Below are 288,358 nucleotides of genomic sequence, written 5' to 3'. Positions count from 1 at the left end.
CCAACTCGCACATTGGTAAATTGTAATAACCCACTAAAGTTCAACACATCACTAATAAAGCACATGCCACTATAGTGTAGAAAAAATTGTGACACTGCGCTTTTAAATTTCCCCGACAAGTAACTGTGAAAATAGATTCATGCAAAACTTTGTTTTGGTTGGTGCGATTTTTCCTTGGGACATCAGGAAGTGAGAGAGATAGCTAATAGCTTCGTTATTTCCCAATGCTTCATTACTGGCTGCTGGCTCAGTGATATCTGATTCAGCGTGTCACAGCAAGTATACATTTCCATGCACTACAGTTGTTGATAAATATGCAGAAATTTACGTGCTATTAATTTTATGGCACCATTATTCTGGAAAGGATCGCGATGGTGAACTAACGTACTGGCTTCTCACCCAGAGGGCCCGGTTTCGAATTCCGGTAGCGGCAGATAGTCTTCAGTGGTACCTCGATCCCTACTTAAGGTGCTTCGTGGAGGGCACTTTGAGTGAGTACGCGGTCCGTCGGATCGGACGTTAAGCTGCTGACCCCTTGCCGCTTTTCGTTAAGAGAAGGCTAATGTCGACGCCGGGTTTCTCTCCATCCTTCATCCTTTCCTGTCCATCTCTGACGTCGCAAATGACCTCAGTTGTCGGTCGCCTCCTCTAAAACTACTCCTACTATTATATGGGAGCAGAGTTAATAAAATGCCCAACACAATAAATATTAAAGAAACAAAATCCATTTATATTGTTCTCAGGTTGGTCAATGTAAAAATATACATTATATTCCTCATAAATGCGTGTTCAATAGATTGGAATTTAAGGCTGGCTAGGAATATTTTGTATCTACTAGTTAATGTACGCCCAAACATTAAATATTATTTAGGAAATGAATTAATGTAGAAACAATTCCATACAGTTAATTGTTGGGGGTCAAAATAGGGCTCCTGCTTATTCATTTCGCTCGACTGCTTTGTGAAAGAAAACCAACATAATTATTTCGGCAATCGGCCAATTATGATGTTCGCAAAATGTGCGAAAATATTCGGCGATTCTAATAACCTTCTGTTGTAACTTGTCAGAGAAAATTTACGAAGTTAAAAAATATTTGTAATTTATGCACATAACTATTCGAAAATACATGTAAAATAAAAATCTAAATCTAAAATCAATCTAAAATAGATCTAATATTATAAACCTGAAATAAAGATGTTTTAAGTAGGTGCTCATGTTTCATTACAATTTTTTTAAAGTACAGAACACCTTTGCAAATGCCATAAAACTAATAAAATGGCAAAAGAGGAGCTTTATCAATGGTTTTTCAAATATTAAAACGCTATCTGAGGATATAAATAAACTATTATAAACAAAATAAAGGTGTGATTAAATAAATTAATTTAAAGATAATTGTGCAAATTTTCCGTGCCAGCAATTTCAATAAAATTATCAGGTCTTCCGAAACAAAAAAAAAGAAATTTTCATAAAATATTTAAAACAAAGTATATTCGCTCAGGTCATCTCGTATCAAACAATGCATATAATTTAACATTTCCGTTCTTGTTTTTTATTATGACTAATATAAATTGTCTTAATTTTTTACTGTTAATTTCATTATATTATATTTCCTTAAAATATCACCTACTTAATTCAATAAAACTTATTCCTTTTAACTGATATTTTGTTATTTATTTTAATCTGAATTATTGATAAAGGACTTTTAAGGGAAAGAATCAATCAGTTACCAGTCGTCTCCATGAACTTGTTGCGCGGTTGAGGAAATATGTACTGAAAGTCTATAACATGCACAGGGTCATTCATTGCAAACATCTAGTTGCACAAAACCCTCAGAGATCGTATTCACAAGTCGATAAACTCTGTTGTGACCACATTTAATACAATCAAAACTCTTAATTATCGACTATACCGAGAGCTGCGTTGAAATTGATGAAGATTTTCACCTTTTGCTACTTCTTACTGAAGTAAGATGGCTATGTAATGGCCACTGCACGAGCATAAAGCACTTTTATGACCTTTTTGACCCTGTGGTGGAGTACTGGGAAGAGATTGATGCCTTGCTCAGGGATAAACTCAAAGAAATCAGGCATGACTTAACGCACTTATCAGAACGATATGCTAAGTTCAGTTAATTTCATTGACAGTTGTAGGAAAATGATATTAACTTCATTATGAGTAAATCTGTGGTGCCAAAATTTATTTCCAAATTAAAACTATGCAAGAAAAATAAAGGCCCCCACGAACTACACAAAGGTGGGATAGAGACTGATGCTCTAAGAGTCTTTTGTGAGCGACCGTTTGGACCCGCTGGATAAAAATACGATGTTTTACCGGTCTAAGGACTATCGTGTGACGGAAATTCTAGAAATGGGAATAAATCGTTGTTTAAGCTCCGAGGATGGAATTTATTGAGTCACAAAATTATATTGAACGGAACCGAGGCTTGAGAAACCTTTATATCGAGAGATTTTGTTGCAGATCAGAATTTCTGATCGCTCTGACCAATAATAATGAAGCTAAATAATACATTCCCAACTTCATACTCAGAAGAACCTGGTTTTATGGTAGTAATTCAACTGATTACCAAACAAAGAAATTGACTCCAAGTTTCTAGACGTGGCGACTTAATTTCCGGTTAAGCAACTTTAAAAGAGACTGTTAACCTGGGGAACTGGTATCATGCCATGAAATTCTTTCGTCGCATTAAGAATTTTTTCAATTATGAACTCGTGACTAAATGTTATTATAAAATGTTTCTCAAATGACTACTTTATGGCAAGAAAAATTTAATCACTCTTCCAGTCCGTTCAATTCGTTACCTTGACAAAAATAAACCTTGACTGGGATTTTAAATAAATATCCATGTAAATTTAAAATGAACGTACCTACGGTCGTAAAACAATGGGAAACGAAATAGCCGAGGCCGTAAACTTGATCAGCACTGGACGGGTTTGTTTGGAGCAAACCCAGTGCCAATCAAGTTTACGGTCTCGGCTATTTCGTTCTCTTTTATATTCGTGACTTGGCCATAAGAGTCCCGCATTCTGACTACAACTTCTAAAGGCTATGGCTTCGGGTGTTGGAAATGCGTGAGTTGAAGGAACCGAGGGGGCAGTGCCTCGAAAAAGTTTGGGAATCATTGAATTAAATTCTGGGCTTCTTGCTAAAGACTAATCCTAATTAAGGTGAAGTCCGCGAGGGTCTCTCTACGCAGTCTCCCGTAATTGCTGCCTAGAAAGAGTAAAACGTTCCACAAGGATTGAGGCGATAATCTTTTGTGACGCCGGAATTTTTCTGCAACTCGAAACTTTCATCTAGTTTCGTAACTATCCTTAATTTCTACGCCGATGAAATGCGCTACGGCGCGGCAATAAAATCCAATGTAAGAACATACGAGAGCAGAGCTGAGCCAAGCGACGTGGTGATCTATTTTTCGTTAGGGTGTGGTAGAATGGCATGATAAGAGTTTTGGCAAAATTGCATGAAAACCATCGAAACCGAAATAAATTAGTTTATGTAAAGTTCTTCGTAAAATAAAGCTAAGATCCTAGTTATCATAATTCAGATGGATTTAGTCCTCAGTAATTAATCCATATTACACTTTGGGGAATGATCACCCACATGAGAGCCGAAAATTCTCAATACTACACGAGTTTAAAAATGACACAAGGGGAATTATTATGGCCCCACACTATTTTGGTGGGTTAGACCAGAAAGATAAGAGAAGGGAGATTCACTTCAGTACCGATAGATGCAAATATTCAGGAATCATAATAGTACAAGTAAGAAATCAAAGTCAGTGTAGAAATTGAAAAGACATTCTATTTACCAGCGAGGACAAGATTAAACGCTGCGTAGACGACAGTTATATTCGTAGGGGGCATGTGCACGTGAATGTAAGTTTATAGTACGTATATTTGCATGTGTGTAAGTTAAATTTGGTTTTGCATGAATATATGCGTCTCTGTGAGTGCGAATTGGCATGCATTTTTAAATTTTGCACATGCTTTTATTCTGTTTCACGGGTAGTGACCTGTCATAGCCCCCTCACGATGGCCTCAGGTCGCCGGCCCCGAGTTGTCTACGAATCTCAACACGAGACAATCGACAAAAATTCTCAATATGACACTTCTTCACTATGTCTTAATTTAGTTTCCATTGGTTTCAGTTGGTTCAATTGGGGAACCAGTTTCAGGAACCAGCTAACGTGTAATCGCTGATTTTTATCGTGTGACGGTCTCTGCTTATAGCATAAGCCCAGATAGTTTGCTCCCTTGAGTCGAGCGACTGCAGCCGGCTTATCGTGTACCCTAGACGTGGCGCGGACCATCCTTCCTTTGCCAGTCCAATACAAGGTCGATGGATAAAGATTTAATTTGAATCGAAATAAATGTAATCCTTTGACCACCTGGTGCAGCGATGGTGGTGACCAATAAGGGAAATGTAACTGACGTCGATCCGCTGGTTCAATATCCAAGAACGGGATCTGGGCTAAAGAGTTTTTGAAATCAGCAAGTAGCGGTAGGAGTAGTATATCGATCAGAAAACATATTTAAGATTAAGAGTATTTAAGTTACCCTTACAGAAAACTCGATGAAATGCATACATTTACACAACATGATTGCGTTTGAATAAAGATGAAAACGGTTGGCCATCGCTTGATTTTCCGTGACAAAAAGATAGTTTTAATGCAGTTTAAAACTCCTCAAACGTGCACGAAGATGTCTAGTTTCCGAGAATGCAGCACTGCCGGTACGAGGCAAGAAACAGAAGCCACCGTTATCCAAAGCTCTGTGTAGGCTATATTTGATTGAATAGTTGCTGGCAGCAGTGGCGCAAATAAACCTTATTCCAAATCCCACTAGAAAAAGACACAACGTGTATAAGGAAGTTCCTCGGTAAGAATATGACTCCATCAAGCATGAATTAAATCTCAGCACTCTTAAAATAGTGCAAAAAGGGTATTTATGCGTATCATGCCCCGGAGGCGAAGGGTGGAGTCACAAAAAGGATAACATAGGAAAAAGGGATGTGACAATACGTGCTATGTTATAGGGAAAGTGCTTCAAATGTTCCCAAAAAATCGGACGTACACAACTTAAATGTTCATTACTTTCGTGCCCTGAAGCTCAAATGGTCGGGTCTTTTATTTGAAACATTTTTGAAAATTTGTCAGATTGAGCCAAATGTGATGAATCCTCCCGTTATTGCCTCTCCTTCCTTTTGAAGTATTAACTTCCTCCCTTTCTTTTCTGTCCGCCGCCCCTCGCCTGTCCAATCCCTCGCCTGGCCCGCCCCTCGCCTTCCCCCCGTTCTATCTGAAGCGTCCTCCTCTCATCCCACCGCCTATATCGCTACCCAACTGCTTCTTTCGCCACTCCTTATCTTCTAACAATTACTTCCTCTACATCCACCCCCTCCCTGTTTTTTCTCCTCCCTCCTTCTCCAACTTTTTGCAACATATTAGGTAAAAAGGCTTTATGAAAGGTGATGACCTTCAGCCATGAAATGGCTGAATAATGTCTTATAATAACGCAGACAATATTCAGTTTCATTTTACGGACGATATAGAAAATTGTTAGGACAAAAAGGTAGGAAGAAGCGTAGTAAATATATACTCGTAGTAACCAGCCGATACAATATTATTGGTAGAAGTAAAAGCTGTACCAACGAACTTGGTCATTGCAGGCCTACCAGTGCATGCCACCAAGCAATAAAAGGGACGAAGAAGTAGATAGGGAATACGAGTAGTTAGAAGACTTCAAAACCCGTGTATTACGGGGGAAGCACTTGAGATTGACTAGGGGAATAGCAAGCGACGGGAGACGAAGTAGGTCATGGTTGGGGACGAGGTTTTAGGAAAAAGAATTGGCCAGGGGAGAAAGGAAACAAATTCTGCAGGAGATGGGCGTCAACCATAACGCACCCTTGGTTTAAACATCAAAACAGACAAAGATAGGAATGGAAAATTCCCGGTGATTGAGGAAGATATCGGTTGGACTCTTTTATACGTATTAGGCACAGATTTAGGTGCAGCGTGATTAATTCGAGCAGCTTCCAGGTAGAGGTTGCGGACTCAGACCATAATATAGGAACAATGAACTGCAGCGAACGATTCAAATGGATAAAATTGGGAAGGTCGTTTGGAAGGAGTGATTTCCAAACATTAACAGGAACGACAAGAAGGGAGTACCGGCAGAGTTTAGAGAAAATCATGAGCGAGGAAAGGGAGTCGGATAATACGGAGAGGAAATAGGAACACGTTAAAAAAGGGATATCGAAAGCCGCAAACGACACTATTAGAAGAATAAACGGGAGAAGAACAAGGAAACCTGGGATTTCTGACGGCGTGGTTAGGAAGATAGACGAGAAAAGAATATAAAAGAATGTGAACCCATAAATAGGTAGAAAGAAGCATAAAGGGTTATAGTAAACTGAGGCGGGAAACAAATAGAGCGATAGAAGCGTGGTGGAAGACGTAGTGCGAGGATGTGGAAAGTTCACCAAAGAAGGGTGAAATTGGTGCACTATACGTACATACATGAAGGTGGGAGCACCTTCGGGAAGTAGAAATTCGTGCAAAAAATAAAAGAGAATCCAGGAAAATTAACAATGGAACCAATTCAAATAGAAGATTCAAGAGAGATGGAAGGAATTCATAGAGGTTCTATAGGGTAAAGACATTATGCCAGCGAGCTTGTTCATAAAGGAACTGTACGGACAAGCTAAGCATTTTGATTTAGTTTAATAGCGCTATTGTATGGTCATTATTATTTGTATATGTATTAATTCTTATCAATATATTATCTCCTCATAGTTGATTGTCGTTTCCTTTGTACTTCTTCATGGTCTCAATAATTTCTTATCGATTTACATCACGTGCCTGTCACACTGAATCCGCAATGAGCTGAGTAATGATTGTAACCCTTTGGCTGACCAGCTAAGTGACGTTTAGTCATGATACAATGTCTTTGAATAGTTCCCCACCTACTTTCGCTCCTGCCTCCGGACAATTTCATTCCATACGTACATATATTGAAAAGAAGAGGCAATGATAATATCCTTGGGCTCTTCCTCTGCCTAGCACTGCTCACCTCGACTCTTCGTTCGCCATCCGCATCAGTGCCGTCTGAATTAATAACAGGTCCGGGATAATGCATCCAACCCTCCGATCTACTCCAATATTCTGCATGATATTGATTAATTTTTCTCGGCTAACTCCCTCAAACGACTACTCAAAATCTACAAAGCATTCAATTACGTACTGTTAGTTCTCTTTACGCACCTAAATCTACACAATACCCCGCAAGAGCGGGGGATATTAGGTCACCAGCTATGCATGCTCAATCCCAATCATGTCACCTCTACTCAAGTATTAGTTTGATCATGCTTTCGAAAAATGTTAATCACACTAAAGAAAGTAGTTACATGCAACAATATTCAATACAAGGATACGTATATTCAAATCATGCTGTAGAACTGTTAGAAAGATGGGTCTATTAAATTAAAGGAATAACATGCAGAAAGATACATGCAAGGTTTCGACATATATATATATATATATATATATATATATATATATATATATATATTTATATATATATATATATAATGGGCTGACACAATGTAACACAAATAGAATAGAATAGCAACATTCAAAAGGACACTCACACGGTAAATTGCTCGAGCTTTCGGCCCTCTCAGAGGCCTTCTTCAAGTGAGACTCACTTGAAGAAGGCCTCTGAGAGGGCCATATATATATATATTTATATATTACCGATTCTAATAATGGTCTTCACGCTTGCGGTCCAATCTATTTAATCTCTAATCGTACCAGGAAAAAACGACATTTTAAATCTATCCGTTCTACTCTCTAACGTCCTGATTTTTCGTTGATGATCTCATCTACCATAGTAAGTGCGGGCCTATAATATGTACTTAGCGTTCTCAGATATGTAATCTACCTCAAATTTACGTAGTGAATTTAACCTGAATTTCCTATGGTCAATCTTTGGATCCCATCCTAATTCTTCCAATAGTGTCGTGACACTGCTACCTGATTCATTGGAACTTTTCACCAGCCTTGCTGCTCTTCGTTGCACTCGATCTAATTCCCAAATTAAGCCTATTTATTGAGGATCCCATGCACCTGCAGCTTAATCAAGGTGGAGCCTTACTAACGTGAAATAACAAAGCTCCTAGACCCTTTCATTACAATTGCTTTTAATTAACTTTCAATGAATCCTAACTTTTTATTAGCTATTCTGCAAATTTCACCAATATGTTTTATCTAGGACATATTTGTAGTTATCGTTAAACTCAATTATTTTACCGATTCCACGTGTGTAATCCCTGTATAGGGTAAGTTTTTTCAGGTGAAGTACCTTTCCTCCAAAACGTTATCGAAACCCATTTATTAAAATTTTATTCTAGCTACCATGTATCGTAGCACTTTTGTATTCTATGTAGGTCGTCAGCTAATGATACTCTATCTTCATGACTGGATATTTCTCTATGTACCACGGCATCCTCATCAAATTGACGAAGTTAACTTGCAACCAGAGACTCGATGTCATTACATATAAAAGGAACAATAGCGGACCGACAACAATTCCATGTGGCACACCAGATGTGACGCTTATTGTGACCGATGATCCCTATTACGACCCTTTTCTTGCTGGTTGACAAAAAGTGATTAATCCAGTCTAATAAATATTTATCAATCCCGTAGCTTCCCAACTTTTGCAGCAATTTCGCATGAGGGTACGTATAAGTATCGTACGAATGAGAAAGTGTCGTACCTTTCTACTGGTGATATAATTATTTAAATGGCAACACGTGTACCTACCCTTTTCTAAACCCAAATTTATCTTCTTCAAGTACTCTTGCCCTCCTCTTCATCTCTTACCCATAATTCTAAGCAATGACTATGCTTCTGGTGAAATCTAACTTATAGTCTATGGTTTTCACTTACGTGCTGCTACTGATCTAACAAAATATTCCCGTCAAATAATTTGCTCATCAATGAATGAGCCCATAAAAACTCTTCTTCCATCGTTTTCATAAATTTTGGAGTAGTTTTGCAGGGATTTTATCTATCTTCAGTGTCTTCTTAGATCTAATTTCCTTAAATGCTTCTTCTATCGCCATTAGCAGTGCAACATTAGCTACTCTCATCGACATCATATTCACTTTCCATGCCTATTGTTTTCCTCGCATAGTTCATTATTATATTTCTACCGCTAAGCTAGAACCTCTTCTTCTTTCATCAAAATTTTATGCTTTGCATGTCTATTAGTGTAAACGGAATTTACTTCCCTATATTCCGGCAGTTTCTTCACACTCTCTGTTTCTCATCTCACAGGTAGTTGTTTCACTCTTCTCAAACGACATCAAATTATTCGAAAAGTTTATAAATTTATCCTAAAATTGAAAAATGTTGAAAGGTATGGCTGATGTAAAGCTAAGAAAGTTAAAACGACAATTCTTAATATAGTTACAAAATGTCCTCTTTTAAAAAGGAAATTTTAAAAGAGTTAAATATTTAACGAAGCAGATTACACTTGTCTTTAAGTCACAATGTGTTATTTCAAGAAGACTCTATTAAATGTTATTTGTATTTGTTCAAAGGCAGTAATTGTTATCAAGATCGTTGTAATGCATCGTCAACGTGACTATGAAAAATATGATTTCACATTTAATTCCGAGGATCTGTGCATTGTACATTGCCCTTGTCTCTTTCGGATGTACGCAACACGTGTCTCTGGTTTATATTGTTTGTGATTCCGGAATTTCTGGAAGAAGTTGGAGTGAATTGGGATATGGGATACATTTATGCACGATCAGATATTTTAAAAATGATCTTAATACGGTTTAAACACATATTTCAATAATCGTGTTTATTAACTGGTTAATAGACAAAATTATTAATGCAATAAAACTGTTCATGCACATAAATCTAATTTACCATGAAAGATTTGAAAGGAATACGCAAGTACTTATTATAGTAGCGAAGAATGGCGGTGATTCTACATATTTATTCAAGTGAAAATTATTGAACCTCGCATTTCTGTGCTTTTATTTCCAGGGAATACCATATTCATTTTACTGGTCGCAAGTAGCCCCCTCGCCTCTTAAACTACTGATTACACTCACCGAAATCCTTGGTTCCATATTGCTGAGCAAACCGTCATTTCAAAATTGAATGGGAGTAAAATCTGGTGATTAGCATGGAGGTAACATTTTCATATTAAATTCCTATTTGGGCCTAAATATTGAGAGGTTTGAATGGTCTTGCGGAAGTGAATCACAATATCGACTAGGTGTCAGTCGTGATTTCACAACGAAAATATCGGGCACATAGATGCGTTCAGGAAGGAAACTCTGAGAAGAATTGATTGGGCTTCTTTCGAAGCTGAAAAATCTCTCCTGGGTTCCTTCACTCACAAATCTCTGCCCTCAAATGCGAGCCTTGGGGGCTGAAATCCATTCCATTCCTTCGTTCGCCACTCCCTCCCCCGCAAGACGAGGAAAGCGTCTCTCCACTGGGCGTGAATATAGGTGTGGCTATGGTTATGGAGGGATGAAGTCAGGAGGGTGCACTAATTGCTGTTAGTGGATATAATCTCTTTAGAATTCATTCGTGATTATCTGATTTATATCTTTTCCTTAATAAATAAATAAATATATATATATATATTTATTTATTATCCACTTCCTCCTAGACGTTTCTCCGCCGAACGCGCGCCATTCACGGCCGTGGGCGAGCAGCCATGGTGAAGGACAACCATCGGCGGGGGAAGCTTTTCCAGCCGGAGTCGACATTGAAAAATGGAATCAAATCGGCAAGTTAGATTCATAATAGATCACGACAGGCTCGCACTGACATAAGGACGAATGAAAAGGTTGGGAGCACAGAAATATGTTCTCTATCTCCGTTGGGAAGGAGTTGAAAACTCCTAAGCTAATTGTGTGTCCTAACTGATGCGGGCCAGGTAGATAACCACGCCTGGCGGGGAAGTAGTTTCTTTCTTTTCGTATGACAAACAAGATTTCAATGGCTATGGGATGAAAGGCGTCAAAAACTAACATTATTGACTGAGTTGACGGTAGGAACAAACTGAATATGCCGAGTAAAAATAAGTTCATTCAACATATGATTCATAATAGTCAGGAACTTTGATGAAGTGCCGAAGTATTTCTTCCCTCGCGGTCCAATTTGAACACGCCACACTTAAGCCGTTAAACTAAGAGCGAATAATTGAGGGAAGGGGGCTTTTCATAACTCCGTTCCAAACAACTTCCAGACACAGCAATGGGCATTACTCACGGCTCTTAGTTTTCACAATTGTCATGGGATATGGGAATTGTCATAGCTGCAATCACTTTGATACCTCACCAAAGATAACGTCTCACCACTGTTACCACGAAATGATACCAAAAAATGCCACTTGCATGTATTTACGAGTTTAACAAATTTATGAGTTGTTAAAAAATTGAGTAGTTTCAGGCGTGATGTGGTGAAATTCGAACATAATAAAGAAAATATGGTAGCAATTTTCCATTGGATAAGTTTAAAAGTACTACCGAGTTTCGATGTACAATGACTCTACACAAAGTAACCTCCGTTATGCTATAAAAAATACACTGGAATAGATACAAAATAGTTATTATTTTCATCTCAAAACTACATACCTCAACTATTTTTACGCATATTCACCAAAAAGATTTAAACATTCGCCGTATCTCTGAACCAGTTTTCAAATTCCCTCAGCATAAAATTCGAGATATCAGCCAACCTATGATGATGGCATCTTGAATTTCCTCATCGGAACGAGCACAAAACATGTGCAGTAGCCAAACTTTTCAGTCGCGTTTACATGCAACAGAGTTGTAGAAATCAGTGGAAAACTTTCTGAGGATTCCGATATGGTAAAGCGCCGGTTTACACGAACTTTTTCATCAATTTTCAGGTGCAGTTCATTGTTCACCACAGACGGGGGCGGCCACTTCTGCCATCATCATCATCATGGCCAATTGTCCGTTCACTCTTAAACGAACGACAACACTAGCATACTCAACTCTTGTCACTCATCACCTTTGGTCCGCACAGAGTACAAATTTCCCGGCGAACGTCAGCAGCTTTGAAGTTTTTTGTCATTGAAAACCTTATCACTGAACGGACTTCACACTTGGCGGGAATTTCAATTGTACTGTTCATTTTGACTCTTTTGACTGTAAACAAACGAAAAGCGGCGAGACCTTCCAGCCACTGCAATTCGAGGCGTACTGACCCACTGCGTGCGTCAATACAGCGACCATTCGACTCCCTCCACCAGCCTCACGCTACACGAAAACGGAGATTACTTTCTTTACCGCCCTCGAGTCCAAGATGATGTAATACATTGGAACCCGGTCGTGCTTTTAAACTTATCTGGTGGGAAATTGGTACACTCTTTTCTTTATTATAAGTTGTTCTTCGGTTCAGAATATTTCTTGGTTACCGTGTTCATTTTATCCCGTATCTCGATGGCATTGCCTTGCCTGTAGTATGTGTAGTGTGGAGTTTTGGTGGATATCGATATTAGATAATGAGAAGGTTTCCATTTCTCTCAAAACTAAGTGAGTTAGGCTACTCTTGGAGAGCCATACATAATTAATATTAAATGATATCAATGCCTATTCAATGGTAAAACCTATATCTCTCCAAAAGTACGCTGTGAAGATTAATGCAAGGAATATCCCTATCATATCATCTTCATCGTCTAACATGGCGTTATCACACATTTCACATTTCTCATCTTCTTACTCGTAAAATATTGTAGCTTCCACTCTACGAGACCTTCTTCGATAATTTGTAGATTTAAACTTTGTTAATTGACATGGGAGACTTACATTTGTAAATTAAATTGATGAGGCTTCAAAGAGAGTATTCAATCAAACTTGATTTAGACAATTCATTTGAAGTGAACAGACTTACAATGTCTAAATAAGTAAATTTGGTATTGCGTGCTCAATCGCTTCGCAAAAAAATTTAGAAAAACTGCAAAAAGCCTAGATGAAATAATCGGCATGCCATGAAAAACAAGTCTTGGGTCAAATAGTGGGTGTCGTCTAAACTCCTATTTGCCAAAAAAATTAGCTTTAAACGAAGTAATAGAGATGCATACGATAGGTCACTTAATATGAATCAGATTGCATTGGACGGAAGATTTTGATTCGATAATAACAATGAAACGGTCACTGTTAAATATTCAAGCAAACTCAATCTCAAGGAAACATAATTAATGGTAGAGTTTAATTTCCGAAGTCTAAAAAGTAAAGTCACTGAATAGCATATCCTTATTCAAAACACAGGCGCAGGTATAATTATTGGGAAGGAAAGCCGCTAATCCACTGATATCGCCGACAGTGAAATTGTTCCAAAATCCTTTTCCGTTCACAGAAATGACAGAGTTAAGGGGGAAGTTTCTCAATCGCATTTTAAAACTCTTGCGATTAGCAGGTCTGAATTAATTTCAAATAATGACTTGGAAAGTGTTTGGTATTCAATTAAAAGTCCTGAAATCGGAAGAATCAATGTGAGCAATTTACAGGCCTCCGGATGACAAAGAATATCTAATACTAGAACTAGACTGGCTGATGAAAATTTTCTCATCGCAAACCAACGATCGTGACTTTATAATCGGTGGAGATTTCAATGTGCCATCTATTGTTTGGAGCGCATGCAGTTTTAAAACAGGGGACCCAGACAAATATACCTGCGAGTCAACATTGCATTCATTTACGTTGAACTCCACACATTAACTTGTCACTTCTCAAAGTAGGAGTGATAATATTCTTGATATGTGGACCAACAAGGAATTCTAAAATTGCTTAACGAGATTAAACCCAACAAATCCCCGGGTCCCGAAAATATACCAGCTAGGGTGATAAAACATTTAGCTCCAACCATTGCCCCGTACCTTGAGTTTATATTTAAAAAATCCCTTACAGAGTGCGAAGTACCTAAGATTTGGAAAACCGCGCAAATAACGCCTATTTTTAAAGGTGGTGACAGGGAGGATCCCAGTAATTACAGACCTATATCTCTCACTTCTATCTGTTGCAAAATCTTAGAGCACATAATTGTCAGTTCAATAATGAGACACCTTGACAATATTAACTTTTTAAGTGACAATCAACACGGATTCAGGAAAACCCGCTCCTGCGAGACCCAATTAGGATTATTTACACATAATTTACTTTTATCGGGTGAGAGAGGTAGGCAAGTGGATGCCATCTTCTTAGATTTTCAAAAGGCATTTGATAAGGTCCCACATGGTAAACTCATTCATAAATTAAAGGTCGCGGGTATAAACAAGGGCGCCATAAGTTGGGTTCAAGATTTTCTTTCAGAGCGGGAACAGAGGGTAGTCCTTGATGGCGCTAGTTCCGACAGCGTTCGAGTCACGTCGGGGGTACCTCAGGGAAGTGTGATCGGGCCGTTGCTTTTCTTGATTTTTGTTAACGATTTGAACCGCGAAGTGAAAAGTAAAATTAGGATGTTCGCGGATGACACGGTGATCTATCGGGAGATATCTTGGGATGAGGATCGTTTTATTCTAGAGCAGGATTTAGATTGCATTACTAAATGGTGTTCTAACTGGGGATTGACTCTAAATTATAATAAATGTTCAGTGGTAAATTTCTTTAAAAGATCAACGGGATTTGCTTACAAATTAGCTGGAGGTGACCTAGTAGTAGTTGATACGGTAAAATACCTAGGTGTCACATTCACAAAAGACTTAACTTGGGGGACTCACATACGTAAAGTCTGCGGTCAAGCATATAAAAAATTGGGATTCATTAGACGCATTGTCGGCAAAAGTGACTCGAAGGTCAAGGAACGTTGTTACCACGCTCTTGTAAGGCCTCATTTAGAATACGCATGCAGCGTGTGGGATCCGAGTGAAAAAGGTCTCATTCGGGAAATTGAGAAGGTTCAACGCCGGGCAGCCCGTTTTGTAAAAAATTCCTACGATAAAACGCAATGCGTCACCGAAATGCTCATGGATTTGGGGTGGGAATCATTGGCTGAGAGACGATTCAATGCAAGATTGAAATTATTAAATAAATTTAGATCCGCATGTTTCAGCACCGAGGTCTCGCAAATTATTCGTACTCCTACATACATTAGTCGCTTGGATCATGAATATAAAATTCGGGAAATATATGCCAGAACTAGCCGACTCAAGGACTCCTTCTTCCCACGGACAATACGGGATAGCAACTGCAGGGTTATAGATAGCAAAAATTCCACTTGCCACCCTCAGCGTCTAAAAAATAATTAGTTGTATTTAAATGCATGCTCTTCTACTAACCTTATGTGTTTTGCTATAATAACCCATTCTTTCCGAATGACCTCATTCATGTTCTGTTCATCTGTTTTTAAGTTTCCCTTTCAATCCCTCGTCCCTCTCCGCGGGGGCAAATTCCTGCTACCTGCAACGTTGGGTCGCATTCCCTGCCTTTTAGAGACTCTTTGGGGGTAGAGTGTTTCGTGGTGCATTTTCATGTGGTGTTTCAATTTCTTGCTTGTTGTGTCCTGGCTTCCGTGTTGTAGGATGGCTTTCGTGCTGCATCATGGGGTGCAGTTTTTTAGTTGTTTTGCGGTATATGTGTTTGCATGAGTATTGGATGAAGGGATTTTTGCATGAGTGTGTGCGCTGCTGTGGGTGTAATTTTCCGTGTTGTTTTTTCCGTGCGTTTCGTGGCACGCATAGCCAGAAGAAAGAGATGAGCCACATTGGCCAAATACACATTCAAACACGAAATCCCGCCAAACGGCGAATAAATACTCATATATACAGAAACAGATATAAGGAAAAGGGATAGGAACACATATAAAGGACGAACACAACAGAGGTGGGGAAGGCGGAATCGAACGGATCACAAGAGTAAAAATATTTCCTCAACCGGGACTCGAACACCGGATCTTTCCACTTGCCGGGCGGATGCTCTTAACCAAGTGGAAAGTGGAAAGATCCGGTGTTCGAGTCCCGGTTGAGGAAATATTTTTACTCTTGTGATCCGTTCGATTCCGCCTTCCCCACCTCTGTTGTATTCGTCCTTTATATGTGTTCCTATCCCTTTTCCTTATATCTGTTTCTGTATATATGAGTATTTATTCGCCGTTTGGCGGGATTTCGTGTTTGAATGTGTATTTGGCCAATGTGGCTCATCTCTTTCTTCTGGCTATGCGTGCCACGAAACGCACTGTTCCTTTCCTGTATGATGTTGTATGAATTCTAACCCACTGTCCTTTCCTTTCCTTGTGTATTGTCTATTTCTCCTTTGGTGGGTGAAACAGCCCCCTGACGCCATCTCTTGGCTGAAAGAATCGGGGCGCTTGGCGACATATTAGACCCACGGATCTCAGGGTAAATTGACTATCCTCGATAGCTCAAGTGGTTAAGAGCATCCGCCCGGCAAGTGGAAAGATCCGGTGTTCGAGTCCCGGTTGAGGAAATATTTTTACTCTTGTGATCCGTTCGATTCCGCCTTCCCCACCTCTGTTGTGTTCGTCCTTTATATGTGTTCCTATCCCTTTTCCTTATATCTGTTTCTGTATATATGAGTATTTATATGCCGTTTGGCGGGATTTCGTGTTTGAATGTATATATATATATATATATATATATATATATATATAACAAATTATATATAATGCGTGTAATATATATATTATAACAAGCACGGCCAATTTGAGGATTCATTTGAAGAATATTAGGGTAGTGTGACGAAATGTTTCAAGAGAAATGCTATCTTTCGATGGATATGCCACGTTTAGAATACATGTATGCTACTAGGATACGGGGTCCGCATGAAGTTGATATGATGGCCTAATTAGAGTATGTGCAGCATAGAGGAGTTGAATTTGAAAACTTGGTTGTGATGAGCTGAGTGGCGCATTTAAAATATTAGGGCAGCTAGATTGGGAATCACTCGCGGAGCAAAGGTTACGTTAGAGATTAAATTTTTGCATCAACTGCTCTTTGTCTCTTTGGCTATGGTTTTTAAGATGCACGAGATTTGAAAAAACCCAAAATTCGCGATTCTTTTGGAACCTCGTATTATTAGCGCCAACGTAACACGGTAGGCGAGATCATGTAAGTGAAGTTGCATGAAGAGCAGATAAACTTTAGACGAAAAACAATAAGGTTTCAGAATAAAGTTATCCAACCCCGTTAGAAAGGAAAAGCATTTTGTGTCCATGTAGTCTGGCGTGTAATCACATCCTAACGGTGACCTGCAAGGTACGTATGTATGTATGTATGTACGTATGTACGTGCGTACGTATGTATGTATCACACCCTGGCGGTGACGCAAGGTATGTACTGTAGAATGAAAAAAAGAACAACGAATATATTTATGTCAAAGAGAGATTCTATGGAATTAGATTGAATGCAGATATTAAATTGAAACATAAATGTGTCATGCATTGAAGATAATGGAAAGGCATTTAAAGGATAGGGTACGTGTAAAGCATTTGCTTCAACTATGTGTTGAGTGAAATGCCGATTCTGTATGTAGCAAGGTTGCAAGCATTGCTGAGTGAATTGGAAACAGTGGCTATGGGATGTGATTCAATAAAAAAAATTATGCGATTAACCAGAAAGAAAAAGGCTAAGCGTAACATTTAAATAGAAGGGCAAAAACTAGAGCAGGTAGAACAGTTTACGTATCTCGGAAGTGATTTGCACCAACATGATCAAGTAGTAGGGACTTACGGAGAAGAATATCGCTAAGTAAAGAGGCTTTCACAAGGAAGATGGAGTCGATGACAGGGACGTTGAGCAAGGATGCCAAGAAAAGACTTGTTAAAACTTTGATATGGAGCGTAGTTTTGTACGGCGCGGAAATGTGGTCAGTGAAGCAGGAGAATAGACGTATATTGGAGGCTTTTGAAATGTGGGTGTGTAGAATACTGGAAAAGGGGAAATGGACCGAGAAGAAAACAAATGATGAAGTACTTGGTATGGTGGGCGAAGAGAGGGGTTTGTTGGGAGAATTCCTATGGAGGCAGGAAAAGTGGCTGAGGAGGGTATTGACAAACAGCGGGATGTTGAAGACTGTGATTGAGGGGAGAATGTTAGGCAAACAAGGAAAGGGAAGGAACAGGATAGGGATGTTGGACGGGATGAAGGGAGGAAGAAGGCACTCAGAGATGAAGAGGGACGTGATGTAGAGTAGGTAGCTGGATTGTATATTTTTAGAAGTAAAAAAATATTCATTTGGTAGTTGTGCCCATCCAGAACCTAACTTAACTGTAGGATTACTTAATAATAATATATTATTACAGGGTACGCTCCAAATGTAATGCAATTAAATATCCTGCGCCGCAACTATTGGTGAAGTGGGGTTGAAAAACTTGGAGTAGGTGAAAAAGAATATAAGCTTTACCGCGAAACTTATTTCAGTTCTCTGCAAGCTGTGGGAGCGGCTGGACGTCAGTCCATATAAACCTCTGCGCACCGACCGTGTCACGAAAGACCAACCGAGCGGATATTTCAAGTGAACTTTTGCAACATATTGATATAAACCTGATTATTTGGAAAATGCCATCACTATTGATGAAACCTGGGTTTTTTAATGCGACCCAGAAACAAAACGCCAAAGCTCTAAGTGGCCAACCGACCAGTTCCCCAAGCCCAAAAAGGCAAGAAGTTGCAAATCAAAAGTGAAAAAATGCTCATTGTCTTCTTCGACAGTAAAGGAGTGGTCCATAAGGAGTTTGTTTCTCATGGACAGACAGTTAACGCTGCCTACTACGAGGATTTGATAGGCAGACTCCGAAAAATGGTCATCATGACGGGAAAATACATCTCTGCTACCTGGCAACTCCTTAACGAAATCGCGCCTTGCCACAACGCGCTACAAGTCCGCGAGTTCCTGGCCAAACACCAGTTGCCGACGCTGCCCCAGCCTCCCTTTAATCCTGACGTCGCCCCAGCAGACTTCTTTTTGTGCCTTCGGATTAAGGCAGCCCTGAAAGGAACCAATTTTTCGTTGATGGAAGAGATCCAGTCATCGTGACGAAAAGCTTGCGAGAGGTCCCCGAAGACGCCTTCCAGGGTGTGTATCGGTCATGATAGAGTCGCTATAAAAAATGACTAGAGGCCCACGGACAGTACTTAGAAGAATTTTCAGTATTTGTGCAAATCCGTACAATAAATTACTTAAAAAAATAAAAGAATTACTTCTGCAACGCACACTGTATATATAATATTATATAATTGTAATTATATTATATATGATAATATAATTACTATTAGAAAAATTTTGGGCAAACCAATTACCTTTTGACCAGGAAAAATAATCGGTGGTTTCATGCCGTCGATAATAAAATAATCTGCTATTTTATATTTATCATTGAAGTTTTCCATGCAAAATATTTAGCGCACTCGCAGAAATTTCTCTGGGTTTATTATGTGATTGATGGTCGTGACTAGACATCATCGTATCAATAATTTGGTAATCACAGCGCACGTTCTCAGACGGGAGGCCTATTTAAGACGGGCGGAAATAAGCATCAACTACTTGTACTTCTGCCCTGAAACGATGACTGCAACGCTAGCGAAACAGTCCTCCTAGGAAACGGAGTCACGTGGGAGAAATCCCAGAATATTTACATCTTCAGTTGATTCAGGATTCTGTCCTGTGGTGAAAGTGAAAGGAGCACAGAAAGTTTTGCAGTCAATTTTTTCACCATCACGTGGAACTCTGCCGGTGAAACCCGGACTCGTTGGAAAATTCACGAAGAAATACACGTAATCCGGCATTTGGACAGCACAAAATCTTATATACGTGAAACTCTTTCTTGCAAATGAGGTTGTTGCAGAACATACTTCTCTGGATGTAAAAGTTCCATAGTTTTCCGAGGAAACAGGATTATCTCTTCCCAATCCATCACGTTTCACCCTATCCATCACACATACCATCTTCTAATTTTGAATAGTTCATTGTTGGCACGTTGAATCACTCCATCATTTGGGTGTCCTTATTTCTAAAATCTGAATATGTAATATGTTTCTTACTAGGGAGACGAGTTTATCCATGTGCTTCTTTTCCTGAGTGTATTCCTCGTCAAACGTCGACTCCAGCCTGACATAATTTCTTACGTCGTCTTCCAGAAGGTGTACGGAAGGAAGCACCTCGAACACGCTGCTATCTTCTTCGTTCACTCGGTGGACATTGAGGTTACATTTTCCACCGAGCTCAGTTCTGCATCCATCTGGAAGTGATATTTAACCGTCCCCAGCGCTTAATTGTTCTGTGACGAAATAATACTTTAAGTCTATTTTGATAGTTTTTGATCCCTCCCTAAGGGCTACAATCTTTACGTGGTTGTGGGCTTGTGCATTCTGATGACCGCTAGAGCTTTGCTGACAGGAGCAATTATATTTGCTTCTGACTGGGTCACCCATGTAGATAGGTTGACTGATAGGAGTCAGACGAAGAGTACTCTATGCAACGTCTGTTTGTCAGTTAGGCGACTGCAAAGGCGTCTGAATCCATTTTCAAACTAACTAACCTAAATTTTCATTCTCAAACTTCCCAAATTTAACGTGACACCATCACCTGCAAAGGTAATGGTGTCACGATAAAATCACTATTGAGGAAGGCAGCGGGAAAGCACCTCAATTTTTCACTCCAAGAATTTTCGAATGGAATCCATAGTAAAAATGAGTCATAGTAACTGTGGGACTCGGTCCAGTCGTCATTGTGCCCCACAGCGGGAGAGGCAAGGCCATCATCTCACGAAATACTTGCAAAGCAAAAGCTTCGACGGCAGCAGCAAAAAAGATGCAATAAATGACCGAATTATTTAGAATAGGAACTTGGAATGATAGGAAAATGACGAGGACAGAAAAATAAAATATAGAGGGAGAGATGGAGAGACAAATGACATGTTTTAGGTCCGTGCGAGGTGAGATGGAAGGATAGAGGGGATTACTGGAGTGAGAGAACATGTAAGGTGTAGCAATAATATTAAAGAAAAATGTAGGAAGAGCCGGAGTAAACGACTGATATGATTATTCGAATTTAAATCAGAACCAAAGAACTTGGTCATTGTTAATTAATACAAGCTACCAAATAATCATAAGAAGTAAGAAACCCATGGAATACACAATCAGCTAGAGGAAATAATCGTGGATGTTCGTGGAGTGAAACATTTGATAGTTATGAAGGATTGAAAAATGACAGCAGGTAAAAGAAGAGATATTGGTGAATTAGGAACTATGGTTTAGGAAAAAGTAATGGCTGCGGGGAGCAAGTAATACTGTTCTGCCGGAGACAGGGAGTAATCATCACCAACATGCGTTGTGGTTTGGAACAGAGTGATCAATCCGCAGAGTTTCTCGGCAGCGGATGCGGACGCTGATCACAATTTAGCAATTATGAATTGTAACATTATATTCAAAAAGATAAAACAGGGATTTTAAAAATATAACGCAAAAGTATGAACTGGGTTGATCATCAGGAGGATGTAGACAAAATCATAACCGAGGAAAAATAGAGATGGGTACTGTAGTGGAAAAAGATATATCTGTCAAAAAATGAAATCGTAAGCCGCAAAAGATAATATAGGAGTGGTGAACAGGGAAAGAACAAGGAATCTATGGATTAGGGGTGATAGGATCAAAAAGGTGGAAAAGAGAAGGAAATGGAAGAATATATAAGTACGGAGTTAGGTAGAATGTTGTATGAAGAGTTCAAAAATATACTGAGACGCGAAGCAAATAGGGCGAGAGAAGCGTGGTGGAATACGCATTGCGAGGACAAGGAACTGTTACAGAGGAAGAGTGAATTAGGTACGTTATGCATGAAGGTGTGAAATCACTTTTAGGAAGTAAAAAAGGAAAAATGTTGAAAAAATTCAAAGAAAAATCAGGAAAAATATCAGTTGAACCAGAAAGATCCAAGAGAGTTGGAAGTAATATATAGAAGAATTGTACCGTAAAGGCATTAGACCAGCAAGTATATGCTTGCAGAAAGAGAGCATGGCGTAGATAAAGATGGCTAAGGTCCAGGTCTACTCGTTGCCGAGATAGGAAGAGCATTAAGGGAAATGAAATCAAACAAGGCCATGCGGGTAGACGGTATTCCTGCGGAACGACTGAAGGGTTTAGGAAAATGGGGGAGGAAGGGTTTTATTAACGAGAGGATGGGGGAAGGGAAACTTCGCGGAATGATGTTTGGGTTAAGGAAGGGGAGAGGCACGGGTCATGACAATCGAGTAATGAGGTCACCAATAGAGAGGGACAAAGAATGCAATCTGGATGTATTTGTCTGTTTTATAGATTTCGAATATGCGTTTGTTAATGTTAATTGGAAAAAACTAATGAATATATTTCAGAAAATAGGAGTTGATTGGAGAGATAGGAGCCTTATCCGCAACATGTACAGGTCTCACACTGGTGAAGTTCGAGTGGGAGGTGGAGGGTCTGGATGGGTATTGTTAAGAAGAGGAGTAAGGCAGGGGTGTCCATTATCACCTGCGCTGTTCAACGCATATGTGGAAGAAATGATTAAAGGGGCATGGGAAGAACTGGAGGTGTGAATGAAAGTCGGTGGGGAATTTTCACAAAATCAGTTAGGTTTACAAGTGATCAAGCTTTAGTTTGTAAGTCAGCCAAGGGGTCGCAAACTCTGCTGAATGCATTGGATGATTGGTGCGATTGATGTTGGATGAAGATAAAGTTAAATAAAACAAAGGTTATGAGGTTTACTAGGAAGAGATAAGCTAAGCCAACCGTAAAAATAGGAGGGCAAAAACTAGAGTGAGTGGAAGAGTTAATCAATCTCGGAAGTGCCTCTAACCAAAATGGTCCAGGTAGTAGAAGGAGACTTGCGTTTAGCAAAGAAGTTTTCACTACGAGGAGGGATTTGGTGATGGGGACATTGAGGAGGAGGTAGGGAATAGGCTCGTTGAAATTTTGATTTGGAGTGTGGTTTTCTGCAGCGGGGAAACGCGGTCTTTAAAGTAGGATGGTAGGCATAGATTGGAGGCTTTTGAAATGTGGGTGTTGAGAAGGTGAGGTGGATTGAAAGCAAAACAAACGAGGAAGTCCTAGATATGGTGGGATGGAGGCGGGATTGATGGGAGGGGTCAAAATGAGGCGGGGAAAATGGATGATTAGCATATTGATCGGCAGTGGGATGTTGAGGATTGTAATAGGGGGGAGAAAGTTGGACAAACGAGGAGGGCCAGGAATAGGATATGCGTGTCGGTCGGTATGAAGGGAGGAAAGATCCATGCGGAATTGAAGAAGAGCTTACTATAGTGCTTGATTTCAGGTTGTGCTCTTTTTTAGGAGAGGCAAGGAAATGTATTTTTGTACAATTATTTAGTCTGTGTCCATGTAAAACCTACCCTAACCAGTAGAATATTAATAATGATAATATTATCTTTAGATATTTCTTGGTAGCCATTCGAGACGTGCATGAACTCATTCGCTTGGATCAATAAAAAATAAGTGTCATCAGGCAATCCGTGATGGCCTCTTTCAGGAGCGGTTTTGAGATAATTGTTTTCGTTGGAATAATATCCCCATGCGTGCAATGGCTAGGATGCAGGGAAAGGATTTGGTGTGGAAACTGATCCAACCTTGGCATTTTCGGCGTGTTGAACAGGTATGGAGAAGTCGGATGGGGGTGAATAGGGTAGGTGTCACCTTGGCGGTCCATACAAGGTTTCTCTTATCCCAATATCGGCATTTACCTTCTACTACGATGGCTCAAAGATATCTTCTTGCTGAATATAGTATTGGCTAGTTATTGGTAATGGGCAAAATAGATAAGGTGTAAAAGATAAAGGTGTACTTAACTAACTCGTGTTAAGTATTCTGCATTGTCGGGTTTCACCGCGTCGTTGTTTGATTCTGACAACAGTTTCGCCGAAGTTGCATTCGGCGTCTTCAGGTCGAAGATGAGGGACTCGGAATTTTGCCACCCTTATAAAGGTGGTCCCGTCTAGTGGCTGCTCGCTGATTGGTCCGTTCCCGGAGAACTCTCTTTCACGCGTTGTGGAGATAGTGGCCTTCATCTCTGTTAATGTTCTCCGGGCTTTTTGCGATCTCAATTGCTTCCCTAATTAACCGCGGGTAGTATCTCCTCTCCTTGGCTATTATGTTTGCTTTTTGGAATAAGATCTCGTGACCGGGTTCACTCCATTGGTGTTCTGAAATGGCCGACAGGTGAAACTGCTTCTTTGTTGTTGCTCGGAGGTGTTCCTTCATCCGAACTTTCATTTAGAGCACTTTAAATCCCTGTGCAAGCCTTGTCTTCCAGTATCTTCTTCATCTCTTCCTGCCTTCTTCGAAGTTCTCTTCTTCCAACAGCCTTCTCTTCCACTATCACGCTCATTCCTACACCATTGGTTATTCTTTCTGCCCATTTCATTTTGTTCGTTCTTCCCCTCTCGTCCACATCTAAAAGGCCTCCTAGCCAGGGCCTCAATGATCACTTTTCCCAGCCGAACGATGCTGAGCTCTATACTCAGGTCATCACTAGTCTCTTATTCACACCTTTAGTCGAATATCCGTAAGCAACTACCGCTTCTTTCCTTAACACTATTCCTCTTTCTACATCCCCACCTACAACCAAAACATTTCCCAAATAGTTTGAGCGTTCCACCTGTTATAAGTTGTCCCCCAAATTAAAATCTAAGCAGTTCTACTTCTAGGTTACCTGATTGCCTTCTTTTTCTAATGATTAATTTTCATCTCTCACCTACCACGCAGATTCTACAATAAATCAAGTGGTGATTGTAGTACTTTGGCTGACTAGCTAAGTAACGCTTGATAATCCGTATATCTAACTTATTTTAAGGGCTCTCCAGTTACGGCTCTCGTATATTTACTCCAGCCTTTCTCGTGCCTCATTTTGTGGTTTCCTGTTTGCCTTCCTCAATAGTGCTTTTAGTTTGACACCATCACTCATTGGGGTCAGACGAAGTTGACATTTCGGTTACAAAAACAGATAAATACTTTGGCGGAACACCGGTTCCAAGTCCAGGGTCCCAAATCTGTAACTTTTCTCTCCGAAGGAAAAGAGAAAACGTTTTATTTCGTAGAATTTTCCAGGTGCACGTCTGTTACTGAGGGAGAGAGAACTGTTTCTGCCGACCTGAATGGATAGGAGTCTGGACTCAAAGAATTTTATGAAAGAAGAAAAGTTCTTGTGCGAAGTGTTTTGCGTGCCATTGATATCTATAGTTACTACCTTTTAGCATATGACGTCATCTGATTCCATATTGTGAAGACGATGATATCGATTATGAAAGACTTCGTATGTTATACATTTGATTATGACATATTTTGAGGATGTTGCTGCAACAATCTGCCAAAATATTTTTTTAATAGGAAAATGAATTCTTAAAAAGATACCATTGTTAGATTAGTATCAACATAGTTATTTTCAGAAATAGTATTCTCAAATTTAAACATTCAAGTCAAATGGCAAATTCGGCTATATTTATGACAGGCCTTAGATAAAGCTGTAAAGTTCTCTTCAGCAGGATGAGAAAGGTAGAGGAAATAAAGCTGCATGACATACTTAGCTCATAAATGAAGTCCAATGGGTGGATAGCAGACATAAGATATCTATTTTCATTGTATTGAGGTGACTTATTTCGTCCATTCTAATGCAAACACACACTAGCTTAACCAGTTAGTTTACCTGGTACACCTAAGTAACATTTTTACGGATAAAAAAAATTCATAAACCAGCTTTTGTAAATTTATCAATTTTTACTTCACTCGTAGACTAAACGAAGTATTTTCCTTAGAGTAGTTTTTATAAACATATGGGTACTGTTTTTAATAAGTGAATACCTTATTATCGGGATAATATATATACACTGTGCAAAACTGTATCTATAGTAAGCAATTAATACCAGCTCAATATTCACCACAAAAACGATTATTTACAAACAAATGGAATGATAATTTTACAAAAATATGTGTATTGTTATACTAAACGTACATGGGTATTTACAAATAAACTTTTAAAGTAATGGCGATAGACAATGATACATGTAAATCAATCTCTGGTATGATACTATATTTTAATTGTCTTTTCTTGATTTTAAAGAAACTGAAAAAAATTAACAACCAAAATGCGTATAACCTGGAACAATGAAACACCATTATTTATTTTACTACAACATATTTAAAAAGTAATTTGAATTTTCTGAGATATGTTTTGAATATACTCAAAGTTATATGAAAGAAATTACCTTTGCGTATTCCTATAAAGCGTTTGCCTTTGTCTCAACTACAATATAGGAAGGAATGTTGTTGATACCTATAAAATCATATAGGCAAAATCCTTCAGAATGGTCATCAGCTGCTTCGTCGCATTCTCCTCAATCGACTTTTGGGAAGATTGGGATTTTGTTTCAGGGCCACAGCCGTATGACGCAAGTCTTATCTCAAGTTATGAACATTTTTTAGAAAACCTAGGTCATCATTGGCGGCTTGGAGCAAGTCCCCTGGCACTGCAGCACGAAATTCTAGACTCTGACGTGATAAAAGAGCATTCAAAGAGGCAGCTGATGATAATCTCGCGAAGCCCAATAACGTCTTGTATTCACGATATCCTTAAATCGGTAAAAAAGAATACACATGTGGAGGCGGTATTTTTAAATCTCAGAAGAGCAATTGATAGTGGTCGATGCTTTGTGCTGCATGTAAGTAGGCATAACTTCTGTCGTCCCACAGGGAAGAGTAATAGGGCCGCAACTATTCTTAATATACATAAACGTTTTATGCCCATCAGTTTGCGTCAACCTTAGATTATTTGTGGGACACAGGGTGGCTTACATGCCAATAAAGAATTCAGCAGATTATTGGCTAATATCAAGAGATTTAGAAAAAATAATGGAGTTGTACAAAGGAATGGGGATTAGAACTTAATAAATATGCAGTTTTGAACTTTTGGAGAAAAAGAAGTGATGAGTAGGATATGAATTACGCTATGACGGTTTCAGTTTTCGTCAAAAATAGTCCGCGTTTGGGTTCGTCAAAAGTGGTGACGATAAGAAGAGAAGCGTGACGGGCCTTTGAAGGGAATTAGACTGGGACTGTTAATTATTGGACCAGAGAAATTAATCTGATCCAACATTATATGGACTGCCTATGCGACAATGATGAGACAAGAGAGACTCCAGACATATGTAGATATTCGTTCTTTCCTCGGACAATCACGAAACTATATGAACAAATGAAAGTACAGGTTTTCCAAGCAGGAGGCAAGTTAAACGTTGCATAAACATCTCGTGCTTTCGTTGTTACATTTACTTGCGTCTACTTGTTTCAAATGATCAAGTGAAAATAAATTTTGTGCAAATCTATCTATATTATATATATATATATATATAATATCATATACATACAAGTTGTGAAAGTCTTATGGATGTAAATAATGTTGTATGTGAAGCTAGCACTAGCGAACAAAAACAGAAACAAAAAAAGAAAAGAAACCCACACTCCTTCTCTTCCTTGAGAAAGGTGGCTTGTCTACCGAATATTCGAAAACCCTTAAGTTTCATTTATTTCTGTGTGTTTCTGTGTTTTTACTTTTGCTCGCTAGTGCTGACTTCATATACATTTTATAGAAAATTATATATACATATATATATATATATATATATATATATATATATATATATATATATATATATATATATATATATATATATATATATATATATATATATATATATATATATATATATGTGTGTATATCTATATATGGGTAGTAGTAGTCTAGGGGGTAGAGCGTTGGACTACTGACCAGGAGGTCCCGGGTTCGATGCCCGGGCAAGTCTCTGGGCACCAGTAGCTCCACCCAAGCTATGTGATTTTTCGGGTACCAGATATTCCTTGGAAACCATAACCGGCACAGGGAAAGGAACTCGCCTCAATACCCTGATGTGTGATTTTCACACGACGTTGGGCTTAGTACTGGGTAAACTCTAGCATCACCAACCAAACTGACCTTCGGTTTGGCTACTGTGTTTATGCTTTATATCATCATCATCATAATCATCAGTATTTCAATCCTTGAATTGATTTACTGCAGCCCTCCATTCTACTCCATTTAATATCAATGCCCTCAATCCTTAATACTCTCTGTTTTACGTCCTTAATTTGTCCTGCGAACATATCTCTTGGTCCTCCTCGTGGAATCTTCCCTCCTGTTTATCCTTCTATTATATTATTAATGTTTTATCTATAAACTATGATATATATATATATATATATATATATATATATATATATATATATATATATATATATATATATATATATATATATATATATATATATATACAGGGTTCGTCCGGAAAATAAGTGTACTGAGCTCAGGAAAAAAAAATTATTACACTTTTACATATCTTAAGCTAATATTCCTCAAAATAGGACCCTTGTGAGTCGATACACTTGTTCCAGCGGCGTTCCCATTCCTGGAACGCTCCCGCGAAGGCATTATCGGGAACCTCTCGAAGACTCGTCGTCGACCTCTTCTCTGCCCTCCACGAACATCTTGTGCCGCCGAAAGATCATGTTTCTGGACATGGCTGACTTCCCGTAAGCCTGGTTAATCATACCGACAGATTCGGTAGACGATTTCCCAAGCTTTACCGCAAATTTGATGGAATAACGCTGCTCCAAAAACTTCGGCATCGCGTTCCGTGACGTGGGTCGAAGCGTGGAGGTTCGCGTTAACAGAGCTCCTCACTACACCACAGCTCAGAGCCGACTGCCTTTTTCAGCGTCGCTTGCCAACATACCTCCCTCCAATCGCAACCCGTCAGAGCGGTGCTGGGCGCGCCTGGAGCGGCGCGCCCAGCCCAGGAGTCAGTATACTTATTTTCCGGACGAACCCTGTATACATATATATAATATAGTATATTAAAAAATTGCCCAAATCTTTTTATTAAAAAAATACTTCACTGACATACTGGTCAGGGTCCGCTTGAAGCAATCTCCTCCCCAACTTATCCGCTTATCCCAACGGTGTTTCCAAACTTTGAAACGGTCCTGGAGCGCTTCCTCCGGAGTGTTCATAAGCTACTCCGTCGAATTTCTCTAGAATGGTTTCCATTTGGGCCGGGTGTTTAGTTTGGGGAACAGGTAAAGTCACATTGGGCCAGATGTGGTGAGTATAGAGGGTGGGGAAGTACAGTGGTCTCGTTTTTGGCTAAAAAATTACGAGTTCTGAGACGAATGAGTCGGCTCGTTGTCGTGGTGAAAAAGCTGCTCACCACTACTCCAAAGTTCGGGCAGTTTTCACCTGATTCTCTCTTTCAGGCGTTTTGTAACCCCAAGTTATCAGTCCGTGTTGACATTCTGGCCTTAAGGTAGGTATTCGCGATGCGCAACCCTTTTTGCATCGAAAAAAGCAGTCAACATCACCTTGACATTCGAGCGAACTTGTCGAGCATTTTTGGGGCGGAGGGATGTTTCACCAATACACTGTGAAGATTGTGCTTCTGTCTTGATGCCATATTCAAAAACCCATGACTCATCACCTGTTATAATCCTGGACAAGAAGAAAGTTTCACCCTCTTCAGTTTGATCAAATAGTTCCTGACAGACTTGAGCTATCTGGTCTGCTGCCATCAGGCGAGGTACGAATTAGGCGGCGACTCGATGCATCCTCAATTTTTCAGTCAGGGTTTCGTAGCATGGGCCCATCGAAATGCCTCACTCTTCAGCAAGTTCCCTGTTAGTCGACCGTCGATTTGTACGAACGAAGTCGTTCGCTTTCTCGATGTGGGGGTGGTCATCATTTGACATTTATGACATTCCAGAACGCTCGTCGACAACTCAACCAACAAAACAAGATATCAACAAAATAGTTTAAGGCGGAAATTTCGGAAGTTTCGGCGGGCACAACGCCTCGAAGTGGACCAAAAAATAACCAACTGTAGTATCGACATGCAAAAGTTGGGGAACTTTTTGAACAGCCTACGTATTAGCATGTTTTTATTTGTTATGGGTACATACGCATAACAAAACTCGTATGGTGGATTTCTACGTATAGCTACTCTCTACGTGTTTTATGGGTGATGTCCAAGCACCCACAGTCATAAACCCTTGTGGCGGCTTGCGAGGTGGAAGTAGTGCTTATTCAGGGTGTAGCAGAATGAACTCCCTAGTTTAAAAAAATCACTGAAGAGCGTGCAGGTATATTAGCACAGTAGGAGTAGTGACGTTAGTTGGGGGAAACAACGGTATTTTCAGTAATTACCATGCAGTGTTCCGGTAAGTATCAACGCTTTTTCGTAGAAATGTCCTTTAAAAACAATGATAGTTTGGTGGTGACGCAGAGGGTTTTTCGCGGGCGGTTTGGTTTGACTCGTCATGGCAGGGTTCCTGATGCTGAAACCATTAGGAAATCGATTACTTTTCTGCTGCTCTTGGAGTATCGCCCAGAACGGTACGGCGAATTTAACACTCTGACCTTCACTTAAAACCCTACAAGATAATGGTTGTTCAAGAGTTGAGTTCAGAAGACTGGGTGCTACTTACAGATGCTTTCAAGGTAATCTTAACTTCTATGCAATCCGACACTCTTCTGCGGTCTAGCGATGAAGTGCATTGTCACCTTTCTGACTCAGTAAATAAGAACGTTTTCGTTACTGGGTGACTGACAACCCTTGTAAACTTCACCCGAGATCTCTTCATAGCCACACAGTGACAGCTCGGTGCACTGTGTCCTCCATAGGCACTAATGGGCCTTACTTTTTTGTGTCTTACTGTGAACTCTGAACGCTATTGTGATATGCTGGAGAGCATTTTACTCCCCAAAACAGAAGAGCTTGACGAGGAACATGGCAAAGAAGCCTTTGGTTTCAAGAGGATGGTACCGCTGATTGCCAACAGGCTTCTATCGCCAGTCATTTACGCCAAATCCTGTTAGAACCATTTCATAGCCAATAAAGGCGATAACTTGCATAGTACTGTGTGCTAAAAATTATAATTTAAAATATTTTAACCTCCGGTGAATGAAAATCCTAATAAAATGAAGCAATTTTTCAACCCTCCTGAAATTATATTTAAAGATCTATTGGTCCTTATTAATTATTCTCATCAAATAATTTTGTTACTGCGAGAACATTAATGGTTTCATTTTTCTTGAAACATATGAATCATATATTTTCTTTATTAATAAATATTCCTCTGTGAAGGAAAGAAAAGGCTAAGCTAAGTATTAACATAGGAGGGGAAAAACTAGAACAGGTAGAAAAGTTTACGTATCTCGGAAGTGTTGTGGGCCAACACGGTCAAAGTAGTAGGGACGTATGGAAAAGAATATCGCCAGGCAAAGAGGCTTTCATAAGGAGGAAGTTGATGACAGGGACGTCGAGTAAGAATGTTAACAAAAGACTCGTAAAAACTTTGATATGGAGCGTAGCTATGTACGGCGCGGAAACGTGGTCACTGAAGCAGGAGGATAGACGTAGATTGGAGGCTTTTGAAATGTGGGTGTGGAGAAGGACGGAGAGGATGAAATGGACCAAAAGGAACACAAATGAGGAAGTACTAGGTACGGTGGGTGATGAGAGGGGTTTATTGGGAGAAATCCTAAGGAGGAAGGAAAAATGGATGAAGGGCGTGTTGATCGGCAGTGGGATGTTGAAGACTGTGATAGAGGGGGGAATGTTGGGCAAACGAGGGAAGGGTAGGAACAGGATAGGGATGTTGGACGGGATGAAGGAAGGACAAAGAGTTGAAGAGGAACCTGATATAGAGTAGGATGCTGGATTGTGTTTTGTGAGGAGTCACACAATATTCATTTAGTAGTTGTGTCCAGCCAAAAACTTACCGTAACCGGTAGATTAGCTTATAAATAAAAAACTCCTCTGTGGCCCTTCCCTTTCTTTAGGCCTTACCTCATATAATATAACTTAGAATACGCCATTTAGTGTTTCTCATTTGAGTTTTGTTTTATTCTACTCCAAATATGCAAGGAAACATACTGATGTGCGGAAGATGGTAATGGGGGGGAATTCGCCGAATGAAAGCGATGTAGATGGAGAGTGTGCAAGTATAGCCGGTTTGGATGGCATTAGCAGAGGTGAAACGTAGGGTTATCTAAATAATGGGTTATTTTCATATTTGTTATGGATTATAAGGATATTTTGTGCTGTGAGAATTAGAATTTAGGGATTAATTTAGTAGGCACGAGTAATCGCGAAGTCCATCAAAACCCTTACCAAGCAGGTAAACCACCTCTGAGATCTAAAATACTTTCCATCCAGTGAAAGCGCACAGTTTGGGTAACAATAAATAATTTTTATTTCATTTTAATCGAATAATTCACCTATCACTGAAAAAATAAAGTTTGACCTCCGCTTTTATATTTTCAGTTGAAATATTTAACGAGTTGCTTAGCCGACACCAACTTGACGGTAATCTACTCGGGTTGTTTGAACTTTAGTGGAAATATGTAACTGCATGCGCTCTGGCGCCATCTTCAAGACACATCGACTTGGTAGCATTTTACAGCTTAGGTCTTTTTGATTAAATTCACTCTCTGCACAATCCACTGCAATAGCAATTACTTTCTCATCTGCACGGATTCGTTTCGTGCATTTAAATCCGGCATTTTGGGAAACTTCCCTTTAACCAGGAGTCCAGAAAATTCAGTAAATCTCTTGGACTTAGAAGGTCAGACTGTTAGGAATATCAATCCTCTGGGTACCAAGGAACGCTGTGGATTGCAGGAAATGAGATTGCTGATGCAGCGGGAAGATAAGGACTAAAAAAGTCGTATTGGCTGTCGAAATCCACACTGAGAAAAGGACTAAAATTAAGCTAAAGAGTATATCGATTGCTGAGTGGAGCGCAACATGGCATGACGACACAACAAGTAGCTTCGAGGCCGTAAAACTGAATTCTCGCCTTTGGACGTCTTCCATCAGGAGTTACTCGCGAGAGGCGGTCGTCACCACGCGAGTTTGGGCAGGAACACTGCGGCCTAACCCATGCCTATCTATTCACAGAAGAGAAAGTCAAACCGCGGTGTGATGTCTGCGCCATTCCCCTCTGACCGTTGACCGACCTTCGGGCAATATGTAAAAAAATATGAGGTAACTAATAAGCACGAGAAACTAAATATTAGGGGAGACCCTAATATGATATAATAGGGGAGACCCTAATATGTCTTTGGTGATAACCCTGAAGCCATATCCAACCAGTTTTATTTTATAGATAGCAAACCAATTCCGGCTCATATAATACTTTTCCCCCAGGAGCAGTTGTAAAGTATTAGCGCACAAGAAACATTATCAAAGGAAATAGTATATCCCTCACGTTCTGAATTTCTATATTTTTTTATATAAATGAAATAATACGCGAATTACCACAGCCGTCAAGGCATTTCAGAATTAAATTCCTACTGATACCACTTGAATAAAATATCCATGTTATTTGCATACATATCTTAAACTACATACATACTTAAAATTACGACCCAAGTGCAATTGGCAATGCTTTAATCACTTTACTTTTTCACCTAAGTTTTGCTTTTTTACCAGAAAGTACAAGCTATTATTTTGATCGTCGGCTTTTGGTACTTCCATTATCACTCCGAACTTTAATCAGAAGAATTAATCCAATAGAATGACTTGGTACACATCCCAAATAGATTAAGACTTAGCAGCGTTTCGGGCGATTGGAACGGATGGATAAATAGCCGATCGACTGTCGATACCAAATCGCAATAGACTAGGTTAGCTGGCCGCCAAATCGGTTCGATCGACTCGACTGATTGAACTCCTGAAAGACTGGAACAAGGTCGTCGGTGGGGGGTGATGTAACTCAAAGGGAGGCCCTGGGTGTTGGGCTTGCGGAATAAACATTGGGAGGGAAGAAAATTGCGAATAAGTCGATGGTAACCGTTGAAGAATGTACCTAGAGATAAATCTGATGATGGTACCAGACTATTTGGAAGATGTGCAGAGAGTACCTAAACGAAATTAGAAGGCGAATGAGAATGGAATCATAAATTTCGATATAAACGTTGATGTTAGACCATACGTAAGTAAATATCTTTCATAGAAAAATAACTCCTGAGTTAAAAATGATCCTCTTTCGAATATTTTCTTTACCTAAAGTTTTATTAACTGAATTTTCAATATTAGAACTTTCGTTTCGCTTATTTGTGGATATTCATTGTCAACCGTGCGCGGAAAAAAGTCTTTCGGCAGAATTCCAGCATACGCAAACGCAGTATCAACTTGAAGGAGGCTTAGGTAGCTTATGATAGAATTCACCCAATAATGAGCCAAATGGCGTGTGAAATGTACACAAAAGGGGCCAGATCCTTTCCCTGCACCGTCCATGGTTTCCCAGGAAGAAATGGTACCTGAAAAATCACACATAATGGGTTAAGCTGGAGGGTACCTTTAGGTGTGCCCGGGAATCGAATCTGGCCCCTCGGGACAGTTGTTCAATGTTCTTCCCCTGGATTACCACGTGTCTATTACAAACCCTATAGGAACAGTCCGTGTCGCCTGGATAATGATGCGTAACGTATGACGAAATGAATGCAATTCAAAAGTGGTGCGAGAAATGGGAGCTAGAAATAGATTTGAATATATCGGATTCGATAAATTTTCGGAGGAAAGGTACTTCACCAGAAAACACTTATACTATACAGGGAACCAGCGTTACACACGTGGAATCGGTAAAATACTTGGGTGTAATGATTACTACAGATATATCCTGGGGAAAACATTCGTGGAATCTGCGGAATTGCACATAAAAAGTTAGGATTCATTGAAAGTTAATTAAAAGCAATTGTAATGAAAGGGTCTAGGAGCTTTGTTATTTCACGTTAGTAAGGCTCCACCTTGATTAAGCTGCAGGTGCATGGGATCCTCATTAAATAGGCTTAATTTGGGAATTAGGTCGAGTGCAAAGAAGAGCAGCAAGGCTGGTGAAAAGTTCCTATGAATAATGAGCAGTGTCACGAGACTATTGGGAGAAATAGCATGGGATCCAAAGGTTGACCGTAGGCTTAATTTTAGGTTAAATTTGAGGCAGGTTACTTATCTGAGGACCCTAAGGACATATTATTGGCCCGCACATACTATGGTAGATGACATCACCAACGTAAAATCAAGAAGTTAGATAGTAGAACGGAAAGATTTAAAATGTCGTTTTTTCCTCGAACCATTATTAATTAATTAATTAACATAACTTATTTATTTATCGACTTAATTGGGCGAGGTTGAGACCAATAGTCCCTTCTTCCTCCTAACCATACATTACAGACATAGAGGTCATAGATTATAGGTCATTAGAGGTCATAATAGACATAACAGCAATGGTGTAGGGGATAATTAGAAATAGTAGTGTATACGTATATATTTACTGGTATACTATAGTGCGTATATTGATAATTTCCTGACTTCTCTTTAAATGTTTTCACGAATTTTCACTTCCTACTTCCTAAGGGTGATTTGACCTTCATGGAATCCACCTGATTCGTTTCCTTTCTCCCCGCGGCCAATTCTTTTTCCTAAAACCTGGTCCCCAACCATGACTTACTTCGTCTCCCGTCGCCTTCTATCCTCCTAATCAATCCCAGGTTCTTCCCCCAAAAACTCGGGTAATCACATCATCTAACTACTCGTATACCCTATCTACTTCTTCGCCCATGCTTGCTTGCTGGCATGTTCTTGTATGCCTGGGCAATGACCAAGTTCGTTGGTAAAGCCTTTACTTCCACTAATTCGTATTCTCTCGGTCGGTTACTATATATTTACTACGCTGCTTCCTACCTTTGTATCCTACCAATTTCCTATATCGTCCATAAATAGAAACTGAATATTATTTGTACTAATTATATAACATGTTTCGGCAATTCCATGGTTTAAGGTCACTACCTTTCGTAATATACCTTGAGCGACGAGCAATTAAAATTGTAATGGGCCTCGAGCTGGCCACCAACCCACTGTATGAGAATATAATATGGCTGAGAGGAACACTGACCGAGACGAAGGAAGGGATGAACATAAACATATTCACGTATTGGGATTAAAACTGAATTAGCAAAAGAATTATTTATCGTAAGAAATATATGTTATACACACAGTAAATCCTTATTCCAATTGAATACAGGAACAAACCATCTTTTTTAAATCCAAACTTAAGGCTGTAATTATGTTGCGACCAACATATAGTATATTCAAAAGAAGGCAATTTGCTATGAATAGGTGGATTAAGCTATCGCTTCCCGGCGCCTTTATTTTAATTAATTACCTAAATCTTTTGGAAGGAACCTATTGCCTGTAGCGAACCAACAACCTTACCGTAATTTTACTATTGCTTATCAAAGAAACAAGTTCTTTTCCACTTTTAGGGAATGGATCGCGATCTGCACGGAGAAAAAAATCAGGATGGACGGGACGAGAGAGAAGCGAGCACCTCTTCGCAAGCCCTGATTGCTAGTGGGATTACGGCTCGCGGTGACCGCTGTGGGAGAGTGCGAGTGCAATTTTCTTCCGTGATTTTTTGTGCAAACTCCCTCTTTCTCTTTAATCACGTTCCTGAGATACCCCCGCAAAAATCACATCTCAGCGCAATCATCCCATTTAGTACAATTACAGGTAAGATGAATAAGGATGGAATTACATAAAACCTTCAATTAAAAAGCAAGCAAAGAAGTAAATCATGGTGTGAAATGAGTGCTTATGCGTAAGCGGGCGTCGCCTGACTCAGAATTCGCCTTGCCTCACGAAGAGGTGAGGCTCAGCCAACGGTCGGTCCTTACCGATATGGACCCGTGAAATAGACAATGAGATATGAAGAAAAGATAACCGATTAAATTCGAGAAATAACACGGCATTTTTCTCTTTTATGAAAACTCACATGTAAAGCATCGGGGAATAAAATGCGAAACCGGTGAGGTATGGGCATCGGGATGGGTTGCATGTTGAAGGGATGGATACATTTTAGGCACGACGGAAATTATGTACGGAGGTATTAATCCCAATGAGTAGCGCTCTGGTATAAAGGGTTAAGAGACGGCCAACGGTATCATTGAAGAAAGTGGAGGACGTGAAAATAACTATAGCGGACCATTGCATAAAATCCCATACCGTCAGGAGAAAGTAGCCACGAAAATGATTTCGTTGTTGAAACAACAATCATGACTTGTTTTGCTAAAAAAAAACTCATGATTGCTTATAGATATAAATCGAGATTATAATTTTATATTACACTTGATCATTATTGTTCACCATCATAATTTAAATTTCTTTGCATCGAAAAACATGAAAGACTATGATCAAATCGTGATACTCTATAATAATTTACCTCTGTCCTGGAAGTCTTATACTAACAACGTGAAGAATAAAGGTAGAACTCATGCCTTTCAATAATTAGTTAAATAAGACGACGCATTTAGAAATAAGATTGTTTAACGAATGAACACCTTTACGGAGAAGGGGTACGTGAGAGTCTTTATTCCGGCGAAGAAGCGAGTTCTGAGCATTTCCAACGTGCTCAGCAGGTTCCTGTGAGCTTCCCTCACGTGTAAGGCGGGGGAAGGGGTTGTTAACTCCTCTGTCGCCACAAGAGCGGCACCGCACGGGGAATAGCAACGCTCTAGTTTCGGTCGTGGCGCCCAAAGACGTCACCCGGATTTAAACTCGTGACCTCCGATCAAGTGACCGCCAAATGCTCTCCTCGCCACTACGCCACCTGATCGCATTTGAGACGGGGACTTTAAAAAAATGTGTCCACGGGGTAGAGTTGAAGACATTGAAAGTGTGACCGAAATATAATTCTCGTGTGCAGTGGCGGTGACGCGGGTTATATTAAGCATTTGAAGTGGCATGCTGAGGAATATTTGGGAGAGGGGATCGGGAATTCAGTCTCGCGCAAGTGTGAACTCTGGTAATCGGCATGGGCAATTCAGAGCGCGGTGAGAGCTTGGGCGGCCTTGCAACGCAGGGAGAGATGTATCCGGGGTCATTCCAAAGGAAATGGAATTCGCGAAACATGTAGAGGTCAAGTGTGATTAAAACCTAAACCAGGGACACATTTCATTAGGTAAGCCAAACATATAGGAATCTTACGATTCGGTAAACCAATGATGAATCATATTCAAGGCATTGCGTTCACAATATTGAAAAATTATTCAAATGGATACGTGCATAAATTATCCGTTTTTTAGAAAGTATTAGATGAGGATAATTTTTAACGCATATCTTTATACAAAAAAAGGGAAAATATTTTTTTTTAATCTCTCAAGTTTACTTTTGACTTCTATGGCAGGATTAAAAAAGGATTTAGTCGATGATTAGGCAGATTAGACCGCTCCAAAAGGTAAACTCAGAATTACTGCCGAATATTTCAGTTATAAGCATTAAGTTTCTCTTCCACGTTCACACCAGGTGCTAGCCAGCAGAAGAGATAGTTGATGAAGTGGGTAACCTTTCTCCTACTCTCTCTCTAACTAAATATATATATATATATATATATATATATATATATATATATATATATATAACAATAAACACAGTAATCAACCCGAAGGTCGGTCGGGTAAGTGACGGTAGGGTTCACCCAGTACTAAGCCCTATGCGGTGAGAGACATTCACACATCAAGGTAGGGGGGGCAGTTCCTTTCCCTGTGCAGGTTATGGTATCCGAGAAAGACCTGGTACCCGAAAATTCACATACCTTGGGTGGAGCTGCAGGTGCCCAGAGTGCCTTGCCCAGGAATGGAACCCGGGACCCTCCGCTCAGTAGTCCAACGCTCTACTCCCTGGACAGGCGCCAACCATATATGTATACACAGGGTTCGTCCGGAAAATAAGTGTACTGAGCTCAGGAAAAATATTTTTTACACTTTTACATATCTTAAGCTAATATTCCTCAAAATAGAACCCTTGTGAGTCGATACACTTGTTCCAGCGGCGTTCCCATTCCTGGAACGCTCCCGCGAAGGCATCATCGGGAACCTCTCGAAGACTCGTTGTCGACCTCTTCTCTGCTCTCCACGAACATCTTGTGCCACCGAAAGATCATGTTTCTGGACATGGCTGACTCCCCGTAAGCCTGGTTAATCATACCGACAGATTCGGTAGACGATTTCCCAAGCTTTACCGCAAATTTGATGGAATAACGCTGCTCCAAAAACTTCGGCATCGCGTTCCGTGACGTGGGTCGAAGCGTGGAGGTTCGCGTTAACAGAGCTCCTCACTACACCACAGCTCAGAGCCGACTGCCTTTTTCAGCGTCGCTTGCCAACATACCCCCCTCCAATCGCAGCCCGTCAGAGCGGTGCTGGGCGCGCCTGGAGCGGCGCGCCCAGCCCAGGAGTCAGTACACTTATTTTCCGGACGAACCCTGTATATATATAGTATATACGAACGAACCCTGTATATGTATATATATATATATATGTATATGTATATATATGCATATATATGTATACATATATATGCATATATGTATACATATATATATATATATACATATATATATATATATATATATATATATATATATATATATATATATATATATATATATGAGTGTGTCGCGGTAGTCCAAGGGGTAGAGCGTTGGACTACTGACCGTAGGGTCAGTAGTATCTCGTTTTCATATATATATATATATGTATATATATATATACATATTTATATATATATATATATATATATATATATATATATATATATATATATATATATATATATATATATATATATATGGAGGCATATACATCTCGTTTTCATATATATATATATATATATATGAAAACGAGATAGCAGTTGTTACAAATATTTACATTAAAGCTGAATTGAGTACTTGAGAATGGGAATCTGAATTCAAATGAAACGCATATAGCACCACGGACAACTGCAGCCAGCTATGCAAGTAAGCCTAAATTATTCTTTTTTTAAAATTCCACTGGTAGCCAAGGAAACTGCAAGTTCGAGGACTTAAGATTGAACCGAGGCTTTCATTTCTCAAAGGAATAAGAATGCTCATTGGTATGAAGTATGCCGAACGGATTTCCTCCGCATATTTTCACGCTCCCTAATGGATGCTGCTTTCTTGAAGGTTAGTGAATTGTATTTTTAAAAAAATTCAAAAACTAGCCAAGACATCGGCATGAGTGACTTTACCTTTTGGTTTTTTTTACCGCAACATTACTCATTAATGTTAGCAGTAAGTAACTACTCAACGTTATTACGTTCCTTTGATTTCAAATTTGAAAAAAGAATTAGTTAATAAAACATTTGCAACCGACAAGACAAAAATTTAATGGTAACCATGTAATTTAACCATGAGAGCCATTTAAACCTTTAACCATCTAATGGTAATTTAATTTAACCACGAGAGATAATCCATAAAATTATGCATTAATAATTTCTATCTTCACCTCGCACTCGACCCTCACCATCATAAGTCGTTATTCGACAAGTTTTTGATACAATTTAAATCTAATTCGGGTTTTCGAACTCTCTTCAAGAAAATGAGAGTTTAAAGTCATTCTCTAAAGCGCTCGCCAAGGAATTCGCAAACCAACGCAATCATCCCTTTTAAGTGTTCGGTTCAACTTTCTGCGTCAAAGAAAATTCTCTTTGCATTCCTCTCTAATATTACTGAAGTTTGATGGATTGAAAGCATGCATACATTTCTCGATGACATATTTCAAAAGTCGCATCGGAAACTTAAATTTTTCCATCACGGTCCCAAATGGTGGCCAATGTCCATCTCCGTCCTCTTCTCAGCGGAAATCGAGTATGTTGGAGTGCATGATCAGCTGATCGTGATCGTAGTTACAAAATAACCCGCAAGCGTGTCGCTGCGCGGTGCAGCAGACCCGAAGCGATCCGGATGCGGAGCGGGGCGCGAGGGCGAAGAGGGCGACATGATGGGCGAAGGGGGCCACGCGAGGGGCAAAGGGGGCGACGCGGGAGGAGCGGCCAGGCGGCGGCCGCCGCATACAAGAGACCCCGTTGGGCGAATCGCCTTGGCGAGGGCCGAGCCTCTTCCGGTTGCCCTTCCTCAACGGCTCCGCTAATATCCGATCATCGGGAATCGAGAGCAGGGCGGGCGAGTGGGAGAGTGAGAACTGGTTTGCGAATGCGCGTGGATGTCGAGTGGGGAAGAGGTGTGAGGGGCGATGGCCGTGGGGCGGGGTGGGGCGGGTCCCTTCGCTCCCAAGGACCCCTCGGACCCCCCCCCTCGCCCGCCCGCCCGCCCGCCGCCGCTCCCCCGCCCGCACGCTCACTTTCTACGGCCCGCTCCCATTCGCCATCCCTCGCTAAGGTCATCCCCCAGACGCCCTCCTCCACCGCCCTCGCCGCTCTGCCCCACATATCCACCGCCCGACCGACGTCTCGGTCGCCCACACCGCCGCGGCCGCACCGTGTGAGAGTCAAAGAGTGGACTCCTCTCGGGCGACTCCGAGCGCCATGTCTCTGCTCAACGCCACGCTCCCCCAGCCCCCGCCCCACCACCAGCACTTCGCGCCACTGCCGACGCGGCCGCAACCGTCCTCGTATCTGCCCCCGCCGCCGCCTCCGCGGCCACCTCCAGCCCGGAGACCCCCGACACGGACGTCCGCGGCCGCCGCTCCCACCCACTACCCGAGGCCTCCGCCCCGGGGCTCCTCGGAGCCACCGTCCCACCAGACGCACACGTTCCACGCCGTGCTGGACTACGACTACGAGGATGGCGAGTCTGAGGGCGGCGGTGGCGGAGGGGTTCTGGGCCCGGGAGTGCAGCCGGAGGTGCTGCTCGACGGGCGGGCTGCCCATCAGAGGGGCCCAATCGTCGTGAAGAATGGAACGGTGCCCGTGGTGCCGCTCTACTCCTACCCCGCGCTCGACAACGGGACCGTGGTGCAGATTCCGGTGAGTACTAACTCTGTTCGACGGATATGGGGGGAAGGAGGCCCGGGCGGCGGTCCTCACGACGCCTCGCGGCAGTCGAAGGTCGGCCTATCGAAAGTGAACGCGTCGGATCGGACTCGCCCGATCGACCAACTATAGCTCGGCAGCCGCCTCTCTCTCGCTCGCTCCGGGCCGTTCCACGACTCGCAGGGGTGCGGGGCCCCCCTCTGCCACTAAGGGCTAAGCTCTCTCTTCCACGTGGCCGTAACTTTCTTTGGCCGACGGGGTGAAGTGATCGCGCACGAAGGCTCTCGGTTTCCCGACACGAGTTCCCTCTTGTCGCTGCGAGAGCCACGGAAACGGAGAAAGCATTTCGGAGACTTCAACGCCCTCGCGAGTAATTGCGCCAAGCTGGATGCGCTAGTGAGGGCACCAAACAGGCACGTGGTGTCAACTCTCGTTGTTGAAACAAACGGATGTCGCATGGCACCATGTTTTTTTATATCAATTAAACTTCTCGTATTCCGAGAACCACAGCGGCTTAAAGTTCGCAAGTGTGTGCAATTCTGTGCAAAAACGGGATCTTCCTCCAGTGGGTTAGGGTGCTCGCAAAAGTCAATTGGAACCAAAGCACGCAGTCATATATATCCCCCCCATCCTGGTGGTCGCTCATCAACGCCTCCTCATTATGTAATTTCGGTCGTCGTTCTGCGGATTCTCTAACTTCTAATTAGCAAGTCACACGATAGCGGCGCTACGATCCAGCGCAGCCCGTAAAGACACAAAATGTATCTCCGTGGAATGGGGAGTGGATGGAAGGGCGTGGTGCCGGATGACTGGAAGAGAGAGTGGGCCGGGGGAGGGGACGATACGGGAGGGTGGGGAGGACTCGAGGGGCCCCGGGGCGAGCGCACGACCAGGGGGGGAGGGAAGGGGGGAAGGTTACAAGTATGGGGGTGGAGTGGGGATTTTCTCGGCGAGACGGGGTTCCGTGGGGAGGGCGCGGAGGCGTAGGAAAAGCATTGGGAGCTGGGCGCTGGTGGTGGTGTGGGAGGAGGAGTGTTTAGACGGAAGAGGATGTGGAGTGGATGGCCGGAGGGGTGAGAGGGTGAGGTGGGCGGGTGTCCCAAAAAGTGTGCGCCTAGAGGGTGGGGCGAGAAGGGGTGGCGGGTGAATGGAGGCGGTTTGGCGGTTGGTCGGCGGAGGGGTGCCAGGGGCGTCCGCAGGTGCCGAGGAGAGGGGGTTGGAGTGGCGCAGAGCGCGCATGAGCGAGAAAACCTTTGAACCGTGTCACTGAACGTGGGCAAGGACGCCATTCGCTGATCGGGTGGAGGAAAAAAAACGGATTCCCTGCGCCGAAAGTGTATTGTCACAATTGCATCCTTGAATTGCCTGCAAGCGTATCAAGGTGGAATATTATTAACCCCATTTGTTTGGTTTCTTTGACGGAAAATGATGTGAGCGGTTCCTCGGGTTGACGCCATCTTTTCGCGGGTGGTATTCGCGAGGAGCAAGTCGATTTTTTTCCTCATTTCGCTCGATCGAAAAGCTGAAACAAGGTCGTGATCCATTCGCTCTTCGACGAATCTTGAGGCCTCGGAGCAGAATGATTAAAAATTTGAGCAGTCTTGGTATTATATCTCCTTGTGGCAACTTGAAAAATATGTAAAAGAACCTCAGCTATTGCGGAAATTCTCTCATGATTGAAGTACTGCCTAATATCTGCTACTCTTTAAGGCATTGCGATTACTTTCATGATAGGATGACATTATTTTATTAGAATTTTAACTCTATTCATGTGATCTGTTGTCTCCGGCGTAATTTTATGGAATTTATACAGGGTGTGTGGAATTACTAAGTTACTTATTTCATTTCAACGATTCATTTGAGTTCTGAAGAGCGAAATAGGCAAGTATGATTCGATCAAACCGATATGAAGGCGGGTAAACTATCTTCTCGAGCTTATCGATTGCTTTCTTCAAACGGAGACATTAAAAAACCATATTTAATAATAGTTGAACATTTTACGAAATTAAGGCATGGGTAATAGTTTATAGTGACAAACGAGAGGTCGTTGAGATGCCGTCGTATTGGTCACGCACACGATTTTCCTGGCCTTTTCTAAATTCAGATTGGAATTCAGTGGTGGGATTGCCGTCCGTGTTCTCGAGCATTTATTTTAAAGCTCATTCATTCCGGCGTTGACAATTGGTAAGTTTGTGCACACGAGTAAGTCATTTGTCAAAACTTACGTTGCGGATGTGGAACAATCCAATTCCGAGGTGTTTTTAGCCTCGTGGCAAGTTTAGCGCGCACAAGAGGGCAATTTTTGCGAATTGAAGAATTGGGAAAGAAATATACGGATGAAAATGACAGGATCAGCAGGTAATTGCTAAGAAAAGTGATACCATATGTGAAGGAAACGATTATTGCTTGTCGCCATTTTACTTTTCACCATGTCAAAATGTTGAGCGGGCATAGCCTTTTTTCTATCAATTTCTCCGCCAACATTTGATTACAGCATCTTTCTGCGTTGCGTTTTCTGCAAATTCAACGGGCGTTGCATTTACACGTTAGAAAAGACAAAGGCAGCCTGCTTAAAACAGACGATGAAAAATATTTGTTCACCAGCCTGAGTCTGCCGGGTAACAAAGAGAGCGCTCAAGTTGTACTATGGACTGTCAAGTAACCTGGCAGAGAAATTTCATGCATTAACCACCGTCTACGGTTTGGGCGTTGGTCTTGCTTTCAATAATGTGTTCTCGTATAGCGCGGAGCAAACTGAGCGGAATGACCTTAGTTTCTTAAATACGAGAGCAGTATGACAGTTACGCTAGGAGAACGTAGAACGCAATATTTCAATCTCAAGTTGGAAAATATGAGTGAGGCAGAAAACATAACGCCATGGAGTGAATTTATGAGATGTAATTGGAAGTCTTACACTTGAATGAACTCAAATTTTGCAAAGGTACTAAAGGCGTAATATTCGTTGCAGAATCCAAGTAAACCATTTCCATTCCCTCTTCGATATGGAATTTCAAACACCTTTCTCCCTCTGCTCTCTTTCTTCCGATAGTTTGCAGACAGCGGGCGTCCTTCACACCTGGAGTCGCTAGCATTCAGAATAGAAATTCTACAGAAGTTGCGCTCAAACGCTGATATATGTGTTTTAAAAGCGAGAAATTTAAGTTAAAGGCGTCATATACAGCAATGCTATCAGTGTGTGGGGGACAAAATTCCCTCAAAACAAAATGAAAACATTCCATAAATTTATTATGGATAAAGTTGAAGAGAAATTAAAAAGTATATTCAGTAGATTTAGATAGTGCTACTTTTGATTAAGACTATCGCCAGCCACGTGCATTGAAGATTTTAGGTCAAATGGCATTCAAAGGTGAGAGGACTACCAAAAAGGTGACCAGACAATGTGAGAGGTCACAATGATAAAAGCAAATATCTAGGCACCACTTTTCAAAAAGAAATTCTACAAGAGGCTAAGTTAGTCCAGGAAACTAATTTTCTTAAGTTTTACCAAGAAAGTAGAAAATCAATGATCAATTATGAAAACGTTCGCATCTTTTGCATTTTTGGCAATCAATGTAATATTTCTCCGGATGACAATAATAGTCTTTTGATGCTATAATGAGACAAGTAGTCCGATCTACAGCTTCACTCCTAAGCGTAAACGATATTGCGATTGAATCGGTATTAAGGAATGTGCAGGGACTCAAGAAGGAGTTACTTTGTGGAAAAGGGGAACAACATACACAGAGACTATGAAGAACTTAACGTGTTTAAGCAACAAGACGCCCGACGGCGTTGGCGTGAAAATGAAATTATTTTAGCCTATCATTTGAATGATAAGTAACATTTAATTTGCGCATGATAAGCAGCAAGCAGGTTAATGAAGTTTCTTATGATTATTAATTAACTTCTTAAGGACATTAGCACATATTTCAATGCTCTCATAAAACAAAGCAATACGAGAAATATTTTTAAAATAATAAGATATTTTTCAGTTCCACTGTTGTATCTGCGAGGTTCAAGCAAAGCCTTGCTCTTCAAAACCTGTACATTTAGTAGAAGTCAATGGTACATTCGAAAGCGCAGAATCAAAAACCCTTTTGATAGTAGAAACTACATTGGCACTATCAAAAGATTTCTTAAGGGGGGGGGGAAATTTTTCGGGTGGAAGATGAATCATAATAAGTTTTTAAAGATACATTCCAAACATATAAATTTCTCTTAAGATCAGAAATGGTCGCGGATTGGCGAGACATTTGTTGGAATGGCAACTGTGTTAAAGGGAACGTTTCCTCTGGGTGCCCGACCGCTGAGTTCCCGTAGACAGCAGGGGAAGGGTAGGGATTTTCCATCCCCCATCTTGACACTGCGTGCTTCCACGCACCGTAGGCGAGAGTTAGACGGCGGGGGAAGGGGACAGAAGGGGAGAGCGGGCAGGAGAGGGGTGGTTGAAGAGAGGAGAGAAAGAGAGAGAGAGAGAGTAGGTGTGAGGGGGTGGTGGCCCCTCCTGGGGTTGCTGACTATTGCTTTCGTTCGATCAGCGATGTCAGCGAAAGCTGAGTCACCTGGCGGCGAGACTAATTAACTACGGACGAAAATTATTCTTGTTTACTTTCCCCCAGCGAGTGCTTGGGACCAACGGGATTCGGGTTTCGCATACTTGCAATTATAATTACTCACTCATTATGTTTAACACTTCAATTGCGTCGTGTTTTATCGTTTCCTTACATGTTTTTTTCTCCAGCGAATATCTGTTTCTAGTGACAGTATTTTCTCCTACGCAGTATTTTATCCGATAACGTCAGTGAGTTTTCCTCTACGTTAATTGATTGAGAATATCAACTGAAATCTTTGATTTTCGAAGGTGGTCCTTTGGCTGGTGGCCCTTTTAAAATCGATAAAAATTGTTTAAGATTTATTGAATCTATTCTTAATCATCTCTGGGAGGACAAAAACGAGAGCAGGTGGAACGGTTCACTTACCTCGGAATTGTTTTGAACCAAAATGGTATAGTGGGAGAGACGTGAGGTGAAGAATTGCTTCAGGCAAAGAAGCTTTCTGGAGAAAGGAATTAATAACGAAGACGTTGAGTGAGGATCTAAAGAAAAGGTTCGTTAAAACTTTGATTTGGAGCGTGGATTAGTGCGGCGCAGAAACGTGGACCTTGAAGCAGAATAACAGGCGGAGATTTGGGTTTTTGATATGTGGCTGTGGAAAAGCATCGAGGAGGTTAAGTGGACGGAATGGAAACCAAACAAAGTGCGAGAATGGTGGGGAGGAGAGGCGATAGTTGGGAGAAATCATAAGGAGGCAGGAAAAATTGATGAAGGGCGTATTGATTGATGATGGCATGTTGAAGACTGTGACAGAGGGGAGAACAGTAGGCAAGCGAGTATCGTAAAGGGAAGGACTAGGATAGGAATGTTGGATGGAATGAAGTAAGTAAAGAAGAATGAAAAGTAAATGTACCCTAACTGGTAGAATAGCAATAATAATAATAATGAATAATCTATTCTTAGTCTTACCCGTCTATACGATTATATCTCAAGGTTTTATGCAAGAGAAAAGTATGAGAGGTTCTCGGGAGCAACAAAACAACTTTAATAAATGATCATAACGAGTCCCTCGGAAAGTAAAAAAAAGCAGATATAAACTGCTGATTTCCGTTGCCGACTTTTTATTTCGCTCGCCCTCCTACCTGCCAGCTTCCCTCATCAACGTGGAGCGATGGAATAATCGCAGACGGACAAACGAATGGGTCGCTGTCAATACATTCCGCGAAAACGCTCACTTTTTTCTGCACCGTCAAGCTCTTTGCACCTGAGAGCCATTAAAAGGGATTTTTTTTAATACGTAAGTATGCGTATGGTTTTCTTTAACCGAGTTGAATTTTGATGAACTTGTGATCAAATGCTATGTGCTGAGTAAATTTTAATCAGTGGCAACGGTATGAAATTTACTTTTAAAATTTTTATAAATAATTTTCGGATTAATATCAATTACAAAAACACGTGAAATATTAGTTTCAGAGGCGAACGCGAAATCGCATTGGGCTTCAAAATGTTAGTCCAGCCAGAGAGAATGTAGCACGGGCCACAGACAAAAGGAATGTTCTAGGCAATACCAGTGCACAGAGAAGAAATCCATTATTATTTTTCGCATTCACGCTGTTTTATGGATTCATTTCCAGAATTATTGCTCTTTGAACATAACGCTGATTCATATTATTCTTTCATTTGGCTTCGTAAGTTATTTTTGCTATCATCAGACTTAAATAACTCCATAATATTACCTTCTTTTCAATTTTTGAAATGTCATTATGGCACACTTGTTAATCGAGCTATTTTGCATTTCAACACTCGAATTCTTTCGGAATCGATCAATCAAGGTCGGATAATGTCTGTAGTGCGCTCTTGTGCTGGCAAATGCGCACGAAACAGCACATAATGAGTTAATATATCAGCGGTAAATATTGAGAAAGTCGAACAAAGTGGCAAACTTTGACAGAAGTGAAACACGGTCACGACGTCGACGTCTTTCAAGTCCGGGAATTGGATTTACGATGGCAGACCGACGGAATGGGTCCACTGCGTCGTTCTCTTGAGTTCCAAAATAATTGACGGAGCGAGCCCACGGCACGACAGTCACCCGAATGCGTTACGGACAGAAAATGTTTCGATTGGCCTTGGTGCGGCGGCATTGCCCGCGCGGGGGGCTTCTCGTCATCCAGTGATTCAGACACGTGACTCAAAGAGGGTGGGGGAGGGACGGGGGATTTGGGCGTGGGGCATTAGAATGGAGAGGGGGTAGCGGACGCGGGTATTGTGGCGCGGGTATTGTGGCGCCGGCGGCGGAGGGGTGGGATGATCGGAACGAGGGACAGGGGGGGGGATTGTGGGAAGGTGATGGGAAAGCTGCCGTCCCCGTGACATAACTGCGTGACAGGGGTACGTGGTGAAAGCCCGTGCCGATATTTTGAGTGCCTGCGTGCTTTCGGAATGGGGTTTGGGTTTTTTTGGCACGCGCTAATTTTGATGTGTTGTGAGACGAGGAGCTGTGGGAGACTTCGCTTATAAGAGAAGTAAACAACATAGATATGCCTTTCGTTTCCTTGGTGAGATTTTCCCCACTACTTACATTCACTGTCACTTCAATGTGGGGTGAAATGGAGACGCTGAACGCGCGATACGACGATTGCACGAATCGATTCGGCCAATCAGCCCCTTCCTTTGCTCTCTCGGTCATTCCTGAAGTCGGATTTGCCTTTCTCCTCTGTGTCGGTTGGAATCGAGGGCATGCAGTATATCTTTCGCTTACTCATTCGTCAATTCGAAAATTCGCCAGTTAATTTCGCTATATCAGAAAGGGCGGGTTTCATTGCACTTTAAATGCAGCGGGAACCGACTTTTACTGAGCGTAGGAAAAAGCCTGAGTATTTCGTGTTATATGAATTCATGTGAAGGAATATCACCATCGCTTGATATAACTTGTGAAATAATCTGAATTGATGAAACCAGATTAAACGCATCTTCCATATTCTTAAGATTCCAGTATTTTTAGTGATTTTAAAGATCCATTTTCTAATTCCTTTGGCGTTTAGGTCCTCGGTGGAGTAAGAATTTCTTGGAATGTTTTGATTACTAGGTTTTTAAATTTCGTTTTCACGAAATTAAACACTTCAATGGAGCCAAAGTCTCTAAAAAGGCCTGGCCTGTAATCTGACTAGGCTTCAGAACGTCTGGACACTTTTTTTTAATAATTACTGCCTTACGGTTTCGTACAAGTGGTATTATCTTTCTCCTCTTAGATGGTTGCTAAGTTCCCAAATGAAGAATACATAAAATATTATCATAATTGGTAACTATAATAGGTGCAAATAAAAGCCAAAAATATCATATTTCTAGGGTATAACTATATGTTGAAAATGTATCGTGCACTCCACCTTTTTATGCCAGTGCATCTCTCGTAAGTGTAATGGAGACATAATGTGCTGTTTCGGAAAGAATAAACGTGTATTAAACATGCGAACGTAAACGTTCAGCTAATTTCTCGGGAAAGTCAAAGCATATTATTCCGGCCTCTGAGCGAGGAATACGTCAAGATGGAAAGAGATCACTCCACAAAAAGGTTTCATGTCACTTCCTTCTATCCATCTTCATGCAAACGACGCCGTCTTAGCTTCACGCGTAGCAGGTAAAAGAATCCCATGCTCTAGTGGAATGGAAAAATTAAATCCGTTGACCAGGACGGAAATTCTTCCCGCCTCCGCTAATAGCCATGGCCTCAATGAATTAATAATGCCACTCGAGAACTCTTTCTGATCGATGAACTGAAACACTACGCCCAATTCTGTCAGGTCTTCGCTTAATACGGAAACAAATTCAGAAATTGCGCTTCATGTAAATATGGCGAGGTATTTACCGGTTCACGAAACGTGCATATGACCCAATTCGAAACAATCGCTTCCTCACCCATTCGTTTGGCAGTCTGTGTGCTGTAAACGGTCAAAAGGACAACATTTACATTGATTATGATAGGACTAAAAATATTTTCAGAAGAATAAATAAACTACTGATGGAAAAAAGTGATGAAAAAAGAAATGCTTGCATGCCTTGGATACGAGTACCAATGCACTTCCGTCTATTATTCTGGCCGGGTTGTTCGGATGAGTGACAAGCACATTGGTTGCCCCTAGGGTCGTGCCATTCAGTCCACACCTTGGTGCTGCGCCAAATGACGGTTCGGCGCTACGAAGCCCGATGACGACTCGGAAATAGTTTATCCACGCGACCACATGCCCAGAAAGTGAAACGGAGAAAATAAACCAATTACTGCTCCTGCTGATCTTTAGAGTACTCGCAAACTTAAGGCTTCAGTATTGGAAGTCTCAAAATACCAATTAAACTGGAATTTAGGCAAAATTATAACATCCGCTTGACCGGCCTTGCATTCTCATTATGGCTGGCACTCTGGTGAATTTTACTTCCGAAGTGGGAAGTGAAGAGGGAATTACGCTTCGAGCCCAATTTCGGAGATCGGCAGAGAAAAATAGAAGCTGGAGACTGCGAAGAAAAAAATTACCCTTCGTAGTTATGGAAAAAGAAACGCGGGCCGATCCCGAGGGCATCAAACGGTCGAACAAGAGACGCGAAACGGAAAAAATGGTCACTCATGTGGCGGTTATGGGTGGGGGAATGGGGTGGGGGAGAATGCCGTCGGCTCTGTCGGCACTGTGGCAGCCAGCTCTCAGTTGGCGTCATTGACGCGCGCACAGCGGCGGAATTCGGCAGTGGGTTTCGAAATCTGGTGAAAATCTGGCCATGCCGGAGGAAAACATATCATTTCTCTTTTATTCTTCCCATTGTTCCTTCCTTTCCAGGGCCGTCATAAACAATTTATGCGGACTGATTGGCGCTAATAGCGGTTCGTAACAATATATTATGGATTTTAGTTCATTCTCAAAGTGAAATTATCATGTCACAAAGGTTTCTATTGACCCTCCACGAGACTTACGTGTTTCAACTGATGAAAGCGAAAGCAATAACAGTTCTAATAACTTCCCCGAGAATATCATGCGAGTAGCATTCCGTAGAAACACACAAGCGTTGTTATAACAGCAGTAAATTCATTCGATTATTGTATTTTTATAGAAGGTAAGTCGTAAACCATAATACTCGGAACAAAAGATGTTTCGTGGAAATACTCATAGTCGCAATTCATCGCCCTCAATGGAAGTCCTTAGATTACGAGATAAGGTTACCAAAGTCAAAGTACGATCTGGGATAGTCGTTCGTTTCCTTTCGTCGTTCAGATTCCATACATCATTCGCATATACCGGGATTCGAACCCGGATTTACGTCGATTTTAGATCGAATTAATTCCTGGTGATGCCAAGCCGCCAGGAGACTTCCGTGGATTAAACACTTCCTCACATTTGCGTGCCCATCAGTGGGCGAGCCCTTTAAAATTGTTGACTCGGAGTTGCGCTCTTCGAGAGATCTCGAGGCGGACTGATCTCTCTCCCCGCGGGCGTCCGCGGCTGGTCAACATGTCGGAGCAGCCGAACGGCGGCACTCGTCCACCACACGCAGGCACGACGCCGCCGCACGAGCAAGAAGGCTCCCCGGCGCCGTAGGTTTGTAATGGAGAGGCGACTACACGTGTAACTTTACGAGAATAGCAAGTGTAAATTTGGATTGCAGAGAATAAAATAGTGATGGCGATTAAGGAAATACAACGTAGAAGCTTTAACGGAGGAGCAGCATGAAAAATTGAATAAATTAAATTTAAAATAATTTTGATATCACATGCGGAAAAATTGGTATTTTGGTTCATCAATAAGGGGATATAGAGGAGGACTAAGGATTACTGATTATTTAAGGGATGATCAGTTATGGTTCAGGAAGGGGAGAGGTACGCGTAATGTCAGAACAGCAATGACATCACTGGTAAAAGGATCATGGAATATAATCAGGATTTATTTGTTTCTTTCTTAGATTTTAAGAAGATGTTTGGTGAGTAAATTGGATAGAATTTATAAATGCTTTGCGTAAAATAGAAGTAGACTAGGGGGAGAGGTGACTTATCAGCAGACTTTACATGTCTCAGACGGATGGGGAGTCGGGATGGGCAGTATTTGGAAGAGGGTCAAGAAGACCCCAAATAGAAATGCTACTATTACTACCCTGCACAGAAAGGTCTCCAACACTATAAAAGTTACTTAATGGACCTTATCTTTATCTTTCATACGTTATTCTGAGTCGCTTTTTAGTGGTAGTGTTGCTGCTCTTCCGGATCCTTATTAATTATAATTAACCCCGGATTAGGGGTTAGCTGGTAGAAGAGACTCTATAGTCTCCATCTCTCCCAAAAATAATGACGACTATCTATCTATCCTACATATATGTATTATGTGCAGCCTAACGAGCATTACACCCTGCATTAATATGGCGGCTGAAGTTCGTCAGCTCTACTCCTCGACGATATTTTACGCTTGATGCGAATTTAACTCTTTCATAACAATTTTTTATCAATGAAAACATGGAAGAAATTTCCTGAAACAGCCGACAAACGAAATATTTTTACTAAAATACTGCTATTATCACTTTGCAGAACTCTTTCATGTAATTGAGTATTTAGTCCATATTTTTTTAATTTGATCAAGTTTATTTATGCAATTCAGTTTTGATGTGTTTTTGAATGGTTATCATACGACAACAGAGCAGAGTATACTTGTAAGTGATTCGTTAACCCTTTGTGATTTTTATGATGCGTTGCTAATTAGTTGATTTGGTCCTAATATTTAAATTTTTTTGTGTTCCGAGGGCGTCAGATTATAAGTGAAAATTAATGATTGAAATCCACATTTATAACTAACCACGAATTACTAACCCGAGAATTCTCCTCCATTTTTATTTGTCTACGCAACTTTTAAGTACGCGTAATCTCTTTAGTTTCTATTATTTGTCAAACGTATACTAGAGACAGTGATACAATTAAGAACTTGCTTCCGTAATAACTTTTAAATAAATCGTAAATGGCATTTAACGTGATTAAGTACTAGCAATGTGTCTTCCTTTATATATTCCAATTTCACTTTATCAAGCTCGCGCCTGACATTTTTGGACGCGATAGCCATTGGCCGAGTACATTTTTTATGGGATGTACAAAATGCCTCAAATAATGCACTCATCAGTAAATTTGCATGTTACTACTTCAAATATTTATCAGTATTATATGGTGCAAAATTTCGGTTGATTTGCAGGTTATTGCACTATATCATTTATGATTACATGTTTTTTTTTAAATTGAGCCAGTCCTTTGGAGTATTGTCATTAATGAAATACAGTATAAAGATATACACTGCTGAGATTAGCATACCGATTCCAGAGACAAACAAACATGAAGAATTATGCACCGACTGATAAACGTGGCTGTGTACCGTAGAGGTTGCATCACGGATTCCAGAAACTAACATGCAGAAATACGTTTTATCAACTAGAGAAATGGCATCGTAGTGCTAAGCTATCAACAGAAACTGTGTCTGCCATTTCTAATGAGTCGAAATGGATACCAATTGATGGTTGAAGTATTGGCTTAAGGCACCTGCCAACGACACCCATTTATATTGCTAACGATTTTGGTTCAGGGGTAACTTAAGACCATAACTGAAATCAAACGTGATGAGAGTATCTGAGGTTCCCACACCTATTGGTTTGACATAATTTGACAATTTAATTATTATTACTTTCTGCCGTGGACATTACTCAGGGCACTCATAAAATTCCCTAAAGCACCCTTTTGATAAGAATGCCATTCTTTCGGAAAATATAGTACTGAACTCCCGAAGAAATTCCGAGAAAAAACTACTAGAAAGTACGATACCTTCAGAAATACCTTTACTTGTGAATTTTCAAATTACCTCTAAGCATTCAAATGTTGTAAGGAAATAAGTATTAGATATTATTTCCACTCCACGAAAATTCGGCAATTGCAAACATACTTCTCTCCTCACTTCCCAAATTGTTATTGTGCACGGGTTTTTAATTCGTTTCGTTAAATGCTAGTGTCCATAGTTAATGTGACTAAACAGCCAGTAATGATGTTTAACATAGTATCTAACATATCCTAATGTTACTTGTCTTCTAATACTGCCGCTAGAAACAACAATGCCGAATTGCCGTGATTCCGGCAGATGCTCTCTTGAGCTGCCGCGGCCGTGGTCCGTCTGGCCGGGCCACGGCCATCCGCTGGGTGTGTGCGAGGGTGCCGCGGACGAACGCTTCCCCCATCCTTCCACGGAGGGAGGTTTTTTCAAGTCCCGTTCATCTTGTCTCTGCGTCGAGCCGCTGTGGGGAGGGTGCCCTGGGTAGCGATTCCCGGGCCGTGAGCAATCACCATCGTGGAGCGTACAGGCTCTTAACTCACGGTGACTTCCGTAACTCGGGATTTGCGTTATCCTGGAGTGACCCCGAAGACTCGGGGCCGGATGACAGTTCTTTCCGTGGTGTGAGCAGGGCGATTTCACCCTCGACGCCGGTGGAATAAACGAAGTCGCCCACGACGTACACGCGTAGAACAATAACGACAGCGGTAGAGAGATATATACTTTAAGCAGCATGTACAAGGACTTTTTTCCCACGCCCTAACGATCAGAACAATCAGGAGCTGTGTTGCCAATCTATACTTTGCACACTTCTCCTTCCATTTTATTTGGCATTTGTCTTGACACTCCCTGCTACGACCCCCGTGTTGGCTTGGAGATCATTATGTGGATGTAGGTGTTGCAATCACCAGGATTCATCTATCTCAGTCTACATTTTTTACTGTCAGCAAGTTCTTTGGACTCACGCAGGCGTGTATTTGACCGAAATTCGGTGAAAAGATTACATAAATTGGCATATATTGTTGAAAAATATACGAGGACATATGAATTTTTTGGTAAACGTTTTTAAAATATCACAAAACGTTTATCATTGAGGAACTGCTTCAGCTTCCATCGACGAAAACACACTCATTTACGGATGATTATTAATGTGAGGCATTCCAAAGAAGGAAACAGTTGAAATCTAGCAAAATGAGAATCCTAGTTTGCATATACGTGTAAGACCGGGGTAATGTAGTGCACTAGTCACTGCATATTTTGAAACTGAGTACTCATATAACGCAAAATACATTGAAGCCATATTATTTAGCAACAAAAGTGTCCCTTTACATTACTAAAAGCATATTGAGGGAACCCTCGTAAAAAGAGTTCACTGGGTGGCCGCTCACTTAAATTAAACCGTGGTCAAGCAGGTCGCCTGGCACACTATGGATTTCATGCGGTGGGGCAAGGGGAAGGAAATTACATGCAGAGTACAGAAATTCACAAGGAGGAGGGAATTGATGAAGGGGATATTGAGAAAGGATGCTAAGAAAGGGCTATCATTTGAAATGGAGCGTGGTGCTGTGCGTGGCGGAAACATGGTCGTTGACTCAGGACGATGGGGGAGGAGAGAGGATTGTTGGGAGAAATCATAAGGAGGGAAGAAAAATGGATGAAAAGCTTATTTATCGCCAGCACGAAGACTGTTATAGAGGGGAGAATGTTAGGGAAGCGAGGAAGGGGATAGAATAGGACAGAGTTATCGGAAGGTTTGAAGCGAGGAAGGAATTATGCGGAGTTGAGGAGGGGCTTATTGTAGAATAGGTTTTTGGGTTTTGTTTTGCGAGGAGAGGCGCAGCAAAGGTCGATGAGCCTTTTGGTAGCTTGTATCCATCCAAAACCTACCATAACCGGTGGATTACTGATAATAATAGAATTCACCTTTTGCAATAGCGCGTACGGGTATGGCTCATTGCATGAATAGGCGGAAACTCTCGACAAAATAACATTTAGGTTTACCAGAGTCAAACCCGGATCAACATACTTTCGATATAATTGGCTAGCCGGTAACACCACCAAGGTACCATGAGACCTTTCATGAACGAGTAGACTCACAGCAATCACATCAAATGTTTCTAGTTTTAAAATAGCTGGCACTCATAATCAAGTTGATAGGAAGAAGCCCCAATCCAAAAGAGAAGCCAACACGGGGTTAGTTAGTTTATGGGTGGGAACGAGTAATGGCACATTGCAATCTCCTCAACGGTTATTGGATACAGATCCGAGTAGTGATGCGAGGCAAAATATATAGAATATTATTTATGAAGGAAAATCATGTCTGGGAAGTTTCTTGGAGTAAATGGTATGGTCATGGCAGCCTTATTCACGCGGTATTTTCTTTCCTTTATGAGAAATATTCTTACCCCGCATGATCTCGAAAATTCTGGGAAATTATTCTCCACCCTCCACATCCACCCCCAGTCACCCTCCGCGGATGTTTACGTCATCTCCGGCCCAGCGTTGAATGCGTGCCCCGGGCGGCCGTGCTCGTGATGCTCCCCCAGTGCTCCTCCCGCAACGACTCACATGGAAAGAGATACGCACTGCAGATATTTCCACCACTTATTTCTCACAGACTGTCAATTTCCACCCAATTCAATTTTCTTAGCATCTCTTTCCTCAAAGTTTATTGCTCAGTGGTTGTTTCTAATAATTTTTCCGTTTCAGTTAGTTCTGACCCCAAAATAAGACACTTGTAATCCTGATCTTTGTCAGTCGTGTATGTGATGGGCATACTCCTTTGACCGATAACGGCTCCGTTCTGCCTTTCGCTATCGTTTTACTTCGTCTAAGTAAATAAGGGACCCAGCGAAATAGGGGAGCTGGATGTAATTTGCGAGAATGAGAGTGACATAAAATGATCGAATGACATGTATTAAGGATGGACATCATAAGTCAATTCCACTTAATAAATAATCACTTGGTGTCTTAAACTCCATTATTCGGATTCCAAAGAAACTGTGGGAAATACCGCAACAGTAACTTTTACCGGAGTCATCCGCTGATATGTATTTCAATGCAACAATTTCAGAATGAAAAAATCATTCGCTTCGAATCATTCTATGAAATTGAGGGATCCGGCTTTGAATCCTGGCCAAGGCGAATGATTTTTAAACTCTGAAACTGTTCCATTATTCGGGTCAGAAAAATGAGGACAAGTGAGATTTGGTAATGCTATCATAAGACATGGAAATATGTAGTTCCAATCGATAAGTGAAGTTATTCCCTTTGTCACTTACTTTCAAATGGCTTCCTGCATCCAGAAGAGAACCTTTTTGAAACCGACTGAATAAAATCCTCTTAATAATATAAGCTAAAATTGGAGTTTAAACGATGGCTGTAAATTAATTTTGTAACTTTTAGTATACATTTTAAAATACGGTTATAATACCTGTTTTACTTCCGGTATTCATTACCCATGCCACCTTCTTCACTCGTTTCGTGGGCCTGTCAGTTCTGTTGTTGAAGTACTAGTGTATGAGCGAAAATGCATGAAGCAAACACAAAACAGGCAAAATTCAGACAATAGTGTAGTCATTACGCTCAAAAATGAAAAACTACTGAGCGCTCCTGGTAACCGGTTTGACCCACCAGAGACTACCTGCCTGCCACCTCGATTCTTGGTGCTTTTGGTTTTAGTGAAGTGCAGTGTAGTGTCAACGTATACGTTGCTTCGTTTATATAGTTTTCGTTTTGTGTGTGGTTTGTTAACCTGTGTGTGGTAGTAGTAATTTATTTAGTGGATTGTGGTGGTTTTTGTCCTTCGACTCTGATTGGTGACCGGTGAGTGCTTTCCTTTTTCTTTCTTTTGGTCCTCTGAAAACCAGACCTTACTCAAGCATCGTTTTTTCCACTTAGGCTTCATATTCAATTCCAAATCGTAACTTATTGTTTGAGCTAAAGTTAGCTAACCCCTTCTAGAAATTTTAGCATAGTGTATACAGGTTAGCTTTTGTTGGGAACTTGGTAATTAAATTAGGATGGCTTCATCCAGGTCCCCTGTTGCTATGCTCGAAGGCACTGGCGAATGCGCGGCTTTAAGGGCCCGTATCGTCATGCTGGAGAGAATGGTGCGGGAGCTTCGATCGGAGATCGCCGGCCGGAGGGCTCCCCTCGGGAGAGATGGTGCTCAGGGTGGGAATTCGAAAACCCGCCACGCCCATAGGGGTGCACGGATTCGTCCGAATGCAACACGTGGCTGGGCGATTAGAGACCTACCCCGTGTCCCATCTCTCAACGAGGGAGTGTCTCACGTCCGTAGGTCGGACGATTGGAGGGTCGTCTCTCGGGGCAAGGGGAAGGTAACGCTGCGGCGAGGATTGGACTCTGCGGAGGCAGATACCATCCCCGTCTCCAACAGGTACCAGGTGCTGTCGGATGACAGCACCACCGTACCTGCAGCCCCTATCCCTACTCCGAGGGCACTGCCTAGGGTAAGGCATCAGCGGTCGGGGAGGGAGGGAACCGTTATATTAGGTAGTTCAAATGTCCGGCGTATAATGAACCCGCTGCGCCGCAGAGTCCAACAGGAGGGAGGTGTTGGATTCTTGTCGTCCTGGTGTATACCGGGCGGCGGGGTACCCCAGGCGACGCTGGCGGTGAAGGCGGCCGTCAGTAATACGGGCTGCTCCAAGCTACGCATTGTGGCTCATGTCGGGACAAACGACGCCTCGGAACGTGGATCTGAAGAGATCCTGCGCTCCTTTAAGGAGATGCACTCGGAGGTGAAACGAGTCGAGGCAGAGTTGAAGGTCCCAATTAAATTAAGTATATGTAGTATTGTGCCGCGTTCAGACCGCGGAAGGCTCGTTTGGAGCCGCATTGAGGGTTTAAATGAGAGATTGCTGGGATTTTGCCGGGGAATCGGAGCGGACTTCGTTGATCTGAGGCCCGTCCTCTCATCGTGTCGGGTACCCCTTAATCGCTCCGGGGTCCATTATACTGCCGAGGCATCGCAGTTGGTAGCGCGTAGGTTACACGAACACGTGTCGAGGGTTTAGCATAGCTGGTAGGCAAGAGCGTAGGTCATATATTGGGAAAAATAAAGTAGAATCCAGCGCTTTTTGTCAATTCAGTTCAGGTAATGCCTCTCAAATCCCCAAAAATATTGAACAAACAAGCACTTGCGTTAAAACAACATATAACCCACGTAAATTTAATAAAATTGGTGCCTCTACATACATAACAGATAGCAATGCAAGTGAATGTAATTCTTTTGTCTCTGTTCACCACGAATCGTCTCAAAACAGTTTTGTTAGCGTACATAAAACCGAAAAACAAGAAGTTATTAGCCATATTAAAATTATAACATTAAATTGCCGTAGCATTAGAAACAAAATATCGGATATTGAACATATTTTTGTCAGTACAAACGCAGACATAGTAGTTGGAACAGAAAGTTGGCTCACGGGAGATATAGCAAACAATGAGGTTTTTCCAAACGGCTTCACAATTTACAGAAGGGACAGACCAAATAGGTTGGGTGGGGGAGTATTCATTGTAGTAAAGTCACATCTTAGTAGCCAACGATATGAATGCGACGTAGATGACATAGAAAGCGTTTGGTGCAACATTAAGGACTACAACGGCAGAAGCCTATACGTGTGTTCATTTTATAGACCCCCAGATTCTAACACAGATGTCCTACACAAGCTCGACGAACAAATATCCACTATCAGCAGCAGACAAAGCAACAGTATTACTATAATCGCTGGTGACACAAATCTACCGTCAATTGACTGGGAAAACTACTGCGTGGGAAAATCTGCCAAAAACAGAGATTCATGCCAAGAACTCCTTCATATATTCACAAAACACTCCTTAGAACAAATAGTTAAATCACCAACACGGGGCCAAAGCATACTAGACATCTTTGCGACTTCTATGCCCGAAATCATTACTAACATTGAAATAATAGACGGAATCAGTGACCATAAGGCTATTCTTGTGGAGTTAAAAACTAAGTTCGTCAAAATAAACAAAGAAAAGCGTAAAATATACCTATACAACAAGGCAAATTTTAACGGACTAAGAGAATATTTAAAGATAAAATTACCGGAATACAAGACAAAAACACTGACAACAAATACAGAGAACACTTGGAATTATTTCTTAAATATTTTACGCGAAGGAATAAAGACGTACATCCCGTCCAAACTCAAATGCGACAGTAAGGAACCTAGATGGTACAACGGGGAAGTCAGATCGGCATTAAGAAGGCAAAGAAAGCTACAGTCAAATTTCAAAAAGAGTTTAAAAAGTGACGATATAAGTTTTGTGAATACAACCAAACAGCTACTAAAAGAATGTCGTAGTAAGACGAAAAGTATTATGCGCACAGCACTACACTCTTTTAAATCTAAAATGCTAAGCGAATATCTTGAGGAAAATCCAAAGTCATTCTGGTCCTATGTTAGGGAAATACAGGGTAAACGTCCCACTGTTCACTCTTTGAAGACGGAAAATGGAGAAATCATTACAGATAGCGTGAAAAAGGCAAATATTTTAAACCGTTTTTTCCAGAGCGTCTACAACAAAAACACAAACGCACCAAACGATCCTCCACACCCACCCGGGGAACACATGAGCGATCTAACACTGACCAAGCAGGGAATAGTACATCTGCTCCGTAGTATCAAAGCACACAAGGCACCTGGTCCGGAAGAAATACCTGCTAGAATATTAAAGGAATTAGCTGACGACATTGCCCCATTTTTACATATTGTTTTTCTAAAATCGATAGAAGAAGGCTCAGTGCCTCGCGACTGGAAGCTAGCCCATATAACTCCCATCTATAAAGGCGGCGATAGGGATAAACCAACCAATTACCGACCCATTTCTTTAACATCGATCTCTTGTAAAATATTGGAACACGTTATTGTCACTAACATTATGAAATTTCTTGATAGTAGGAAAATACTAATCCACAACCAGCACGGATTTAGGAAAAGCAGATCTTGCGAAACACAACTTGGTCTCTTCATTCACGATATACTTAGATCGGGAGAAAACAACACACAAGTCGATGCAGTATTCCTGGATTTCAAAAAAGCCTTCGACAAAGTCCCACACAATAAATTGTTACACAAACTTAAATACTATGGGATCAATGAGAAAATAATTAATTGGATTAGGGACTTCTTGTCAAACCGCAAACAAATAGTAGTCATAGATGGGTTGTGCTCAACGGAGAGAGAAGTTACTTCGGGCGTCCCCCAGGGAAGTGTAATAGGGCCTCTTCTGTTCTTAATATACATAAATGACTTAAGCACACACGTTAGTAGCAATCTAAGGTTATTTGCTGACGACACGGTGATATACAGGGAAATAAGGAGCCAACTAGATCGCGAGCTACTCTCTAGAGACTTAGACAATATCTCGGGATGGTGCAATAAATGGGGATTAACACTTAATATAGATAAATGTGCAGTTTTGAAATTTTGGAATAAAGGAAGCGAGGAACAGGATATAAACTACAAAATAGAGGGTTCAGTATTGACTACGGCAAATCAAGTTAAATATTTGGGGGTTGTTCTAACACCACGCCTTTCATGGGGAGCACATATCAGGACAATATGCGGATCAGCTTTAAAGAAACTTGGCTTCATAAAACGGGTGGTGGGGAAATGTAATGAAAAAGTTAAAGAGAGGTGTTATTTTGCTCTAGTTAGACCTCATTTGGAATATGCCGCAAGTATTTGGGATCCGTGGGAGAAAATTTGGCAAAAAGAATTAGATAAAGTCCAGAGAAAATCCGCTAGATTTGTTAAAAATTGTTATGATAAAAACACAAGTGTGACAGGTCTCTTAGGGAATTTAGGCTGGGAACCACTTGAAGTGCGGAGAGAACAAGCGAGGCTTAGACTTTTAGAAAGGTTCAGAACAAACGAGTTTAAATATGACACTGAAGAAATTATAATGGCCCCACACTACTTAGGTAGATCAGACCACAAAGATAAACTAAGGGAGATAGATTCCAAGACAGATAGGTACAAATACTCATTCTTTCCCCGAACAATCAGTAATCATAATAGCAAGAAACCGAAGTCACTTTAGAAATATTAAAAACTTTGAATTTACAAGTCGGCACAAAATTAAACACTATAGAGATGTTAGGTATACTTTCAGGTGCATGTGTATGTTAGTTGGTAGTTTGAGTGTTTGCATGTGTGTGGGGTGTAAGTGTTCATGCATGAATGTATGCCATGTTTTTTTTTTTATATATGATTTTGTCGTTATTGCATGCGATTTTTTTTTATTATTTTTCTTTTCTAAATTATGGGTGGTGTCCTAGCACCCCCCGCCACACGCCCTTGCGGCGGCTTGCGGGGTATTGAGTAGATGTAGATGTAGAAAAATGATGATATCAAAACTCTCAAGAATGACTTTTGGAGAAGAGCATGTTTTTTTAAAGCCTGCAGAATTCTAAGTATGTTTGTTGAAATTATTGGGTGATGTAAACTAACTATTTCTACATCTTCCTGCATATCTTTTTCTGCGAGTTTTGAATACGCAACGGTTTACGTGACCCCGGATACACCAGAATCATAGGTTATAATATTATTCGCATGTATTTTTTATCCCAATGGCGCCAAAACCCGCATATTTTCCAATTCCATGTGTCGTCACGAATTCATGCGACCCATTGGATGTCGGCTGTTCCGTCTGAGGTACAAATGTGGATCCGGGCAGTGGGATGAGGGAAGTAAGCCAGAAATCCCGCCGTGAAATCATCGAAGCCGGAAGTGTTTGTCCTTGTAAATCTTTTGAGATTCCAAGAAAAGCATTACGGAGAAGTGAAGCATTACTAGAGCCATGTAAGAGATGGAAATCGGGGATGAGAAGATAGGAGATAGATGAGGCTGTCCTGTGGGCCATCAAATCATGAGCTGAGTTACGTAACAGCGGGAGGACAAAAGGAAAGAATTTTTTTCAGTGAAAAAAAACTCTTGCTGAAAACGGTTTCAAGAACACGACATTACATTTCAATGCGACTGTGGCCGTGGCCAAATGGAATTGGGCGGTGTGATGGCCAAAACATACGAAGGCAGGGAAGGAGACGAGAGAGAATCTGAATGAAACCGATGAATATTAAAGAGAGAGCGTGAGGGTCACGACAAAAGAGCCTATTGGTGAATTGTGGTTCAATATTCTTCGCGAAAACGATTTCAAAACATCTGACAAACATCTGGCACCTAAGGTACCGAAGTTCAACTAGAAATAACATTCATATAAGGTTTGAAAGGAAAGAGAGTGCTGGGAAACTTCACCCCTCCATCATATATTATTTGCAGTAAATGGGCTGTAAACATTACATTATGTGCTATAAAATGATCACTCGGGCGATTTCAAAATTGAAGCAGCTTTTAGCACCAAAAACCTTGCTTTTGGGACTCCAAGGGCATGAAAGGAGGGCAAATTAAATATAGTACCACGGCTTTCTCCGCAATTTATTTTAGCGATGTCATTCTATAGCTTGAGTATAAATTCAGTGACCATTAATCTACATTAATCTCGTCGCACTTTAGATTGCGCGCCATTCATGTTGTCCACGATTTAATGAATACACGTTTGAATGTCTATTCACTCGCAAATTTGTCAAGAACGCATACATAAAATACCGGGAATTCGCGTGCGCCTTATTTTTTACGACGCGGATGTCGTTTGTGTCATCAAATGGGATGTCGTTCGGGTCGCTCAACACCCTAGCAACTTTTGGGAGAATCATTTGACAAATACGCCCGCCGCCCTAATGATTCTCCGCTATCCCATCTCCCTCCTCCCCCGCCCGTCGATCGTAAATAAAAAAGCGGAACCAGCGTTCTGGGTTGCCGTCCTGGCGGCACGGGCAATTGTCCAGCAACCCCGCGGTGGATGACGCGCCGCACGCCGGCCCCTTTGGTGACTCATCGCCACCGCCGCCAACAAGCAATCACCCCGCTCCCTTTCGGTCGGTGGTCACCGGACGAGGGAGCCAGCAGATCCGGGGGAAGATGGTGCTCCCTCGGGGTCGTGGTCCGCCCGCCGCATCCACCCAGGTGCCATGCTCCAGTGGCGGCCTCCTCTCGGAGTTGACATTGAAGCTCAAGGAAGGGGAGGGGGAGTCATAGGATTGCGCGCAAATGGATCGCTCATACGTTCCCTCTCTCCCTCCCTCCATCTCGCAATGGATTGGAAGGCTTTTCGGTCTTCGCCCTATCACCAACACTTACTCATTTTTGGAAACCTTTCCTGAGGGCTCACTTTCCAGTGATTCTCACGCGGAGTAGGTCTACTCCAGCAGTAAATGAATGACTACATTTAAAATCCAGGTGATTGACGGAATATTAAAAACCCACGAAGGAAAATCTGCATGCAAGATAATTTAAATATGGATGAAAGAAACGGGGGATCGAGAAGGTGCGGTGGCTATCGTAATGGCTTCTCACCCGGGCTCTATTCAACACCGCAGGGTTCAAATCCCGGCGGTGTTGAATATTTTTCAGAGGTGTCTCGATCCCTACCTGAGGTGCTTCGTGGAGGGCACTTTGAGTGAGTACACCGTCCGTCGGATGGGACGTTAAGCTGTGGACCCCTTGGTGCCTTTCGTAAAGAGTGGGCTAATGCAGACGCCGGGTTTCTCTCCACCCTTCATCCTTACTTATCCATCCCTAATGGCGCAAATGACCTCAGCTGTCGGTCGCCTCCCCTAAATACTACTATGAAAGAATCCCAAGTTGGGATTGGGAATGGCTGTTTTTTTCTTCTCGCCTGGAGTTATTTGGCGGATACCCGTTTCGCAGTGCCAATTTGGGCTGGGGAAACTAGATGGATTGGGCCCCCGATGGTTGTCACATTGCTTGTGTGCTTAATTTGTCCTTGGACGCTGTCATATTGTGGATGGTTTAATGCATTTTAATCTGGGAGTCGAAATAGCCGGAAATATACACCCTGTGACTCAGATACGTATTTTCTCCCACTTTATTGCTGCTGCTCCCATTTATCCGCGTGCAATATGGTTAGGGAACGAAATAATTTTTTTCTTCGTTCGGTCGGGGAGATTGGCAGAACGTGTCCAAGGACACTGCCAAGTGGCCATTACAGAGGGCAGCACATTGTCGCAGGCGAGGCTATTATTCAATTGTAGAGGCAACATTGGTGAAAAAGAGCGAATGAGAGATATTGGCTCAAATATTTGATGCATAATTCAAGGTTCTTTTCTGCGATTATAGCAGTTTATCTTTTTTTAGCATTCTGCCCTCTTATAATTTCTCTAGTGGGTCGCGGTAGTCCAGGGGGTGGAGCATTGGACTCCTGACCGGAGGGCCCGGGTTCGATTACCGGGCAAGGCTCCATCCAATCTATGTGATTTTTCGGGTACCAGATCTTTCTGGAAAACCATAATTTGCCCAGGGAAAGGAACTGGCCCCCCTACCCTGATGTGTGAATTTCACCCGCTGTCGGACTTAGTACCGGGTGAACTCTACCATCACCTACCAAACCGACCTTCGGGCTGATTACTGCGTTTATGGTTTTTTTAATAATTTCTTTAACTAAGCTAATTAAAACCGTGTTCATGGAGTTCTTTCTTATTCAGTACATGTGTTGAAAATTAAATAAATAATGAATAATATTCCGATACCGTAAATGTATTTTTAGGAATATTTTATCACTAAATGGAATACCATGTCTACCATGTGAATAAAGAAAAGATGTTCACAATTTTCCACAAGATAAGTTTAATAGCATGACTGGTCTTCGATGTATTACATCATCTTTATGTGACAAAATGAATTCAAGTGCCGCCTTATGTACATTTTTGCATGAAAATGCTCAATTTATCAATTGAATACATTATTTTTCTCGCACTGCTACACTATCTACTCCCTTGGGAATGCAAATGGAATGTACAAAAGTCCTGTATGCAAGGGAGGATATGTATTTAGGAACTTATGTTCCAGCCGGTTCCATGGTAGTAGTAGGCCTGTTAGGGGAGTCGACCGACTGAAATGGTCATTTACCCGGCGACGGTATTGACCTAATCTTAGCAATAGGACGCCTAGGGACCCAATTTCCCATTCGATAGACGGTAAACTCGACTCATAAAAGTGCTCTCCACATAGTACACGCACCTCTAGTAGGGATCGGGAAGCCACTGAAAAAATCTGCCATCTCCGTGATTCGAATCCCAGCCCGCGGAGCGGGAAGCCAGTGCACCAGCTACTCCACCATCCCGATCACGATACTGTCGGCATGGAACGATATAGTCGACCAATGTACGGTATAGATGACATCTGCTATGCAGATCACTGGATGGTATCCTGACTCTTTGGATAGCAGCAGTCATATTCCATATTCTGTATACACCCTTGAGAATTAGAACCAATAAGTCAATAACCACACAGATGACTTTTTTCCTGAGATTTTACATTTGGGGAAGAAAGGTTTAAGATTAGATACCTTGGAGCGTTTGGGAATTTCCAAAAACACTCACTATAAGGGTATACTGGTTAATGACCTGATGGGTGAGCTTTTTTCCCGCTCCCCCCTCCCCGACCTCCCTCCGTTCCAAAAGCCCCTCTCCCCCCTGACGCCATACCCAACCGCCCTCTCTCTTCCCCTCCCCCCATACGCACTCCAGTTTCCCTTCTCTTTCCCTTCCTCTCAATCTGCGTACAAGCACCTCCCCTCTCCTATTCTCTGTCTAGTATATAAAGCCGTGTGTCCTCTGTACTTCACCTGATGATAACTTTGTGTGTCGAAACCTAGGTCGTGCATTATAAAGTATGTGTGGAAGAACGAAGTACTTTCTTTTCCGACCTTTGCTAAGGATTTCGGAATGATATTTAGACATAATATCATTAACTGCAACCTCTCCAGTATATCTGTGGCGATATTGTTTATCCCCATGGCCTTGATTTCAATTCCCTTATTGCCAATACTATCTACAAATCAAGTACATGCATGTCTAGAGCTATGCTATCCTCATCTACTTCATATTGTCTTTGTTTATCGAAATTTGCTGACCTAATATCTTTGTCACATCGATTCTCTTTATGTAAAAATCCCACCTCAGACTGTGTTTTTAATGTGTGAGGCTTTGTGTCCTTTGGTACGACTTTTTCACGAACCTAGTGGCCTGTCTCTGTACCCTATACAACTCTGTGGCTACTGTTTAGTTAATGGATCCCATACGCTCGCCGTATACTTAATTCGAAGCCTTATTATATATAAATAGTATGTTTCCTTCACTGTTTCGTCACTACACCTTCCGACTAACGAATGCCAGTTTTTTAGCCCCCCTCCACAAATCGTGCGTGTATGTTTTCCCCAAGAAATGTCCGATGCAATGGTGACCCCCATGTATTTTACTTCATCCACGACCCTCATCCGAACACTTCCCAGTGTGCAAGTTGGCAAAGTTTAGTTGTGTTTTCAATCGTTTAATAAATGAATGACTGTACATATTTCGTATTTAATTCCAGTCCCAATTCGTTAAACCAATTTTAAATGTTGTTTCAGTCAGTTTTTAGTGATTCACGATCTGCGTCATTCGCATTTTCCCTGTAGATTACAGTGTCGTCGGCAAAGAGTCTTATGCTACTTTTTGTTTTACTGCTGATATCACTAATAAGAAATAGTAGTGGTCCTATGACGCTACCCTGTGGGACTCCGGATGTTACTTCCACATACTTAGATCTTGGGCCGTCTATCCTTACCCTTTGTTTGCGGTCAGTAAGGAACTCCCGAATCCAGTTTATTACTTTGTCGATTATTCCATACCATTGCAACTTGTGAATCAATTCAGCGCGTGGAACTTTATCAAAGGCCTTTTAGAAATCCAAAAGTATCACATCTACTTCTTTGTTTTCTTCCCTCGATTGTAGAACGTCGTGTGTAAAAAGTCCAAATTGTCTTTCACGTGATTTCTCCTTTCTGAATCCGTGTTGCCTGTTAGATAATAGGTTGTGAGTGTCGAGGAATGTCATGACATTACTAACAAAAATACGACCCACAAATTTACAGGAGAGGAAGGCTAACGATATTGGTCGGTAATTACCGGGGTCTTGTATATTACCGCTTTTAAAAATAGGTGTGAGATTAGCTATTTTCCAGTCCAGAGGAACGATACTTTCTGAAATCGATTTGTTAAATATGTATTTAAAAAAAGGCGAAATTTCCGTGGCGAACTCTTTCAGTACCCTCTCGAGAATATCCTCTCGTCCGGGTGATTTCTTACTTTTTATGTGTTGGAGCTGTTCCGTGATTCCATTTTGCGTAATTCTGGTAGTAGCAGTTTCATGGGAGATGACCGACGGCTCATCATTAGGAATGGACAGGAAAGGATGAATGATCGGGAGACACCCGGCATTGGCATTAGCCTACTTTTAACGAAAGGCGCCAAGGGGTCTGCAGCTTAACGTCCCATCCAACGGGCGTACTTACTCAAAGTGCCCTCCACTAAGCACCTCAAGCAGGGTTCGGGATAACTTCGAAAAATATCTGCTGCCCCCGGGAGTCGAACCCGTTACGTAATTCTAATGCCATCTATCTTTGCGATAGGTGTGACCTGGCCTTCACGCTTTTGAGAGAAATTATGAGGTTGTCTCGCGCAGTAGCGGGGTAAAGTTAACGCTGCGGTGAGGGATGGGAGATGCGAAGGTAAAACTCATCCCCGTCTCCAACAGGTATCAAGTGCTATCGGAGGATAGCCCAACTGCAGCCCCAACCTCCGACCCTGTAAGAAAACCACCACAGAAGGAACCGTCAGGTTGGGAAAGGGGGGATTTTAGTGATAGGCAGTGGTAACGTCACACGTGTAATGGTCCCATTGCGGGAGAGGGCAGACCATGAGGGTGTGAGCCAGCGCCTGACGGAATGGTGCATTCCTAGTGGGGGCGTTCCCCAGGTGACGAAGGCGGTTTGAGCGGCGGCTGCAGGCAATAAGTGTTCCATGCTGAAGGTCGTGGCTCATGTTGGCGTCAACGATGCCGCAGGCCGTGGATCTGAAGAGATTCTGGATTCCTTCAGGGAGTTACACTTGGAAGTGAAGCGGGTGGGTGGTGTGGAGGGGGTGTATGTGAGGTCCTCGATCAATCCTTGTCTCGAGGAATGAGCGTGGACCTCTGGTTTGAAGCCGAGCGGAAGGCATCAATCAGAGGTTGCGGGCTTACTGCAGCGATATCAGGGCGTGCTTCGTACGTAAATCTACGAAGACTCATCTGGGTATTTAATTTTTAAATGTCCATTTCGTGGTGGGCATTTAATTTTACGTACACTGAGCCCAAATTTCTATTTTTGCTGTCGGAAGATTAACACCAACATTTCATTACTTTTTTCAGTATAAAACAAATATTTTGAGTTTCGTTTGAAATGATGACAATTTGTGGTTAAAATTTTTGCATTATTGTTAAGCCTTGATAATATAACAAAGTTAAAAAGTTAACTAATTCGTGCTCAAAGGCAAACTGAGGAAAACTTGGGTTGCTAAAGATATCCAAATCAGTTACCCTACTCACAGAGGGTAACCATTCGGGTCACCATCTGCGAAGGAATTCAAGGGTAGGGAAACAATAATTCCTTTCGCAGGAAACGCACTGCTAGGTAGGGAAAAGCGTGCAAAAAAATGACCGTTCTTGCGGCTCGTGCCGTCAAAGGTAACATAAAATTTTCTTTGCCTGGGCAAGAGGCAGCATTTGTATGAAAGTAAAAGATTTCTGAATAACACTGTCTTCACTGAAACACAAATGCAAGAAAATAATGCATGAGGCAAGTTGTTTATGCAACAGATTTAGATCCGGAACTGAAATATACTGAGTGTTAAGAAAACTCTTTCAAATAGGAAAGCCTTCGATACAATGAATGCAGGAGAGGTAAAATAAAAAATAATTTTGCATCAAAGTCGGACAAAGTAAAGATATAAAAATATGACATGGGTCAATGAGAATGCCTCCCGCAAGGCGGCGACATAGCCTCGCTACGAGACGCATAGCTACACACAAAAATGTCTGAAGTTCCATCTACCGTGCCGAGTGTGAACTCATAGGAGACTTCTAAGAGTGGCAGCGGATAAGTGACGGAATATCACGGCATACCCATTGCAAATGAACGTAAAATCGGTGTCACGTATACATACAGCATACCCACCCAGGGATAATCTCCTCATGACGCATACACACGGCAAACCCTGATGACTGTTAATTAGCCAGGTGACAATAATTTCAAGGAAATTTAGCCGAGTAAACATAAATCTCCAAGATCAAGTGTCGGGACCGGGAGAAATTGTCATCGAAATATGACCCCTAACTAGTGAATGCACTCGGCCGAACGTCGATGTATCCTGGCTCGAAATCCCAGTCATGGTATGCGTTTTTACGCTTTGAATTTCATGCATTTCGGTCGGTGTGCAGGAGCGGATTATTACGCGGCAGTTCTTTGAATGGTGATCATTCATTCAGCTTTTTATACTTTGCTTGAATTTTAATGCCAATTAACACATTTTATTATGGAATGATATAGCATTTTTTTGTTTCTGAATAATTTAGTTTTATGGTACCATTAAAAATGGATATAGCCCTTGAATAAATGTGTGATGATTATTGTGGTAGAATTAATATATTAAAGATATTCCAAGGGTTGTATTTGAACTTTATCCTCAGTATCACAGTTTCTACCCGTAAAATATACTCCTAGGGCTTTAATTTAGATCATTAATTGCTGAGAATAGAGGGCAATTGCTGCCAATATCGGCGAAACCCCAAAAACACTTTGAATATTCCTGAGTTCGGTAGCACAAATTCCTAAAATTATCTTTTTCACCATGCGATCGGGGGCGACTTCACCACGCACTGCGTGAAAAGGATTGTGGATCAAGTTCAAAATTTTAAGAACCGCACAAGCTTAAGCGATGTATTTACAAACATATCCGTTGACGTAAAATTTTTGCGTTCAACAGAATCACTTGAAGAATTATTTTCATTTGATGGTATTACTTCCCATGCGGATTTCAGATATTTGCACTTGATTGCTTCCTTTTTCATAGAAAAATACACAGTAGGATCCCTTCCTTAATTCTTTTCATTCCTTAAGTGTGTGAGGGGTGGGACATACTCTTAGTTGGATACCCACAGTAGTAGTAGTTTTGAGGGGAGGCGACCGACAGCTAAGGTCATTTGCGCCATAGGGGAAGGACAGGAAAGGATGAAGGGTGGAGAGAAACCCGGCGTCGGCATTAGCCTACTCTTTACGAAAGGCGCCAAGGGGTCCGCGGCTTAACGTCCCATCCGACGGACGGCGTACTCACTCAAAGTGCCCTCCACAAAGCACCTCATGTAGGGATCGAGATACCTCTGAAAAATATTCAACACCGCCGGGATTGGATACCCACAAATAGCAAAAACGTACAGGTGAAGAGTCAAGAAACATTGTCTTTGCGGCAGTTTTTAATCATTGTCAGAAATTGTGAAACAATATTACATTAAATTGAAAAGCAGAGATGAGAAAAAACTGCTAAAACAGTGAACGGCTTAAGTCAACAGCAACATCAATAGTTTAAGTTCTCTTTGCAGTCTCTAGGCCTCTCTCCCTTTGTTCTGAAAGAGTTGAATTTTGCTACAACATTAAAAAATCACAGTTCCAACTCGAGAATAATAAAATTCAGAAAATAATAATTTCCAACATCAACTAGAGTATAAAGAGCATTTTGTCGTCACTCTGCGTCACCAACACACCCGGTGGAAAGAGATTTTGGTTTAACAAGATCACGCGGATGCAAATGACACTGGATGACCCAAATGACGGAAGATGACGCGGGCACAAATTCAAAATTATTAGGTCATAAGCTAAGACTAAATAAGATAAGGCTAAATAATAAAGGTTCAGACTGATTAAATGGGTTTCAACTTGACTTAATCAGAATCAGACGAATAAAAAGAGCAACGCGACAAGATAATCAAATAATATGAAATTTACACGCATTCCTTCCAATATGGCGAGTTTAAAGTATCGTAAAAATTTACTCTGAGATAACAATTCGCAGAATAGAATAAGCATGAAAGTGTTGTGATAAATTTTGAAATCGGCAATAGCATATTTTTTGAGATAATGTATCATACTTGGTTGTAAATTTATAACTTCTCGTATCCATACTTATGCGGCTATAAAAGATGGTCCGGGTACGACTACCAGCTGCCCTGGCCTCATTCCGCAAATGGCGTTTCCCGTCCCAATATTTTCTTCAGCGGATGCTCCACCCTGGATCCGTGCCCTGCACCAATCCTCTATCCCTTTCATTTATTTATTTAGCATTAGTCCGAAAAGAAGACATTTTGGCCTTTACATAGGACTATTACCAATGATTACAGTAGACACAATTACTAGCGCCCAAGCCCTAGGTTGAGCCCACCTAGGCGGGAAAACACCCGCGACCTTTGGGTTGGCAGACTGGGACGTTACCCCGCCGCCTCCGGGGCTGGCGTTAACTACGTTATAAGTGGGGGGGTCTCGGGGTTTGGGAGTGGAATACTTCAAATATCACGGAAAACTTTGGAGTAAAATTAGAAGTCTGGCAAAGCTCCCTACTTTGCTACATATTGTCCCCGGTTTTGGATGCAGTGATGTGCTGCAGAGGATATGGGCGGGGATGCCGATGTGATATCGTCCATTTGGGTCCAGTCCGGGTGTTTTTGTGGTACGTGTACTTATCGCCCATGCGTGTCAACATTGGAAGCCTGCAACTGGGAGAAGGTTATTAGCTGCGAATCCGAATTTTCCTCTAAACAAACTAATGTCCCTCATTACTCTGCGCAAACAGGATGTTTCACGAAAAATATCGGAGATGTTTAGTGATCAGTATTTATCGGGGAAATTAAGGCGGTGAATTTAGGTTTTCTCTCCATAGTGTGGCCCCGGGCGTCCCATCAGTGGGAAACCTTCTCGCACATGAAAACTCACTCCCTGACTTGTTTTAAACAAACTTTCTTCGAAAGTAACCAACCGGGACGCATTCGTTATAAGTTTTGCACATCCTTGCAAAATAGCATGCATACAAATGGAAACATACTCGTTTTCTTTTTTATGTGGAATTTCCTACATGAAAAATAGTATGTGCATCTTTTTGGGCATATCGAAATTCACTGTGACTATTCGTGCATGAAAAAAGGAACGAATGGATCGGTAAATTAAACGAAATTTACATCAGCTGACCTGCAAAAATGTTCCAATGCCAATGCGTATGTGAACACAGCATACATTAACAAACCCTGATGGCACTAGTTTGATCGAAGATCGCGTACGCATCATCAGTTCGAAGTTAACAATACAAATACTTTTTCCAAAAAGACAACAGTATCACGAATGTTCTGGGAGTTTGAGTTGAAAACGGAAGCTCATGGCCTGCTTCAGAATGAGCCTGTCCTTCTTCGATAGTCTGTTTTATTTCCGCCCGCGTGGCTCATTGCTTGCGGAGGGTGTCCATGTGCTCTCGACGAGTTTCCTCGCGGACACTAGGCCAGAGCATTAACGGGGCTTCAGTTCGCGTGCCTACCTGTGGCGCCAGCTAGCGGTGTGACGGTTAGCTTCAGGGACGGAAAGTGTGAGTGAAAGCAAGCTTACTTCGTTTGGTCACGTACATGCAATCCATCGCTTAGTAGTTGAATCAGGGAATTTTTCTTGGCAAAGTGGTGGGAAGGCACTCCCGCGTGCGTCTGTGAGGTGCGCACAGCAAGAATAGGGACGAGATTACAACACGAAGAATTATCAAAGAATTATGCGTGAACATTCGTCCTCCCAGAAGATAAAAATGAAGCCGATGCGAAGCGCATGACCCTCTTCAGTGGCAAAGGTACTCGACGCGACAATTTTATTTTACACAAAACGGTCACTATTTTTCAAGGACACTTGTAGCGACATTACACTTACAGAGGGTGGTTTCAGTCGATAATAATGGCAAAGGAATCTCTCTCTATCTGTGGAACGAGCGACCGGTCCTCGTTGCCTACACTTTTCCCGACTCCAGCGCCAGTTTTATAGCTCATTGGAACTCACGAATGTTGGGTCGGGCACTCGTTGGCAGAGTTCAATAACATCGAGCAGTTAAAAACACGCAAGCAAGTAGCATGGCGGTTATTTAAAAATAGGAAGTTTGATTTCACTATCTACTCCATCGAAAATTTTGAATCGGATCCACCCCGTTCCGAAGCACGAGTAGTTCGGAGTTCCAAGGCATCGGCAAATTACCACGCTTTCTATTTGGGAATAGGAGGAATATTCGAAAAGGAAGGCCCGTTATATTATATTTAAATATAGACGAGTCAGAATAAAGTCGACAAAACACTCAGAACACAAAAATCACGTATAGGGCCATCTATTAATCTTTTCGAAGCCAATGAGGTTATTATTGTGATTCAGTTCGACTATTGGGGAATGCAGATAACAATGTCCGCGAAATTTGTTGCTTCCGACAGTTGCGAAATGCCTGCTATGATTCGATGTTTGTGTGCAAAAGGATCATCAACTATGCAAATTTATCGGAGGTAGTGCCTAGTTTATGGACCGACAGTAATGAGTGAAGGAAATGCTATTTCGAGACTTCAAAAATAGCTGAGCAAATGTACATGATGATGATAGGAGTGGCAGTCTAAGTGTTCACAACGACGAAAGTGGCCCAAGAACTGCGTTCTGATCGACGATTGATGACTAGAGCACTGGTTGATAAATTTCTTCTTGTTCGACGATTTTCTCTCCTTCTGATTGAAGCAGTGGCTTGGCGGGCAACGATTTAAAGACGAAGGGGATTTCAGGACTGCCGTTGTCAACTGGTTCAATTGCCAGGTGCGAGCTTCTATATTGACGGATCGAAGAATCTCGTGCAGCGTTACGAAATGTGCTTAGAAGTGAACGGCGATTACGTAGAAAAGTGAAGTAGGCTTGCAGGAAACAAAAACGTAATTAAAAACTCTCAAACGAAAATATTTTTATGTTAACAAACGGACTTTACTTTGAGATCATGTTTCGTATTTTCGAATTGGAAAAGTCCTCATGAATATATTTTTCCTAGGAATCAGCATTTCTAAGTGAATTCATTTTCACTTCGAACACTTCTTTTAGCATTGGATGAATTTGCATAAAATATTTCAGAGCGGATAAAAATATGCTCACAAAATTTAAACTACAAGAGAAGCATTAAGTTTCGTAATGAAAGTGAAGGTATGCAAAACTCGTAAGGGTACGCACATATTGAAGTGTGCGAACGTATTGGAATAAGGCTCTCTATATGTACAATTAATTATGAACACATAATATTAATTACATCCCTACAAAGTTTTACAAAATATTCATCTTTTACGCATAATTTTCAACAAATACGTTCCTGATGTCACCAATCATTAACGAAATACGAGCAAAGTAGGATTTGAATGATAACAAATAATGGCAATTTATTCCAAGAGGGGCTCATTCTGAGCGATGACTAAAGAAAAATTTGGTGTATGAGGAATAAAACGCCGCAAATGTTGGGAAGAGTACATGCTAATGACAAATGTAATGGCATGAATGGATTTTGGAATAATTTGTTTGAACGATGAATATTTTGCTGCTGATACTCTGTAGGGATATCCCTATAAAGTGGATTAGGTACCAATTAAGTTTTACAAGAAAAATAACTATAGTTCGAACAAATTATCCCACTAATCAATGCATGCCGTTACATTTGTCATTAATCTGTAGTTTTGCCACGTTTTTTCTTCATACACCAATTTTTTCTTTCGTTATCCCTCAGGATGAGCTTCATGAGTCACGTTTGACATAGATGCCACAACTTTGCAGAGTTAAATCCTACTTTGCTCGTATTTCGTCTTAATTTTCTGAAAGGTAAACTCTTGCGATGTGTTCATTTTGCCAAATTACTGAACAATTTATTAATCGAATCCATCAAAAGCTTAATATTAGGCTATCTCCAAACAAACGCAATAATAGTTTTAATATAAATTACAAATTCAGGTCTAATGTGGCGGAAATGTTCCGTAAAACTGTTCCATAAGAATTGAAAATGATGTAGCACATCGAAAATAGTCGACAAAAAATCTTTATTGAGTGGAAATTTGCAAGAGTTTTTCGATTCTATTATAATGATTATATTTTTTCTCATTAACCTACCGACCTATCATTCAGTATATATTTTAATGATGCCGTTGAACATGAGTCACTTCAGAAATGTATTTGGAACTTCCTCAATGCAGCCCCCGGTATTCTCAGGAAAAGATACCTTTTTCAGCATTCTTCTTATTCGTAGCAGGGACCCCAGGCGCAACCTTATTAATGTTAATTATCAATGTTTACTTAATCTCCTAACTGGCTCAATGTCATATTATGAATCAATAGTCGATCATTCTATGCACCCTGCAGAGAAGTCCATTGCTACTTGGGCATCATTGATGCGATGGCATCGGAACAATGACAAATGAAAATCTAATGACATTCTCAATGATCTTCGTAAAATTACAGCGCAAAAATTTACGTACAAACTTCGTGGTGAGAGAGAGAGAGAGCGCATTCGTATCAAATATCGGTTAAAGCTTTGAAATTTCTCAACAGCCTTTTGATCCTGACTACCCTAGCCACAAGTCACCTCTGTCCCAAATCAAAATAGCTGCTGTTAACAGGAAAACAGTCGCCAACATCTGAACTCTTGCCACATAACAATAGCACTGGCATCCTACTCAAAGACCGTCACCATTGTTTTAGCCAAACTGTGGTTAGTAAAAGTAACGAGGCTAACGTAGTACATTAGCAATTGATGTAGAAAAACGAGTAATTGGCGACACAGGGAATGAAGACCACGCGTGTGGGATTAAAATCCTTGTTTTCACTCTCGAGAATCAAAATTGGGGCAATAAGAGACTCTAGGGAAGTACAATGAGTATCTCCCTGTGGAAAGAATTTCAATAGTTTTCAGTTATTTATTAGTTTGAGAAAACTCAACAGTATTCAATTGGCATGAAAGTAAAACCTCACGGCATGCAGTATTATGATGCCTCCAAGTAGTAGTAGTAGTAGTATTTAGGGGAGGCGACCGACAGCTGAGGTCATTTGCGCCATAGGGGATGGACAGGAAAGGATGAAGGGTGGAAACCCAGCGTTGGTATTAGCCTACTCTTTACGAAAGGCGCCAATGGGTCTTAACATCCCATACGCAATGTTACGGTTAAGTTAGGTTTTGGATGGACACAATTATTAAATAAATATCTTGTTTCTCCTAACAAAACACAACCCAATATCCTACAATGCAACAAGCCCCTCTTCATCTCCGTATATTTCCTTCCTCCCTTTATTTCATCCAACATTCGCCCCCCGCCCTCGTTTCCCTAACCTAACTTTCTCCTTCTTCACAGTGTTCAAAATCTCACAGCCGATCAATATGCTTTTCATCCATCTTTGCTGCCCCCTTATGGTTTCTCCCAGCATACCCCTCTCCTTCCCCATCATATCTAGCACTTCCTCGTTTGTTTTCCTTTCGATCCACTTGACCGTCTCCAGCTTTCTCCATACCCACATGTCAAGTCTCCAATCCACGCCTATCTTCCTGCTTCAATGACCATGTTTCCGCGCCGTACACAACTACGCTCCATATCAAATTAATTTTTAAAACCCAGTAAAAATAAAAAAGCACTAGATATAATTTTCAGAGATAAAATCCTTTTTTAATTATCCCAATTGTTTTTTTTTATTTACCCATCAATTTAGAGAGTCCATTCTGTATAACTGTATAACCCTGTATAACTATTCTCTGTATCAAAGTTTTAACGAGCCTTTTCTTAACATCCTTACTGAACATCCCTGTCATCAATTCCCTCCTCCTCATGAAAACTTCTTTGTCTAACGTAATTCCTATCCTTTCGTCCCTACTACTTGGACCACTGTTGTCCAAAACACTTCCGAGACACCTTAACTCTTCCCCTACTTAAATTTTATACCCTCCTATTTTAATTTTCTGCTAAGTCTTTCTCTTTTTTGGAAAACGCGTTACCTTTGTTTTATTAATATAAATTCTCATTCCATATCTATCGCATTGAATTTCCAATACACTCAGCAATGCTTGCAACCCCTTGGCTAACTGACAAACTAAAGCTTGGTCATCAGCAAACCTAACTGATTTTACGAATTCCCCGCCCACTTTCATTCCTACCTCTAGTTATTCCCGTGCCTCTTTAATCATTTCCTAATTTGAACAGCACCGGTGATAATGGAAAACCCTGCCTTACACTTCTTCTTAACACTGCCCATCTCGACTCAGTTCCCCACTCGCACCTGAGCAGTCTGAGACAAGTGCAGGTTGCGGATTAGCCTCCCATCTCTACAATCTATTCCTATTATCTGCAAAATACTCACGAGTTTTTACCAATTCAATCTATCAAACGCCTTTTCATAATCTAGAAAACAGGCAAATACGTCCTGACTGCATTTTATATTCCTCTGGATTAGTGATTTCATCACTGAATGGCATCGCGTGTGCCTCTCCTTTCCTAAACCCAAACTGATCATCCCCTAAGTAATGATTTGCCCTGATCTCCATCATTTTGTTGATGATCCTGAGAACGACTTTAGCATCGTACGAAATCAAACTTATTTCCTGTGGTCCTCACATGATGTATCCTTTGCCTTTTTCAGAATAGGAGCTAAGTGTAATCTCGCACAGTTTTCCGGCCAAATTCCTTCCTCATAGATGCTACAAATCAGTCCATAAAGATTCTTCCCCCACATTTTCCCAAAGCTTTTAGCAATTCTGCAGGAATGTTGTCTTCCCCCACGGCCTTATTTGATTACAACTTCCTTAATGCCCTTTCTATCTCATCGTCCAGCATTACTGGACCTAAGCTATCTTCTTCTACGCCATGTTTTTTTCTATGCCTAACCTTGTTGATCTAAATTCTTCACCATACAGTTCTTCTATATATTCCTTTCATCTCTCTTGCATCTTTTCTGTTTCAAATATTATCTTACCCAACTTATCTCTAACTATCATCACAGATCTTCCCTTTTTACTTCCGGATAGCGTTTTGACCTTCTTATATAGCGCACCGATTTCACCCTTCCTATGTGAACTTTCCATATCCTAGCTCTGGGTCTTCCACTATGCTTCTTTTCCTGTATTTGTTACCCGTCTCAATTTATTATTTAACTCTTTTAATTCCTTCTCCCTTACTATGGATTTACATTCTTACATTCCCTTCTCATATCTATCTTTCCAATCATCCTCTCCGTGATCCATAATTTCCTTTTCATTTTCCTAATAACAATTCCTAGAATTTCTTTTGCGGCTTCCGATATCCTTTTCTTGATATATTTCCATTTTTCCTGGACAGTACTTAGCTTCTTTCCCTAACTCATGGTTTTGTCTACAGCCTCCTGATAATCCTTCCTTGCTAATTCAGTTAATGCTGCTACAATCCATTTCCTAGCCGGTCTCTCTAGCCTGTACTTTTTGTATTAGGCGCTACATTTCATGACAACAAAATTGTGATCAGAGTCCGCATCCGCTCCCAGAAAACTGTGCGGATTGATCACAATGTTTCTAAATCTTTTCCTCATCATAATACGAAGTCTAACTGATACCTTTTTGAGTCTTATGGCATTTTCCAGGGACACATACGCCTCTTGTGTTGTCTAAAGCAAATGTGGGTGATGAATAACCCCTGTCTCGTGCAGAATTCAATTGCTTTCTCTCCGCGGTCATTTCTGGTACCTAAACCGTAATCCCCCACCTCATCACCAACTCCTCTTTCGCCTACCGTCGCATTCCGACCTCCAATCTTTTGCCTATTTAAAGAAATGGGAAAATAACATTTACCGTTGACACTGTTAACCACTTGTTTACGCTATGAAAGATAAGACTGGTGCCACTGTAAATTAGAGAGGGAGAGCTAAGTCCACTGAATCTCTTTAGGAGTACACCCTGGTCATCATTGTCAAAGGCTTAGCTGCAATCAAATTCAATGAATATGCTGGTTTTCCCATTATCAACTACATGTTACCAAACATTTCGAATAATTATAGTCAATGTAATATGTATACATTCTTTCCAAAATCTTGAGTGGATTTCAACGAACATATTGTTTGGATTGAGACACTCCATTATTATGGATGCTCATGCATGCATTACTTGAGCACCATGCATGCATGGTGCTCAAGTAGCGCATGTCGCTAGCCGTCAGAGCCCGTTTGACTTAAGATATGAATACTTCTGTTGCAGTTGAGTGCCTTTCAAACCGAAAAACGATACTGGCAGGTCGTTGGTAGACCTCCCTTTCTGTCTCGAATTGACTCGGTGTGAATAGTCTGTGTCATCAACCAATATCTTTTAACCTATTGATATTGCTGCTTAGCCTACAAATGCTTTGCCCTCTCACTGTCATTGTGCGGGATCACCTGGATTTTATTTGAATTTCAAAGATTTGCTTGTTAAAAACGAGGGACTGCAGTTATGTGTTTTCTATTCATGAATTTTCAGACTAAATCGTCAAATCTCTCAGTAATGTTGTTCAAAGGCGTTGCCATCATACTAATTACATACTATAGGCATTTAAGTATGCTCTTTGAGAAGGTCCTCCCAGGACGTGATGGTCTTCTTAATTTCTCCGCGAGTATGCATTGCAACGCAACAATTTCAGAGTGTGAAAATCATTCGCTTTCCCCGGGATTCGAACTAGGATCCCTCGATGTCCGCCCGAGTGCTTTAGCCAGTTAAGCTATCGAGGCGTCTTCATGCACCCCGAAATTTTGGGGGATTTAAAGTAACAAGATGCTGTGACGAAATACCGTGCATACAATGTCACAGGTATTCGTAGTCGTGCGCGATGCGCCACAGTGCACGAGTATTTCGGAGTGTAATGGACGTCTCGATAGCTTAACTGGCTAAATCACTCGGCTTGACATCGAGGGATCCGGGTTCGAATCCGGGTCAAGACGAATGATTTTTAAACTCTGTAATTGTTGCATTGTAAAGGAAAGTCCTAAAGCCATGCAAGGGAGTTCCTCATCAAATGTTGAGAAACACAGAATCCAACAGATCTGTGGCTACCATAGGAAGGAGATTCAATTTTGTTGGAAGGTTCAAGACTAGACAATGTTTTAAGGACAGAGGGCCAATGGAGGAGATATTTGGGATAGGCAGTGGAGAAGAGTGACGTCTGGCCCAACGTTCATTGAACATTAAAATTAATTATGTGGATCGTGAAAAAGTAGTCAAAGATAGAATTGTTTATGCAAAAAAAGGAAAGGAGATAAGAGGACAATTTACAACTACTATAATGTTGAGTTAAGATATGGAAAATATGCAAGAATAATCATTGTTCTGATGGTCAAAGGGAACAATGGTTATTGCATTTTAATATTAAAATAAGTCAAGTTTAGATTCTCTGGCCATGCAGAACACGAAGTTAGTGACAGGCAAAAGGAGAAATTTCTGCACGCCATTCAATTGAATGTGTTGTACTTGGAGAATAATATGGATTGCACATGCTCAATCTCAAGGAAACATTTTATGTGCAATTTGGAAGATTACCAGGAACCTTTCGAACCTATGACCTACCTAGTTACACTATGATAAGTATAATACTTATAGGAGCACTGGTTGAGGGGAATTGAAATACGTGTAGTAAGTCCTTGAAAGGAAAATGGTAATCTTCTCTTTACTATTATCCTAAAAATCTCATTTAATGTCGTGTCGTAAAGTGATTAAAATGATACACGTGATTACAGAACTCAGTAAACAAAGAAATACATGGCTAAAAATTTTAAGAAAGTTCTAATTCCATGGATATCATCAATATTCCACATTTCAAGAATTTCTGAGCATTTTTCGATATTTCAGTAAAGAATACAATTCACATGAGGTTATCAAAACAATTAAAAACAAATTAATTTTTATCTTTAAGTAAATTTTCACATTAATTCTGTTTTATTGATTATATGGAGATTTACGACCTAATTTCTATCGAGATAATTACCTTTTTCCTCTACATAGGCGCATACTAAGTACGTAAATTATAGGAATATTTATTCATCTTTTATTCCTTCGAAAATTCATTATTCCTTTTACAATATACAATAGTACTTTCTTTCGCTCTTCGCCACTCTTTTTTACGCGAGGTACTTCTAGCGGTCAGAACGATTGCTAGCAGAAAATATGAAAACGCATTGGAATGCAGTGAAATTGGCTACAAATAGTTCAGTGTCGAACAATTCTTTTATTCTATTTGGCGCTAATATTTCACTTTGTCCGTTGACTTGCCTGGATGCCATGTCTCTCATTTCACGGTTAGTGGACCTTGAGATATGGTACGTGAGTCCTAAATTCTCGAAAGCTGTTGGCGGCAGATGAAAACGCCTCGGCGTCCAAAGCATGGCGATCACGGGCTTTCATACGGCCTAACATAAACGTAACTGGTTTCCATGCATTCAAATTGTTCCTATATTAGGAATGAATACCAAAATTCACAGTGGCGTCAATAATTATGTAATTCATCCGGGTGACTCAGTCATCTTGGTTCACGAATGCAAAATTAAGTGATTTGCTACGGCGATAGCATCAAGTAAATTCCTGGATTCGTTGGATTGTTCGGTACCCTTGAACTGTTGTTTTTAGGGTGCCTCGCATTCATTCATCTGTGGATATGGGTATTCAAATCATTTATGTGGCATTTTAGGAATGTTTAGGACATTTCGTCTCGGTTCCATCGTAGTGACGCCCCATCTAGTCAAGTTTTCAAGGTTTAATTGAATTCTGTGCATTCAAAATTGGTCTCTTATGCCTCTGGCTTTATGGCTTTTCATTGTGCACCCTTGGAATACATTTTTTAAATTTACAAAGTCGTCAAGATTTCCTTAATTAAATAGAAGTGCCTTACATTGTCCTCTCGCAATTTTGTATTTTCTTCCAAATATAATTCAAACTTCTGATGAATATTATTGAATGTTTTTTGCATAACGATCTCTTTACAAACGAATTTGGTCCCTTGCAGATTTTTTATAGTGATGAAGATAGATGGAGCGTTGTGGACGAAAGAAGATGCTCATATACAAAGAGGGGGTCTTGAATAGCCGAAGTACTGTATTAGTAAAGATCATGGAAGTAAGCTCGCATGAGTGCCTTCACCGATGGTGATGCGGAATAATGGAAATAAATGTGGTGAAACATACAGTTAAACTCTTTAACTTTTGTCATATATTTGTAAAAAACGTCTAAAAATATCATCGCCTATTGACATCTGTTGGTTTCAGTTTTTTAAGACATTCAAACCATAATATGGGACTCTTTACAGCAGACATAGAAGTATAGTATAGTATCGAACCAAGTTCGTCGGTTCTGCTTTTATCTCTTCTAGTAGTATTCTATCCGTTACCTGCTCTATGTTGACTACGCTTCTTCCTACCTCTTCATTTAATACTATGGCAACCCCTCGTTGGCTCTCGTCCCCACCGCTGTATATTATTCTATACTTATCACTCCAGTAATCCCCGCTATCTTTCCATCTCACCTCGCATAGACCTAAAATATCTATATTTCCCCTTTCCATCTCTCGCTTAACATTCTCCAATTTCCCTGTCATCATCATTGTCCTAACATTCCATTTTCCTATTCTAACTAATTTGGTCTTCTTCTCCTGCGTCTTCTGTCCTGCTGCTAATGGTTTTCCCTTGCAAGGGTTTCGTGGGATGACGACCGCGGAAGCCTTGCCTCCCCCGCTGCCGGGCACGACACACGGCCGTTTGGCCGAGCCCCGTAGTTGCCAGGACTCATAATATCTGTATAGTCCATCATATTTTTCTTGGGAATGATAATTGAGGTGGTTTCCCGTTGCCTTCCTCAATAGTGTTTTTAACGTGACACCATCACTTACTGGCCGCCCCACTGGGGTCAGACGCCATTGCAGCCGCCTCACTGAGGAACAGACGCTGCGTGGACTACCTTTTGTCTGGCTCCTAACCTTCGACCTATCTGGCATGGGTGACCCTACCAGGAGCAATAATTATTACTCCCGCCAGTACAGCTCTAGGGGTCATCGGAACGCACAAGCCCTTCCGCCACGTCAAGGTTGTAGTCCGGGGAGGGGATATATATATATATATATATATATATATATATATATATATATATATATATATATATATATAAACCATAAACACAGTAATCAACCCGAAGGTCGGTTTAGTAGGTGATGGTAGAGATCACCCAGTACTAAGCCCTATACGGCGTGTGAAAATTCACACATCAGGGTAGGGGGGCCAGTTCCTTTCCCTGTGCCGGTTATGGTTTCCCAGGAAGACCTGGTACCCGAAAAATCACTTTAGCTTGGGTGGAGCTGCAGGTGCCCAGAGTGCCTTGCCCGGGAATCGAACCCGGGACCCTCCGGTCAGCAGTCCAACGCTCTACCCACTGGACTACCGCGACCCGAATATATATATATATATATATATATATATATATATATATATATATATATATATACATAATATCTTCAGGCACTTCTGATTATATAGGCATATATAATCAGGCCCCTCAGTAAGTCCATCTTCAATCCTGCAAAATTCCTATCTCCCGTCAACATACCTACGGCATACTCCCTCCTGTTTTCATTATGTTCCGCCCTCTATCACTGTCTTCAACATCCTACTGCCAACAAATATACTCTGCATCCATCTTTCCTTTCCCCTTATGATTTTTCCCAACAATGCCCTCTCCTTGCCCACCATACCTGACACCTTTTCATTTGTTTTCCTTTCTGCCGTTTCTGTCTCACCGTCAAATGTCTAGAACATATCTCTATACTCATCTACGACACAGTCTCCATGGTTATACTTGCTAGCCGAATGTATTCACCACATACGTGGAAACTCTACACATCCCTTCCATGTATCTTCATTTTCCCTGGTTCAATCAATCATTTTCCTGACATTTTGAATTTGTTTACACGTATATTGCCTTCTTACTTCCTGGCAGTAGTTTCACGTTTCTGTACAGCGCACCTGTTTCTCCCTTCATTCGTAAACTTTTCGTATCCACGCAGTGTCTTCCAAACATTTAAGTATACTACTTAGCCATCATCCTAAGCAATGAACCTCCATTGCACCTCGTGCATTGCAATTTGACGAAGAGTTGTAGGAACTCCCTGCCAAGGTAGGGGCTCGTTACGTCTCGAGAGAGTGCTCGAGATGCACAACCGGTTTTCCATGCAGGGAGACAGTGTTAACAGCAATGAATACATTCCATAGTCCGAAGTACATTCTAGTTGAGCTGAAACTATGGCGATCTATTTTAATGTAAACTTAAACAGCGATTATTCCTCAATTAGCGATATGTTAAATCGCACAAAAAATGAATAAACAAATCTTATGTATTTATTTGTGGAATCATTAATCGGTAGCGTCTTCTAAATATTCAGAGGAGACTTTAGTTCTGTAGTAACCATAAAATTTGAATGCATCAAGCAGCTCTATTTTAACTGACGGGATGGCAGGGTTGCAAATTAAGTGATATGATTCTATCAAGACTATTAACTATTTAACTCAAGTTAAAGTCAGCTGAGGTAACTCAAGTTAATTTTAAAATCATGTATATATATTTATATATACACTTTTTGAAAGTCTCACGGACGTGAATAATATTGTACCTGTATAACACTTATCACTAGTGGACACAGACAAAAACACACAGAAACACACAAAAAAGAGACTCACTATTTTTCGAATTTTCGGTGGTCGTGACCACCTTTATCAAGGAAGAGAGGGACAGAACTGAATAAAAAATTTTTATTTAAGCAGTTCTGTCCCTCTCTCCCTTGATAAGAGAGAGGCAGATAAGAGAGGGACAGAACTGCTTAAATAAAATTTGTTTATTCAGTTCTGTCCCTCTCTTCCTTGATAAAGGTGGTCACGACCACCGAAAATTCGAAAAATAGTGAGTCTCTTTTTTGTGTGTTTCCGTGTGTTTGTGTATGTGTCCACTAGTGCAAAGTTTATACTTTATATATATATATATATATATATATATATATATATATACACACACATATATATATATATATATATATATGTATATACACACACACACATATATATATATATACATATATATATATAACGATTGTACGGAAAAACTCACAAGAGCGGTAGGTTAGTAACGAAAATGTTGATCCGAAATGCGGTTGTTATTGAGTGGTGCGTTAACTTAAAATCGCGCTATTATCTGGTGTAAAATATGACCTCTTCCAATTTATGAATGATTTAAATTCATGAAATGAGTTGAATTTTAATTTTGTTTTTCCAAAATGAATGTGTCATATTCAATTTTATTCATAATATGCATTGGGATGAACTTGAATGTGTATTGCGCTTTAAAAAGGAAAAATCAATATACTAACCTTATATTCGGCTGATAGCTGAACCCTACCGAAAAATATCATGACTGTAGGGCGATTAGGACGAAAAGAGTTGAAGCAGTTAAAGAAAAGACAGAAACACGGTGTCCACGTTAGTGTCTCGAGTAAGGTAGCTAAAATAATAAATGACTAACGTTCGACCGATAAAACGCCGACGCTACAATATTCAAAGTTGAAATAGCTATGATCTCAAACACCAAAAACCAAAATGAGGCATTGGAAAAGACTGCCAATCCATCCCCGTTGGAAATTGGAGCAAGAAGTCTACATTGGAAGATTGCATACTTAACTTCCTTCGCATTGAAAAGACCACTCAGCTACAAAAAATTATCATGTATATTGGACTATAATGATATATTTTCATGATTGCCCTCGGGATTACTTATTTCGTGCTAAGAGTCCTTGGATCCTCTGTCAATTGTAAGAAAAACTCCAGAATGCCAATTGTTGGAATAGCGAACTTCGACAGTATTTGTACGAGGGTTGGCTGAAAACTAATGCACACATGCTTGTAGACCACAAAAAAACGACCTTAAGAAGCACTCCTGGTGGCATGTGGAAGTAACATTCCCCCTCAATATGCATGCGCAGGTTTGAGGTCGTTTAATTCATCCAGTGTATTTCTAGAAGCGGAAGTATGGAGACGTGCTCTAGTGCTATGTCAACGCGAGTTAAACAGGGTGCTGTAATCGAATTTTCAACTGCACAAAAAGTGACTCCTATTGAGATCCATCGTCGTTGAAAGGCCGTTTATGGTGACGATGCTGCTGATAGGTCTACTATAAAGCGATGGGTAGTAAAATTTCGTGGTTGCGAGCCTGTAAAAGCTACAATTGTTGATGAAACTTCTTTTGACTGTGTTTTGGGATGCTCACCGAGTTTATGTGACCAATTTTCTGGAACAAGGGGCAACGTTAAATTCTTCTCAGTACAAGCAGACTGTAAATCACCTCCGCCGTCGAATTTGTCGTGTTAAAGGCAGCCTGGCACTAATCGTCTTGCAACATGACAACGCTCGTCCACGCACCTCCCGCGCAACTGGAGAGGCCCTACGAAACCTAGAATTCGAACCGATTCCACGCCCTCCTTATTCCCCCGATCTTGCGATTTTTATTTTTCCTCAACTTAAGAGACACCTCAAGGGTAATCATTACACCTCGGACGATGAGGTGAAGGCAGCTATCAAGTCCTGGATTCGAGAAAAGTCGGAAGAGTTTTTCAGTGACGGAATGAAAAAACTTGGTACACTTTGGGAGAAATGTGTTAGCCTTAACGGTGAATATGCTGAGAAATACTATGTATACTAGTAAACTAGTATACATAGTATGTATATTACTATACTAGTAAATGTATGATTTTGAAACTTAAGAATTGTATCTTGCTATTTCTTTTTGTTTGTAGTCTACAAGCATGCGTACATTAGTTTTCAGCGAACCCTCGTATTTTGCATTATTCAGTGGTTCCTGCAAATTAAAAAACAGTATTTTGAGTTAAGGAATCCAACAACACCAACCATTGTCCTAAGCGGGGCATCAAACTACCACCTGACGGATACCTGGCCATTATACTTTCCCTCTTGCAGGGAAAATCTCCTCACTTTTCCTACGCATCTGTTTTGGTGACAACAGTAAGCAATTGCTCACCCGGTGACTCTCCGTGAAACGAACCATGATAACCAGAGGTACCCAAGAGCACATTCTAGCAGTGGCTTTAAGGATAGGGACGTGAAGCACGTCCTCACGAGGTACACTGCGATGAAGTACTATGGCTTGATCCACTTTCTGAATCGGAGGCTGTGAAAGGACTCCTGTTATATCGGTGAAACCGTTAGGTTCATTCAATCAAGCACCGCGGTGAAGTCACGTGTTAACCTAACCTATCTATTATTTTCATAAAATTACAATTTTCTTAAAATGACGGCGCGAATGAGTGTGGGTACTCAACTGCAAATTGAAAGTAATAAGATAAACAAAGGAGCAGAAAGCGTAATCAGAGTTCACAATTATCACCACTAAAAATATATTTCTCCGTAATAACCAATTAATGTAGTTTCAGTTTCCCTGGAAAATGCGATACCTCACATACGTTTTACAGTTAACATGTTGATTCGGTGGAAACGTTTTGTACCGAAAGCACACTCCCTTAAATCTGTTTGTTCGGTTGTGCTCTAGCCATTGGCAGAGAAAGGCATTGATTCGACCCATGGGAGAAAAAAGGTCGTCGTCTGGGCCATTATACTTTAGCTGGGTTTGGACGCCATGTTGGCTGGCGCAAGGTCATTCCCGCCAAGAGAGCCTCCGGTGACTAGGAGAGCACCAAGGGGACCACGGGGATAGGCAAGCTGAAGACCGTTGGGAGTGGGTATGAAAAAAAATACATTACTTCGACATCCGCGCGGACGGCAATCCCCTCAAGGACCTACGAGTGAGCCGACAGTCCCCCCTGTGAAACAGACAAATATTCGCAAAAGGTCAAAATCCACACTTTACACCTCCGACCGTTCCAGAACCATAAACACGGATAGCTGCGGCCATCTCACTCGCCTCCAGCACAATCAGTCTCCGGTCACCACAATTGCCAGGGAAAGTCGTGCGGAAAGTCGCACGGCGCGGACAACGCTCTTTTGCCTACCCCACTCCACTTATCACGTTCTCCGCTCCCTCAGCCGAACACCACCTGCGCCTCACGCCTACTGCGCCTCACGCCTCCACGGCCTCATACCTGCAAGGCGTAACGCCTCCCAAACCTCACGCCTTCAGAGCTTCTCATCGCTTCCGCCTGGCGCTTACACCGTCTCGAGATTAACTATACAGCCTTTCTAGATTTCGCCTCTCTCAACACCAACTTGTCGCCCCATCGTCCCCTGGCCCAATGCGCCTCTTGCCACTCCCGCATGTTTCTACTATCGCCTACACCTCTGGCCGACTCCATCATTACTCCCATCCGCCTCTCGCCCCTAAGCCTCTCGTCAAGTCCAAATAGCCTCGACCATCTTTCTCCTACTCTATCTCTCTCCTCCTCCACCTCTCCCTCCCTTTACCACTCTCCGCCTCTAGTTTTCTCATCCACTCTTCTCTTCTCTGCAAACGTCCCTTGTTCCCAATCCCACTGAACATCTATATCTCTCCTCATCGAACTCTCTCTCCCTTTCTCCCTTTTCCCTATTTCTCTCACTCCCACCCAAGCTCAATCCACGTTACTCATTCCCGTATATTCCTCTTTCCTCCTCATCCTCTCTCCTACTCTTCCTCTCTGCTCCTTACCACCTCTCATTTCCTCCTCACCTCTCTCACCCGCCCAACGCCCAAACTTCCCCTCACATTCACTCACACTCCGCCTCTCGCCCCCTCTGCCCATCTTCCTCTGCTCTTTTCTGCCCCTGCACCTCATTCCCCCAAAGCCCCTAATACATTCAACTCATCACATAGCCGCCCCCCCCGACTCATTCTCCCTCCTCCACGCGGCCCCGCCTCCGACATTGCCCTCCGCCTCTCAATCCCTCAAACTCCCCTTGGACATGTCTTCACTCCGCCTTGCTTCCCCTCTAACACACTCCCCCTACCGCTCCCGCTCTCCTTCCATCTCCGGCTCTATCGCCTCCTCTGCCGCATTACCCGTCACCTCACTCCCCCTCCGCTTCTCCAACCCTCCGCCTCACTCTTACACCCTCTAATTCTCCTTCCACCTCGATCCTCTTCCACCTCATTCCTCCTCCGCCTCTGCCTCCCCTTCCCTCCGCTTCTCCCTCTCACTTCTCCCACCCCCCGCACCATTCCTCCTTAGACTCTATTCCCTTCCACCTCAATCTATCGTCGCCTCCTTCCCTCTCCGCCCCAATCCCCCTAAGGTTCATCCCCTTTCAAATTAATCCCCCTCCTCCTCAATCCCCTTTCAACTCAATCCCCTCCCACCTAAATCCCCCTCCGCCTCATTCCCCCTACACCTCTTTCCCTTTCCACCTCAATTCCTTGTCGACTCATTCCCCCTCCGCCTCTTTCCTCTTCTACCTCAATCCCCCTCCGCCTCATTCCCCCTCCGCCTCTTTCCCCTTCCACCACAATCCCTCGTCAACTCATTCTCCCTCCGCCTCTTTCCCCTTCCACCCCAATCCCCCTCCGCCACTTCGCCCTTCCACCTCATTCCCCCTCCGCCTCTTTCCCCTTCCACCTCAATTCCTTGTCGACTCATTCCCCCTCCGCCTCTTTCCCCTTCCAACCCGATCCCCCTTCACCTCATTCCCCCTCCGCCTCTTTCCCCTTCCACCTCAATTCCTCGTCGACTCATTCCCCCTCCGCCTCTTTCCTCTACTACATCAATCCCCCTCCGCCTCATTCCCCCTCCGCCTGTTTCCCCTTCCACCTCAGTTCCCCTCCGCCTCATTCCCCCTCCTCTTCTTTCCCCTTCCACCTCAATCCCCCTTCGGCTCAATCCCCTTCCACCTCAATCCTCTTCCTCCTCATTCCCCTTCCACCTCATTCCCCCTCCACCTCTTTCCCCCTCCACCTCTTTCCCCTTCCACCTCAATCCCCCTCCGCTTCATTCCTACTCCGCCTCAATCACCCTCCACCTCATTCCCCCTCCGCCTGTTTCCCCTTCCACCTCAGTTCCCCTCCGCCTCATTCCCCCTCCTCTTCTTTCCCCTTCCACCTCAATCCCCCTTCGGCTCAATCCCCTTCCACCTCAATCCTCTTCCTCCTCATTCCCCTTCCACCTCATTCCCCATCCACCTCTTTCCCCCTCCACCTCTTTCCCCTTCCACCTCAATCCCCCTCCGCTTCATTCCTACTCCGCCTCAATCACCCTCCGCCTCATTCCCCCTCCGCCTTTTTCCCCTTCCACCTCAATCCCTCGTCGACTCATTCCCTCTTCGCCCCTTTCCCCTTCTACCTCTATCCCCCTTCGGCACAATCCCCTCCCACCTCATTCCCCCTCCGCCTTATTCCCCCTCCGTCTCTTTCCCCTTACACCTCAATTCTCCTCCGCCTCATTCCCGCTCCGTCTCTACCTCCCTGATGTCCTCCTTTCCCTCTCCCTTTCTCCCTCCCTCCCCGCCGCCTCACTCCCTCTAAGATCCCCCGTCCCCTCAATCCCCCTCCAACTCAATCCCCCTCCAACTCAATCGCTCGTCACCTCATTCCCCCTCCGTCTCTCCCGCACCTTGCATCCCCCCCACTCTCCTCGTCACCATCCCTCACCCCTCATCGTCCACTCTCTCCTTTATCCTATCTTCTTTCCCCGTCTCCTCGCCTCCACCCGCGCCTGTCGCCTTTGCCCTCGGTCCCCCTTCTACCTCCCGGATCTCAAGTTCACACCTTTGCGGGTTTTCAATATTCAAAATGTACTCAAGTTAACGGTATGAGTTATTTTTTAAGGGTTCTGGCCCAGGAACGGGAATACTAGTAAAAAAAAGGTTTCAGTGGCGCAATTTTATTGAAATAGAACTTCATATCTCGCGCAAGCGGTGAGTCAAATGTCGAGAGGAGAGTGCGTTGAGCTGCCTGTAATGACGAGTGAATATAACGGGATCAGCAACGGGCAATACCGCCACATCTTGCAAGTTATCATCACCGTCATAAATTGATGCCGGTTGTAACTAAGAGTCGTAGATTTTATGAGTTGTCATCTAAGTTTACACCACTGATAGAATTCAGTCTCTGTCACTGGTTCACAGTAAATTCATATCAATTTCATCAAAGTCAATAATGTTGGCTAGGATTTAGATGCCATATACTGACTTCCCGATTCTTTAGTCATGCATCTTCCGACATGGGATTACATTCCAACAATCCATCTCTTCAAGATTACTGATGACTCCGAAAAAATATTCTCATACGTAAACACATTGCCCATCGGCTAATCGGAAGTTTACGGGTTTAGTGAAACTACGGAAACATGGAACAAAACTTTGGCTGCAATTAGCCTCCGGAATTGCCGTCATGGGTTGAGGTGGAGTGTGGAGTCCCATATCTTTCACCCCATGAGCACAGCTGTGAGTTTAAGGTGTCCCAGGAGTTCCCAATCCACTTTCCTGGCGTGTCACACGGGGAAGTGCTGGATGTGACCCTCATCCTCTTTAATTTTCGTTTACTGTTTTGCAACAAAATGAAAACTTGCATGTTTCTCTTGGAAGAAAATTTAAAATTACTTCTAACACAATAGCAAAAAATGAACTGAAATTGAATTTTTCAAGCAAAATCAGCATTTTCTTTCCGTCGATATTAGTTACACCTCTCGAATTAGTTTTTCTGGCTCTGGTATGAGTGATATGGCCTAGTATGCTCATTAAAATTTTGAGGAAATATCTTATTGATTAGAAATGTCTCAGTAAAGTGAAAGGATTCATTTCGTTCCTAGAAGAGAACGCATAATGCGTATGATTTATGCGTATGCCTGATTAGTTAGAAGAATTAAATTGTAATCTGGAAATGGAAGTGATAACTTGTCAATAGTTCTTAAAAATGAAATTATACCGACGAAAGGCCTTGAAAACCTCGAAGGACTTCAGGAAAAATTTTGTAATACCGAACGGATAGAAAACGCCACGCAAACGGACACCGCAGCTACAATTGTCAACATTTCTATTCGTCACCGTGAGAATTAAACCAGAAGACATTTGCGACATCATTAACTTACGACGGAAGTGTTGGTATAACTTTAATTGCCCTATGGAGAGTAATCTCTCGAATCATTACATGACTCTCGTTACCAAAAAACATCACAAACAGTAAAACGTCTCCTCTAACTCGTAGAAATCCTCTCTCACTCAAAACAGTCATCATATACTATACGTATTCATCTTGAATATATATCTGTAGTATTTAATGATGCACTGGTAACAATTTCAGAAAAGTTAATTCCTCAATCATCATATTTTACGTGCAATAACGGTATAGGTAGAGTGGAGAGCAACAGAAAGCCTCGAAATGTATGTGATGCTGAACCACTTGTGCACGTCGTCAGCATCAGTTACTCGATCCGACGGTTGGCTGACTGCAGCCTTCCAGTCTTCCTCTTGTCTGCTCTGATGAGATATTTTCCTCTCTTTCTCTTTTCATTTTCTTTCTAATTAATGCGTGGCGTTTCAGCGGGTCCATTCTACCTAGTTCTGTTTTCTGTACAGTATTCTGGGCGACTTTTCCTCCTCCTCCTCTCCTGTAAACTTCTTCGTTGTCCCCTCGCCTGCTTATCTCAGTTTTGCATGGGCCTCATGCTAAATAATTATAGCCATGCTATGCTAATTTTTTTATTGATCCTCAAATTAGAATATGAACGGGAACGTGAAGTTACACCAATTTCATTAAATGCTTTCGGTGGAGACGAGATATTTTATGTTTTCTTGAAAATAAATTTAAAATCAAATATTTTGAAAAACATTAATCACAATTCAAAGGAAAAAAATTGAAAAATGGAGTCCTTTACGCTATATTCTAAATTAATCATGCCTACCTTAATTCAACGTACTTCATGTTTCATAATACCACAGACGGCTTAAAACTATCTGGAAATTTAATGGGATGAATGAGTACTTCATAAAATTCCTTACCCCATATCTCGTAAGATATAGTATTATGAATCAATACATAAATGAGTTTTATTTTCTGCTACTTAAAATTTTCAGATCGTCCTGTAATGATAACACAAATATATATGCATTTTCATAGGTCTAATTGTCATATTAGGCAAAACGGACGTTAAAAATACCTTAATTCCGAAGGAAAAAGTAGTTTAAATATGCTCTAAGGAGTATCGTAAAGACGGAGACCAGGAAAAACTCCACAAACAGCATAATTATATGAAAAAACCTCGGCGCTAGGTCACCCTTTCCTGGATGGACTACGTTTTGCAACACACTTATCTCACCATCGTAATTGCATTCTTATTGGAGATATTGCAATGTAAATATGACAAATAGAATGTTGTGTAATGAAACAATTGAATTAGTGAAGGAACGGCTGGTTGTTTTAAGAAAGCAAAAATAAAGAAGATAGATCCTCGAAAAATTAATCTAGTTCCACACAACTCTAAATTAGAAAGAGATGCTATCAGATGCCCCCTTAAGTCCCACAAATGGACTACGGCAAAGGCGAACTTTTTTTAAAAATTTCCCTTGCTTTCCAATGCCAGGTCCCTCCATGTTATGATTCAATGTAAACTTATGTATTGACGAAAGTCTGAGACCTTGAAAGCAATTGCTAGCAGTCGTTGTACAAAAAGTCAGTCCCAAAAAATATGTAGCATAAACAGGAAAAACCATTTCATGCAGATCAGAGTATAAATTTCTCCAATTCTTCAAAATACGTGTGAAACCATTGTGCATAAATGCACCGCTGCCAGTCGCGGTACCCTTCTTGGAAGGCACCGACACGACACCGAGGGAACCGCGTTCATGCACTTCGCCACGGCCTCTTCGACGCTATCCAGCGTCCCAATGGCTGCTTTCAAGTTTCGTTTTAATCTCGGGAGCAAACATTAGTGCGACGGGGACACATCGGGGCTGCAGGACGGCAGGGGCAGCGTTGTCAATTTGTGATTGGCCAGGTACCCGGTCGCACTGTGTCATTGACGGACATCCAGGGCGTTCCTAGTGGTCAATATCCTCTCTGCCCTCCCGAAACATCTTGTTCCAGTGAAAACCGATTCCTTGGTACATGGATTCATCTTCTTAAGCATTCTTTACCATAGTCCTGGTCTCAGAACCTGATTTTCCGAGCCTTACAAAATATTTTATCGCGTATCTTTGCTCTATGGAACGTGGTATTGTAAATTGGTGACGCGGCCCTCGAAAAGGTGTCCAGTTTATCAGTGATCGGTATTGTAGCGGCCCTCAGACATCTGTCGCATGACGCCTGCTTTTCCAAGACCTTAAACCACCATTCAAGCATCAAACCACTTCTCCATCGGTCCGTGTCGACGGCGGGCAAAAAACGTTCTACTTATCTTTTGGGACAGACCCTGTAGGCTCTGGTTCTACTGATTCACACCGTAACACTCGCAGAAGTGAAAACATGAAATCACAATCTTGCAAAAAAATCTCGTGCTAGAGTGTTCATTTCCGCAGCGGGTGCAGTGTGCACAAATGGGTTCACCCTGAACTGACTACTACTAAGTGGGTCGATAGAGCGGCCGAGGAGGCGAGGGAAAATGAGGCTTACTGCCGAGCCCTCTTTACCCTTCCACCGTCTTACTCTACAGGGTGCGTTCCAAAAGTAATGCTTTTATTTTTTAAGAGTAATTTATTGAACAAATTTGCGCAAACACTTAAAGTTCTTCAAAGTACTGTCCTTGGCCCTCTACATAATTTTACTAGCGACTCTGCCATGACCGGTGCGCGCCCTGGAAGGTGTCTTCGGAGACCTCTTGCAAGGTCTTCGTCACGGCTGATTGGATCTCTTCTAGGGACGAAAAACAGGTTCCTTTCAGGGTTACTTTAAACCGAGGGGACAAAAGGAAGTCTGCTTGGGCGACGTCAGAACTATTGGGGGGGGGGCAGCGTTGGCTTCTGGTATTTGGCCAGGAACTAGCGGAACTGTAGCGCGTTGTGGCAAGGCGCGTTGTCGGGATGGAGTTGCCAGGTTGCGGAGATGTCTCCTCTCATCCTGATCACCCTTTTTCGGAGTCTCCAGCAAATCCACGTAGTAGGCAGCGTTCACTGTCTGTCCTCGAGAAACAAACTCCTTATGGACTACTCCTTTCCTGTCGAAAAACACAATGAACGTGACCAGTGATGACGTTGTCCAAATAATCAGGTTCATTTCCATTACGTTGCAAAAGTTCACTTGAAATTTCCGCTCGGTTGGTCTATCATATCACGTTCGGCACGCAGAGGTTTAAATTAGCTAACGTCCTGCCGCTTCCACAGCTTGGAGAGCACTGAGACCAGTTTTGCAGTAAAACTTAGTGTCTTCTCCTCAACTCCATGTAGTTTGATTGTACTTTAATAAATAGGAGCGGCGCGGAAAATTTAAATACATTACTTTTGGAACGCACTCGGTATATTCTCTCTTTAGAGATATCGGAGCATCTCACTCATAATCCTCTCATGTCGACATTATATTATCTGAAAAAGGCCGAGACGGCCCTTTCGGCTATTTTTCGGCTTCGATTTCGGCTTTTTTTCGGCTGGAATAAGGAAAGGGTCATGGAAGGAATGGCGAGCGGAGGAGAGAGAAAGAGAGAGGAAAAGGGTAAAGGGAGAAAGAAAGGCAGGGATTGGAATGAAGAGTCAGAGGAAGAGTGAGGGAGAGGGAGGGAGAGGGCTAGGATGGAGGAGAGGGAGTGGTGGATGCGGAGAGAAATGAATTTACGAGTGCGAGAGAGGATGAGAAAGAGGAAATGGTGAGATGCGGGAGGGTTGGGAGGGGAAGGGGGCCAGAGGATGTGAAAGGAGAAAGACATACGCGCGTAAATAGGCATTGGGAAGAGAGGGGTGTAGGAAAGAGAGGGAGAGGTGGAAACAGATGGAATGGGATAGAGGTAACTTATTAATTCTGCTCCGGCACCGCCTATTTAGCAGCTATACTAGTACAATGACCCAGCTCTCTTTTGCAAGAAAAGTGGCCGTGGATCAGATATTTTAACACTTTTATCTATATTATCCCAATGCATACGTTAGGGATCCACGGAATAAAATATATTACAAGAAGACATAACAAATATTCAGCATTAAATGAAATATCATGAAGTTTATTTTTAACGTCATGTAAAGACTCAAGCGTATAAGATTACGGGGTAAGGAATTCCGTGGTTCAGAGGCTAAAATACGAAAGGGCGTTTTAATAGATTGCTCCGGAGTATTGAGTAACTTAAAGACGGCGGGTGGGTGTGGGTAAGTGCACTTGTAACAGCTGACATAGCCTTAAACTTTTGAAAGAAGCGATTCGGAATACCTTCACGAAATACAGTAAAAAATAAAAGCATACTATCTGGTTTTCCTCCCTATTATTTTGTCTAATCGATATTTCTTCTGTATATTTTCTTTTGCTACGCCGTGTTATTAAGCCTAAGCAAGTGTGGAGAAGAATGCACATCCCCTCCTAGGAAAACCAAACCTTACACAGGCATAGAGTAATCGTTAAAAATGTAGGCCTTGTTTTCAAGCGGTATCGTTAGAAGAAAATGCGACAATAATCAAGCGAAGGAAATATCAGTGAGGAGATCAATATATTATCCGGTAGGGGAGAGTGGTGACTATTTTTTACGTTTCAATTGATGGAGGGATGCATTGATTTAACGGGGATCGGGATGGTGCGGTGGCTAACGTACAGGCTCCCCATCTAGAGAGGGCCCCGGTCCGGATTCCGGAGGAGGCAGATATTCTTCAGTGGTATCCCGATCCCTATTTGAGATGCTTTTTGGAGAGCACTTTGAATGAGTACCATGTCCGTCGGATGGGACGTGGACTCCTTGGCGCCTTTCGACGAGAGTAGGCTAATGCCGACGCCGGGTGTTTCTCCACCCTTCTTTTTTCATCCATCCCTTGTGGCGCAAATAATCTTTGCTGTCGGTCGTCTTCCATAAAACTACTACTAAAACTATTACATTGACTTTAATGCAGATATTATTGACATTAAGGTTCTACGGAAAACAGTTATGGTTTACCTTAATTGTAAGCTGAGTCGCAAAAAGATGTGCAGATATCATCCAAATTAACTTGAGGAAGATATTCTTTCTTTCTTTTGATAAGAATTACAATACAAAAATTTCAGAGTGTAAAAATCATTCGCCTTGACTGGGATTCGAACCCAGATCCCTAGATATCCGGCCGAGTGCTTTAGCCACTTAAGCTACCGAGGCGTTCTCTTAAATTCTGAAATTTTTGGGCTTTTTAAGGAACAAAATGTTGTGACGAAATACCGTGCATACAATGTCACAGGCATTCGTAGTCGTGCGCGACGCGCCGCAGTCCACGAGGTTAAAGCCAACTTTAAACACTTATGGTGTTTATACTTTGACAAATTCCGAAGAAACTGCGGGAGATGCCGCAACAGTAACTTTTAACGGAGTCATCCGCTAATGCGCATTTCTATGCAACAATTTCAGTGTTTTCACCCAATTTAATTTGAAGAAGATAATTTTTATTCATTTTAATAAGAAGGCTGTTGTTCCCGATGAGTATGGTATTTGTACCTGAAGAACTAACAAAAAGTGCGTTACCCTCAGTCAATTTGTAAACCTCCCTAACGTCCTAGTTCAATGCTGCGATGCCATCAGATTGTCTATCGGCAAGTGGATGTTAATTTGGAGATCGTTCGCATAAATCATTGTTTCGATTTTTAAATGACTAAGGGATATCAATGGTTGGATCCGAAAGTCATCGGTAACTTTCAGAAAAGGGGCCTGGGCGCTAAATTACCGCCGAAAATCAAGTTGGAGGAGTCAAAATAAGGCTAAATATTGAGTAACTTTGTGATAAACGATTCTCTCTCAAATTTTTGTCATCGCATGAATGATAATAAAATTGGATAAAAACTGGGCAGTGCCTTAATGGTTTTATATTTCATTGATAAGGAAGAAAATCCTCTTTTTTGCTGGCTGAAGGGAATTCAGAATGAGCTAGTAATAAGTTGAAAATGTCAAGATTAAGCGGAATACAGTCTATCGTGAGGGAGGAGCTTTAGGCACGGGAATGCCATCAGTGCCAGTTGGATTAGGTTTAGAATAACACATGTACTTATTCAAATCCTCGGGAGTTATAATTCTAAAATACAGTAAAGTACCATCATTAAGGATAACCTAATATATTTAATGATGATTTAGGTTAGAATTAAAAAATGCGGACTTGCAGGTAGACGTGAAATAGGTGTTCAGTTGATCACACTTGATTACAACTGCGAACAACGTAAAGATTGCGAAGTTTTTGCCTTAAATAAGAGGGAAGGAGGGAGCGAGCAAAAACGTGGGAGCAGAGAGAGAGAGGGGGAAAAAGAGAAAGAGAACCGAAGATGGGCAGAATGGGGAGTGATGCAAGAGGAGGGAGGAGAGAGAAGGAGGGGGAATGAGGAAGGTAGAGGAAGGGAAAGAGATTGATTAATTGATTAGTTTTACCTCAAACGAATGGGTCATGGATTAGGAGGCAGGAGAGAGTAAAAGGCATAGAGAGAAGGATGGAGGGAGGAGAAAGGGAGGGATAAGAGTGGGAGGGAGGAGAGAGGGTGAGTGGGCGAAGTTGAAAGATAGAGAATGGCGATGGATAGAGATGAGGGGGAGAAAGGAGGGACAATTAGGGAAGCTAGAGATGAGGGCAATGAAGAGAGAGAATGAGGGAATGAAGGAGGGAGAAAGGAATGTGTAAGAGAGAGGAAAAGGGACGGGAAAGTGGAGAGAGCCCAGAGGGAGATTGAGGGCTAAGGATACGTATAAAAGAAGTAGAGGAGAGATGGTAGGAGAGGGAGTGGAAGGTAGAGGGTAAAAGGAATTGAACAAGAGAGAGAGCGGACGGAAAGGGGGACGGGACGAAGGAAACGAGAGAGAGAGAGATATGGGAAAGAAAGGGAAGGGGGAGGAAGAGGATAACAGAGTGAGGGGTAGAAGGATGGTAGGCGTGATAGGAATGGATGACGGGAGGAGACTTGGAGAGAGAGGGAGGAGGTGGAGAAAGACGGAGTGGAGAGGGAATGGAGACAGAATGGGAGAGAGGAGGAGGGAGGGAGAGGCAGGGATGGAAGAAGCGAGGGAGAAAGGGTGGGCTCGAAAGTGACATGGACAAGAAGAGAGTGGGAATGGAGTGTAAGGGGAGGAGAGAGTGAGAGGGGAGCGGAGAGAGATGTGAGGAAGTGAAAAAAGGTGGAGTGGGGATGGAGGAGAAGGGTAAGGGGGGAAAAGGTGGGGAGAGTGTGAGAGGGTGAAATGTAGGGGTGGAGGGAGGGAAGATAGGGTGGGAGACGGAGTGATTCGGGGAGTGGGAGAGAGGGGAAGATGGGAGAGAGAGAGAGAACCATGGAATAGGAGAGGGAGAGAAGGAAAGAGGGAGTAGAAAGGAACTAGAGAGGGGAGATGAAAGGAGGGAGATAGAGAGAGAGGGAGAGTGAAATCGGGTGTGAGATAGAGTTAGGACAAAAGAATGAGCGGGGGAGGGAGAGAGTGGGGGGCAGAGGGGAGGTAGAGAGGGTCAGAGCAGGGGTGGGTCAGTATGAGAGGGAAAAAGAGACGGGGAGTAAGGAAAGTGAGGATTTTGGGATTAGGATGGGAGTATCGAGGTGAGTTGGCATCAGATGGTCTCAGTGAACTGCCTCCATTCGTAAATTAGGAGAAGTACGAACATTTTTAGTTATCTATAGTATATAGTTAAGTCTATTCATATTAGTTATATAGAGGCTAAGTTTGATTTACATACAGAAAAGGTACAGCTATAAATCAAATGAATATGGTCCAAATAGCTACTAAGGAGATCAGTTTGGCTTCAGAGATGGGAGAGGAGTCCGCGATGCCATTGCAGTAATGAGAACGTTAATTAAATGCAGCATTGCCTACAGCCAGGATTTCTTCGCGTGCTTCGAGGATTTTGCGGTGTTTGGCCGCGTAGAGTGGACTATTTTAATAAAGATATCGCGGAAAGAGGAAGTGGACCGGAGTGCTAGGTGACTTGTTCGATACTTGTGCGAGGTTCAGATGGCGCAAGTGAGTGTAGCAGAGAGAGAACCGGAATGGGCACTGATTGGCAGGGAAGTGAGGCAAGGTGGTCCGTCCTCCCTGGTACTCTATGACACATGCTGAGGAAATGTTCAGAGTGGCATTGGAAAGGCCGGAGCTGGGAAAAAAGTGGAGCCGAGATGATTAGGCCAGTTAGGTTAGCAGATGACCAAGCAATAGTGAGTCACATAGCCATGGGATTGCAGTTATTATTGGGTGCTTCACTGGAAATATACGTATGAGAGGTATGGGATGATGATTAAGCACAGTAAACTAAAGCAACAAGACTCTCCAGAAGTAGAAAATCAAAGTTAAACATCAAAGTAGCTGGGATTGTTTAAATACATAAAAATAAGAATTAGTTTATGTATCTGTGCAGTATTTTCGAAAAAAAGAGGCATTTTAGTGAGGGCCACCGCAAGGGGGTTTAGGTGTAGTACATGCAAAATCAACACATCCATGCAAACCTACACTTATGCATACTGCATTTATGATGATTCGCTATTTATTGTGCCATTCAGTGGCCGCGTCAAGGATTGTTAAGCGTATTATGTTGCTTGTTTAGCACTCTTACTTCGGGTATTAATTGCCCCGTGGCATATAGCGCCATTCCGCAATGCCAGTCTTTTCTGTCATTGGGAAAGTCCGTGTCGTATGTATTGAAAGAATCGGTTTTAGGACCGATCCCTTGTCCGTGGTACTCCAGCCCCGATTAACCTAGGGTCACCCAATTCTTCATTCTATTTATGCATCTACATAGTACCCCGCAAGCCGTTGCAAGGACGTGTGGCAGGGGGTGGTAGGTCACCAGCCATTCTACATATATTGCCTCTATTTCTTCATGAACCTGGCACCTCGCGATCCACAAAAAACTGCGCGGAAATTGGGCGACTGAACACCAATCATGGAACATACCTACATATATTGCGAGCATTACATTGTTAGCAGCTATTTCTATGCCAATACAAAGAGGACAAGAAAATACATTAAAAGAGAGTAGGCTCTCAGTTAATTTAGTGACATCTACATCTACATCTACATAATACCCCGCAAGCCGCCGCAAGGGCGTGTGGCGGGGGGTGTTAGGTCACCAACCGTAAAAACGAAAAATACCACATGCAAAAAACAACACGGAAAATTACACCCCAGCAGCGCACACACTCATGCAAAACTCCCTCCATCCACTTAATTCACGCCGGCATTAAGTCACACCGTGACTTAATGCCGGCTAGTATTCTACCCGACAATTCACAAATACAATAGACTTCGTGTACGAGACGTACGCCTACACTCCACCTGGCACAAGAGCGCACGGCGGGGGTCGTTAGGGCGCCAAACTTGGAGAGCGTTTCGTGGGTCTTTAATCTTATGTACCCCTATTTTCGACAGCGCGCCCCTTTTAATTTCTTAGAAGTTCCCCATTTTATTGTGTTCGTGAATAGCGCACGGGGAAAGGGAATACTTGAATCTATCAGTTCAACAGAGTAACTCTTTAATTTTGTGACGATCGTCGGTCCTGCCAATTTAATTAGGGGGCCTCATTATATCCTCAATGTCGGATGCAAAACCATTTTCTTTGCATCTTTGTAATTAGTTTCATCTACCCCGAGTCTTCGCATATTCAAAGGTTCCCACCCTAGATTGTCAATATATGCGTTAACTGTACACTACACTCCACTCAATTTAAAAGCACTAAGGGTAGCCAGCAGGCAGGGAGCCACATTGGGTCAAACTGTTTTTCAGGCGCGATGTGAAAGCACGTCTGCTCAGTTTGAGGGCCAGAAAGAGAGTGACTACAGAACGCAGATCTTCATGGATTAAAGGCTTAGTATTTGAGGCAAGATGATGAGCGTAGATTCGGGATTTTTAGATGTGGATGTGGCGGAGAATGGAGGAAATATGTTGAACAGAGAGGGAGGCAGACGCCGAAGTTTTAAATGGGATGGGCGAAGAGAGGGACTTACTGGGAGAAGTATGAGAAAGACTAGGAAGAGGATGGAAGGAATAATGAAAGGTGGTAAAAGTGGCCTTTTAAAGGCCTCGGTAGAAGGAAGAGCGTTGGGGAAGCACGGTAGAGAGGAGAGTGGGCTTTTCAAGCGGCATGAAGGCAGGCAGGAGTTACGAAGGAATCAAGGAAGAAACAGGAAATTCCCACGATACTCACGATGCTTAGAATTGAATAGTCGTTAGATAACGACCAAAATATCTCTTTAACATCGGCAAACTACCTTGATGATGATTTATTATTTCCATCTTCTCAGAACCACTCTTTCTTTCGTTAACATTTTATTCATAGAATTTTTAACATCTTAGCGGATTTTCTTTCTTATATGTTGACAATTCCTCTACTTTTCCTAGACACCACGCCAATTTCGCTATGTATTACTCTTCATATCTTCGAACTGCTCTTTCTAGCACGTTACATTTTCCTTCTCCAAGTCGTGGAAGGGTTGGTGGGTTTTGATGACCACTAGCGCTGTGCTCCTCAGCCGAATGTTAGTGCTGAGACTGGGCTTTTGTTTCAGGATCATAGCCTTACGCCCATGACCAATCTCCATTTACGACCTTTTTTTAGAGAACTTGGGTCACCTTTTGCGGCTTGGTACAAGTCCCCGGAAACTGCAGGACGCATTGTTGACATTGACGAGATAAAAGAGAATGCGGCGAGACAGCTGATGACCATTCCGAAAAAGGACTTTGCCAATTGTTTTAAAAGTGTGAGAGGCGCAGGGATACCTGTGTGATGTCCCAGGGTGAATATCCCGAGGGGGAGTAAGGTCCAAATGTTCTAGCTAAGCTATATTTCTCAAAATATTTCATGGCTCGATTTTTTCCGGACTTCGGCGGTGTTTTGTGTTTGATTGTGTGGTTGTCTAATATGATCAATTTCTTTCTTCTTTCTACGCGCAACTTTAAACGACTGTAAATATTTATTACAATGTATGACTTTTCTGCTATACCTTTTACCTCTCCTTCTTGTGTGCTCGTCCATTTTTCTCGACGCGGGTGAAAAAACTCCCAATGACCATCATATACGGTCCCGGTGGCGGTGGATGTGAAGCCCTAGTCTGTCAAACCATGGGTCGCGGGTTTGATTCCAGCCTGGAGTTTTTTTCTCCACCTAGGGATTGGTTGTTTCTAATGCGTCCGTTATTATCATTGCTAATAGTCCGATGTAAATGCCAAAAAGTGCTGTTTTTGGACTAATTCTAAATAAATGAAATGGTAGGGCTTCGGCCCAGTAAGTTGAAGGTCCATGGTCTTAGTCACGGTCAAGGAAACCTTTTTCTACTTGAGATCCGCCCCCACACCTAACTCACTACCTTTTTTCCTCCTTAACATCTGCTTTGATGCTGATCTAGAGGTAAGGAAAAAGGATAGGAAACTCTTAAAAAAGCGGGGAAGAGTGCCCATGTGAAGTAGAAGAACCTTTCCTTGACCGAGACACCAGCCGTGGCCCTTGGGATTACCGGATCGAAGCTCCTTTCAATGTGTTTCCATCACTTATTACACTTTGGCTTTCGCTAATTGGCGAAAATGTATCCTTATTAATTCGTTGTCGTCATTTAGTGGGTTTTCATTTTTGATTGTGTTGGTATTACCTTGTTAAGGATTTAAATGAAATTTGACTAGTCTGATCATTTGCATGCATTAAATGATGAGGGCGCTCTGAAGACCACCGATTTTCATGTGACAGTAATGGATGATGAACTGACCTCGGTTTCTTTGCATTTTTCATATTTCAAGGAAAATACCGGGGATTTGGCACTCACCAAAATTCTCATAACCTATCGAATAATCCATGTTTTTAAAGTTTAAGGGACTATTTTTATGAAAACACAGATGAAAAGGGAATGAGTTCATTAAGCATATCCACAAAAATTGGTTGAAATCTGAATAGGAGGAAAAAAAGAACCACCGGCAAAGTCTGAAAATCAACATATGTATGAATCAGGTAATGGATGCGATAAATCAGCCGATGCAAAGATGTCTCAAAGACTGGTGCGGGAAGGTCCCTTGGTCACGTTTCGCGCGCCATTCTCAAGTGCTGGCCATTCGGAAGAATCGTTGTCAACAATGGCCTAGAACGAAAGTTACTTTTTTCAATGGCTCTTCGGAATGATCTATCAAAGAATACCGTCACCGTTAAGGGGGATAAATAAGGATTCTATGATGGATTACTGATGAGTATAATAACAATCTGAGCGGTCCATTTGAAGTCGTCCATCTAGGGGGGCGTGGGCAGCTTCGAGATGTGTAAATCACTTTCAAGGAGAATTCCGAGTCAACCCATTAAAAGTCGTTCGACTTAAGGCATGTTGACGTTGCACATGTGTAAATATATTCGCACAGGAGATGTAGAAGTCCGTAGTAATATTCCTATTTGTCCCCACGTGTGACTCAATGCTCAGACCTGAAGGCGTTCGGAGTAGCCCAGAGTGCTTCATTTCTCATCAAATACCACGTTCTGACCTCGAGCGCCTCAACACGCTGCCGTCTCTTCTTTTTTTTAAGAGAATCAGGAATCACCAGCCAGTCCACATCGATCGACCATTCGATCTGATTTTGACTTAAGTTTTTTGAGCCAAAATTCACCAAATTTCAAACTAATGACCCTGTGGGAAATGTTCGTTTTCAATGTTTCATACGTCGCCCTGCAATCAAGTGCAATCTCGCGGCTGACAAGGGAACCCAAGCATACATTCTCGTGAGTTTTCCGTCGCGAATAGTTTGAGGGGGCTCCGAAGAGTATGCGATTCACCCGTAGGGCCCGAAAAACCCACGTTCGCGACAACCCTGGTGCGCGTTGGAGAGAAACTCTTCACACACGCCTCGACTGAGGGACCTGGCACCCACATTCGACTTTTGGCAGTGAACCAGTCAAAGGGTGGTCAGGAGTCTACATTCTTTACGTATCCCTACCAGAGATAGGACTCGCGAGCTGACGAACATTTCTTTCCAACTTCATAACTACCCCTGCACGTTTTGCTAAATTTACTCTTGTTTCACGTTTTCGCATTTTTGCGCAAAATATAAAAAACCCGTCATTTCAACGTGAAATGTGAAATAATTGTGAAAGTAGATTGAAGCAAGATCAATTCAACATTAATATTTTTTTACTTACATATGCATGCTTATATTATTATTATTATTGATTAAGAAGAGGAGCAATAAGGTAATCTGTTTAATATACACCTTCCCATTCTCGGTCATCATTTAGAAACTCTTCAGTGGCTAATATTATGGATAGAGCATTGATAATTTAAGCGGGATGCTCACTCATCTGAGAGAATGCATTTATAGTTTCACATTTATAAACAGCAACTCCATTTCCACTGGAAACATCGCGATCGGAAAGTGATGAGAAAGGGATGCCCTCATTCTTGCTGCTAAGGTCACCCGCACGGCCGCTCGGGCGCCCGTGACGCTTGCGGTGAAAACGAAAGTGAATCTGCCGGTCGCCCGCGGTCGCCTCTTTTGGGCGAATGGCGAACAAACTGGGAAGGTGGGCCCGTCACACTTTTGGCGCAAAACCACTCCGGTGACGTCTGCAGGGGAGGGGGTACCTTTTATTTGCGGCCCGGGGGTCACACACCACGGCGTGCGGGACGGTTCGCGCGGGGCCGCGCCCGCGGACGACCCGCCGCTTCTTCCCTTGACCCCCACCCCCTCTCTTCCCCCCGGGGCCCGTTCGCCCCCCTCTCTCCCTCCCTCCTCCCTCCGTCCCGGTCCCACGCGGGGGCCGCTCCCATCACCACCGACCGACCCGTCGGCCTCCCCGTCCCACCCCCACCTTCCCCCCGCCCCGCCGCGCGAGCACACACTGCCGCTGCCCCGCGCTCTTCGCCGACCCGACACACCTCAGTGCGAACGCTGCTCACGCGGGGGACAGACGCCGGAGATTCTCAGCCAGGAGAAACGCTCGCGCCTCCGCGTTGCCGCCGCTAGGGGCATGGATCCCGCCGACCGCCGCCGATCTAGCCCGCTGCTGTCCCGGTGCCTCCACCTGGTTGCGGTAAGCGCCATTTGCCCGCCTATCCCCCCCCGCCGCACCCCTCCCCCACACGCACCACCGCCCCCGGGGCACTCTCTGCCTCGAAGGAGCCCTTCTTCAACTCCTCCTCCCTCCCGACGGCCCCTCTGCCGACGCCGCCTCCTCCGCGGGGGGAATGCCGCTTTCCTTTCGCGCACGACATCTTGCTCATTGTGGCGGCCACTGGAAGCGTGTGGGGGTCGGCAGGGAGGGCGGGAATGGAAAAAGGGGGGGTGGGTGTGAGACTGTGAAGGAAGGAAGAGGCGCGCATATACACACACGCACACACATACAAACGCGCTGCGCCGCGAAACCTTTTCCCGCGGCTGGCTTGACTTCATGGCGCGAACCCCGCGAGAGGAGGCTCTTGGCAGCCATTACCATATTCTTTTCGTCTGGGACGGAAGAAGATATTTGGGCTCATTTATATAGGTCATGGGCGTGAAACTTTCCCGCCGGGGCGGAATGATCGGTATCGGAGCGACGTTCGTGCGTATTTTGTTGGGGGGGGGTTGTGCGGTGTGACTCTCGGAGGCATCCTTCTGTCCCTCCACGAGCAACACATCGGAATTTCGATCCATCATCGTGATACATCTGAGTCCCATTCTCAGCTCCCAATCCTCCGCAAGTCCCTGCTCATTTGTTTGAATGGAGGGATTTTACCTTTTTTTAAGGCGCTCTGTCTGCGTCGAAACATCCGGCATCGCCAGAACCAATCATGCCCAAGTTGCGCATTCTGCTGGGAAGGTGATGTTCGTGAATTTTGTTGATATTCACGTAATGATGCGTCAGTATGTCGTACCAGCACGCACCACTGCAACTGGAGCGTATAACAGGGATGTACTGAAACTTCTCCAAGGCCAGATAATTCACAATACACTGCATTTCGAAGCATAGGCTAAATGCTGCAACCTGACAATGCACGGCAGCGCATGGTAAATGTTGCTGCAGGATACGGATGAGCTATTGAGGGTTTTCCACCGGGTCAGGTCGTCCTTATACGTGGGCCGTTCAATATCCCTTATATAATCCGACAGAGTAGCAGTAAGAAAAGGTTATCTTTTAGTAATTCTCCTGTCTCACTGGACTCCTGAAGAAGTTTAAAGTATTCTCATTGCAAAGTTTCATGATCATAGCCGATTGAGGAAAGAAACTTTAGTTCATTTAGAAAAATGAAAAGAAAGGAATTTCGTGATGCGATTAAAACGTGTATATTGAAAGGATGTAACCCTGAAAGAGATCACAATGGAGTTGGATGTAGTTCCTGACATAACTGCTCCTGTGCTTGACACTGTTCACAATTGGCTAAATGAGTGACCACTCGTTCGGGACGTCCAGTGGAAGAGACCTCCTCAGAAATAATTGACCAAATCCGCGATATGTTTCCGAGGGATCGACGAATCAAGAGACAAAGTTCGCGAAATAGTTGAGGCCACAGGTGTATCTTAAGGTACAGTGTTTTACATTTTGCATGGGAAATTTGAACGTTAAGAAAATCTCGGCGAGATGGTTTCCGCGTTTTCTCGCTCAGTGGAGAATGAACGCAATGTGGTCTATTCGAGGGCAGATTTTGCTCGTTTGCGTTGCAAACATGACCAGTTTCTACTTGGGTACATGACTGTGGACGGAACATGGATGCAGTATTACAGTCAAGAGAAAAAGGAACTGTCGAAAAACTGCGTTTCTAAAAGCGATGCGTCTTCGAAGAAGGCAAAGGCGGTGAATTTGGCCGGCAAGGTGATGGCCACGGACTTTTAGAATGAACGCGGAATCATTTACATCGATTGCTTGCAAAAAAGACAACCGATAAATTCGTCATTATAACACCAGTTGAGTGAAGAAATCAAGAAAAAAGTCCTCAATTGGCAAAGGAAAAATTACTTCCATCAAGGCAATTCACGGGTGCACAGCTACGCAGATTCGATGGTGTAAATTAGGGAATTGAAATTCTCGCTATCACCGCCTCCATCGTATTCATCAGATTTGGCCCCCAGTGGCTTTTCAACTTCCAATCTCGAATAAATGGCTCGGTGGAAAACGATTCACGTCGAATGAGGATGTCTTTGCCAACACATATGCCTATTTTGAGGATATTTCGAAATTCTACTCTTTGAACGGCGTAAAAAATATGGAAAAATGTTTGAAGAAGTATATCGAGCTAAAAGAAGATTATATGTTTCAAGAAAAATAAAAAAAAACTGTCCAAAATAATTTGTTTTCCCATTATTCCTAAGGACTTATTTGGCGACCCACATAGAATGCGCTAACTTCTAATTATCTGTTGCTAACGTACGATACTCTCTCCTCCCGCTGTCTACATTTTCCTGCGTACGGCCTTCCACGATTGGCCGAGGACGCATCCTGTATCTCGATCGACGTTTTTCCCTTCAAGGCGGATATCCATCGCCTCCTATGCCAGACGGCTCTGGCTGCCGTTCACTCTGCTAATTAGTTAGCGTCGTCGAAGAAGACCCGGGTGACGCTGCACTCCGCAACAGCTGATTTGCGAGAGAGCTTGATCAGGTACATGATCTCCTATGCTCTTCATTCACTTTTCTATCGTTGAGTCAGAATCTCCAATGTAAACTTCTCCGCACTCACATGGGATACGGTGAACTCCCGGAATCTTTAAGTCCCAAATGGTCCTTCATTTGGACTAAATAGATACTTAGTGTCTATGATGGCTTGTGGATCGTCTCCATTATGTCTCTCCTCAATATCCCCGAGGGGTCTCCTGCAATGGTGGAGATGTATGGTGAACCGGCTCTGAGAAAACTGTTTTTCCTTCTCCTCGGAGGCCCTTTCTGGGATCATATCCTGGGTTTTCTTCGTGAGCCTCCTTCGGGTGATCTTAGCTTTTCGCCACACAAATATCCTCTAGATTTGACCAATTCTAACGGAACGTCCTCCTTAGGTGATGGAGCTTAGAAGGTAGGCTAGAACCGATATCCGCCAGATGGGGTGGTGGTGATCCGTTTTTTTAAAATAATTCGCGAGTAATCAGTCAAAATCCGGCGAAAATTAAATATTTAGTATGTTCACCACCCTCTCTTTAGCCCAGAGCTGGCAGCACGTGACCTTTTCCTGTTCCCATTGAAAATAAACACCTTCACGAAAAGCGTTTTTAGTCAGAAGCAGGCGTACCCGTGCTAAGCGTGTTTTAAAATTCAACGGCTGGCGCAGACGCAATGCTGGATTAAAATAAACGACACTTGGCCGCATGACTCAACATGTTAATAATAGAATACATCGCAAAACATTTTTGCAGTAAATTATTCGAATTACAATATGTGCTCACTCCATCGAAGAGTTCTCGTGGGTCCACTCTAGTTGAATCTTGGGCACATACTTGGGGTTTGAGAGCGTAGAATATGGTTCCATTATAACGCGAGCGAGCGAGCAGTGAAACTTTCACGTTGACATCACATTGGAAGCGTTCTAGAATTTGTATTAGAAGGATTGTGGTCTTGAGAAATCGGAAAATCCGAACAAGTTCAAAAGAGAGAACAAATATTTGAAAGGAATTCAAGGAACTTCTGACGATCAACAGAAGTTTACAGGAGTGTTGTCAGTCGCGCAGAACTACCGATAACCATGGACCCGTCACCTCATGAATTTTATTTTAAATTTCAGATGCATTGAGAAAATAGGAAAATTTTATGAAAACAGTCAAATAAAGTCAGCACTCAAGTAACCAAGGGAAAAGTGATTCCCATTCCCATGTAACATTGTGTAAGTTTCTTACGAAGACCTTTAAAAAATTAAATAGGAATTTGCAGGTTGATTTCTATCACAAATCTTGTTTTATCCGTAGATATTTCTGGTAGCTGCCTTAACCTAATTGATTTGCAAGTATATGCAAGTCCCTATAATTTGCAAAATCTTTTTAGCGCTGTGGATTTGGAGTCAGCTAAATTGCGAAAATGAGCCATGAATGCACTCGACGGGAAAAACGACGACTCTTGACGGGCAATCACTTGATCTCCTGCGAGGCCTTCCTCGGCCATCATATGGAAGAGCCTTCCGGGAGGTGTGTGAAGGATGCAATCCACGGCTACACGGGGAAGAGGGCGGAACCAAGTGGCTCCTGTTGGTACCCTCAGTGGCTTCCAGTCGCGCCTTTTGGCCGCCGCACCTTTCACACTCATCGAGTGGATGGAGAGATCACGTTCCTTTCCCAAGTGTGAAAAAAATATGCTTTCCTCGTCCTGACATTTGACCTCGGAAGAAAACTCGATCACTTCAACAATATTCTCACTATAGGGGAAACTAAAATTGTATCATTGATTTCATATTTTAATATTTTATTCTTGTCGGATGAGAATCTAAGTTGAGAAAAGTCGTGAAATAAACTCCCATTTTATAGCATCCAGCTTTCTTCATCCTTGCCTCTTAATACTCAACGTTTCTCAAATCTGTTTGATTAGGAATGCCTAGCTGATGAAAAATGGAGTGAATTACACGCCCTGCGGATTTTCTGGTGTGGCAAATATAACATATGATTGTTTTTCCTTATAAGTTTCTCTAACGAAGTGCCAATCTGCGCTGTAGCGCGTATGGGCCCCGACATTCGCCGGCAAACATACTCGGCAATAAAACGGCGCACAACCTTACTGAACTCATTATGACTTGATGAGTTCCGCTGAGATGAGTTGCCGAAGGGAAACGTTGAGAGGAACGCTTTTAAATAAGGAAATACTATTATAAAATATTTATTTGGAAATAATAAAAGTGAGTTTTGAACCCGCTTAGTCTATTCACTCCCCAAGATATTTCCAAATTTACAAATAACATTTTTTATCTGTTTTTTTCCTTCTGCTTTTTCGAAGAAATCATTTAAAGGATAAGGGGCTCAAGCGTGGGACATTTTCTCTTTGGTTTCGCCACTGACATGAGACCCGCATACAAATTGCAATAAGAGCCGTGAAAAACGATACGTCGTGATATTCAACGTTTCGTAACTATGGGTCTGAAAAACTCAAGAAAACAAATCAACATATATCCCAAGAAAAAACATTCGCCCGCGCAAAAACTGAAAAGTAGATACCTCCATTTTAATGAGCCCATATAGTTGTTTATTGAGTCTTCACTCCGCCAACACTTTCTGTTCATGCGGACGTTTGCTCCTAGATTCCCCCAAAGCCCTCTATTAAGCAGTGGGAGAGGAAACATTCATGGTGAATAGGAGTGATGACTCTGGCTTGGGATCAGGATGATAAATTCAGTCTCGTTCCGGGCACGTCGTTTCTTCACTGCTACGATTTTCATTTGGGTCTTCAGATAAAATCTCCAACAATTCAGTCACTCACTAACCGTTGTATTAATATTACTTGCAATATTTTGAATGAAAACAGCAAATGTAATATCTTATCTCCTTTGTAACCATTTTAACTTTTGTCTTTATTATTAGCCCTCAAATATCTAAATTTAACTAAAACTTAAAACTACTGCGTGGGAAAATCTGCCAAAAACAGAGATTCATGCCAAGAACTCCTTCATATATTCACAAAACACTCCTTAGAACAAATAGTTAAATCACCAACACGGGGCCAAAGCATACTAGACATCTTTGCGACTTCTATGCCCGAAATCATTACTAACATTGAAATAATAGACGGAATCAGTGACCATAAGGCTATTCTTGTGGAGTTAAAAACTAAGTTCGTCAAAATAAACAAAGAAAAGCGTAAAATATACCTATACAACAAGGCAAATTTTAACGGACTAAGAGAATATTTAAAGATAAAATTACCGGAATACAAGACAAAAACACTGACAACAAATACAGAGAACACTTGGAATTATTTCTTAAATATTTTACGCGAAGGAATAAAGACGTACATCCCGTCCAAACTCAAATGCGACAGTAAGGAACCTAGATGGTACAACGGGGAAGTCAGATCGGCATTAAGAAGGCAAAGAAAGCTACAGTCAAATTTCAAAAAGAGTTTAAAAAGTGACGATATAAGTTTTGTGAATACAACCAAACAGCTACTAAAAGAATGTCGTAGTAAGACGAAAAGTATTATGCGCACAGCACTACACTCTTTTAAATCTAAAATGCTAAGCGAATATCTTGAGGAAAATCCAAAGTCATTCTGGTCCTATGTTAGGGAAATACAGGGTAAACGTCCCACTGTTCACTCTTTGAAGACGGAAAATGGAGAAATCATTACAGATAGCGTGAAAAAGGCAAATATTTTAAACCATTTTTTCCAGAGCGTCTACAACAAAAACACAAACGCACCAAACGATCCTCCACACCCACCCGGGGAACACATGAGCGATCTTACACTGACCAAGCAGGGAATAGTACATCTGCTCCGTAGTATCAAAGCACACAAGGCACCTGGTCCGGAAGAAATACCTGCTAGAATATTAAAGGAATTAGCTGACGACATTGCCCCATTTTTACATATTGTTTTTCTAAAATCGATAGAAGAAGGCTCAGTGCCTCGCGACTGGAAGCTAGCCCATATAACTCCCATCTATAAAGGCGGCGATAGGGATAAACCAACCAATTACCGACCCATTTCTTTAACATCGATCTCTTGTAAAATATTGGAACACGTTATTGTCACTAACATTATGAAATTTCTTGATAGTAGGAAAATACTAATCCACAACCAGCACGGATTTAGGAAAAGCAGATCTTGCGAAACACAACTTGGTCTCTTCATTCACGATATACTTAGATCGGGAGAAAACAACACCCAAGTCGATGCAGTATTCCTGGATTTCAAAAAAGCCTTCGACAAAGTCCCACACAATAAATTGTTACACAAACTTAAATACTATGGGATCAATGAGAAAATAATTAATTGGATTAGGGACTTCTTATCAAACCGCAAACAAATAGTAGTCATAGATGGGTTGTGCTCAACGGAGAGAGATGTTACTTCGGGCGTCCCCCAGGGAAGTGTAATAGGGCCTCTTCTGTTCTTAATATACATAAATGACTTAAGCACACACGTTAGTAGCAATCTAAGGTTATTTGCTGACGACACGGTGATATACAGGGAAATAAGGAGCCAACTAGATCGCGAGCTACTCTCTAGAGACTTAGACAATATCTCGGGATGGTGCAATAAATGGGGATTAACACTTAATATAGATAAATGTGCAGTTTTGAAATTTTGGAATAAAGGAAGCGAGGAACAGGATATAAACTACAAAATAGAGGGTTCAGTATTGACTACGGCAAATCAAGTTAAATATTTGGGGGTTGTTCTAACACCACGCCTTTCATGGGGAGCACATATCAGGACAATATGCGGATCAGCTTTAAAGAAACTTGGCTTCATAAAACGGGTGGTGGGGAAATGTAATGAAAAAGTTAAAGAGAGGTGTTATTTTGCTCTAGTTAGACCTCATTTGGAATATGCCGCAAGTATTTGGGATCCGTGGGAGAAAATTTGGCAAAAAGAATTAGATAAAGTCCAGAGAAAATCCGCTAGATTTGTTAAAAATTGTTATGATAAAAACACAAGTGTGACAGGTCTCTTAGGGGATTTAGGCTGGGAACCACTTGAAGTGCGGAGAGAACAAGCGAGGCTTAGACTTTTAGAAAGGTTCAGAACAAACGAGTTTAAATATGACACTGAAGGAATTATAATGGCCCCACACTACTTAGGTAGATCAGACCACAAAGATAAACTAAGGGAGATAGATTCCAAGACAGATAGGTACAAATACTCATTCTTTCCCCGAACAATCAGTAATCATAATAGCAAGAAACCGAAGTCACTTTAGAAATATTAAAAACTTTGAATTTACAAGTCGGAACAAAATTAAACACTATAGAGATGTTAGGTATACTTTCAGGTGCATGTGTATGTTAGTTGGTAGTTTGAGTGTTTGCATGTGTGTGGGGTGTAAGTGTTCATGCATGAATGTATGCCATGTTTTTTTTTATATATGATTTTGTCGTTATTGCATGCGATTTTTTTTTTTAATTATTTTTCTTTTCTAAATTATGGGTGGTGTCCTAGCACCCCCCGCCACACGCCCTTGCGGCGGCTTGCGGGGTATTGAGTAGATGTAGATGTAGATATCGATTGACCACAACCCAAGATTCAATTAACTTACAACTAAAAGTTTTACTTTTAAAAAACTATATCCATTTGTATATGTTGCTTCAATTTACTTGACTGCGTTTTCCTGGCATCTATGTTTTGCTTATTTAAAAGTCAAGGATTTTTACAACTGAAAAGTAAATTATCCAACGAGCGTGATTCAACGCGAGACGTAAAATGTGAAGTGGGAGCAGTTTGCAGTCCCATGGACAGGCACGAAGGTCTATCGGAAAGGGAGTACGACTCGAAGGACAGCGTTAGAAGAGAGGCTTGCGTGAAAGTGATCGGAAGAATAAAATAGAAAGGTATCCAAGAACGAATAATTGAAAGGCTATTGGAAAAACTTTTTACTTCATCCCACATCATAAACAGTGTGGAAAGCGCTCTAATAGTGATGGAACACTTGATGTCCTGCAAACTCCGGTAAGAAATGTGCGTATACCCCAGATCCCGGCCCCCAGTGACTTTTTCTTGTTCCGGAAACTGAAGAGGCCCATGAAAGGACGGCGCCACGCTACGATTGACGAGATAAAGACTGCATCGAAGGAGGAGCTGAACAAGATCACAAAAAATGATTTTTTGAAGTGCTTCGGGGATTGGAAAAAACGTTGGCACAAGTGTATACTATCCAATGGGGATTACTTTGAAGGGGAAAAAATAGATATTCATGAATAAATAAATAATTTTTGAAAAAACACATATGTCGTGATACTTTTTGAACGGACCTGGTACATGGATTAATTAAAGGAAAGATGTTTAGAAATAATTTTCCATCATTTCAATATTTAGTAACTTATAGAAATATGATGCCTGTTCAGTTAAAATGATCAAATTTTTAATTAATTTTTGAGAAAACACAAAAGTTGTGATACTTTTTTAGCAGACCACGTATACTGCTATATCGGGTCATTAGATGACGAGCTGAGCATGGATTAAGGCTTCGTTAATGGAAACTTCTAATTTATAAAACACAACTTGAATATACCACCGACAATTTCTCGTATCCGGGTTTTTGACACGTGACGAAGTTAATATACTTCCCTTCTCTCTTTAGAAGTTCGGCTCCTGTAACGAGGAAGATGCTTTCTTGTGCGAAAGATTAGCGACCGCACACATAGAACATCAGTTTTAGCGAATAGAACCCTTGAACATGTTGATTTGATTTCCCGCGTAAGCAGAAAATCACAAGAACATGTTCAAGGCCTCAATTAGCTGAAAATGACATGTACAGCATAGTATGTCAGTCCCACGAGTACCTCTGCCACCACGAGCAAAATTATCATTTTGTATTTTCCTTCTACTGACAATCTTTTCCAAGTTTATGCGGCCAATATCTTCCAGACTATGCGATTTTTCGTCATTGCCGAAGAGCTTATATAATGCATCTTATATTTTCACGTGTTGGATACAAATTTATCCGTTTCTCGCGCATGTGTCGAAAGCGAAAGGAAACCCGAGATCAAAATCATGCGATAAACATGAACGTAACATGTAAGAGTTGATTGCAATAATGATCTAGCATTTTCCGATAGAACCATAAACTAAGGAATTAAGATGCCGTGGTGTCACTGAGTTGCCATTCCTTATCTAGTTAAAGAAGAGTATAGCCATCCAAGGAATTTCAGACGTGTCAGTAAATTCCAATCAGCTGGACGGCATTTATGGGACTTAAGACTTAGGACGTCGTGCTGAATGAGCCTATAACGAAGTGCCAATTATTATAGAGGCCTGAATTACGTACGCAGGAATAGAGTATCAACATTTCCGCTCTATTCGTTCAAAGGTTTCTCAAAAGAATAGAATTTATCGACACACTAAAAAACCTAGATTTGGAGCCACTCCATGCACTCGGACTACATACGGGAACGAACGTACTAGACTCATGTAATGTGACTCAAGTTTAACGGTCGCACTCAGTTATTAATTTTCATTACACTGTACATCTAGATGTACATAATACCCCGCAAGGGTGTATGGCGGGGGGTGTTAGGTCACCACCCGTAAAAAGGAGCAAAATCACATGCAAGTCAACACATATATACAAAACTATACTCGCCGTGGCGTATAAATTCGTCCAAGAATCCATTTATTCTACGCGCATGCAATTGCATATACTATCATTTAACAAATAATTGCACCTTAGCATGCAGTAAGAAATGTATCCAGTGACGTGCAAACTAGAATTTGAAAAGTAGGAAGCCGAAATGTCACCACCACATGGACATGCAACGGTCTCCTCCGCGAGGACAAAGGTAGGGAATATGACCCAACGCTGCAGGTAGCGGGAGGGCCCCCCACGGATGGAGAAGAGGGACGGAAGGGGAAACTTAAAAAAAACAGAACAGGCAGAGCAAAAACTTCTGTAAAGAGCACTACATTATTTAAAGGCAATCAAATGAGATCATCAGTGTAGAATACTGTAGTGAAGAGAGACCGGAATTAAAGAATTTGGTATGTGAATCAACCGCCCCCGAGACTTTATTTCCAGTGATAATTTGAGAATAAAGCAGTACAAAATATTCGACAAACTATTCAAGCGAATTTTTGTGTAGTGAGCCAATGATGCTATTCAGATTGCATAATCATGAACACCAAATTTATCGTAATAAGTGGTGTTTAAACTCTCCCTGCAATAAGGACTGACGGTGACTTACATGGTGACGTATTATTATTAGGTAATCTACCGGCTAAGGTAGGTTTTTGGATGGACACAGTTCCTAAATAAATATTTTGTGACTCCTATGAAAACACAACATCAGATCCCTCTTCTTCTCTGAGTACCTTCTTCCTTCCTTCATCCCGTCCAATATCCCTATCCTGTTCCTTCCCTATCCTCGTTTGCCCAGCATTCTCCCCTCTATCACAGTCTTCAACATCCCACTGCCGGTCAAAACCCCCTTCATCCACTTTTTTGGGATTTCTCCCAACAAACCCCTCTCTTCGCCCACCGTACCGAGTGCATCCTCATGTGTTTTCTTCTCTGTCCATTTCACCTTCTCCATTCTTCTCCACACCCACATTTCAAAAGCCTCCAATCTACGTCTATCCTCCTGCTTCAATGACCACGTTTCCGTACCGTAAATAGCTACGCTCCATATCAAAGTTTTTACGAGTCTTTTCTTAATATCCTTACACAACGTCCCTGTCATCAACTCCCTCCTCCTTCTGAAAGCCTCTTTGCCTAGCGCAATTCTTCTCCTTACGTCCTTACTACTTTGGCCGTGTTGGTCCAAAACACTACTGGGTTGGATGGATGATAAAATCTCATAAAGTCGTACGTGAGTGAGTAAGAGCGAGCCAGCTTGTCATCCGTCGTGGAAATATTATCGTCGATGAAAAAAGCAATGAGATAGGGCGAGAGGTATTTTCTGGCATGGGAAGGGTTAGTATTTTTCCGGAATGGGCTATTGAGTAAGAACACCGTAAAGGTTGCTTAATCGCAGGGCTAATACCCTGGGCAAGAGATTTTAACCTTGTTTGCGTCAGGTGACATACACGGATGACCATTATTAGTACTCTACCGTTTAGGATAGGTTTTGGATTGACACAGCATAAACGATTGCACAAAAATCCATCGTCTTGCCTCTCATAACAAAAAAAACACAACTTGAAACCGGAGACTACATTAAGTCCCTCTTCAATTCTGCATTATATAAGCCCTGAAAACCTCAAATTTCTTTCATGCAATAGCGAAGCATATGCTACGATATAACTTAGAATGCAAAAGCGCGAAGGCTTAATCATACCTGTAAGTCACTGTAGTGTGCACGATGTGAGAAGTCATTACGAACGTGTGATCAGAGACACTGCTTTGCGAGAAAATTGGGAATTGTAAATTTTGGAAATTTGAAAAGTAATTGGAAATTTTTTGGATTAGAAAATATCAGTAGCATTTATCCTGCCCGCCACGGTGACAGTGAATGAAGGGTCGTAGAAGTGTCATGACTACTTTTTTATACGAAAATCCAGATATATTTCATAAAGTCCACCCCTGGATAATTGGGCTGAAAATAAGGATCACTAGTTTGTACAAAAAGACGTCACATATGCATTCTCACTTGATTCATTCTTCATAAATTTAAATATTTTTCTCCAAGGTAAGTGTTACCCTGAAGCCCTGTCAGAATGGTCTCTGACAAAACTGCAACAGTGATCCGTAAGCGCATAGTGCATAACGCGCTCAAAAGGTAGCTCAGAATTCGCGAGTCGGTGTCCTTGCGAGGGTGCGATTATCACTGTGCACACTTCGCTGACTCGGACAAATGCCCGGGAAGCCGAGAGCCGGGGACCCTAAGGGCACACGGACCGCTAGGCGATATGTCCAGCGAGAAAACAAATACTAAGTTTCACTTCTTTTAATATTCGTTCTCAGTGAGAAGAAACAGTTCACCGGATCCGCTCCCCATGCTCATCACTGACTTTCTCAAGGTTACCACGGAAAAATCCACGCATGTTTGCGGTAAATATATCGTTATGGGCGCATGAAACGAAGAACCGCCTTCCTAAACTCTTCTAACACATATTCCACAGCATTTTTGTGTAGCTGGTGAGTCGTTGGCGACCGCAGTTTTGCTCTCTGAGTCGTTATTCAACACGTCAGAACCTATACGCTGCCTTATTTGGCGAACCACAGGAATTCGTCCTTCCACAGTTGCATCAATGGTGCCCATTGTCTTACTTTGAGAATACTCATATGAGGGGGTAAGTTAACTTCTAGTAATTATTATTAAAAATTATCCAAATAGAAACCTAATTTTTTGTCCTTTCAAATGCCGTCATTGTAGAACCCAGAAGATAGTGTAGACAGCCGTTCTTCCATTTCTTGAATGACGTCATTTGAATTGTCAAATCTTCTACCTCGCAATTGTTTTTAGAGTTCTGGCAGTAAGAATCAGTCACTCGGGGCAAGATCGGAAGAGTAGGACGGATGTGGCAAAGTTTTCAAAAGCCACACGGCTTTGATGGCTGGTTGCGCAGAGTTTGCTTACGCCTTTGACATGTTCAGTTCTTCATCAATTATTTCTTCCACATACAGCAGTATCAATCTCTTTCATTGGGATGGTTGCTCTTCGGTCTAACAGGATAAAGTCGTCCACTTTCTTCAGTTTGGCAGCATCAACCGTGAGAGATAGTTTTCTGCTTCTTCTACTTCTTGGATCGTCCGTTGGGGACATGTGGTCTGTTTGAACATTCTTTTCCGCCTCACTGTAACCATATAATATGACGGGCTATCAGTAGCGTTAGCAGCCATCATTTCATCTTAAATTGGCCAGGCACTCTTACCTTTCAAATGAAGGAAGTCAATCACACCGCAAGTCTCTATCTTCTCCATACTACGAGTAGTTCATTCTATGGGTTTAGCATAGCTGGTAGGCAAGAGCGTAGGTCATATATTGGGAAAAATAAAGTAGAATTCAGCGCTTTTTGTCAATTCAGTTCAGGTAATGCCTCTCAAATCCCCAAAAATATTGAACAAACAAGCACTTGGGTTAAAACAACATATAACCCACGTAAATTTAATAAAATTGGTGCCTCTACATACATAACAGATAGCAATGCAAGTGAATGTAATTCTTTTCTCTCTGTTCACCACGAATCGTCTCAAAACAGTTTTGTTAGCGTACATAAAACCGAAAAACAAGAAGTTATTAGCCATATTAAAATTATAACATTAAATTGCCGTAGCATTAGAAACAAAATATCGGATATTGAACATATTTTTGTCAGTACAAACGCAGACATAGTAGTTGGAACAGAAAGTTGGCTCACGGGAGATATAGCAAACAATGAGGTTTTTCCAAACGGCTTCACAATTTACAGAAGGGACAGACCAAATAGGTTGGGTGGGGGAGTATTCATTGCAGTAAAGTCACATCTTAGTAGCCAACGATATGAATGCGACGTAGATGACATAGAAAGCGTTTGGTGCAACATTAAGGACTACAACGGCAGAAGCCTATACGTGTGTTCATTTTATAGACCCCCAGATTCTAACACAGATGTCCTACACAAGCTCGACGAACAAATATCCACTATCAGCAGCAGACAAAGCAACAGTATTACTATAATCGCTGGTGACACAAATCTACCGTCAATTGACTGGGAAAACTACTGCGTGGGAAAATCTGCCAAAAACAGAGATTCATGCCAAGAACTCCTTCATATATTCACAAAACACTCCTTAGAACAAATAGTTAAATCACCAACACGGGGCCAAAGCATACTAGACATCTTTGCGACTTCTATGCCCGAAATCATTACTAACATTGAAATAATAGACGGAATCAGTGACCATAAGGCTATTCTTGTGGAGTTAAAAACTAAGTTCGTCAAAATAAACAAAGAAAAGCGTAAAATATACCTATACAACAAGGCAAATTTTAACGGACTAAGAGAATATTTAAAGATAAAATTACCGGAATACAAGACAAAAACACTGACAACAAATACAGAGAACACTTGGAATTATTTCTTAAATATTTTACGCGAAGGAATAAAGACGTACATCCCGTCCAAACTCAAATGCGACAGTAAGGAACCTAGATGGTACAACGGGGAAGTCAGATCGGCATTAAGAAGGCAAAGAAAGCTACAGTCAAATTTCAAAAAGAGTTTAAAAAGTGACGATATAAGTTTTGTGAATACAACCAAACAGCTACTAAAAGAATGTCGTAGTAAGACGAAAAGTATTATGCGCACAGCACTACACTCTTTTAAATCTAAAATGCTAAGCGAATATCTTGAGGAAAATCCAAAGTCATTCTGGTCCTATGTTAGGGAAATACAGGGTAAACGTCCCACTGTTCACTCTTTGAAGACGGAAAATGGAGAAATCATTACAGATAGCGTGAAAAAGGCAAATATTTTAAACCATTTTTTCCAGAGCGTCTACAACAAAAACACAAACGCACCAAACGATCCTCCACACCCACCCGGGGAACACATGAGCGATCTTACACTGACCAAGCAGGGAATAGTACATCTGCTCCGTAGTATCAAAGCACACAAGGCACCTGGTCCGGAAGAAATACCTGCTAGAATATTAAAGGAATTAGCTGACGACATTGCCCCGTTTTTACATATTGTTTTTCTAAAATCGATAGAAGAAGGCTCAGTGCCTCGCGACTGGAAGCTAGCCCATATAACTCCCATCTATAAAGGCGGCGATAGGGATAAACCAACCAATTACCGACCCATTTCTTTAACATCGATCTCTTGTAAAATATTGGAACACGTTATTGTCACTAACATTATGAAATTTCTTGATAGTAGGAAAATACTAATCCACAACCAGCACGGATTTAGGAAAAGCAGATCTTGCGAAACACAACTTGGTCTCTTCATTCACGATATACTTAGATCGGGAGAAAACAACACCCAAGTCGATGCAGTATTCCTGGATTTCAAAAAAGCCTTCGACAAAGTCCCACACAATAAATTGTTACACAAACTTAAATACTATGGGATCAATGAGAAAATAATTAATTGGATTAGGGACTTCTTGTCAAACCGCAAACAAATAGTAGTCATAGATGGGTTGTGCTCAACGGAGAGAGATGTTACTTCGGGCGTCCCCCAGGGAAGTGTAATAGGGCCTCTTCTGTTCTTAATATACATAAATGACTTAAGCACACACGTTAGTAGCAATCTAAGGTTATTTGCTGACGACACGGTGATATACAGGGAAATAAGGAGCCAACTAGATCGCGAGCTACTCTCTAGAGACTTAGACAATATCTCGGGATGGTGCAATAAATGGGGATTAACACTTAATATAGATAAATGTGCAGTTTTGAAATTTTGGAATAAAGGAAGCGAGGAACAGGATATAAACTACAAAATAGAGGGTTCAGTATTGACTACGGCAAATCAAGTTAAATATTTGGGGGTTGTTCTAACACCACGCCTTTCATGGGGAGCACATATCAGGACAATATGCGGATCAGCTTTAAAGAAACTTGGCTTCATAAAACGGGTGGTGGGGAAATGTAATGAAAAAGTTAAAGAGAGGTGTTATTTTGCTCTAGTTAGACCTCATTTGGAATATGCCGCAAGTATTTGGGATCCGTGGGAGAAAATTTGGCAAAAAGAATTAGATAAAGTCCAGAGAAAATCCGCTAGATTTGTTAAAAATTGTTATGATAAAAACACAAGTGTGACAGGTCTCTTAGGGGATTTAGGCTGGGAACCACTTGAAGTGCGGAGAGAACAAGCAAGGCTTAGACTTTTACAAAGGTTCAGAACAAACGAGTTTAAATATGACACTGAAGGAATTATAATGGCCCCACACTACTTAGGTAGATCAGACCACAAAGATAAACTAAGGGAGATAGATTCCAAGACAGATAGGTACAAATACTCATTCTTTCCCCGAACAATCAGTAATCATAATAGCAAGAAACCGAAGTCACTTTAGAAATATTAAAAACGTTGAATTTACAAGTCGGAACAAAATTAAACACTATAGAGATGTTAGGTATACTTTCAGGTGCATGTGTATGTTAGTTGGTAGTTTGAGTGTTTGCATGTGTGTGGGGTGTAAGTGTTCATGCATGAATGTATGCCATGTTTTTTTTTTATATATGATTTTGTCGTTATTGCATGCGATTTTTTTTTTATTATTTTTCTTTTCTAAATTATGGGTGGTGTCCTAGCACCCCCCGCCACACGCCCTTGCGGCGGCTTGCGGGGTATTGAGTAGATGTAGATGTAGATGTATGGCTTCCCGAAACAAAACAAATCTATCTATCAAAATAATACCCCGCAAGCCGCCGCAAGGGCGTGTGGCGGGGGGTGTTAGGTCACCGCCCATAAAAAGGAACAAAACCAGCTGCAAATTCAACACATACATCAAAAACTACACCCAACGTTGCGTGTACACTCATAAAATAATCCTTTCATTCTACACATATGCAATTGCATATACTACCATTTAACAAATAATTGCACATAAAGATGCAGTAAGAAATTTTATCCAATAATGTGCAAGCTAGAATTTGAAAAGTAGGAAGACGAACCACCACTAGCACATGGGCATGCAACGGTCTCCTCCCCAAGTACTCAGGTAGGGAATTTAACCCAACGCTGCAGGTAGCGGGAGGGTCCCCCACGGAGAGGGACGAGAAACGGAAGGGGAAACTTAATAACAGAACAGGCAGAGCGAAGAATACTGTATAGAGCACTACATTATCAAAAGGCATTCTAATAAGGTCATGCGGAAAGAAAGGGTTTTGACAACAGATCACACGAGGTTAGTGAAAGCGCGTAAAATTGGGTATAACTAACTATTTCCTAGACCCTGAGGGCGGCAAGAGGAACTTTTACTATCTATAACCCTACAGTTGTTCTCCTATATTTTCCATGGGAAGAAGGAGCCCTTGAGTCTGCTAGTTCTGGCTACTATTTCCCGAATCGTATATAAATGATCCAAGCGACCAATGCATAATGAAGTGCGGATAATTATTGAGACCTCGTTGCTGAAACATGGGGATCTGAATTTATTTAGTAAGTTACACCTAGCATTGAGTCGTCTTACTTCTAATGATTTCCACCTCAACTCCATAAAGCATTTCAGTGACACCTTTCGTTTTATCGTAACTGTTTTTAACGAAACGGGCTGCCCGGCGTTGAACCCTCTCAACTTCCCGAATGAGGCCTTTTTCACTCGGAGGCCTTTTTCATTTGGATACAAATCAACATAAATAGCTGTTATTTGCAACAATATGTACATGATAGTCGATTAATATGCAGAATACATTTTATCCAGGCATCTCTGTTATTTCGTAGTAATAATGACTTGCCAGCGATAGCCTCAGGAGTGTATGTATCAACAGTACGTCTTATTTATCGCCTTCACGAAGGCTTCTGCATCTGCATAATACCCCGCAAGCCGCCGCAAGGGCGTGTGGCGGGGGGTGTTTGGTCACCAACCGTAAAAAGGAAAAATACCTCATGGAAAAAAAGAACACGGAAAATTACACCCATAGCAGCGCACACCCTCATGCAAAAATCCCTTCATCCAACACTCATGCAAACACATATACCGCAAAACAACTAAAAACTGCACCCCATGATGCAGCACGAAAGCCATCCTACAACACGGAAGCCAGGACACAACAAGTAAGAAATTGAAACATCACTACCACATGAAAATGCACCACAAAACACCCTACCCTCTAAAGAGTCGTTAAAAGGCAGGGAATGCGACCCAACGTTGCAGGTAGCAGGAATTTCCCCCCGCGGAGAGGGACGAGGGACTGAAAGGGAAACTTAAAAACCTTAACCTTTGCATTCGAGTGTCATGCCAATTGTTTGTTAATATTGTTTCTCTCCTATGCACAGGTGGACTTTGATGGCCACTTTTATTCCTATCCATTCGATGGGATTATTGCCACGGTATCTATTTGGGCTGCTGCCCTCGAATAATAAGAGCATTTATTCTTATATGAATATAGTGTGCAGTTACAAATCATCGAAAAAAGGAATCTGATTAATCATATGAATAGAGAAATTTGTGCAAATTGGACGAATTAGTTGTAAAAATTCTCTATTTTAATCTTTTTCGAGTCGATAATTGAAAATATTTGAAATTTTACATGTTGATTTAATTAATTTTTATTCTATATCTTAATTTTTGAAACTGAATGAATAACACATCAAAACTGATCCAATTTTGTCGAGATTTCAAATCATGTAGTATTCGCTATAAGACGATTACATTACATGAACCTCACCGAATGCGGGCATGCAATTCAAACGAATATTCTAAGCTGGACCAGAAAGTTAAAAAAATGTAAAAATGTTTGTTTCATATTCTCTGCATAATAGGAGTTTTTTTCCTCTTTGTGAATTTTCTGTTTTCCCAAAATGTCACCTACAAAAAAACAATCAGCATAGTTTTGATTTTGGATTTTGACATCCAAGCTTTTTTCGGACGCGGGGACCCCTGCGTGTGACATTCTGAACTTTGACGTTTTGTTTCCGGGTCTTACTGGAACACCCACGTTTCATCGCCGGTAAAAACGTTGCCGAGAAAATCTTCATCTTCCTGGACGCAGTCATAAATTTCCATCCGCGACAGTTTTTGTTCCTTGCTCAAGACTTTCAGCACCAGCTTCGCGCGCATTTTTCCTCATCGCAAGATCCTCTGTTACTATGTTGTGGACGGTTCCGACTAAAAGGCCGGTCTCCTCAATCATAAGGGAGATGGTTAAACGCCTTTCAGAGTCCAAAACGTTTTTCATTTTGGCCACCTGAGCATCTGTTCGAGCGGTCGTCGGGCGTCCGACGCGGTGCTCATCTTCGACGAGCTCCTGGCCCTACTTTAATATTTTATGCCACTTAAAAACTCTTGTGCGGCTTAAGGCATCATCCCCCTAATTCTGCTTAAAGAGTAAGGGTCTCCGACGCAGATTTCCCGAGTTTAACGCGAAACTTCACAGCGTAGCGTTGCTCGACGGTGCGCTCCATGCTGGCGCGACGACACCACAAGCAATCACACGTCACAAAAATCCACCTCCTGTCTCAATGCATGACCGGAGGTGACGGAACTAAAGTACGCCTGAGTGCTGGGGGACCCGTCTACCGAGCCGACCGGTCGTACCCCCATCCAACGCTCCGTTGAGGCTAGAGCGAACCAGTCACGATACTTATTGAACGGACCTTGTATACCACCTGTCTTCCAAAGTAAAACAATGAGGCCGAACAAATACTTAATGGCATCAAGATGGCCGCGGTCTTTACAACATCTTAAGTGTTCTTGCATGAGTGTATGCCATGTTTTTTTTGTGGATGTAAGAATTTGTGGTTCTTAAATGCGGTTTTTTTTCTTTTCTAAATTACGGGTGGTGTCGTAACACCCCCTGCCACACGCCCTTGCGGCGGCTTGCGGGGTATTAAGTAGATGTAGATGAACATCGTGTTCTCATTGGCTCTGCCACAGTCACACGCGATGGACGGTTTAGTCAATCTTCATCATGCTTATGACAATTCGGCTATATTGCCGTTGCCGTGGAGCACGTCCTCGGGGCCATGGCCATCCGGAGCTTACGTCGCCCTGAATGACGAGACGTCAGTGCTTCAATTATCGTCAGTTATTCCTCCAGCTTATTTCGCTCACTAAGTTGGAGCAGAGTCAAAGAATCTCACACCGTACTCTCTCCTTCCTCTCGCCCTTAATTCTGAGAACTTCGACATCAAGGTATATGAAAATTGTTTTGTCACTACTTGCAGTAAACTATTTTTATGTTTACCAATCTTTAGATTTCTTCTTGGAAAGTTTAATCCCATTTGCTTCGAATATAAGAAAACAAACAAATATTTTTTATTTTTTTTTCGGTCAAGAGCATGGCCGATTTTTCCCAATTTTTCGTAATTGATATTGTTTAGGCGGCCCTCTTGCTGTGATATATTTCTCACCTTATAAAAGCTTCCACCGTGAAAAATGTGCTGTCACCTTGTGAAAAATGCTTCCAAAATGTCACACCAGGTCGCCACATGTTCATAAGGCAGCCTCAAATCAAAGCGTTCATTATTAAAGCCTCTGAAATTCCTCATTCAAAGAACTGAGGAAAGTGACGCGACAGTGACTTAAACGAATTCGTATTCTTATGTGCATTAAAACTTAGCCGTTTCATTGGGTGAAGATCATTTGTTTCGACCGGGATTCGAACCAGGATCCTTCGATATCCTTCCGGGTATTTCTGAGCTACCGAGACATCCTCTTACACTTCGAAATTTCAGACGTTTTAAAGGGACAAGATGTTATGACGAAATACTGTACATATAACGTCAAAAGTATATTAGCGAGTGAAATATTTAAGGGAGTAAGTTGATGCGTCGGTAGCGTAATAGGGTAAAGCACTAGACCGGACATCGAGGGACCTGGGTTCGAATCCCAGTCAAGGCGAATGATTATAACACTTTGGAATTGTATCATGTGAAGTTCCCCTTTGGAAGTCTCGTTTGAGTACTATAGCTTCAATTAAAGTACCAGAAAATGAGTTAAAATTAATTGATGTGAGTGCGTGAGTGTTACTTGGTCCATTTGCAATTCACAGTAAGGCGAATGATGCCTGTAAAAATAGGTAAATGATATGTGAAAGGAGTTGACATAAGAATGACTTTTCCCTCGACATGATGAAAATTTTTACGTAAATGAGGCGTAGCACTTGGTAGAAAAAAGTTAATGAATGAAACTTGGAACCGGTGCTTCCAAAGCAGTGCCTAGTGATACGCGACTCGAGTTTAGTGCCCTATGTACGCTAGGATTCAGGAAACATAAGGGACAAATGAGATTGGTTTGGGAGGGGTGGGTTTGAGATGGAAAAGTTTGGGAAAGGAGGAGGGGATTGTAAAGTTGCGGTGGGTGGTGTGTTTATTACCATCTGTTAATATTAGGCTAGATTGAGGGAATATTTTCTGACATGGCGTAGTCATATCCGCTATGATATCCGTTAATATTATATATCCCGTTATTATATGGAATTAAAGGTATATTAATATCAGGCCTTGAACATCCCCCTTCCTCTCCAAGCCTCTCCACCCTTCCCAAACCTTTTCCCGCCTCTCATTCCACCCATCGCCCTCCTCTCCTTTCATTCTTCCCCTCGGTTCCTTCTGTCCACAGAAGGAGGTGGTTGGGCCACTGAAAATTTCGGGTTACCTGTGTATCTGTTTTTATATTTCTTTCAATGCATATACTGGACATCACCATCTCACTACTTTGCTTGAATTTAATGTACACAGGGTGCGTTTCAAAAGAAATGCAATTATTTTTTTAGTAATTTATTCAATAGACTCGCACGCACACATTAAATTCTTCGAAGTACTGTTCTTGGGCCTCTACACATTTTTCCAGCGATTCTACCATGACCGGTACACGCCCTGGGAGGCGTCCTCGGGGACCTCTCGCAAGGTTTTCGTCACGATGACTGGATCTCTTCTATCAACGAAAAATGGGTTCCTTTCAGGGCTGCCTGAATACGAGGGAACAAGAAGTCTGCTGGGGCGACGTCAGGGTTAAAGGGGGGCTAGGGCAGCGTTGGCAACTGGTGTTTGGCGAGGAACTCGCGGACTTGTTGCGCGTTGTGGCAAAAACCTCCGGCGCGAGCTTGGCGCACACTTAACTCATTGTTAAATATTCAGTAACAATGCGACATACGACAGCAGACAAGTTCAGTTCATTAGCTACCACCTTGATACTCATTCGTGGGTGTGTCCAGCAATTGTCTAACACGAGCCACGCTGTTGTCGGTTTTGCTGGTTGACGGCCGCCCAAATCTTTGTTCGCCGTGTAACTCTTCCCGGCCCTCCTTAAAGGTGTTTAGCCACCTCAAAACTCGACCTCTCAATCTATACAAAACAATGTTATACAGACCAAGTGATACACGCCCAATCGAGGCACCACATCTCACAAAAATTATCAGATTTTCACTCCATGATACACAGACTGTGCAGTTTACCCATGTCCGACGCAAACATACACTTAGAACTCCAGACAATAAAGCAGATAGCAACCAACAACGGATACACCACGAAATTAATGGACACACTTTACAAAAGAAAGCAGACACAAATAGCCATTAAGGGGATATATAACAATAAACCCCAAGGAAACGAGAAGGGAGACGGATCCAATTGGCGGAGAGGGAAGGGGTGGAATTGGCACAAAATCGGAAAATGGAACAACATGCTCACCGCAACTATTGCAACATACGAGACCCATGCTTCAACCTACAATGTATTGATCAAGACCTCGCAAGTCAAAACAAAGGCCACGTACACCAAAACTCATTCGGAAACACACAGTGTCCACCCCCCGATATGCTTTGCTTCCACAAAGTAACAATTTTAGGCCACTCCCATCAGTGAACGACATTGAGGCCCGGATGCTGATAGGCCATACAGATGTAAATGAATGCCATTTCAAGAGTTTTTAATTCTATAGGGTTATCGGATGTGGGAAGGGACGCTAGGACGGAAACATTGTAACACTGGTTGAAAGGGGTATTATGATGGGAAGCATGTTTAGGGATGGGGAGACCCGCGGACGGGGAGGAGGGATTGCACGAGGCGCGGTGGTTATTAATCCTAATGTTAAGTGGTGTGGAACATTGGCCTATGTAAAAGGACGGGCAGAGTTTACAGGTTAGAAGATAAACAACATTCTTGGAAGTGCAAGAGGAATAGGGGAAGGGCGGGAGAGAGTTAAATGGTGGGATGGAGTGGGGTGGAGTGGTGAAAATAGGGCAGGTTTAGCATCTTGCTCGATGACATGGAGTGGGTATGGCTCTATATATATATATATATATATATATATATATATATATATATATATATATATATATATTTCCTTTCATCCTATCCAATACCCCTATCCCATTCCTGCCCTTTCCTCGTTTGCCTAACATTCTCCGCTCCATCAGTCTTCAAAACCCCACTACCAGTCAATATGCTTTTCATCCATCTTTCCTACTTCCTTATGATTCCTCCCAGCAACCCTCTCTCCTCCATTCACAGCACTATATTATATATAAAATATATATAATATATTTTTTATTTTTTTTTCGGAATTTGCTTACCTATCGTCGACAGTTCGTGATCATTCATGGTCAGCATCCCTAAATGAAACATGTTCGCTAAAAATGACTGTTTCCATTTTCCGTAATGTATACTTTTATTCCGAAAACTGTTTCAACATACCCGTACCATTGCTATCTTCTTGTAAGCTGAAATTGATGATTTTATGCTGAAACCGTGTTCTGAAATGAAGCAATTTTTACTGCAAATGAATAACATTTATGTTTACGTAATACTCGTAATTTTTACCAAATAGCGACTGAGTGCTCAAAGTGCTTTCGCAGTATGCCTAGATGGGTCAGAATTCGAAGACTCCTGAGTGTCGAGCAATGAACTGGCGAGCACCGCCACTGACTTCGCCGTGAGTGGACGAATGAGGCCGACAGATGGGGTCAGAGGGCGCCTCACCGCCGAAGGGGCCCGGCAGAGGTCGATGATTCTGGATAACACAGAGGGCGTGGCCCCTTCGGGGCAGAAGAAGTGACGGGGTGAACTTTTGAACCCATGCCCGGGGTTTACTAACCTACATTTCCGCACCCACCAAAAACTTGAGTTTCTCTACTTCAATCGGAAAAAATTATGATTTTTGCATCGCGAGGGGTTGACTGCATTTCGGTGTGAGTCTGAAGACTCTTCCACTTGGAGTGAACACTGTTTCGAAAATTCCGAGGAAAACTTAAAATTTGAAACAGTCTCTTGCCTCTGCCCAATCATTAGAAGGGACTGGAGTAAATAAAAATCATCGCTTCTATCTCTGAGCCATCGATTAATGGAAATATTTCAAAAATTTCGTTAAATTTCCCTTGAAAAATTGTGAAGTTGAAATATCTTCGATTATTTTATTCACTGACCAATCGTAACCCTGTTTCATGCGATGCTGTTGGAAGATTTGTGATCTATGCTTAAGCATTTGCCCGAAAACATCCCAAAGTATAATTTATCGGATTATAATGAAAATGCTGATTCCACTCGTGATAACATGTACCATTAAAAGTGGTCATACTTCGTGCGACCAGGTCAGTCCTTTGCAAATATCTACCTGGGACCCCTGAAATTCGTCCGCGTAGGTTATTTGTGCGCAGAAAACAGCAGGGCAATCTCAGAATCAGCCCAAGTAGTCTGTTCTACGAGCTAAATGGATTTTAGGCAGTATTTACTGTAGAAGACGCTGTGGAGCATAGTGAGAAGGTTTATGCTAAGAAAAGAATGCGTAGACTAAGGTAAAGAAGGATGTGTGGAGGAAGAGGGCAGAGGGCGTGTGGGAAGAGCAATGAATGGGGGGCGAGTGGAAGGCTGAAATAAACGGATGGATTCATCTTTGAGGGTGAAGACAAGCGAATTATAAATGAAAGCACTCTATACACACGCGTATCCTTAGGGTTTAAACAATGGAAAAAAACGGTGCAACATGTATGGTGACCTCATTTTCAAGTGACAACGAAGGAGGACGTTATCATTTCACAGAAGTTTCTCGTGATTGCGATCTGGCAATTCAGCGACTACCTGCTAATTGTGAAGCATGGGAAGCTTTTGAGTCAAATTAAAGGATTCGCAAGCAGAAATCATTCAAAATCTTCCTTTTTTGGATTGTAATGTACCCGATATTTCATCTGAAACATGAATTGAAAACTTTACGAATCTTATGAGAGTCCTAACAAAAATTTAACCGAATGAGTTCCCGTCGAAAGTTTTCAAATGACGCAGCACATATTTTTTTAAAGTATAACGACCCAAAAATGCTACACATACTCCGTCTCCCCCTCTCTCAAAAGCTTCCACAGCTTCAAGATATGAAAAAATTCTTTCCCTTTTACAATTATTCGATTGAGTTCTTTCGTCATCCTACCGCCACTCGTCGTGGTTTTCAACACTAACCGCTTTTAAGCTATGCCTGACGTGAAAAATGACCATTTGAATGCAAATGGGTAAAAATATAATATTTTCCATAAAATAAATTGATCAAAAAAACAGTAGAGTAAACCAGTTGACGGAGATACATCTTATTTAAATTCAGCAAACAACTTCGCGTTCTCAGACATCGTAGATGAATGCAGATTTTGAAGTCATCAAACAGTCCAACGCTCGAATATCGAATAATCAATTGCAACGCATTTGCACCAAAGAGTAGGTGGATACGTAATTGTGGAACGTTGGTCGTAAATGCCTTGTAATCTTTCTTAAGGTCAAGCTAATTGCCAAGTTAACTAACGGGTGGGCGAAAGGGTGTAGACAGCAAGCCTTTGGGGTCAAAGAAACACATGGTTTTCTCAGAAATAAAATTTACTTTCGGAATGCCGCATCTCCCGTGGGTCTCTAGTCTAAAAAAGCCTGTTACATTCCGGCCCATTGCTTAAATGAAATCGGGTCCGTGGAAAAAATCCGGCTCTTGGAACCTTCTGCAGTGAAAGTTGAGTATGCCGCATATCCGGTATTCCTCGACATTTTCAATCGAAGCATGAACACACCTTCTCTGACGGTATGGATTCGTTATGAAATCGCTACCCATGGAGGCCTTTTTGAGAGACGAGAATACGTTACTTCCGACCACCGTGATAAATGATTGCGAAGCATGAAAAGGCTCAAGAATAATCCATTGCTTTGCACCGTGCCAACGCACTTGGTGCTTCACCGCTGAGCTCAATCAATCAGATACAAATCAACTTTCAACTAATGTCACATAACCTAGACGATAATGTAGAAAAGCACACGATATATTTTAAACTACATTATTTGTGCAGGTTATACTTCGTAATAAAATATTGTGTTTCATTTGAATACATTACAGCTAAATTTAAGAGGATTATAGGTGCAATGCCGCACTTTGCTACCAAGTAGCGAATCTAAACGAAAAATTCCATTGGTATGCGAATCGGTTAAATAATATCAAATTGTGAGGGTTGACCTTGTGGAAATGAAATGATTATTTTAAAAAAGTCTTCATATTCGTCGACTGATGTGAATCTTTTGAATATATAAAACAATTGTGAATTCACGTATTAGGTTCTAAAACTGAGTACATTGACATTAGATATCAGGTGTATTAGAGTAAAAAATACATGTATCCAGTACCAAGATCTCATTTATTAATATTTGTTACAATAATTGACGCGTAACAAAGGCGAGGTGGACTATGCTTGAAAAAGTTTTGTCTGAAAATGACTCCTTCAACGAAATCATGGGGTTCAGACTTTGCGGTCGTGAGTTTTATCTTTGCAAAGAGTGAGAACCGCTCGCTTTGCCGGCCTACGCGACGGGTTATCAACATTCAGCAGACATCATTTTAAGTCCAGCCTGTTATATACTTTGATGTGTTCCCTGACATAATTAACAACCTTTTCACGAGTTCTTTGATGAAAAAAATCAATTTATTTGAGTGCTTGTAGGTAGAGTATTTTTAAAAATTAGTTAAAATAATAATTTGGGGTTAAATTTAATAATTTGTGCTTCCATATTATGGATATTCAATACATTTTCTCCAGAGAATCGCGTCGTAGAATCGCAAATCAGCTTCACGTGATAAACTACGACTTCGGATACCGCGACCTCGGCAAAGAGCAGGCGAAATGGCCAGCGGAGAACTTATCCCTCGGTAAGCATTGGATTCATTAACAGTTCTCGTTGTGAGGGCGCTTTCCACCGGCGATAGTCGACCGTTCGCATCAAATGAGACCGTTGAAGGTCGCAAGCTTCCTTCGCGCGGAATTTGCATGGTTGGGATTTCCAAAGGATTGGATGGAAGCAACCGACGGCGCAAGCCGCTCAAGGAACTCTTTCCCCGAAAGAAAATGAATCACGAAAGAAGTCAGTGGCGTGCCGTGACGTGGCAGGCACTGTGGGAAGGCGGCGTGTGGAGCGCCCGCCGATGACGCGACGCGGAAAGGCCGAACAACTCCTCGCCGCCTGCGAAGGGAGCGAACGGCTCATGCCAGGGACATATTCTGTCAGCATTGTTTCCTTTTGAGTTATGCGATAAAATGCCAAGTGCAGTATCATTCAACATTCGACACCAGCCAATATTGTGTCTTTATAATGTCGATTAAAGGTCACTCGTACAAAATTGCAATGAAACTGAAGGGAATAAAGTTGTCAAGCGTCTGCTGAAAGAGTATTTAAATGTCTATAAATAATGAGTGTAGCATGGCGCATAAAATGCGCGCCTTAGTTTTTCGTGTAGCTGCATTTTCTTTACGTATACCAAAATACTCTCACGTCTAATGTACACTGAATAGATTTGTCGGCAAATTGTCTAGTTTCTGGCGTGATATGGTGGAACTGGAACACATTAATGGCCAAATAAGAGAGCTTTTCCACATCTTTCAATAATCATTTAGAGCCTAAAGCTACGCTTTCAACTAACTGTAATAAATTAAAGCACCAATCATCAAGGCCTCTAATTTAAGACTATCGCCTAGCCTCAACAATCAAGCTTCCTCCCTGAACAAAACCACGCTTTATAACAAAGTTTAAACGAGCCTTTTCTTAAAATTACTATTCTTCGTCTCTTTCATCAGTTATCTCCTCGTGATAGCTTCTATGCCTAACGCAGCTCTTTTTCTGATGTCCTTACTATTTTGACTGGCTTGGTCCAAAACACTTCCCAGATAGGTAAACCTGTTTCAGTTTTATCCCTCACATTGTAACATTTAACCTAGCTTTCTCGTACTCGAAAACATCATAATCTTTGCTTTGTTTACAATGATCTTCGTCTCATATCTTTGACGCTGAATTTTTTAATGCTGTCATCAACAACCCTTGGGTAATCCTTGTGCTGAGTGGCTAAGTATAGCTTCTTAATCTATTCTCCTATTTTATTGTTTATATTTTGTAATATTATACGATCTACGTATTCATAGATCTCGTATTCATGGATCAACTTCTTTCATACGTGAATTAAATTGCTTTCTGCTGCGATTCCATCCCCATGAGGAATTCTCATCATGGCCTGGATACCAGTCGCTGCAGCACACATTATTCGACTGTTGTCATTACTCATTACTAAAAGCTTCTGGGAAAGTCCAATTAAATTATTATATTAACTATTGTAATGTGTACTGTATACTTTCAAATAAGCTATCACTTCATCCGAGAATAATGACTCTTTGGCCACTTTGGAAGCGCCCATAGGTCATTAGTATTCTGAATCTAAGTGCTAAGCAAATGGTCATCTTTACTCTACTCTTTGATTGACAGACATAAAAATTACAGTTTACATACAAGATTTTAGCTCGCAGAATATTTTTCCTATCGCAATTGCTGTTTAGCAAACAGTCACGCAGAGAACATTTTACGCTTGAAACTTTCAAAGAGTTTCTGTCAGTATAAAGTCACGTTTTTTTGTAAACATTTTTCAGCTAATCAGCACCAGGGGATAAACGTGCACAGAGGGATTCTGTACATACTTTCCGTCATATTTTGTAAATTTTCATCTTTGCGGCAGTACATTGCGGCATCATGTTGCTTTCGGTGAGCGTCTGCATAAAATGTATATTCTTTCAAATTCCTATTTCTTTAAAACTTCAACTCATAAGAATGCGTTCCATAATATTTTCTTGTGATAAATAGCTAAGGTGGTATCCACCCAGTGACTTTTTTCTCTATGGGGTAACCAATCAAATAGCCCTGCAGGGTTCAGACACCTTTGCGGCAGCGTCACTGAGGAACAGACGCTGCGCGGACTACCTTTCGTCTGGCTCCTAATCTTCGAACTGTCTGGCATGGGTAACTGTAATCAAGAGCAATTAACACTCTCCCAATTATTTAGATGTAGTTAGAGATGTGCTCCAGCGATCATCAGAACCCACAAGCTATTGCACCACATGGAGAAGGAAAAAGAAACGTCCTAGGAAGAGCTTTTCGAAGATATGAAGAGTTACGGACACACAGCGTAATTGGCGTGGTGTCTCCGAAAAATGGAGGAATTGCCAACAAATAAGAAAGAAAATCCGCTAAGATTTTTGGTCATTCAACGGGTAACATGTTAACGAAAGCAGTGGTTCTGAGAAGATGTAAATCATAAATTATCATCAAGGTATTCTGCCGATGTTAAAGAGATGTTTTGGTCGTTATCTAACGACTATTTATCGTGAGTATCGTGGGAACTTCATTTTTCTTCCTTGATTCCTTCGTAACTCCTGCCTGCCTTCATGCCGCTTGAAAAGCCCACTCTCCTCTCTACCGTGCTTCCCCAACGCTCTTCCTTCTACCAAGGCCTTTAAAAGACCACTTTTACCACCTTTCATTATTCCTTCCATCCTCTTCCTAGTCTTTCTCATACTTCTCCCAGTAAGTTCCTCTCTTCGCCCACCCCATTTAAAACTTCGGTGTCTGCCTCCCTCTCTGTTCAACATATTTCCTCCATTCTTCGCCACGTCCACATCTAAAAACCCCCAATCCACGCTCATCATCTTGTTTAAAATACCAAGCCTTTAATCCATAAAACACTACGTTCCGTAGTTCCATTAACTCTCACATTTTTCCTGTGAATCACTCACTAATAATTGCAATTCCTTGGCTGTCTGGCTCACTCCCGCTCTGTCATCTGCTAACGCGACTGACCTATTCATCTCGACAGCACTTTTTTCCAAGCTTTGGCCTTTCCAATGCCATCCTGAGCATTTCTCACAAAATTCGAAGTAATGTGGGAGGATACACTGTAGTAACCTTTTACGGAGTCAACCACCAATGTGCATTGAAATGCATAATTTTTTACAGAATAAAAATCATTCGTCTAGACCGGGATTCGAACTCGGATCCCTTGATGCCCAGCCAATTGCCGTAACCAGCTAAGCTACCCATGCGTCCTCTCACCATTCTACTACTGCCCGTGGCATTGCATGCTCGGTATTTCGCCAAAATATCTTGTTCCTTTAGCGGCCCTGAAATTGTAAAGTGTAAGAAGACAGTAGCATCAGCAGCTTAACTGGCGAAAGCACTCGGCCGGACATCTAGGGATCAAGGCTCGTAACCCGGTCAAGGAGAATGATTTACACAGATTGAAAGTCCTGCATTCCTCAGCATGAGTCCCGGGGAGGACGGGCAACCTTGCCTCACTTCCCTGCCAATCAGTACCCATTCTAGTTCTCTCTCTGCTACCCTCACTTGCGCCATCTGATCCTCGGACAAGTATGCAACAAGTCGCCTGGCCCTCCAGTCCACTTCCACATTCCGCGATATCACAGTTAACGTAGTCCACTCTACACGGTCAAATACCTCAAAATCTACGAAGCACGCAAATAAATCCTGGCTGCATTCAATGTTTCCTCTAACTAATGTTCTCATCACTGCAATGGCCATCACGGGTTCCTCTCCCCTCTCAGAAGCCGAATTGATCTTCACTTCGGTAATTATTGGCACCATTTAATAGCCATCTGGGTATTGATGATTCATAGCTGTACCTTCGCTGTATGTAAATCTAACTTAGCCTCATATTCGGAAACAGGTTCAAAATTAACGTAAGAATATCTTCTGGCCATTTTGCTTCCTTGAAATTATTGTATAAGTTTACAGAATCCATTCATTCCTTTTTGCCTGAACTCTGTAGTAATTCTGTAGGGATATCATCTGCTCCCGCCGCCTTGTTCGACTCCATCCTCCTTATAGCTTTTTCTGTACCGCCATTAAGTATTCCCGGACCAAAGCTATCCACGTCGGAAAACACTTCTGAGGGTAGCACCTGAAGTGACTTTTAATGCATTAGAGCTAACCCCATCTATGACTACCCTTTGTACGCCAGCATTTGAAAGTTATTATCCATCCTAGGATATTTTTATCCATGCCATAGGCTTCTAGCTTTGTGTGTAGTGTTCTATGAGACACTGAGTCGAAAGCTTTTTTGAAGTCTAGAAATCTAACTTCCATTGGAACATTATTTTCTCAAGAAACCCGAAATATTATTAGCAAAAAGCGCAAGGGTGTCTCTCAGGACACCGTACTAGGTTTTTACTATTCACTCCGTACCATCGAGGTGCTTCGTTATTCACTAACTTACATTATATGTATGTGAGGGAAACATGATTAATTACTCGGCTCCTCCCTGCCTCCGCTTTTAAACATATGTGCTACATTAGCCGTTTTCCAATCACTGGGAACCTGCTGATCTAATAGTGATTCCTTAAATATGGTTTCCATATGCAGGCATAACTTTTGGCAAAAGTTCTTTGAATATGCGAGCTGGTATGCGATCGGGCTCTGGGGATTCGTTAGGCTAATAATTTTTCAGCAATTGTCCTGTTCCCATGGGTGAAATTCCAATATCGGGCATTGGTCTGCGGAAATGATATGGTAAGCTATCCTTAAAAGAAGGAAATAAATGAGTTGACCTCTCTCCAACTGCTGGTTACTCTTTCGCCTTTGTCGTTTTTGAATGAATTAACTAAAGACTTATTATTCTGTAACTCTCTGACAAAGGACCAAAGGGTTTTTGAATTCTCGTTTAAATTTTGAACCCATTTCCTTTTGAATTCGCTCCACGGTTTTGGAAATTTCTTCGTGGTATTCAACCTAGATACAGACATTATATTCAGAAATTACCTTATTCCATTTGTTGCTTGATATATCGATTCTTATATATTTCAGACTGGCTTGTCATATCCTTTGAGGTCTTAGCGATTTTATAACGTAGGCTTTCAACACGTAGGTTCCCTGTTATCTTTTGTGAAATTACGTGGATTGGATTTATTCACTGCATGAGCGCTTGGTGCCAAGGAAGTGATTCTATGTATCCTCCAAATTTTGGCACTCACTATCTTTCTCAACACTTGACAGTAATCTCTATGGCACGAATGTTAAGCCATTATATTCCCCTAGTTAAATAAGTACATTTTTCTTTTAGGCTTCTTATTTCGGGCCCAATGTAGGGAAATCAAGGGTTTATCTGATCTGTGGTCGCCAATTCCTTTAATATTTTCCATAGTTAAGGCTTCTTAGGGTACGCTCTTGGCCAATAGATCAGGAATATTCTTTTTAGTAGGTGAAGTGGCAAGTTAATGTATGCAGCTTAACGTAAAAGAGTGTAAAGACGGTTTGCAGGCATTTTTGACTTTCCCATCTGTTTGAAAACTGTACATATGTGTTCCAATCAATAGATAGGACATTGATATCCCCATCTATGATTGTATTTTCTGTTGTTTCGGCATTATGAACTTTTAACTTGATTTTATATTTCTATTATTGAATGAACTCAATTGTCCGGTGACCTATACATTTAATGCTTATGAATAGATTATGTAGGATTGAGGACTTTCAACTGAACACCAAAAAATTTCCAAGCCATTAATCTGGATTTCATTATCTCAGGGCTGTTCGCTCAAGAATTCTTCACTGCAACAAAGACACATCCTCCATTCTATTTGCTCAAACATTTCTGTCAACGGAAAAGAATTTTGTGAAATTTTCGGCCATTTCTGCGGATAATCAGCTCAGATTGAAAATAATTATACCTGCGCTTGTGCCTTGAATAAGGCGATGATGTTCAGCTACTTAGTTTTTTTAAACTTCGGCAGTTAGCTTTTGATACACATATTTTTTCCTTTCGAATACGTTTGCTTGAATATTAAACGGAAATATTTTTCTTATTGTTACCGAATCCCTACTAAAATTTCCCCACACCCGCGTTAAGATTTACGTTAAATTACGTATTATATGAGGGGAATTCAAAAGAAAACCTCTAATGGAAGTACCAACTAGACAATTTCGTGCACCAACAAGGCCGCAACCCAACAACTGCGTGCACCTGTGACTTATCACTATGCAGTTCTCCTACCACAGTGATGGCAGTATCGATACCTAACAACAGTGTTGCAACCTTTCGCGCGGACTGGGTGTTATGGCGGGTGATCGGCTTTCATTTGACTGCCTTTATTATATTACCCGCTTCACTTTGAAAGTCAATTCCCTGTAGGAATGCAGATGCTCCACGAATCGGCGGTCTATGTCTTCGTTGACGCCAACGTGAGCCACCAAATGTAAGCCTGGCGCACATCGTGCCCACAGCTGCACTCCAATCTACTACGTCACCTGGGAAACGCCCCCACTTGGAATTCTCGTGGCCCTCGAGCACTGGCTCACACCCCCATGATCTGCCCTTTCCCGTACTGGGACAATCATATGCCCGACGTTGCTACGGCCCATCACCAGAATCACCCCCCTCCACAATCCTCCGCTCAGTGGTGCTCTCACAGGACGGAGGTGGAGAGATGAGAGGCATTTGAGAGAAACCTTCTCGGTGCACGTAATGAATTAACACGCGCGAGAACTGGGCGTAGTTGATATTTCGGGGCGTAGGTCTTTTACTGGGGGCAAAAAAAGAAAGAAATATTTCTTGAGATATTTTAAGTAAAGGAAGTAATTTAAGGTAAATCCATTCGAAACACGTTGTGTACAATTTAAAGCAAAATTAAAGAAAGTGCCAGTCTAGCGGATTAACGTAATGATACTCCAACTGAAACTACCTAAAATTGTCTCTTAGTTTTCATAAGGTAAGCATATATTCCTATCAAAAACATGAGAGCAGTAAATGACATTAATACAACGGTGAGGTTAGAAGGGCGTAAACGTAACTAAGGAAATTGCATTTGAAATTCAAAAAGAATTTTTAAATCGTTGGAGGAACGAATTTTGCAGAAATATACTGGAAAAAATTATCATGCTATCCGCCCAAAAAAATTAAAACAATTTTTTTTGCGCTTACGTGGAGAATCACCCTAAGGAAATCTGATCAAACATTAGGGAATTCAGGGAAAATGAACGCGCATAGATTTTGGAAGAGATGCGGTCCAGGGCACAGTTAAAAGTCACAGTAACTGTAAGTGTTTGTTTTATATTGCATTAACAAACCACAATCTTAATATATTAACAGACAACACGTAAAAATTGAGCGCTTGGCAAAAAAATTGATACCAAAGTTACGAGTTTACGGAATACACGCCATTTTGATGAATTGGATTAAGAATTTCCTTACTAACCGCAAACAATTAGTAGTAATATATGATTTGAACTCTAATTATATAAAAGTGACCTCTTCCATCTCTCAGGGAAGGAATTTGTTATTCCTATCCTCTGCCCACGCTAAACCTACCAATAAACAACATTACCTCCCTTACAGTAGTTGCCAGCCCTCCCAGATCAAAAGCTCCCTCCCTTACTCCCTCTCTATCCGCGGGCTAAGTATTTGCAACCATCCCGAGTCCCATAACAAATACCTTATCAACCTTCACCACTCCCTCCAACGAGGATACCCAGATTCTCTCCTCACTAAAAAATCCTCAAACATTCCGACCCCTCCCCCCCAAGCCTCCCTCAACCACACACTCCCACCCCTCTCAATCTGTGCTACCTACTTCCCTGGTATTCAGTCCCTCAAATTCATCCTCAAAGACATTTACCCTATCCTCAAATGATAAAACATTTCCCCCAACCTTCTTCCCATATGCCCCACCGACACCTTCAAATGGTCCACCAACACAGCAGGTCTCCTTAAATTCACCAAACCTCTCTAAAAATCCCCTCCCCCCCAGAGCCACCCACTCCATTTTATCGGGGGGAGATGCAAAACTTTCCCTATTTTCACTGATCCACCCCTCTCAATCCCACCTTTTAACTCTCTCCTGCCCTGTCCCAACTCCTCCTGCACATCAAAGAATGTTGTCTCTATTCTGGCTTGTAGACTCTGCCCGGCCTTTTTACATAGGGCAATGTTCCACACCCCTGAACCTAAGGATAAACAATCATCGCGCCTCGTGATCCCTCCTCCCCGTCCGCGGGTCTCCCCATCCCAAAACATGCCTCCCATCGTAACACCCCCTTCAACCACTGTTACAGTGTTTCCGTTCTAGCGTCCCTTCCCCCATTAATAACTCTAGAAATAGCCTATACATATATGGCTATGAAAGGTCTATCAACTCTTGAGGAGGAGGTGGCGGGAAAGGGTGAGAGTGTGGAATTTTGAGACCAACTCGGAAGTAGGAAATACACAAGTTGGACAGCTTTTTAAGGGGAGTTTGACGTTTTTGTTGGAGGGAACGTAGGGCAGACGAAATTATGGCGTTGAGTTGTGGAATTAGGAGATTAGCAGAAGCCAAAGAGATTATTTTAAAGAGGGAAAAAAGGTTTGATTTGTGTTGTTCACGAATGCATTGGTATTGCATAAGGATAAGGTGGGTGTATTCTAAAGATTTTTGGTAAGAAAATGCATTAAGTTTGGGGTGGATATCAGGAAGAGTATGGTGTCGAATTTCCGGTGGTCCAAGCCACCTTTCTCAAGTAAGAGAAGGACACAACTCGAACAGTGTATAGTTAGTTTCCTATCCCTACCCCTTTCTCGTTTACTTAACACTTCCCCCACTATCACAATTTTCAGCATTCTTTTTCTAATCAGAATGGTTTACATCCATCTTTCCTACCTCCTATTGATTTTTACCAACAATCCTCTCTTCTTCCCAACCATACTTGTCACTCACTCGTTTTTACTTTGTGTTAATTTAATCTTGCTAATCTTCTCCACATGCATACTTAAAAAGTCTCCAAACTCCGCATACCCTCTGGCCTCATTGACTATGTTACTGCGCCGTACGTAACCATGCTCTATATTAAAGGTTTGACGAGTCGTTTCTTAACATCCTCACTCAACGTCTTGTCATCAAATCTTTTCTCCTTGAGAAATCTTCTTTGCTCGGCGCAATACTCCTTCCAATATCCTTACTAAAATGCTCATATTAGCCCAAAACACCACCGAGATGGATAACTGTACCACATGCTTAAGTATATATTTTAAACTTAAGCATAGTTTTTCTCTTTATTGTAAACCTAATAAACATTTTTTTGTTGACATTTATTCTTATCAGAAAACCAAACTTATTATATGAATTCCCCACCGTTGTTATTCCCTCTACCAGCTCTTTCCATGTTTCAGAAACCATTTTCCTCGCTTACACGTTGAACAGCACCGGTGATAATGGACACTACACCACTACCTAGCTCTGTCCAGTGCGACTCTTCTTTCGCTACTCGTGGCTAAAACTTTTTAGGAATTTACACATTTTGGAGAAGTCTCGTATTCCTCCATTATAGTATTTTTTCTGCAATACATTAATTAATGTTACCCAATTCAGTCTATCATATACCTTTTCGAAGTCTAAGAAACAGGCATATATACTTGTATCGTATATGAAAACTGCATTCTACGTTCCTCTCTATTACTGACCTCCATCTGGTATGGCATCACGAGTGCCTCTCCCCCTCCTGAAACCAAACTGATCGTGCCCTGAGTAATCATTTGCCCTGCTCTCCATCATTTAGTTGTTGATGCTGAGAACCATTTTACCTGCGTGTGATATCAAACTTATTACTCAGTAGTCTTCACATATGGTTGCCTTTACCTATTTGGAATAGGAACTAACTCTGTTCTGATGAAGTCTGCGAGCCAAATTCCTCCCTCATAAATGCTACGAATTAGCCAATAAAAGCTCATCCTCCCACCTTTTCCTAAGCATTATCTCTCTAAGTAATCTCTTGATAATGTTGTCTACCCCCACCGTATTATTATGATTCAATTCCCTAAATGCTTCCCCTATCTCCCCATCGGGTAAGCCTGGAACTAAGCTATTTTCATCTTCCCCATTAGCTCTTTCTATGTCTAACCTCAGTGGCCTAATGAATTTACCATATAGTTCCTCTAAGCATGAATTCAATCTCTCTTGGACCTTTTCTGGTTCAATTTATCATTTTCCTGACTTATGTTTGACTGTTTTCCGGAAGTTCCTTAATTTCTTCGTGATATGGCTTTCACCGTCGTGTGTAGCGCACAAATTTTTCACTTCCTCTGCAAACATTCCATATCCTCGCGCTGTGTCATCCAACACGCTTCCTTCGTTCTATTTGCTTTTTGTAACAGTTCATTATTTAACTTATATGCCTTACCTAACTCTCTATTGACATTATTCCATTTCCTTCTCACAACGGTATTACTAGTCATCTCGTACATAATGCATGGTTTCCCTGCCCTTTTCCTTATTACACTCGTTTGAGTTCCTTTGCGACTTTCGATATCCCTTCTTTGAATCCCTTGACGGCCCTGGTGGCGAAGGGGTAACGTTCTCACCTACCAACCAAGAGATTGCGAGTTCGATTCCCGCCTAGGTGGCTTTGTCTCCACCTAGGGCTTGGGTGTATGTAATTGTCAAATTGTTATTTCTTTTTTCAAAGTTAGATGTAATGGCCAAAGTGCTATTTCGGAAAAATGCAAAATAAATAAATGATATGTTCCCAATTTTCTTCGTTAGTACCCAGATCCCTTTCTCATTCGTGATTTGGTCTACAGCCTGCTTGATGTCAATGCGATTAATGCTTCTCACTTCCATATTTTTAAATCGAACGCTGCACTTCATCATTACTTAATTATTATCTTAATATGGTTTGCTTTAGGAGTCCTATAGTAAGTTAAACTGCAGATTCATTTTAACGGCGGCTTCTCGTTTGAAGGCCAAATGCTTTCTATTTCACCGGAAGATCCTCATGTAGTTTCGAGTTTTTAACTGCAATCAACACTCATCCTTTTTTATCTTTATATCCTATAAATCGAGAAAAATATTTGGAATGCTTTGGATATCTTTCGATAACCTCCTCTCAATTCCTACATTGATATCCGCATCTGCACTCCAAATGATATTTTGTAGCTTAGCTACCTTTTCCTCAATCTACGGCACTCAACTTTTATTACCGACGGCATCTCTTTCCGGATTTTGAGACACATATTTTATTGTTTCTGAGTGATTTTTGTCTTGATTTGAAAGTCAGAATCTGATTTGAAATGTCAGAAGGTTGTGGATCTTACTTTATTTTACCCAAAATGTGACCTACACTCTTTCCTACGCACTGCATCAGGAACCCGGCAAATAATAATGGGAAAAGGTGACAAGAGTTTTAAACAATTGAGTGCGCCTACAGAATTCTGATATTCAGTTTCCCTATGTTCGCTCGAAGAAGAACGTTTGTGTTGAACTGCTAAACGAGAGCCTCCCGGTAAATTTATTTCTAACGCAGAGGTCAAATGATTGAAAACAAACTCTTATTTACGCGCATATGAGTCTTTCACTCAGTTCCTAGTCACTTCGATTTAGATTGTGTTTATAGGAATCTCTTTTTACCGAGTAAAAATAATCACTCGGGATATTATCACAAACTTCACTCGCGATATAACTTCAATATTCATCTGCGAAGTTATCACCGTTTTTACTCTCAGTGCGATCACAATTTTCTCATACAATATTATTATAATTAAAGACCTTATTTTCTCCTTGGTATAGTCAACGGAGTATTTTACTAACAGCATAACATGACTGTTTAACCATTATTGAATGAATGGTGTGTTTAGTCGCACCACCTTTCGACGTGCCTTTTCGGAGGATCGCTGGGTGCCGTGTTTGTGTACGTTTTGGAGTATATGTATTATGATTGGTGACCCAGCATCCCCTGCCACACGTCTGTCATAAGGCCTGTATGATAGTGCATAGAGAGCGATTCCTATTGAGCAGCTCAATGGCTCAAGATAGCTCCATGGCGTTGGATTACACCGTCGTAAAAAGGTTCCTGCGACAAATTTGAGGGAACCAGTCATCACTGTAGTATCTACTGTATGCGTTGATATTGGACCCTTCCTGAAATAATTCTTCCTCTATGTACCTAAGTACCTCTTTGATGTTGCGATTTGTCCATCCGATCCTTTCGACATCTCGCCCGTCAATTGCATACGAGTTTGTTTTCGTGCTCGGGATATTTAGGCCCTGGACGGATGGCATGAAATCTAAAACATTTTGAAAACGTGGTCTCTAGAAGGTGTTACTTGGAGTATTACAGGAAAAACATTTTTTTAAGCAGAAGATATTATTATGAGAGCGTAAAAAGAATAGAAATTGAAAACAAAAAGAAAAAAAATGAAAAATTTCCTTAGTTCGTTGAATCATAAGATTTTAAAACAAATATTGGTGCAGAAATGTTGATAAACTGCTGCACTATGTTGTGGGTTCCCTCTCCGATGAACGCACTTTTCAAGGATTTCAGGTGGACTTTCTAAAACACCCTCCCACTCCTCCATCCCTTAATCTCTCCAAATGGCGGGCGCTCAGACGACCTGCTACCCAACGTTTCGATGTATCCCAGAGCTGTTGTTCAGGTAGAGACCAATTGGATGAAGTATCATGCAAATTCAGAATAGCTGTTGGTTTTTCTAGTAATTTCTCTCTATTGTGCTCCATACGCTCTTAATCTGGCCTTAAAATTTGAGTGTATGACTTTTCAAGTGTTTTCTGTCCGTAATAAATAATCGTACTTCTTTCCAGCAACCCGTCTCGTCTGCAAATGCTGAGATCTTAAAGGAAAACTTCACCGTCCTCAACGACCTCGGTTAGACAGCTCACCGTTCCCAAAATTATGTCAGTATTTAAACTCCGGAATATATCTTTTAATATCAGCTGTTTTGTTTTTATTACCACAATGATTGAGCAGTATTATATTAATCCGTTTGACCGGTACTTTCTTCATTTTTGCTTTAACGTTTTCACTGCGTGGGTTGATAGAGAGCTCGCTTTCCTTATTAAAAAATCTTCAGGATTTCCTCGTTATAATTTTCTACAAGAGAAAATGTATGTTATGAACGGGCAACTACGTTTAACTCTTGTCGTTTATCCTACGCGCTACCTTCTGCGATGCCTCATTTGTAGAATGAACTCCCAAATACAGGTAGCTAACAGGCTCCTGACATGATGAAATGACTGACCGCAAGCCAATAAAATCTCCCGTAATATCCCGAAAAAAATGTAACATCTAATATTTAACTCTTCTATGCGTCCCAAAATCATACTGCCACAGTAAACTCGCGGGAAGATAGAGAAAATCCTTCAATTAACTGGGATTTTAAAATGAACTCCGACCACCGAAAATTCAAGTTCTTGAAAGAATGCACAAGTCCTTCGGAACACCTTTAAGTAGCGTCGTCAATCACGACAATTCGCCGCTGGCTACAACCCTCACCCCGTGAAGGTAATTCGTCACTAAATGTACCTCTAACTATCACCAACCCCGCAAGGCGTCACTCCAAGGTGGACAAATCAATCTAAACTTGATTAACACGAGACGCCGCCTCCAGGGCCAAGGGCGCTTAGTGGGCTGGGTCCGGATGCCAGTCGTGAAGTGAGTTGATAAGGAATGTTACTTGTATGGTCGTCACTCTTCTCACCTACTTTAGTGTTTTCCCTTTTTGCCCCAAATTTTTCTCGGGAAAAACGAATACTTCACTATATTCCTTCGATAGCCCACGCCTCAATGACAATTACCTGTCCTGCTTATTGTATGGCTGCATTATTTCTTCTACGTAAGATACAAAACCGTACGATGTTATTTTTGAAAGGGGTTTAATATAGTTCTGAGTCTGTACGTATTTAAAGGCTCCCATCCCAGACCTTGTGGTAAATTTATGACGCTTTGTGTTCTTTCGTGCGAATTTTTTCACGAATCAGGCGACACTTCTCGGTACCAAGTTCAAATTTTTTTTCAGTTTGTTTTAAATGTATCTGCTTATATACATGTCGCTTGCTCTCCCTGTGGCTACTAATTGAAGAAAAGTAGCTCGTCTCCTTCACTTTTTCATCGCTGCTTTTTCCAACTATACGTTCGATGAATGCCAACTTCTTCAGAGTCCCTCCGGAAATGGTTAGTGCGTATTATCCCTATCCAAGTTCCCGCATAACGACAATACCCAAGCATTTAATGCAATCTGAAACGTTCATTCGAACACGTCCGTGTACTTTGGTAAGTCTCCTTGTGTTTTTTATTATTTTTAGTAACCGCATACCATGCAGTTTTGTTATGGGATTCTAACTCCCAAATTATACTCATATGTTAAATGTATGTTTATTTTGTGACGATCGGTTTCGTTCCCTCTTACCTGTAGGCCACAAAGTTGCCGGCAAACATTCTTATATTTCTTGTTAATTTTTAAACGACAGGAAATGGTAAAGGGCCTATGACGCCACCCTGAAGGACGTCGGATGTTAGTTGTACCTAATTGCAGCTTGAGCCATCTATTATTATCCTTTGGTATAGGATTAGCAAGGAAGTCCTGAATCTAGTTTGCTACATTATTATTCATTTAACACTCTGATAATTTGTGCATCAATTTAGTGTGGAAATTGATCATAAGCCTATTTAAAATATTAGAAAATTGCATATATCTGTTTGTTATAGTTCCTCAAGATCGCAGAATATCGTTTGCTAAAAGCCACAACTGAGTTTCACAAGATCTCACCTTTGTGAATCGTCATAGTTTGTCGGATATTTGGTTGTGAGTGTTAGCCCACACTGTTAAGACTGCGAAAACAAAGGCGGATGTAATTTTTGTACCATTTGAAACTGAAATCTGTCTAATTTGTTTTCGTCCGAATAAACGGTATGCTGCTATTTGAATGCATGAAAACGTTCAGTCACGGGATGTAAATGTACGTCCTGCCAAGATTGCTCCTACGTCGAATCAATCAGCGATCGGACCTGGACTCCTGAGGCAGGGTCATTGAAAGGACCTGGGAAAATTCCCAGACACTCTCGGAGATAGAACGATTATTCAAGCTGTATATTTTTCCGGCACCTGATCTTCCGGGGATAAACAGAGAAAAAAAAGCCCACGTACCCTGATACATTAATTTCACTGGCCTTTGGGCTTAGTGCTAGGTGAGCTCTACCCTATCTATCAAACCGAACTTCGGTTTGCTATTTGTGGTTCGGATCGAGTGATTATAATATCTTGGCCACTCTAAATCATGATCCGACAACATTTCATTAAGTAGCCCATTTTTTATCATGGTACATGTTTATCATCCTTTTAAAGAGGAACAAGTTCACTTGGGCGCAAATCGTCATTTTCAAAGTTTGGTTCAAAATCTCATTCGACTCGAAGGTCCATTGATTTAGTTATTAATGAGCAACCTTACCCAATTGCGCGCACACAACTTTCCATTTTGGTGCCACCCGCACGAGCACCCGGGGTGTTAACTATCTTGACCTTTCGAAATGACGGGCTGAATGCAAAAAGTGGATTAGCAAAGGCAACAGACATGCTCGACTTTAAATGCCATCATTTATTTACCGTTGGTAACTATTCTCGTAAAACTTTTCTCGCTAATAACTCAAGGTAGATTCAAAGGTAGGATCATGTTTATGCCTACGAGAAAAAGATACTTTTCTATACTTCCGTAAAGCATCAGTCTACCTGTTGCTGTCACTGCATTCTGCTAAAAGTACTGGCCGTAATTATAGTACAGCTCCATTTGTGATTTTAACCGTGCCCGATAAAATTTTCGGCACGCTAATAAAGTGTTCTCACTGCTTCTTCTCCCGACGTTCGCCCGTATGAAAATAGCCGGGATCATGAGCCTTCAGGGCGGTCAGAGCAGAAGGTCTCGCAAGCCCCAATGCGACACTCTTTCGACGCGCCAACTAAGCTGTGAGCAGTCTTTGTTGGCACAAAATATACCCGTGTTTGCCAAGCCGAGTGACGTCGGGCGTCGATGAATTGAGAAGCAAATATCATGATCAGACAAATCACGCCCTTCTAATTAGAGATGTGACTACTTTTGTAACCCTGTGACGTGTTACCCTAAAGACATATCGCACTGCAGGGCGGCCAGGGAGAAGTTGTCTGAGCTGTGTCTTTGGAGGAAAGACTTACTTTCCATCTGCCCTTTGTGACTGAAAAAGAACGCATAAGGCACTCCCAATCATTTATTTCACTCAAATACTAAATGAAGTTTTATAAAATCCAGCAGGTGCATAGGATAATATCAACACTGCTTGGCGCTGATGACGAGTGTACGCATTGCTACAATGCGGTAAGGAAAGGGTGCAAAGATAGATAATTGAGAAATAAAAAAAATACCGCTGCGCGAAAAAAACGAACTAAAAAGACAAAATGTTTTCTTTTTTCTATTTTGTTTATGTGGACGCTAACAATGCCTAATTAATCAAAAAGTTTCATCCTAAACCTGTATGAACCCAATATTTAATTTATTCTCCCTCGACAGGCGTTTAGATTCATACGCTTGGAGAATTCATGCACTGTAGTAAATAACTCATCAATTTACTCGTCAACATAAAAAAAGTAGTATCATAATCTCCGGGTACATTAAGCATCCTGTGGTAAGTTGAGACACCAATATATTTCGTTATGGGGAGAGCACCATAGCGTATACATATATTACGATACCGTGAAAACTCAAATTCTTGACGGTGATCTTTCAAATGCATTATTAAAACTAGTGCAGAGAAACTGACTTCATCAAGAAGTATGGATATCAACCCGGGAGATAAACATACTTACACTTGTTTCTTACAAATTATTCAGGGTTTACACCTATTTATGGCCATTGACGAGGGCTTGAGCGACCATGGAACCGCACACATCAATTGTAACGCAGAAATAAAAAAAAAATTAAACCAAAATGAAAAATTCATGTCTACCACAAAGCTTAATACGCAAATATTGCCGGCCAATAAATTCTTTACTTTCCGATTTCAGTATGCGCGAAGGTAATTCTAACATCAAAGAACCTTGGACACTATTTTTCAGTATTTCGCAAGGGGCATCACGCATTTTGATGCTACAAAATACACTAAAGCAAATTACAAATTCGGGTTGTAAAATACTGACGCTTGGAAAGCGCTCCGGAAGCAGAGAATGTTACATTCAACTTCTTGTTTTTCATATCTACATGGCCTGCCTTAGTGTGGTGATGGTCTCTCTTACAAGTGGTAGAAATTCATTTTTACCCCCTCCTATTTATTATTATGCTAGGATACTTCTATGGTGATTAAAATTAACACCTGTGTAAAACTAAGTTTTGTGCTTACGTTAATGTGTATACGAGGGTAGGCTGAACACTTATGCAAATATGCTTGTATACCATAAACAAAATGACCTTCAGAAGCACTCTTGGTGGCATGTGGAAGTAACATTCCCCCTCAACATGAATCCGCAAGTCGTTTTATTCATCCAGTGTATTTCGAGAAGCGGAAGTGAGGAGACGTGTTCTAGTGCTATGTCAAAGCGAGTTAAGCAGCGTGCTGTGATCGAATTATTACTTGCTGTCATAGTGATGCCTACTGAGATTCTTCGTCGTTTATAGGCTGTTTATGCTGACGATTCTGTTGATAGGTCTACTGTTAATCTATGGGTAGTAAAATTTCGTGGTTGCGAACCTGGAAAAGCCAAAATTGTTGATGAAACACGAAGCGGACATCCGATCACTGCCACAGGCGATAAACATCGCAAACTCGTCGAATATTTGATTCAAAATGGCTGGGGAATCACACAAAAGCGAGTCAAAAATCGTATTGGGATATCCAAGGAAGAAGTTTGTCCTGTTAAAGGTAACCTGGCCCCAATAATCTTGCAACACGACAACGTTCGTCCGCACACCTTGCGCGCAACTGAAGAGGGTCTGCGAAACCTGAGATTCGAACCGATTCCACACCCTTTTTATTCCCCCGATCTTGAACCTTGCGTTTTATACTTATTTCCTCAAATCAAGAGACACTCCAAGGGTAATCATTATATGTCGGACGATGAGGTAAAGGCAGCTGTCAAGTCTTGGATTGGATAAAAGTCGGAAGAGTTTTTCAGTGACGGAATGGAAAAACTTGTTACAAGTTGAGAGAAATGTGTTAGCCTAAATGGTGACTGTGTTGAAAAATAAATATATGATGTGGAAACTTAAGAATTGTACTTAAATGTGCTTTGTGCCCGATCTTGCTATTTGTTTTTGTTCGCGCTCTACAAGCATGTGTGCATTACTTTTCAGCCTACCCATGTGTGCATATTGGCGTAGGTTCTCCCTGTGGTAACAAACTTGCACGTTCTTTTTATGGACCTCTAGTAGTTTTCTCCCTTTCCCTCACCGCCTGGGCGCCATCCTCGGTCTTACTCCTTAGCCTTTACATCTTGCCCTTCCACCCTCTGCCACACGCCTATTTGCGAGATCTCGAGTATTTGTGTGGATGTAGTACTTGACCAACTTTATCAGTTGCTTTTGCCCAGTGCATTGCAGTACCCCGGACGAAAAGGCATGCGCTGCTCTTTTGAGGCGATATCATAATTGTAGATAGGAAAGAGTAAAGTGCCTATGGCACCGGATGCTACTTATAACTAATTAGTGCTTTTGCGATCTATATTACCTTTTCGGTTAGAAATGAAGTTTTATTAAATTATCATTTTTTCCGTGCCGTCGCAACTTGGGCATGAAAATAAAGGGTGAGCCTTCATCAAAGGTCTTCTTGAAATCCAAGAAAAGCATTTACTCATATGTTTATCACCACCGGTTATAGGATGTCTTGTACAATAAGACGCAACGGCGTTTCACATGATTTCTCCTTTCTGAGATCTGTGTTCTTTGCTGGATTGCTGGTTGTGATTGTCAGGAATTTAAACATAGCTGATACGGATATGTTGTAGTAGTTTCCCGGAGAGGGGGACTAAATGAAGTCAGTCAGTAATTGCTGAAACCGTATTTTACCGTTCTAAGACAAATTTGACGCTAGTTACTTTATAACCCAAGTGGAATACGACCTTAAAACTCAATTTGTTAAATATGTTCTCCAAGGACAAATGTTTTGGCTCGATACCTATTTTAATATTCTTCCGGGAATCACCAATGGTTCAGAGGACTTTTCTTTGTTACAACGCGGAGTTGTTGCGCTATCCCTTGCGGCTAAATATAATGTCATATTTTTTCCAGGGGATCTTGTTGGGCATACATTGAAATGGTTTGTGTCGAGAGTATAGACAAATCTGTCTATACTCAAGACACAAACATATTGTCATGTGTCAAATATGTCATAAATACTATAAAACATTCGCTATTTGGGTTCTTTTTATTGATACTTGTCGCTGTGGTCTTCAGGGACTCTCATGCATAGACGTTTTCCCTGCAATTTCCTAAAATATGACCAGAAAGCTTAGCGGTTTTCCTCCAAATAACCGCACAGATGTTTTCTTGAATGTTTTTTGTGGTGTTTTACATCAATCTCTTTGTTTCCCTACGATGAGTTAAATATTTTTCCTTATCTTTTCAACATGCGCACTTTCACCAGTTTTAGATATATTTTTGTTTTTCGAATACTATTTCCGTTCACTCACTCCAGCACTCACCGTTATTCCATCTCTGCACGTTAGTTTCGTGTTTTGTTATTCTAGCAGTGCATGTCTCTGTACGGAGCTAATTATATCAAAATAGCACTTCAAGTAGTTTCAGTTCCAGCATTGTTCGTTTTCGTAATAATTAATTGTAGGTTTCCGTAAGATGATTGTCAAAATCCTCGAAGGTTCCTTTCTGGAAAGGATACATCTTTTTTCTAGGTCTCGTGAATTTAAAACCGACGCATGTAATTCGGTAATCTAAGGTGTGTATTGCGTCTGAATTGTCGCGTAACATGTATATACTTGTAAGTTTTTCTTGTCATTTCTCTCTTTTGCGAACCAAACGCTCTTAATCTTGCCTTCAAATTTAGCTTATAACTTTCAAAGTGTTTTTTATCGGTAAAAGATAATCCTACTTCGCCCAGTCACACCCGTCTCGTCTGTGAATGATAAAATATCAAAAAAACCTCACCGTCGTTAATATCCTCGGAAAGACGGCTATCCATCCCCAAAATTATGTCAGCATCTGTAAATCGGCATATATGTTCGGTTTTTTACTCATCTTCGCCTTGTTTAACAATGTACATGTACCCATGCCACAAAACGTTCGTGGTACGGTACTTCACTGCTTTTAATTCCCGAAATACCTCGACTCACTGACCTTAAAGGTGTTTCTATCGGTCTCCAGGAGTAATACTCTATAATGTGGTTGACTGCCGGCGGAAAGAACGTCTCCTACCGTTGGTTGAGAAAAGTGCTAGATTTTAGCAAGCTTCGCGTTAGCGATAATGGCACCACGGAGAACACATCAGTTTCATCTCCGTAAATGTTTCTACGCTCTTATGGGAAAACATTTCCCAAAACCAATGCAAAAGATCCTAGTTGATCGAGTGAGTTAAAATCGCCTCTGAAACCGATTGACATCGTCAATTTTAATTTCAAGATACTAAACTGCGGAATTATTTAGATGTTACATCAAACAATGGCTGGTATTCTGCCCTTCCAAATTGATAACCAATGTCGCTCTAGTCGGCTAAAATCAAAGAAAATCTGCCAGTAAACGGAAGAGTTTCCAAGAAATCTACAATTTCTTGCAGGTGAAAAGTATCAAGAGTAGTTTCCAAGGAGTTACGTTCCAGCAATACCCGATTAACAATCAACCCGATTCCGAGGGAATATCAAGGATAATATTATGCGGTTCACGTCATGTAGAAGGCAGCATCAGTCCTACTTCGGACACTGAAAATGAATATCGATGGTTTTTGAGCGGTGTGGGACTTCCTGCGAGGATGGTCGTATATCAAACTGCCGAAAAATACGCCATTTCGACAATTGTGTTGCTTATACTCAAGGCAGTCATGGTTGGCACTCCAGAAACGTAGCTCACCACTCTTCTAAGCATTAAAAGCTTGATCTACACTTGCGAATTTCCCGGATTTGCGACTTGTTTCCATTAAAAAGATGCAACTGGAAAGCCCTTGTAATCGCGACTCGTCATTTGCTTCCACGCAGCGCCTCTGCTCGCTCAGAGGCCGAGGAACTCTTCCTTCAAGAAATAGCCGAGATTATGTTTCTCAGCAACTGTATGGAATGCACTGAGGGAAGATCTTAGGGGAATTCCATCCTACACGGCGTTACATATGTATGTTGAAGATTGTGTATTTAATGTTCAATATAATTACAAACTCACCTTGTGTGGTCTGTGGGGATGGTCAGAGATGAAGTCGCGAAATCCGGCGCACTTTCTCTTGAGAGGGGTTTCAAGGTTGTCTAATTTCTTTCTTCAGGAGAGAACATTACCTGCATAGCTAGTATGGTGCAATAATATAATTATATATATATATATATATATATATATATATATATATATATATATATATATATAAAGCATAACACTTAGCATAAGTCGACACAGACAAAAACACAGAATCACACAAAAAAGAGACTCACTATTTTTCGAATTTTCGGTGGTCGTAGCCACCTTTATCTTGGAAGAGAGGGACAGAACTGAAGGGAATACGAGGGCTGGAGCGATGGATGGAAGGGGAAGGTGAGGAGAGAATTGGGAAGGAAAGGGTTTGGAGGGGCAGCGTTAGAAGGGTGGGGAAAATGTAGAAGGTGATGGGGATGGAGGGGGGATGAAAATGTTTGGAGCAGGGTAATTAACGCCTAATATTGATTCCTGGCCAATTCCAGGACTCCAAGAGCCAGATGAAGGATTGCTCTAATGTTTTGAGTTTCAGTGGAAGATCAGAGGGTGGGAGGGATGCTAAGATGGATACACTTTAGCATTTATCAAAGGGAGTGTTGTGTTCGGAGGCATGTTTGGGGATAGGGAGCATATCAATTAGGGAAGAATTCTTGCAAGAGGCTCGGTGGTTATTAATTCTAATATTAAGGAGTGTTGTACACTGCTCAATATACAGGGTTCGTCCGGAAAATAAGTGTACTGACTACTGATTTTTTCCCGCCGCTCCAGGCGCGCCCAGCATCGCTCTGACGGGCTGCGATTGGAGGGGGTATGTTGGCAAGCGACGCTGAAAAAGGCAGTCGGCTGTGAGCTGTGGTGTAGTGAGGAGCTCTGTTAACGCGAGCCTCCACGCTCGACCCACGTCACGGAACGCGATGCCGAAGTTTTTGGAGCAGCGTTATTCCATCAAATTTGCGGTAAAGCTTGGGAAATCGTCTACCGAAACTGTCGGTATGATTAACCAGGCTTACGGGGAGTCAGCCATGTCCAGAAACATGATCTTTCGGTGGCACAAGATGTTCATGGAGGGCAGAGAAGAGGTCGACGACGAGTCTTCGAGAGGTTCCCGATGATGCCTTCGCGGGAGCGTTCCAGGAATGGGAACGCCGCTGGAACAAGTGTATCGACTCACAAGGGTCCTATTTTGAGGAATATTAGCTTAAGATATGTAAAAGTGTAATACATTTTTTTCCTGAGCTCAGTACACTTATTTTCCGGACGAACCCTGTAATAGGCAGGGCATAGTTGGCACTTCAGCAGGTACACTGCATTGCTAGATGTGCAAGTAGAGGAGGGAATTGGTGGGAGAGAGTTAAAAAGCGGGTGGGAGAGGGATGAGATTTTGGATTTGAAAACAGGGCATGTTCTGCATCTAGGTTAATTGCTAGGCGTGGGAGTGGTTTTGGGACGAGGTGGGGATTTCAGGAGTGGATTGGTTGATTTGAGGAGATCGGATAGGTTGGCGGGGCGTTTGAAAGTAACAGAGGGACATTTGGAAAAAAGGTTGGCGGTGGCATTATGACTTTTGAGGATAGGGTAGAGGTCTTTTAGGATTAATCGTAGAGATTCTAAGCCCGGGAAGTATGTGGTGCAAATGGAAAAAGGGTGGGGTTCCACGGATTATGAAAATCAGTAAAATATCTTTACGCCACACAAATACTCCGCGACCCACCAAAAACAGTGTGTGGCAGGGTCGAAATCACCATCTTCATCTTACACTACCCTACCTTCCTTCTCAAGGGCATTTGGCAAGGGGTGTTAGATCACCAGCAATACTGCATCAACTACACTACTTCCACATACACATGGCACGCCGAGATCCACGGAAAGGGCACGTGGAGGGGGAGGAGTCCCGACACGACTCTTGCAACATCCGTTATACATACTACGACTATTATACTGCTAGTAGCTGCCCCGCTGACTGCATTTAGAAGTAAAACTAGGAAACCCGATGAATAGGATAAACTTAAAGAGTTCCTAGGAGCATAGAAAAAGATAGATATCCTGCTAGGTGAATGGCATTAGCAAGAAAATTTTTTCTGGTGCCTCGCTCTGTGATTTGAAGATGCATTGATGTTGAGGCTTGAGATTAAGTGTGATGTGCGGGCCATGGCACGGCGGATGTCTCGAGTACGCTGGCACTCGGACCCAATTACGTTGCTACTTATCTTGCTGGAATGCTCCAATATCGCAGCCCAAGCGATGTCCAAAAAAATACTTGGGATACATGTGCTTACACATGCAATAGGAAAACAGTGTTATTCAGAATGGAATCGTTGATAAATGCTATCAAATGAAACTAAAAAATTATAACAAAAGTAACATTGGAAAATTATAACCTCTAATTTCCGCTAGACCTCTTGTAGATTGATGACAAAGATTCCTTGTGACAAGTAGATCCAGGTGGTGACGATAATTTGTCGCTTCAAATGCTAAATAGAATATGAAAATTGAAATGCGATCCCTAATTTTTTCACGGAAGATATATTAATTTTGCATGAAAATAAAATCAAATTCCTTGGCATAATAAATTGTTTTGGGGGAAATCGTTTTGTTGAAATGCAAATTGGCGGATGACTCCATTAAAAGTTACCGTTGCGGCGACTCCCGCAGTTTCTTTGAAGGGATACATTATATTGGAACCAATAATGCAGCAAAGAATATCTCATGTGAGGAGCTTCAAATTCGACATTTCCCAGCTTTTTTCTCCATCTTTGCTTAATAAGAGCGTATTTTTTCGTCAGGTGCGTTTGCCTGTTGATATTGTATGTTTGTGATCGTAATCGTACCCACCTTCCGTTATATCCAGGAGAACATTCGAGCTACGCTGAAAATGAATGCTGGATATAGGTATATCCTCCATACCTAACATTAAAATTCAAGGAGTTGGGTAACGATTAATTCCTGGGTTCAAACCTGACAAACTTTTCTGGAAACCCCTGAATAGCTTTCCGTGTGTTTTCCAAGGTAGCAGATATGTCTGAGGATAAGCGGGACTGTAAAAGGAGCCCATTCTTATTGTTATACATTTATTTTTAATGCATCCAATGACTTTTTTCCAGGTCTGACCTCATGTATCAAACCGACTTACGAATTGACAGCTATGTTTTGGTGATATGATGTTATAAGAAGTCTTATCAGGCACATGTATGCTATGTGATCCATAGTCAGCCACTAAATTGTCAATTCAGTAGTTTTATATGGGATAAAAATTGATGGCCACGAGAAAAAACAATAATTTCTAGAATGGACTTAGCCAGCGTATTTTCTTCGTTTGAAAAATGTAATCTCTGCGTTAGTGTGTTAAGTATTAAATGAATTACATTCTTAATTTGGTTCTAATGCTTTCTTTTTTTCCTCAGATTTTATGGACTGCCCTCTCCCTCGCATTGGGACTGGAAATCCGTGGAGAAGTAATTCGAGGGGTGCCGTGCATCAAACGCTTCCACCAATTGTTCTGTCCGACAGCTGGCACTAGTTACCCTATGTAAGTATGGATCTTTTATGCGTTTATATTTTTGTTATCTGTCTCACCATTTAACTCTTTGAAAACGTTGAAATGAAATTTCATTTTATGTGCATTTATTCTGAGCGTAGGATAGCTGAGTAAAAAATTAAGCACATTCATGTAATAAATTGCAGGTATGATTAATTTGGTTCTAATTCGTTATTCTAAGTAGTCATTTCTAATATTATTGCTATTGGTATTCCCTTGGTTAAGGTTGGCTTCTGTTGGACTCATAGATAACGGTATACTTACTCGCCTGTCCTTACAAAACGCAGTGAAACGTTTTGCCATGGGGTAGAAAAGTATTTCGCAGAGGACCAATTTGTCCATGAAGGTATTATTTTCGTTTAATATTAATGGGAAATTTTATAGTGAATTCACTGCACGCTTAAAACAGGGCCTGAAGGAAAAGTACCTAATTTACTGGTTACATAGCAAATAGACATGCCGCAAATGACCACTGTATTTGATACTCCATATTTCCTGGTGCGGCATGGTAGAAATTCATGAAAAGGATTTGGGAAGGATGATTTACGAGCAAAAGTTTTCGTTCACAAAAACTACGGCAAAAATCATGCAAAACAATCTCGCCCCCTACATGAGCATATAATTCGCGACGATTTTCACATATACTTGGGGCATCACTTTGCAAGTGTTCTCATATATATTGATCAAAAACCTGGGAGGGAGTGTTGATGCAGACTACATAATTACAAGGAGGACTTACACGATCCCCTCAAGAAACGTGGGTATCCGGTGAATCTACTCACTTAATACTTTGTTACCTACTAACACAATCCTTAAACCTCCCACCTAATACATTCCTTGTTCCAAAAGAATCCACTCAAAATACCCTCACCCAATCACCACTTTCACCCCTGGAACATGAAAAACCACACATATATTACGTGAAATCTACTCAATTATGGAAAACAATTTGTTCACATTGCATTTATTCCCAAATTGTCCCTCTGTTTAATTAAAACTCCCATCGAACTTCTTCAAACGAATCGAAGTGAACATCTTTCAATTCACAAGGCCACCTGTGGGCCTCCCTGTGTCTTCTCCTCCCCTCTCCGTACCATGCAACCACCCACATGGCAAATTCTGCTATCTTCTTTGACCCGCCACCTCCTTGACTACCAAATCCCAAACCAAGCTTCATTCCTCTGCTACCTGTATTTCAAAATTATTATACATCGCCTCTCCTGTCACTTCTATCATACCTTCCTTGAAGGCATGATAGAAGGGTGGCATCGAGAGTGAATGCACCACCACCCTTCACTCTACCTGAATGACCTTCGCTATTCCACTAAAGCTGCCGTCTTATTTAACTATTCCGACCCTACTCATGCTACTCAAGCCGATGGAAACTGTTTCTCTGTTCCGGTGATCCAAACCCTCCATGGACCCGCAAGCAGCATAGAAGTGAGAACACGTGAGATGGTGAATATCTGGGTGCTTCAGTCGCTCAAACCTCCCGGACTGAACTGGGCTTATTGAAATCATCCATTGCCCGCCTTTCAGTCTCACCCCCTTGTCCGTTTATCATTCGCCCCATACCACCTTCATACCTTCGAACCTCCCCACATATATCCACACCGCTCTTCCCCCAAGAACCACCTTCTGAAAATGGCAGTCTTGCCATTTTCAGAAGGATAGGAAAGATATACGATAGGAAAAACGACAAGAGGAAATTAAAGTAGGGAATTAATAATGCCGCGTCATAAAGGATAAGAACAGGGCGTTTTGTGGCACGCATAGCCATAAGAAAGGTACGTACCACATGGGCCAAATACAAATTCCTTATGGCGTTGTATATCTTTCCCCAATCTCTATATATAGTCCATTTCCATACTGTCGATGTTTGTGTGTGTGTGTGTGTATTATTTTGTATCCTCGCAGAAAAGCGTTTATTTTCGAAGATATTAATACAAATGTGTATACAACTGATGTACATATATGTATGCACACATGAATGTAAGAATATACACACGCAATGCGTTGACATTCACTTTCAATGCGGATAGTGTATTTACAATTATTACTAACCTGAAAAGAGAAACTGGCGACAAAATAATAAACATTGATAGGCCTTTGAAATGCACTATTCCCAAAAAACATACTGAGTTCCCGATGCACATAATTACCAGCGGTATCAAGAATAAAATTACCCTGTCCATTCTTTCATTAAGCTGCAGCAGTTTAAAAAATGAGTGGCCGAACCTTGAGGATAAAATCATAGTAATTGTCCTGATACACAATTACTCTGATTTTACGTGGTACTTCGGTTTCAATTTGGCACACAATAATGGTTAACGGATGACTAAAACGACCGCAAAATGCTCCCAGTTGATTTTACAGTTCACAAACGTGGTTGACCCAGAGGCGGGGTTTTTGTGGCAGTAAAAAGAATTTTCGACAGCAGATCATGCGTGTTTGATACCAATAACAATGAAGTTCTTATGCTTCATGTTCTCGACGAAGAAGCATCATTTTCCTCGTAAAAATTGCAATAGCATCAGGATATCACCTTACTCACGAGGGTCGCTTCCCAGTGTAGATTGGGTAACTGTGTTCAAACCACTCCACTGGCTGCACATACATGTAGGTCACAAAGAAGGGCACCCATTAAGAGGGTGGGCTCACGAGCAACACAGGCACTATTTACCGGGTAGAATTTTACCAATGCGAAAATGACAATCACAAATATATTAGATCTGCAACTTTATTTGTGAGACACCCCACTAGCCGGCCCAAGGGCTCGCGGCAGGGGTTTTGCTCGTAGGTCAGTCGTGAACTACGTTGGAGGTAAATTGACTTGTATATTGATAACTATTTTCTTTAATGCTTATCCATTTCCGACACGTGAACCACTGAAAGGAAACGCAGACGGGGCGACTGAACATCATTCATTCAATCTACGTTGAACACATTACGAATACTATACTGTTAGTAACTTCTCCAATGAGAAGGCAGAACAGAAACCCGTTAAAAATTTTGGGCTCACAGGCAGCGTAGTCACAGCGATCAACAAAAAACGGTGTGTGGCCGGGGGTGCAAGGACCATCTTCATCTTACAAAACCCTTCAAGTCTTTACGAGGACATGTGGCAGGGGCTGTTAGGACACCAGACATTCTACCTCTTTTCCGCTACTGCCACTTCCGTTATGCACACTACATCTACATCTACATCTACATAATACCCCGCAAGCCGCCGCAAGGGCGTGTGGCGGGGGGTGTTAGGTCACCAACCGTAAAAAAGAAAAATACCACATGCAAAAAAAACAACACGGAAAATAACACCCACAGCAGCGCAGACACTCATGCAAAAATCCCTTCATCCAATACTCATGCAAACACATAAACCGAAAAAAACAACTAAAAAACTGCACCCCATGATGCAGCACGAAAGCCATCCTACAACACGGAAGCCAGGACACAACAAGCAAGAAATTGAAACACCACATGAAAATGCACCACGAAACACTCTACCCCCAAAGAGTCTCTAAAAGGCAGGGAATGCGACCCAACGTTGCAGGTAGCAGGAATTTGCCCCCGCGGAGAGGGACGAGGGATTGAAAGGGAGACTTAAAAACAGATGAACGGAACACGAATGAGGTCATTCGGAAAGAATGGGTTATTATAGCAAAACACATAAGGTTAGTGGAAGAGCATGTATTTAAATACAACTAATTATTTTTTAGACGCTGAGGGTGGCAAGTGGAATTTTTGCTATCTATAACCCTGCAGTTGCTATCCCGTATTGTCCGTGGGAAGAAGGAGTCCTTGAGTCGGCTAGTTCTGGCATCTATTTCCCGAATTTTATATGCATGATCCAAGCGACTAATGTATGTAGGAGTACGAATAATTTGCGAGACCTCGGTGCTGAAACATGCGGATCTAAATTTATTTAATAATTTCAATCTTGCATTGAATCGTCTCTCAGCCAATGATTCCCACCCCAAATCCATGAGCATTTCGGTGACGCTTTGCGTTTTATCGTAGGAATTTTTTACAAAACGGGCTGCCCGGCGTTGAACCTTCTCAATTTCCCGAATGAGACCTTTTTCACTCGGATCCCACACGCTGCATGCGTATTCTAAATGAGGCCTTACAAGAGCGTGGTAACAACGTTCCTTGACCTTCGAGTCACTTTTGCCGACAATGCGTCTAATGAATCCCAATTTTTTATATGCTTGACCGCAGACTTTACGTATGTGAGTCCCCCAAGTTAAGTCTTTTGTGAATGTGACACCTAGGTATTTTACCGTATCAACTACTGCTAGGTCACCTCCAGCTAATTTGTAAGCAAATCCCGTTGATCTTTTAAAGAAATTTACCACTGAACATTTATTATAATTTAGAGTCAATCCCCAGTTAGAACACCATTTAGTAATGCAATCTAAATCCTGCTCTAGAATAAAACGATCCTCATCCCCAGATATCTCCCGATAGATCACCGTGTCATCCGCGAACATCCTAATTTTACTTTTCACTTCGCGGTTCAAATCGTTAACAAAAATCAAGAAAAGCAACGGTCCGATCACACTTCCCTGAGGTACCCCCGACGTGACTCGAACGCTCTCGGAACTAGCGCCATCAAGGACTACCCTCTGTTCCCGCTCTGAAAGAAAATCTTGAACCCAACTTATGGCGCCCTTGTTTATACCCGCGACCTTTAATTTATGAATGAGTTTACCGTGTGGGACCTTATCAAATGCCTTATGAAAATCTAAGAATATGGCATCCACTTGCCTACCTCTCTCACCCGATAAAAGTAAATCATGTGTAAATAATCCTAATTGGGTCTCGCAGGAGCGGGTTTTCCTGAATCCGTGTTGATTGTCACTTAAAAAGTTAATATTGTCAAGGTGTCTCATTATTGAACTGACAATTATACAGCTACGTTATGCAACTACGTTACACTTCTCTATATGTTACAGTGAATTATATACGTTACAGTGACCTATATACGTTACACTACACTATATACGTTACACTACACTATATACTGTGCTCAGTAAAAATACCCAGTGCGTATTATAGACCACCCCATGCTGGCGTTAACTCAATACTGGATCTAGAAAGGCAGATAAAAAGCTTTACATCCCACAACAATGAGCATAGATTAATAATCGGTGGCGATTTTAATGTTCCCACAGTAGATTGGGATTCATACAGTTTTATAAATGGAGGTAAAGACAAGGATTTATGCGAGTCCCTCTTATTGACGTTCACCTTTAATTCCCTACATCAATTAGTCACTTCACCAACAAGGGGAAAGACCATTCTTGATCTATTAGCTACTAATATACCCGATGGAGTCTTAAATGTAGGAGTTGTTGATGGAATCAGTGATCACAGGGCTGCAAGCGCTAAATTTTCCCTAAGCGTAGAAAAAGTTAACAAACCTAAGAGAAAAATTTATTTATTCATTAAAGCTGACTATGATGGCTTAAAACGTGAGTTAAACTGTTCCTTTCTTAGATTTGACGAATGAAGCAAAACTAGGAGTGTCGAGGATGCCTGGAATAATTTTCTTGCGATAACACGTTCAGCAATACAGAGATTCATACGAGGGTCATCCGGAAAGTAACACCCGTTCGTGAAATAAAGACACAAAAGTAAATATTAACAAACATAAAAAATTTTATTTGAAAGAGGATACTTTAAACTACTTCTCAACATAATCTCCAAGCAAATTAAGGCATTTGTCATAACGTGTGACAAGTTTCTGTATTCCTGCTGCATAGTCCTTCGCCGCCAGCTCATTGAGATACGCGAGGGACCCATCTTGCACAAATTTTTGCATAATGCAGATGGTGTTTAACAATTTCATGAACAATTGTTCGAGAAACATTGGGAAAATGCTCACAGATGTCATCAATTGTGACGCGCCGATCGTTCCTCACGAATTCGTCAACTGAGCTCACCAGTTGGTCTGTAATGACAGACGGTCTCTCCGAACGCTCATCGTCGTGTGTGTTCCCCCTCCCCATGTTGAAGTTGCGACACCACCGCCGAACAGACGACTCGTCCATTACATTGTCTCCATACACCTCCTTTAATTGGCGATGAATATCACATGGGCGAACGTTTCTTGCATTGAGGAATTTAATCACTGCCCTCACTTCACAACTGGCGGCGTTCTCAATTTTTTTAAACATTGTAAACAATCACAGAAACAACACAGGCAATGCTAGCGTCACGCAACTTGGCTCAGAGAAGGCAGACAAGCCACTGAAGCTATCTGACCTCGTCCAGCGGCTACTCGCGTCGTCAGCACTTCATGCGGCACGAACGGGTACTACTTTCCGGATGACCCTCGTACATAGTAAATATATAAGAGAGAATAAGGAACCCCGTTGGTACAACTCTGAAGTTCGGAAATCACTAAGACGGCAAAGGGAGTGCCATGCCAGAATGAAAAACGCGGTTACAGATTCCTCCCCTGATAAAATCAACGAAACCTTACAGAATTACAAAGCATCTAGGTCCACTGCCAAGAAAGCCTTCCGGAAGGCGCTAGCGGAATCCAAAAGGAAAAAATTAGGTGAACATTTAGACGATAACCCAAAGATGTTTTGGTTCTACGTCAGGGAAGTGCAGGAAAAAAAGGCCACCGTAAACTCATAGAACAACGTAAAAGGGGATAAAGTAACAAGCAGTTTAGATAAAGCCAACATAGTAAATTCATTTTTCCGCAGTGTTTTCAACAAATGCTCCCAGAATATACCAGAGAACCTTCAGAAAACATTTCTACAGCCAATGCATGCAATCGACTTTTCCACCCGCGGAATAGAGTTACTCCTTAAAAACATCGACCCTTACAAATCTCCGGGACCTGATGAGATACCGGCTCGCGTCTATAAAGAACTGTCGTCTGAAATTGCTCCTTATCTTAATATAATATTTAAGAAATCATTAGCAGAAGAAAGCGTGCCAAGCGGCTGGAAGATAGCTTCTGTGACACCTATATTTAAAAATGGAGACCGGGAGGACCCCAGTAATTATAGGCCGATATCGCTCACCTCCATCTCCTGTAAAATATTTGAGTGCATCATTGTTAGTTTAATAATGAGGTACCTAGATAGCCAAGATTTATTGATTAATAACCAACACGGGTTCCGTAAAGGTAGATCCTGCGAAACTCAACTCGCACTCTTTGTTCATGATATAATACATTCCGGTGAAAGTAATACTTCAGTTGATGCGAATTTCTAGATTTTAAAAAAGCTTTCGATAAAGTCCCTCATTGCAAGTTACTCGCGAAGTTGGAAACTTACAGAATACACGGGAGTGTTATATGCTGGATAAGACAATTTTTTAAAAATCGTGTTCAAACAGTCGTCCTGGACCGTGTATCATCCGATACTGTTAAGGTCACGTCGGGTGTACCACAGGGACGTGTCCTAGGCCCCCTCTAGTTTCTTATTTACATAAATGACCTCAGCGCCGTGGTTAATAGCAGGCTCCGTCTTTTTGCTGACGATGCGGTGATTTATGGGGACATTCGAAGTCGCGATGACAGAGTCACGTTAGCTAACGACCTAAATGCAATTCAGACTTGGTGCGATACATGGCAATTGGAATTAAATTTAAAAAAATGCGTAGTAATAAATTTTTGGGAAAAGAGTAACACCCTCCCATTTATTTACAAAGTGAAACAAACAGAAATCACGAGGGTAGATTCCTTTAAATACTTGGGTGTAACAATTACTTACGATCTGTCCTGGAGAAAGCACATACGGGAAAGATACCCAAAGATAACAAGCTAGGAATCCCTTTGAAAAGGGCTCACATCCAGTGCAGTCACTAATAACCAGGTAGCAGTCCACTCATGAAGGACGGGCAATTTACAAATACGAGTACATGAGATCTATCACTGAAATATAACGCTTCTTTCACTTTCCTATCGCTACATTTTCTAACTTCATGCTTGTTGACCGCCAGCTTCTTAAGAGCCCTTCCGTAAATAGTACGCATGTGTTTTCTCCATGTATGATCGGATCTATTGATACCACAAAAATATTTAACTTAAATGTGCAAAATCCATTCGAACGCCTCGGAGTAAGTAAGTTGGTAAAGCCACTTCTTGTTTTTGTTGTTTTTTAAGCAATGCTTAAAATGAATGCAATGAAGTTACAAAGTATTTTCATTCAAACGAACACGAACCTCCACAAAGTTGAGCCCGAGACCATAGAATTCATATATTTTTGTTTTTCGAATGCCATTTCCTTTGCGTCCTCAATGCATTTCCCACACTCATCGTTGTACCATCGTGGCACGTTGGTATCGTGTTCCGTAAATCTAGCAGTGAATGTCTCTATACCGTATCTAATTAATTCAAAATAGTACTTTCATTTAGTTTCACTTCCAGCATTGTTCGTTTTCGTAGTAAGTCGTCGTATGTTTCCGTAAGATGGTCGGCAAAATCCTCGGAGGTCCCTTTCTGGAAAGGATACAGCTTTTTTATAGGTTTCGTGGCTTTATAACAGACGCATTTAATTCGGAAACAATGGCTTTTTGGGCACTTATGACTTCCATTACATCTAATGCGTGGATAATACGTTGTGGTTGATCGATCAAAGATTTGGAATGGTGCTACCCCTTGCTGGTGAAATTATTAAATGGCCGGTGGAGATCATATTAAATGTTTCTACGGGTCGCTAGTCGTTTCTCGCTGCGGAGTCAAAGGAGTGATTTTCACTGTCTACTGACTGAAGATTGAAATCATCTTCTGCAACCACACGCTATTCGTGGCCCTGTGGCTGAAATGCGATGCTTGGTAATCTGAGGTGTATATTGCGTCTGAAATGGATCAAGTGTCGTCTAAAATGTGAATACATGGAAGTTTTCCGAATAATTTCTCTCTGCTGTACACCAAACGCTCTTAATTTGGCCCTCAAATGTAAACGTTTAAATTTTAAAGTATTTTCAGTCGGCAATAAATAATCATTCTTCGTTCTAGGTGCCCCAGTCTTGTCTGTGAATGCTGAAATTATAAGGGAAACCTCCCCGTCGTTAAAATCCTCGGTTAGACAGCTATCCATCCCCAAGCTTATGCCAGCATCTACTTGTACACTTCAGAAAATATGTTGGACTTGTTGCTATTTTGTTTTCATTATTACGAGAACTTAGTGTTATTATTTGTTGAATCTTTTGACCTTTACTCCTTTCAGTTTTGATATAGCGTGTTGAAAGCGCCTGTAGATGGGACGTTTGCTTGTATTTATTTCCTTGCTGAGAAGTCATAAAGATGTTCCCAATTATATTCTCATATACACCCACACCTATATAAAACCCCACCAGCCGCCGCAAGGGTTTGTGGCGGGGGTTGTCAGGTCACCTGCAATGTATGTAGGATAATTACATCTCTGCACATTTCGCTGATGCTCTTGTAAAAGAGAGGAGGTTTCTTTCGTGCAAAAATATTCTGTAACAGGACAGTAGTGAAATCACGCGGAAAGTACCTGATAAAAATTGTTTTTTTAAGATACATGCATGGCATCGACAAATGTTTTACCCTTCCAGTAATAATTATCGTCTTTGCACCGGCGATCATATCTATTTTGATTTCTAATCGTACGAGGAAAATAAAGACATTAGTCTAGCATCTAGTTTATCCGTTCTAATATTTATCTTCCTGATTTTATTACGTGATCTGATCTACTATAACTATTGCTGCGTCCTGTATGTGTCTTTAAAATCCTCTTATAAGTGACCTGCCTCAAATTTTCACAGGAAATTCAACCTGTATTAAAATCGACGGTAAACTAGAGGCCCCCATCCTAAGTGTTTCAATAGTGTCCTGACACTGTTACGTTGTTCATAACATCTTTTCGCAAACCTAGCCGCTCTACCATGCCGCACTCGATTTCAAAAGTATTCTTAACTCATGAGGATCCATTACACTAGCAGCATACTGTATTTGGAGCCTAACCACGTAAAATAATAGATATCCTGTTACATTTTCCAGTTATCCTTTTATTTAAAACTAACTTTTTATATCCTTTCCGCAAATTTCACGAATGTGTTTTTCGCGAGACATGTCCCGAGTTATCGTGACACCTGTTTATTCTACCGATTTTACGTTTGTTATCTTGTTTTCCTCTATGCTGTAAGTATGTTATCGGTTGAAAACTCTTTCTCCAAAAAGTTATAGATGCATTTTTTACATTTAATTCTAGCCACCCATGTCTCCCACCACTTTTGGATATCATTTAGGTCATAAGATGATGATTTCCTATCTCCCTGACTGGATGCATCTATGTATCGCTGCAGCGTCAGCAAATAGACGAAGTTAACCGGAAACCTGAGAACTGATGTCACTTATGTATTAAAGTGACCAAAGGGACCGATAATGTTTCCCTGTGGGACACCCGACGTGACCCTTAATGTGTAGGATGGTACTTCGTCTATTACGACCCTTTGTTCGCGGCCAGTTAAATATAAATAATGCGGTCTATTTGCAACACTAATGCATCACACCTTTTGAAGGAACTTTCCATGAGAAATTTTGTTGAATGTCTTTTTGTGAAATCCAAAAATATATGTAGCATCGACTTGGACATTATTTTCGCCAGAGACCAAAATATCATGAACGAGAAGTGCCAGAAAGGGTTTTTCTTTCCTTACGTTACCTTATCGTTACCTTCTTATAAGGGACTATCTTACCTTATCTTCGCGACCGAATCTACCAATACAATTTGATACTATAATAATTCCCTCGGTGTAGTGAGAAATCTCAGGCGCCCTGTACCTTTTTAAAATTCGTAGCCTCGCCTGCTGTCTACAAGAACAAAGCGGATTCCAATGCCAGTCCTCCATTATACCCATGACTACTAAACGGAAGCCGTGTAGACTTTTCATCAGTTAACTCTGGGATTCAAGATACACCATGATTAGACTTAAAAGTCTAAGTTTGGACGTGATGGATGTGAGGGAAATGGATCAGTAATTAATAGGATCTTCTCTATCGCCTTTTTAAAATATGAGTAGGATATTGGCTACATTCCAGTCCTTGGAAACTATGAAAATATGTAGGGGTTTGTTAAATATTATTTCAAAATGATAAGCTGTTTCTGTTGCAATCGTTTTGCTCACGTAGTTAAAGATTTGATCAGGGTCTGACGATTTCTTTAAACCAATTATTTTGGGCGATCGGAAGCGACTCGAACAGTCCCCATTAGCGATTTATTAAAAACACTATGAAAATATTGGTTTCATATACTAGATTTTTCTCAACTAGCGGTAAGTTTTACTCCGTTGCCATTTATGGATGACAATGTCGTCATATTTCCCGTAAATATAACCAAAATGCTCTTGGGCTATCGCCCAAAATTCACATAATATTTTATTTTTTATTAATTCGGTTAACACCTTGCGACATGCTTTCCTTGATAACACTTTAACTGTTTTATAGTTTCAAATTATTTCCTTCTGTTTATTACTAGACTTTCTATTGCGCCCTCTCCTCATTTTCGCTCACCATGTTCTTTGGTGATGTTTTTGGTTATACGTACTACCTCATTATTTTACCATCTAGTTTTGTATCCTGTCGCTTTTAAATTAACTAGGTGAGTATTTTTCAATCGCGGACCACGTGACGTCAAAGAAAGAACTCCGAAAACTCTCACAATCTCTGTTGCTACTACTTTACGTAGCTAATTCGTATGATTGTTAAAACTGTCACCTTAATCCGTCGTAATCAGTCCGATCAAACAAGTATATTTTTCTTTTGGTATTCTGATTTTTCTCAGGAATCATGCGCATTAAACTTTTACTAAGTCCTTCAATTTTTATTACATTTAATAGGTCTTCCGATGGATTTGTTTTTCATAGATCATGAATATTTTTTCGTCTGTTAGGTGTACTTACTAGTTAAGCGAGTTTGATGTAAAAACTCGAAGAAGTGGCTCGCATGACTACTTATCTATACCTCCTACCATAACACTATAGTTGTTCCGTGCATTCTCGAGAAGGAAACCTACGTCATGAAAGAGAGACTTCACTCAACTCCCGTCGTATGATCGTGTGTCTTACGTGCTATCTTCTGCGGTGCCTCGTTCGTGTCATGAACTCCCTTGAGAGCCTCTCCAGGATTTGCCGAGCTCCCTCGTCATGGCCTGTTGTAACGCTTCTGCCGAGCTGTGGTGACATCTTTGCAGCGCGGATCTGATGCCGGGGAAAAGGAAGAAGTCTGGTTATGCATTTTCTAAAATAATTGGATCTACATGGTTGAAAAGCAATTGGCAGATCCGCGTGCGAGTTTCCCTTTGTTCTTCCGAAAGCACTAGCGGCACCAAATTCGCACGCTCCTCTCGCATAACTTTGTTTCCAGTCACAAGTCGATGCAAATAACTTTTAGGTATGCCAATATCATTAGGAACCATGCAAATACTTATTATCCGATCCCTACTCAACAAAGTTTTCAATCTTGCTATATTTTCATCACTTTTCCAAACTTTCGGCGTCTTCAACATCTTCTCTCCCCCTCGCAATTACTAGTGCCATCCAAAAACACCCGACCCTTCCATGGCGTTACCATTATAAGCAGCTTTGAGCATGTCATGAGTCTATTTCCCGGTTTTGCCATATTTCACGCAAAATTTGATGGCGTAGTGGCGTTCAAATAAGAGCTTCATGATGGAGTGTGACTAGGTCACGTTATAGAGGTTTTGCAAACGAATGATCCGTACTCTGCAAAGACTGGAACCCCACTGCCACCAGCCTCCAGCCTTTTTTGAGACTCATCTCCGATAAACTCAGTCAGAGAAATCGCCGCCCGTCCGCCGGTTTATCCGGGAAAAAATAAGTCATACTACTTTTTGGACATCTTGTATACACAAAATTAGTAGTTCTTCAGTACACTTTGATACATGTTAGGTCATAAATATGTCTCGTACTCACAGACACCTGTATACAATATGCAACAATTAATACGCTCCACCAATTGATTCATTCTACGTTTTAAGTTAATGTAATATTTTCAGAACCTAGGGTTGGAATTTGCCGTTTGCCTTTCGAGCGGTGGAAGAACGAGTTTCTGAATTTTACTGTGAGGGTGTCTATCTTTCTTATCTTAACTTAGAGGCCCAAGCTACTTACCTGTATGAAATTTGGAGCGCATTAATTCCCTCGGTGTAGCAAGAAATCTCAGGTGCTCTGTACCTCTGCAAAATGTGATGCCTTAACTGCTGTCTTCGAGAATCAAGAGGATATCTGCAGAAATCCTCCAGCATGCCTGTGACGCTTACTCGCTTCTCCTGGCAATTTTTAGCAAACCTAGCGGGTTTTCTGTTAACCTTATCTGAATGTGTGATTTTGTTTTCCTCACGAATACAAATTATTTACCGCGTGTTATAAGCATAAGACAAGGAATGCAACAATTTCATGCATGTTAGCGGATGACTCCGCTAAAAGTTACCATCGCACCATCTCCCGCAGATCATTGAATAGGACAACGAAACGTTCGATTGCAGAGGAGGTGATCAGAAATAGATAAGGAAATGGAAGAACATAAACGCAGAATTAGATAGAAGAAAATGCGAAGGGTTAAAAAATAAACTGTTGCAGGTAGAAAATAGAGCGATAGAAGCGTGGTGGAAAACGCCTTGCGAGGAAATGGAAATCCTTCAAAGAAAGGGTGACATTGGTGCGCTATACAGGAAGGTTAAAACCCTTCCAGGTAGTAAAAAGGGATAATCGTTGCAATTAATCATATGCAAATATAATGGAAGAAAAATATCAGTGGCACCAAAAAAGATTCAAGAGAAGTGGAAGGAAAGCATGGAGGAACTGTATGGTAAAAAAATTAGACCAGTGATCTTAGATATAGATAGAATATGTCGTAGACGAGGGTGGCATAGGTCCAGACTTAAACGGTGGCGAGATATAAAGGGCATTGATTGAATTGAAATCGAATAAGGTCGTGGGGGTAGAGAAATTCCCGCGAAATGACTTAAAAGTTTATTAAAGTGCGCGAGGAAGAGTTTTCATGGACCTAGTGGGTGCATTTATAAGATAGGAATTTAGCCGGAAGACTGCGTTCGATCAGTGTTCGTTCCTATTCCAAAGAAAAAGGCAGCAATATGTGAGGACTACGGAACGAGAAGTTTGATTTCACTTGCAGACAAAGTGCAGGGATAATGTCTACTAAGGGGATGCCAGTTTGGGTTCAGGTAGAGGAGAGACACGCGGGATAGCATTGCAGTAATGAGGTCACCAGTAGAAAGGAACATAGAATTCTTGTAAAATCAGGACGTTTTTTCCTGTTTTCTAGATTCCAAAAAGGCGTTTGATTGAGTAAATTAGGTAGAATAAATGAATTTATCACAGAAAATAGGAATGGATTGGAGGGATAGAAGGCTAATCCGCTACCTGTACATGTCTCAGACAGCTCAGGTCCGAGTGGTGGATAGAGACTCCGGACGGGAAGAGTTATGAAGAGGAGTAAGGCAGGTTTGGTCATTATCTCATGTGATGTTGAACGTACATGTGGAGGAAGTAGTTGAAGAGGCATGGGAAGAACTGGAGATAGTCGGTGGGGAATTAATGAAATCAGTCAAGCCTGCAAATGACCAAGCTTTATTTTGCCAGTGAGTCATGGGGTTGCAAATTCTGCTGAGTGCGTTGAAAATTCATTGCGAAAGGTATGGGATGAGAATCAATGGTAATAAAACAAAGGTTATTCGGTTTTATAGGAAGAGAAAAGAAAATTTAGATAACATTCAAAATGTTAAGAAAAGGAGGGCAAAAACCTGAGCAAGTGGAGCAGATCTCTGAAATGTTCGGACCGAAATTGGTCAAAGTATTAGAGACATAAGGAGAAAAATTACGCTAGGCATAGAGACTTTCACAAGGAGGGAGGAATTGATGAGTAAGGTTTTTGAGAAAAGGCTCGTCAAAACCTTGATATGGATTGTGATCTTGTGCGGCGCGGAAACGTGGTCATTGTAGCAGAATGGTTGGCATTTATTGCAGGCTTTGGAAATGTGGGTGTGGAGGAGGATAGAGAAGGTGAAGCGGATAGAAAGGAAAACAAATGAGGAGATGTTGGATATGGTGGGGGAAGAGCTGGGATTACTGGGAGAAATCATAGGGAGGCAGGAAAATGGATGCATAGCACTCTAATATACCATAAGATGTTAAAGATGATGATAGAGGGGAGAATGTTAGGCGAACGAGGAATGGGCAGGAATAGGATAGGTATGTTGGACGAAATTAACGAAGGAAGGAAGTATGGAGAATCGAAAAGGAGCATAAGGTGAGGTAGGATATCGGATTTTATTTTTTTTAGAAAGACAAGGGAATTGACGCTCAACCGTTTGGTAACTTGTGTCCATCAAAAACCAGCCTTAATCGGTATATTAACGGTTGAATAGAAATTATCTAATTGAAGCGGAGTAGCACCTCTCTCTTATATTTTCAAAAGGTTTTTTTGAACTGTATGATGAAACTTAGATTCCCTCGAGCCAACCAGCATTTTTTTCTAATATACTAATCCAATGGGATGTTTAATGTCAGTGTAACCACCTAGTACGTATTTTTGAATTACTTATCCAGAATCTATATTTATTCATAATTAATATCTTGTCTATGTTTTCTTTCATTTTTCTTGATATTGCAACTCTAGATTACAAAAGCTACGTGTATGCTTTACAATTGCATAGATATTTCTTTTGGAAATTGGTTATACTTAACTTTCGTCATAATAGTAGGGCGTCCTAGAGAAATGTATATAAATGATACACGGGTCCAAACTTGCTGGGGTGGTTTTGCAGTAGTGGATACGATAAAATACCCAGGTATAACTAAAACTGATGACTTATCATGGGGCCCTCACATGCATAAAAAAGCGGGCAAGTAAATAAAAAATTGGGATTCATTGAACGCATTGTTAATAGTGATGAATTTAAGGCCAAGGAACGGTGCTGCCATGCTTTTATGAGGCCCCATTAGAATATGAATGCAGTGTATGGAAACCAATGAACAAGGGTCCCACCGGGGATATTGAAAAAGTTCAACGCATGGTGGCCCGATACGTTTGGAGCTGTTGCGACAAAACAAAAAGCGTCAAAGAAATGCTTCTAGAGCTGGGTTGGAAATCATTAGAACAAATGTCATTATACGCTACTTTGAATTTATTAAGAAAATCCAGAGCCGTTTGCTTCAACGCCGAAGTCTTGTCAATTATTCTTACCTCTAAATGTGGAAACGTTCAAATAATGAATATAATATTCGAGAATTAAACGCCAGATTTACACTAGGGAAAATGAAACAGGCCCAAGTTAGAACCTCAAGGAGGTGTAACCAGGCAGCTGCTTTTCTTGATTTGTGTAATCGATTTGTACCGCGAAGTGAATATTAAGATTAAGATGTTCGACGGAGATGTAATGGCATGTATCTGAGGATGGCGGTAACGATGAAGGGCGTGTGGCTGGGGTCATTGTCATGGTTGAGCTTGACCGTGTCTTTGATGTCAGCCCTCACGCGCGTGACCCGGCGTTTCAGTCTCCTGAGCACCTCCAGGTAAAAGGCTGAGTTGAGAGTTTCTCCTTGCGGTACTAGCTCGAAATGGACGATTCCTCGGACGTCAAGGAAGACAAAAAATATCGTTTTGATGCGAGAATCGTTTTTTCGCGCTTTATTTGGGTTGGGGGATGATTTTGTGTGCCACTCGCTGCTCTGCCTTTTCGATTCCGTGTCGTATTCGAACATACAGTATTCGTCTCCGGTTACGCCAGAGTTAAGAAAGTCCAGCTTATTTTTAATAAATTCCAAAAATTCTTGACAGCGCGAAACTCGAAGTTATTTCTGATGCTTCGTCAACACTTTCGGGACAAGCTTCGCGCAGACCTTGTGCATTCCCAGATCCTCGGTCAATATCCCATGTACCGCAAATGTGGACAAGTGTAGGGTCTCAGCAATTTGCTGGATGTTCAATCGACGATTGGAACGCAAAACTTCGTGCACGCGATTCACGTTTTCGTCGGTTCTGGCCGTTGTTGGGCGTCCAGAATGGGTTCGTCGGCAATACATCCAAGCCCTCTGTGAACGCCTTTTTCCGCCTCCGGGATTGTGACCTTGAAATGTAGTCATCGCTAAAGGCTTCTTGAAGCATCTGGAATATTTCGGTAGCACTATTTCCAAGCTGCACGCAAAACTTGATGGCGTATTGCTGTTCAAGCGAACGCACCATCACACCGTCACAAAATCGTAAAACGCTCTTCACGCGGAGGCACATCTTTCCGCCCAGACTGCTCGGAGCAAACTGGCGACCAATTTCATTTTTAAGGGCAGACATTCCTACACATTTCCCAACCAGTTTTACCGCGCTGCCATAGATAGTCGCGTCACAATACAATCAGACGCACTACTTTTATAATGAGGCATATGAATCTCTTGTGTCTATAATGCCTTTGTGAAGCCCCATTTAGAATATAAATTTAGTTTATGATATCCTTCGGCAAAAGGTCTCATTCGGGAAATTGAGATGGCTCTACGCCGGGCGGCCCGATCCGTAAAAAATAAAGTGTTACGATAAAGCGTAAAGTGTCACAGAAATACTTCGACCTCTACATCTGCATAAATACCCCACGATTCACCAAAGGGTTGTGTTACAGGTGGGGTAGGCACGAGGTAGAAAGGGCAAGGGGCAAAGGAAGGGAGAAGCAAACATCCACTTAAAATCCCTGAAAAGACGATGGTGGTGCACGCATACGTATATACATGTTAATGGAGGACTTGGTTTCGAACATAAGGAATTTGTTTGCTCTACCCTCCATTCTTCGACTGTTTCATCCACACCTTCAACTTCCTACCCTCAGACAGCTCATCCTTGTCACCTTTTCAATTATTCACCAGTCCTGATTACCTGAATTACTCCACCCTCTCTCATGTCTTTTCTCATTCATCTACCCAAGGTTCGAGATGAAATTAGAGAAAGAAAAATAATAACAATTAACAAAATAAAAAATAAAATAAGTAACTAAAGAAAAAATATAGAATAATACAGCCATAGACGGCACCACTCGGCGTAGCGCTTGCCGATCCTTCGCGTAAACCCTTCCCTTCCCGACTTCTAAACCCACCGTATTGACCTTAACCAGTTTCCACATCGTCTAAAAACCATCTTTCCAAAGGAAACCATTTCCGGTGGAACAATTACAGGCTTACGAGGCTGGTCCCAGAAGTACCCGGCAAAACCTAGAGATGGCGGTAATCTTTGAAAAAATATCACTGTATTAGAAAGTACGCAATTTATAAAGCAAAATTTTCAAGTATGAAGACGCTAAGTTGTTTAGTATTTGTTTGGCAGCCATCAATAGTGAACTTTTTCAGTGAATTTGTGAACATGGGGAAAATTGGTCATCGTTATTTGATAAAATACTTTCATTTGAAAGGCCTCAGCCCAACCATTATAAAAGCTGAACTGGACTCTACTCTTGGTAAGTCTGCTCCTTTGTTTAAAACAGTGAAATATTGGGTGGCAGAGTTTAAGCGAGGCCGTATGAGCTGTCAAGACAATCATCGCATTGATCGACCAAATGAGGTGACGACTCCAGAAACACTGAAGAAAATCCATGAAGTGATGCTGGATGATCGCCGACTGAAAGTGCGCGAGCTAGTAGGCATTTCAAAAAGTGCGGTTCATCGCATATTAACTGGAAATTTGGACATGAGAAAGCTGTGTGCAAGATGGGTGCCGCGTTTGCTCACACTCGAGCGAAACCAGTGTCGTGAAAATATTTCAATTGAGTTTTAGCAAAGTTTCTCAGCAACAGCAGAATTTTTGCGCCGTTTCATACACATGGATCAAACATGGGTCCATTACTTCACACCGGAGACATTAAAAAAATGTATTCAAAAGGTAAAACCGCCTCCAAAGAAAGCAAAGACCGTTTAATCTGCAGGCATTGTCATAGCATCGGTTATTGGAATACGCGTGGGATAATTTTCATTGACTATCTTGAAAAAGGAAAAACCATCAACGGTGAGTATTATGCGAACTTATTGCAACATTTGAGCAAAGAAATCAAGCAAAAGCGGCCGCATTCGTCTAAAAAGTAAGTGTTGTTTATCAAGACAATGCACCAGCTCACAAATCCGTTGTTGCAATGGCCAATATTCATGAATTAAAATTAGAATTGCCACCTCATGCACCCTATTCGCCAGTTTTAGCCCCCTCCGATTATTTTCGGTTCGCATACTTGAAAAAATGGCTCTGCGGTCAAAGATTTTCCAACCATGAAGAAGTGATGTCGGCAGTTAATGGCTATTTAGAGGATCAAGACAGATCTTATCATTAAAATTGTATCAAACTTATTGAACATCGCTGGGAAAAGTGTTTATAACTGAAAGGAGATAATTTTGAAAAATAATACATTTTTTTCCAAAAAACTACCTGTAGGCCAATAGCCCACAAGAATACCAATTGCCACCCACAACCACTGGGGAAGGAACACTTACACTTGTAAACATGCATTCTCAACTGATCTCTTATGTTTTGTTGGGAAATCCCTTCCCGCATGACCGAGTAGGGATGAAATACGCGTTATACCCAACGTGTTGCATGCTGAAACACTCTCTATCCATCATTCGTTTAACTTCTTCTGAGCTTCCCCTTTCACCCGTCGTCCCTCTCCGCGGGTGTGATGTCTCATGAGGGTAGTCCGCATAAGCAGGGCACCACTTTTTCTGCCTGTGGCTTTAGGAGTGGGAACCTCGTTCCATGACCGTAGCTTAATAAATGTTCTCCCCTTCTTGATTTTCAATTCTGCTCGGCCTGCTTTACTATGGTGGTGGCCTCTTATATAACTGTATGATGGACATTTTTAAAAGATTCCCATATCCTATTTGATACGAAAACTTTTTCAGTGGGTAATTTTCACTTTTTTAGATGAAGTTTTGCGCTTACATGTATTCTTAAATTATATGTTTGCAAATTGATGTGGCTTCCCCTTCTGAGAGCCTCCTTGCTCGTTCTTTTCAGGGATTGTAGGGGGATGCCTTTCCCCCCTCCCGTCATCCCTTCAGCCACTCTCCCTCCTCTCTTACCCTTTCCACCTTGTCCTTACAGCCCATGCCACGCAGCTTGTCGGTAGATCTCTGGGTTTTTAAGTAGATGTAGAGGTAGTATTAGCGATCTACTCCATTCCCTCTTGTGTTCTTGGCGAGTGGCACCCTATCGGTGGAATTTATGTGGATGTAGGTATCTGAAGACTCAGAACTAGAGTATATCTATCACAAGGAAATCAGTCGTATGATTTTGCATCCGATATAGAAGAATAAGTCTCCCAATCGCATAATCAGGTCAAAATATTTTCACAGAATAGGCTAGATAGACGTAGGAACGGATAGAAAAACCCTTGGCCTGGGTGGCGCGGTATCGGGTAAATAAATATGTAGGTATAGTCTATTGCCCGTTATACATGAGTAGATGAGTAACTGATAATTAATTATTGACCGAGTTGCATGTGAGTCCGCCCTATGTAATGAGTTCTCTTATTGGCCTTCTTGTAGTAGCCAGTGGAGTAGTTACTAATAGTATAATACTCGCAATGTGCGTAACAGATGTCACATGAATGGTGCGTGGTTTCCTCCCTTCCAAGCGCCCTTTCGGTGGAACGCGGGGTGACGTGCGTGTGTGGGAGTATTGGAGTAGTAGTAATAGTATCGCAGTAATCTAACACCCCCTGCCACTCGTCCTGCCATCTGTTTGTGGGGAGGCTTTAGATGTACAGGAAGGGATTTTAAGTGGCACCAAATCCAATATTTCCGAGGATCCTCGAAACTTCGTGTTACTCGTCTGCGAATTCGCTCCCAAAATTAAATTCTTGGAGTACGATCGTATCGCATTATCTTTTGTATAGGGAAGAATCATAGCGTATGCAGTCGAATCTACTTGGTCCCTATGATGAAAGCATTTACATGTGCTGATCCAGCACTTTATCAGGTCATGTGAAATATTTCTGCGTAAAGAAAGAAGGCGTGACAGGTTGCTGTAATGCAGGAGGAATTACGTTGGACCCACCTGATTTTAGAAGATAGAAGGCTCGAATCATGCTGTTAGAAAGGTAAAGTGCTCCCGAGTTTTCTTGCAACAAGGAGCAAATTATTATAGCTCCAAATTAGAGCTGGGCACCGTCACCGACAGATTGAAGTACTTGTTTTTCCCTCGTGCGATGCACAATCTTGATTAAATTGAACCCAATGACCCGAATATTTTAATTAAAAAACCTAAGTTTAATTATTTATTCCATCATCAATTATATTAAGACGTCTATGGATATATGTTGTGGTTGTGTAAGTTTGTTTCTGTATATGAGCAAGTATATATTCATATGCATGTATGAACTTGAATATGGACATATTAGTGCATGTGTAAATGTTACCCTGACACCTCCCGCCACCTGCTCCTGCGGCGGTTTACGAGATACTGTGTAGGTGTAGATGAATTTTGCCGGAGATTAGAACGGAGATTTGGCGAAGGAAGTGGTGAGAGTGGAGTTGGAAACTCAGGTTTTGGATCAAGGAATGACCGCCGGGAGAAAAGAGTTGTTCTGGAGAAGTAATTCATATCAGGTTTAAGCGCCACTATAAGCGTAGGAATACGTGGAAATCGTCGATAGATTCTGGGAGGTGTGGGTTATATTGGTATCTAGCTTAGTCGCAACTAGCCCCTATCTATAGTAATCATTGCAACTAGTACCTATAAGAACACTATAAGTTCACAAAAATGGAATATTCAAGTGTTATCAGTTATAATTTAGTAGCATTGAAACTTAAAATGATACACGTTGCCGATCGAATACGGTGTCGATGAGGAAGGCACATAGTTCATGCATAATTATTTGACTGCCAATTATAAAATGGCTTTAATGCACAAGGCAAAATGATAATGAAATCGAAAGAAAGACTATGGGAATAGAAACGAGATAATATCCCTCCAGGACAACTCAAGGGTACAAGCAATCATAGAACTCAGAAAATTTGCACGGCCATTTGTAGTATTCATATGGGAGGAATTAGTTTGGAAACCTTTGTTTTACTAGCGAAATTTTAGAGAGGGGAACAGGTGATTATTTCTTTGTGGAGCATCAGTTTGGGTTCAGGAAAAGGGGAGACCCGAGGGATGCTAGAATACTCGTGCTAATGGAATAAACTGATGAAAAGACTAATACTACCAACTGTATGTATGTTTATTTTGCTCCGTGCATTTCGAGAAGGCGTTCAGAATAGGAAATGTAGCGAAATTCGTGAACTTACTGCGAAAGATGCTGTTTCAGTAGACTCACAAGACAAATGCGCATGTATCAGACTGAAGAGGTGTGGATGGTGGATGGAGGATTAGCATGGGATGAGAAGGGGCTCCCAAATTTTCCCTGCTGGATGTTTGAATGAATGTAGGAGGGGAACTGATTTAGCTCATTTAGCCAGTCAGCCAAGGGATAGCAATCATTGCAAAGCCAATGTGAGAAACAACGATAGGAGAAAAGGTAAAAAGGTAATTTAATGATGTAGGACTATCACTAGAGCAGATAGAACAGTACACCTGAATGGGAAGTGTTTAGTCTAATGTGAGTTATTACTCAGGGCATTCATGGTCAGATGAATGGCTTTAGGTGAGGAAACTTTTGAAGAGAAGTAATAATTGATGACTGGGTCACCAAGTGAATAGAAGAGGAAGACAAATATGGAGAGTAATTTTGAATTACTCGAATGATGACGAATACGGGTTGGTAAGCGTGTTAACGTCGAACTTGTTGACTCCTAAATCGCTTTTAAATTTGGACGATGGAAAAATAGGATCATCATAGATAATAGGTTTTTGAAATGAGGGTTTTGAAAAGGAGCAACTGAATTGGACAGAAAGGAAATCAAGCGAAGAAGTGCTAAACGTGGGAGGGTAAGAGATGGGGTTGCTGGTAGAAATACAAACAAAGCAATTAGAGTGGGAGATGCTGGAAATATTGAATTTTGAGGGGTGATCGAGCTTAGAATGTGAAATTTGAGAAACTAAGGGAATGGAAGATAATATATGACTCCGTGTGTTTTGCTCTCCTTTGCCTATTTTTGAGTTTCCCCTTCCGTCCCTCGTCTCTCTCCAAGGGGGGACCCTCCCGCTATCTGCAGCGCTGGGTCACGTTCCCTACCTGTGTCCTTGGGGAGGAGAGCGTTTTACGTATGCTGTAAGTTCGTGTTATGGTGGCATTTCACCTTTCTTTTCCAATTCTAGCTTGGACGATGTTAAATAAATTTCTTACTGCATCCTAAGTTGCAATTTTTTGTTAAATCGTAGTATATGCATTTGCATGCGTGTAGAATGAAAGGATTTTTGCATGATTGTACGCGCCACTGTGGGTGTAGTTTTGCAAGGATGTGTTGATTTTGCATGTGGTTTTGTTCCCTTTTACGGGTGGGGACCTAACACCCCCCGCCACACGTCCTTGCGGCGGCTTGTGGGGTGTTATGTAGAGATATAGATAGCAAGGAATTACATAAAGTTCAATGAAGATCTGTTCTACTGCAAAATTAATTGCAATGGGAAGAAAGTGTGACTGGGTATCGGAGGAAGTTGGATGGGAGTCACCCCATACTTGAGGAGAGGCAGCGAGGAGAAGGCTTTAAGAGAGAGACAGATACTCATTCTTCATACTCATTGCACAAATACTCATTCTCTCCCCGAAAAATCAGGAATCATAGTAGTAAGAAACCGCAGTCATTTTATAAACACTAAAAACATTTAATCTACAAGTCGTAACAAAATTAAACATTGCAAAGAATTTAGGTATTTGAGTGTGTGCATATATGTGGGTTGTAAGGATTTTTGCATGGATGTATGCCATGTTTTGTTTGTGGATTGTATAAATTTATGGCTTTGCTTGCGGTTTTTTCCTTAATTACGGGTGATGCCCTAACACCCCCGCCACACGCCCTTGCGGTGGCTTGCGGGGTATTAAGTAGATATATAGATGAAACAGTTTCTGGCGTCACTTGGTGGATATTCTTCATATTGAAATTAAATTTAAAATACTTCGCCTTTCCACATGAAAAAAACTTTTATTTACGACCTAGGTTTCGTTATGGTATAACATCATCAGGTCAAATGATGAGGTCCTGATGATGTTATACCATAACGAAACCTAGGTCGTAAATAAAAGTTTTTTTTATGTGGAAAGGCGAATTATTTTAAATTTAATTTCAATAGATGTATAGATAACACATGCAAAGATTAATTCATTCCTTCCTTTACATACTGGATGCGAGGAATAATTATTACTGGTAACTTTCAATTTCATGCTTAATTATGCAGCCACATCGCTGGGAATAAAAAACACCGAAATGAAACTTACGCTTGTTTGTATCTTCCACATGCTATGAATCTGCTTTTCTTCATTTAACTCCAATTCTTCTAGCCCACTACATTTCATCTTTCGTAGTTTTTAAAAAATGCCATGAATAATTCCGTTCCAGAGTTATATGTGTTAAACAGACCAAAAACTGCCAGTCATCACCGATTTCTCATGGTTTAAATTGAGTTCATCCTTGTTTCAAATCGACAATTCGCGTAATATGATAATCCCAGCACCACTTTTTTTTACCTTCATAAGTATCGGGACGTTATCAAGATTTAGCAAAAGCCTCGACGCTCTCCGTACGCCATGATCCGCCCCTCAATCAGACTACACTTCGTTCTATTTTTACGAGGTGTAGTAATTAAATAGCCGGACTAGGGCTACAATACGTTTTATTGACCACCAGACCATTAGAAAGTTTATCGCCTTCAATATTCTCTCCTTGACGATCCCTAAAACGCTAAAGACGAATTTTCCATGGTTCACAGCCGTCCTGGTCGTCCGCTTCTGACAGATTGTTGAGAACATCTGTCGCTTTTTCTTTCACCGTTTCCACGCTGTCAAATATTGTCCCCTTGACCTTAGGAAATTAAGAAGTCACAGGGGGGCAGGTCGGGCGAGTACGGTGTGTGGTCTAACACGGTGATGCCGTATTTCACAAAGAATACCTTCACAGACAAGACGGAATGAGCTGGCGTGGCACTGTCTTGATGAAATATCCAAGAATTGCTCTTCCCCAAATCAGGTCTTTATCTCCCCCTCGTTCACGAAGGACAATCAGAACCTCGGTGTAATAATGCGGATAGACTCTTGGACCTTTGGATACCCAGTGAACTCATACAATTTCACGCTAGTCATCAAAAAACGGTTATCTTGGCTTTGAATTTTGTTTTGCTCATTTTCCATTAATTTGCCGTGGTGAGTTTGAACTCTTCCCATGCATCAATTGGGGCTTTGTTTAAGGATCATAGGTAAAAAAACGCGATTCATTAAATGATTGATGCAAAATATAACGAACACTTTCTTCATTAATTCCTGAGACTTCAGCAAGATCTCGGTCATTCGGACGACAATTTTCACCGAACAATTTACCCATATTCTGGATGTTGTCATCCGGTTGTGATTTCGAGAGTCGTCCAGGGTGCGGATCATCTTCGGTCGTTTCGCATCCCTCCTTAAATCTTTTAAACCACTCGAAGACTTGTGTGTGCGATAAAAATTTACTTCCAAGTGCTTTCTTTGATTTGACATGAGCTTCTGTAGCCGTTTTCCCCAGTTTCACAAGAAACTTAAGGTTAACTCGTTGCTCCATATACACACTGCATTTTTTTGACGAGGCGCTGGCGCGAGGACTTGGACGGGCGACTGCTGAAGCGTCACTGAGCGATGTACAACCATGCACATCGAGCTCAGAGTGGGGGAAGCGTCAATAGCCGCAAACATATAATTTTCATTTGTATTTATGTAGCACCCTGCGAGCCACCGTCATGGTGTGGGGCTGGAGTGATTACACACTAGACTACACTTGACACAAAACACCTTACTCTCATAGCGTGGTCGGACAAAATTTATTTTATTCTCACTCCCTATCAACCGTGGGAAAATTTACATCTTAAAATTATTTGTTCTGCACTTGATCTCTCGAATATTAATGACATGATCACCCCTACCGTAAGACGATGGGGCTAGCAACACATTTCTAACGTCATCCCTTGAATGACATCCTTCCAATTTATGCATTAGATATAATCTGCAATTTAGTCTTCGCTCCGTGAGTGATTTCCTACCAATACCCCCTAATAATATTGATACGCTACTCAGTATTAAACACGTAATACTCATAACTGCTTTTTACAAATCGAGCTCTTCTACGCTGCACGCGATCCAATTGGGCAATTAATCCAACTTCATGAGGATCCCTTACACTGGCAGCATATTCTAAATGAGGCCTAACGAGCAAAAGATAACATTTCTCTTTGCAAGCCTATTCATCACATTGTTTCAACACTCTTTGTTAAACCGTATTTTTTTATCAGCTTGTCCACATATTCCCCGTATATGTTCCACCTAGGAGAGGTTATGAGTGAGGGTAGTGCCTAAGTATTTTATCGAGTATACACTTTCTATTTCGGTATTCCTGATACATTAGGTGCCCGGAAGAGAATTGCTCTTTTTCCCAAAACTCATCACTACGCACTTTTTAAAATATAAATCCTAATTGCCATGTGTCGCATCAGCGTTGTATAGCCATTACGTCATCTGCTAAAGCCTATGTATCCTCAGAATTACGGATATCTCTGTAAACCATTGCATCGTCGGCAAATAAACGTATGTTGCCAGTGGCTACGGAGCTAATTTCGTTGACGTAAATAAGAAATAAATGAGGTAGGAAAACTCTTCCCTGGGGAACACCTGAAGTGACTTCTATTGTATTAAAGCGGACACCATCTATGATTACTCTTTGTGTCCGACCATTAAAAAGCCTCTTAACCAGGATATTTTTATATATGCTATATGCTTCTAGCTTTGTGAATAGCTAACTATGAGGTACCATGTCGAAAGTCGACATCTTCAAACCTGCTGTGGCGCACTTGCTGTTTGCCTGTGGCAGAACCTGTCCGGTTATTGAATTGCCACACCTCGAATACTGACCCTGCGCTGCAGGCCTTATAACGATATCACTTCCATAATGTCATGAAAATGTTTCCCCAAGCGAAATGTGATGCGTCCAGTAAACATTACTTTCCTGTTTATTTTTTGGTGTCTTCTTCGATCGAATATTGCGAAACTATAGTGAACATATTTAATCCTGCCTAAGCAGTCTCTTGTATGACATTGAATTTTCACGCACAGTGTTCGGAAATGTAACCTTGAATGGAATTTCTTGTTTTTCAGAGATCGTATTGAGCTTTTCATAGACGAGAATAAAGCTTTAATGAAACGAATGTACGGCGAATTTGAAATGGACGAGGAATATGGACCGCCTGCCCAGGAGGTGTTCGAGTCCCCGCACCGAAATGGGCCTTTGAAGCGGAGGTCCACGGAGGAGAGGGAGGCGCCGGCGGACTCAAATGCGGAAGCCGGGGAGCGGTCGGGCCGAGGCGACCCTCAAGTGAACTCCGCCAGGGTGCCTCGCCAGTCCTCGTTTCGTGGCAATCAATCGAGGGAAACGGGCAGGTACGTGACGTGCCTCTGACATCCTGGCACGCTTTCTTTGCCCTGACCTTTATTAAACTTGTCTCATCACAATCAAATTAATTTTCTGGGCAATATTATACCAAATTCTGATTACATCTTTAAATTGACTTTTAAATATGCTGTCGAGGTGGTGATAGCGTTAAGTGATGAGCTTGCCACAACTCTGTAATAGTATTATTACATTTATGATTTAATTAGTGCATGTGAATATAAATCAGATGCATTTGAGGGATGTAGAGTGACAAGCCACGGATGTTTGTTTTCCTTCGGGAAGAATTGTGGCAGCAATGCGCTCAGATCAACGTTTCAAATTTGGTTGCCTCCAAGAAAAAAAGCTGTAGAGTTTACTAACAGCTCTTTTGAATTAGTTTTGAGTAATTGATAGCAGTTGACCCAAATTTATTGGTAATATGATTTAATCGGAAATTATACTTGAATGATGAATTTCATTAATTTCAATTCAAAATTTAAAGTAATTTAGTGAAAACAATATCTGTACAAAAATCTGTTGCACCGCTTTTCTACTTTTCAGTGGATAATAAAATATATGAAAGTTGTATGAATAGTTTAGATAGATTTAAAAATTGTGAAAAGGGCAATACATTAAATAAAAAATAATATCTACCCTATGCATTGAATAATGAGAGGAAAAGTGTATAGAAATAATTTTATATCATTTCAATATTTAGTAACTTGAAGAAATATGAGCACTGTTCAATTAAAATGATCATATTTTTAAGAACGTTCTTCACTCATGTTCCAAATTTGTATTGCCCTTCTGAAATTGGTCATGGTTGGAGGCAATGGACTAGTCCCCCAATTTTTACTAGTCTTAGAAGACATTCCGGTAGCCATTTTTGATAAGTCCTCCAAAATCACCTCAGCCACAATACCATTTTTCTTCGGATTTGGGAACATGAAGAAGTCAATTGGGTCAAGGTCTTGACTCTGTAGAGGATGAGGAACACTCTTCACATTGATTTTTACGAGATATTCAGTAACAATATTTGTGATGAGAGACCTTGCATTATGGAAAGGCAGCATGTAGCCTGATGGTATGGCTCCTCACCGCTCAATTTAGATGATTTTGCCTCAATGTCAAGCTTAGTTCTATTTGTATCATGATGATGGTTATTTTGCATTTGTTCATATGCATGCATATTTTCCTTAACAAATAAGATTAGATTGCATGCATAAAGTGCAGCAATTTTCATTATTTGAAGCTCATGAAAATGAGGCCTGCAGTAATGTCTAAAAGGTAAATTTATGATAGCTCTTATGGCCTGTTTCTAATCTTGAAAATCTTTTTAACTATAGCTTGAGCCAGCCCAGTATATAATGTCATATGATAATCTGGATTGAGAATTTGAATGATAAACACATTTTAGGATAATTATTTTATGACTAATTATATCCCAGGGAAAATATAGTTAGAGCTGTCAATATATAGGGACAAGTTTGAGACAATTCAATCCGAAAACCCAAGAAATCTGCCTTGCCAGCAAAAATTAGGTCCTTATCATAGACTTCGACTGACAGTAATGGATTTTTGCCAAAATTTAAGCATTTTATTTTTTGTGCATTTATTGAATATAATGGATCATGGATGATATGACAACAGAGATAGATGAGAGAAGAAAATGGAAGAATGTAAACACAGTTAGGCAAATGGAAGTACAAAGAGTAAAACAATAAATTGAGATGGGCCACAAATAAAGCATAAGTAGTATGGTGGAAGATGAAGGGAAGCATATGGGATGTTTGCAGAGGAAGGATAAAATTGGTGTGCTATACAGCAAGGTTATATCACTATCAGGAAGTAAGAGGGGATGATCTTCGCTACAGTTAGATATAAATCGGGTAAGATAATTCTTGAGACAGAAAATATCCAAGAGAAATGGAAGGAATATAAAGAAAAACATTATGGCAAAGAACTTAGGCCAACAAGGTTAGACATAGAAAGAGGACATGACCAATAGGAAGATAGCTTGGGTCCAGACATACTTGATGATGAGATAGAAAGGGCATTAAGAGGGAGATGAAACTAAATAAGGCTGTGGGGGGGGGATAACATTCTTGCAGAACTACTGAAATGTTTAGGAAAATATGGGAGGAAGAGTCTATATAGACTAATGGTAGTATCTATGAGGAAGGAATCTGGCTATAAGACTTGGTGAGATCAGTGTTTGCTCCTATTCCGAAAAAGGTAAAGGCTGCATCATGTGAGGACTATAGAACAATAAGTTTGAGTTCCCATGCAGCTAAAGTATTTTTCAGCATCATCAACAAAAGGATAGAGAGTAGGGCAAATGATTACTTAGGGAATGATCAGTTTGGGTTTAGGAAGGGGAGAGGTATATGTGATGCCATTGCGGTAATGAGAGCACTAATTGAGAGGAATATAGAATACAATCAGTATGTATTTACATGTTTTGTAGATTTTGAAAAGGCATTTGATAGATTGAATTGGGAAAAACCAATGAGTATATTGCAGAAAATAGGAATGGATTGGAGGGAAAGGAGGCTGATCCGCAACCTTTACATGTCTCAGACTGCTCAGGTGCGAGTTGGGAATGGGGAGTCCGGATGGGCAGTGTTGGGAAGAGGTGCAAGGCAGGGTTGCCCATTGTCACTGTTGCTGTTCAACCAGTATGTAGAGGAAATGATTAAAGAGGCATGGGAAGAACTGGAGGTAGGAATGAAAGTGGGCAGGGAATTCGTGAAATCAGTTAGGTTTGCTGATGACCAAGCTCTAATTTGTTAGTCAGCCATGGGGTTGCAAGCATTGCGGAGTGAATTGGAAACTCATTGCGATAGATATGGGATGAGAATCAGTATTAATTGAACAAAGGTTATGCGATTTTCTAGAAAGAAAAAGGCTAAGCTAAACATTAAAATAGGAGGGCAAAAACTAGAGCAGGTAGAACAGTTAACGTATCTCGGAAGTGTTTTGGACCACACACACTCCAAGTAGTAGGGACATGAGGAGACCAATTGCTCTAAGAAAAGAGGCTTTTACAAGGAGGAGAGAGTTGATGACAGGGATGTTGAGTAAGGATGTTAAGAAAAAACTCATTAAACTTTGATATGGAGTGTAGCTACGTGCAGTGCAGAAACATGGTCACTGAAGCTGGATGATAGAAGTATGAGTAGATTGGAGGCTTTTGAAATGTAGGTGTGGAGAAGAATGGAGCAGGTTAAATGGACGGAAAGGAAAACAAATGAGGAAGCACTATGTAAGGTGTGTGAGGAGAGGGGTTCGTTGGTAGAAATCCTAAGGAGGCTGGAAAAATGGATCAAGGACCTATTGATTGGCAGTCGGATGTTGAAGATTTTAATAGAGGGGAGAATATAAGTCAAACAAGGATGGGGCAGGACAGGATAGGGATGTTGGATGGGATGATGGAAGGAAGGAAGTACACGGAGATGAAGAAGGACCTGGTGTAGCGTAGGTTACTGGATTGTGTTTTGTTAGGAGTCACAAAATATTTATTTGGTAGTTTTGTCCATCCAAAGCCTACCTTAATCGGTAGAATACTTAATAATAATGACAATAAATTGTTTTGAAACCTAATTTGATGGGGTTCTGTTCAGCCTACTTTTTTTTGTAGCTCAGGACTTGTTTTATTAGAAATAATGTTTCATCAGCAAAAAGAATGGATAAGGCATCAAGGTACAATCTGGTATATCATTTATGCAGAATGAAAATAGCAAAGAACCCTAGATAGAGCTGTGAACACCTACTTTAACCTCTTTTTCAACTGATTGGTCGTTGATTTTGTCATTTGTGGATTCATTAAGGTGGGATATTTAAACTAGTTGATGTCTTCCTTGAAGGTATGATTTGAACCATTAATTTAAGATGCCGAAAATAGCAGATTTATATAAAATTTCATAACAAAATATCATGATATGCAGTGTCACAAGTCTTAGTAAGATCATGGTATATCTCCAGGGATAGACAGTTAGGGTCCATCGTATGCAGTACATTTTTAATGAATTTATAGGGTGCTGTGGAATTCCCTTTCTTAAATCCATGTGGTCTTTTGGAAAATATATTGTTTTTCTAAGAAGTTTACAAATACCCTGACAACAATTTTTGATGAAGCAGAGAGCAAACTTATTGGTTACGCATGACGAAAGAATCAAAGACTTCATATTTTCACTCGAAACGCTGTCTTTGATTCTTTCTTCATGCATTACAAATGGATTTCCATGAAGTATCAGCCTTAATCATATCTCAAACTTATTGGTTTGTAGTTCCTACATCCTACGTTGAAATCACCCTTTTTGTGGATTGGGATAACTTTGCTCAACTTCAGTTTTCTTGGAAAAATACCTTCTGAGATAGGTTGTAGATATACACTGAGGGTCGGGCAATTTGAGGGATAGAAAACTTAATTAATATTTCAGGAATATCATCCCTCGTGGAGCAAATCTTATTGCTAAGATTATGGCCTATCCTGAAAATTTCATCTTTGTTCGCAGTATACAAATATATGGAATGTGGAACTGTTTGTGGTTGGGTGTCAAATAATTCTAATTAAATCAAAAATATAATATATACAGTGGAATGATACATTGTATTCTTCATTTAATTAAAATGAATTTCCACAAAGTTTAGCCGGGAACAATTGAATAGTCAAATTATTCATTTAAATTGGAAATAATTTTTCCTGAATTGTTGTTAAAAATTTGATTTTAAGTACTTAAAATGATGTTTGGATTGAATTGCTCATCACTAGCTATAATGGGTTCAAAATTTCTTTAACGATTAATATTACTTGTTGCCCTATGTGTAATTTGCTGAGAAGTCTTGTTTACATTGTTAATATTTGTGATCAAAATATTATTATAGGATCGCTTTGCTGTTGCTACAATTTCCTCATGGTATTTACTGTATTTTTCAAAATTCTTGTTTAAGATTTTCATTTCCAGTTACTGTAGCAAACTGATAAAAATCCCTTTCTTCCTGGCTAATGTTGATTTTTCCACTTGTTAGCCAAATATGCTTTTTCTTGCATATATTTATGACAATATATTGCGCCGATCCTGGTGGCGGCGGGGTAATGTCCTCATCTGTCATTCCAAGGGTCGCGGGTTCGATTCCCGCCTGGGTGAGTTTTCCTCCACCTAGGGCTTGGGTGTTTGTAAATTGTCCATTGTTATCGTTGTTAATAGTTCGATGTAAAGGCCAAAATGTGCTGTTTTTGAACTAATACTGAATAAATAAATAAATATATACAAAGCAATTCTTTACTGGAAAATTTGTTTCCAAGTATTAGTGCAATTGTCAAGGAATGCATCCATTTTGTCACTAAAGGTAATTTTAGTGTACATTTCTTCACATGATTCATTTTTTAAACCAAAACTTTGAAGCTGCAATTGGTTTTCAAGAAAAGTTCTCTTATAAGCATAATGAGTTACAGTTTTTATATTTGTTGACTCATATGTGTGGTCTGTGAATCAAGAGTCCATTGTATTAATATAACAATCATCTAAGTTTTTCATGTCCTGATTCATAGATGTTCTGCTAGTACTTGTTACAATGGTTGCTTCAGTGGTAAGGCATGGATATTAGAGGAGTCCATAACGAACTGAATTTGTTTGACTTTTTCACTGAGTAAATTTAAGAAATTTACATTTAAGTCTCCACATAACACAATGGGAGTGATAATGTGTAAAGCCTAAATTTAAATTGCTATATTTTCCATTAAAAATCAAAATTTGCATAGGGGGATCTGTACATATGGACGAGAGTCAATTTTTGTTGTAGTATTTGAGTGATTGAACATTCAAAATATTTTTCCATCAAAGCAATATTTGAAAAATTAACTAGTTTGAAGTTTATGCCATGTTTAAAATAGGTGCAATCACCTTCAATTTTAAAATTCACTCTGACATGAATAGCTTCCAAGAGAATTACCCATGATTTTTACCCATTTTAATTCTAATATGCAATGCCCGTGTCCTGAAAACAGAATTTTTTTCTAATATACTTTTTTGAAGAATGCCAATGTCATATAGTTTGTCTTTGTAGATTATAGGGTTCCAATACTATAGTCATGAAATCATTTTAGCTAAGATTCCATTTTGAACTCTTGTTTTCCTGGAGGATTCCAAGAAGTTATTTGTGGCACTACTATATTCTTCCTTCTTTGAGCTGTCCCAAAAATGTCAAGCGTTGGTACTCATTTCATGTCTTCAGAAATATTGCCAATCTGGATGTCCGAGATTTCCCCAGGGTAGGTGCTATTTCGAGGGAAAAGCACAAATGTGTAATTGTTAAACAAAACAACAATAACTCGAGCTGTTTGGATATGTGAGGGAAGTCAGAGTTCAAAAGAAATCTTGCATTTTTGGGTCCTATGGGAATCCTTATTTAGGTTATCCATGCTTCAAATGCTTTTACACTGACCCTCAGTGAAGAGCCCTCTGATACTCCCATATGAGATCATATCAAACCTTGATCATAAGGTACAAGAATGGTACCACTGTAATATAAAAAAATTATGACAATAAAATGATAGCCACATTGATTTAATATTTTTATTGTTTAAATGTTTTGAATATTAATAACTTTCCATATCAAGAGACTCATACGGGAAATTAATTTATTTAAAGAAATTATAATAGCTAATTAATGTCAAGTTTCATAATGGCAATGCACTTCAATACATTTTAAGGTGTCTTTGAGTAATAAAATAACATTTTTAAGGAGTTATTATGTGGCCGTTGTCATTAGCCATTTATCTCCATCAACATGGTACCTTGCAACTGATCGTTAAGGAGGTTGGGGAGGGGCAATTCAACACCAGACCTACAACATCAAAAATGAAGTTTTTAAAATTTTTAATGAAAATATATTTGTTAAATATCTGATACAAATAATTTAGGTCATGATAACTACAAGTTCGTTGGTATCTATGTAAGTAAGATATACTTCCATAAAACTACTTGGGTATCTAACTAGGTGAGATATACTTCCCTACACATGAGAGAGGATCTTTTAGTAACAAGAAAGATGATTAAATAAGGTTAGATGAAATGATGGTAACATAAGCATGCTCCAAGGTGCATGATAATATCTGGCTTCTTCAGAGGGCAACATTTTCAGAGTAGTACAATGTTCAGATATTATGGTATAATCATCATGTGATCATTGTGTATGACCAATTCCCTGACAATATCCATAGGTCACAACTTAATGTATATGGATTATTGCGAGATAAATCATACCTCATTCCCAAATTAATGTCTGCCTTACAGGCTGTGGCATCGAAATATTTTGTCAATTGGCTAAATAGAATAAGATTGCAAGATGTGGGAAGAAGGGAAAGTTTATTATGGTCATAGAGTTGGAAAATCTCTAGAAAAAAGAATACCCTAAATGAAAACAAAGTAACTGAAAATTGAATTTGTAATAAAAAACAAGGTACCTGTATTTTCTATCTCTATCAAGTATTTTCTTCTAGGTTAGTTCACAACAATATCCTATATCTGATTGTATATAGCATCCGCTTCCTCCCTGAGATTACTTGTTGACCTGTACAAATGGATTGCTACTAAATTGAACATGTCTTCTCCTATTTCTACTAATAATATTCTATAATTCAACCTATATTCCAAGTTACTGAGCATTATTAAGGCATATTTCTAACCATCTCTCCACCCTAAATCTATGCTAATTTACAACCTGTCTATCTAACCTTGATCCAATTGGTTTTTAGTCTGATACCTTACTAAAAGTGGTTTTTCAACCCATCTGTCTACCCTTAATCAGAGCAAATTTTCACCCGTCTAATCACTTTCAATCAAAGCAGTCCGTTCAACCATTTGCCAACATTTAATAACAGATTTTTCAACCATTTATCCACTCTCCACTTTTTTTTCTCCACTCTCAACTGGGATTTTCCTCTCTCTCTCAAAGCCATTGTTACAATAAGTAAGTAAGTAAGTAATTTTATTTGCCCAGCAGATTTGTACAATTGTAAAAAACAAGGACAGATATAGGACATGTCAATGTTATACAAAGAAATGATAAATACTAAGTACATGTTTAAATACAAAGAAACTCATGGGACAAGAAGTTCATTAATAGAATAAAACATTTTACAGAGTAAATATTTCTAAGGTTGAGCTTAAATATAGGCAGCTTATGTTGTGCTTTCAGTTCTATAGGAAGTTTATGAAAAATCATGAGGCCCATATGTTTAGGTCCATGGGCGGCGGTGCAGGTTCTGACAAAGTTTTGGTGGAGGTCAGCAGAATGCCTTGTGTTATAATTGTGAACGCTGGCATTGGAAATGCCAGCATTCACAATTATACAGATGCACAGATGCGCAATACATATACACACAGGGAATGGGTAAAATTTTCAATTTTTTAAAAAGGGGACGACAGGATGCTGCATGAGTAGCAAAGCAAATAAGTCGGATGATCCGTTTTTGAATTTTAAATATAATATTAGCATTAGGTGAAGGGCCCCATAAAAGAATACTATATATAACATGAGAGTAAAATTCACTAAAATAAAGAGACAATAAGACCTCAGTATTGACGGTATGCCTAATGAATCTGATAAGATGGCAAAGTGAACTCAACTCATTACGAAGTTTGAGAATATGGTCATCCCAAGACAGACGACTGTCAATAGAGATGCCTAGAAAACATGAATTACTTTTTTGTACAATAGGTTCGTTATCAATATTTACAGTTATGCAAGCAGCTGATTTATTCTTATTAGCAAAATAAATTAAAGAAGATTTACTAACATTGAGGAGGAGGGAATTGAGGAGACACCACTCATGTAACAGCTGGGTAACGAAATCAGAGGTTAATATTAGTGTGTCTACAGAGGAGGCAGGCACAAGGACATTTGTGTCATCAGCATAGACAACAGGCAGCACGCCTGGTACAGAGTTCAGTAATGTTGGTAGATCATTTGCGTACATGAAGAACAAGATTGGGCCCAGGACAGATTCCTGGGGTACACCACATAGTACACTTTTTACTGGAGAAAGGTACTCTCTTCCTTGTTTACTTAAGGCTACACATTGTTTTCTGTCCAGGAGATAGGATCTAACCCAGTCTAGGGAAGTCCCTCTTATTCCCAGGCATTCAATTTTTTGAAGTAAGAGGTTGTGATTGACAGCATCAAACGCCTTCGAAAAATCAAAAAATAAGGCAAGAGATTCAGATATATTGTCCAGATCAGAAGTTATTTTGTTAACTGCTTGATATATAGCTGTGGATGTAGACCTGAGTTTTCTGAAACCATGTTGGTTGGGAGAAAGTAAGCTATGGGATTCCAGAAATAATATTAAACGATTGTAAAAAATTAATTCAAATATTTTACCAAATTGGTTGAGCAATGAAATGGGCCAATAAGAATTCATATCATCTTTAGGTCCTTTGCCCTTGTAAAGGGGCAAGACTTTCGCTACTTTCAAGGTGGCAGGGAATTTCCCTACCTTTAGAGATTTGTTAATTAAAAATAATAATGGATGCTTAATTACCTCGTAAGATTTCTTAAAAATAGTGGCTGGTATTCCATCAAGACCTGCAGAGTATTTATTACTAATTTTGGACATTGCCTTAGTTAATTCATGTTCCGAACAGGGATATAAGAATAGCGAGTTACAAGAGTTGGAAGTAAGGGGATATTTGCCACTGTTACACTGATTTGTAGGAGTTATCTGAGATAGGTAATATTCATTGAGGGAGGATGCCATCTGTATAGTATTTTGATTGAACTTTCCAGAAGTATTACGATCGAACAATGATCTGTTTGAACTTCAACGAATCAGCTTTTCCACTCATTTTTCATTATTGTGGTAGAGCATCCAACATAAATTGAAAAACTTTTTTTATACATATTATAGATACATATTTTGCATATGATAAATATTGTAAATATATGTACATGTGTGTGTGTGTGTGTGTGTGCGCATGCACACATGTGCATGTGTGATTACCTACATATGTATTCACACACTTGATAAATGAAAATCAGTCATTTGGCAAAAACAATTAAAGGCATATGGTCAAGGATAAAATCACAGTTATCAACTCAGCCATTACTTTTATTGGTGGAGGTGTAAGTGTGTGTCATGTATGTGTACATACATGTATGTGTAAGCATGTGTACCAATTGGGTAGTCGAGGGGTAGAGTTTTGGACTGCTGACTGAAGAGTCCAGGTTCTTGTACCCTAAAAATCACACAGCTTCACCCAAGCTGTGTGATTTTTAGGTAACCAGATAAACAGGAAACCATTGGTGGCCCAGAGAAAGGAACTGGCCTCCCTACCCTGATGTGGGAATCACACGCGGTCAGACTTGGTACTGGCTAAACTCTAGCAATACCTACCAAGCCGACCTTTGCATTGTTTACTGTATTTATGTATACATATAATTAAAATTGTCTAGCTTATGTGGTTGTGTAAAACATAGTGCGCAGCATACTTATTCAATACCTTAATAAATATGATCGAACATAATTAAAGAAGAATCTTTTCCTTCTCTTCATTCATTGTCCATGTAATCAATCCTGTTTATTATTCACCCTAATATTATAAAAATTCATATGATAAATAATGCTCATTATCATTTACCTAGTTTATTTTTATACACATCATCATATTATTATTCCGAATGACTAATTAATATTCCCTCTTCTAACTTACTTACAGAGTGGATGCCTGTGAATCTAAAGTGGAAATAGTTACGCCATATTGGGCTTCTAACAGTGCTGGAAAAATTAGAGCAATTGTGAACACACAACATTTTGAGCAAGCTATACATCAAGAAGTTTGTTTGTAAGTATTATTAACATAGTTTTATATTTCATAGCAGTAATGGTATATTCACCCTGCTCTCTTTCAATTGCACTCATAATATGCATTACATTTGCAACTTTCAATTTTGCATATCCTTCTTTTCAACATTGAAATTAACATGAAAAATGAAGATTATCAAAGCCTTGACAGGTAATGCAGATAATTTAAAATTGTTTCATCAAAAAACTGTTATGACCTCATATATTTGAGCTCTCTACACTTTCAATGTAAATGGCATGCCCTGGAGGAAAAAGATTTGATAAATGAAATGTTAGCATGATATTACATGATGTTGAATGGGCAGGATATATGCTCGATTCTGAATGAGAAGCTTAACATGCATGTAAGGAACTTGTAAGTAATTTTTATCCTATAGGTTTGCCTACCTTATTATGTTAGCTGGCATTAGAAGAATTGTAAATAAAGGTACGCTCAGCTGTGGACCCCTCAGTGCCTTTCATAAAAAGTAGGCTAATGCCAATGGCTGGTTTCTCTCCACCCTTCCTCCTTTCCCATCCATCCCTAATGGTGCAAATGACTTCAGCTGTTGGTCACCTCCCTTAAAGCTACTACTACTATTAGTACTGCAGTGGGATGAATTTTTCGGCCACACATTTCATGCCAATATCTTTTGTTAAAATATTAGAGACAATAATTTTTGGAATACCTAAATCATGACAAATGTGCTAAACACAAAAAAGGACAACGTTTTATTTTTAATACTTCAGTGGTATGCCAACGTTTTTCACTGGAAGGGGAATACTGGACCAAGCTATGGGAAAGGAGGGTGGGGCAGTTTCCACAAAGGGGAGGGGAGAAGAGAGTCTTAACAGGCAAGGGCAAGGTGGGGGTTGATGGGAAGTTGGAGGTACTCTTAATATGGTAAGATTCAAGCCCAGGTCATAGGAAGTCCCTCGGAGTAAAATGCATGCCACTTCAAGGGTTTCCGGGGATCGGGATTGGTGCAGTGCCTATTGTACTGGTTTCCCACCCAGAGGGCTCGGGTTCTAATCCCGGCGATGTTGAAGATTTTTCAGAGGTATCTCGATCCCTACTTGAGGTGCTTTGTGGAGAGCACTTTGAGTGAGTAGGCCGTCCGTCCAATGGGATGTTGAGCTGTGGACCCCTTGGGGCCTTTCATAAAGGGTAGGCTAATGCCAACAACAGGTTTCTCTCCACCCTTCATCCTTTCCTGTCCATTCCCTATGGCGCAAATGACCTCAGCTGTCGGTCACCTTCCCTAAATACTACCACTAATTCAAGGGTTTCTTGAGTTTAACCGGTATATCTGAGGGAAGGGATGGTGGGCAATAATTTAGACATTAAAGGTAATGATAGTAATTGATGAATAATATTGTTAAGGGAGGCATATTTAGGAACTGGTGGAGATGCTGATGTTGCAGGAGTCAGGGTAATTGTTTATGCTGATGCTGAGTATGTGGTTCATTGGCCAATGTTGATTGGGGTACAAACTATGCCGAGTAATTGGTAAATTAATTTGCTGGAGTTACATGAAGATATAGAGTCAGATGAGAGATATTTAATGAGTTCTAGAAGGATTGAAGGAGTGCGGAAAATGGGATATATTTTGCATTTGGTTTATTAGCAAGGTGCCAGGAAAGATTTGTGTGAAGTGAGAAATCAGATAGGTGTTTGTTGTTTTCAAGATAGTTTGGCAAGTCATTTAAAAGTGATGAAAGGATATTTAGGTGATAGTTTTTCCATTTCTTGAGCTTGATCAGAATGGGGAAAAGGTCTCAGAGGATATATTAGAAATGCCTGATGAGGAACCTGGGAAGTAGATGGTGCAAATGAAAAGGGTGAGCAGGTTATTTTTTGGAAAGGTTGAGGCATATGGAAATTTCCAAGGATATTTTAATTAAATAGAGCCTCTGGGTCACTGCAGTTCACCATGTGGCACCAATGGGACATATGCCCCAAGAGTTTGAAAAATCTTTGGCATATCTTTTGATGCTTTCTAGCTTCTTAAAATTTTTCCAAATGCTAATTTGTTTATATATGTGTATTATATTGGTATATGTATGTATTTATATATGTATATAATATTCAAATAATGTTGAATGATGATTTTCAAATACCCTATCACCTACAAAAGTTGAGGGGCTCACCCATTTGCTCAATGAAATTTTCTACTGAATTTCTTGTTTGGACATAATCTTTTCTTTATCCTGAGGACTTGGCTTTCTGATCAAATTTCTCCATACTATAACATTTCCATCTTAAAATTCCCTCGTATTAATAGAAACATAAAGCAGTGAAAAAATTGAATGAAATAAAATGCATTTCTTGTGGCATTAATGACAAGGGGGTTCAATAATGAAAAATATATTTGTCATAAAAACTAAGGCAGATTAATTAGATATACATTCAGCTTATGCACAACAGTAATACATATATAAATAGACTCAATGATCACCTTTTACCCACAATATTACCTTTAATCCCTAATATTATTAGTTAAATCCCTCTGCTTCTTTCAACAACACTCATTCCATTGTGTCGGTTTGAGGGTTGCTAGATATAAAAAAATTGCATTTTCTTGGTCGTGGTTGACTTTTCTCAAAATGGTTGCTGAACATACTGCATATTTCTTTTCCCTTTTTGTGCAGGGAAAGCAATCCTACCAACCCAATCAATGGGCATAGAAATGCTGTGCTATATGTTTTTACTGCAAATATCTTACAATATTTCCTCTTTATCATTTTCTCTCTCAATCTCCATTGCATCTCATATGCAATGGAGATTGGGCTCTGGAATTCCATAATTTATTCTTTTTTGCTTATATTGTCAAAAATGTTCACAATATCATCTAAAACCTGGAGGTAACAGTCCCAAAGAATGCTCTCTTTATCCAAAACAACCATTCTACCAAAATATGACTGGGTGGTTCACTTTAGATCACCAGCAAATGCTGCTAAAGAGGTGAAATGCAGTGCAGTGGCAGACATAAAGGTTGCTGATAGCATGCATAAAGCATAAAAAATGATTTATTATTTACGGCTGTAAAAATTATTTCACAAAAGGCTTGAAAAAGTCATGAGTGAATATAGTTGAAGACTCAATTCAAAGAAGTTTAAGTTTCAGAGAACAGGATATTAGGTAAAAGGTGTTCAGTTTCATCATGAAATTTAACCTGGCTTCATTTGATGGTGCCTACTCAAACATGAATTGGCTTGAAGGTACTTTCGTTGATATGACATTGGATTATATATCAGTCATGTATTGTTTTGCAGGTTTCAGAATATGCATGCATGCAACAATCAGATTCACTGTTAACAAATCTTTTGTCCTGATTATTATTCAAATTTTCAAGGAAGAAATTATTTTATTTCCTATTTTCTTAGAATTGCCTGCAATTTTTTATTTATGTGAATTTCATTCGTTTTGTACCTATGCAAAAGTTACTGACATAGCATTTAGCAGGTTTCCTCTATGTTATCCAAAATTTTGTTCATTCCACAGTTTGCCATTTTAAAAAGGCTTTATTAAGACCACAAAGTGTAGGTTATTATTGGTTGAGGAACAGTCATTTTACTAAAATCTACAGCTAAATTTTTTTCTTTTTCTTCAAGGAAAGTGCAAACAATTCGATGTTCCAGAGATTGTGGTTGTGAGCAGAAGTATAAATGGCACAGACTTTTGGCATATGACCCAGATAATGACTGCAAAGGTATATTCATGGACTGGTTTCTGTTCCCTTCATGTTGCGTTTGCCGATGCAGCCCAATTGATGACCACTGAGTGCAAGGACCATAAAATTTTGTACTTTTTTGAAATGAATAATGTGTTAATTGTCAACATCACATATAAAATACATAAAAGGTTTTATACATTGATGCCATTAAAGTCCTACAGCTACCAGGCCAAGTGGTACCTAAACCATACACCCACAGACTATATCCTCATATACCAGAGGGAATAATATTTGGTAGAGATGTGTATCCTAGAAGGCAGTATTTTAATACTGGGCCAGGAGAACAGGAGGTTTATTATTGACCTATTTTATAAGAAAAACTATTTAGTTGCTTACATTACCTTCCTGTAAAAAATAAATATTTTGTACACATCCAATTGAAAGTGTAATTACATTTAGATGGAGAACTGACTAGCAATGCATGTTTCAAAATTCCAATCCTAGAGTGTTACAATGCATTGCTTCAGTATGATGGAAAAGCTTTCCCTGGAAGCAAGTAGTAATTTCTATCTCTGAATAATAGCAGCACTCAACATTGCAAGATATAATAACTGCATTAAGAAAAGGCAACATTTACTTCATTAATATTTTGTTTCTGAATGTTCAGTACTCCATTCTCAAAACATGTTTGTAAGATCAGGCAAAAGCTGATATGTCACCTAGCAAGATCTCATATTTTTTTATGTAAAGCAAAAAAACTCTGTTTACCACTAAGCAATCATTTAACCAAAAGTGACCATCTTTAGGGGATTGGAAAACCTTTATTTTCAGAAGAATCATGACATATGTATTGCAAGAACTTATACCAGAATTTCTGGACAAGGTTTACACCAAAGAATGCATACCATTGTGTAAGTGTCCTTTCAATGATGAAATGGTGCAAAGCAGTGGTTTGGAAACTAGGAATACAAAATCTTATAAGTATTGAACATTGTGTGTCTCCAGTTTTAAACAGAGCTATGGATTTTATTTGAATTTACTAAAAGTGCTCGTTTGGACTTTGAATCCAGTGTTTGAGACCATGAGAGTGCACCATTATAGTTTCCAAGTCCCCATTTTCTCATCTTCTGAATCAAATTCTCATTCCACAAAAAACTGGGAATCACTAGTGTCAGTTCTTCCTTTCAACTGACCCAACAAGGCTCCATTGCTATTACAGGTCATATCTCAGATTTTGATCACATGCTATCAGTTTTTATTTGTAATCAAAATATGAACATCAGAATATCATCGTCTTTCAGTACACCCATGTATTCAAGGTCTTTTTGTAGAAATATAACTGTACAATGGAGTAATGTCTGTAAAGATTTTTTAAAGGTATTTATTCTTTATTTCTATTAGATAAAAGTGATAATAAAGTGTTCTAAGATAAATAAATTTTCTGAAACAGTACAAGGCTAAGTTCATTTGGGAGTACCCTGTTCACCTCAAACAACCCATGGAAAGCATATTGGTGTCATCTCTAAAAGAGATCAGATAATTTGACCGTCAACAGCTAAGTGTTCAGGAATATTTCATTTCTGATGGACAAAGGGTGGATTCCAAATTATTAGATGCTTTCTCTATGACTCCTGTCAAACTGCCTCATTCATCACATTGCAATCTTTCTTCCCTGGAAACTTTTGAGTAATTAACGCAGAGGAATGAGAATAGTTTTCATCCTTGTTGCCCATTACCCAGGCAATGTGATGAAAACTGAACTAGCAATTTTAGTATCAATATTAGAATTGAATTGAAAGTGTCATTTTCTAAATATATTTGTGTATATTTTAGTCAACACTTTACCCATACTTCCTGGGAAACCATAGGTGGCACAGGGTAAGGAAAGGGGCTGACCCCTCTACCCTGGTTTGTGCATTTCACGAGGCATTGGGCTTGGTATTTGGTGAACCCTACCATCACCTACCAAACTGGCCTTCAGGTTGATTACTTTGTTTATAGTTTTTATGGTTTATACTTTAATTACCATTTTGCCAGCCCAATATTATGTTCATTTTACTGCACGAGGGCTAGGCTTTCCCTCTTTCACAGCTGTCTATGCTCATGTGTGACAAATAAAAAACTCTCTTATGTTCCACATTGGTCTCCCTCAGCTCTCTAATATTCCACAGTCCATATGGAATATAATGATGGACAATGGATACAAATTCTTGAGCTGTTAAGGAAAGGGGGATGGAGTGGCCAGTTGGTGGAGTCAAAGAAGAGGCAGATAAAAAGCCCTCATTTGAAGAATGCTTTGAATCCCTTCACTCCCACCTCCTCAATGTAGGTCTATAGACCTACATTGAGGAGGTAGGATCCCTGTGGTGGACCCATTCTCCTTTGTCTGCCAGTGCTCTTAAATACAAGTACCTACAGATATCCCCTCTCTCCCTTAATCATATTAATGTAGACACATATAAGTTAGCCCTTTCCCTGCAACACTCCCCTCTTCAGTACCTCTCCTTTCACTCTACCACTATCCATAAACCCTTCTTTTCTGAAACTTTATCTACCATTAATTAGGAAGGTTATGTATACAAAGATTGAACTATGCAACAAAACCCCAGCTAGACAAAAGTAAGTATGTGGAAAATGAAGTGAAGAAATTTGCTGGGGATGCCTTTCATTGCTTTATTATCTCAGTCATAATATTATCATTCCACCTTCAGTGGTCCAATAATAAAGGTGGCTAATCCTATGCAACCAAAAGATGGCATTGCTTCCTTCTAACACCTAAGTCTATCCACTATTGGGAGCTAACTTCAGACCTTTCCCCGCTAGCATTTCCTAAGAAATATAATTACCGAGAAAACTTGGGGCATAGAGTATTTCCTGCAACCAATGTTCCAGATATTAGATTCTTGGAAAACATGCAACTATGCTGTTCCTTTTTTTTAGTTGCAATCCATCATCTCAGACATTGGGGTCATGTGTGTTTTTAAAATAAAATGCCTGAAATGAAATCTAAGGTATTAAAGGTAATGTGAGGAAAATCATGTAAACCTAATCAAGACAAGATGAATACAACAAATAGGGGCTATGATAGACAATGGTAAGTAATGGTAGAGGGAAATCAAGGTAATAAGGAGGTAAGCTAAACTACATAAAAGGTTTTTAATATATCCATATGGAGCTGAAGATGACATTTCAGCATACTTATCCAAGCGTTTAAAACAGGCAGAGTAGGAAGAACCAGAGAAAACATCAGCCTCAGTGGTCACGTTTCGTGTACAGGGAGAAATAATCTGAGTAATGGAGAAGTGTGGCTGCTTGATTGTGGTTCTTCCAACCAAATGACAAACTGCAGAGATTTTATAGAAAATTTTTATGAGTTTCACAGGGAAGTCAGACAGGGAGATTGACTTCTCTCCAATTTTTAGAAGGGAGATTTACCCTACAAATGTGTAAAAAAAATGGGGTAAAGATTGAGTTTAAGGAAGTCCTGGATGTGACATATGTACAGTAAAATTTATTTTCCCAGGGGTAGACGGAAGAGTAAGTAGGAGTAAGAACTGAAAAATTTAACAGAAAATGAAGTGTTTGGATGGGAGATAAAATGTTCTGGCTCAGAGGGTCGTGAATGTATTATGTATAATGACTGTGGATGGAGTTACAATGGGTGAAGTAAAAGCAGAATATGCCAGCAGAAAGAAGAGAGCCTTGAAGTTATCTTCCTTGACAGATTTGGGCATCAAAATGAGAGAGCTTGGTCAAAATCAAGGGTTTTGCTGGGACTGACTGAGAGAAGAAATACAGAGGGAAGTGCATACCATGCATGCAAGTGATAATGATAAAGTATGGATTTGCAGTGGGTGAGGGAGAAAAGACACCAGAAGTCGTGAGCAGGATTCACTTTATTGTCTCGGGTCCCATGTTTCAGAGTCTCACGGGACACACACAGTTTATCATCACCTTTATTGATGCAGCATCAAGGTATGTGTCAATTGAGGCTATAGAGAAGAAGAGTGATAGCCTTGCAGAGTGTGGAAGTGCTGGAAATTATTTTAGCGCAGGCGGTGCTAGGAAATACTAATAAAGCACATATAAAGCATTTGAATGAACAGCAGATTTATTCTGAGTGCTGTGGATAACAGAACAAGGTCAGCACGGTAAGATATGAGCCATGGGCGCCATGTGCACAAGAGGGATGAGTGCTCGGCTGGGGTTGAGGCGTGACTGGTTCCGCGTGGGTCAAAATGCCTCCTCGTAGGTCCAGCCGAGGGTGACACCTAGTGGTACACCCCTGAATCGCACAAACAAATGAACCGCCACACAAAGTTTAAATACATAAGAAGAGACCGGAAGTTTATCAAGGGGAAGGGATTGTGCATAGAAAGTCAGTCATTTATGCATCAATGATTAATGGGCTAGCTGAGTACTTGAGCCTCAGTCTCTACAGTGCTAAGAGGTGACTGATAGTCAAGGGAGTGGTGCCTCCTTCATTTTGAGCATAAAGAGGGGTAACAGATGCTCACCTGGAAGGTAAAGTGAGGTTGAAAGCAGAGGAGTGTGGGTAACTCTAGTATTATGAGTGAATCAAAGGGGCACAGCATGTGGGATAACAAAAGGGATGATAAGCAGTTGGGTAGTGAAATTTAGTGCGAACAAGTAATCAATCCACATACCTCAAAAGCCATGGAAGGAGGCTGAGATGACCTTTTTCTTATGATGATTGGAACCAGATGCCAGAGAAATGCCTGATGTAGAAGAGGTGCCAGTGGACAGGCCATAGGTCTAGAGGAAGAGAGCAGCAGTGAAGCTGGAGGCACAGAGGGAGGCACCAGTCCTGCTAAGGAGATCTGTGAGGGAAAGGGTACCCAAGAGAGGGTGTAGCTTACCATGCTGTAACCTTAAATGGCATGAGGTAAGGGAAGTTGTGGTGTCAAAAGGTATATGAAAGCCACTCAGTGGAATCCAAGTGGTGGAGTGGAGAGCTGAAATGCTTGGTGAGCTACAGAGTATGTGGGATCGTAAGACCTTATTGACAGAATACCCAACCGAAAGACTGTGGTGTGATTGGAAGTAAATGGGTCCTAACTTTGAAGGAGATCAGGGTGGAGAGGGTATGTTTTAAGCCTGGGTTGATGGCACAAGGGTTCAAATAAATTTATGGGTTGGATTATTTTGAAACATTTGGCTCTGTTTGTATCTGTACTAGTCTGAGATGCATACATACAGACATATGTACAGGGATATTCAGCTGCTAGACACATTTTTTGAAAACATCCAAATGGAAAAGTTATTAATGCATGGAAAAGGTGCATTATTTTGAAAAAAACTTGATAATTTTGGAAAACCTGGAAATTGTTAAATCCACTTTTATGTGAGACATGAAATTTTGAAAAAAAAATTTGATTTTATGGAAGCAACAGAGTGGAGTGGGGGGATGGATGGGGGAAGGGGGGAAATGGGAAAAAGAGAAGGGAGAGTAGAAGGAAGAGATAAGAGAGAGAGAGGGATGGGGGTAGATAAAAGGAAGAGAGAGGGGGAAAGAGGGAAACAGAGAGAGAGAGTGATGGGGAGAGAGATAGGTGGTAAAAAAGGGGGGCAGACAGGGGGATAAAATATGGGAAAGAAATGGGGAGAAGTAGTTTTTGGGAGAGGGGGAGCAGTGGAAGAGAAAAAACTATGGAGGGGGAGGAAAGGAGGGCTCTGGGAGGATGAAAAGGAGACAAAGGAAGAGGAAGAGATAATGGACAATTGATAAGTCTGATGTGCCTTCTCTGCTTTACCAGTCCTACTCTATTTTAGAGTAGTTGTGCAAAGTCCTAACACAAATTTGTGCAGGAGAGATCACTTCCCTATGATTTTTAAGAAGACAAGGATACTTCAACCCACATTTAGATCATCAGGGCAATTGGATTTTATGGAATGTCAATCAGAAGTTTTAAATAGGAGGTGTAACTTGCAGTGCAGTGAGGATGTAAGCGGCTCCTGTGATGCACAATCTCTGACCAAGGCTATCATTAGGGCAGCCTTTGTATTGCATAGCCAAAATTGTATGCAAAATGGGCAAATTGAGTTTTAGTAGATAAATACTTTTTTTATTCAAATATTTTTAAATTTCTGCTTTTCAGGGTCAGAATAGGCAAGCATTCATTCCCAAAAACTCGCACTGAAATTCGGAGTCGGAGCCGAGGAGATCTATTTCAAGAAAGGGGTTCCATTTCCAATTATTAGTGAGTTGTGTATGGTCCTAAAAACATGTGTCTCCTGGAACTATTTCAAGTTCAATGAGAAATGCTACATACAAACCCATGGTCTGGCCATGGAATTCAATCTATCACCTCTACTAGCAGGCATCTATATGGACCAGATAGAAAATATTCTGTTCTCCTCATCAAACAACTTAGTGGAAAACATAATCTGTTGGCACTGATTATGGCTGATATATTTTGTGTGTGGGCAGGTTCACAAAGACCCCTCAGCAGCTTCTTGGTGTTTCTAAATTACTTGGATAAACAAATAAAGTTCTCAATGGAGAAAAAGCTCAAAAAGTGCCTTAATTTTTTAGATATTACTATCGCAAAAAATAATTGGCAACTGGACTTGTCTATTTTCAGAAAAGACACTGGCACAGATCAGATTATTCACTTCGCATCAAGACATCATTTCTCTCAAAAATTAGCGCCGTTCATCTCAATAATCCACTGTTTGATAAATATTCCATTGTCCCCAGAAAAAACTAAAAACAACTCCAAATAATAAAGATGATAGCTGTAAATAACTGTTTCTGCTCCCAAATAGTTCAAAAATTAAATCAGAATAAATTAGAAAAAATAGCAGTCACATCCATATTCAAATCCATCCCCAAGAAAGACAAAGCTAAGTAGAAAAGAATACTCATTTTGGGGAATATATCTCTTAAAATGGCTGGAACCTTTCCAAAAAACAGGATAAAACCAGCCTTCTATAACAAAGGCCACTTAGGGAATCTTTTCTCCAAAAGTAAGGGTGAAATTGCCATCATGGAAAAGAATGAAGAGTATAAAGTGTACTGTGAGTGCTCTGCCATTTACATTGGACAAATAGGGAGGAAATTCCTTGAATATGTGAAAGAACATGACACATGTCTCAAAAACAGGAATCCATCTTCACATATTGTCAACCCCTACTGGACAATAACCATAGAAGTGACTTTGCTCCTTAGATTATACATTTGGAGAAGAAGGGCTTAAGATTAGATGCCATGGAACATTTGGAACTTTCCAAGAACCCCAATTATAAGGACATATTGGTTAAAGACTTGATGTATTCCTCCCTCTGCCCTCTCCTGGATCCCTTCTGTTCCACAATCTCTTCCCTCGATGCCATACCCAACTGCCTTTCTCCCTCTCTTCCCCCCATGCCTCATTACACCAGTTTCCCTTCATTTTCCTCTCCTTCCACTTACCTGCACCTACCCCTTCATCTACTCTGTCTAGTATATAAAGCAATGCATCCTCTGTACTACCCCTAATTATGGCTTTGTAAGCAAAAATCTCTCAAGAATTGCTGAGTGAATGAGAAACTCAGTGCAATAGATATGGGATGAGAATCATTATTAATAAAACAAAGGTTATTCGATTTTCCAGAAGGAAAAAGGCAAAGCTAAACATTGAAATAGGGGGGAAAAAATTAAAGCAGGTCGACGTAGACAAAGTTACGTATCTAGGAAGTATTTTTGACCAACTCGGTCAAAGCAGTAGGGACATAAGGAGAAGAATTGCTCTGGGAAAAGAGGCATTCACAAGTAGGAGGGAGTTAATGAGAGGGACATTGAGTAAGGATGTTAAGAAAAGACTTGTTAAAACTTTGATATGGATCATAGTTATATATGGCTCAGAAATGTGGTCACTGAAGCAGGATGATAGAAGTAGATTGGAGGCTTTTGAAATGTGGGTGTGGAGAAGGATGAAGAAGGTGAAATGGGCCGAAAGGAAAAAATAAATGAGGAAGTACTATGTAAGGTATGTGAGGAGAGGGGTTCGTTGGGAGAAATCCTAAGGAGGCTGGAAAAATGGATGAAGGACATTTTAATTGGCAGTTGGATGTTGAAGATTGTAATATAGTGGAGAATGTAAGTCAAACAAAGAAAGGGCAGGAACAGGATTGGGATGTTGGATGGGATGAGGGAAGGAAGAGAGTACTCAGAGATGAAGAGGGACTCAATGTAGAGTAGGTTGCTGGATTGTGTTTTGTAAGGAGTCACAAAATATTTGGTTGTTATGTACATTCAAAACCTACCTCATCCGGTAGATTACTTAAAAAAAGTAAAACTATAGGTCATGCATAATAAAACATATGTGGAAGGACAACATATTTCCTTTCCCTGACAGGGAGTGGCTAGCTTGCAGGACCAAAGTGGGGCATTTCTCCCTGGTCCATGTTGGGCATCTGATACCTGGGTGGGTGCTGGAGAACTCGGGTTTCCCACCAGGGCCTCCTTCTCCTCCTTATTACTCTCCAACCAAGCCAAATACCTGGCTGGATAATGGACCAGAAATGGGCACCCACAAGCAGTAGAGCCACAGACTGCTGCTCGGATGCTACCCTTGATGACCTAGGAGCTGAGGTTAGGGGTTCTCTTCCCACCCTTTAAGTCTCTTCTCTTTATAAGCAAGTGTACCGCAAGAATTATTCCATCCCCCTGCTTGCAAAGGTGAAATGAACACAGTTTGTCATTTTCTTCCTCTTTTGCCTCGAGAAGGCTTAATCTTCTTTGGAGTCCTCTCAGCAGACCTTTTTAGCTCCACTTTATATCTACCAGCTTTTTTTCTTGATGCCTGATTGACCTGGTCCATGAAGTAAATTTCCATTTTGTGGAAGTGTTGCTTGCCCTCTAAGCAGTGAATGGAAAGCTCTCATGGTACTCATTACATGGTTGAATGAGCTGGTCCAAGAGGGGTCACATCACTTCAATCAGCTGAGAAATCATATCCCAAATTATCTCTGGTTCAAGGTTAGCATTATAACCAAGGAGCAGCAATCAAGTGACTGGAGCATATGCAATGGTAGAATTGATTTTCTCATGTGAAACATTAAATCTGTAGCGTTCAGGATGTTTCATATGCACAGAATGCATTAATGGAAAAAAGTTGATACGCAGAAGAATATGTCACCATTCAATGACAACATGTTATTCTCATTCAAGAATGATTGCCTCATGGAAGAAATTAAACACAATATTGAATTATGTTTTCTCAGAAACCATGAGTTTCTAGATATTATTTTTGTTAATATTTACTGAGGTTGGCACCCTAAATATGATCTGGTAAATATCAGTAACAGCAATGCCTGAAGGGGAATTTTGATGAAGGTACATGTGGATCTCCCCTACAAGTAAAGATTTCTTCCCTTCAGATCACCCCACCCTCCATGGGATCCCAAGTGGGATGATGTATCACAAGTTGAACAGTCACCAGGGAAAATTAAAGGGGTCAATAGTTTAAATTCAACCTCCCACTTCAGAACAGGCCTATGGTACAGCAATCCTTCAAGCCTGCATATCTTGCACCTTACCTACGCTAACCTGTACCCCCAGCACATACCAACCAGAAGAGGCATGCCATGTATGCTAATTGGCCTGCAGTGGCTAATTATAGGCTTCCCATTTAAAGTGAATCCAAGGCCAAAGAGGAGTGTTGCAGCCTGGCTTTGTAGGGCTTCCAATTCTATTTGAATAACTGATCTCTGAATTGAGAGCAGCATAAATAATTATGAGGAAAATTGGAGGAAGTGGTGCGACAGACACCATGGCTTACATCTATCTTTGGATCACCAGAGATGGGACTGTTTATTTCCTGATGATTGCGATCAGTCGCCAACATACAAGGTGCGTGACTCATAGCTTCATTAACAAAGGCTTGCTGAATCATTCCAAGTGTCTCTGTAGCACTTTTGCCAAATTTGAAACAAAATTTCACTCACACACACTGCTCTTTTAGCTCCTTCAATGCTGCTGTTGCACACGGCGATGAACAGGTTAAGCCACATACCGCTGCTGCTGCGTGATGACTCAACGTAAACAAACGCAAAACCGCTCGTTTTAGTTGTCAGATGTGTTGCTAGTTGGCGCACTGTGTCTTGTTTTGATCCGTTGGACAGTTTGCGCAGAATAAAATCTGGCCGGTATTTTTTTGATCACACCTTGTAGTATTTCAGAATGGTATTGCAACACTCACCGACTGTTTGGATAAGAGATGTCAAGTGAATGTCACATTGCAAATATATCCCTCCTTGCTGTGGAAGTAGGAATTCATTGCTGTCAATATCAGCACTCATGTAATTGTCTGCCCTCAAGCGCCAAATGTCTATGGGAAGTTACAAAGATGACTACCACTATCAGGAATCTGATTGAAAAACGAGTCTCTCAATACAATTTCCTGCAAAGCTTATGCACATTTTAGTAGGGCTCCCATAAAAGAGGCCTCCAGGTGATCACAAACTGAATAATACAAAATGGAAATATTCCTTTGAAAAAACTTCATATTCAGCCTCTTTCAACTATGAAAATATGTACCACAATCATCAGTGTTAATTGCAATATTCAGTGCTAAAATGGCATTGAAATCTATCATCCTTACAGTACCAGGGCATCAAAAAACCTTCACTCAACATTTGCGAGAACTAGGAATGATGCACTTGGACCTAAAAATATGGGCTCATTCTTTGAAATAATTTACATAGCAGTGTGAGGTATCTCAACAAAATGTTCTAATTCAAGAACACTCTTTGAGAATGTCTCTTGAAATACACAGTTCACCCAGTCGATGAATAACTTCACCCCTAATTTGCATTTGTGCTGTGTCATATTTTCATGACATGTCCTATTTTTGTGCATACAAATCTTTGGACAAATAAATGATTGATTGATTGGTTGAATCTGCTCTCATGTTAACCAGTGCAGTCAATTACTAACCTGCTTCTTATTCACTACCCTTCTCTCCAGGCTCAGTTTTTCTAGTCTTGTTGTGATGCTTTGTCATTATCAGTTTTAACATTCCATTAATTTCCCATGCATCAAATTGTAATGTCTGGATTCACTTTTTGTTGTTCTTTTCATTATAATTGTAATTTCTCCGTTAAAATTAAGTCATTTCAAGTTACTGTATTTTATTTTCATCTTGCATTTGCTAGGAAGGTAATTAACTTAATATTTCTGAAAATATGAGACTTTTTTTTTGTAATTTGGAGCAAATTGTAAAGCTCTGTCCCCCAGAGCTACATTTTCTATTTACCATCTCCTGCTTTGCATTGCATAAATTGCCAAAACAGCAAAATTCAACAAGTAAAACAGGCATAGCAAAGCATACTGAAACTTTGGAACACTGACACACACAGCAGTATGACTATGGACCAAAGTATCCACTTCAGTTATACCCATCTGGCTGGTGACATCACGTTTGTAGCATAATAATATAGTGTATTTTGATGGAAAAAAGCAAATAATCTTAAAAATGGCAAATATCAAGGGGTTGACACATAGAAGATCATTACCATGAAAGAGGATTCAGTTTTCACCACCTAAAGTTAGCAATGAGATAATTCAGCAAAATAAGATACCAGAAATAAAATGCAGAATAATATGCAGCAAGGCAATATAGAGACATGGTAGTCCAGTGGTTAGAGCACTGGGCTAGTGACCAGAGGAAGCTTTCTTGCCTTATTGAGCTGCTAATGTGTGAATTTTATGTGCAGAATGGCTGACATTTAGGTGATCTCCACCCTCCCTTATCAACTGACCCTCAGATTGATAACTGTGGTTTCTAGTAAATATACAAAGAATACAGAGGAAATAAAAAGAAACAAGAATCTATCTAAGAAAAGAGAAAATAATAAAAAATAAAATAAACCAAAATTGTATGATAATCAAATTTACCATCTGAATATTTTAAAAATTTATGTGTTAAATTGCAACTTATAATATAAGACCTAGAAAATGTTTAGTGGTTGTGCTTGTGAAGGTATAGAAATTGTAGATTTGGGTTCTCTTACTTGCGGTGAACATTCACTCATAGATTATCTTATTTACAAGATAAATATTGAAAGTGATAATCCTGACTGTCAATTAGCGTTGTTTCGCAAATATATTCTGAAGCACAATTTTAAGTGGGCATGGGTATTGGTTAAATCTCCAGAAAATTTGGGAACATATGCACAAGAATGATGATATTGGTTGCTGGTAACTAAATAGTGTGAGGTTGCTAGATGAGGAAATAATTAGCAATTTTTTAATGCTAATAAAATGAAAAAGAAAATTAATGCACCAACTTGATAAAATCCTAAAGCAAAAAGATACTTTTTACTTAAAAAAAGCTTGAAATTGTTACTGTTTAAGCATGATCCATTGAAGTAAAACCTAATTCTATTCTTGTTCTACTTTATCAGATGTAGGTGTCCAGTGGGTAAAGCATTAGACTACTGATGTGATGGTTTGGGTTTTACTCTGGGTGTTGCCTCAGGGCACCCTCAGGTTCACCCAAGCTGTGCGGTGTTTCAGATACCATATTTTCACCGCCACCTGGAAATCAAAGGTGGTGCAGGAAAAGGAACTGTTACCTACTTACTTGTGTGCATTTCACACCCCATCAGGCTTAATAACAAGCCAAGCTCTACCCTCTACTACCTATCAAACCTACCTATAGGCCAAACACTGTGGTTGGTTGTTTTCTTTGTGCTGAAAGGTTTATTATTTTCTCCTTATTCTCTTGATGGTCCTTGTGGACACTTTTTTCCATTGAGGGAACTGCAGGTGTATTTAGTCTTCCAGGGGTCATACTGCTCCTTAGAAATATTTTTATTATTTTGAATGTTATAAAGCCACATTCTGGCTTTGATCTGAATTCCCTCCTACTCTTTCATTTCATCAACTCAACTAATTTGCTGCAATCTTGCACATCGAATCAGCAATATAATCCACATAGTTCAGTTTCAAGCTTTTTTTGTCATTCATGGAATATGTTTCAGTGGTCAGTACTATATCTTTTTACTCATTTCTTTCCTCAAACGTCTGAAGCTTCCTTCATTCAATGATTTAGCATTGAATATGTGTTCTGAAAGCAAAGGGTAACTTTTAATCAAGCTTATACCCTTGGGTTGGAATTCCAGTGGTATACTGGACCTGGACTGCCATGACCAAAATAAAAAAATTAAAAATTTTTTTGGAAAATTACACCATACCAATGTATCAGCTTCAAAATATATAGATAGCACTATATCCTGATGAATATGTGTGTAACCATCCCTTCCCTAGTGGGAATTAAAAGTATGAGCATCAGATTTTATGATGCTGTCAGTGAGGTCAGGTTTTCTGATTTTGACAATAGCTGATACTATTATCTTTACAGAGTCATCATAATTGTTACTTTTGGCCATCTTTGTACCTTATTCAAAGCTCTAATTAGCCAATTTTTATTCCATCATGAAAAAGTTTTAGGTTCATTTATTGAAGTAGTTCTTTTAACTTTTTAATTTTTAATTAAATTTTGTTTGATAACTTCAATTCATGCTGAGGATCATTTTTTACTCGATTGTTAGACGTACGTGTTGCACCTAGTGATTTTATACAGTTTGAACTCAACACTTTTTTCAGACTCTTTCTTCATATTTACATAGTTTCTCATTTAATATACACAATACAGTTCCTTAATCCAAGAACTTATTGATAATATACACACTAGTGCTTCTTCATCATAATTTTTTTTATATCAAATAAATATCAATACTCCCCAGACTGTATTCGGGGCATATAAATGAAGTCAGTACAATCCCTAATTGGCAATCATGCATGATCATGGTTGCCCATTAGGGCCAACCTATTGCATTCAAAATGCCTGTTCTTGATCACAGCCACTGTTTCTTTGATTCAGAAAAACTTATTAACTTGGGCAGGTGACAGACATGACTAGTTTTGCCATGTGGCTTTCAGCCAAACATTTTTCTATTGCTCTCTGGTCATAAATCACAATGTTTGCTTGCAGGCTTCTGTGTAAAAACAATAGACAGTCAAAACTTGGTACTGAAAATAGGAAATACCCTACGCTGAGCTTTGATGACCCTGGAGTGCAGCATTTGTTGATCCGATGTGCACCTTAGACCTCTGACGTTGCTTCCAACTTCTCTGCTCCATGTCTTCTTTCCCCCACCCAAGACACTTTCCAATATGGCAAGGGTATTTGCTGGAGAATGGCCAGTATATATTGTGTGTAGGGTCTAACTAATGAGATACTGAAGTTGTCATGTAAATGACAACTTTGTACATGTAAAGTTGTCATGTCATGTAAATGTATTGACATAAGTCAGTACAATACATGTTTACAAATCAAGCATCTCAGTGAATTCATGAGGTGCGTGCTTTGTTTAATCTTTCTTTGATTGATGCTTAAGTTAAACTTGTAGTTCATATTAATATAATCTCATACTTTACACATTAATCCTGGAATGCACACAAAGAGAAATGAAACGAAGTTTTTAAAATTCTTTTTCGTACCTCTATCATATTTACATATTTCCCAAAGCCCTTTTTACACCAAATTCCAGGCTATTCAAATCAGGTTCTATCATTTCCTAGGTATGCAGTCCATTATTCCCCATTGCATAGCACCCTATTAAGCTTGAAAAACCTTCTTGACTGCATTGTCACTCAATGAAAAATTGGAGACAAATCTTTGAATATTTGGATATTTTTTGTTCTTATAAAATGCCTGTTTTTCTTTGGAGCCTCTAATAATATTGTCAATAACAAGGGGAAATAATAGTATGCCATCATTATGACTAATTTTCTATTACAAAGGTGTACTCTGCTGCAATTGTCTTTTGTGCAATCACGATATGTACTCTTGAGGAGCCACATTTTGTAAGCAAAGTCAACCAGTGCAATGCATTCCTTTCTTTTAAAGCCTTAAATTTGTGATACATTTCAGACGCAGACACTGCATACTGAATAACAGTTATTTATATTTTGAGGCTGGGTGGCACTCGTGCTATTTGCAAAAAGGATTAGATTCTCGTACATGGTGGATGTGTACAGAACTTTGGACAATGTATATTAAGTAAACATTAATGGTCCTTATGATTGAAGTTCACCTTTATAATTTTACCAGTGAAGATATGTAATCTACGATATAGGTGAAGAATCAGTTAAAACAATGAATCGTACATACAAAAGTGAATCTATTTTCACCTAAGAGTTTTTTCCAGTAAGTTTTTATGTCTGAGATCATGTTCAACAGTTTTAATTTTCCTTTTCTACATCTCTAATGAAATGCCTTTCCTCATTGATTTATTTCATTACTTCGATGTTGCTTTCCTTGTTGGTCCATCTTATTCTAGTTATCCTTCTCAAAATCCACATTTCCAATGCTTCCAACCAAACCTTTTCCCCCTTTCCCAAAGTCCAAGTTTTGCACCAATATAATAATGTACTTCAAATAAATATTTTTGAAAAGGATTTTCTAATTTGCAATTTCATGTCTTGGTTTCATGAAAGATTATTTTTATTTTAATATGCCTTCCTCCCCAAAGCTATCCTTCTTTTCACTGCAGAGGAGCATTGTTGTTATATTCCCCATGGAGCAGGGAAACTCTTCTAATTGGCTAATCAATGATTGTCTTATCATTAAATTTACGGGGGGTTCTTTCATATTTCTAGAAACTATCAAAGCTTTTTTTCACATTTATCCTCAGTTTACATTTTTCCAAAGCTGTGGACAGGGTTTTGAGCATTCTATTCATATCTTTGGCTGATTTAGGCAGGGTCACAATATAATCAGCAAACCTAAGTTGTTGTATCTTTCTTCCATTTATCTTCACACTAGTTGTTATCTCCTTCATGGTCACTATAGCTTCTTCAATATATAAATTAAATAGACATGGTGAAAGTGGACATCCTTGTCCTATTCTTTTTCTAAGCTTTGTTTCTTTCTCACATCCCTTTACTTTTATAAAGGTGCTTTGGTTCTGATAGAGCTGAAATATAAGTGTCTTGGCATTTTAGTCTGTTCTTTTTATCAATGATTTCTCATGTTTTCAAACATATGTTTCCTATTTACAGTATCATAGGCTTTTTTTCAATATCAATGAAGGTGAGGAAAATATTCCCGTTAGATTCTAGCCTTCTCTCAATCAATCAGAATAGAGTCAAGAATATAATCAAGTATAGTGGCCATATACATAGTGTATGTCATTCCTTCACCTCCCTAAAAATCCTATTGGTCTTCCATAACATTTTCATCCACTTCCTTTTTGATTTTTTCTTGTTGTATGAAAAGAATCTTGTAAGCATGTGATGGTATAGCAATGCTATGTAGTTCATGGATTCAATTACTTTCCCTGCTTTTGGTATTAAGTTGAATTTGCTTTTGATAGAATCTTCAGGTATCTTCCCATTTTCATAGCATTCATGCACTATTTTAAAGAGTCTTTCTTTCATTTTATGTCCAAGATTTTTAAATATTTCAGTCAGTATTCTATCCACACATGTAATTTTGCCAGCATTTACCTATTTAGAGGGCCTGTTCAAATTACCTCTTTGTGATTTTGGGTTAACTCTCTGTTCCTTCTTCTTCTCTATTTTGAATATTATTTTCTGTGATAGCTATATATCTGCCAAGGTATAGGTCCTTCATGTATTCTTTCTATTTTTCACTTTTTCCTTCATTATCTACTTAAAACCTTCCCTCTTGCTATTAATCACTGTTGACCTTATTCTCCATTGATACGGTACTACTATAATTTTCAGATAGGCTAGAAGTTGCTTTCCTTCTTTGACGTATTCTTTCTTCTATTTCACTCATCCATAGTTTTGTCCACATCTGCCTTTCCTCTCAACATTTATCTCTTATTTTATTCTGAACTCTCCTGTATTCTGTGATATCCTTCTTTACTCTTAGCTAATTTCTGTTCTCAATCTGGTTTAAAATTTCCTCTGTAATCCAAGGTTTCCAAACGGCAAATTTCTTCCTACCTGGGACTTAATCCGCCACTGCTACCAATTCCCTGCTTCTTTTCATTCCACTTCTCTCTTTCTTCCGATTGATCAGCCATTTCATTTGAATTCTCTTCAAACTTCCTCCTTGTTTTCTCCTCTTTTAGTTTTTCATGTTGCCATTTATTCTTAACTACTCTAAGTTTTCTGAGCTTCAGATTGCTATTTGCCAAAACTAATTTATGATCACTGTCAACATCTGGACTTGGGTAACTGTGGATGGATTTTGATTCCTATACCATTGTTGAACAATGATGTAATCAATTTGATACCTTCTATTTTTCCTGCTGCTTCCAAAATATACCCTCTTCTTAACAGTACTGTAAACAATGTATTTGTCATGACCATGTTTTGTTGATTACAAAATTCATGCAGTTGTTCTCCTGTATTGTTGATTGTTCCCAGACCAAATTAGCTTGTGGTTTTCATGTCTTTGTGAGACACCACAACAGATTTAATTCTACTATCATAATTATATTTTCTTTTTTTATTCCAATCAACTTGTCAAAATCCTTGTACAATCTTATAATCTCATACTCTTCTCAACCTGATATTGGGAAGTTCAGTATGTATGCCTTTAATTTTAATCATCATTAGTCTATCATCTGCCATATATGGGCAAGGTATTTCTTTTGTATACTTGGAATTTAGAGTTAGTAATATATCATTCCATCCACTTTTCTGACCTCCTCTTATGTTACTTTGAAAGCATCACTCTTGAATTTTGCATATCCTATCCACCTGGTTTCAGATATCCCCAGTATATCTAAAGCATTGTCTAGTATTACTTTCTTTATTTCTTGTAGTTTTCCTAACTTCAGTAATGTTCTTACATTCCATGACCATATCATTTGTTCCTTACTCCTTTTGTTCAAGGGATATTGCTGGATGATGACTAAAGAAACATATTCTTTGTTAAAATTTCTTGTTATCAGATATCACTTCCAAAACTTAGACCTCTTTTTATTTGGACATATTTTTTTATGCTTAGATTCTGAAAATAAATACTAATAAAATGTGTATCTCAGCTTTCTCCCTAGCCCGCATTGATAAATATGGCTAATAAACATTGACAATATTCTATGATCCTTCTCTATTGCTAACCCTATGCCACTTTTCAATTGATAAACTCTCAACCTTTTTTGAGTGATCTTAAGAACCACTTTAGTGGCATTTAAAATCAGATGTACTGTTCCTTAGTCTTCCCCTATTCCTGTTTTCCCTTTCTTTGGGCTAGGAACTGGAACTGATTTGGCAAAATATTGTGGTGATATCCTCCCTCATATGTGATTATGATTCTTGGAAAATATATTTCCTCCCACTCTACCACAAAACTTCAGCTGTTTCACAAAGTGTGGCGCATATACTTGGTGTCCTAAAATTCCCCTTGTTCCATTTTTATCTTGCTATCATGCAAATCCTGTACATAACATGTCTAGATCTAGGAATGAGGGGTACCTTCTATAATTACTGCATTTAGATTCCAGTCAGCAACGGCTGCCTGAAAACTGTGTGCGGACAAATCAGTTGCTAATCTTAATATCGTCAAAATGGTACCTTCCTCAATCCCTCACCATTTTTCTTACCTGCTTAGATTTTGGTACTGATTTGGCATCCCTTGACCTCTTTTTATATTTTTCTCAAGTAAGTATATGTAGAAGATAAAACACATCAATAACCAGTAAAACAAAACAATTTCATTGTTGCAAGATTTATTTTATTACCAGTTCCTATCCTCACATTCAACAACATTAGGGTTTTTCACTGGTCTAATAAATATCTCATTTGGCTGATGATTTCTTTATATTATATCCAATTGACCGATGCATTGATATTAAAAAATAATGAAGCAATGTATTGCTAGTCTAAGTTTTTGGTGTGATTGATAATCCATGTCATAAGTCCAATGATTAGGTAGTGTAGTCATTCAAATAAAAGTAATACTCTGATATTTTATTAACATTTCTTAATTGGACCAACCTCAAAAGAAGCTGATTGAAGGCCTGCTTTGAGGATAAAATTTGAAAAAGAGCCACAGGATTGTTTAAATGCTTACCTTTTTGTCTCTTTTATTAGCATAATTCTTTTAGTTTTGCAAAAGTAGCTCAATCTATCTTCAAGACCTTTTGAATAAACCTTTATCATACAATTCCTTATTAAAATGTTTTTAATAAGTTGGATATAATATTATTATGGGATTATATAGAAATTAAATGCAAACAAATCCTTCATGTCCAAGAGAATTTCTGATGATTCAAATGTTCAACTAATAAGTATTCCTTAACACGGCACATGAATTAGGATTAATCAGCCTTGATTCATTAGTTGTAGGAATATTTAAACATAAAGAAGATGATTTTGGCAATATGTATCAGTTGGCTCTAGTTAATAATATACAGTAACACAAGCCCCTAAACATTCTAAATGCATAGAAAATTGTAAATTTTCATAACTTATATACATTTTTATGATCTGATTTTATGAATATTGCTGCAGGAAAAGATTCTATAATTTGGTTATTCAGTAGGAAGCACTTGGAAAACCTACTGGTTTCTAAAGAGTGCAAAAACGCCCAAATATAATTCTAGTTAAATGATACCTCTTTTGTCTGGCGATACAAGGAATTATTACTAAAACAGATTATACTGTCTCATTCAATCATTGGTACAATATGGGGTTTTTAATTAATGCTTATTCCATTTTTATAAACCTAAAACCACCCTTTATATCTGTTATACCTTATCTATCCCACTTGGGCTAGCAAATAATAGAATGAACTTTTCAAATTCATTTTTGAGTATTTATATAGAAGTAAATATACTACATCTTGGAAGAGGCATTGCTAGAAATGTTGAAGTTGGTGTTCAAAGGATTAAAGTTGACCAATTATCTGAACATGCTTCTGCTTGAAGACAGTAGTAAAGAAACACAATAGGCACCACAGGCAACAGTGAATGATAATTATCAAATACTGTGGTAGTCTGATTGGGCATCAAGACAAAAAACACAAAAAATCATGTTTGAAGAAGAAAAGCTTAATAAAAAGCTTGTCTCAATTTGGGGTAAAAGGCACAAGAGCAATTTTAATAAAATTGAGAATACAAAGTAACTTTCCACTGTCTTTTATTAGTGTACAACCCATTTCAACGCTCAAGCGTCATCATCAGGTAAAAAATAAATCAGTCGCAGTCCACTTATATACCAATCATGAGGGAGAGGAGGGGTGGGTGAGAGAGGGGGGAGAGAAGGAGGCGAAAGAAAATGGAGTTGCGATTGGCATTGATGGGGTGGGGGAAGAGGGGTGTTAAGTGTCACGACAGGTGCTTGGTTGGTTTAGAGTGGGGTGGGGTGGGGGATTTGTCGGGTCTATCTGTGAGGGAAAGGGGTACTTCCAGGATTGGGGAGAGGTATTCAAACAATAAATTATTAACCACATGACCCGTTTTTAAGTTCTTTCTGATTTCAAGTTCTTCCCACTTGTCCATCCTCATTCCTTTTTCACTGTTGTGTAACAGTTCCGGGTTGAAATCACTCCCATGGTTTTCTTCCCATAGATGTTTAGCGAAGTGCGATTGTTTGAGGTCATAGGTTCTAAAACAGCGTTTATGTTCCTCCGCCCGTGTCTTTAATGACCTCCCCGTTTGACCTATATATATAGCACCACAGTCCCCACAAGTTAACTTATACACACCACTTTTATTTTGCGTACATATTTTGTCTATAGTGTTAATCAAGAATGATTTTAAGTTATTATTATAATAAAAAGCTATTCAAAATTTCTCCCTAGGAAAAAGGTTGGCAAACTTCTCTGAAATTAATACATAATATGGGAGTTTGCACCATTTGTAACCTATTTCCTCCATATTAGTTGGTTTGAACAAAAGATTGTACCCTTTGGAGGAACATTTTCTTTGTAGCATTTTGTCAATTAAATTTTCTTTGTAACCATTTTTCATTGCTAAATCTTTAATCGTTTTGAGTTCTTTTACAAAATTACTTTTGGAAAGGGGGGTGGTCAACAGTCTATTTAAAAGGAAATGAAAAGTGGGAAGCTTATGCGATATGTGATGGCGGGAGTTAGAGGGGATGATGTTGTCTGTGGTGCTACTTTTCCGGAAAATTGCAAATTCAAAGTCCAGTCCCTTTCTCGACACTGTGATATCTAAAAAATTTAATTGATTATTTTGTTCTCTCTCACAAGTGAACTAGATACTTTTGCAATTGGGAATTCAGGTTGTTCATAAACCTATCTAACTGTCTACCAGTGCCTGTCCATATAGCAAAGATATCGTCCACATATCAAAACCAACAGTGAATATTGAATATAATTTACTTTCAAAATCGTCCATGTACAAGTCAGCAAGTAGTGGTGATAATGGGGACCCCATGGCTAATCCATCCCCTTGTATGAAGAAATCATTGTTGAATTGGAAATAATTTTGCTCCACACACAATCACAAAAGTGACATGAATTCACTGAGGAAGGGTGGTTCGATCTCAGCACTTCGCAGCACTCTTCCGCCACTACGAATGCTTCCAAAATCGGCACAGCGGGGGGAAAAACTATGTTTCCAAAAAATATACACATAAATATGACAATTTTCCCAACAACGACTGAATGCACCGGAAGAGAAGCGACCAAATTTGCATTTGATGCATTAAAAACTTTTAAAAAACCCTTGGAAGAAAAAATAAAGTCGGAAATTGAAAAACGCAATTTCTCATCCCAGCACTGCGGGAGAAACCCCGTTGATAAAAAATTATGACCGAAATTGACACACGTATGTTCACAGCCCGGCACTGCGGGAAAAAAATGAATTTTTCCAAAAAATACACATATAAATGAAAATTTGCCCAAACCCGACTGATTGCAAAGGTAGAGAGGCGACCAAAATTTCATTTGATGCATTAAAAGCTTTTAAAAAACCCTTGGAAGAAAAAATATTCGGAAATTGAAACACGTAATATCTCATCCCGGCACTGTGGCAGGAAACAATTGTTTCCAAATAAATACATATAAATATGAAAATGTTCCCATTACCGACTGATTGCAAAGGTAAACAGGCAAGCAAATTTTCATTCGATGAATTTAAAGCTTTTCAAATCCCCGTTGAGGAAAAGATAATGATCGAAATTGACACGCGCATATTCTCAGCCCGGCACTGCAGAAAAAATGAATGTTTCCAAAAAATTAACATAAATATGAAAATTTTTCCAACACCGACTGATTGCAAAGGTAAACAGGTAAACAAATTTTCATTTGATGCACTAAAGCTTTTAAAAACCCCGTTGAGGAAAAAATAATGACCGAAACTGACATGCGTATATTCTCAGCCCGGCACTGCGGGAAAAAAATGCTTGTTTCCAAAAAATACGCTTAAATATGAAAATTTGCCCAAATCCAACTGATTGCAAAGGTAGATAGGCGACCAAAATTTCATGTGATGCATTAAAAGGTTTTAAAAAACCCTTGGAAGAAAAAATAAAGTCGGAAATTGAAACACGGAATTTTTCATCCCTGCACTGCGGGGGGAAATATTGTACGTGCTGGTGATCCCGTTCCTGCGGGTGAAGTTGCAATAATTTTTCCAAGTCTTCGGAATCACACTATTTCCATGATGTGCCAATAATTTTTTTTCTTTTTTGTTTTAGAAACACAAATACGGGTTGCAAAGGAAACACTTGGTTTTTCCACATAAAATATTTATTCACGACCTAGGTTTCGACGCTCAGCGTCATCTTCAGGTGAAATACAGGCCAAAATCTTTCTTTATATAACAGAAGGAATGGGGAGGTGGGGGGGGGGGTGTATGGATGTAAGAAAGGAAGAGGAGATGGTGGGGGAGGGAAAGGAGCGGGATTGGGGTATTACTGAGAAGGAGGAGTCAAGGTTAGTCTCCGGGGGGGGGGGGAGGGGGGGGGAGGTTAAGGAAGCATGGTAGGGAAAGGGTTGCCTGGCGGGGGTCCGCCTTGGGGTTAGTGGAGATAGGACAAAGAGTTTGGGAGTTTAAGGTTGAGGAGGGGTGACCGGGAGTTACATAATACGTCGTTCACTATATTACAGGAAGAATTTGCTCTTTCCAATATCTCCATATTTTCCAAAATGTCCAACCGGGGGCCTTTTCTTTCGAAATGGAGAAACTCCACGCTGAAATCACTCTTATTGGGGTACACTCCCATACCGTTTATCGAACACCCTAAATAAACGGCCGTCTACAAAGCATTACAAACCGGATGTAAAACCTGCCAACCGACGAGAGAACCAACTCAAGATCCAAAAGGACCCCGAGGAGAGACCGTCCCTCGTCCCGTCGATCTCAAGACGTCTCCCGATAACCCGCTATGCATGGCCCCCCGAAATAAATTTCTATTTTCCGGATTAAATATGTTCCATTTCCAAAAAGGAACGAGGTAACGACGGGCAACATTCGAAACGACGGAGAGCCAACCCCGAATCGCTTCCTCCCATAGTGCTGACCGGACGGTCTCCCAAATGCGATACTCCACATATAAGTCAAAATCATTTTGGGATCCCCTTTGATATGGCTCAGAATGGCGCAGACGCCTGTTTTTTGGCAATTCTGAAAAAAAAGAATGGTCCAAAACGCCGATTTTTCTCGGGATTTAGAAAATTTTCGACCATTTTCCAAAGATTATGTTGTCTTTGCATTTCCTTCGCAGTCAACCCTTACTTCTTACTTTACCATTATTAATCGACACTCAGACAAGTTTTTCAAATAATTTATTCTCTTTCAGGAATTTTTTTCGCATTTAATTTTCTTCACTTGCGGATTTGTTCGTACTATTTACTCGTATGTTCCCTTCATTGCGTTCATTTAAAGCGTTCAGCTTCATTAACAATAAAGGCGGTGGTACGTCCGCCGAAAAACAGTTGAAACTGCAAAATTGCAAGAATGGGGAATGCGGTTGCAAAAATCGGAAATGATGGTAGTTACGCGCATTGATTGGGGCAAAGAAATGAAAACAAGGCTTGGAAACATTATTGATAATTCCTTTTACATTTGTTGTTTTTTTCAATGTGAACTAGGGAGAGAATCGGAAATATGGCGTCAGCCGAAAACGTTGTAACCCGAAAATTACACGGAAAACATCAGCGAAGGTTATTTTGACAAAAATATGGTTTTATATCGGTAACTATACTGACAACGAGCATTGGCTACCACGGCGAAACGCCTAACAAACCTTGGAAGAAATTTTAATAGTAAATCTTACATTTGCCTTATGTTTAATGTGCCAAGGGGCTTCGTTCAATTAACGTTTAACTTTCGGAAGGAAAAATGAAGTAACTATTCCAAGATAGGGTTATCCTCATGGAAACGTCTTCCATATTAAAAAATATATTCCGTTCATATTATCGACCGTGTTTGTTACCGGGGGCAGAAAGGAATCGGTCCGGATTAGCCGGTTCTCAAAAAACCATTACAATTACTCCCCGTTGGACAACCATTTCATTCGCGACCTTTTTTTGGCCGTGGGATTTTATTTCTTCGTATTGACATTCACGATGCGAAGTTTCATCGTTTTTCTTTCAAGGATAAAAATTTTATTTTTAATTCGGTTTTTACGTAATTTTGATCACCGAAATGCAAAGCGTTGTAATTGCGTTCTCACAACATGTAGAAACAGGAAACCAGCGCTTAAAACGACCGATCCGTCTGACAAGGATCACAAGTAATATTGGGGACATTTTTAGATGGAAAGGTATGGTCCAAGTATTATTAATATAAACATGTGACGTCCCAACTTATACGTAGCATTTCTCATGTATAATTATTCAGATTAAAATTAATGGAGCGGTATCATACTTTATTTAAACCCAATACCTTTGAAAAAGGGAGTAACATATTGATGCCATTAAACATGTATTTACATACCAGCCGGGATGTGATGCTCCAAAGGCTGTAAATGTGCGTCCAAAGAAATTTATATTGCAAGCACTATTTCCCATGTTTTCAGGTCCAATATCACGTGGTGTAATTAAGTAACGGCGGAAATAATCGATTAGACCAAGGCTTCCATGTAAAACAACCCAGAAGAATACCTCGCAATTTTCGCGAAAAAGTCATACCGGCACTGCGGGGTCAAAACTTATTTTTTCAAATAACGCATTTAAATTTCAAAAGTTTCCCAACACAGACCGATTGCAAAGGTAGAGGGGCGAACATATTTTCACATAATAATTTCAAAGCTTTTAATAAACCCGTGAAGGGTAAATTTAAGACGGAAATTGAAACGCGTATATTCTCCGCCCGGCACTGCGGGAAAAAAATGAATTTTTCCAAAAAATACACATATAAATGAAAATTTGCACATACCCGACTGATATCAAAGGTAGAGAGGCGACCAAAATTTCATTTGATGCATTAAAAGCTTTTAAATAACCCTTGAAAGAAAAAATAAAGTCGGAAATTGAAACACGTAATTTCTCATCCCGGCACTGTGGCAGGAAAAATTTCTTTCCAAAAAAATACATATAAATATGAGAATTTTCCCATTACCGACTGATTACAGAGGTAGACAGGTAAGCAAATTTTCATTCTATGAGTTCATCGCTTTGAAAAACCCCGTTGAGGAAAAGATAATGATCCAAATTGACACGCGCATATTCTCAGCCGGGCACTGCAGAGAAAAATGAATGTTTCCAAAAAATTAACATTAATATGAAAATTTTTCCAACACCGACTGATTGCAAAGATAAACAGGTAAGCAAATTTTCATTTGATGCACAAAAGCTTCGGAAAAACCCTTGGAAGAAAAAAAGTCTGATATTTAAACATGCAATTTCTCATCCCGGGACTTCGGAAGGAAAAAATTGTTTCCAAAAAAGATACATATAAATGTGAAAATTATCCCAACAGCGACTGAATGCAAGGGTAGAGAGGCGGCCAAATTTTCATTTGAAACATTGTAGGCTTTTAAAAACTCCGTTTAGGAAAAAATAATGACCGAAATTGACACAGCGTATTCTCTGCCCGGCACTGCGGGGAAAAAATGAATGTTTCGAAAAAATACACATAAATATGAAAATTTGCCAAACAACGACTGAATGCAAGGGTAGAGAAGCGACCAAATTTTCATTTGATGCATTAAAAGCTTTTAAAACCCCAATTGAGGAAGAAATAATGACCGAAATTGACACGCACATATTCTCAGCCCGGCCCGGAAAAAAAGGAATGTTCCCAAAAAATACGCTTAAATATGAAAATTTGCCAAAACCCAACTGATTTCAAAGGTAGAGAAGTGGGGGTGGAAGGCAAAGGATATGCAAAGAAAACGTGATCTTTATAAAATAGTCTAAAAATTTCCAAGTCCCGCAAAATATCGGCCGTTGGGACCAATCTTTTTTCCCAGAATCGACGAAAAAAACCGGCATCTGCGCCAAACTGAGCGATGTCCAAGAGGATCAAAAAATGATTTTGACTCGATGTGGAGTATCGCATTGGCGAGTCCGTCCTGTCAGCAATTGGCGAGGAAGCGATTCAAGGTTGGCTCTCGGTCGTTTCGGTTATCGCCCTCGGTTACATATTCCCTTTTTGGAAATGGAGCATAATTAACCCGCCAAATGGAAAAATTAGTTCGGGGGTGATACACAACGGGTTCCAGAAATTCCTCTTGCGATCGCGGGGACGGGGGTTGGTCTCTCCTCGGGGTCCATTCGGATCCTGAGTTGGGTCCTCTCTGGGTGTATTGCTTCCCAAAGACCGTTTATTTAAGGAGTGCTATAAACGGTATGTGAGTGCATTTCTATTCTATCTTGACCTTGTCCGACATAGTGTGTGTACCGGTAAGTAGGGCTGACGCCTGCCCGAACCCCTTTTCAACCTCACATGTCAGTACAGCTTAAAGCAATTGCAAAGCCTCGACCACTTCTATTCCCGACTGTGTGGAAAATTCGGCTACTGGACGAATCCATAGGCGAACTTGCGAACGAGCGGCTGACGAATATAGGATTGTATACCTAATTTTTCCGCATTCCCGTGCCCGCTCTGCGCTAGCGTAATGACTAGTGCGAGACGGGTCCCGATATATGTTAAAATAGCGAACCCTGTTGCTAGAAAGCGATTTCCATGTCTAAATGCGAAACGGAGTTTAGATCCTACCAATGCGTTGCATGCGACTATCCGCACTGCAAAGCGCGGATGAATGGCACCAGGGAGCCGGTTGAAAAAGAATTCTTTTGCGAAAGATGTCCGAGGTATTTCCCCGCGGCGCGGGGATTGACGATTCTAGAACGTCATTCGTATCCTGTATATCGTATTGAGAAGCGTCTCCAATCTAGCCTAGTTCCGAAGGTTCTTCAAATTCAGGACGTAAGGAATATCGTTGGCCAAGCAAAATTCGCCAAGCGTTTGATTGTTCACTCATCAATAGGGAATGTTAGCTGGGTTTAGACCGTTGTGAGAAAGGTTAGTTTTATCTTACTGATGACCAGCCGTGACGATACGAATCCTGCTCAGTACGAGAGGAACCGCAGGTGTGTACATTTGGTTCCCGTACTCGGTCGAGCGGCCGACGGTATGGCGCTACCATTTTGGGATTATTCCTGAACGCCTCGAGGGTAGAATCTCATCTAACCGATGAGCAACGATGATTTGAGGAGACCCGAGAGCCGGGAGGCTCGAGACACTTTATTCTTGTTAATCGGCGCCCGTCGCTTATGGGGGCGTCGGCATCCGAACCCGCGTGCCGAATGGGGAAACTTGGGCTCCCGGGGGTAATCCAGCCTCGACGGGACGCAACCCACTAGCGGTCGAACTTGGGTGACGAATACAGGATGGCGTCGGGTCTCGGAGTCGTCTATAGACGACCTTGATACCGAGCGGGGTTTTGTACTCGGCAGAGCAACTGCCACGCTGCCATTTCTTGAAACTCAGCCTTAGCTTGGTGGATTCGTGCTGCAATAAGAGCTAGACCTCCATTTAACCTTGGAATTCGAGTTTTAATATTTTTCCACAATCACCTGCATTCACAGGATGAAAATAACAGTATGAAAATTTTAGTGCCCAACACCCGTATTTGTTAAAGGAGATAGCTTCAGGCGTAACTTTGTGGAAACGATACATATTGCAAAGGAAACACTTGGTTTTTCCACATAAAATATTTATTCACGACCTAGGTTTCGACGCTCAGCGTCATCTTCAGGTGAAATACAGGCCAAAATCTTTCTTTATATAACAGAAGGAATGGGGAGGTGGGGGGGGGTGTGTATGGATGTAAGAAAGGAAGAGGAGATGGTGGGGGAGGGAAAGGAGCGGGATTGGGGTATTACTGAGAAGGAGGAGTCAAGGTTAGTCTCCGGGGGGGGAGTGGGGGGGGAGGTTAAGGAAGCATGGTAGGGAAAGGGTTGCCTGGCGGGGGTCCGCCTTGGGGTTAGTGGAGATAGGACAAAGAGTTTGGGAGTTTAAGGTTGAGGAGGGGTGACCGGGAGTTACATAGCACGTCGTTCACTATATTACAGGAAGAATTTGCTCTTTCCAATATCTCCATATTTTCCAAAATGTCCAACCGGGGGCCTTTTCTTTCGAAATGGAGAAACTCCACGCTGAAATCACTCTTATGGTTCTGGTCAATCAAATGCTTGGCAAATTGAGATTTTCCATTACCGTTCTTCAGGCAGGCCTGGTGCTCCTTCACACGTTCTCGGAACTTCCTTCCCGTCTGGCCTACGTAGACGGCGGAGCATTCACAGGTTAGCTTGTACACTCCGCTCCTTTCCGATTTTGGGATTTCGTCTTTGTTATTTGCGAGGATGTTTCGCAAGTTGCGTCTATTGTAAAAGGCTGGCTTTATCCGTTTTTTTGGTAACACTTTAGCGACCGAGAGAGACAACTGTCCTAGGAAGGGAAGCCTGCGCCACTTGGCTTCTGAAAAAACATTATGATTGAAACCATATATTAACAGCGTGCTTAGTTTTTTTCTTTTACACTGGTATAAACGGTCAATTAATTGGGGCGTGTAACCATTGCTGTGCGCTATCTGTTTAATAATAGACAGTTCTTTCGCAATATTGCGCGAAGACATGGGCACGTTAATTACTCTATTAATCATTGCATGAAAAGAAGACAGTTTTTGAGAAAAGTGGTGCCTGGATGTGGCATGGATTACTTGATCTGTGTAAGATTTTTTTCTGTAGATTGCAAATTCCAATTTCTGATTGACTCTAGTTACTACTAAGTCTAGAAAATTAAGAGAGCCATTGCTCTCCTTTTCTAAAGTGAATTTAATGGATTTGTTGATTGAGTTAATGAACATTAAAAAATTGTCAAGTTGTCTCTCCGATCCTGACCATATACAAAAAACGTCGTCGACATAACGGAACCAGCGATAGACGTTATTCACTAAGGAGTTGTGGTGAGCAAAAATGTCTCTTTCCACCTGACACATAAAGATATCGGCTAATAATGGAGATAGGGGTGACCCCATCGCCAGCCCTATAGGTTGTTCATATATTCTCCCATTGAATTTAAAATAATTTTGCGCAACGCATGTTTTTAGACCTGAGCACACTTCACTTATAATGGGGAACGGAACCGCCTTCTGTATGAGGAGGTCTTCGGCGAGCTGAACGGCTTCTTTCACAGGAACACTGGGAAACAGATTCACCACGTCAAAGGAAACCAGGATGCATTTAGGAGGGAGGACCACTGAGGATAAACGGTTGGCTAAATCTGAGGAGTTGACTACCCCATGTTTGGGGGAGAATTTGGAGTGCTGCCTAAAGATGTCATTGAGTTTCCTAGCTAGGAGATGGTTCGGGGCTGTAACGTTTGAAACTACTGGCCTTATGGGCACATCAGGTTTATGCACTTTTTTTTCCCGCAGTGCCGGGCTGAGAATATACGCGTTTCAATTTCCGCCTTAAATTTATCCTTCACGCGTTTTAAAAAAGCTTTGAAATCATTAAATGAAAATATGTTCGCCTTTCTACCTTTGCAATCGGTCTTTGTTGGGATAATTTTCAAATTTAAAAGCGTTATTTTGAAAAAAAAATTTTGACCCCGCAGTGCCGGGATGACTTTTTCGCGAATCTTGCGAGGTATTCTTCTGGCGTGTTTTAAATGGAAACCTAGGTCTAATCGATGATTTCCGCCGTTACATAATTACACCACGTGATATTGGACCTGAAAACATTTGAAATAGTGCTTGCAATATAAATTTATTTAGACGCACCTTTACAGCCTTTGTAGCAACACATCCCGGCTGGTATGGTAACACATGTTTAATGGCATCAATATGTTACTCTTTTTTTCAAACATATTGGGTTTAAATAAAGTATGATACCGTTTCATTAATTTTAATCTGAATAATTATGCATGAGAAATGCTACGTATAAGTTGGGACGTCACATGTTTATATTAATAATACTTGGACCATACCTTTCCATCTAAAAAGGTCCCCAATATTGCTTGAGATCCTTGGTAGAGGGATCGGTCATTTTAAGCGCTGGTTTCTTGTTTCTACATGCAGTGAGAACGCAATTACATCGCTTTGCATTTCGGTGATCAAAATTACGTACAAATCGAATTAAAAAATAAACATTTTTATCCTTGGAAGAAAATCGATGAAACTTCGCATCGTGAACGTCAGTACGCAGAAATAAAATCTCACGGCCAAAAAATTTTCGTGAATGAAATGGTAGTCCAACGTGGAGTAATTGTAAAGGTTTTTTGAGAACCGGCTAATTCTGACCGATTCCCAGGTGCCCCCGGTGACAAACACGGTCGATAATATGAACGGAATATATTTTTTAATATGGAAGACGTTTCAGTGAGGATAACCCTATCTGGGAATAGTAACTTCATTTTTCCTTCCGAAAGTTAAACGTTTATTAAACGAAGCCCCTTGGCACATTAAATATAAGGCAAATGTATGTTTTACTAATAAAATTTCTTCCAAGGTTTGTTAGGCGTTTCGCCGTGGTAGCCAATGCTCGTTCTAAGATTAGTTACCGATATAAAACAATTTTTTTGTCAAAATAACCTTCGCTTATGTTTTCCGTCTAATTTTCGGGCTACAACGTTTTCGGCTGACGCCATATTTCCGATTCTCGCCCTAGTTCACATTGAAAAAATCAACAAATGTAAAAGGAATTATTCATTCTGTTTCCAAGCCTTGTTTTCATTTCTTTTCCCCAACCAATTCGCGTAACTACCATCATTTCCGATTTTCGCAACCGCATTCCCCATTCTTGCAATTTTGCAGTTTCAACTGTTTTTCGACGGACGTACAACCGCCTTTATTGTTATCAAAGCTGAACGCTTTAAATGAAGGCAATGAAGGGAACGTACGAGTAAATAGTCCGAAAAAATCGGCAAGTGAAGCAAATTAAATGCGACAAAAATTCCTGTGGGAGAATAAATTATTTGAAAAACTTGTCTTAGTGTCGATTAATAATGGTTAAGTAAGAAGTAAGGGTTGACTGCGAAGGATATGCAAAGACAACATAATCTTTGGAAAATGGTCGAAAATTTTCTAAATCCCGAGAAAAATCGGCGTTTTGGACCAGTCTTTTTTTTCAGAATCGCAATTAAAACAGGCGTCTGCGCCATTCTGAGCCATATCGAAGGGGATCCCAAAATGATTTTGACTTATATGTGGAGTATCGCATTAGGGAGACCGTCCGGTCAGCACTATGGGAGGAAGCGATTCGGGGTTCACTCTCCGTCGTTTCGAATCTTGCCCGTCGTTACCTCGTTCCTTTTTGGAAATTGAACATATTTAACCCGGAAAATAGAAATTTGTTTCGGGGGGCCATGCATTGGGGGGTATCGGGAGACGTCTTGTGATCAACGGGACGAGGGACGGTCTCTCCTCGGGGTCCTTTTGGATCTTGAGTTGGTTCTCTCGCCGGTTGGCAGGTTTTACATCCGGTTTGTAATGCTTTGTAGACGGCCGTTTATTTAGGGTGTTCGATAAATGGTATGGGGGTGTACTCCAACTCTATGCTAACACTGTCCATAATGCGTGTACCGGGAAGTAGGGCTGACGCTGGCCCGAACCCAATTTCGAGCCTCACATGTCAGTTGAGCTACTTGTAAATTCAAAACCACGGATGCCTCACAGTTGTAGTCCCGACTGTGTGGAAAATGCGGTTTTTGACGATACCTTATTGCACCTTGTTACCGAGCGGCTGACCAATACTGGGTCACCTACCCTTTCAGAAGCCATTACCGTGCCCGCTATGCGCAAGCGTAATGACTAGTGCAATAGGAATCATGGGACATGTAAAAATACTTCACCCTGGTACGAAACAACGCTTCCGATGCTCGAAATGCGTTACAGAGTATATATCGTACAATCTATTGCATGCCACTTTCCGCACTGCAAAGAAGTAATGAATGGCGCCAGGGGGCTTACAGCTTGGGACAGCTTTCTTTCCGAGTGAATGGAAGAAAAACAAGATCACCCTCCTTCCGAAGAACCGGTGTGACACGATAAAACCAAAGAGTAAGCGATCGATAACAATTTCATCGCTCGTCGCGAGATTTTACCCAACCCTCATAGCCGAAAGGTTGGGTAGGACGGCGACTGTCTTCGTGAGGCAAAATGGATTTGCATCGGCAAATGGCTGTTTTACGAATTTGTTCCTCTTACCCGAGGTAACGAAAAAGGTCAAGGGCGAATCCACAATAGCTTTGTTGGACGTCTCCAAGGCGTTCGACTCAGTGCCGCACTCTGCGACCCTTAGAGCATTAGCATCTAAGTGAATTCACCCGCACGTGCGGCGACTCGTCGCAGAAATGTACACAGGGTCTTCTACCAAGACCGGGGGCTTCGGTATGGGTATCCAGCTCGACATCCGCAGGGGCATCAAGCAGGGAGACCTCGTATCGCCGCTTTCGTGTCAATGTAGTATTAGACCGTCTGCTCGATAGGTTGGAGAAATCATGCCTGGTAGCAGTTGTTCCATCTGAGAAACTCCCCGTACTAGCTTTTGCCGACGAACTGACCCTAATAGGTCAAGATCAACATGAATCCAACTCCTAATAAATGCCACGATTAAGTATCTGGATGCTCTAGGCATGAGGCCCAACGCAAGAAAATGTTCCTGTTTTTGAATCCGTAAGGTCAGGAAAACCTATAATGTTCAGGACCCCATTTTAATGATTGGGGACTCAATCATCCCTGTGATTGATGCAAAAATGTCGGTCACATACTTGGGAATGCCGGGAAGTCCATGGTACGGAATGGAGTACCTGACCACTGCAAAATGTCTGGAAAGCAGTTTTGAAAGAGCAGGGAGCCTCTCATTAAAACCCAGCTAGAAACTACATCTGATATGCTTCTACACTATTCACAAGTTCCTCTACAGACAGAGTGTGGAAGAACACCCGGTGGAAGCGGATATTGCGAAATATCGGCGAGGGAAGGGGGAGCTCCTTGAGATAATTCCATGCCTGGCAAATAATGTCAAGGAATATAAAATTACATGTAAAGGAACGATATTTCTGTTGGATGGTTGACGTGGTTTGTTAGAGATGTAACGATTTTTTCCATTTTACCGGGAAAAAATCTGCAGGTGAAACAAAATAAATGCGCAAAAAATTTGCAGATATCGAATAAATTTTTTGAAAAAAAATGCCTAAGTGCCGATTAATAATAGTTAAGTAAGAAGTGGGGGTGAATGGCAAAGGATATGAAAAGAAAACGTAATCTTTATAAAATAGTCTAAAAATTTCCAAGTCCCGCAAAATATCGGCCGTTGGGACCAATCTTTTTCCCAGAATCGACGCAAAAAACCGGCATCTGTGCCAACCTGAGCGATGTCCAAGGGTTTCCAAAAATGATTTTGAGTCGTATGTGGAGTATCGCATTGGCGAGTCCGTCCGGTCAGCAATTGGCAAAGAAGCGATTAAAGGTTGGCTCTCGGTCGTTTCGGTTATCGCCCTCCGTTACATATTAACTTTTTGGAAATGGAGCATTATTAACCCGCAAAATGGAAAAATTAGTTCGGGGGTTATACACACCGGGTTCCCGAAGTTCCCCTTGCGATCGCGGGGACGGGGGTTGGGCTCTCCTCGGGGTCCATTCGGATCCTGAGTTGGGTCCTCTCTGGGTGTATTGCTTCCCAAAGACAGTTTACTTAAGGAGTGCTATGAACGGTATGGGAGTGAACTTCAATTCTATCTTGACCTTGTCCGACATAGTGTGTGTACCGGTAAGTAGGGCTGACGCTGGCCCGAACCCCTTTTGAACCTCACATGTCAGTACAGCTTAATCCAATTGCAAACCCTCGACTGCCATACACTTCTAATCCCGACTGTGTGGAAAATTCGGCTAGTGGACGAATCCCTATGCGATCTTGCGAACGAGCGGCTGACGAATATAGGATTGTATACCTAATTTTTCCGCATTCCCGTGCCCGCTCTGCGGTAGCGTAATGTCTAGTGCAAGACGGATCCCGATATATGATAAAATGGCAAACCATGCTGCGAGAAAGCGATTTTAATGTCCAAATGCGAAACGGAGTTTAGATCCTACCAATGCGTTGCATGCCACTTTCCGCACTGCAAAGCGCGGACGAATGGCACCAGGGAGCCGGTTGAAAAAGAATTCTTTTGTGAAGGATGCCAGAGGTGTTTCCCCGTTGCGCGGGGATTAACGACTCTAGAACGTCATTTGCATCATGCATATCGTATTGAGAAGCGTCTCCCATCTAGCCCAGTTCCGAAGGTTCTTCAAATTCAGGGCGTAAGGAATATCGTTGGCCAAGCAAATTTCGCCAAGCGTTGGATTGTTCACTCATCAATAGGGAATGTTAACTGGGTTTGGACCGTTGTGGGAAAGGTTAGTTTTATCTTACTGATGACCAGCCGTGGCCATAGTAATCCTGCTCAGTACGAGAGGAACCGCAGGTGTGTACATTTGGTTCCCGTACTCGGTCGAGCGGGCGACGGTGAAGCGCTACCATTTTGGGATTTTTCCTAGGTTTCCTAGGTTTCCATCTAAAACACGCCAGAAGAATACCTCGCAAGATTCGCGAAAAAGTCATCCCGGCACTGCGGGGTCAAAATTTTTTTTTCAAAATAACGCTTTTAAATTTGAAAATTTTCCCAACAAAGACCGATTGCAAAGGTAGAAAGGCGAACATATTTTCATTTAATGATTTCAAAGCTTTTTTAAAACGCGTGAAGGATAAATTTAAGGCGGAAATTGAAACGCGTATATTCTCAGCCCGGCACTGCGGGAAAAAAAATGAATTTTTCCAAAAAATACACATATAAATGAAAATTTGCCCATACCCGACTGATATCAAAGGTAGAGAGGCGACAAAAATTTCATTCTTGCATCAAAAGCTTTTAAAAAACCCTTGAAAGAAAAAATAAAATCGGAAATTGAAACACGTAATTTCTCATCCCGGCACTGTGGAAGGATAAAATTGTTTCCATAAAAATACATTTAAATATGAGAATTTTCCCCTTACCGACTAATAACAGAGGTAGACAGGTAAGAAATATATTATTCTATGAATTTATAGCTTTTAAAAACCCCGTTGAGGAAAAGGTAATGATCGAAATTGACACGCGCATATTCTAAGGCCGACACTGCAGAGAAAATGAATGTTTCCAAAAAATGAATATTAATATGAAACTTTTTCTAACACCGACTAATTGCAAAGATAAACAGGTAGGCAAATTTTCATTTGATGCACTAAAGCTTTGGAAAAACCCTTGGAAAAAAAAAGTCTGATATTGAAACACGCAATTTCTCATCCCGGCAATGCGGAAGGAAAAAATTGTTTCCAAAAAAGATACATATAAAGGTGAAAATTTTCCCAACAACGACTGAATGCAGGGGTAAAGAGGCGGCCAAATTTCCATTTGAAACATTGAAAGCTTTTAAAAACCCCTTTTAGGAAAACTAATGACCGAAAATGACAAGCGCATATTTTCAGCCCGGCACTGCGGGGAAAAAAAGAATGTTTCCAAAAAATACACATAAATATGAAAATTTGCCAGACAACGACTGAATGCGAGAGTAGAGAAGCGACTAAATTTTCATTTCATGCATTAAAAGCTTTAAAAACCCCCATTGAGGAAGAAATAATGACCGAAATTGACACGCGCATATTCTCAACCTGGCACTGCGGGAAAAAAATGAATGTTCCCAAAAAATACGCTTAAATATGAAAATTTGCCCAAACCCAACTGATTGCAAAGGTAGAGAGGCGACCAAAATTTCATGTGATTCATTAAAAGCTTTTAAAAAACCCTTGGAAAAAAATAAAGTCGGAAATTGAAACACGGAATTTCTCACCCCTGCACTTGGGGGGGAAATATTGTACGTGCTGGTGACCCCGTTCCTGCGGGTGAAGTTGCAATAATTTTTCCAAGTCTTCGGAATCACACTATTTCCATGATGTGGGAATAATTTTTTTTTGCTTTTTTGTTTTAAAAACACAAATACGAGTGTTGGGCGCTAAAGTTTTCACACAGTTATTTTCATCCTGTGAATGCAGGTGATTGTGGAAAAATATTAAAACTCGAGTTCTAAGGTTCAATGGGGGTCTAGCTCTTATTGAAGGAGGATTCCCTTAAGCTAAGTCTGAGTTTAGAGAAATGGCAGCGTGGCAGTGGCTCTGCCGAGTACAAAAGCCCGCTCGGTATCAAGGTCGTCTTTAGACGACTGCGAGACCCGACGCCGTTCTGAATGTGCCACCCAAGTTCGACCGCTAGTGGGTTGCGTCCCGTCGAGGCTGGATTACCCCCGGGAGCCCAAGTTTCCGCATTCGGAAAGCGGGTTCGGAGGCCGACGCCCCAATAAGCGACGGGCGCCGATTAACAAGAATAAAGTGTCTCGAGCCTCCCGGCTCTCGGGTCTCCTCAAATCATCGTTGCTCATCGGCTAGATGAGATTCTACCCTCGATGCGTTCAGGAAAAATCCCAAAATGGTAGCGCTTCACCGTCGCCCGCTCGACCGAGTACGGGAACCAAATGTACAAACCTGCGGTTCCTCTCGTACTGAGCAGGATTACTATCGCCACGGCTGGTCATCAGTAAGAAAAAACTAACCTTTCTCACAACGGTCTAAACCCAGCTAACATTCCCAATTGATGAGTGAACAATCCAACGCTAGGCGAATTTTGCTTGGCCAACGATATTCCTTACGTCCTGAATTTGAAGAACCTTCGGAACTTGGCTTCATTGGAGACGCTTCTCAATACGATATGCAGAATGCGAATGACGTTCTAGAGTCTTGAATCCCCGCGCCGCGGAGAAACACCTCTGGCATCCTTCACAAAAGAATTCTTTTTCAACCGGCTCCCTGGTGCCATTCGTCCGCTCTTTGCAGTGCGGATAGTGGCATGCAACGCATTGGTAGGATCTAAACTCCGTTTCGCATTTGGACATTAAAATCGCTTTCTCGCAGCAGGGTTCGCCATTTTAACATATATCAGGATCCGTCTTGCACTAGTCATTACGCTAGCGCAGAGCGGGCACGGGAATGCGGAAAAATTAGGTATACAATCCTATATTCGTCAGCCGCTCGTTCGCAAGATCTCATAGGGACTCGTCCACTAGCCGAATTTTCCACACAGTCGGGATTAGAAGTGTACTACAGTCGAGGCTTTGCAATTGCTTTAAGCTGTACTGATATGTGAGGTTCAAAAGGGTTTTGGGCCAGCGTCAGCCCTACTTACCGGTACACACACTATGTCGGACAAGGTCAAGATAGAATTGAAGTGCACTCCCATACCGTTTATAGCACTCCTTAAATAAACGGTCTTTGGGAAGCAATACACCCAGAGAGGATCCAACTCAGGATCCGAATGGACCCCAAGGAGAGACCAACCCCCGTCCCCGCGATCGCAAGGGGAACTTCGGGAGCCCGTTGTGTATCACCCCCGAACTAATTTTTCCATTTTGCGGGTTAATTATGCTCCATTTCCAAAAAGGGAATATGTAACGGAGAGCGATAACCGAAACGACCGAGAGCCAACCTTGAATCGCTTCCTCGCATATTGCTGACCGGACGGTCTCCCAAATGCGATACTCCACATATAGGTCAATATCATTTTGGGATCCCCTTTGATATGCCTCAGAATGGCGCAGACGCCTGTTTTTTGGCGATTCTGGAAAAAAAGACTGGTCCAAAACGCCGATTTTTCTCGGGATTTAGAAAATTTTCGACCATTTTCCAAAGATTATGTTTTCTTAGCATATCCTTCGCAGTCAACCCTTACTTCTTACTTAACCATTATTAATCGACACTCAGACAAGTTTTTCAAATAATTTATTCTCTTTAAGGAATTTTTTTCACATTTAATTTGCTTCACTTGCGGATTTGTTCATACTATTCACACGTACGTTCACTTAATTGCCTTTATTTAAAGCGTTCAGCTTCATTAACAATAAAGGCGGTGGTGCGTCTGCCGAAACACAGTTGAAACTGCAAAATTACAAGAATGGGGAATGCGGTTACGAGAATCTTTGAACATCGGAAATGATGGTAGTTACGCGCATTTGTTGGGACAAAGATATGAAAACAAGGCTTGAAACATAATGAATAATTTCCTTTACTGTTGCTGTTTTTTTTAATGTGAACAAGGGCGAGAATCGGGAAGATGGCCTCAGCCGAAATCGTTGTAAACCGAAAATTAGACGGAAAACATCAGCGAAGGTTATTTTGACAAAAAAATGGTTTTATATCGGTAACTGAACTGAGAACGAGCATTGGCTACCATGGCGAAACGCCTAACAAACCTTGGAAGAAACTTTATAAGTAAATCATACATTTGCCTTATGTTTAATGTGCCAAGGGGCTTCGTTTAATTAACGTTTAACATTCGGAAGGAAAAATGAAGTTACTATTCCCAGATAGGGTTATCCTCATGGAAACGTCTTCCATATTAAAAAATATATTCCGTTCATATTATCGACTGTGTTTGTCACCGGGGGCAGATGAGAATCGGTCCGGATTAGCCAGTTCTCAAAAAACCATTACAATTACTCCCAGTTGGACAAGCATTTCATTCACGAAAATTTTTTGGCCGTGGGATTTTATTTCTTAATACTGACGTTCACGATGCGAAGTTTCATCGTTTTTCTTCCAAGGATAAAAATTTTTATTTTTCAATTCGGTTTGTACGTAATTTTGATCACCGAAATGCAAAGCGTTGTAATTGCGTTCCCACCGCATGTAGAAACCAGAAAGCAGCGCTTAAAATGACCGATCCCTCTACCAAGGATCACAAGTAATATTGGGGACATTTTTAGATGGAAAGGTATGGTCCAAGTAATATTAATATAAACATGTGACGCCCCAACTTATACGTAGCATTTCTCATGTATAATAATTCAGATGAAAATTAATGAAACGGTATCATACTTTATTTAAACCCAATATGTTTGAAAAAAAGAGTAACATATTGATGCCATTAAACATGTGTTACCATACCAGCCGGGATGTGTTGCTACAAAGGCTGTAAATGTGCGTCCAAAGAAATTTATATTGCAAGCACTATTTCCCATGTTTTCAGGTCCAATATCACGTGGTGTAATTATGTAACGGCGGAAATCATCGATTAGACCAAGGTTTCCATGAAAACACGCCAGGAGAATACCTCGCAAGTTTCGCGATAAAGTCATCCCGACACTGCGGGGTCAAAATTTTTTTCCAAATAACTCATATAAATTTGAAAATTTTCCCAACACAGACCGATTGCAAAGGTAGAAAGAAAAACAGATTGTCATTTAAGGATTTCAAATCTTTTAAAAAACCCGTGAAGGATAAATTTAAGACGGAAATTGAAACGCGTATATTCTCAGCCCGGCACTGCGGGAAAAAAATGAATTTTTCCAAAAAATACATATATATAAATGAACATTTGCCCATACCCGACTGATTGCAAAGGTAGAGAGGCGACCAAATTTTCATTTGATGCATTAAGGCTTTTAAAACCCCTATTGAGGAAGAAATAATGACCGAAATCGACACGCGCATATTCTCAGCCCGGCACTGCGGAGAAAAAAAGAATGTTTCCAAAAATACACATAAATATGAAAATTTGCCAAACAACGACTGAATGCGAGGGTAGAGAAGCGACAAAATTTTCTTTTCATGCATTAAAAGCTTTAAAAACCCCCATTGAGGACGTAATAATGACCGAAATTGACACGCGCATATTCTCAACCTGGCACTGCGGGAAAAAAATGAATGTTCCCAAAAAATACGCTAAATATGAAAATTTGCCCAAACCCAACTGATTGCAAAGGTAGAGAGGCGACCAAAATTTCATGTGATGCATTAAAAGCTTTTAAAAAACCCTTGGAAAAAAATAAAGTCGGAAATTGAAACGCGGAGTTTCTCATCCCTGCACTTGGGGGGGAAATATTGTACGTGATGGTGACCCCGTTCATGCGGGTGAAGTTGCAATAATTTTTCCAAGTCTTCGGAATCACATTATTTCCATGATGTGGGAATAATTTTTTTTTGCTTTTTTGTTTTAGAAACACAAATACGAGTGTTGGGCGCTAAAATTTTCACACAGTTATTTTCCTCCTGTGAATGCAGGTGATTGTGGAAAAATATTAAAACTCGAGTTACAAGGTTCAATGGGGGTCTAGCTCTTATTGAAGGACGAATCCCCCAAGCTAAGTCTGAGTTTAGAGAAATGGCAGCGTGGCAGTTGCTCTGCCGAGTACAAAACCCCGCTCGGTATCAAGGTCGTCTTTAGACCACTGCGAGACCCGACGCCGTCCTGATTTTACCACCCAAGTTCGACCGCTAGTGGGTTGCGTCCCGTCGAGGCTGGATTACCCCCGGGAGCCCAAGTTTCCCCATTCGGAAAGCGGGTTCGGATGCCGACGCCCCAATAAGCGACGGGCGCCGATTAACATGAATAAAGTGTCTCGAGCCTCCCGGCTCTCGGGTCTCCTCAAATCATCGTTGCTCATCGGCTAGATGAGATTCTACCCTCGATGCGTTCAGGAATAATCCCAAAATGGTAGCGCCATACCGTCGGCCGCTCGACCGAGTACGGGAACCAAATGTACACACCTGCGGTTCCTCTCGTACTGAGCATGATTCGTATCGTCACGGCTGGTCATCAGTAAGATAAAACTAACCTTTCTCACAACGGTCTAAACCCAGCTAACATTCCCAATTGATGAGTGAACAATCCAACGCTTTGCGAATTTTGCTTGGCCAACGATATTCCTTACGTCCTGAATTTGAAGAACCTTCGGAACTTTGCTTCATTGGACACGCTTCTCAATACGATATGCAGAATGCGAATGACGTTCTAGAGTCGTGAATCCCCGCGCCGCGGAGAAACACCTCTGGCATCCTTCACAAAAGAATTCTTTTTCAACCGGCTCCCTGGTGCCATTCGTCCGCTCTTTGCAGTGCGGATAGTGGCATGCAACGCATTGGTAGGATCTAAACTCCGTTTCGCATTTGGACATTAAAATCGCTTTCTCGCAGCAGGGTTCGCCATTTTAACATATATCAGGATCCGTCTTGCACTAGTCATTACGCTAGCGCAGAGCGGGCACGGGAATGCGGAAAAATTAGGTATACAATCCTATATTCGTCAGCCGCTCGTTCGCAAGATCTCATAGGGACTCGTCCACTAGCCGAATTTTCCACACAGTCGGGATTAGAAGTGTACTGCAGTCGAGGCTTTGCAATTGCTTTAAGCTGTACTGATATGTGAGGTTCAAAAGGGTTTTGGGCCAGCGTCAGCCCTACTTACCGGTACACAGACTATGTCGGACAAGGTCAAGATAGAATTGAAGTGCACTCCCATACCGTTTATAGCACTCCTTAAATAAACGGTCTTTGGGAAGCAATACACCCAGAGAGGATCCAACTCAGGATCCGAATGGACCCCAAGGAGAGACCAACCCCCGTCCCCGCGATCGCAAGGGGAACTTCGGGAGCCCGTTGTGTATCACCCCCGAACTAATTTTTCCATTTTGCGGGTTAATTATGCTCCATTTCCAAAAAGGGAATATGTAACGGAGAGCGATAACCGAAACGACCGAGAGCCAACCTTGAATCGCTTCCTCGCATATTGCTGACCGGACGGTCTCCCAAATGCGATACTCCACATATAGGTCAATATCATTTTGGGATCCCCTTTGATATGCCTCAGAATGGCGCAGACGCCTGTCTTTTGGCGATTCTGGAAAAAAAGACTGGTCCAAAACGCCGATTTTTCTCGGGATTTAGAAAATTTTCGACCATTTTCCAAAGATTATGTTTTCTTAGCATATCCTTCGCAGTCAACCCTTACTTCTTACTTAACCATTATTAATCGACACTCAGACAAGTTTTTCAAATAATTTATTCTCTTTCAGGAATTTTTTTCACATTTAATTTGCTTCACTTGCGGATTTGTTCGTACTATTCACACGTACGTTCACTTAATTGCCTTTATTTAAAGCGTTCAGCTTCATTAACAATAAAGGCGGTGGTGCGTCTGCCGAAACACAGTTGAAACTGCAAAATTACAAGAATGGGGAATGCGGTTACGAAAATCTTTGAACATCGGAAATGATGGTAGTTACGCGCATTTGTTGGGACAAAGATATGAAAACAAGGCTTGAAACATAATGAATAATTTCCTTTACTGTTGCTGTTTTTTTTAATGTGAACAAGGGCGAGAATCGGGAAGATGGCCTCAGCCGAAATCGTTGTAAACCGAAAATTAGACGGAAAACATCAGCGAAGGTTATTTTGACAAAAAAATGGTTTTATATCGGTAACTGAACTGAGAACGAGCATTGGCTACCATGGCGAAACGCCTAACAAACCTTGGAAGAAACTTTATAAGTAAATCATACATTTGCCTTATGTTTAATCTGCCAAGGGGCTTCGTTTAATTAACGTTTAACATTCGGAAGGAAAAATGAAGTTACTATTCCCAGATAGGGTTATCCTCATGGAAACGTCTTCCATATTAAAAAATATATTCCGTTCATATTATCGACTGTGTTTGTCACCGGGGGCAGATGAGAATCGGTCCGGATTAGCCAGTTCTCAAAAAACCATTACAATTTCTCCCAGTTGGACAAGCATTTCATTCACGAAAATTTTTTGGCCGTGGGATTTTATTTCTTCATACTGACGTTCACGATGCGAAGTTTCATCGTTTTTCTTCCAAGGATAAAAATTTTTATTTTTCAATTCGGTTTGTACGTAATTTTGATCACCGAAATGCAAAGCGTTGTAATTGCGTTCCCACCGCATGTAGAAACCAGAAAGCAGCGCTTAAAATGACCGATCCCTCTACCAAGGATCACAAGTAATATTGGGGACATTTTTAGATGGAAAGGTATGGTCCAAGTAATATTAATATAAACATATGACGCCCCAACTTATACGTAGCATTTCTCATGTATAATAATTCAGATGAAAATTAATGAAACGGTATCATACTTTATTTAAACCCAATATGTTTGAAAAAAAGAGTAACATATTTATGCCATTAAACATGTGTTACCATACCAGCCGGGATTTGATGCTCCAAAGGCTGTAAATGTGCGTCCAAAGAAATTTATATTGCAAGCACTATTTCCCATGTTTTCAGGTCCAATATCACGTGGTGTAATTATGTAACGGCGGAAATCATCGATTAGACCAAGGTTTCCATGAAAACACGCCAGGAGAATACCTCGCAAGTTTCGCGATAAAGTCATCCCGACACTGCGGGGTCAAAATTTTTTTCCAAATAACTCATATAAATTTGAAAATTTTCCCAACACAGACCGATTGCAAAGGTAGAAAGAAAAACAGATTGTCATTTAAGGATTTCAAATCTTTTAAAAAACCCGTGAAGGATAAATTTAAGACGGAAATTGAAACGCGTATATTCTCAGCCCGGCACTGCGGGAAAAAAATGAATTTTTCCAAAAAATACATATATATAAATGAACATTTGCCCATACCCGACTGATTGCAAAGGTTGAGAGGCGACCAAATTTTCATTTGATGCATTAAAGCTTTTAAAACCCCTATTGAGGAAGAAATAATGACCGAAATCGACACGCGCATATTCTCAGCCCGGCACTGCGGAGAAAAAAAGAATGTTTCCAAAAATACACATAAATATGAAAATTTGCCAAACAACGACTGAATGCGAGGGTAGAGAAGCGACTAAATTTTCTTTTCATGCATTAAAAGCTTTAAAAACCCCCATTGAGGACGTAATAATGACCGAAATTGACACGCGCATATTCTCAACCTGGCACTGCGGGAAAAAAATGAATGTTCCCAAAAAATACGCTAAATATGAAAATTTGCCCAAACCCAACTGATTGCAAAGGTAGAGAGGCGACCAAAATTTCATGTGATGCATTAAAAGCTTTTAAAAAACCCTTGGAAAAAAATAAAGTCGGAAATTGAAACGCGGAGTTTCTCATCCCTGCACTTGGGGGGGAAATATTGTACGTGATGGTGACCCCGTTCATGCGGGTGAAGTTGCAATAATTTTTCCAAGTCTTCGGAATCACATTATTTCCATGATGTGGGAATAATTTTTTTTTGCTTTTTTGTTTTAGAAACACAAATACGAGTGTTGGGCGCTAAAATTTTCACACAGTTATTTTCATCCTGTGAATGCAGGTGATTGTGGAAAAATATTAAAACTCGAGTTACAAGGTTCAATGGGGGTCTAGCTCTTATTGAAGGACGAATCCACCAAGCTAAGTCTGAGTTTAGAGAAATGGCAGCGTGGCAGTTGCTCTGCCGAGTACAAAACCCCGCTCGGTATCAAGGTCGTCTTTAGACCACTGCGAGACCCGACGCCGTCCTGATTTTACCACCCAAGTTCGACCGCTAGTGGGTTGCGTCCCGTCGAGGCTGGATTACCCCCGGGAGCCCAAGTTTCCCAATTCGGAAAGCGGGTTCGGATGCCGACGCCCCAATAAGCGACGGGCGCCGATTAACATGAATAAAGTGTCTCGAGCCTCCCGGCTCTCGGGTCTCCTCAAATCATCGTTGCTCATCGGCTAGATGAGATTCTACCCTCGATGCGTTCAGGAATAATCCCAAAATGGTAGCGCCATACCGTCGGCCGCTCGACCGAGTACGGGAACCAAATGTACACACCTGCGGTTCCTCTCGTACTGAGCATGATTCGTATCGTCACGGGTGGTCATCAGTAAGATAAAACTAACCTTTCTCACAACGGTCTAAACCCAGCTAACATTCCCAATTGATGAGTGAACAATCCAACGCTTTGCGAATTTTGCTTGGCCAACGATATTCCTTACGTCCTGAATTTGAAGAACCTTCGGAACTTTGCTTCATTGGAGACGCTTCTCAATACGATATGCAGAATGCGAATGACGTTCTAGAGTCGTCAATCCCCGCGCCGCGGAGAAACACCTCTGGCATCCTTCACAAAAGAATTCTTTTTCAACCGGCTCCCTGGTGCCATTCGTCCGCTCTTTGCAGTGCGGATAGTGGCATGCAACGCATTGGTAGGATCTAAACTCCGTTTCGCATTTGGACATTAAAATCGCTTTCTCGCAGCAGGGTTCGCCATTTTAACATATATCAGGATCCGTCTTGCACTAGTCATTACGCTAGCGCAGAGCGGGCACGGGAATGCGGAAAAATTAGGTATACAATCCTATATTCGTCAGCCGCTCGTTCGCAAGATCGCATAGGGATTCGTCCACTAGCCGAATTATCCACACAGTCGGGATTAGAAGTGTACTGCAGTCGAGTCTTTGCAATTGCTTTAAGCTGCACTGATATGTGAGGTTCAAAAGGGGTTTGAGCCAGCGTCAGCCCTACCTACCGGTACACACACTAAGTCGGACAAGGTCAAGATAGAATTGAAGTGCACTCCCATACCGTTTATAGCACTCCTTAAATAAACGGTCTTTGGGAAGCAATACACCCAGAGAGGATCCAACTCAGGATCCGAATGGACCTTAAGGAGAGACCAACCCCCGTCCCCGCGATCGCAAGGGGAACTTCGGGAGCCCGTTGTGTATCACCCCCGAACTAATTTTTCCATTTTGCGGGTTAATTATGCTCCATTTCCAAAAAGGGAATATGTAACGGAGAGCGATAACCGAAACGACCGAGAGCCAACCTTGAATCGCTTCCTCGCATATTGCTGACCGGACGGTCTCCCAAATGCGATACTCCACATATAGGTCAATATCATTTTGGGATCCCCTTTGATATGCCTCAGAATGGCGCAGACGCCTGTTTTTTGGCGATTCTGGAAAAAAAGACTGGTCCAAAACGCCGATTTTTCTCGGGATTTAGAAAATTTTCGACCATTTTCCAAAGATTATGTTTTCTTAGCATATCCTTCGCAGTCAACCCTTACTTCTTACTTAACCATTATTAATCGACACTCAGACAAGTTTTTCAAATAATTTATTCTCTTTAAGGAATTTTTTTCACATTTAATTTGCTTCACTTGCGGATTTGTTCATACTATTCACACGTACGTTCACTTAATTGCCTTTATTTAAAGCGTTCAGCTTCATTAACAATAAAGGCGGTGGTGCGTCTGCCGAAACACAGTTGAAACTGCAAAATTACAAGAATGGGGAATGCGGTTACGAGAATCTTTGAACATCGGAAATGATGGTAGTTACGCGCATTTGTTGGGACAAAGATATGAAAACAAGGCTTGAAACATAATGAATAATTTCCTTTACTGTTGCTGTTTTTTTTAATGTGAACAAGGGCGAGAATCGGGAAGATGGCCTCAGCCGAAATCGTTGTAAACCGAAAATTAGACGGAAAACATCAGCGAAGGTTATTTTGACAAAAAAATGGTTTTATATCGGTAACTGAACTGAGAACGAGCATTGGCTACCATGGCGAAACGCCTAACAAACCTTGGAAGAAACTTTATAAGTAAATCATACATTTGCCTTATGTTTAATGTGCCAAGGGGCTTCGTTTAATTAACGTTTAACATTCGGAAGGAAAAATGAAGTTACTATTCCCAGATAGGGTTATCCTCATGGAAACGTCTTCCATATTAAAAAATATATTCCGTTCATATTATCGACTGTGTTTGTCACCGGGGGCAGATGAGAATCGGTCCGGATTAGCCAGTTCTCAAAAAACCATTACAATTACTCCCAGTTGGACAAGCATTTCATTCACGAAAATTTTTTGGCCGTGGGATTTTATTTCTTCATACTGACGTTCACGATGCGAAGTTTCATCGTTTTTCTTCCAAGGATAAAAATTTTTATTTTTCAATTCGGTTTGTACGTAATTTTGATCACCGAAATGCAAAGCGTTGTAATTGCGTTCCCACCGCAAGTAGAAACCAGAAAGCAGCGCTTAAAATGACCGATCCCTCTACCAAGGATCACAAGTAATATTGGGGACATTTTTTGATGGAAAGGTATGGTCCAAGTAATATTAATATAAACATGTGACGCCCCAACTTATACGTAGCATTTCTCATGTATAATTATTCAGATTAAAATTAAATGAAACGGTATCATACTTTATTTTAAACCCAATATCTTCGAAAAAAAGAGTAACATATTTATGCCATTAAACATGTGTTACCATACCAGCCGGGATTTGATGCTCCAAAGGCTGTAAATGTACGTCCAAAGAAATATATATTGCAAGCACTATTTCCCATGTTTTCAGGTCCAATATCACGTGGTGTAATTATGTAACGGCGGAAATCATCGATTAGACCTAGGTTTCCATGTAAAACACGCCAGGAGAATACCTCGCAAGTTTCGCGATAAAGTCATCCGACACTGCGGGTCAAAACTTTTTTTCCAAATAACTCATATAAATTTGAAAATTTTCCCTACACAGACCGATTGCAAAGGTAGAGAGGCGAACATATTTCCATTTAATGATTTCAAAGCTTTTAAAAAACCCGTGAAGGATAAATTTAAGACGGAAATTGAAACGCGTATATTCTCAGCCCGGCACTGCGGGAAAAAAAATGAATTTTTCCAAAAAATACACATATAAATGAACATTTGCCCATACCCGACAAATTGCAAAGGTAGAGAGGCGACCAATTTTCATTTGATGCATTAAAGCTTTTAAAACCCCTATTGAGGAAGAAATAATGACCGAAATCGACACGCGCATATTCTCAGCCCGGCACTGCGGGGAAAAAAAGAATGTTTCCAAAATACACATAAATATGAAAATTTGCCAAACAACGACTGAATGCAAGGGAAGAGAAGCGACCAAATTTTCATTTGATGCATTAAAAGCTTTTAAAACCCCTATTGAGGAAGAAATAATGACCGAAATCGACACGCGCATATTCTCAGCCCGGGACTGCGGGGAAAAAAAATGAATGTTCCCAAAAAATACGCTTAAATATGAAAATTTGCCCAAACCCAACTGATTGCAAAGGTAGAGAGGCGACCAAATTTTCATGTGATGCATTAAAAGCTTTTAAAAAACCCTTGGAAAAAAATAAAGTCGGAAATTGAAACACGGAATTTCTCATCCCTGCACTTGGGGGGGAAATATTGTACGTGCTGGTGACCCCGTTCCTGCGGGTGAAGTTGCAATAATTTTTCCAGGTCTTCGGAATCACACCATTTCCATGATGTGCGAATAATTTTTTTTTTCCTTTTTTTTTTTAGGAACACAATTACGGGTGTTGGGCGCTAAAATTTTCACACAGTTATTTTCATCCTGTGAATGCAGGTGATTGTGGAAAAATATTAAAACTCGAGTTCCAAGGTTCAATGGGGGTCTAGCTCTTATTGCAGGACGAATCCCTCAAACTAAGGCTGAGTTTCAAGAAATGGCAGCGTGGCAGTTGCTCTGCCGAGTACGAAACCCCGCTCGGTATCAAGGTCGACTATAGACAACTCCGAGACCCGACGCCGTCCTGATTTATCACCCAAGTTCGACCGCTCAGTGGGTTGCGTCCCGTCGAGGCTGGATTACCCCCCGGGAGCCCAAGTTTCCCCATTTGGCATGCGGGTTCGGATGCCGACGCCCCAATAAGCGACGGGCGCCGATTAACAAGAATAAAGTGTCTCGAGCCTCCCGGCTCTCGGGTCTCCTCAAATCATCGTTGCTCATCGGCTAGATGAGATTCTACCCTCGATGCGTTCAGGAATAATCCCAAAATGGTAGCGCCATACCGTCGGCCGCTCGACCGAGTACGGGAACCAAATGTACGAACCTGCGGTTCATCTCGTACCTAGCAGGAGTAGTATCGCCACGGCTGGTCATCAGTAAGATAAAACTAACTTTTCTCACAACGGTCTAACCCAGTTAACATTCCCAGTTGATAAGTGAACAATCCAACGCTTTGCGAATTTTGCTTGGCCAACGATATTCCTTACGTCCTGAATTTGAAGAACCTTCGGAACTAGGCTAGAGTGGAGACGCTTCTCAATACGATATGCAGGATGCGAATGACGTTCTAGAGTCGTCAATCCCCGCGCCGCGGGGAAAAACCTCTGGCATCCTTCACAAAAGAATTCTTTTTCAACCGGCTTCCTGGTGCCATTCGTCCGCGCTTTGCAGTGCGGATAGTGGCATGATACGCATTGGTAGGATCTAAACTCCGTTTCGCATTTGGACATTAAAATCGCTTTCTCGCAGCAGGGTTCGCCATTTTGACATTTATCAGGATCCGTCTTGCATTAGTCATTACGCTAGCGCAGAGCGGGAAAGGGAATGCGGAAAAATTAGGTATACAATCCTATATTCGTCAGCCGCTCGTTCGCAAGATCGCATAGGGATTCGTCCACTAGCCGAATTTTCCACACAGTCGGGATTAGAAGTGTATGGCAGTCGAGGCTATGCAATTGGTTTAAGCTGTACTGACATGTGAGGTTCAAAAGGGGTTTGCGCCAGCGTAGGCCCTACTTAACGGTACACACACTTTGTCGGACAAGGTCAAGATAGAATTGAAGTACACTCCCATACCGTTTATAGCACTCCTTAAATAAACGGTCTTTGGGAAGCAATACACCCAGAGAGGACCCAACTCAGGATCCCAATGGACCCCGAGGAGAGACCAACCCCCGTCCCCGCGATCGCAAGGGGAAGTTCGGGAGCCCGTTGTGTATCACCCCTTAACTAATTTTTCCATTTTGCGGGTTAATTATGCTCCATTTCCAAAAAGGGAATATGTAACGGCGAGCGATAACCGAAACGACCGAGAGCCAACCTTGAATCGCTTCCTCGCCAATTGCTGACCGGACGGTCTCCCAAATGCGATACTCCACATATAGGTCAATATCATTTTGGGATCCCCTTATATGCCTCAGAATGGCGCAGACGCCTGTTTTTTGGCGATTCTGGAAAAAAAGACTGGTCCAAAACGCCGATTTTTCTCGGGATTTAGAAAATTTTCGACCATTTTCCAAAGATTATGTTTTCTTAGCATATCCTTCGCAGTCAACCCTTACTTCTTACTTAACCATTATTAACCGACACTCAGACAAGTTTTTCAAATAATTTATTCTCTTTCAGGAATTTTTTTCACATTTAATTTGCTTCACTTGCGGATTTGTTCGTACTATTCACACGTACGTTCACTTAATTGCCTTTATTTAAAGCGTTCAGCTTCATTAACAATAAAGGCGGTGGTGCGTCTGCCGAAACACAGTTGAAACTGCAAAATTACAAGAATGGGGAATGCGGTTACGAAAATCTTTGAACATCGGAAATGATGGTAGTTACGCGCATTTGTTGGGACAAAGATATGAAAACAAGGCTTGAAACATAATGAATAATTTCCTTTACTGTTGCTGTTTTTTTTAATGTGAACAAGGGCGAGAATCGGGAAGATGGCCTCAGCCGAAATCGTTGTAAACCGAAAATTAGACGGAAAACATCAGCGAAGGTTATTTTGACAAAAAAATGGTTTTATATCGGTAACTGAACTGAGAACGAGCATTGGCTACCATGGCGAAACGCCTAACAAACCTTGGAAGAAACTTTATAAGTAAATCATACATTTGCCTTATGTTTAATGTGCCAAGGGGCTTCGTTTAATTAACGTTTAACATTCGGAAGGAAAAATGAAGTTACTATTCCCAGATAGGGTTATCCTCATGGAAACGTCTTCCATATTAAAAAATATATTCCGTTCATATTATCGACTGTGTTTGTCACCGGGGGCAGATGAGAATCGGTCCGGATTAGCCAGTTCTCAAAAAACCATTACAATTACTCCCAGTTGGACAAGCATTTCATTCACGAAAATTTTTTGGCCGTGGGATTTTATTTCTTCATACTGACGTTCACGATGCGAAGTTTCATCGTTTTTCTTCCAAGGATAAAAATTTTTATTTTTCAATTCGGTTTGTACGTAATTTTGATCACCGAAATGCAAAGCGTTGTAATTGCGTTCCCACCGCATGTAGAAACCAGAAAGCAGCGCTTAAAATGACCGATCCCTCTACCAAGGATCACAAGTAATATTGGGGACATTTTTAGATGGAAAGGTATGGTCAAAGTATTATTAATATAAACATGTGACGCCCCAACTTATACGTAGCATTTCTCATGTATAATTATTCAGATTAAAATTAATGAAACGGTATCATACTTTATTTAAACCCAATATGTTTGAAAAAAAGAGTAACATATTGATGCCATTAAACATGTGTTACCATACCAGCCGGGATTTGATGCTACAAAGGCTGTAAAGGTGCGTCTAAAGAAATTTATATTGCAAGCACTATTTCCCATGTTTTCAGGTCCAATATCACGTGGTGTAATTATGTAACGGCGGAAATCATCGATTAGACCTAGGTTTCCATGTAAAACACGCCAGGAGAATACCTCGCAAGTTTCGCGATAAAGTCATCCCGACACTGCGGGGCCAAAATTTTTTTCCAAATAACTCATATAAATTTGAAAATGTTCCCTACACAGACCGATTGCAAAGGTAGAGAGGCGAACATATTTCCATTTAATGATTTCAAAGCTTTTAAAAAACCCGTGAAGGATAAATTTAAGACGGAAATATAAACGCGTATATTCTCAGCCCGGCACTGCGGAAAAAATATGAATTTTCCGCACTATTTCCCATGTTTTCAGGTCCAATATCACGTGTTGTAATTAAGTAACGGCAAAAATCATCGATTAGACCTAGGTTTCCATGTAAAACACGCCAGGAGAATACCTCGCAAGTTTCGCGATAAAGTCATCCCGGCACTGCGGGGTAAAAATTTTTTTTTCCAAATTACTCATATAAATTTGAAAATTTTCCCAACACAGACCGATTGCAAAGGTAGAAAGGCGAACATATTTTCATTTAATGATTTCAAAGCTTTTAAAAAACCCGTGAAGGATAAATTAAGACGGAAATTGAAACGCGTATATTCTCAGCCCGGCACTGCGGGAAAAAAATGAATTTTTCCAAAAAATACACATTTAAATGAAAATTTCCCCATACCCGACTGATATCAAAGGTAGAGAGGCGACCAAAATTTCATTGTTGCATTAAAAGCTTTTAAAAAATCCTTGAAAGAAAAAATAAAGTCGGAAATTGAAACACGTAATTTCTCATCCCGGCACTATGGCAGGAAAAAATTGTTTCCAAAAAAACACATATAAATATGAGAATTTTCCCATTACCGACTGATTACAGAGGTAGACAGGTAAGCAAATTTTCATTCTATGAATTTATAGCCTTTAAAAACCCCGTTGAGGATAAAATAATGATCGAAATTGACACGCGCATATTCTCAGCCCGGTACTGCAGAGAAAAATGAATGTTTCCAAATAATTGACATTAATATGAAAATTTTTCTAACACCGACTAATTGCAAAGATAAACAGGTAAGCAAATTTTCATTTGATGCACTAAAGCTTTTAAAAAATCCTTGGAAGAAAAAAAAGTCTGATATTTAAACACGCAATTTCTCATCCCGGCACTGCGGAAGGAAAAAATTGTTTCCAAAAAAGATACATATAAATGTGAAAATTTTCCCAAAAACGACTGAATGCAGGGGTAAAGAGGCGGCCAAATTTTCATTTGAAACATTGAAAGCTTTTAAAAACCCCGTTTAGGAAAAAATAATGACCGAAATTGACACGCGCATATTCTCGGCCCGGCACTGCGGGGAAAAAAAGAATGTTTCCAAAAATACACATAAATATGAAAATTTGCCAAACAACGACTGAATGCAAGGGAATAGAAGCGACCAAATTTTCATTTGATGCATTAAAAGCTTTTAAAACCCCTATTGAGGAAGAAATAATGACCGAAATCGACACGCGCATATTCTCAGCCCGGCACTGCGGAAAAATAATGAATGTTCCCAAAAAATACGCTTAAATATGAAAATTTGCCCAAACCCAACTGATTGCAAAGGTAGAGAGGCGACCAAAATTTCATGTGATGCATTAAAAGCTTTTAAAAAACCCTTGGAAAAAAATACAGTCGGAAATTGAAACACGGAATTTCTCACCCTTGCACTTGGGGGGGAAATATTGTACGTGCTGGTGACCCCGTTCCTGCGGGTGAAGTTACAATAATTTTTCCAAGTCTTCGGAATCACACTATATCCATGATGTGCGAATAATTTTTTTTTGCTTTTTTGTTTTAGAAACACAAATACGGGTGTTGGGCGCTAAAATTTTCACACAGTTGTTTTTCATCCTGTGAATGCAGGTGATTGTGGAAAAAAATTAAAACTCCAGTTCCAAGGTTCAATGGGGGTCTAGCTCTTATTGCAGCACGAATTCTCCAAGCTAAGGCTGAGTTTTAAGAAAAGCCAGCGTGACAGTTGCTCTGCCGAGTACAAAACCCCGCTCGGTATCAAGGTCGACTATAGACAACTCCGAGACCCGACGCCGTCCTGATTTATCACCCAAGTTCGACCGCTAGTGGGTTGCGTCCCGTCGAGGCTGGATTACCCCCGGGAGCCCAAGTTTCCCCATTTGGCATGCGGGTTCGGATGCCGACGCCCCAATAAGCGACGGGCGCCGATTAACAAGAATAAAGTGTCTCGAGCCTCCCGGCTCTCGGGTCTCCTCAAATCATCGTTGCTCATCGGCTAGATGAGATTCTACCCTCGATGCGTTCAGGAATAATCCCAAAATGGTAGCGCCATACCGTCGCCCGCTCGACCGAGTACGGGAACCAAATGTACGAACCTGCGGTTCCTCTCGTACTGAGCAGGATTACTATCGCCACTGCTGGTCATCAGTAAGATAAAACTAACCTTTCTCTCAACGGTCTAAACCCACCTAACATTCCCAATTGATGAGTGAACAATCCAACGCTTGGCGAATTTTGCTTGGCCAACGATATTCCTTTCGTCCTGAATTTGAAGAACCTTCGGAACTAGGCTAGATTGGAGACGCTTCTCAATACGATATGCAGGATGCGAATGACGTTCTATAGTCGTCAATCCCCGCGCTGCGGGGAACACCTTGGACATCCTTCACAAAAGAATTCTTTTTCAACTGGCTCCCTGGTTCCATTCATCTGTGCTTTGCATTGCGGATAGTGGCATGATACGCATTGGTAGGATCTAAACTCCGTTTCGCATTTGGACATGGAAATCCCTTTCTCGCAGCAGGGTTCGCCATTTTAACACATATCGGGATCCGTCTTGCACTAGTCATTACGCTAGCGCAGAGCGGGCACGGGAATGCGGAAAAATTAGGTATACAATCCTATATTCGTCAGCCGCTCGTTCGCAAGATCGCATAGGGATTCGTCCACTAGCCGAATTTTCCACACAGTCGGGATTAGAAGTGTATGGCAGTCGAGGCTTTGCAATTGCTTTAAGCTGTACTTACATGTGAGGTTCAAAAGGGGTTCGGGCCAGCGTCAGCCCTTCTTACCGGTACACACACTTTGTCGGACAAGGTCAAGATAGAATTGAAGTTCACTCCCATACCGTTTATAGCACTCCTTAAATAAACGGTCTTTGTGGAGCAATACACCCAGAGAGGACCCAACTCAGGATCCGAATGGACCCCGAGGAGAGACCAACCCCCGTCCCTGCGATCGCAAGGGGAACTTCGGGAACCCGTTGTGTATCACCCCAGAATTAATTTTTCCATTTTGCGGGTTAAATATGCTCCATTTCCATAAAGGGAATATGTAACGGAGGGCGATAACCGAAACGACCGAGAGCCAACCTTGAATCGCTTCCTCGCCAAATGCTGACCGGACGGACTCGCCAATGCGATACTCCACATCGAGTCAAAATCATTTTTGGAAACCCTTGGACATCGCTCAGGTTGGCACAGATGCCGGGTTTTTTCGTCGATTCTGGGAAAAAAAATTGGTCCCAACGGCCGATATTTTGCGGGACTTGGAAATTTTTAGACTATTTTGAAAAGATTACGTTTTCTTTGCATATCCTTCGCCATTCACCCCCGCTTCTTACTTAATTATTATTAATCGGCACTTAGGCATTTTTTTGCAATTAATTTATTCGATTCATGCAAATTTTTTGCGCATTTCTTTTGTTTCACTTGCGGATTTTTTCCCGGTAAAATGGAAAAAATCGTTACATCTCTAACACACCACGTCAACCTTTCAAAAGAAATATCGTTCGTTTACGCATGATTTTATATTCCTTGACATTATTTGCCAGGCATGGAATTATCCCCAGGAGCTCCCCCTTCCCTCGCCGATTATTCGCAATATCAACTTTAACCGGGTGTTCTTCCACACTCTGTCTATAGAGGATCTTGTGAATAGTGTAGAAGCATATCAGATGTAGTTTCTAGCTGGGTTTTAATGAGAGGCTCACTGCTCTTTCAACACTGCTTTCCAGACATTTTGCAGTGGTCCGGTACTCCATTCCGTATCATGGACTTCCCGGCATTCCCAAGTATGTGACCGACTTTTCCGCATCAATCACAGGGATGAATGAGTCCCAAATCATTAAAAGGGGTCCTAAAATGTATAGGTTTTCCTGACCTTACGGATTCAAAAACAGGAACATTTTCTTGCGTTGCGCCTCATGCCTAGAGCATCCAGATACTTAATCGTGGCATTGATTAGGAGTTAGTTTCATGTAGATCTTGACCTATTAGGGTCAGGTCGTCGGCAAAAGCTAGTACGGGGAGTTTCTCAGATGGAACAATGCTACCAGGCATGATTTCTCCAACCTATCGAGCAGACGGTCTAATAATACATTGAAACGAAAGCGGCGATACGAGGTCTCCCTGCATGATACCCCTGCGGATGTCGAGCTGGATACCTATACCGAAGCCCCCGGTCTTGGTAGAAGACCCTGTGTACATTTCTGCGACGAGTCGCCGCACGTGCGGGTGAATTCAGTTAGATGCTAATGCTCTTAGGGTCGCAGAGTGCGGCACTGAGTCGAACGCCTTGGAGACGTCCAACAAACTATTGTGGATTCGCCCTCGACCTTGACGTGTTTCGTTACCTCGGGTAAGAGGAATGGGTTTGTAAAACAGCGATTTGCCGATGCAAATCCTTTTTGCCTCACGAAGACAGTCGCCGTCCTACCCAACCTTTCGTCTATGAGGGTGGGGTAAAATCTCGCGACGAGCGATGAAATTGTTATCGATCGCTAACTCTCTGCTTTTATCGTGTCAAACCGGTTCTTCGGAAGGAGGGTGATCTTGTTTTTCATCCATTCTCTCGGAAAGAAAGCTGTCCCAAGCAGTAAGCCCCCTCGCGCCACTCATTTGTTCTTGCAGTGCGGAAAGTGGCATGCAATAGATTGGTACGATCTACACTTTGTAACGCATTTCGAGCATCGGATGCGTTGTTTCGTACCAGAGTGAAGTATTTGTACATATCCCATGATTTCTATTGCACTAGTCATTACGCTTGCGCATAGCGGGCACGGGAATGGCTTCTGAAAGGGTAGGTGCCCAGTACTGGTAAGCCGCTCGGTAACCCGGTCCAATAAGGTATCGTCAAAAACCGAATTTTCCACACAGTCGGGACTAAAACTGTGAGGCATCCGTGGCTTTGAATTTACAAGTAGCTCAACTGACATGTGAGGCTTGAAATTGGGTTCGGGCCAGCGTCAGCCCTACTTCCCGGTACACACATTATGGACAGTGTTAGCATAGAGTTGGAGTACACTCCCATACCGTTTATCGAACACCCTAAATAAACGGCCGTCTACAAAGCATTACAAACCGGATGTAAAACCTGCCAACCGGCGAGAGAACCAACTCAAGATCCAAAAGGACCCCGAGGAGAGACCGTCCCTCGTCCCGTCAATCACAAGACGTCTCCCGATAACCCGCTATGCATGGCCCCCCGAAACAAATTTCTATTTTCCGGGTTAAATATGTTCAATATCCAAAAAGGAACGAGGTAACGACGGGCAAGATTCGAAACGACGGAGAGCCAACCCCGAATCGCTTCCTCCCATAGTGCTGACCGGACGGTCTCCCAAATGCGATACTCCACATATAAGTAAAATCATTTTGGGATCCCCTTTGATATGGCTCAGAATGGCGCAGACGCCTGTTTTATTGGCGATTCTGAAAAAAAAGACTGGTCCAAAACGCCGATATTTCTCGGGATTTAGAAAATTTTCGACCATTTTCCAAAGATTATAATGTCATTGCATATATTCCGCCGTCAACCCTTAATACTTACTTAACCATTATTAATCGACATTCAGACAAGTTTTTCAAATAATTTAATCTCTTTCAGGATTTTTTTTCGCATTTAATTTGCTTCACTTGCGGATTTGGTCGTACTATTTACTCGTACCTTCCCTTCATTGCCTTCATTTAAAGCGTTCAGCTTCATTAACAATAAAGGCGGTGGTACGTCCGCCGAAAAACAGTTGAAACTGCAAAATTGCAAGAATGGGGAATGCAGTTGCGAAAATCGGAAATGATGGTAGTTACGCGCATTGGTTGGGGCAAAGAAATGAAAACAAGGCTTGGACACATTATGAATAATTCCTTTTACATTTGTTGTTTTTTTCAATGTGAACTAGGGCGAGAATCGGAAATATGGCGTCAGCCGAAAACGTTGTAACCCGAAAAATAGACGACAATATCAGCGAAGGTTATTTTGACAAAAATATGGTTTTATATCGGTAACTATACTGACAACGAGCATTGGCTACCACGGCGAAACGCCCAACAAACCTTGGAAGAAATTTTATTAGTAAATCATACATTTGCCTTATGTTTAATATGCCAAGGGGCTTCGTTTAATTAACGTTTAACTTTCGGAAGGAAAAATGAAGTTACTATTCCCAGATAGGGTTATCCTCATGGAAACGTCTTCCATATTAAAAAATATATTCCGTTCATATTATCGACCGTGGTTGTCACCGGGGGCAGATGGTAATCTGTCCGGATTAGCCGGTTCTCAAAAAACCATTACAATTACTTCCCGTTGGACAACCATTTCATTCATGAAAATTTTTTGGCCGTGGGAATTTATTTCTTCGTACTGACGTTCACGATGCGAAGTTTCATCGTTTTTCTTCCAAGGATAAAAATTTTAATTTTTCAATTCGGTTTGTACGTAATTTTGATCACCGAAATGCAAAGCGTTGTAATTGCGTTCTCACCGCATGTAGAAACAAGATACAGCGCTTAAAACGACCGATCCCTCTACCAAGGATCACAAGTAATATTGGGGACATTTTTAGATGGAAAGGTATCGACCAAGTATTATTAATATAAACATGTGACGTCCCCACTTATACGTAGCATTTCTCATGTATAATTATTCAGATTAAAATTAATGGAGCGGTATCATACTTAATTTAAACCCAATATTTTTGAAAAAGAGAGTAACATATTTATGCCATTAAACATGTGTTACCATACCAGCCGGGATTTGATGCTCCAAAGGCTGTAAAGGTGCGTCTAAAGAAATTTATATTGCAAGCACTATTTCCCATGTTTTCAGGTCCAATATCACGTGTTGTAATTTAGTAACGGCAGAAATCATCGATTAGACCTAGGTTTCCATGTAAAACACGCCAGAAGAATACCTCGCAAGTTTCGCGAAAAAGTCATCCCGGCACTGCGGGGTAAAAATTTTTTTTTCCAAATTACTCATATAAATTTGAAAATTTTCCCAACACAGACCGATTGCAAAGGTAGATAGGCGAACATATTTTCATTTAATGATTTCAAAGCTTTTAAAAAACCCGTGAAGGATAAATTACGACGGAAATTGAAACGCGTATATTCTCAGCCCGGCACTGCGGGAAAAAAATGAATTTTTCCAAAAAATTCACATTTAAATGAAAATTTCCCCATACCCGACTGATATCAAAGGTAGAGAGGCGACCAAAATTTCATTGTTGCATTAAAAGCTTTTAAAAAATCCTTGAAAGAAAAAATAAAGTCGGAAATTGAAACACGTAATTTCTCATCCCGGCACTATGGCAGGAAAAAATTGTTTCCAAAAAAACACATATAAATATGAGAATTTTCCCATTACCGACTGATTACAGAGGTAGACAGGTAAGCAAATTTTCATTCTATGAAATTATAGCCTTTAAAAACCCCGTTGAGGATAAAATAATGATCGAAATTGACACGCGCATATTCTCAGCCCGGTACTGCAGAGAAAAATGAATGTTTCCAAATAATTGACATTAATATGAAAATTTTTCTAACACCGACTAATTGCAAAGATAAACAGGTAAGCAAATTTTCATTTGATGCACTAAAGCTTTTAAAAAATCCTTGGAAGAAAAAAAAGTCTGATATTTAAACACGCAATTTCTCATCCCGGCACTGCGGAAGGAAAAAATTGTTTCCAAAAAAGATACATATAAATGTGAAAATTTTCCCAAAAACGACTGAATGCAGGGGTAAAGAGGCGGCCAAATTTTCATTTGAAACATTGAAAGCTTTTAAAAACCCCGTTTAGGAAAAAATAATGACCGAAATTGACACGCGCATATTCTCGGCCCGGCACTGCGGGGAAAAAAAGAATGTTTCCAAAAATACACATAAATATGAAAATTTGCCAAACAACGACTGAATGCAAGGGAAGAGAAGCGACCAAATTTTCATTTGATGCATTAAAAGCTTTTAAAACCCCTATTGAGGAAGAAATAATGACCGAAATCGACACGCGCATATTCTCAGCCCGGCACTGCGGGAAAATTATGAATGTTCCCAAAAAATACGCTTAAATATGAAAATTTGCCCAAACCCAACTGATTGCAAAGGTAGAGAGGCGACCAAAATTTCATGTGATGCATTAAAAGCTTTTAAAAAACCCTTGGAAAAAAATATAGTCGGAAATTGAAACACGGAATTTCTCACCCCTGCACTTGGGGGGGAAATATTGTACGTGCTGGTGACCCCGTTCCTGCGGGTGAAGTTACAATAATTTTTCCAAGTCTTCGGAATCACACTATATCCATGATGTGCGAATAATTTTTTTTTGCTTTTTTGTTTTAGAAACACAAATACGGGTGTTGGGCGCTAAAATTTTCACACAGTTGTTTTTCATCCTGTGAATGCAGGTGATTGTGGAAAAAAATTAAAACTCCAGTTCCAAGGTTCAATGGGGGTCTAGCTCTTATTGCAGCACGAATTCTCCAAGCTAAGGCTGAGTTTTAAGAAAAGCCAGCGTGACAGTTGCTCTGCCGAGTACAAAACCCCGCTCGGTATCAAGGTCGACTATAGACGACTCCGAGACCCGACGCCGTCCTGATTGTGTCACCCAAGTTCGACCGCTAGTGGTTGCGTCCCGTCGAGGCTGGATTACCCCCGGGAGCCCAAGTTTCCCCATTTGAAATGCGGGTTCGGATGCCGACGCCCCCATACGCGAAGGGCGCCGATTAACAAGAATAAAGTGTCTCGAGCCTCCCGGCTCTCGGGTCTCCTCAAATCATCGTTGCTCATCGGCTAGATGAGATTCTACCCTCGATGCGTTCAGGAATAATCCCAAAATGGTAGCGCCATACCGTCGCCCGCTCGACCGAGTACGGGAACCAAATGTACGAACCTGCGGTTCCTCTCGTACTGAGCAGGATTACTATCGCCACTGCTGGTCATCAGTAAGATAAAACTAACCTTTCTCTCAACGGTCTAAACCCACCTAACATTCCCAATTGATAAGTGAACAATCCAACGCTTGGCGAATTTTGCTTGGCCAACGATATTCCTTTCGTCCTGAATTTGAAGAACCTTCGGAACTAGGCTAGATTGGAGACGCTTCTCAATACGATATGCAGGATGCGAATGACGTTCTATAGTCGTCAATCCCCGCGCTGCGGGGAACACCTTGGACATCCTTCACAAAAGAATTCTTTTTCAACTGGCTCCCTGGTTCCATTCATCTGTGCTTTGCATTGCGGATAGTGGCATGATACGCATTGGTAGGATCTAAACTCCGTTTCGCATTTGGACATGGAAATCCCTTTCTCGCAGCAGGGTTCGCCATTTTAACACATATCGGGATCCGTCTTGCACTAGTCATTACGCTAGCGCAGAGCGGGCACGGGAATGCGGAAAAATTAGGTATACAATCCTATATTCGTCAGCCGCTCGTTCGCAAGATCGCATAGGGATTCGTTCACTAGCCGAATTTTCCACACAGTCGGGATTAGAAGTGTATGGCAGTCGAGGCTTTGCAATTGCTTTAAGCTGTACTTACATGTGAGGTTCAAAAGGGGTTCGGGCCAGCGTCAGCCCTACTTACCGGTACACACACTTTGTCGGACAAGGTCAAGATAGAATTGAAGTTCACTCCCATACCGTTTATAGCACTCCTTAAATAAACGGTCTTTGTGGAGCAATACACCCAGAGAGGACCCAACTCAGGATCCGAATGGACCCCGAGGAGAGACCAACCCCCGTCCCTGCGATCGCAAGGGGAACTTCGGGAACCCGTTGTGTATCACCCCAGAATTAATTTTTCCATTTTGCGGGTTAAATATGCTCCATTTCCATAAAGGGAATATGTAACGGAGGGCGATAACCGAAACGACCGAGAGCCAACCTTGAATCGCTTCCTCGCCAAATGCTGACCGGACGGACTCGCCAATGCGATACTCCACATCGAGTCAAAATCATTTTTGGAAACCCTTGGACATCGCTCAGGTTGGCACAGATGCCGGGTTTTTTCGTCGATTCTGGGAAAAAAAATTGGTCCCAACGGCCGATATTTTGCGGGACTTGGAAATTTTTAGACTATTTTGAAAAGATTACGTTTTCTTTGCATATCCTTCGCCATTCACCCCCGCTTCTTACTTAATTATTATTAATCGGCACTTAGGCATTTTTTTGCAATTAATTTATTCGATTCATGCAAATTTTTTGCGCATTTCTTTTGTTTCACTTGCGGATTTTTTCCCGGTAAAATGGAAAAAATCGTTACATCTCTAACACACCACGTCAACCTTTCAACAGAAATATCGTTCGTTTACACATGATTTTATATTCCTTGACATTATTTGCCAGGCATGGAATTATCCCCAGGAGCTCCCCCTTCCCTCGCCGATTATTCGCAATATCAACTTTAACCGGGTGTTCTTCCACACTCTGTCTATAGAGGATCTTGTAAATAGTGTAGAAGCATATCAGATGTAGTTTCTAACTGGGTTTTAATGAGAGGCTCACTGCTCTTTCAACACTGCTTTCCAGACATTTTGCAGTGGTCCGGTACTCCATTCCGTATCATGGACTTCCCGGCATTCCCAAGTATGTGACCGACTTTTCCGCATCAATCACAGGGATGAATGAGTCCCAAATATTAAAAGGGGTCCTAAAATGTATAGGTTTTCCTGACCTTACGGATTCAAAAACAGGAACATTTTCTTGCGTTGCGCCTCATGCCTAGAGCATCCAGATACTTAATCGTGGCATTGATTAGGAGTTAGTTTCATGTAGATCTTGACCTATTAGGGTCAGGTCGTCGGCAAAAGCTAGTACGGGGAGTTTCTCAGATGGAACAATGCTACCAGGCATGATTTCTCCAACCTATCGAGCAGACGGTCTAATAATACATTGAAACGAAAGCGGCGATACGAGGTCTCCCTGCATGATACCCCTGCGGATGTCGAGCTGGATACCTATACCGAAGCCCCCGGTCTTGTTAGAAGACCCTGTGTACATTTCTGCGACGAGTCGCCGCACGTGCGGGTGAATTCAGTTAGATGCTAATGCTCTTAGGGTCGCAGAGTGCGGCACTGAGTCGAACGCCTTGGAGACGTCCAACAAAGCTATTGTGGATTCGCCCTCGACCTTGACGTGTTTCGTTACCTCGGGTAAGAGGAATGGGTTTGTAAAACAGCGATTTGCCGATGCAAATCCTTTTTGCCTCACGAAGGCAGTCGCCGTCCTACCCAACCTTTCGTCTATGAGGGTGGGGTAAAATCTCGCGACGAGCGATGAAATTGTTATCGATCGCTAACTCTCTGCTTTTATCGTGTCAAACCGGTTCTTCGGAAGGAGGGTGATCTTGTTTTTCATCCATTCTCTTGGAAAGAAAGCTGTCCCAAGCAGTAAGCCCCCTCGCGCCACTCATTTGTTCTTGCAGTGCGGAAAGTGGCATGCAATAGATTGGTACGATCTACACTTTGTAACGCATTTCGAGCATCGGATGCGTTGTTTCGTACCAGAGTGAAGTATTTGTACATATCCCATGATTTCTATTGCACTAGTCATTACGCTTGCGCATAGCGGCCACGGGAATGGTTTCTGAAAGGGTAGGTGCCCAGTACTGGTAAGCCGCTCGGTAACCCGGTCCAATAAGGTATCGTCAAAAACCGAATTTTCCACACAGTCGGGACTAAAACTGTGAGGCATCCGTGGCTTTGAATTTACAAGTAGCTCAACTGACATGTGAGGCTTGAAATTGGGTTCGGGCCAGCGTCAGCCCTACTTCCCGGTACACACATTATGGACAGTGTTAGCATAGAGTTGGAGTACACTCCCATACCGTTTATCGAACACCCTAAATAAACGGCCGTCTACAAAGCATTACAAACCGGATGTAAAACCTGCCAACCGGCGAGAGAACCAACTCAAGATCCAAAAGGACCCCGAGGAGAGACCGTCCCTCGTCCCGTCAATCACAAGACGTCTCCCGATAACCCGCTATGCATGGCCCCCCGAAACAAATTTCTATTTTCCGGGTTAAATATGTTCAATATCCAAAAAGGAACGAGGTAACGACGGGCAAGATTCGAAACGACGGAGAGCCAACCCCGAATCGCTTCCTCCCATAGTGCTGACCGGACGGTCTCCCAAATGCGATACTCCACATATAAGTAAAATCATTTTGGGATCCCCTTTGATATGGCTCAGAATGGCGCAGACGCCTGTTTTATTGGCGATTCTGAAAAAAAAGACTGGTCCAAAACGCCGATATTTCTCGGGATTTAGAAAATTTTCGACCATTTTCCAAAGATTATAATGTCATTGCATATCTGCCGCCGTCAACCCTTAATACTTACTTAACCATTATTAATCGACATTCAGACAAGTTTTTCAAATAATTTAATCTCTTTCAGGATTTTTTTTCGCATTTAATTTGCTTCACTTGCGGATTTGGTCGTACTATTTACTCGTACCTTCCCTTCATTGCCTTCATTTAAAGCGTTCAGCTTCATTAACAATAAAGGCGGTGGTACGTCCGCCGAAAAACAGTTGAAACTGCAAAATTGCAAGAATGGGGAATGCAGTTGCGAAAATCGGAAATGATGGTAGTTACGCGCATTGGTTGGGGCAAAGAAATGAAAACAAGGCTTGGACACATTATGAATAATTCCTTTTACATTTGTTGTTTTTTTCAATGTGAACTAGGGCGAGAATCGGAAATATGGCGTCAGCCGAAAACGTTGTAACCCGAAAAATAGACGACAATATCAGCGAAGGTTATTTTGACAAAAATATGGTTTTATATCGGTAACTATACTGACAACGAGCATTGGCTACCACGGCGAAACGCCCAACAAACCTTGGAAGAAATTTTATTAGTAAATCATACATTTGCCTTATGTTTAATATGCCAAGGGGCTTCGTTTAATTAACGTTTAACTTTCGGAAGGAAAAATGAAGTTACTATTCCCAGATAGGGTTATCCTCATGGAAACGTCTTCCATATTAAAAAATATATTCCGTTCATATTATCGACCGTGGTTGTCACCGGGGGCAGATGGTAATTTGTCCGGATTAGCCGGTTCTCAAAAAACCATTACAATTACTTCCCGTTGGACAACCATTTCATTCATGAAAATTTTTTAGCCGTGGGAATTTATTTCTTCGTACTGACGTTCACGATGCGAAGTTTCATCGTTTTTCTTCCAAGGATAAAAATTTTAATTTTTCAATTCGGTTTGTACGTAATTTTGATCACCGAAATGCAAAGCGTTGTAATTGCGTTCTCACCGCATGTAGAAACAAGAAAACAGCGCTTAAAACGACCGATCCCTCTACCAAGGATCACAAGTAATATTGGGGACATTTTTAGATGGAAAGGTATCGACCAAGTATTATTAATATAAACATGTGACGTCCCCACTTATACGTAGCATTTCTCATGTATAATTATTCAGATTAAAATTAATGGAGCGGTATCATACTTAATTTAAACCCAATATCTTTGAAAAAGAGAGTAACATATTTATGCCATTAAACATGTGTTACCATACCAGCCGGGATTTGATGCTCCAAAGGCTGTAAAGGTGCGTCTAAAGAAATTTATATTGCAAGCACTATTTCCCATGTTTTCAGGTCCAATATCACGTGTTGTAATTAAGTAACGGCAAAAATCATCGATTAGACCTAGGTTTCCATGTAAAACACGCCAGAAGAATACCTCGCAAGTTTGGCGAAAAAGTCATCCCGGCACTGCGGGGTAAAAATTTTTTTTTCCAAATTACTCATATAAATTTGAAAATTTTCCCAACACAGACCGATTGCAAAGGTAGAAAGGCGAACATATTTTCATTTAATGATTTCAAAGCTTTTAAAAAACCCATGAAGGATAAATTAAGACGGAAATTGAAACGCGTATATTCTCAGCCCGGCACTGCGGGAAAAAAATGAATTTTTCCAAAAAATACACATTTAAATGAAAATTTCCCCATACCCGACTGATATCAAAGGTAGAGAGGCGACCAAAATTTCATTGTTGCATTAAAAGCTTTTAAAAAATCCTTGAAAGAAAAAATAAAGTCGGAAATTGAAACACGTAATTTCTCATCCCGGCACTATGGCAGGAAAATATTGTTTCCAAAAAAACACATATAAATATGAGAATTTTCCCATTACCGACTGATTACAGAGGTAGACAGGTAAGCAAATTTTCATTCTAAGAATTTATAGCCTTTAAAAACCCCGTTGAGGATAAAATAATGATCGAAATTGACACGCGCATATTCTCAGCCCGGTACTGCAGAGAAAAATGAATGTTTCCAAATAATTGACATTAATATGAAAATTTTTCTAACACCGACTAATTGCAAAGATAAACAGGTAAGCAAATTTTCATTTGATGCACTAAAGCTTTTAAAAAATCCTTGGAAGAAAAAAAAGTCTGATATTTAAACACGCAATTTCTCATCCCGGCACTGCGGAAGGAAAAAATTGTTTCCAAAAAAGATACATATAAATGTGAAAATTTTCCCAAAAACGACTGAATGCAGGGGTAAAGAGGCGGCCAAATTTTCATTTGAAACATTGAAAGCTTTTAAAAACCCCGTTTAGGAAAAAATAATGACCGAAATTGACACGCGCATATTCTCGGCCCGGCACTGCGGGGAAAAAAAGAATGTTTCCAAAAATACACATAAATATGAAAATTTGCCAAACAACGACTGAATGCAAGGGAAGAGAAGCGACCAAATTTTCATTTGATGCATTAAAAGCTTTTAAAACCCCTATTGAGGAAGAAATAATGACCGAAATCGACACGCGCATATTCTCAGCCCGGCACTGCGGGAAAATAATGAATGTTCCCAAAAAATACGCTTAAATATGAAAATTTGCCCAAACCCAACTGATTGCAAAGGTAGAGAGGCGACCAAAATTTCATGTGATGCATTAAAAGCTTTTAAAAAACCCTTGGAAAAAAATGTAGTCGGAAATTGAAACACGGAATTTCTCACCCCTGCACTTTGGGGGGAAATATTGTACGTGCTGGTGACCCCGTTCCTGCGGGTGAAGTTACAATAATTTTTCCAAGTCTTCGGAATCACACTATATCCATGATGTGCGAATAATTTTTTTTTGCTTTTTTGTTTTAGAAACACAAATACGGGTGTTGGGCGCTAAAATTTTCACACAGTTGTTTTTCATCCTGTGAATGCAGGTGATTGTGGAAAAAAATTAAAACTCCAGTTCCAAGGTTCAATGGGGGTCTAGCTCTTATTGCAGCACGAATTCTCCAAGCTAAGGCTGAGTTTTAAGAAAAGCCAGCGTGACAGTTGCTCTGCCGAGTACAAAACCCCGCTCGGTATCAAGGTCGACTATAGACGACTCCGAGACCCGACGCCGTCCTGATTGTGTCACCCAAGTTCGACCGCTAGTGGTTGCGTCCCGTCGAGGCTGGATTACCCCCGGGAGCCCAAGTTTCCCCATTTGAAATGCGGGTTCGGATGCCGACGCCCCCATACGCGAAGGGCGCCGATTAACAAGAATAAAGTGTCTCGAGCCTCCCGGCTCTCGGGTCTCCTCAAATCATCGTTGCTCATCGGCTAGATGAGATTCTACCCTCGATGCGTTCAGGAATAATCCCAAAATGGTAGCGCCATACCGTCGCCCGCTCGACCGAGTACGGGAACCAAATGTACGAACCTGCGGTTCCTCTCGTACTGAGCAGGATTACTATCGCCACTGCTGGTCATCAGTAAGATAAAACTAACCTTTCTCTCAACGGTCTAAACTCACCTAACATTCCCAATTGATAAGTGAACAATCCAACGCTTGGCGAATTTTGCTTGGCCAACGATATTCCTTTCGTCCTGAATTTGAAGAACCTTCGGAACTAGGCTAGATTGGAGACGCTTCTCAATACGATATGCAGGATGCGAATGACGTTCTATAGTCGTCAATCCCCGCGCTGCGGGGAACACCTTGGACATCCTTCACAAAAGAATTCTTTTTCAACTGGCTCCCTGGTTCCATTCATCTGTGCTTTGCATTGCGGATAGTGGCATGATACGCATTGGTAGGATCTAAACTCCGTTTCGCATTTGGACATGGAAATCCCTTTCTCGCAGCAGGGTTCGCCATTTTAACATATATCGGGATCCGTCTTGCACTAGTCATTACGCTAGCGCAGAGCGGGCACGGGAATGCGGAAAAATTAGGTATACAATCCTATATTCGTCAGCCGCTCGTTCGCAAGATCGCATAGGGATTCGTCCACTAGCCGAATTTTCCACACAGTCGGGATTAGAAGTGTATGGCAGTCGAGGCTTTGCAATTGCTTTAAGCTGTACTTACATGTGAGGTTCAAAAGGGGTTCGGGCCAGCGTCAGCCCTACTTACCGGTACACACACTTTGTCGGACAAGGTCAAGATAGAATTGAAGTTCACTCCCATACCGTTTATAGCACTCCTTAAATAAACGGTCTTTGTGGAGCAATACACCCAGAGAGGACCCAACTCAGGATCCGAATGGACCCCGAGGAGAGACCAACCCCCGTCCCTGCGATCGCAAGGGGAACTTCGGGAACCCGTTGTGTATCACCCCAGAATTAATTTTTCCATTTTGCGGGTTAAATATGCTCCATTTCCATAAAGGGAATATGTAACGGAGGGCGATAACCGAAACGACCGAGAGCCAACCTTGAATCGCTTCCTCGCCAAATGCTGACCGGACGGACTCGCCAATGCGATACTCCACATCGAGTCAAAATCATTTTTGGAAACCCTTGGACATCGCTCAGGTTGGCACAGATGCCGGGTTTTTTCGTCGATTCTGGGAAAAAAAATTGGTCCCAACGGCCGATATTTTGCGGGACTTGGAAATTTTTAGACTATTTTGAAAAGATTACGTTTTCTTTGCATATCCTTCGCCATTCACCCCCGCTTCTTACTTAATTATTATTAATCGGCACTTAGGCATTTTTTTGCAATTAATTTATTCGATTCATGCAAATTTTTTGCGCATTTCTTTTGTTTCACTTGCGGATTTTTTCCCGGTAAAATGGAAAAAATCGTTACATCTCTAACAAACCACGTCAACCTTTCAACAGAAATATCGTTCGTTTACACATGATTTTATATTCCTTGACATTATTTGCCAGGCATGGAATTATCCCCAGGAGCTCCCCCTTCCCTCGCCGATTATTCGCAATATCAACTTTAACCGGGTGTTCTTCCACACTCTGTCTATAGAGGATCTTGTGAATAGTGTAGAAGCATATCAGATGTAGTTACTAGCTGGGTTTTAATGAGAGGCTCACTGCTCTTTCAACACTGCTTTCCAGACATTTTGCAGTGGTCCGGTACTCCATTCCGTATCATGGACTTCCCGGCATTCCCAAGTATGTGACCGACTTTTCCGCATCAATCACAGGGATGAATGAGTCCCAAATCATTAAAAGGGGTCCTAAAATGTATAGGTTTTCCTGACCTTACGGATTCAAAAACAGGAACATTTTCTTGCGTTGCGCCTCATGCCTAGAGCATCCAGATACTTAATCGTGGCATTGATTAGGAGTTAGTTTCATGTAGATCTTGACCTATTAGGGTCAGGTCGTCGGCAAAAGCTAGTACGGGGAGTTTCTCAGATGGAACAATGCTACCAGGCATGATTTCTCCAACCTATCGAGCAGACGGTCTAATAATACATTGAAACGAAAGCGGCGATACGAGGTCTCCCTGCATGATACCCCTGCGGATGTCGAGCTGGATACCTATACCGAAGCCCCCGGTCTTGGTAGAAGACCCTGTGTACATTTCTGCGACGAGTCGCCGCACGTGCGGGTGAATTCAGTTAGATGCTAATGCTCTTAGGGTCGCAGAGTGCGGCACTGAGTCGAACGCCTTGGAGACGTCCAACAAACTATTGTGGATTCGCCCTCGACCTTGACGTGTTTCGTTACCTCGGGTAAGAGGAATGGGTTTGTAAAACAGCGATTTGCCGATGCAAATCCTTTTTGCCTCACGAAGGCAGTCGCCGTCCTACCCAACCTTTCGTCTATGAGGGTGGGGTAAAATCTCGCGACGAGCGATGAAATTGTTATCGATCGCTAACTCTCTGCTTTTATCGTGTCAAACCGGTTCTTCGGAAGGAGGGTGATCTTGTTTTTCATCCATTCTCTTGGAAAGAAAGCTGTCCCAAGCAGTAAGCCCCCTCGCGCCACTCATTTGTTCTTGCAGTGCGGAAAGTGGCATGCAATAGATTGGTACGATCTACACTTTGTAACGCATTTCGAGCATCGGATGCGTTGTTTCGTACCAGAGTGAAGTATTTGTACATACTACCTTGATCAAAAAGTTCCCGGAATAACCACCGTGTGGCGCTCCCATCGTTCCAATTTGAGTTCTGTTTTTTTTGTTAAATTGGTACATCTGTTGTTGATATTCCCTTTAAATCTTAGTGTCATAACTTGACATTTGCAAAAGTTACGTAGCCAAGAGTACATCTATCTCTGTGTGTGTTGGCGATTTTTTACAATTGCAGAAATGGATTTAAATTTGCAACAACGAACTTGTATTAAATTTTGCGTAAAAAACGGATTTAGTGGCGCACGGACGTTGGAAATGTTGGAAAAGTGTTTCGGCAACGATTCTCTAAAAAAAACGGTCGTTTACCAGTGGCACGAGCGGTTCAGAAGTGGTCAATCGAAGATGATGAACGCAGTGGCAGACCATCGACATCGAAAGTCGGTGAAAAAATTGATAAAGTAAAAGAAATGTTGGTCAATAACCGCAAATTAACCATCAGAGAAATAGCGGAGGACTTGAACATTGCCTATGGATCCGCCCAAGACATTGTGGTTAATGATTTGGGTTTCCGTCGTGTAGCAGCAAAGTTGGTGCCGAAAGACCTCAATTTCATGCAAAAAAGAGACCGTGTTGACGTCGCAAAAGACATGATTTGCGAGGCTGAATCCGATCCCACATTCATCAAAAGGATCATTACTGGAGACGAGACGTGGGTTTATGAGTACGACACGCAATCCAGACATCAGGCAAGTGAATGGCGTTCACCAAATGAGCCGAGACCAAAAAAACCACGTCGTTTTCAGTCAAAAAAGAAGGCAATGCTGACGGTTTTCATGGATTACAACGGTGTAGTGCATCATGAATTTTTGCCAGAAGGCCAGACAGTAAACAAAGAGTATTATTTGGGCGTTATGAGACGTTTGCGTGAAGCAATTCGCCGAAAGAGACCAGAAATGTGGGCAGAAAACTCGTGGATTTTGCACCATGATGACGCACCGTCGCACAGTGCTATCATTATTCGTAATTTTTCGACGAAAAATGCAACAAATACCATCCAACAGCCACCGAATTCACCTGATTTGGCTCCCTGTGACTTCTTTCTGTTCAATCGAGTTAAAAAACCATTACGGGGAACGCGTTTTAGCAGCCGAGAGGAAGTAATGGAAAAATCGCAGGAAGCACTGATGGACATACCGAAAACCGAATATAAAAAATGTTTCGAGGATTGGATCAAGCGCTGGCATAAGTGTGTTGCAGTCGATGGGGATTACTTTGAAGGGGACAATATAGATTTAGATGAATAAACTTGTATATTTAATTTTCTGAATTAATTCCGGGAAATTTTTGATCAAGGTAGTATCCCATGATTCCTATTGCACTAGTCATTACGCTTGCGCATAGCAGCAACGGGAATGGCTTCTGAAAGGGTAGGTGCCCAGTATTTGTAAGCCGCTCGGTAACACGGTCCAATAAGGTATCGTCAAAAACCGAATTTTCCACACAGTCGGGACTAAAACTGTGAGGCATCCGTGGCTTTGAATTTACAAGTAGCTCAACTGACATGTGAGGCTTGAAATTGGGTTCGGGCCAGCGTCAGCCCTACTTCCCGGTACACACATTATGGACAGTGTTAGCATAGAGTTGGAGTACACTCCCATACCGTTTATCGAACACCCTAAATAAACGGCCGTCTACAAAGCATTACAAACCGGATGTAAAACCTGCCAACCGGCGAGAGAACCAACTCAAGATCCAAAAGGACCCCGAGGAGAGACCGTCCCTCGTCCCGTCAATCACAAGACGTCTCCCGATAACCCGCTATGCATGGCCCCCCGAAACAAATTTCTATTTTCCGGGTTAAATATGTTCAATTTCCAAAAAGGAACGAGGTAACGACGGGCAAGATTCGAAACGACGGAGAGCCAACCCCGAATCGCTTCCTCCCATAGTGCTGACCGGACGGTCTCCCAAATGCGATACTCCACATATAAGTAAAATCATTTTGGGATCCCCTTTGATATGGCTCAGAATGGCGCAGACGCCTGTTTTATTGGCGATTCTGAAAAAAAAGACTGGTCCAAAACGCCGATATTTCTCGGGATTTAGAAAATTTTCGACCATTTTCCAAAGATTATAATGTCATTGCATATCTGCCGCCGTCAACCCTTAATACTTACTTAACCATTATTAATCGACATTCAGACAAGTTTTTCAAATAATTTAATCTCTTTCAGGATTTTTTTTCGCATTTAATTTGCTTCACTTGCGGATTTGGTCGTACTATTTACTCGTACCTTCCCTTCATTGCCTTCATTTAAAGCGTTCAGCTTCATTAACAATAAAGGCGGTGGTACGTCCGCCGAAAAACAGTTGAAACTGCAAAATTGCAAGAATGGGGAATGCAGTTGCGAAAATCGGAAATGATGGTAGTTACGCGCATTGGTTGGGGCAAAGAAATGAAAACAAGGCTTGGACACATTATGAATAATTCCTTTTACATTTGTTGTTTTTTTCAATGTGAACTAGGGCGAGAATCGGAAATATGGCGTCAGCCGAAAACGTTGTAACCCGAAAAATAGACGACAATATCAGCGAAGGTTATTTTGACAAAAATATGGTTTTATATCGGTAACTATACTGACAACGAGCATTGGCTACCACGGCGAAACGCCCAACAAACCTTGGAAGAAATTTTATTAGTAAATCATACATTTGCCTTATGTTTAATATGCCAAGGGGCTTCGTTTAATTAACGTTTAACTTTCGGAAGGAAAAATGAAGTTACTATTCCCAGATAGGGTTATCCTCATGGAAACGTCTTCCATATTAAAAAATATATTCCGTTCATATTATCGACCGTGGTTGTCACCGGGGGCAGATGGTAATCTGTCCGGATTAGCCGGTTCTCAAAAAACCATTACAATTACTTCCCGTTGGACAACCATTTCATTCATGAAAATTTTTTGGCCGTGGGAATTTATTTCTTCGTACTGACGTTCACGATGCGAAGTTTCATCGTTTTTCTTCCAAGGATAAAAATTTTAATTTTTCAATTCGGTTTGTACGTAATTTTGATCACCGAAATGCAAAGCGTTGTAATTGCGTTCTCACCGCATGTAGAAACAAGATACAGCGCTTAAAACGACCGATCCCTCTACCAAGGATCACAAGTAATATTGGGGACATTTTTAGATGGAAAGGTATCGACCAAGTATTATTAATATAAACATGTGACGTCCCCACTTATACGTAGCATTTCTCATGTATAATTATTCAGATTAAAATTAATGGAGCGGTATCATACTTAATTTAAACCCAATATCTTTGAAAAAGAGAGTAACATATTTATGCCATTAAACATGTGTTACCATACCAGCCGGGATTTGATGCTCCAAAGGCTGTAAAGGTGCGTCTAAAGAAATTTATATTGCAAGCACTATTTCCCATGTTTTCAGGTCCAATATCACGTTTTGTAATTAAGTAACGGCGGAAATCATCGATTAGACCAAGGTTTCCATGTAAAACACGCCAGAAGAATATCTCGCAAGTTTCGCCAAAAAGTCATCCCGGCACTGCGAAGTCAAAATTTTTTTCCAAATAACGCATACAAATTTGAAAATTTTCCCAACACAGACCGATTGCAAAGGTAGAAGGGCGAACATATTTTCACATAATGATTTCAAAGCTTTTAAAAAACCCGTGAAGGGTAAATTTAAGACGGAAATTGAAACGCGTATATTCTCAGCCAGGCACTGCGGGAAAAAAATGAATTTTTCCAAAAAATACACATTTAAATGAAAATTTCCCCATACCCGACTGATATCAAAGGTAGAGAGGCGACCAAAATTTCATTGTTGCATTAAAAGCTTTTAAAAAATCCTTGAAAGAAAAAATAAAGTCGGAAGTTGAAACACGTAATTTCTCATCCCGGCACTATGGCAGGAAAAAATTGTTTCCAAAAAAACACATATAAATATGAGAATTTTCCCATTACCGACTGATGACAGAGGTAGACAGGTAAGCAAATTTTCATTCTATGAATTTATAGCCTTTAAAAACCCCGTTGAGGATAAAATAATGATCGAAATTGACACGCGCATATTCTCAGCCCGGTACTGCAGAGAAAAAAGAATGTTTCCAAATAATTGACATTAATATGAAAATTTTTCTAACACCGACTAATTGCAAAGATAAACAGGTAAGCAAATTTTCATTTGATGCACTAAAGCTTTTAAAAAATCCTTGGAAGAAAAAAAAGTCTGATATTTAAACACGCAATTTCTCATCCCGGCACTGCGGAAGGAAAAAATTGTTTCCAAAAAAGATACATATAAATGTGAAAATTTTCCCAAAAACGACTGAATGCAGGGGTAAAGAGGCGGCCAAATTTTCATTTGAAGCATTGAAAGCTTTTAAAAACCCCGTTTAGGAAAAAATAATGACCGAAATTGACACGCGCATATTCTCGGCCCGGCACTGCGGGGAAAAAAAGAATGTTTCCAAAAATACACATAAATATGAAAATTTGCCAAACAACGACTGAATGCAAGGGAAGAGAAGCGACCAAATTTTCATTTGATGCATTAAAAGCTTTTAAAACCCCTATTGAGGAAGAAATAATGACCGAAATTGACATGCGCATATTCTCAGCCCGGCACTGCTGGAAATTAATGAATGTTCCCAAAAAATACGCCGAAATATGAAAATTTGCCCAAACCCAACTGATTGCAAAGGCGAACAAAATTTCATGTGATGCATTAAAAGCTTTTAAAAAACCCTTGGAAAAAAATAAAGTCGGAAATTGAAACACGGAATTTCTCATCCCTGCACTTGGGGGGGAAATATTGTACGTGCTGGTGACCCCGTTCCTGCGGGTGAAGTTGCAATAATTTTTCCAAGTCTACGGAATCACACTATTTCCATGATGTGCGAATAATTTTTTTTTGCTTTTATGTTTTAGAAACACAAATACGAGTGTTGGGCGCTAAAATTTTCACACAGTTGTTTTTCATCCTGTGAATGCAGGTGATTGTGGAATAAAATTAAAACTCGAGATCCAAGGTTCAATGGGGGTCTTGCTCTTATTGAAGGACGAATCCCCCAAGCTAAATCTGTGTTTCAAGAAATGGCAGCGTGGCAGTTGCTCTGCCGAGTACAAAACCCCGCTCGGTATCAAGGTCGTCTATAGACGACTCCGAGACCCGACGCCATCCTGTATTCGTCACCCAAGTTAGACCGCTAGTGGGTTGCGTCCCGTCGAGGCTGGATTACCCCCGGTAGCCCAAGTTTCCCCATTCGGCAAGCGGGTTCGGATGCCGACGCCCCCATAAGCGACGGGCACCGATTAACAAGAATAAAGTGTCTCGAGCCTCCCGGCTCTCGGGTCTCCTCAAATCATCGTTGCTCATCGGTTAGATGAGATTCTACCCTCGAGGCGTTCAGGAATAATCCCAAAATGGTAGCGCCATACCGTCGGCCGCTCGACCGAGTACGTGAACCAAATTAACGAACCTGCGGTTCCTCTCGTATTGAGCAGGATTACTCTCGTCACGGCCGGTCATCAGTAAGATAAAACTAACCTTTCTCACAACGGTCAAAACCCAGCTAACATTCCCTATTGATGAGTGAACAATCCAACGCTTGGCGAATTTTTCTTTGCCAACGATATTTTTTACGTCCTGAATTTGAAGAACCTTCGGAACAAGGCTAGATATGAGACGCTTCTCAATACGATATACAGGATGCGAATGACGTTCTAGAATCGTCAATCCCCGCGCCGCGGGGAAATACCTCGGACATTTTTCGCAAAAGAATTCTTTTTCAACCGGCTCCCTGGTGCCATTCATCCGCGCTTTGCAGTACGGATAGTCGCATGCAACGCATTTTTTGGATCTAAACACCGTTTCGCATTTGGCCATGGAAATCGCTTTCTAGCAGCAGGGTTTGCCATTTTAACATATATCAGGATCCGTCTTGCACTAGTCATTACGCTAGCGCAGAGCGGGCACGGGAATGCGGAAAAATTAGGTATACAATCCTATATTCGTCAGCCGCTCGTTCGCAAGATCGCATAGGGATTCGTCCACTAGCCGAATTTTCCACACAGTCGGGATTAGAAGTGTTTGGCAGTCGAGGCTTTGCAATTGCTTTAAGCTGTACTGACATGTGAGGTTCAGAAGGGGTTCGGGCCAGCGTCAGCCCTACTTACCGGTACACACACTATGTCGGACAAGGTCAAGATAGAATTGAAGTTCACTCCCATACCGTTTATAGCACTCCTTAAATAAACGGTCTTTGGGAAGCAATACACCCAGAGAGGACCCAACTAGGATCCGAATGGACCCCGAGGAGAGCCCAACCCCCGTCCCCGCGATCGCAAGGGGAACTTCGGGAACCCGTTGTGTATCACCCCCGAACTAATTTTTCCATTTTGCGGGTTAATAATGCTCCATTTCAAAAAGTTAATATGTAACGGAGGGCGATAACCGAAACGACCGAGAGCCAACCTTGAATCGCTTCCTCGCCAATTGCTGACCGGACGGACTCGCCAATGCGATACTCCACATCGAGTCAAAATCATTTTTGGAAACCCTTGGACATCGCTCAGGTTGGCGCAGATGCCGGTTTCTTTCGTCGATTCTGGGAAAATAGATTGGTCCCAACGGCCGATATTTTGCGGGACTTGGAAATTTTTAGACTATTTTAAATACTACTCGCATCCAAGCACACAATGTGTATCCTACGAGTGTTTTAAATCCAGTCTTTAGAAATCATTGGACCAAAACAATGTGATTTTGAATCAAAAGAATACAGACTAGTATGTTCAAATTTTTCAGATGCAGAATAAGATAAAATAAAATAATGTACAGCATGTTAAGTTCGATTCCTAAAAATTAAACTTATCATAATAAATTATATATTCTACGATCATTTCTCAGATATAGCAAGACGTGAACGTAATTATTTGTAGAAATACTTTGGGAAGGACTTTAAAAAAATATAGATAACTAATATTGAACCAGTGAATCCTGCACGTAGTATGAAATGGTAATAATGGAAAATAAAGCCTTGTAAAAATACTCACTAACTGTAGGGCGATAGAAGTAAGTAGAATATTTCTTCTTGCGTTATTTGCCGTCTCCTGTGGACGACATCATTCTGCACTGGTGGCCTTTATCCCAAGGGTCTATATCAGTCCCCACGGTGTCTTTCCAGTGGTCCATTCTGGAAAAGTGTATCTCTAATCTTCATTCTTTAACCATCTGTTGAATTCTTGCTTCGTCGGTCTTGGTTCCTTCCGAATAAAAAGAGTAGATCAAAAATATTATAAAAAAACACTAGCCGTGTGTACCTACATAGATGTTAATGCTCTTGCACATCACACATTAAATATAATTGAAGATCCATACTAAAAACAAAATAAAGGCGATAAAAGAACAAGAATCAAATCCTCTGTGAAATTAAATGTCTGATTGACAAGTATCTAACATTATTCCTATGAAATATATTTTAAAGGATCATGTTTTTAATTATTGGAATGCAATCCTCACTGGACAATATATACCGGGCGTTACTAAAATCTCTGAACTATCAATCTCTCCTCAATATTGCATTAATCCTCCATAGCAGTTTGTCCTTTTCTTTCTTCTCTCTTCATTCGGCGACCTCATTGGTCCATGTCTTCGCACCTGTAAAGGAGCGGGTGAATTCATACACAAAATACACTTGATGTGAGTGGTTCCATAGATCGAAACACACCAGTCCATCGGAGAATTGGAGGAACGACAGAGTGCCACACACCTAATCAAGCGATAGAAGAGAAAGAATCAATCATCAGGAGCCACGCATAACATAAAACTAAAAGTAACCGCGGAAATACGCCTAGCATTAATCGATTTATATTTTTTTACCCTAAAGGTCCAAATCTAATCCTAACACCACTCTTCCTGTAGCCTTACGTCCAGTCTCCATATGAGTGCGTCCATTTTCCTTAGCAGTGTGTCGTTTTCTGTCTTCTCCATTCTTTCGCCGTCTTCATTGGTCCATGTCTTCGCACCTGTAAAAGAGCGGGTTATTTCACATACAAAATACACTTGATGTGAGTGATTCCATAAATCGAAACTCTCCAGTCCATCGAAGAAATGGAGGAACGACAGTGTGTCGTACACAAATCCAAGCGACAGAAGGGAAGGAATTAATCATCAAGAGCCACGAAAAACATAAAATTAAAAGTAACCGCGGAAATACGCCTAGCATTAATCGATTTATATATTTTAACCCTAAAAGTCCAAATCTAATCCTAACACTACTCTCCCCCTAGCCTTATGCCCAGCCTCCATATGAGTGCGTCCGTTCTCCATAATAGAATGTCCTTTTCTTTCTTCTCTCCTCTTTCGGCGTCTTCGTTGGTCCGTGTCGTCAAACCTGTTAAAGAGCGGGTTATTTCACACACAAAATGCACCTGATGTGAGTGGTTTCATAGGTTGAAACTCTCCAGCCCATCGCAGAATTGGAGGAACGACAGTGTGTTGTAAACCAATCCAAGCGGCAGAAGGGAAGGAATTAATCATCAAGAGCCACGAAAAACATAAAATTAAAAGTAACCTCGGAAATATGTCTAGCCTTAATTGATTTTTATATTTTGGCCCTAATGATTCAAATCTAATCCTAACACTATTCTTCCCCTAACCAAATGTCTAGTGTCCATATGAGTGCGTCCATTCTCCTTAGCAGTGTGTCGTTATCTTTTTTCTCTCTTCATTCGGCGTCTTCGTTGGTCCATGTCTTCGCACCTGCAAAAGAGCGGGTTATTTCACAAACAAAATACACTTGATGATGCCAGTAAGTAATATATTTCACAAACAAAATACTCTTGATGTGATTGATTCCATAGATCAAAACACTCCAGTCCATCGAAGAATTGGAGGAATGACAGTGTGTGGGACACCAATCCAAGCGACAGAAGAGAAAGAATCAATCATTAAGAGCTTTGCACAACATAAATGTAAAAATAACCTTGCATACAGGGTTCGTCCGGAAAATAAGTGTACTGAGCTCAGGGAAAAAAATTCATTGCACTTTTACATATCATAAGCTAATATTCCTCAAAGTAGGACCCTTGTGAGTCGATACACTTGTTCCAGCGGCGTTCCCATTCCTGGAACGCTCCCGCGAAGGCATCATCGGGAACCTCTCGAAGACACGTCGTCACGGCCTCTTTGACGGCGTCCAAAGTCCCGTATCGCGTTCCTTTCAAACTCCTCTTTATCTTCGGGAACAGAAAGAAGTCCGGTGGTGCCAAGTCCGGGCTGTAGGGCGGGTGCGGAAGCGTCGCCACGCCGTGCTTGGCCAAGAAGTCCGACACGACAAGCGCGGTGTGAGACGGCGCATTGTCGTGATGTAGCCGCCATATGTTTTTGATCCCTGGCCGGACGCGGGCGACTCGTTTTCGAAGCCTGTCGAGCACTTGGACGTAAAATGCAGCATTTATAGTTTGTTGTTCAGGTACAAATTCGTAGTGGACGACTCCCCTTTTGTCAAAAAAGACAATGAGCATCGCCTTGATCCGAGATTTGCTCATGCGAGCTTTCTTTTGACGGGGTGATGATGGGATGTGCCACTCCGCACTTTGTCTCTTCGACTCCGGGTCGTACTCAAAGATCCACGTCTCGTCACCCGAAACAAGGTTTTCTAGTTCCCAATACTAAATCTTAAGCATTTGCACGAGAGCATTTATTATTCTTTTCTTTCTTCCGTCTTGAAAAATCTTCCTTTTATTTTTTATCTTTTTTTCCTTGTCTAAAATCAAGTTTTTGCTATTGAAATTAATTTGAAAGAACATATCTGAATATAAGTTTTATCATTTCAAAGGATATATCATTAAATTGAATATGGCAATATATATAAATCAAAACTTTTTAGTTTAAATGAAGAGAATCTTCATCACGGAAAGTATTTTCATCAAATTGTGTTCGCAAAATGTTTTTCGATTATCCAGATTTACTTGGTGATATTTAATATTTGTCATAGTAAGTTTTTTCTCCCTCTCTGAACTAAACCCTTGACGTTTGGGAAGGGCTTGTGCGTTCCAATTACCCCTAGAAATCTTCTGGTGGGGGTAATAATTTAATACTCCTAGTGCGGTCATCCATGCCAGATAGGTCGAAGGTTAGGAGCCAGACGAAGGGTAGTCCACGAAGCGTTTTTTCCTCAGTGAGGCGGCTGAAATGGCGTCTGACCCCTGTAGGGCGGCCAGCAAGTAATGGTGTCACGTTAAAAACACTAATTAGGAATGCAACAGGAAACCACCGCAATTATCATCCCCGAGATAAATATGATGGTCAGTATAGAGATTTTGAGTCATTGCAACTACAGGGCTCGGCCCAATCGGCCGTTTGTCGTGCCCGGCAGAGGGGAAAGAAGGCTTCCGCGGTCGTCATCCCACGAAATCCTTGCAAGGGAAAACCAGCAGCAGCAAGACAGAAGACGCAAGAGAAGAAGACCACATGAGAGCCAACGAAGGGTTGCCATAGTATTAAATAAAGAGGTAGGAAGAAGCGTAGTCAACTTAGAAAAGGAAGCGGATAGAATATTACACGTAGAGATAAAAGCCGGAACGACGAACGTTGTTATTATTCAGGTGTTCATGCCACCGAGCAACCATACAGAGGAAGAGGTTGTAGGATATACGATCAATTAGAGGACATAATCGCGTGTGCTCCTGCAGGGAAACATTTGTCAGTGATAGGGGATTGGAATGCGACGGTAGGCGAAAGAAGAGATGGTGATGAGGTGGGAGACTACGGTTTAGGCACTAGGAATGACCGAGGGGAGAAAGCAGTCGGGTTCTGTAGGAGACAGGGATTAGTCATCACCCACACTTGGTTTAGACACCAAAAAAGACGCAGGTATACATGAAATATGCCAGGTGACTCAGAGAGGTATCAGCTAGATTATATTTTCGTTTGACACAGGTTTAGGAACAGTGTGATATATTCGGAAAGCTTCCAGGGAGCGGATGCGGACTCTGACCACATTGTAATGGTTATGAAATGTAGCGTCCATTTCAAAAGGATAAGACAGAGGCAGCGGGTTAGAAAAGGGAACGTAGAAGCATTAAATGTGGGCTTTATTTAACAAAGGAAGGAGTACAAACAGGCGGTAGAGGAAATTATGGAGGATTTAAGAAGGAGTGCTTCCTAACACTGCCCATCCGGACTCCCCGTTCCACACTTGCACATTAGCAGTCAAACATGTACAGTGTACGGATTGGCCTCCTTTCCCTCCAATCTATTGCTACTTTAATAATCTCAACACTGCATTGGCAGCACGCGTACCTCTCCCTTTCCTAAACCCAAAATGGTCATCCCCTAAGTAATCATTTCCCCCTACTAACTTTTATTTTATTTATGATGCTGAGAACAAATTAAGCTGCGTGGGATATCAAACTTATTTTCCATTAGTCCTCACGTGGTTTAGCCTTAACCTTTTTCGGAATAGGAACTAAAACTGATCTAACAAAGTCCCCAGGACAGAATCCTTCCTCATAGAACTACGAACCCTACGAATCAGCCCATATTCCCTCTTCCTCCCTCATTTTTCAAAACACTTCAGTAGCTCCGCAGGAAAGGTATCCATCCTTACGACATTATTTAGTTTCATCTCACTTAATACCCTTTTTATCTCATTGTCGAGTATGCCTGGACCTACGTTGCAAATGTTAACAGAGAGCCTTATACAAGAACAAAAACTGATAACCTTAACAATTTCAAGTGATATAATTCATAGAAAAAGGTTGCGACGCTTTGGCTATCCCTCTTTATCTTAGAAAATATATGGAAATCTCATTTATGGGCGTGCTTAAACGAGCTGCAATCTGTCAGCGAAAATAAAGTTCTTTGTGCACAAGTGTCAATTTGCGAGCATAAATATTTAGTTTCAAGGGAAACAATATCACGAATAAAGCGAATAATATAAACTATGAGTAAAGCCACTTCAAAATAACATCAATATTGGAACGCCAATGCAGGTGGAAAATCAAGTTAAGCGTGTAGGCGAGCAAATATTCCTGTTCCTATTCCTGCGACTTCTCGAAATTTCTTTTAAGATGACACCGAAATAATTGCTTCTCATAAGGTGAACTGTTAAAGTTTTGTTTTTCTCATCGACTTAATTGGGCAAGATTGAGAAAAATAGTCCCGTCTTCATCCAAACCCTTCGACACGAAATTAACACACAAAAATTGAGAAATATCTATTCAGCAGTAATCGAACAGGCGACCTCTTGGTTGGAAGGCGACGGCGTTACCCGTCCACGTAGCCGTATCGCAGTTGAAATATCCGGGACTGAGTTAGAACGCTGGAAGGATGGTTGCGTAATAAGAGTGGTCTTTGATAGTATTAAAACAAATGTTGTCGAGTAGCTTCAATCATTCACCGGGGAAGTGCTCTCGTTGTCCTTTTTCATTGCTGCTTTACGAAAATGGCATTCACTCGACGTATTCATGAAAAAGACATTTTTTTTGCTGCATAGCTGCGATTTAATGTGATAACCTTTGTCTTTAGGAAAAATTAGCCTGACCAGACCGACATTTAACAAAGAGAGAAGAACCAAAAGCAAATTCTTAGCGAAAGGTTTTTAGAAATATGAGTAGTTCCCTCTCAAATGCCGAGGTATAACAAAAAGAAAGCGTAGCCTCTATTTAACACAGGCTCTACGCTCACTCACAACCATTCCTGGCTAGACACACATGAATGATAGGTGGACAACCCAGTAAGGACGTGCATTTATGAGAAGCCTTTTTGCGCAATATGACGAGGCGGGTAAATAACAGCGTTAGCTCTAACAATTGAAGCCTCGGCGTCGGTGTATGAGTTTGCAAATTATGCATCACTGTGGATGATCTTACTGATTGTGGTGCCATGCTATTTCAAAAATTAAAACAATAATTTTTTTGTCTAAGAACAATTTTTCACCAAATAAAATTGCAAATTTGAAATTAGAGACGCCGAGCGGGAATAAATCATAATAGTAATAAAATAGATATTTGCTCGAAGATGCTAGACAACTCAGATTACAAGCATCGCCATGCCATCAATTGATATCCTTATTATCGAAATGCGTAGAAATCTCATTAAGATAATCTTCGTCTTTGACATTAAAAAAAGCATCGACTGATGCACCGCATTTTTTGCATTAAGAAACGCTTTGGTCTGAAAATCTTCAACCCCAAACTCTCCACATTTATTGGCATTACCGAAGATAGGCGAAATCGGAAATGGCATAAAACCTATTATAAAAGTGTTAAACTCCCCAACCTGCAGTGTCTCGCTTAGTGGTTCGACGATCAGTACACAGCAGTTGGATCGTGAGATATCTTTGGTACCAAAAACCCAAAAGTCTTCCTTTAAAGCAATTTAATTTTAACACGTAAGCCTACTCCACAATGGGATTCGTCGATATTGGCACAAACGTTTGAAACTTCCCATCCTATTAGGGTTCAAAATTAATTGCTAAATAGGCACTCGAATAACCTCCCAACTCGACGCCACAGGGAATTTAAAGTGCATATCGAACGATAAAATATATCTGGATGAATAGCAGTTTTTTTACGCGCCAAGGGTTTTTGTAGAAGCACTGGTTTGTAGTACTCTCATCTCTAGTACATCTTAATGGCTCGAGAAAAGTCTCGTTTGCCGAATATCACTTGCCTCGACGCCGGTAACTACGACAATGTTTAAATTTGCAGCATCTATGATTTTCCCGCGTAAAAAAAGTCGAAGAAAACGTTTTTTTATAGAATCCTTATGAGGAGGAAATATTTTCGTGAGAAATAAGCAAAAAGGGGGAGAGTGAAGAAGACAAGAGGAAGAGAGGCAAGCTTTAATCTGGGCTTCCATAACACAGGTCAATCCGACGTGGACGTCTGATCAATGTACGCAAGGAAAACAAGTTCACAGAAAATATTATAAAATAATGCGCAAATGTGTCAACTTACAGTTATTCCTATTGGCTGGATTCTCCGAAGTCCCATTTTCTAGGAATCCCAATTTCATTTCTTCACTTTTGCCATTCCTGACACTTCACTCTCACCCTGTGACATTCTTCTCTTTTCAAGAAATCCTTATCCAAACACACCGATCGCATCACTAAAACAGATTCAAAGAGAAGTTAGATAAGGTTCCAAACACTCCAGGATGCGGGTGAAAAACTATCCATTTTTATAATATAATTTGCATTCAAAAGAATGTGCAAAATTACAACATTGAATTTAAACCCCGTTGGTTTTTGCAATATGAAACTTTCTTCAGTAACGTTTTTACTTAAAATACTAGCGAGTCATTGAGCATCGGAGGGTGAAAATACGTGATGTTTCGTTTACCTAAGAGCAGTCGTATAAAGTGAGACAATGAGTGTTCGAAACGCGAATTCGTCGTCACTAATGAAGCAATTTCCCCCGACAAAGAGTTCTCAGCTTCGTTCTGAGCCAGAGAGAAACTAAGAGTAAAATAGGGCGAAATGCACCGGAGAACTCCTAGTGTGTAAGCAAAATGCAATCAGATTTGACGGGAACTTCCCGAGAAGAAAAAACTACATTAAAAAATTTCGTGCAAAAGATACGTAAACGAAGTGGTCCGACTACAGATAACTAATTGTCTTTAAATATTTAGTTTAAGTGATTTAGGAGTGGAAAATAAATTTATCCCTTGGCTCTAAAGGAGGAAATCAATATTAATAGCGAAGAAAACTTGCAACGACTGGTATCGTCGTTGCACCTCTCCGTCTTCTCGGAATTAATTATATTTTGGAACCATTCGAAATGGCATCATTTCCCGCTTCATTGTAAACGTTTACGTAGCAAACATCAAACAGATAAGTTACTAGAAATCGCACGAAAAATCAGTCAGCACTTCTTTAATTACGAGGGAATTGGTTTATCAGGTTACTTTCGCATTAGAAATTATATAATTACTTCAGACTGAAAAATTTATAACCATTTTTCACAACCACAACCAGGTACATAAGGCAACCAGCATTTAACATAAAATGCGCGAATTATGCCACAAGGATGCACTCACCTCCAGCCAACACGACGACACATGACCAACTGAACTGAGTAGTTAATCGAAGGAATAGCAGGTGGCCAAAACCGTTAGATGACGTCATCTTTAATTTTGAAAATGTCCGTTAAGTTAGAGTAATAAAAGTTAATTTAATCTAAATAAATAATTTTAATCAAGATTTTAGAAATTTATTTTCAAAACAATTTTCTGTGTATTAATGAATGTATTTTAAATTAAATATTAATTTTCTTACTTTTTTCAACTAACTGTAATTAGTATCCTTGTCAACGGCAAGATGGCGCCAGGGGAACCACTTGCACCTGCAATCTCAGGACGCCGACTACGTACGACACGACGAAGACGCGCTGGCACAGAGACGTGTACCTTAGAAATATCGCATCTTATCTGGGCCTTTGGTCCATCCTTCGCTTCTACCGGCAAGAATTCTGGCCGATCCCTCGTCTGCTAATAAAGCATTATCCTTTCATCCCGACTATATCGCGGTGACTTAAAATTTAACGGAGTCCATACACGCTCAATGAAATGATCCGCCTGGGTTAACAACACGCAATTCGGAACTCACTCTGGGCCGCACTAATCGTCGTTCTCTTGATGTCATGGAACCTTTTGATGGAAAAAAGCCTGATAAATTTTAAGGGCACTTTATGTACACCCGTAGGTAAGTTTAGAAAGATAATCAGGGCATGAGTTTCGTGTGTACCCGGACAGAAGGTCACATTTACGATCCCAGGAATATCGGCGATGAGATCTAACATATCAATCTTTCCCGGGATTAAACCAATCGCAATCAAGTAGTAATACGACTGCATCCCATCCAGTCACACATCTTCCCGATTAATAACTTCTGCATTAGGACCCACTAATGATGTCTATCATGAAAGTAGTTATTTTTTACTGAAACGCAAATCGGTCTTCCATTCAACTCTGCCCCTCTTACCTGATCTATATCTTGACCTCAATTCATTATTCAAAGTAGATTGGCTGATTTCTTGTACTGTTTTTGTCTTCTTTAAATGGTCCTGATGGAAATAATAGGGTTGAGAGTCATTAAAAGATATGCAACCATTCGTGCGCTTATGAATGTGCGCAAAAATATATTCTGACCTATCTGCATGTTAATATTCATGCCGAAAGGATAAGTACTCGTCCTGTTCAATGAATGTGGAAAGGTTACGGAAAAAGTTAGATTTGTAACTTCGAGCTACGATATCGACAATATTCAACATCCATAGGGTGGTTGTGGAATAGTCTGCCGCAATATTTATTTTTGACAACTTTTTTCTCATGCCTTCGTCTTAAATTACTTTCATTTAGATTTCTCATAAGGGCACAATTCCTTGCAAAATGCCATAGTTTTAAATTAGTTCTTTTTTTACTGCAGAGCCAGGTACAAGAAAATA

The 288,358-nt window shown here is 41.0% G+C and overlaps 1 protein-coding gene across 1 annotated transcript; it reads left to right on the top strand.

The window, feature by feature from the left end:
- The first annotated feature begins 107,175 nt into the window (after positions 1-107,175).
- On the top strand, positions 107,176-203,024 carry LOC139699781 (protein spaetzle 3-like). The gene is made up of 5 exons (XM_071598215.1): positions 107,176-107,432; positions 159,390-159,514; positions 186,796-187,077; positions 197,791-197,916; positions 201,531-203,024. Exons 1-5 carry the CDS (start codon positions 107,370-107,372, stop codon positions 201,697-201,699), a joined length of 765 nt encoding a protein of 254 aa, XP_071454316.1. The 5' UTR covers positions 107,176-107,369; the 3' UTR covers positions 201,700-203,024.
- Positions 203,025-288,358: the final 85,334 nt, after the last annotated feature.

Source organism: Hetaerina americana, unplaced genomic scaffold (genome assembly GCF_022747635.1).
Source record: "Hetaerina americana unplaced genomic scaffold, ioHetAmer1.1.p SCAF_90, whole genome shotgun sequence".
Taxonomy (NCBI): Eukaryota; Metazoa; Arthropoda; class Insecta; order Odonata; family Calopterygidae; genus Hetaerina; species Hetaerina americana.
Note: the sequence above shows the minus strand (reverse complement) of the source record. Positions and strands in the feature narration are given on the sequence as shown.

Bases quoted from the DNA above. Each gene is read 5' to 3' on its own strand.
- LOC139699781 (XM_071598215.1), top strand. From the start codon at position 107,370: ATGGATCCCGCCGACCGCCGCCGATCTAGCCCGCTGCTGTCCCGGTGC. The intron at 107,433-159,389 runs GTAAGCGCCATT...TTTTTTCCTCAG, and splicing joins GGTGCCTCCACCTGGTTGCG to ATTTTATGGACTGCCCTCTC. The intron at 197,917-201,530 runs GTAAGTATTATT...TTTTTCTTCAAG, and splicing joins ATACATCAAGAAGTTTGTTT to GAAAGTGCAAACAATTCGAT.